At 40.7% G+C, this 288,358-nt stretch overlaps 1 protein-coding gene across 1 annotated transcript; it reads right to left on the reverse strand.

Moving 5' to 3' along the window:
* Positions 1 to 22,435: 22,435 nt before the first annotated feature.
* LOC136863841 (uncharacterized) lies at positions 22,436 to 225,039 on the reverse strand. Its single transcript, XM_067140175.2, has 4 exons — positions 224,862 to 225,039; positions 93,017 to 93,215; positions 54,511 to 54,805; positions 22,436 to 22,495 (listed from the first exon to the last, which is right to left on the reverse strand). Exons 1-4 carry the CDS (start codon positions 225,037 to 225,039, stop codon positions 22,436 to 22,438), a joined length of 732 nt encoding a protein of 243 aa, XP_066996276.2.
* Between the last annotated feature and the right edge of the window lie 63,319 nt (positions 225,040 to 288,358).

Below are 288,358 nucleotides of genomic sequence, written 5' to 3' on the forward strand. Positions count from 1 at the left end.
ACTTAAGGGTGGTCAAATGATGACAATATATGGTGGATTTTTTAAAGTCACGACTGTTGCTGTTAACTTGTAATGAACACCATGCTTTCCAGTAATATTTCGCAACCTATCCAAAGCAACCGATAATCGATTTGGTTCGATTAAGGGTCCATTCGGCGGGTGTTCCCACTTGCGACAGGGTATCAGACTGGTGGATAACCTTAAATAAATGTAAATCTGGAATTCTACTAGTTGAGGGTCAGATTGTCCACGGATCGTGTGGATTAATACTCAGAAAACGTTTGGATCAAGTGGTGCCCGATTTTCAGGTTTTATTTTCGTTTTACTAGTTTTTGCCCCCCACTAATCTGTGACATTTTCTACTTTCCTCCGAAGAAAGTTCTTCGATAAATATACAAAGATAACTTTCACGCATTGCAATGTGACGGTGTTTAAATGTTAAATACGTACATATTTCTACTGATGAATGATGTTATAAATATAAATTTTGCCTTTGAAAACTTTGAATAAAATTTATTGAGCACATTTCGGCTCCTCATTTAATGTAGTTCGGCCCTCTTCTGAACCCCATCGTTTGGTCAATATCGTGACAAAAATACACCCGTTACGACCCCAAGATTTAAGAGTTCGATATTGCTCTATTGCTGCAGCTCTGCCCGACCAACGATGGAACGTTAAGTTCAAGGGTTCAGTAAGAAGTGGCGGCCCAAGCGTGGAGCTTGGTGTCACGATAACGATGAGGTGGCACGATAACGATTATGATAATCTATACGCGCCATGACCTCAGTAAGAATTGGCGGGTTCGAATGTGGGACGATAACGATGAGGTGCCACGATAACGTTTAGAGAATTATATTTTGAAATCTTTTATGTTTTACGATAATATAAAATAATGTTGAGGCCTATGCCACATTATAAATAATACAAGCAGATGAAGACTATCGCTGAGCCACAGTTAAACGAATTATGCCCATTGAGATTGCTAAATATTATCATGTTTAAAAACGAGCATAACTACTTGGTAGATAATGATAATAATAATAATAATAATAATAATAATGATAATAATAATAATAATCACAATGCATTTAAGGAAACCGGTATTTAAGGCTTTATTGAAGTTTAATTCATGTTTTTGTAATAAATTTTGGAAATGGTAAGGTTGAATTAGGCTGATAATTTATGCGTTAGCATGTTCAATAACTAATTAATTAAATGGAAGCAATACGGTTTTGGATATTTATCCAGTTTACCTTATTAACTTCAGAATTTTCCTATAATTAAACTATTTGTAATACAAGCCACATGAATTAAATTTAAATAAGGCAACTGTTGCAAAGTTGTTAGTTTTTGTGCGTTAAAATTTTACTAGCGTTTGTATGCGATAACGCAGTAGGTAGTGAAATCTTTCCATAGTAGTATGGAGTATCCTGGTTGCATTAACAGCCAGCGTACTCATTTCTGTATTTTCTTGTATTGCGATAGAAAGTCAGGTGACGGTGGATCTGCAAAGGAAGATGATGGAGGACATGAAGGTTCATAATGGAAGTTTGAATAGAAAGATGAAGAAGAACATGAAAGTCCAGAATGATAGTTTGAATAGTAAAATGGAGAACATGAACGTTCGAAGTGGGTGTTTGGCGGATAAGTTAGACGATAGTGATAGTGACGATTTAAAGGGTAGGATTGAGGATACCCAAAGTAGCTGTAAATAGTCTAGCGATGATTTAAATGTTGGATTAAAGGACGCGGATCAAGAGACACAGGCTAGTTGCATGGAACTTCAGGAGGAATTTAAGGGAGAGATAGGTAAACTCAATCAGTGTTTTGATGATAACCAGGCTGAAAAAAGGAACGAAATGGATAAACATTGCGCGGAAGTTGAGGTAAATTTAAAGAATGATTTTGATAGGCAATTTTCCAAAATACAAGACAGTTTGAAAACCGATATGGACAAGCGTTTCGATGAAAGCTGCGACATGTACTGTATATTATGTGATAGTCAGGAGGAGATGAGGACGGAACTTGACAAACATTTAATGGAGAGCCAGGTGGCACATATACAGTTGATCGAAAGCCATGTGGAATTTAAGGCCGACGTTACCCAACAAGTCGTAGAGATGCGGAATTCGATTGGTCAGGAGAAGGAGAAAATGTTAACCATGGTAGAGGTACAGCGTGAAATTTTATCAACTGACATTAAATCATTGGATTGCAAGATAGAGGTAATCAGTGGGGAACTGGACAGTAAATTAATGTCGAAATCTGAAACCGTGGGAAAGAAATTATTGCAAATTAGTGAAGAAACAATTAGTAAACTAGTGAGGATTCTGAAATTTTGATTAAAGAAATCCATGAGGAATTAGTTGGAATAAGAAATAAACACACCCGGGAGTTCAACGATAGGAGTAGTTGTATGGAGGAAGACTTGAGAGAAATTACTTTAGGCCAGGAGGAAACGGATAAGAATGTCAGATTCATTAAGAACGAAGTCAATAGTTGGATCAGTAGCTTGGTCGATATGCTATCCAATGTGGATAAAGTATTGAACCAAACCCTACAGCTCTTAATTCAGATTTTGGTGGTCAATTGCCAAATGTCAGTCATGTAAATAACAGCGGTCAGAGTTCAAATGTTGAGTCCAGTCGATCTCAAGGCTCACGGGTTACGAATGTCATCAACATGATTAGGCTACATGAGGACCAGCCTAAGAAATTTAATGGAGGTCCACATACCACTCCAAGAGGAATTCTTAAGGATCTTAGGGAATACATTCGTGACGCTAAGATTCCTGAAGAGCGGCAATTAAGGGTAGCCGAAAGATATCTCGAGGGGGAACCACTCTTATGGTTTAAAGGCTTTCGGTATCATGTTGACACATTTGACAGGTTCCAAAGGGCACCTTTGAATAAGTTTTGGAGCACGGAAGTTCAACAGATTCTAAAACTGGAACTATACTCCCGTCGGTACACCGCAATAGGCCTTACTAAGTACAGCGAGTATTTCACGGCTCAATTGGTAAAATTTCGCGAGCTTGAGACACCACCGTCGGAGCAAGAGTTGGTTCAAGCCATCCAAAAACAGTTACCTCTAGAGGTGCAAAGGATGCTCATTGCATCGAATGTTGAATCACCTATACAAGCGCAGCTGTTGCTCAGACAGCTAGATCACACGCATAATGAATTATCACCCAGAGGAGGACGATCTCACGAGCAACACGTGAATACGGTTAGTCAGGTTCCCGAGGGAGGTCAAGGGACATCGGAACAGGGGAAAGCCACAATCGACCGATAGAAGGCGCAAATTCCGGAATAACTCGGAGCATTCCCATTCCAGAAATGAGGATTGAAAAAGGCGTAAGGGTAATTGGAATTATCCTCAGAGAAGGAACCCTTACTGTAGGCGATATGATGCTGGCGGAGATAACCGCAGAAATTTCAGGAGTGACTACACTAACCGTAGAGACTGGGGAAGTAACAGAGTCCAGAACTGTCGACGCAATGAGTACGAAAGATAACGAGAACGTGCTCAATATACGGATGGGTTGAGGAGAGATCATGAAAGAGAAAATGGAAGGGAGTCATTCAACGTCAGGAGGTAAATACGGAAGGTTTTGGGGCTGAGAGTCTAGAATACTAGATTGTAAATCGGCAGGATCATCGGAATTCCAGTTGAAATCCTTTTGCACCAAGTTTTGAACAGGAGTCATAGTCGGCACTTGATAGAAAAAACTCCAAACCACAATAGAGGAAATTTCAGAGTCTGCAACCACAGTTCGTGAACATGAGATATCAGATGAATGGGTGGTCGCACAGATAGATTCGTGGATCATTACCTCCGATGATTTAGTTGAGGACCATTTAAAACAGGAAGGTAATCAAGTGAAGAAACTGCCTCTAATCAATGTCCGTATATACAATTTCCAAATAAAATCTTTGGTTTATACCGGGCCCAGTATTAGCATCATTTCTCAAGGTCTTTTTGATGATTTAAGACAACGGAAAAACTGCCAGTAATTCGTGTCAAATGTAAAATTTCGAGGGGTTATACCCGACAAATTTGCTGTTCGTAAGGTACAATCATATTTGATGTCCAGATTGGATATTCAACGTTTGCTCATACTTTTTTGTCATTCCAAGATGCACTACAATGTAATTCTAGGAGCCGATTTCATTCGTAAAACTAACGCCGTAATTGATTTGAGTAGAAACCAAATTGAATTCAGGAAAGAAGATGGATCAGAATTCGTTCAATTAAATGAGGAATTGGAAGAAGACTAGACATTGAAATATGGCGGACAGGTTGCCCAGGGTTTATTTCTCGTAAATTCAATAGAGGGAGTCCCTGGTGAAAGTGGCATTGTAGAGGACGAGGGGATTCATCTTGAAGAGCAGCATGACGTTTTGGAAGCTGAGGTTGACACCGATTACGAGGCCTTTACAGGGTTAAAGGTAGCTGCATTTCCTGTCACTGCGGAGGAAAAGGAACAACTTAGAGCTCTCCTTATGGAACATATATCCGTGTTCGGTTCCAAACCGAGTCTAATTCCTAACTCCACGTATGCTTTAGCTGTTACGGATAGGACACCTTTTAAGAGGAGGCCTTAGCCTACACCCAAGCTGCCAAAATTATTAGGGAAATGGAGGAGAATTGGTTAATCTCGAAGCATCCTACTCCATATTTAAACCCGTTGGCCGGGGTTCAAAAACCAGTTGGGCCACTGCGCGTTTGTCTGGACGCTCCTGCTCTAAATGAATGACTGATCCCAGAATATGATCAGGCGAGTCCTATCAATGAGGTCATCAAAACTTTTAGGGGAAAATCACGCTTCATTAGTGTAGATCTGACATCCTCACATTGCCACATCAGTTTGGAACAGAAATCAAATTTGTTTACTGGCTTCATTTTCGATCAACAGACGTACGTCTTCAAAGTTTGCCTTTTGGATTTAAAAATGCCGGTGCAGCTCTAATACGCGCCCCAGATCGATATCACACTGATGAGGTTAAGGCTGCGCCCCCTCGTTATGTTGATAACATACTGCTGGCGTCAGCAAGTTTCGATGAGAACATCCGGGATTTGAGAAAATTGCTCGAAAATTTAAGAGCATCAGGTTTCAAAATCAACTTAAATAAGTATCATATTTGTCAGAAGGAAGTCTTGTTTTGGCCATGTTATTGATGGTGAGGGATTTCGCCTAAATCCGGTGAAATTCCAAGCCATAGATAAGTTCCCAAGGGCACTCAAAATTAAGAATGTCCGTCAATTCCTTGGAATTTGCAATTATTCTCCCAGCATTGCTTAAATTAAACCGAAGTCGTGGCCCCACTTCAGAGTTTGCTTCATAAAAATAATAGATGGAAGTGGAGTTCAGAACACGAGGAAGCATTCAGGAAAAATAAAGAGCTCTTACTAAATAGCGTCAAGCTAGGTTATCCCGATTTTCAGAAAGCGTAAATTTTGCAGACTGATGCATCCACCGTGGGAATCGGGCACTTCTATATCAGGAATTTTCAGACCAGCCCCATAATAGGAACTATTTGTCTTTCTATAGCCGGAAGTTAAGATCGCGTGAAATCAAGTAGAGCGTAACGGTATTGGAGATTTTGGTTATTGTTCTAGCATTGCAGCATTGGAAAAATGATTTATGGGTTTCACATAGTCATTAAGACCGAACAAAAAGCACTAACTTAAAGCACTAACTTTTATTATGAAAACTGCTGTTGCGAGCGAACGTGTGACCAGGTGGGCCCTGTTCATTCAACAATTTGATTTTGAGGTTGAGCACTGTTCAGGGAAGTCAAATGTGTTGGCTGACTTGTTAAGTAGAAATCCTGACGAGGAAGAGAATGTCGTAAACCATTTAGACATAGTCCAGGAAGACCAAGATTTTCTGTCAGAGTGAAGACAATTAGGAGGAATACAAATGAGAGAACTTTTCTGCGGAAAAATGATGCCTTACCTTCGAGGGACACTTCCAGCTGAGGATCCACGATACTTTGCCATCCAAAAGGCTATCTAACAAATAATTATTTGTAAATAACACGCTTGTGAAATTTGTAGACAACGATCATGTTAAATCCCGAATTTGGTACCAGCGCAGCTACAAAAGGGATTAATCTAGCACGTGCACAGAGTTATCGGTCATGGAGGGATCGATAAGGTGGTGTCAACTATTCAGGAAACATTTACCTGGGTGAATTTAAGGGAGAATGTCAGGGATATCATCATCACATGTGATACATGCAAGCGGGTTAAGGCAAACCCTTACTTGATTAGACAAGCACCTAATCCTCTCTCACCTTCACAACCAAAAGAGCTGTTTGCGAAGGATACCAATGAGCCCCTCGTGAAAGGAAAGCGTGCAAACCAGTTCGTCCTGATAACTATTGACGTCTTCTTCAAATTTACGACAATGTTTCCAAAGCAGAAAACGAATTCTAAGCTTGTCTTGAGATGTATTTCTCGCAACATCATTCCGGGGATGGGTACACCAACGTTTCTTCTTACAGATCATGGTCCCCAGTTTTCTTCTGCACAGTTTAAAACTGCTATTCAGAACCTGGAAATCCACCATATTCTCAGTAGTGTTAGACATCCTGAGATAAATCCTAGCGAGAGAGTAATGCAAGTGATTGCAAAATTCCGAAGAATCTACTGCGCCCGAGAGCACTTTAAGTGGGTTGAAGTGTTACCCCTGATAGTAAATTTTGTAAACCACAATGTACACGAATCTATAGGGAGAATTCCATCCGTTGTACATTTCTACCGATATCCTATGAGATCGTGGCATGGTGTAGTCAAATGCCCCAGCGACCAACGACCATCACAGAAAATATGAATCCAGAATAGGCAGAACATCTACGTCGGCAGGCAGATCGCCGGTTGCGCCGGCTGAGAAACAAGAGATTCCTATGTCCCTTGGACTAAAACGAACTTGTGCTTGTTAGGAGACCCATGGTGTCCAAACCGCAAAAGAACGTCCATGATTAATTTCCTCCTTTATATGTTGGACCTTTCAGGGTTATTAAAAGCTTCGGCAATAATTCCTACAAAATTAAGGGCCTGGACGGTAGTAGAGAGGCCATATTCAAGGCCGTCAATTTTAAGGTTTACCATAAACCGGAATAAAGTGTCCCACCATCTGATTACGTCTGTTTACCAGCAGGGGAGATGGTCGTCGAACAAGGAGAAGAAGAAGAAGTATTACAGCCCGTAAACATTGCTGTCACAACGAGACAAAAACAAGTCGAAGAAAAACTCCGAGGACATGCGAGCAGTTGCAGTAAACCAGAGAAAGAACAGGAATGTCCAGAGTACTCATCTTTAAGAGAAGATTTTGCCGATGATATTTATAATGGGATCTTACAGTTGGCAGAGGAGAACAGGAAGATACGGGAGAGCAACGAAGCCCTACGTCAACAAAGAGAATGAGTGGGAAGACCTCAGTAGAATTATGGTTCATTGTGATGACAAAATTCTTCCATACAGTTCAAAATTGTGTAGAAATATATATGTATAAAAGTTTCCCCTTCATGCGTAAACATTTCGCCCTTGTAGGTGTATTATAAACCCATAATTCTACGAAGATAAAATATTACAGAAAAATATTGCTGCTACAAATAATTTTTTTGGCGCAGCCATGTTTTATTGCGAGAGTATCTCACCCGTGGTCCAGAACTCACAGCAAAGAGAGAGTCACCCGCTCGTGAAATACTGGGATACTTCGGCTGATATCGAGTACTGATTAATTTAATGATTTATAGAGTACCTTCATAACGTGATATTTTGGCAACGTAGTTATTTCAGGAATAAAGGATTGAAATTATTAATAAACATTAAATGAAGACAGAATCCACAGGGTGAATTTAAATGTAACTAAGCCTGGAGAGATAATGGCCTCCATATTGGCGGATTTGTGGCACATGCGAAGGTCGAATCCTAAGTAAGCGCGCGAAGTTACATGACAGAAATAAATTTATTAAGCCCGTTGCAAGTATGGGAAAAATACAAAAAACACCACCGTGAATTATAATTCTGTCTGAATTTTTGGAGTAAATTTCAAGAAGATTGGTCCAGCGGTTATGGAATTAGAGGATTGCAGCACCAGACTTCAGATCAGGGTAGCGTCATCTCGAGCCTTATAAAAGGAATCCCCTCCACCTACATTTACACATTCTATCTGAAGGTCTGGGCGGATGAACCCACGTCGCTCGTCTCCGAGAAAGTGCGCGAATTGTGTCCTCAAAATAACTTGTGTTATATTTTTATGTAGATGGCTCGAGTTAAAGTATGTAATTGAAAGTGATAGAAAATTTCCTTAGCTTCTGCCGATCAAAACTATAAGGCATAAATATTCTACATTAACTGTAGCTGGTTTTATGTTACTCTTCTGCATTGCCAATCAGTGAGGGAAGTTGGGAGGCTAGTAAGAAATCCAGTGAAGTCTGATGTTTTTTAAACACCTGGTCTGCCAGTGTTGAAGGGAAGGGCCGTTCCCACAGACAGTTTGTTGCTGCAAAGCGGCTGAGAAGTACGTTCGCGTGATAACGAGCAAGAATAGTGCGTCATTTGTGTTGTTGTTAATTAATAGCGAGTGTAAAAACTGTGTATTTGAATGTAATCTATAAGATGATGTATTCTACAGTCATGTGCAGCTAAATCTGAGGTCAGCTGGCTAATAAGTAACCAGAACTCCAAGATGACTCCAAAACAGGTCTGTCTATATATTGCATTAACGTTGTAGATAGAATTTGTTTGTCCCAATAAAATATTACAGTGCGTGTGTCGAACTAGTATTTAAAAATGATCAGGCAAAATGTCTATATATATCTTGTCTGCTTGTGAAACTCTTCGGTGTGGTCAAAAACACGTTAAGAAACTGTAAAATGCGAAGTTCAAATATCGTGCTAAAAATGGAAGTAATATTGTTCAAACTGATAAAAGTTAGGAAGGTGATAACGATAATGTAGTCGTGGTGAACATGATAAATTCAAATATCACATGAGTTCAAAAATATAATAATAATAATAATAATAATAATAATAATAATAATAATAATAGTAATAATAATAATTATAATTATAATTATTGAAGTCTGACAGAGGTTATATGTATTATTGGGAAGCATAAATTTTGTAACACCGTGTATTTTGTGATATGAAAATCACGGTATGTTATCTATGTTCTTGAGGCCGGAAAGATGTAAAGAAGTAAATTAAAAGATTCTTACAGCAGTGTTTGTCATTGGTGTTACGAGTGCTTGGCAAGTTGGACAGGAAGAAAAGGATTGCTTTGGAAATAAAATATATGTGAGTAGCTAAGAAAATGTTTATTTATTTATTTGGCAAACCAAAACAGCGAGAAGCCGAATTACAGAATTCCGCAATGAAATACATATTTACAATAGAGTAGAAGGCAGAGGAAGCCTGTATTTTATGAATAATAAACGTGTAGCGGATGGTAGGCTATAATTGTCGATAGAGACGAAGTTCTGACGCAGGCTGTATGTTAAAATGTGATATTTCTGAGACAGGCTGTATAAGATGTCGAAGTCCTGTTAGCAATCAGGAACATCTGACTGATATAAAGGTGATCAGGATCGGAGAGAACGCGTTGTTACGCCTATCATGATTTCGAGTCTAGAATTTTCCGAAGATAAACAATTTCTCTAGAGGATTGTAGCTCTTGGCAGTTAAGTTCAAATGACGATTCTATGTAAAACCAGTATAGTGCATTTTATGATAAGCGACCTCACGAACAAAGGGCATTCTGAAACACGATTGGTGTTATTATTTAATTATTGTAACGAATTTCCATTCAGTATATTTTTTATTACGAGACGAAAATTATCATCTGATTGGAAACATTGTGGGATAGAATATTGGACGATATTTAAAGTGATAATCTGGCTTATGTAGATCGATGGAAAGTTACTTCAATGGATAGTTCGTGGATAGAAATGTTTGGAACAGTGAGAATGGTGGGCGATTTTGGGCCTCACACAAGAATTATTTTGCGGATGTCTTGTGATGGTGATGATTACTGTTTCAGCGATATTCACGTAAATTTAGACGAGTGTTGAAATTATACTTCATTTTCGGAACGTCATTGCGTATGTTGAGATTGTGTTTGTGTCATGGATTTAAAGTTACCGCATATTGTTAATTTCAATTTCACGTTTATTGGAAGGATTGGACATATTTTTATTTCCATACTTGCGTTCATCCTGTGGCAAGCTTCGTTTCATTGTGTTCGAGTTTCGACAAGGTTTAAAGTTAAATACCAGCGATTGTGTTTGAAGTTACGATTTCACCTGAGATTGTAGGGGATGGGTAGATAACACAGTTTCCTCTCAACGATAGATTTAGGACATTGCGCGTATCGTAGGAATATACGGATAAGTAGACATCCCCGTTTACGCTCAATGATACGTTTAGGGTGATGCGTGTGTATATAGACGTTATTGTTAGAGTGCGTAGACCCTATGTAGGCTCGACGACAGAATTAGGTTGTCGTCTGTATGTAGTTCAGTCTTAGGTTAGGTATTTTGCGAAGTGACTTGAACGATGGTAGTGTCAGCAGTAGTGGATTCAAATGCGAAGAGTGTTAGCTAAGTATTGTTGAGGCCATGTTTCGGCATAATCCTTAGTAGCCAGAAGGTGTTTCCAAAATAGCATGGAACCAGTGGTGGCATAAACGTGAGGGTTGTCCAACGTGGATACTTGGCTGATGGAGATTGATTATTGCTGCTAGTCAGACACGTTCAGGTTCGATGAACTGAAGTTTATTATTTTGTTTTCTCGACTTAATAATGTATCGTTCAGATGTCCGATATCCATTGATAGTGCCGTGTGGACACTTAGCTTATTTATGTGAGACTTGAGTTACGAATGCGGTTTCGATTCGTCAGCTGCTGATGCATTCTATTTTCAATTTTCTCTCTTTCACTTTATCTTAGGTAAGACATTGGTCTGCCAATAACTTGTAGTTTAGTTTATTGGGACAAGCATAGGTAGACTGATTTGTAATGATAGTCGTAATTTTGGGAATGTAGAAGATTTCCTCTGATTTTTTAATCGTGTGGACTTGTAAATTTATTAAACTTGACATAGCCATTTTTAAACTGAAAGTTAGTTTTATAAGATTTTCCAGTGACTTACCACTTTTTCTTTAACTTCAGTGTTTAGCATTTCAACTAACTGCATGATGAATAAGTGTTTCCTGCATTTCGGAGTTTTGTTCCTTCAGAACGACGTAACGTTAAGATGCTCTCGGATAGAGTTGTTGTTGGTTCCTTCTGAACAGCTCTTTGGGTGATGCATGTTTCGGCATCGCGGTTATTCCATAACTTAAGGGTGTCTCGAGATGACAATACATGGTGGAATTTGTTTAAATTATGACTGTTGCTGTTAACTTGTAGTGAACACCATGCTTTCCAATAATATTTCGCAACCTATCCAAAGCTACTGATAGTCACTTTGGTTCGATTTAGGGTCCATTCGGCGGGTGTTTCCATATACGACCGGGTATCAGACCGGCGGATTACCTTAATTAAATTTAAATCTGGAATTCTACTTGTTGAAGGTCAGATTTACCAAGGATCGTGTGGATTAATTCTCAGTTAAAGTTTGGATCAAATGGTGCCCGATTTTCAAGTTTTATTATTTCTTTATAGTTTTCGCTGTCCACTATTCTATGGTATTTTCTACTTTCCTCTGAAGAAAGTTCTTCGATAAATATAAAAGGACAACATTCTCGCATTGCAGTGTGACTGCGTTTAAATGTTAATTAAGTACATTTCTTTTCTGATGAATTGTATTATAAATATAATTTTTGCCTTTGATAATTTAATAAAATTTATTAAGCACGTTTCGGCTTCTCATTTAAAGTAGTTAGGCTCTCTTCTGAACCCCATCGTTTGTCAATATCGTGACCGAAATACGCCCGCTACGACCCCAAGATTTAAGAGTTGGATATTGCTCTATTGCAGCAGCTGTGGCCGACCTACAATGGGACGGTAAGTTCAGGGACTTAATACCAAGCTTCCCATTAGCTCAGAAAAGGGGTTTGTTGCAGAAATGTTTTTCCTTTTTCAGAGGACGAAGCTCGAAGTAAATGGAAGAACATGAGAGATCATTACAGAAAGGAATTGAAAATGCCTATGAAATATAAATCTTGTGATGTCGGCGGTAAAACGCAACTTTCGACCCGACCATTTTTTGAGTTGCTCTACTATTTGAAAGATGAGATGAATCCATGTACAACTTCTGGAAACCTGAACCCGTCCCCTACGATTTCATCCCCGTCTCCCAATGACATGAACTTCGATGTACTTGATGGATGATAGCGGCGATGGCACGCAGTCACAAAAACAGGGCGGTTTGGTGGATGTAGAAGGTGAGTGTTCGACTGTTTCATCACGTCCTGAAACTCCCTCATGTATGTCCCACCCTAGCTCAAATTTACGTTCTCAAAATCCCCGTAAGACAAAAGTCAATGCAAAGGAATCGTTACTGGTAGAAGAGCAAAAGATCAAACTCCTTAAAAAAGGTAGTGAACAGTGTGAATATTATAAGTTTTTAATGAGCTTGCTTCCTCATTTTAAAGATATGTCAGCTTTAGGAAAGTTAACAATGAGAAATAAAATTACGCAGCTTTTCACTGATGCGAAAATGGCTAAATCAGAGCATGGTGTTGCTCTTGAAACATTCCAACTATGAGACTCCACAACAGCAGCGGTAAAATATAAAGTTAAATATCTACATGAAAACAGTTTGTGTTGTTTTACATACTCATTCAAAAAAGTTTTCTTAGGGGCTCTTTAATTCTGATTTCATTTGTTTTATGAAATGACCTAGCTCCAATACATTTACTATACTTTAAAGAGGATGTACTCTAACCTTTATTTACCACCTCTACCGGCTCATTTAATTTCAAATGCAAAAGTAATGCTAATATAATCCATATGAAACTGACTTACCTCAGACAAACCTCTGGACCGATAGATTTTCTCCAGTGGGTTATTTGTTTTTCCAGATCGTCTTTAACTTTGCTAAGGATATAATCAAATTTTGAAATTGACATTCTTGTGTAACGTACCAAGTGTTCCTCGTGACTTCTTAAAACTCGAAATAAGTGATGATACCCTCCATAAACAGCACTCTTCAAACACACTTCATTCACGCACTCCCTCCTCCGCGGTCGTTTCAAAATTGTCCAATTTAAAAAGTTATTTTCAGAGAGGATACTTGTACGTGCAGCTTTGGACAGCGCCATGTTGTCGACTGTTGCGTCCTGTATGTGCAATACCCGCCCCTGCCCGGCACGCTCTTACACTTATTCATTTCTTCATTCACTGAGTGCAGACCTATCTTAAATATGATTAATTTTCCCTTATTTTTCATTTTATATCTAAGTATAATGGTAATCTGAGGTAAGGAAATAATGTGAATAAGGTGTGTGTATGCTATGTCTAAGATATTTCACTGCGTGCAGTGATGATATATTTTTACGTGTGTGGATGCAGCTCATAGCATTTGCTTGACACGCCAATTTTCCGTTGCATAGTGTGCAGTGTTGTAAGTGTTGTGAAGAGTGGAGTAGTTTCCCGTTGCTTTTATCATTAAATGTAGTGCCCTTATTTTAATTTTCTACTGCGTGAGTGGGGGCCAGCTCACAGCATTTGCTTGACAAATTCCGTTGCATTGTTTTATATTCGTGCACTGTTGCAAGATGCGGAGTAGTTTCCCGTTTCTTTCATCATCAAATGTTGTGCGTTTCTTTGTGACAATTATACATAGTCTGTTGTTATCTTACTCGTGTATACATGTATTATTTTTTGTAATGATCAGAAAAGTTTAGAACTGGTAACATATAATCCGTTGTGATAGGCAGCATATTGGTATGGTCCCCGTAGCATGTGGAACTAACTCCTTAGGTTTTATTCAACCCCCCCTTACCGCGCCCTCCTCATTCACCTAGCATACATTTATAATCAAAGTAAGATTTTTTCTGTTTAGAACACAAGGGATTGTATGCTCACTTACTGTTTATTACAAAATACATGTATATTTGAAAATATATAAGCAAGGTAAGACAACAACAGACCATGTATGTTCTAAATATGAGTATGCTATAACAAAAGAATTCCGTCGTTTTATTCCGAGCAGTGATAATATATATGTACATGTGTGTATGGGCAGCTCAGAGAAATAAGGAGTGAGGTAGATTCCCCTTCAATTCAGGGTTCGATTGCATGTGTGTGATAGACATTTCTTTACAATGTGACTATGTCAAAGTTTTCCGTCGCGTTTTTTATGTGCATGTGTAGCTGGCTCGCAGAAATAAGGAGTGAGGTATATTCCCGTTATTTTTCCTCTTGACCTTAGGGTTCGGATCCATGGCTGTCATTGTGACTTATTTTATTCACGCTCGATGGCAATGTGATTGTGTCACAATCTAGGTTACTTGAACGTCAATTTCGATTGTTTTTATACTGAGTGAGACATACAGTTGTAAGTTCCTATGTAGAAGATTGTAGGTTCGCGTTCTAGGTTGTCTGTGTGTCAATTTCCAATGTTTTATTCCTCACCCCCTTACCGGAACCTTCTCATTCACCTAGCATATATTTATACTCACCGGGCGAGTTGGCCGTGCGGTTAGGGGCACGCGGCTGTGGGCTTGCATCCGGGAGATAGTGGGTTCGAATCCCACTGTCGGCAGCCCTGAAAATTTTTTCCCGTGGTTTCCCATTTTCACACCAGGCAAGTGCTGTTGCTGTACCTTAATTAAGGTCACGGCCGCATCCTTTTAACTCCTAGGCCTTTCCTGTCCCATCGCCGCCATAAGACCTATCTGTGTCGGTGCGACGTAAAGAACTAGCAAAAAAATATTTATAAACAAGGTGAGTTTTTCTGTTTAGAAAACAAGGGGTTGTATGCTGACTGTTCATGTTATTACTGCTTATTACAAAATACATGTATATTTGAAAGTATATAAGCAAGGTAAGACAACAACAGACCATGTATGTTCTAAACATAAAAATACATGTGCATTCAAAGAATGTATGTCACTCGCCATCTTAAGTGGTCACAGCAAAATGCATTTCCGGTCCTCTGTAACAGGATAGAACCTGCACAGTTTGTTTGAGCTCCTGTCGTCATGTTTAGACTTGTTCATAAGGAGGAGGCAGGTAACGCTGTGACGTCACGTCATTTGTCCGTCGGATGGAGACGTAAAGTCTTGAACTGAGCCAGGTCCCCTCCAAAACAGTGTCAGTCGGATAGTGACGTAAAGCCAAGCGCAGACTGCACAACTAAGTGGTCTGTCGGATGGAGACGTACAGCCTAAGAAATGGCGACTACGATAGGTACAGCTGAAAACTGGATTCATTTCATCTTTTTGTCTTCTCTACATCATAAAGGGCATCTAGTAGCCTATCCGTAAAACTAGGACAGATGATGGGGTGGGACTACGTTCATAGTCATTTGTCTGTCGGATGGTGACGTAAGGTCGCCAATGATGGTGTGGTGGTGTGGTGGGAGAGGCCTACGGTGGCGACGGCAAGGGCAACTAGCCGTGAAAGTATACGCTGTCAGGATTATCATATCTTCGGGAAGGGCATCTTGCAAGATAGCGTTGTGTTGGAGAAGGGCATCTAACCGTAAAACTAGGCTCTGTGTAGTTAGGCCCTTCCAAGATAGTGTCTGTAAGGTTACCCCACCGCAGCACGTGTTCGAGATAACTCCTGTCAAACAAAAAAGCACATGGAAATAGGATACGCCCTTCTAAGATGGCGTCTGTGAGGAGAGTCAATATGACAACTGTGAGGTTAGGGTCGTTCTCTTTCTTCAAAATTCCGCGGCACATACCTGTTAAAAGCACGAGGTGAGTGGCTAACCCCGTCAAGGTGACAGCTGTGACGTTAGAGTCGTTCTCTTTTTCAAACATCTGCGCCTCACACATGTCGAAAGCACGTGGTGTGTGGCTAAGCCCCGTCAAGTTGCGCGCGTATCGACAATCAAAATATGTCGAGATGTGTTTACATTCCCTTCTACCAGAGTGGGAAACGTTCGCCAGTCGATGCTCGCGCGTCGATAGTCGAAAAATTTGGAGATGAATTTATATTCTCTACTTCCAGAGTGCGCAACTATCGCCAGTCATTGCGCGTGCATTACGCTTTCTACTGCTCGCGGATCTGCGCACCCGCACCCGCTCAATAACGCTATAAATAGATATGCTTGTGGCAGGAAGCACTCGGTCGCCTCGAGAGAGGTGACAGTGTCCTCGCATCTTAGCCGGGGCTTTATTTTTGGTAGGGGACTCATCGCCAAGGCGGTTGACCTCTAGGAAGAGAGATAGGGAGCCCATCTCTCACTCACCCATCCCCTATGTTTTGGTAAGGGAGCTGGGAAGAGAGGACTACCTCTCTAACCTCCCCCACGAAATCAGCGAAGCACACCCCCTGCGGGTGGGGGATGCACATGTAGAATACACCCGCGGTATTCCCTGCCTGTCGTAAGAGGCGTCTAAACGGGGTGACCTAGGTGCGGACATGGATTGCGGTTTGGTATATTGTGTTGGGCCTCCAGTGGATGGGAGGGGCTGAATACATTCAGAGGTAATCCCTGCCTGTCGTAGAAGGTGACTTAAAGGGTTATTTGGGCATGGTCCCCTCTTTATTTTTTATTGTTTTGTTGAGGGTCAGTTGTAGACCGTTCTAAATTTTTGATGTGCGTGCTGCTCGGAGATGGAGCTCCTACTTGTGCGACTACGCTCGAAAGCCCGTGTCAGTAACCACTCATGAAGCGGCGGGGGGAGTGTCAAGTACCCTGGCTGTAGGTCCCCGAACACCCGAATGCCAGAAGAACATATTCTTATTCATTATGTTTATTTATTTTTCCTACATTTAGTTCTCTGTACACGATGAGGGGTACATGCTATTGCGGGTGACCAGAGGAAGTGAGTCCTTGTGCCCATTACCTCAGTCCTCCCGTATTAAGCATCGCCCAACATCGGACCCCGGGCTGTACCGGCTATGACCAGGTGGGTATTGCTTTGGCTGCTTGGTTCGGCTACAGAGACCCATGATCGAGTGGGTGGCATTCGGGGAGGATGATTTCGGGCATGGCGTCGAAACAACTCCCCCTGCCACCTCGGGTAGTTCGCTACCCAAGTCTTTAACTTTCAATTCCCAAGGGTGGGCAACCCCTTGGGAACAAGCGTCGCGTGTTACTCTGGGTTCCAGCTTCTCTAGGTTCCTGGTTGATACCAGAACCTATGGACACGATTTCAAGCTGGTGAAATCGATTCCATTCAGTCGACATATTGAAGGTGTATACGGTGAACTTGAGGACCTTAAGAAAATGCGCAATGCTGGTTTGCTTCTCAAGACGAGCACTGCGCTCTTAGCAGATCGGTTGCTTAAGTGCGACCATTTTGGCGACATGCCCGTCAAGGTGGACGAGCACAAAGCCTTGAATCTGGTTCGTGGAGTTATTTTCCACCGTGATCTCATTCTGAAAACTGACGATGAATTGATGGAAGACATGAAGCACCGGGGCGTGACCCACGTCCGGTGAATCACATGCAAAATCAACGGTGAAGACGTTGCCACGGGTGCGTTCATAGTCTCCTTCAAATTGTCAGTGTTACCAGAGAAATTCAAGGTAACAAGCTATCGTTGCGATGTGAGGCCGTAGATCCCGCCTCCTATGCGATGCTATCAATGCCAGATAATCGGACACATGGTATCTCGTTATTCGAATCAGTCTGTGTGTGGTACAACATGTGGGAAAGTAGTTCACGGTGAGGGGGAGTGCACACCTCCGTACAAGTGCACTAACTGCTCTGTCTTCAATCTCCTCGAGATCGGAACTGTCCGACCTATCTGAGTGAGAAGAAGATCCAGAAGATCAAGGCCCTGGATGGTCTTTCCTAACAGGAAGCGCGCCGTAAGTTTAATTCTCTGAATGCATCGGCCAAGACACTAGACTTCAGCATTATAGCACAGTCTCTCCCAGGTTCGTCATTTTCAACTGGAACACCTATCCAGAAGATCGCTGCGCTCAAGGCGGCAGTTGCTCCTGGGAGGAATGCTGCAAAAAGAACAAGCTCGAAGGCGGGTCCATGCCGACCTTCGACCATCAATAAGCCTGTTCCGGCTAAAAACTCTACGCCGGCACAGAAGGGGAAGAAGAGAACGCCTCTCTCCCCCACGAGGTCGGTGAAAGCCGCGCCTAAGAAGGGAAATCACCTCCCAGCCCGTCTAAACAAGAATCGACGGCGGGGAAGAAGAGCGCCCTTACCAGGGGTTCTTCCACTTCTCCTCCTGGAGGGCCTGATTCTGCGTCAGTGGGTCTTCCTCCTGGAAAACCTGCGCGCTCCCCTCGTAGGAAGGAACCCCGCCCCCGGACTACGTCGATGAAGTTCAAGGCATGCATCACCTCGTCTGGTGACGAGGTGATGCACATGGACCATTTATCTCCATCTTCGGATGGGGATGTGAGTGTACGTTTGTAGCAATACGCTACTTCTAACATAAACCTCACAAGTCCACACCCACACTATGGCACTGTTACAGTGGAATTGTAACGGTTATGGCAGGCATCTTGCTGAGCTACGTCAGCCCATTAGTGAGTACGCAGCGAGTATAGTTTGTATTCAGGAGACAATCTTCAGACCAGGTCATCATACGGTCTTGAGAAATCTCAGACTATACTCGACAGAACGATATTATGCCCACCGAGCGTCTGGTGGCGTGGGTATTTTTGTCCGTTCTTATACTTATAGCGAAGAGCTCCCTCTAAGGACCCCGCTTTAAGCAAAAATGTTTAACGTTTATTTTCCACCAGACTAGCCTCTTAACATAAATGATGTCACTGATTTTATAGATCAGCTTCCACCTCCCTTCCTCTTATTTGGAGATTTTAGCGCCCATCACCCCATGTGGGGCCCTGAGACGCCTTGCCCACGGGGACGAGAGCTGGAAAGATTAGTAACAGAGCTGGATTTATGTATTTTGAACACAGGGGAACCAACTCACTTTAGTGTACGTTACGGCACACATTCTCTCATAGACGTAAGTCTATGCAGCCGAAAGTTGGTTCCGCTGTTCCGGTGGAATACACACGATGATCTCTGTGACAGTGACCATTTTCCCATCATCCTTACTTTGTTGAAACAAAACTCCGTCCAGGCTCCCTCTCCATGGATTATTAAACATGCCGATTGGCCAATGTACACATCACTAGCAATCTTAACGACGATATCAGGCAGACCGTCGGCGAGGAAGTAACTTATATCACCCAAGTTATTGTTGCTGCTGCTGAGGAGTCCATTTCGTTCTTCTCGGGGACTTCTGGCCGAAAACTCTTTCCTTGGTGGAACGAAGAAATAGCAGCAGCTACCAAAGAACGCCGTCGCGCTCATAAATGGTACCATAGAGAGCCTACTGTGGCCAACTTGGTAACATTAAGAAACTCCGCGCTAAGGCGCGAGTTCTTATTCGCCAAAGTAAGAAGGCTTCGTGGGAGAGATATGTGTCGTATATGACGTCACATACTCCATCATCTCAAGTGTGATCTAATCTTCGAAGTATTTCGGGCATCCAAGGATCATCTTCTGTACCGGGAATTTCCATTGTAGGCAGTGTCGTCACTGACACACTCGCTATTGCAAACTACCTAGCTAGTCATTTCGCGGATGTATCTGGCTCCGGGAATTACCATCGTGATTTCCTCGCTCTGAAGCGGGAGGCAGAATGTCATCAACTTAGTTTTGCCACCCAAGCTTCAGGGGACTACAACGTGCCCTTTACGGAGTGGGAACTACGCAGCGCCTTAGCGCTTTGCAAGGAAATGTCTCCTGGACCAGACAGCATCCATACCAGATGTTGAAACACCTTAGTGATGGTAGTCTACTATATCTCCTTCGTGTGTTCAACCGAATCTTGATAGAGGGTGATTTTCCGTCTCAGTGGCGAGAGGGCATGGTCATTCCTGTCCTCAAGCCTGACAATGATCCTAAGTATGCAGGAATTTACAGACCGATTTGTCTTACAAACTGCCTGTGTAAGCTATTTGAGAGGATGGTGAATCGCCGACTTGTGTGGTGTCTGGAGAAACAAGGACTCTTGTCCGAGTACCAATGTGGTTTTCGAGCAGCACACTCAACCACTGACAACTTGGTACGCCTGAAGAGCTCTATCCGGAATGCATTTCTTCACAAACAGCATATGGTACCTGTTTTCTTCGACTTAGAAAAGTCCTATGACACCACGTGGCGATATGGTATCCTTTCAGTCCTTCATCAATGGAGATTCCGAGGTCACTTGCCGGTATTTATTGCGAATTTTTTGTCCCTCCGTCTATCCGTGTCCACGTAGGGAGGACATATTCGCAATACCACGTTCAGGAAAATGGGCTTCTACAGGGATAGGTCCTTAGTGTCAATCTGTTCGCGATTGCCATAAACGGTATTGTTGCTGCTGCTGGTTCAGCGGTACTACCGTCTCTCTATGTGGACGACTGTGCTCTGCACTATAGCTCACGTAATATGGCAGTCGCAGAGCGACAATTACAGCAAGCTATTAGGAGAGTGGAACAGTGGGCCTTAGAACATGGCTTTCGGTTTTTCACCGCAGTGTCCTCTGTTGTCCACTTTGTCTGCTCCGTACTCTTTATCCACAATCTGAGCTTCATTTAGGAAATGTCGTTCTTCCAGTTGTTGACACTTACCGATTTCCTGGGCTCCTTTTCGATAGCAAATTACCGTGGGAGCCACACGTGCGTCAGTTAAAAGTGCAATGCACTAAGAAGCTGAATATCATGAAGTTTCTTAGCAGCACTAATTGGGGTGCTGACCGCACGGTCCCCGTACGATTCTATAGGGCACATATTTTATCCCGGCTAGACTACGGTAGAGCAGCATATGGCTCAGCAAGACCAAGCGTCCTTGCGAAGCTGAAGAGCATCCACCAGAGCTTCTCGTACAAGCCCCATAGCTAGCCTGCTCACTGAGACTGGTGTGCCGCCTTTACACCTGAGGGGCCAGCAAATGTTTCTTTCTTATAATGCCAATTTACGACAGATGCCACTTCATCCAAGCTATCGTTGCGTATTCAAAAATGGCAACCGTTTACTGTACGCTGCTTGTCCTCGAGCAACGCAGCCGGTTGGAATACGCTTGGATAGCAGTCACAGATTGTTTCACGTATCTTCGGTTCCTTGCCTTGTCAGACAACCAAGTGGGGTACCTCCGTGGGTAGTACGACGTCCTGAAATAATCCTGGATCTGCACACTGTCCCGAAGGAAAACATGGACCCTTCGATTTATCGGAGGCTCTTCCTGTCCGTTATTGGCCGGTATCCAGGCTCAGTCGTCGTTTACACGGATGGCTCGAGAACAGACATTAAAGTGGCCTGTGCGTTCGTTGTTGACACTGATAGGTTTCTTTTGCTCTCACGGAAACCTGTAGTGTGTAAACTGCAGAGCTCTATGCTATCTGTGAAGCTCTGCGGTACGCACTGTCTAATGAGCGCCGACACTTTCTTGTGTGTACTGACTCGTTGATCTCGCTACAGTCTATTGATACCGGTTTCCCTCGGCACCCTCTGGTGCAGCGTATCCAGGACGTGCTGGCCGGGTGCTCGGATGCCGGCACCAGAATCACGTTTCTGTGTAGAGGGAAACGAGTTAGCAGATCAGGCTGCCAAGGAGGCAGTTACACTGCCCCCTATGCCGTACAAGGTATCAGCAAGATTTATTCGCTCTGAGGTGAGACATCTGGTTATGTCCCATTGGGAGACGGAGTGGCAGGTCACTCCTCTTCCAAATAAGCTGAGATGGATAAAAGGTATAACGAAGGTATGGAGAACTTCCCGTCGGGCTTCTCGGATGGAAGCTGTGGTATTATGTCGTCTTCGGATCGGCCACGGTATTCTGACGCACTCCCATATATTGAAAGGAGAACCCCTCCGGTGTGTACTCGCGGTGATCATCCTACCGTGGTACACATCCTTACGGAGTGCGTGGACCTGGTCGATCTGCGCCGTAGTCTAAAACTCCCCCGTACCATCTCCCTGATCCTGCGAGATGACGAGCAGTCAGCAGACCGTGTCATCCGCTTTATGAGGGATAGTGGTCTTATCGTGTGTAAAGATGTCCTATGTGCTAGTGTATTTGTGTTAATTGCGCTTTTATCCTATTGACCTCATTTTAGTTTGTGTTGCGTATTTTGATGTGTTCTTTTAAGGTCTAAATTAAATAATATATATATCTGCACTGCCACGCAACTTTGTTTTCTCTATTTTCTCCCATTTTAATAGAAAATAAGGCACTGCAAATTCCACTGATTGTTTAAATCTCATACTTATTTTTCTCCATCACCATTTGTTTTACTGTAGTCAGTGGATATATTTTAAAATTTTAACTATTATGTATCATGTCGTCCAGCTCGTTCCATTAGGGGCCGATGACCTTCGATGTTCGGCCCCTTAAAACAACAAGCATCATTATCATCAACAAAGCTTAAAAATTCTCTGAGGTTAGACTTGCACTCTTGCGCACCCCAGCACGCGGTCGTGTTTTTAAGTCCCGTCAAGATGACGGCTGTGAGGTTAGTCTCGCACACTTATTCAAATTCCGCGTCTCACACCTCTCAAATGCACGTGGTGTGAGGTTAGGAGCTGTCAAGATGACAGCTGTGAGGTTAGGGTGGCCCACTTTTTCAAAGTCTGCGCCTCAAACCTGTCAAAATAAGTGCACGTGGCCTTGTTTGTAAACAATAGCAAGTGTCCGCGACGTCAGGAGGTCAATGATCTTGCCAGGGGTCAATAACCTCGGGTGCTGACTCAGCACATAATGTGCTGACGGTTGTTTGTCTTAGGACATACATTGCTGTACTGCTTATATGAAAACTATCTATAAAATTAAGAAGGCAAAATATGACCCATACTAAGAAAAACGTGCCTTTTTAGAGATGTTAGAAGAAGTTTTTTACAAAGACAGGTACCTACAGTAATTACCAAAGCAATAATACTAGACGATACTAGGAGAAATTGAAAACAGGTTAGAGTTTCCCACAGATAGCAACTTATCAGTGTATCCGGTGCAGGAGTAGCTTATAGTTCTTAGATACTATGCTTCAGACTCTTTTCATGAAAATATAGGCGACTACATTCTTGAGTGAAAGACAAGTGTGTTTAGAATTTTGTAAAGGGTTTCCGCTGCATTGGCAACGCATTACGTAACTTTCCCGGCAGTAAAAGGATGTCCGAACATATTTTAAGATCTAGAACCAATTATCACGTTTTCCTCGTCTTGTAGGAGCCTTGTATTGAACTCATATAAGGATATAGACGGCGTATTTATAATGAAACCTATCTGATAATGCTGTTCCTATACATTATTTTCCTTAAGACCGGTCACGCCCCCAGCCACATATGGATATATGCGGTACATCAGAACAGTTTTCGCTATGGTCATTTTCCTATGCTAATGCTTAAAGGAAAATTAACCAAAAATACATTATTCCGAACGTGCGTAAATACAGTACGTCACACAAACTATATGGTTCGAAATCTCTGTTAACCATGTGCCACAATGTACGGCTCTGAGCGCTTTGTGCAAAGAAACAAAAGACACTCACTGTCAGAAAACTTACGGAAACTTGTACATAACAATTGTTCCGTAAGAAGTATTGGAGATGTGTTCGTGAAACAGGGAATCTTCAACCGAAGTAAAATTGTACACATAGTAGAAGAAACCAGGCATAAGGAAGTAAGCATCAAACATCCTACATCTACTCTAGTCTGCTAGTCATATCCCTGCCTACACATCCCCCAGAAACTAACTGAATAAGTCTTGGGTGTCTTATGATTTGTCCAGTCATTTTATCTCTTCATCTGCTAAAAGGTCTCCTTTCTCAAATTCCCTTCAGTATCCCTTCATCCGTCATTCCATCTCACCTTCAATATTCTTGTGTAACACTGCATTCTGTTTCATTCTGAGCTAGTAATTGTTCATATTACACTTCCATACGATGCCACGCTCCAGACAAAATTAGTCAAAACTTCCTTCTGATTTACGCATCAGTGTATAAAGTGAGGAATTCCTTCCTTGCTTGAGCCTGCCTGAGTTCTATGTCCTCGCTAATTAGTAGTATAAATCACGGGTTCTAGCGCCACCGCCGCCGCAGGGCTGCCAGGGGCCCGCTCTTCCGCCACCACCCGGGGTCCTTCCTAGGGGCCCGCTCCTCCCGCTAGAAATTTGAATTTGTAAACAAAGCCACGTGCTTTTTGACATCTGTCATCGACAACAACGCATCGCTAACCTCAGTGCTGCCATCTTGACGGGACTAAGCCTCAGTGGTGCCAACTTAACCTCACTAGCGCGAGATTTGTATCAGTAAACAAAGCCACGTGCTTTTCTGATAGCTGTCATCCTCCATCTTTAAACAAGAGAGCACCGTGCTGCCCTCTTTAGCTGCATATCTTTGAAATGTGGTGGCGGATAATTTGAAAATTGCTTTTTGACAGCAGCCATCTTTAATCGACAGAGCACCGTGCTGCCCTCTTTAGGTACATACCTTTGAAATGTGGTTGTCATATAATTTGAAAAATGCTTTGTGACAAGCTGCCATCTTTAATCAATAGAGCACCTGTGAGCCACACCCATCCCATCTATCACTACATAAATCAGTGATCCAAGCAGTACCTTAGTGAAATATTCATGGGGAACAATATTTGAGGCCCGGATCGTGTCGACTGGGCAAGGCACATACATAACCCTGAGCTGAAAACCCCCCTTGTAATCAGGCAACAAGGCCAAGACTACACCTATTTGAAATAAAAGAAGAAATTGTTTAAACCAGGGGATTTATTAAATAAATATGAGAGAGAAAAAAATTAAACCAAGAAAAGAAAATCACACAAAATGAATAAGGAAGTGAATCGTAATACTCATGGACATACCTTGTTCTTTTTCACATAGTTGAAACATGGCATGAAAACTCAAGCTAATACTCTTCAAAAATATTGATACGTAATTTAAAATGCTCACTGCTCCTCGACACATTGCTATTACAATACCAGCAGCTTCCATTCATCATAAACTATTCAACCAGATCGCCCGTTTTACCAGGATTCAAATATCCAAGGCACTGCACCAGATATTACATCAGGCAACTAACAATGCGAAACGTTAGCTCAACAATAAGCCGTGCCGGAGAACAAAAGGCAGATAAGAAAAACGACAGATGAGACTGAGCACAGCCTCCATGGACCAATCAAAGCCAAGACAGATCAAAGAATAGAATAGGCACGCCCATGCGCAAATATGAAACCAACATGGCGGGTAGTCAAGCTGAGCATCAGCCATGAATAATAAATAAAATATATAGCTCTGCGCTGAGAACCAAACAAGGCGCAGAATTTGAAAGACAAATACAACAGGTCGATCGACATATCACCCTTTTTCTCCCCCACACATCCGAACTCACATGCATACCTCATTCACGCACACACAATGAGGGTATCGGGAAAATAAAACACGAACGGCCGTTCAGATTTCGTAGTCAAATACAAACCATAAATTATGACTCCACGGTCATTATTAGTGGGTCTCACGTACTCAAATGTTTGCGTGCGGCGTGCAATTACACATAAGGTCAGAATTGAACATTACTTTATTCACATCACTGGCATGTTGCGCCTTGTACAACCTGGATTGGCATCTCCTGCGGTCGAGTCAAGGGGCACATCATGAGGATCACGCAGTATTAAAGCACGCAGTGCACCAAATCATAACCAGAGAGACCCTTATTTATCACTACAAGACCACAAACACATTCATTCAAAGCACATCGTACGACGGAGCGGAAAGATGTATGCCATCGACCGTAACACACGGGAATAACTCGTCACCAAATTTAAATATAAACCAACTATCACATACCTGTGATTATCAATGGTAAAATCGGATAGCAGTTAGTGTGAAAGGTCCAGGCTTGAACACACTGAATGAATATTTAAAGCATAAAAAGGCCACACCAAACATAGCGGCAGCCATTGTTAGTAACCGTCCCACATAGAACAGCAGAAGAACTCCACAGAGTAAAAATTATCGCTCAGCGAAACGAACGACCTCACAGATAAAAACATAGCGTGTGCTGCTCCCTACTGGACGTCATTAGACTGACACATGTAAACACTGAAAGACAAAACTGAAGGAAGCCATTTGCATAATTAAATGACAAATCGTGGAACACGCGATAAGCATGGTTCACCTGGCTGCTATCTTTATCGTAGTAGTGGGCAATTCCGTCAGCTGTCATCCGCCATATTTAATCAACAGAACACCGTGCTGTTATCTTTATGGCTACTACCTTAAGCACGTAGTAGCGGGTAATTGCGTTAGCTGTCATCCGCCATCTTTAAACAACAGAGCATCATGGTGCCTCTTTTGCTACTTATCTTTGACATGTGGTGGTGGAAGAAGATCATATTACAAAAGAAGTGATTATGAATATAATCGAACACTGTACTCGATACATCATGTGATCAGAACATTGATTGATGTGTTTAGAACATGATACACTATACAACATATCTGAGGTATACCTTTGTTCTAAGAGAAAAAAAGACTATTTTTTGAACAGCTTGCGTAAGATAGCAACTCTTAAAATTTCCTTTTCCTTTACTTACTCTGCCAAGGCATAGCTTTATCGAACGTACAACGCGATTTATGCATATGGCAGCGCACATATAGCGTACCTGCAGTGATGAATGTTTAGACTTGAACACATACTGCTTTTGAAAACCTATTACAACTACAATCGCATATTATAGTTCGATGTTGTTGAAGACTGCATTGCAAGACTAGAATCAAACACTGTTTAGAAAAAAAATTCCTCTCTACATACTTACTGAGCTGCTCTTCCTCCTCCTATGTCAAGGTACATCTCCATCGAACATGCATTACAAAAGCAAGAGTGTGTAAGTTTAGGCATGAACACATACTACCGTTCAAAAACATATAAATACTACAGTTCGATGTTTTAGACACTGCATCGCAAGACTAGAATCAAACACTGTTTAGAAAAAATTATCTTTTCAACATACTTACCGAGCTAGACGATAACATACTTACGAATCTGCTGAACACCTTCTTTCTTACTCTTGTTCTTCTTTGAGAGGAAGGAGTAGGAGGAGGAGAAGGTAATACCTAATCTAAAATAAAAGAATATGCCAATTATACATTCTTTATTTACATCTTGCATGTACAATTTTTATCTCGAATCATTTTACCGTAGTGATGTTTGCGTACTTCTCCCTTCTCAACACAATTCTTGTATGTACATGCTTTATCTTACAAGTTTAAACTTGAATCATTTGCTGTACTACGCTCTCAGCGTACCTCTCCCTTCGTACTATCTTTATACAATATTTACAGTAAACTGTGATGTAAGACGGTTTAGCGAATATATTACAAAGTACACACCTCTAGCATAATGTTTACACACACACACACATCTGCTTTATATGAAGTAGTACCTATCAATACTACTATGCCCCCAGGCTAGAGTGTTGGTAGAATTTTGAATATCAAATTTGCAATCTTCATTATTATTGAGGGTTACCTTTCTAATTAAATGAGTGTACAACTGCTGCTTCTTGCTTCCAATAACAGCAATTTGCTTATCTAAAATAGGTGGATTACTTTTAATACAATTTTTATAATTTTTTAAACTTAGCTGATTCTGAAATACATTCTTTTTAATCCATTTCAATCTCTTTATTTGCAGTTGATTTAACAGCATTATGCAATATGAGTTGGATTTAGTACCTACAAATGAATCGATAATATTTCCAGCATATTATTCTTTCATTTTACCTAGAAACATTTTTGTTTACTAGCGGTAGATTATAATGATTATTTTCAGGATAGTTACTAGTATCAAAGCTACACAAGTCTGGGTTTATATCATTGTAATCGTCATCAGTTTTGATTTGGTAAATAAACGAATCGGTATCTGTGTAGAGCAATTGCGCATCATTAGCGTACTTCTTCATCATATCATCGTAATGGAATTCATACATGAGTGTTTTAGCTAATTCAAGTACTGCAAAGCCGACGTAGGTAGGTTTGTCGTACTTAACCTTAACGCGATTCATCTGAATAATAACTAAATTTTCATGTATGATAGTACAGCAGTGGAAATTCGGTTTACTTATTAAATGGTTAGCACCATACTTTTTCTTAATATTTTCCCAGTTTGTAATCAATTTTACATTAACGCGTTTGTCAACATTTTCCATAGTCTTACCAAACACACTGTTATTCATGAGCTCGTAAAAATCTTTCTCAAACTCGTTAACTCATTTGTTCTTAAATTATTGTTGAGATCGATATATGGCTTTAGCCACGGTGACTGATTAAATTCTAGTACGCGATGAATTTTGGTTAACTTCAAACCATGCTGCAAACACTGTTTTAAATTTCGATAATGAATGACGTACTTAGATTTATAACATAAATTAGCTAGTATCATTTTTGTTGTTGATGTGATGTACGGGGACTTCATATTTTCAGGGCAGAACGGTAAGTCATTATGAGAAGTGTGTAACTCTTTAGGATACTGTAAGTGAACTTCGAGGAAATAGCCTTTATTAGCTTCATAGTCTAGGGCGTGCAGCTGTAAATCATCAATTTCGCACTGCGTTAGCCAGCGGAAATCAGTTACTGGTAGATGCTGACTCATCGCCCACCCATAGTGATTGTTAGCATCGAGATAAACAATATATTGAGATTCCTGACTAGAGTCAAAACTCGGCATGTACTTATTATTTGCCGTAGAATACCGCAAACTACACTGACTTAGACCACCTCGAATAGACGATTTTATAAAGTGCACCATATCAATATCGGTTAGCAGTTCCAAATTCACTTGCGTGCATTTTAACATGGCATCCCAACTTAACCCAGGCGCTGTAAAATACTGACATGGGTCAAGGCTGTAGGTTTTCTTGCAAACACAGCCAAAATTTTCGAAAACACCACCTAACAAAAGTACATCCATCTTTAAATATAAGTCAGAGTATTCACATAGCGTTTGAATGTGGAACTGCTCCCGGATATGTTGCGCATGCAAATAGTCATCATCACTAATATCCGCTGAATTCAGCTAGCGGTAATTTGATTGTTTTTATGGTAAGGCACGTTCTTCGAGGCGTTCTAAGCAGTCAAGATATTCATAACACAAGACACCCTTACGCCGAAGTAAATTAAACTGCTCTTCTTCAGGAAAAACGCGTCGAATTTCTGTAAATTTTCTGGCTGCTAATTACTAGAAACTTTATCGAGACTACCCGCCATAAAGCGAAACGAGTCAAGAAATCTCAATTTTATAGAATGCTCCTCATCTACTTTTACAGACTTTGCAAATGCAATGTACCGCTCTTTCTTCTGAGGGATTATATCTACTTTTTCATCTGAAGCTCCAAATTGTGAAACAATAAAGTGTGAGTCGTAACCAGATAAGTTTTGAAAAATTACAGGAATACATTTTGGAACTCTATACTTAAGATTACAGCTATTATGAGCAGGACATCTGTACAAGCCAGTTAAATGATCATGATCGAAAACTTTAGGGTAATTTTCGGAAAATTTACCATCACAAATACTACATTATGTAGCACGTTCATGTTCTCGTAACTGAATTTCGGTGAGCGGTTTCATAGGAATATTGGTATTTAGAATACTGCTAAGTCGTACTGCATCATTTTTCAAGTCTTTCTAAAAATACTTTAGCAGCATCAGGTCCTCGATACAGCTCTAACTTGTTAAGCGTATTATCATAACTACACTTGATATAATACGCGAAGCTATGCGGGGATATGAATGTGTGTAGTACTTGTAAAAGTGTTGTCTTGATTAGGCGCGCATGTGCTGAATGGTTTGAGGATGGCTTCAAAGTCTGCGTAAATGACGAAAGGCACCCATATCTGCTTGTCATAATTCGTAAATTTTAAAACATTATTGCCTGTAGAAGGTAACTCTGTACATACATGATTGCAGTCATTCTTGGAATGGTTTGTTAGCTGATCTTCAGTTCTAAAATACTGCAAGCATCCATCACATAGCCACCTTTTAATTTTTTCTTTTGACAACTGACTACTAACAAGTCTACTCAAATTTTTAATCCAACAAAAGTGGCTATTCTCACTGTTTTCGATATAGAGTAAGTTAACATGTGTAATCTTCTTATTACATGTATAATACAGAGGACCTATTACAGACTTGTTGTCTACACCATACACATTAATGCTAATATTATTTAGTTCTTCAAAGCGCTTAATGTCCTTTAATGCATAGGAAATTCTATACTGTCTTAATTTAGTTGCATTGAATATTGAGGGTACGATTATGTTCTATTCGCTAAATTCGATTTCGCAGGATTTAAAGCCGACACTACAGCCCATGTAAAACACGCCTCGTCATCGTTGTGGATGTTTACAACAGCTTTTCTTCGCTGAATCTATGTCGGCAGTTCGATGTACGATGAACCTCGCAAGGGATTGTACTTATTGATGTTAACTTCTAGATACAAAATTTCAACTAAAGCCCACCCTGATTCCTTTTCATGAAATTCCTCGCTCTTAGCTGAAATAATGTTCGAGATATCCCTAAATAGTCAACAAAATTAGTCGACTCACTTACTACAAAATTCTTCGTATTAAATGATTTAATTTCAGTTATTTCGGATTCATTTGTGCTCTTAATATACAACGCAAAAAGTTCGAAATTAACTTTAAATAAATTATGATTAGACGAAGTTTTGTCAAGAAGCTGTTGCACATCCGGTTAAACGCAAGTTAAAAAGTTTTCAGTACTTTGAAACTTCTGACTAATACGAATTCTGCAACTAAATGTCCTACTTTTAAACGCAGTATTAATTTCCTCGATGTTTGTATTACTAGCACTTCTACACGCATTATTTTTATGCGCATTACTCCGTAAGTGACCCTGGAAATGTGAAGATGGTACATTAGTGTTACAGTGTTTGCAGTGTATAGTTTGAAGTTCTTGATTTTTCCTTGGTTTTTTACTACTACTACAACTTTCTACAGCTACATCAGTATTTACACGCTTTTTTCCTACTACCTGAGGGTTATAGTTTCAAGCAGATAACTGATGTACTTCTACTAAGTGAGCCTGGTATTGGTCTACATTAGTAATATACGCCCCACAAACTTCACATAAAGTAGATGTTATGCTAGGGTGTTTTGATTTTATATGGCGCGTAAGACTATCCTGTCTTGTAAATGTTACGTGACATTGCTCGCAGGGGAACATGCTGTCTTCAAGTTCTGAAAAGAAAACAACCTTTTATCAATTGAGATTTGAGATTCGACAAAAGTTGCGATGTTCGGAAGAAACCAAGTTTTAACCTATAGATGTCAGACATTGTTACGAGTTCGGAGGAAGCCAAGTTTTTACCTATAGAGGTGGGATACTATCGTAAATTTAAAAAGCAGACAGAGAGAGATGAATGTTTTATACCTAACAAAGTAGAAGCATTCTTGTTGTTAAAAATATAGTAACTCAATATCCTTCCCTCGAGTCGCAAGGTTAAAAACTAGAAAAAATTCAATTAATAACGGTCAATCAGCATAAGGATTGAAGAGAACAACTATTTATCAATAGAGATTAGACTAAAGTTGCAATGTTCGGAAGAAACCAAGTTTCAACCTCTAGAGGTCAGAAATTGTTGTGAGTTTGAAGTTACAAGATTAACCTATTCCTAGTCTACGCCTTCTAATCCTCCTATTGCTAGAATGCTATTTTTTTAAAACACAATGTAAACATATGAGATCAATAAAGAAAGTTCGAAACATGCCTTAAAATTTACACGCTGCTGACTGCAAACTGTTACTCGGATGAATAAAATGTGCACGTTCAAGCCTGTAACTCGAATAAATGTCGATGATAATATTCTTGATGGACCTAGAAAATAACAAATATGTATGAATGTAGCGTAGAAGCACTTGCATCGCACATAGTGATGATGGGATATGAAAGGGCAAGTCAGCTAGCCTAGCTATCTTTACAAACATGCAACTCAAAGATCTTTATTGTCTAGTGTAGAAGCACGTGTGATGATAGGATATGAAAGAGCGAGTCAGCTAGCCTAGCTATCTTTACAAACATGCAACTCAAAGATTTTTATTGCCTACTGTAGAAGCACTTGTGATGATAGGATATGAAAGGGCAAGTCAGCCAGCCTAGAGTTGCGATGTTCGGAAGAAACCAAGTTTTAACCTATAGAGGTCAGACATGGTTACGAGTTCGGAGGAAACCAAGTTTTTACCTATAGAGGTTAGATACTATCGTAAATTTAAAAAGCAGACAGAGAGAGATGAATATTCTATACCTAAGAAAGTAGAAGCGCTCTTGTTGTTAAAAATATAGTAACTCAATGTCCTTCCCTCGAGAGATTAGACTAAAGTTGCAATGTTCGGAAGAAACCAAGTTTCAACCTATAGAGATCAGACATTGTTGTGAGTTTGAAGTTAAAGATTAACCTCTTCCATGTCTCTGCCTTCTAATTCTCCTATCCTAGAATGCTATTTTTTAAAACACAATGTAAACATATAAGATGGATAAAAAAAGTTCAAAACATACCTTAAAATGTACACGCGGCAGACTGCAAACTGTTACTCGGATGAATAAAATGTGCACGTTCAAGCCTGTAACTCGAATAAATGTCGACGATAATAGTCTTGATGTACCTAGAAAAGAACACAAAAATATATGAATTTAGCGTAGAAGCACTTGTGATGATGGGATATGAAAGTACAAGTCAGCTAGCGTAGCTATCTTTACAAACATCCAACTCAAAGATTTTTATTGCCTAGTGTAGAAGCACTTGTGATGATAGGATATGAAAGGGCAAGTCAGCTAGCCTAGCCTTCTTTACTAACATGCAACTCGAAGATGTTTATTGCCTAGCGTAGAAGCACTTGCGATGATGAGATAGGAAAGGGTAAGTTAGTTTGTTAAAAGTAACTGTCTGAAAGTAGCGTTAGCACATTTTCATGTTTACACACGGAGCATTTGCCTCATGTATAATAATGAAAGGGCAAGTGAGCTAGCCTAGCCTTCTTTACTAAGTTAAATCAAAGACCTTTATTGCCTAGCGTGAAAGCACTTGTGATAATAGGATATGAAAGGGTAAGTTGGTTTATTAGCTAGCGTAGAAGTTGCTTTCGAACAAAAATGAAAACACTAACCAACAGTTTACCTTCGGTTGAAGGCTGCAAACTGAAGAATGGTTACCAGAATAATATTCACAGCAGAGAGTGATTTTCTAAAAACAAAGAAAAAAGAAATCGTAAATAATAATAATAATAATAATAATAATAATAATAATAATAATAATAATAATAATAATAATAATAATAATAATAATAATAATAATAACAATATTCAAGGAATTAATCTTACCTTTTGTTTTACACTAGACGGTAGGCGATAAAGTAGAGGATGCGCACACACTTAACACAGACGGAGAACTGCGAGCTACACCCAGTAAATATGCAGCTTGTTACTAGGCGGATGTGTAATTTGCAAACATCTGTACTACAGTTGTAACGTCTGTACTACAGTTGTAACGAAATATTTATGCAACAAGAGTTCTTCCGAGTACCTTTAGACTGAGCTAGGATCGAACTTGGAGACGCTGAGGTGTCAGAAATTAGGAGTTCTGCAGACTGGCGTATTTAAGCACTATCGGACTAAGCTAGGATCGAACCTGCTGTTGTCGAAGATGCCGAGGTGCCGGAATTTTGGAGTTCTGCAGGCTGATGTATTATACTAGCGGATCGAACCTGGGGGCCAGTGTGCGATCCTCGACCTCTGATCTTAGACGGGGCACTAAGCTAAGCAAAAAGCCCACATCTACGGTATCCCTGCCTGTAGGTAGACGGGGCGCTTAGCTGAGTTGCGATCCTCAGACACTGAGCTAAGCCAACATCTACGGTATCCCCTGCCTGTAGCTAGGTAGACGGGGCGCTGAGCTGAGCAAAAAGAGAAAAGTCATAATCTACGGTATCCCTTACCTGTACGTAGACAGGGACGCTAGGCTGAGAAGTGATCCTCGGGCACTGAGCTAAGCCTACATCTACGGTATCCCCTGCCTGTACTTAGCAGGCTGCTGAGCTGAGCAAAAAGAGAGGGAGTCATCATCTACGGTATCTCTTGCCTGTAGGTAGACAGGGGCGACGCTGGGCTGAGAAGCGATCCTCGGGCACTGAGCTAAGACCACATCTACCTTATCCCCTGCCTGTACTTAGCAGGCTGCTGAGCTGAGCAAAAAGAGAGGGCGTCATCATCTACGGTATCACCTACCAGTAGTCAGACAGGGGTGTTGAGCTGAGTTGCGATCCTCGGGCACTGAACTAAGACCACATCTACGGTATCCCCTGCCTGTTAGCGACCTTTGAGGGTAAGAACAACACGAGACGCCGAGGTGCTGAAATATAGAAGTTCTGCAGGCGGACGTATTTGTGCCGCGATTGAACCAGAAGGCCAGCACCTCTGAGCTACTCAACTCAGCCCGAAAAGCTGCCGCTGTTAATTTTGATGCGGACAGTAAGTGAGCAGTGAACTTCGTTCTCGGCGAAACTAGCTGAAGCATCACATTCCAGCAGTGTCTATGTGCTCGCCGGCCTGATGTAGCTTGTGTGTGAGCTTGCTTCAAGCTTACTCTAATACAACGTTTTAGTAAAACACATCCCCGATATTTTTTCTTGTTCAGGAACTCTAGAGTCTGCTTATTCGAAACCCGGTGCTAGTACATACCTACTCGCAAGACATAACGCCTGAACTACACTAAGAAGCAGCTAGCTGCTTCCCCCCCGCTCCTAGTCCTTTTTTACAGACGGATGCCCTTCCTGACACAAAATTTTAGGTCGCGAAAATCTGTTTTACAGCCGGATGCCCTTCTTGACGTAAGATTTTAAATCACAAGAATCTGTTTTGCAGCCGGTTGCCCTTCTTGATGCAAAGATTTTAAATACCCTTCCAGGATTTTAAATCACAGTATCTGGTGTCTTACATCATGAACCATTATTTTACGGCTGGATGTCCTTACTGACGCCGAAGGACCTGGATTCGACCGGTTGCCCTTCCTGACGTAAGAGGACCAGGATTTATTTTTTGCTAAGTCACTTCCGTTTTGCTTGCACAAGAGCATGTCAGATGCAAGTCATGCTGAGTAGCATTCGCCTAAGACTGTAGTTGCTTCTGCATGCTTTAACTCGAATCCTAAAACAGATCCGTTGGATAGGGACCGTCAACCGAAAAGTAGCGCCTAACAAATTGCCTGCGTAAAGTTGCAAACATGTGGATTTAGCTAGCACCTTGTTGATAGTCGCTGTAAAATTACCTACTACTACATGTCAAATGTATTAAAGATAGCGGATAACAGCTGTAAAAAATACACGTTTCTTACTACCACATGTCAAAAATAAAGTTTAGTGTCATAAAGATGGCACCACCATGCTCTGTTAATTAAAGATAGCTGCTTGTCAAAAAAGCACGTGGAAATTCCCGCTACCACATTTCAAAGGCAGTACGTAAAGAGTGCAGCAATAACGTTAGCGATGCAAGATGGCGGATAACAATTAATTCCACCACCACATTTCAAAAGTATAGCAGCACGGTGCTCTGTAGATTAAAGATATCTGCTGTCAAAAAGCATTTTTCAAATTACCCTCCTCAAAGGTAAGTAGCTAAAGAGGGCAGCACGATGCTTTGTCGATTAAAGATGGCAGCTTGTCAATAAAGCACATTACCCTCCACCACATGTTAAAGGTGAGTAGCTAAAGAGGGCAGGACGGTGCTCTGTTGATTAAATATGGCGGGGGACAGCTGACGGGATTGTCCGCCACTACGATAAAGATAGCAGCACGGTGCTCAGATGATTAAATATGGCAGCTTGTCAAAAAGAATTTTTCAAATTATCCGCCACCACATTTCAAAGGTATGTACCTAAAGAGGGCAGCATGGTGCTCTGTCGATTAAAGATGGCTGCTGTCAAAAAAGCACATTACCCATCACCACATGTCAAAGGTAAGTAGCTAAAGAAGGCATCACGGTGCTCTGTTGATTAAAGATGGCGGATGACAGCTAACGGAATTGCCCGCTACTACGTGCGTAAGGTAGCAGCCATGAAGATAGCAGCACGGTGTTCTGTTGATTAAAGATGGCGGATGACAGCTGACGGTATAGCCCACTACTACGATAAAGATAGCAGCACGGTGCTCTGTTGATTAGAGATGGCAGCTTGTCAAAAAGCATTTTTCAAATTATCCGCCACCACATTTCAAAGGTTTATACCTAAAGAGGGCAACACGGTACTATGTCGATTAAAGATGGCTCCTGTCAAAAAGCATTTTTCAAATTATCCGCCACCACATTTCAAAGATATGTAGCTAAAGAGGGCAGCACGGTACTTTCTTGTTTAAAGATGGAGGATGACAGCTGTCAATGAAAGCACGTGGCTTTGTTTACTGATTCAAATCTCGCGCTAATGAGGTTAAGTTGGCACCACTGAGGTTTAGACCCGTTAAGATGACAGCACTGAGGTTAGCGATGCGTTGTTGTCGATGACAGCTGTAAAAAAAGCACGTGGCTGTCAAAAAAGCACATGGCTATTTTTACCCATTCAAATCTCGCGCTAGTAAGGTTTAGTTGGCAGCACTGAGGTTTAGGCCTGTCAAGATGGCAGCAGTGAGGTTAGTGATGCGTTGTTGCCGATGACAGCTGTCGAAAAGCACGTGGCTTTGTTTACAAATTCAAATTTCCCGCGGGAGGAGGAGCGGGCCCCTGGGAAGGCCCCCGGGTGGCGGCGGAGGAGCGGGCCCTTGGGAGCCCTGCTGTGGCGGCGGCGCTAGAACCCGTGATTTATGCTACTCTAGTTCTCCCATCCAGAATATTCATCTTCTTCATTCGACTGCACACCATTGCTTTTGTCTTGGATTTATTTATTTCCTTCCATGGCGGGCTGGCCTTTTGTCACATGGGTCCCCGGTTCGATTGCCGGCGGGGTCTGAAATTTGAGCTATCGTTGGTTAATTCCGCTGGCACGTGGGCTGGGTCTTCGTCATCACTTCATCCCCATCACGTTGCGCAAGGTTGCCTACGGGCGTCAAATTAAAAGACCTGCACCTTACGAGCCTAACATTTTTTTCGGACATTCCCGGCACAAAAAGCTACGCGCTATTTCATTTCTCTAAGACATTGCCCATACTATTCAGCAATTTCTCCACATCTTCTGCAGATTCAGATTAAATATACTAAGTGTATCACCGGAAAATCTCGGAATTTTCATTTGCTCTGGTTAGCATGTGATTCCTTTTCCTAATTCCTCTTTGAGTTCCTTTAATGCATGTAGTATATAAGCAATGAGGGGTCAAATTGAAGCCTTGCCTAAAGCACAGAGCTGTAAGAGCAATAAAGGCGACTTTCGAGATAAAGAAACTGAATCTACCATCCATCACAACAGCCCTGAGACTATTCGACATAAAGATTGCTCCCATTGCCTCATACGGAACCACCTCACATACTCAAATCTGAAGCGATTAGAGGGAATTAAAACAGCCTACCTGAAAAGAATGCTCTGTGTCTCAAAATACACGCAAAACAGAAAAACGTATATCCTGGCAGACACGACCTTCTTTATAGAAGACCTGATGAAAGCTCATAATCTGATACCAACACCACAAAGCAGCAGATTCCTAGAAGACAGGCGACAGAAAGCGAGGGACATCAATCCCGGACTCCTCACCACCCTAGCGATGGCAAGTAACGAATGGAAAAAGGCCAACTACCAACTGCGCCATTTATACACGAGAGTGGCAGCCCACGGACTACATCACCGACAGATGTCAGTGCAGCATGCATTACGTATCATATCATTGACTTTGTCACACTATGCAAATGATGCTAATTTCGTCTAATTAATGAATACCTTGTACACAATCTATATATATAAAATAAGAGTTTTGTCTGTACATTGCTCGGAATTTGAAAAGAATTGTATTTCTGTATCGATCATGTCCACAGTAACAAGAAAATGCATTTTTTACTTTTTCGTAATTTCTGTATGTCTGTCTGTCTGTCTCTATGTATGTATGTACACGCATCACGAGAAAACGGCTGAAGAGAATTTAATGAAAATCGGAATGTAAAGTCGGGTGATGAACCGCTACAATCTAGGCTATAAATTATTTTAATCACGCTGAGTGAAATGGTAGTTTAGGGGAAGGCCTGAAATTTTATTCTCAAATATTTATGTTATTAGTGGCCGTGTCTTAATGAAAATCGCTAGAAAAAGATGGGAAATGATTCGCTACAATATAGGCTATACACTCTGAGAAAAATTGTATTTTAGGTAAAGGCCTAAAATTTAATTGACAAATATTATTATTTTTTTTGCTATTGGCTTTACGTCGCACCGACACAGATATGTCTTATGGCGACGATGGGACAGGAAAGGGCTAGGACTGGGAAGGTAGCGGCCGTGGCCTTAATTAAGGTACAGCCCCAGCATTTGCCTGGTGTGAAAATGGGAAACCACGGAAAACCATCTTCAGGGCTGCCGACAGTGGGGTTCGGCCTACTATCTCCCGAATACTGGATACTGGCCGCACTTAAGCGACTGCAGCTATCGAGCTCGGTATTTATTTTATTAGTGGTCGTATCTTCACGAAAATTGGTATGCAAAGTCGGGGAATAGGTCCCTATAATCTAGGCTATCAATAATGTTATTCGCACTGAGTAAAATGGTAGTTTAGGGGAAGGCCTGAAATGTAATCTATATATATAAAATAAGTGCTTTGCCTGTGCATTGCTCAGAATTTGAAATTAATTATATTTCTGTATCTGTCATGTCCACAGTAACAAGAAAATGCATTTTTTTTTACTTTTCCGTAATTTCTGTCTGTCTGTCTGTCTGTCTGTCTGTCTGTCTGTCTGTCTGTCTGTCTGTCTGTCTGTCTGTCTGTCTGTCTGTACACGCATCGATAGAAAACGGCTGAAGAGAATTTAATGAAAATCGGTATGTAATGTCGGGTGATGAACCACTGCAATCTAGGCTACAAATTATTTTATACACGTTGAGTGAAATGGCAGTTTAGGGGACGGCCTGAAATGTTATTCTCAAATAAGTTATTTATGTTATTAGTGGTCGTATCGATAAATACTACATAACTAACATAACTTTAGTTATGTCGTAAGTTAGTAGTAGTTATGTAAGAAGTTATTAATTTTCCGATCACTTATGTCTTATACATTGTTACCGTACAGCATATAATCAGAGATATTCATAAATTTGGATTTTTTTTACTAAGTCCATATCAGCGCCGAGTCACGAGAAAATGGGTAAACAGAATTTAGTGAAAATCGGTATGTAAAATCTGAGAATAAGGAACTACAGTCTACGATATATATAATTTTGTAAGACGCCCTAATATCACAGAGTCGAAAGAAAACTAAAGTGAAGGCCTGCAGTATAGAAAGCTCATAAACTTTATCAACAATAACATTACATTGACCATTGTTTGTTTTGATGTGCTTTTTGTCTTCTGTTTCCACTCATCCCCGATAGATAGGATTACTGCAGCGTACCAAGATTTTTAAAATTTGCTTGATGTCGCACGGACACAGGTAGGTCTTTTGGCGACGATGGGATAGGAAAAAAATAGGGGTGTGAAGGAAGCGGCCTTGGCTTTAATTAAGGTACATTCTGGTGTGACTGGTGTGGAAATGGGAAACCACGGAGTACCATCTTCAGGGATGCCGGCAGTGGGGTTCGAATCCACTATCTCCCGGATGCAAGCTCACAGCTTGGTGCCTCTAACCACACGGCTAACTCGTCTGGTCGTACCGACTGTAACAGCCTGCCTGTTTATTGGCGGGAAGTAGCTGGGGAGTTAGATAACTTTCTTCTTTAGCATACCATTCCTCTGGTTCATACATTTTCTGATATTACTGGTACGTAACACACTGGTTCATCATAGTATTCGAGCTATTCAATCCCTACTCTGAGGCACTGATTGGAATGAGTAGTGTGCATATTTAACGGAATAATGACAGAGAAGTGTTCTCGGCAGTCTGCGACCTGGTTATTCCAGCTCTGGAACTTTGGACTCTTAGATCGGCACCGTAGTACTGTTCGTTGAAGGTGAGAAAGTGTCCCGTTTTTCATTTGATCGAGTATTTTATATCATAACATTGCTTTCAATTGCTACATTCCTACTGACGTTTTTGTAATGACCTATGTTGAATTCAGTTAGGAAAACCACCAAGTCAGTCTTTCTGAGAATCCCGTAGCGAAGCACGGGTACATCAGCTAGGGTGTTTAATAAAATTATATAAAATAATTATTTATTTATGAATTGCTGCTTCTTTCTTCATAGCCTTCGACTTGTATCACTGCAGAGTGCTCCCGGTCAGCTTCATAAGTTTCGTCCAATCAACATTATCGAATGCTATTTGTATACTTATTAATGCAGTGGTCGTTTCTTGTTCTTAATTCGATCCTCTAAGATCAGCCGTTAAGTCGGAATTGCTTCACGTGTTCTTCTGATGTCGAACTAATCTTCTCCGAACTCAGTTTCTACTTGTCTCTCCATTATCGTGTAGATAATACGTCCTAAAACTTTTCAGGCTTGAGAAACTATACCAATGGTGTGGTAGTTTTCGCACTTGTCAGAAACTGCATTTTGGGGAGAGACATAAGAACATTTTAAAACAATGGGAGGCACATCATGCAGTGAACGGAATAACCTCATCATGACAGTTCTGAGGGTATATCATCATTTCATGAAGCCTTACTGCTCTGTCGAAATCTGAACTCGAATTGTGTCTCCCATTTCATCAGTGTCAACAGCCTGAACTTGATACAAGTTGTTCCTGCCATCTCTTCTTTCCCTAGGGGAGGTTTTTCATCTGAGCTCCTAATATTCATACTTCTGATTTTCCATCCTCCAAAGGTTCCTGTATGCAGAATTTTCGTTTCTGTTTTAAGCTGTTTTTCCTTAGCTGTCCTGCGTTTCCTAGCTGCACTGACACAACGGAGACGTAGGGATGGGAAGGTAGCTTTTGCGTGGGGTGAAAATGTAAAACCACAGGAAAACATCTTCAGGCCTGCCAACGATACTTCATTCTTTAGTCGCCTGTACCTTTCCTGTCCTCCTCATTTGTTTGCATTCTTGTACTTCCGCCGTTTGTCAGTCAGGTCCCCTATCTCCTGTATTATCCATTGATCCTTTCTTCATCTTGCCTTTCTTGTAACTTGTCTTGAACAGACCAGTTGATGTCATTCTTCAGAACTGTCCAGTTTTCACCTACTGGGCTTCTTTCAGCAGTTAAGAGGCAAAATTTACTACAGGGTAAAAGGTTAATTTAGAAAAATATATGCCGAGATCAGCTGCTAATTCTTTGTGATAATATTCTGTTTAGGTTATCAAATGACTGAAATTTTCTACATCCGGATTAACGAGAATTTTGACTTTATGTTTTATACTTTGTTCCTATCACGTTTCAGCCAGTCACAACACTTGAATATTAATTTTTTTTATTCCTCACTATGTAGCAAAGAACAAATTGACTACAGAACATAGCAATAAATAGACATCCTATGGTATTTGATATGTCCATGATTTAGTCTAGGAAGCATGTCTTCATTTAGAGAGCTGCTTCCTTTAATGAAGTTTACACAGCGGAGGTGAGCTCCTCATATATGGGATGTTCCGAAAAAAAGGCGGGAATAATCGAGACGTGGATAAACCCGAAGCAACACCAAACGTTCTTACGTACGCGTTCTGGCACGGATAATAGTAATAATAATAATAATAATAATAATAATAATAATAATAATAATATTTTACGTCCCGCGGAATACTTTTATGGTTTTGGGAGGACTAAATTCCGAGGTGGATTAACACTAGAACTCTATTATTCCTCAGACAGGTACTAAAATATTCCGGGATAAATGGCTGGGATGCGTACAAGAGAGTGTTTTTCCTATTTATTAAAATGAATACAACAGGTATATAAAACGTATTTGAAATAATTGACAAAATATTTAACACATTTTTGAAGACATTTCAATGAAACAGTACAACAAATGGTAGAGAGAAGAAAGACGCTAGGAGTTACATTCATACTCTTTAATTATCTTCTTCGGATGACATTTTGCAGATAATGAGTCTGCAATATACCCGAATTTTCTCGTCACGTAATGTAGAAAATCTATGAAGCATAAAATGTTCAGGTTAGAAAGCATCCAGTAGTGGGCGTGTCTTGTTTTAGCAGGTGGAACATGTTAGTTATATTTGATGTGTTCCCTCAGTATTTTTTTTTTATTTTGCTAGGGGCTTTACGTCGCTCCGACACAGATAGGTCTTATGGCGACGATGGGATAGAAAAGGCCTAGGAGTGGGAAGGAAGCGGCCTTGGCCTTAATTAAGGTACAGCCCCAGAATTTACCTGGTGTGAAAATGGGAAACCACGTAAAGCCATCTTCAGAGCTGCCGACAGTGGAATTCGAAGCCACTATCTCCCGGATGCAAGCTCACAGCCGCGCGCCTCTACTCGCCCGGTTTCGCTCAGTATAATGGAGTCGTAGACTAAAGATTTCAGTTTCACAGTATACTTAGAAACCTACTCCATTTCTCAGGCCTTGAAGTCAACTCCTTCCTGGAAAGTCATGGACAAGTTATGAATCACTGATGTGAGTATCTTTCTTCTTAATGACTGGAGTTTCCGTACGTCTGCGGGCGATTTCCATCCCAAACACTGTCGTAAGTCCGGCTTTGTGACTGGCTAACTCCTCCAGCCAAAGAAGAATACGAATAAGTTTAATGATATGTACTCTGAAGACATTACGTAAGTACACTTATATCAGGTCGTGATCTACATACATACATCACAGTTATACAGTAGATCGTTATGCCTTTCAGCGTTCAGTCTGCAAGCCCCCGAGATTTTATTAAATGTCGCTACAATCCACTATTTGCAACTAGTGCTGTGGCCTCGTATCTTTAAATAGTTAGAAACTGAGTCTAACCATCGTCGTCTTGGTCTACCTCTACTTCTCCTACCCTCCATAACAGAGTCCATTATTCTCCTAGGTAACCTATCCTCCTCCATTCGCCTCACATGACCCCACCACCGAAGCCGGTTTATGCGTACAGCTTCATCCATCGAGTTCATTCCTAACTTAGCCTTTATCTCCTCATTCCGAGTACCCTCTTGCCATTGTTCCCACCTGTTTGTACCAGCAATCTTTCTCGCTACTTTCATGTCTGTTACTTCTAACTTATGAATAAGATATCCTGAGTCCACCAAGCTTTCGCTCCCGTAAAGCAAAGTAGGTCTGAAAACAGACCGACGTAAATATAATTTTGTCCGGGAGTTGACTTCCTTCTTACAGAACACTGTTGATCTCAACTGCGAGCTCACTGCATTAGCCTTACTGCACCTTGGTTCAATCTCACTTGCTATATTACCATCTTGGGAGAACACACATTCTAAATACTTGATATGATCCACCTGTTGCAGCCTTCTGTCACCAATCTGACATTCAGTTCTCTCGGATTTCTTACCTACTGATGTCAATTTAGTCTTCGAAAGGCTAATTTTCATATCATGCTCAATGCATTTATTTTAAATATATTTATATTTACATACATACATACATACATACATACATACATACATACATACATACATACATACATACATTATCATTATAGACTGTTATGCCTTTCAGCGTTCAGTCTGCAAGCATCTGAGAATTAACTAAACGTCGCCACAATCCTCGATTTGCAACTAGTGTTGTGGCCTCATTTAGTTCTATACCTCTTATCTTTAAATCGTTAGAAACAGAGTCTAACCATCGTCGTCTTGGTCTCCCTCTACTTCTCTTACCCTCCATAACAGAGTCCATTATTCTCCTAGGTAACCTATCCTCCTCCATTCGCCTCACATGACCCCACCACCGAAGCCGGTTTATGCGTACAGCTTCATCCATCGAGTTCATTCCTAAATTAGCCTTTATCTCCTCATTCCGAGTACCCTCCTGCCATTGTTCCCACCTGTTTGTACCAGCAATCATTCTTGCTACTTTCATGTCTGTTACTTCTAACGTATGAATAAGATATCCTGAGTCCACCCAGCTTTCGCTCCCGTAAAGCAAAGTTGGTCTGAAAACAGACCGATGTAAAGATAGTTTCGTATGGGAGCTGACTTCCTTCTTACAGAATACTGCTGATCGCAACTGCGAGCTCACTGCATTAGCTTTACTACACCTTGATTCAATCTCGCTTACTATATTACCATCCTGGGAAAAAACACAACCTAAATACTTGAAATTATCGACCCGTTCTAGCTTTGTATCACCAATCTGACATTCAATTCTGTTGAATTTCTTACCTACTGACATCAATTTAGTCTTCGAGAGGCTAATTTTCATACCATACTCATTGCACCTATTTTAAAGTTCTAAGATGTTAGACTGCAGGCTTTCGGCACAGTCTGCCATTAAGACCAAGTCGTCAGCATAGGCCAAACTATTTACTACATTTCCACCTAACTTAATCGCTCCCTGCCATTTTATACCTTTCAGCATATGATCCATGTAAACTACAAACAGCAAAGGTGAAAGATTACAGCCTTGCCTAACTCCTGTAAGTACCCTGAACCAAGAACTCATTCTACCATCAATTCTCACTGAAGCCCAATTGCCAACATAAATGCCTTTGATTGATTTTAATAATCTACTTTTAATTCCATAGTTCCCCACTACAGCGAACATCTTTTCCCTCGGTACCCTATCATATGCTTTCTCTAGATCTACGAAACAAAAACACAACTGCCTATTCCTCTCGTAGCATTTTTCAATTACCTGGCGCATACTGAAAATCTGATCCTGACAGCCTCTCTGTGGTCTGAAACCACACTGGTTTTCATCCAATTTCCTCTCAACGACTGATCGCACCCTCCCTTCCAAGATGCCAGTGAATACTTTGCCTGGTATACTAAGCAATGAGATACCTCGATAGTTATTGCAATCTTTCCTGTTCCCTTGCTTATAGATAGGTGCAATTACTGCTTTTGTCCAATCTGAAGGTACCTTACCAACACTCCACGCTAATTTTACTACTCTATGAAGCCATTTCATCCCTGCCTTCCCACTATACTTCACCATTTCAGGTATAATTTCATCTATTCCTGCTGCCTTATGACAATGGAGTTTATTTACTATCCTTTCCACTTCCTCAACCATAATTTCACCAACATCATTTTCCTCCTCCCCATGAGCTTGGCTGTTTGCAACACCAACATGATGATTTCCTGTTACATTGAGAAGATGTTCAAAATATTCCCTCCACCTCTCCAGTGATTCCCTGGGATCTATTATGAGTTCACCTGAATTACTCAATACACTGTTCATTTCCTTTTTCCCTCCCTTCCTAAGATTCTTTATTACTGTCCAGAAAGGTTTCCCTGCTGCTTGACCTAGCCTTTCCAGGTTATTACCAAAATCTTCCCATGACTTCTTTTTGGATTCAACAACTATTTGTTTTGCTCTGTTTATTTCATCTACGTACAAATCCCTGTCTGCCTCGGCCCTTGTTTGGAGCCATTTCTGATAAGCCTTCTTTTTACGTTTACAGGCTGCTCTCACTTCATCATTCCACCAAGATGTTCGCCTTTTCCCATCTTTACACACAGTTGTTCCTAGGCATTCCCTTGCTGTTTCTACTATAGCATCCTTGTATGCCACCCATTCACTTTCTATATCCTGAACCTGCTTACTGTCTACTTTTCGAAACTTCTCACTAATCATATCCATGTATTTCTGTCTAATTTCCTCGTCCTGGAGATTTTCTACCCTTATTCGTTTGCAGACAGATTTCACTTTCTCTACCCTAGGCCTAGAGATACTTAGTTCACTACAGATCAGATAGTGATGTGTATCATCGAAAAATCCTCGAAAAACTCGTACATTCCTAAAAGATTTCCTGAATTCAAAGTCTGTTAAGATATAGTCTATTATGGATCTGGTACCCCTAGCCTCCCATGTGTAGCGGTGAATAGCCTTATGCTTGAAGAATGTATTCGTAACAGCTAAACCCATACTAGCACAGAAGTCCAGCAAACGCTTCCCATTCCCATTAGCTTCCATATCTTCCCCACATTTACCAATCACCCTTTCGTATCCTTCAGTTCTATTCCCAACTCTCAAATTGAAATCGCCCATTAACACTATTCTATCCTTGCTGTTGACCCTGACCACAATGTCACTCAATGCTTCATAAAACTTGTCAACTTCATACTCATCTGCACCCTCACATGGTGAATACACGAACACAATCCTTGTCCTAATTCCTCCCACTGACAAATCTACCCACATCATTCGCTCATTTACGTGCCTAACCGAAACTATGTTGCGTGCAATGGTATTCCTGATAAAGAGCCCTACCCCAGACTCTGCCCTTCCCTTTCTAACACCCGTCAAGTACACTTTATAATCTCCTATCTCTTCCGCCTTATCTCCCCTTACCCGAATATCACTTACTCCTAGCACATCCAGATGCATCCTCTTTGCTGACTCAGCCATTTCTACCTTCTTTCTTCCATAAGCCCCATTAATATTGATAGCTCCCCATCGAATTCCATTTCGTTCGCCAAGTTGTTTCCAAGGAGTCCCTCGCCTGTCAAATGGGAGTGGGACTCCATTACTCCCATAGGTCCGAGGCTTGCTTTTAATGTTACGTCATAGCTTGAAATGCAATAATGCTGTACTGGAATCGGCACTTCCCTATGTGAAGGAATATATTCACTACTGAGTGTTTCTGTTGTGGATGTCTCGTGTGTAGATGACGAGAATTATATTATGGGGAACAAAAAACTCCTAGTCAACGAGCCAGATGAATTAACCATATGCAGTTAAAATCCTTGGCCGGATTGTGAATCGAACCCGGATCTCTCTGAACCGTAGGCCGGTATGCTTATCATTCATCCAACGAGCCGGTCATGAAATGTAATTCTGTATTTGTTTTATTAGGACAAACGTCACGAAACTTACCAGATGATACGATAAGAATATAATGGAACGAATTGAACTGTTTTATTCCAGACTTCCAATGCCAAGCAGCTAACATTCACTTTCAATGCCTCACTATTTTAAAAGCTAATTTATTACTTAACAAGAAACGTTATTTGCAAGTAAACTGCAGCCCTCGCTTTCCTTTAATTCATTCCATTGACCACAACATTTAAGAATACATTTTGTTGACTTCACCTACGCAAGCAAATTTTAGGATTAATATGAAATATTATTCGTCCTTAATTAAAACGCAATATGTTCCCTACTATATAAAGCAGAACTTAAATACATTATTTTATGATATCGACTGATCTTTATGATAAGAGTTAATTAGCATGCGTTTGTCGGAGCTCTCGAAAGAAATGAATGGTGGGACATCAGATTACTGACTCAGCTACGTGCACCAATCTAGCACTTAGCGTCGTATATTAACGGCGAAAGCATGCGCCCGCGGCATGCTATATTTTTGTTAAATTTCCATACCCATTATGACCCCCAGTCCTGGGAGACTATCTTGTAAATAGGTTTAATAGAAATGATGTATATAAAAATCTTTAAAGAACTACACTGATGAAAATCACTGCAGAAAACAAATTGTACATATGTTCTAATAATTTTACAGCAGTCCGACTCGTTGGCTGAATGGTCAGCGTACTGGCCTTCGGTTCAGAGGGTCCCGGGTTCGATTCCCGGCAGGGTCGGGGATTTTAACCTGAATTGGTTAATTCCAATGGCCCGAGGGCTGGGTGTTTGTGCTGTCCCCAACATCCCTGCAACTCACACACCACACATAACACTATCCTCCACCACAATAACACGCAGTTACCTACACATGGCAGATGCCGCCCACCCTCGTCGGAGGGTCTGCCTTACAAGGGCTGCACTCGGCTAGAAATAGCCACACGAAATTATTATTATTTTACAGCAAAATTAAACATTTTTGTGCGATGTACAATAAAATACAGCATCAAGCGGCTTATAATATATACATTATTTATTAGAAATAAAAGAAAAACGGGGCCATAATTCAGAGATGAATTCAAATTACATTAATATCAAATTATATCCTTTAATCTCGAAATGATTCACTGTAACTTTTGTTGTTCACAGAGAATCAACTCATGGATTATGTCACTGAAGTAAAGTTTTGATGCTTTGTCATATTCTGTCGGCAAGACAGCTACATTTGATACCCTGCTTTCATCCATACTCGACCTCAACAACTAACAACTCCCTTACTAATTTTGATTAGGCTTATTCTTGATTTATTTACGCAGCAGATCGTACCATTTTCTGTGGCCCTTCTGCCCTTGCAGGATCGTCATACTGCGGAAGACTGGTTTATCTAAAAAACAGTATCCTTCTTTGTGGAGGTAATAGAGAAATGTTTCCGGTCAAATACCTGAAAAGCACGAGATGATATTCTCCAATACCTCGCGAACTCTCACCGGTAACGCTGGAGAAGCTCCACACTTAAATATTCCAGAACCTACACGAGAGATTAATACTCTTAAAACTTCGCAAGTGATATTAATATTTACCTTCACCAAAGATATGAATGCAAGTCCTGCGGTCCGTGGTCTTATCGGGAGGCCCCAGGTTCGATTACTAGCCAGGTCAGGGATTTTTACCAGTATCTGAGGAATGACTAGATGTCCTCTCATCCTTACCGAAGCGATGAATTAGCGAGCCTGGTATAACTTGCGCAGCAGTCCGGTGCTTGTCTGGGCTCTATTTTAGTTATCGAACAGCCTGTTGCATGTTTGCTTCCACTTACTTTTTTCTACATTCTTATAAGTCTCTTCCTTTTTATTATGTACTATCTCCTTCTTCATTTTATTACTGTCCTGAGAAGATTATGTACAGACCTTATATATGTATGTTTTTCCTTTTCTCATTCGACGTACTTCAAGATAGTTCATCAGAACTTCTTAGATGACACTAATCACACACCGTAAAGACGTCCAAAATGAAGATATTTATTTCATGTTTGAGATAAAAAACTATTCTTATTTATTTTATCAGGGAATAGTTAATTACACTTCAAGGCCGGAAAGTGGGCTGAATGGCTCGAGATGTTTACATCAAGGCCAAAACTTTGAAACGCGTAAGTGAAACAACCATTTATTATAGCATTTTATGTCATACCCACACAGACACATCTTACCGTGACGATGGAATAGGATCAGGAGTAAAGCGACCTGGGCCATCATTAGGCGTTTTCATGGGTTGAAAAACCACCGTCATAGCTGCCGACAGTGGGGTTCGAGCCCACCATCTCCAGAATTAACGCAAACTCACAGTTACCTAACCCAAATCAGGCAGCTAACTCATTCGGTATACGTGAAACACTCCCATTTACTGTCAACTCGCATCCGAAAACCCCTGTCGGCAGCCCTGAAGATGGTTTTCCGTGGTTTCCCATTCTCACACCAGGAAAATGCTGGGGATGTACTTTAATTAAGGCCATGACCGCTTCCTTCCCATTCCAAAGCCTTCCCTGTCCAATCGTCTATTTGTGTCGGCGCGACGTACAGCAAAAAAAAAGAAAAAGATGAACACGTTATGTGGAGTTCAGGGGCCCCCATTGAAACAGTCGACTCCATCCATGAAAGAATCGATAGGTGTATTGACATGCACAGTGCGATCGGGAAATATTTCCTTCCAATGGTAGAAGTTGTCTACCCTACACTTCTTATGTTTGAAGAATAGAAACACAGCATGAAATAATACATCTTTACAATCCTTCAGTTCATTTGGTCTGGAGGGGCCGATGACCTTCAATGTTAGGCCCCATTAAACAACAAGCATCATCATCACCTTTGGTTAAATGCCACACAATAAACTAATGCTGCTGTAGTGACGTAAGAGCAACGTCAGTGAGCTGCAATTATGTTACACAAATATCACTATCGGGTAGAGCTCGCTTGCAATTGACTCGGAGTGTACTGTAACGGTGAATAAAATACTACTACACTCACCTCAAAAGGTAGGTAATTACAGAGCACGTTATTATTATTATCCAATGATTCTTCTGATGTACAACGTGTCGATATTTACACGCAGGTTCATATCACATGGTGCAAGTAGGGGCAAAAGATCTCTATAGGTCGACGCCCCGAACAAATAGCATTATAAAATACATCACAAATACTATCCCAGTGTTGTCGTCGGGTTAGGGGCGGGGATGATGGTGAAGAATTTTGGAAAATTAAGTGCGGTTGAGATATCGATATAAAACTCATTTACATTTCCTGAGACTGGGTGCACGGTTTCAACTCTACGTGTGATTTAAAATAATAATAATAATAATAATAATAATAATAATAATAATAATAATAATAATAATAATAATAATAATAATAATAATAATAATAATAATAATTGTAATAGAGAGGAAGTTGACGAAGAGACAGAGCACGGATCTGGGTAGGGTGGTGGCGAAAGAACAAAAATTGCCTCTGTGAGGGATCGGGCTGAGTTGCTCAGACGCTGGCCTTCTGATCAAAACTTGGCAGGTTCGATGCTGGCTCAGTCCGGTGATATTTGATGGTGCTCAAATACGTCAGCTTCGTGTCGTTAGATTTACTGGACTCCTTAGGGAATAAATTACCGCACTTCGGCGTCTCCGAAAACCGTAAAAGTAGTTAGTAGGACGTAAAGCAAATAACGAGTTTCTTTACGTCGCACCGACACAGATAGGTCTAGCGGCGACGATAGTACAGGAAGCGGCCGTGGTCTTAATTAACGTACAGCCTGGTATAAAAATGGAAACCACCGAAAACTATCTTCAGGGCTGCCGACAGTGGGGTTCGAACCCACTATGTCCCAAATACTAGATACTGGCCACATTTAAGCGACGGCAGCTATCGAGCTCGGTATTATTATTATTATTATTATTATTATTATTATTATTATTATTATTATTATTATTATTATTATTATTATTATTATTATATTACTGTTATTATTATTATTATTATTATTTCTGTGTGTGTTTAAACACTTCTATTAAAAGGGTTAACAAAAAATCATAAGAAATATTCGGAAAACGGGCCTGAAATCGATGGAAATTAAAGTGGTGGTGAACGCTCACATAGAAATCACAGAGGAAAAAAACGGCTTTTCTATACCTAGCTGGCAAGGTCTTATGACGATATAATCAGGTATCATGCTGCTGTTTCGGACGGAGTGAAATATATTATATTATATTATATTATATTATATTATATTATATTATATTATATTATATTATATTATATTATATTATATTATATTATATTATATTATATTATATTATATTGCAGGCTGTCTCCTTACCAATAGATGTTTTTTTCACAAAATATGTTTCAATATTTAAATAGCTTCAAGTTGGTTATTATGTGGCTATCGACCACTTTAATGCGACTGTCACAATTGGGTGGAGAAGGTGGGCACTTGGATCAAGTCCACGAGGCCAGTGAAGATTGCACAGTATTTGTAGTTGTGGTTTCTCAAGATTACCTTCCTCAGGTTGGTCTTCATTTGTTTCAAACCGGATAGTCGATGGTGATGGTCTGTTGCTCAGTCCTAGACCGTTGGCAATCACAGATGCCGGCAATTGTGCAGCATTTCACCCTGTGGACGGGATACGAAGTGTTTCTTTCTGTCTGTGTCATTGTCCTGAGGTCTGCCCGGTACACAGCGTAGTCCGACTGACACATTTGCAGTCATCTTTATCACTTCCCTCCATTCATTGCATGTCAAGCCCCAGTGGTCCCTAATCCATTTTGTTAGCTGGAGTAGCCTAGGCTGCTTAAAAAGGATTACTTACTCCCTTTCCTTTATAAGGCTTATTATTAGAGTTCTCGAACGCCTTGTGTCAATCCAACGTGCCGCTCCGCCCGAATTCTTTCACTATCTGTAATACCTAATGATGTGAGGATGTCAGATGTTTCCTGGTTGTATTGGGGATAAGATTATTTGCGAGCTGTACAATCTTGCATGTATTGATACATTGCAATAGGACTTCGCAGGATAAACGAAATAGATTCAACCTTTTAAAATTTTGTGTCCGCATATATCATATCATTGGGGAGTTAATAATAACAATGCAGAATATTATTACGTTTCTCATTTTCTTCTCTCTTCATTTTTAAAAGAGAATTTTCTTAAAATTATCCCTGCTCTTTTTTGGGCAGCTGGAGCTACCCAGTCAAATTTTGGCTTTATCTGGGGTATAAGGACGAGTGCCTTTGTTACGTCAAGTGATTTATGAAAAGAACTTCTTAACTCAGGTTTGATGGGGGTTGAAACCTCAGCCTTCCAGGGGGGGGGGGAGGAAGACAGCAGTTAAAGCGGTGAGATACCAAGTTGTTATTATTATTAATATTATAATTATTACTATTTATTTGTTGACTTATGCGGCATTAGGATCTAATGATTTTTCCGTTGTGGACTGTTTTAGTTCATTGTCATTGAAAATGCTTCATCATAGCATGGGCGAAACGTAGGAAGTGGAGGAAGTGTAGACTGTTGAATGTGAGGAAAGAAACTTTAAGGACGACACAAACACCCAGTCCCCAGGCCAGAAATATTAATCATTTACAATTAAAAACCCTTGACCCAGCCGGCAATCGAACGCGGGTGACAGGCGATTTGTGATGTAAGTCTGAGCTGTATATTTCGTGATGCTAACACAATTTAATTGCTTGTGTAAAGTTACACTAGTTGAAAGAACATTTTTTTAAATTATAGTTTCTTAATTTCGCCCGAATATTAACAGATCATTTATGACTAATTTTTATAAAACGTCATTTTTCTCTTACCGAGCGGAGTGTTAACGCGCTACAACTAGGAAGCCAAGCTCTGAGAAAGGTTTATTGTGTTTTCCCATATCCACTTCAAGGCAAATGTCGCGACAGATTCCTTCCACCTCCTCATTAGCTCGTCAAATGAGGTTGGGGATTGGTAGGGCATCCCACCTCAACCCTGACCCCGTATCAGGAAACAGGACAATAGGTAGACATACATACAAAAAAATATTTATCATGTAGTTTATCTTCTTTTCTTATAATTTCCTGCATGTAATCAAATTTTCTTTGTTGGTTAGTCAACATTTTATTTTCTTCTACTTACACATAATTCTTTGTGTTGTTTGTTTCCTATAGATGTTTGATATATTACCATAATCTTACATCGCCACCGGTTTATCTTCCAAGTGAAATGTACTTTTAATAATACACATACAACAACGGCACAGATTATAAAACTCTATGGATCTAAATCGAGATTGCCTAATCACCTTCCTTGAAACATCAATAACAAGGGCTTAATTAAAACCTCAATTATACTGTGGATATCATTAACATGTACACTTAATAATTACATCATATGAACATACAGTAGATGTTTGCTTACATGAAATAAAATTTATTTTAAAGCTATGTTTTCTTTATTTATTTTCTCAGAACTTTGTCTGTGAACTAAGGCCTTCCTTACAAAATACCATTCATCTCTATTGAGAGCTCACTGCATTTATATTGATTTCCTTATCAGAGCTAGACCGAAACGGATCAAAGAGGTTTGCAGACTGAATGCTGAATGTTTGTAATCACGTATGTATGTATGTATGTATGTATGTATGTATGTATGTATGTATGTATGTATGTATGTTGACATGAATACACATTACTTAGATTTTTGCGGAATATTGTATGTTTTGAATAAAACATTATTTATGAAATCGCAATGTTTGTTTACAAAGTAATTATTTTTCATGTATTCTTAAGAGAAACAGCAAAATGAACACTGAATAGTCACATATTGGCGACCTCACGTAAGGTTCTAGCACACGGAAGAATTTCTACGGGCATTGATGTACTTAAATAAGATGCAGAGACTGAAATTAGCTAGGAACACATCTTAATGCAATCAATAGAGTACTACAGGAACTTCCATATTTAAGTCTCAGGTGTTCTATATATTTCAGGGAAATATGGGTAGTTTCATTATTATCCTTGCGGTAGTTCGGTTTCTTTACCTCGACTTTTTGTATAAATATTTGATTACTAATTAAACGCTTTCCCTATGAGCAGTGGTATTTTGAAAGGGATTTGCTCAAACTCTTCATAGGAACAGAAGGTAGAGAACGGAGGAAACATTTTTGAGGCCAGATCATAAACTAATGAACAGTTTCTACAATGTCTTGAACCAGACACTTCCTTTACTGCGTCTTGAGAGTTACATCCATGGTAATACTGTCAGTGAGGAGACATTGCTGTCACTGCATGTGAGGGACCCAAACAGTGGTGTGTGAATCACTGTACATAGTGTCTGCGCAGTACTTGAGCCGGGTGATCCATTAGAACTCTCTCGTTCGAGTGATGTTCGTGGTGGTGACCAGAAGAGTCAACAGGGTTACTCCGATGCCTTGAGTGAAGAGGTTCCTTTTGATGGTCATGAGTAGCCGCAGTAAGGTTGCTCTTCCGCGATATAGTGTGATGGTCAATATTCTCTCCGGAACAGGTATGTCCTCTCTTCGCTAGAGCGTGGCAAAGGCCAGGGGATGACACGATATCTCCCAGGAACACGCTCAGTAGGTAGTTCTGTTTGTTGGCGGAAGGAGACGATTTGTATTTTCTGAAACATAGTCAAGAACAGAATTTAATTGAATGGAAAACTAAATTACATCAGTGATGATGGGCTCGAATAATACCAGAGCACACGCAATGTAAGCGGGTGATGCAATAACAACAGGATCAGCAACTAGAAACAAAGCATAGTAATTCAGCTATGTCCCAATGAAAAACTTTACCCACTTTCAAATGTTTTATTCTATAAACATCATCATATTTGATATACTAGGTAAGCACATGCCATACTGTGCCGTGAGTAAGGCCTCCCGGTGAATTATAAACTGTCTCTAGAAAGAAACTGTGAACTCGATGAAATCATAGTACAGTAGCTTTTCCATTTGAGGACTAGAAGTTACCAGATGTTAGGGAGAGTGTTTGTATTTAGACTGTTGACTTTCCATTGTTTATTTTAATTATCTGAAGGTTCCGCCGCTCTAGAGGCGTGATATCAAGCTTATACACCGATCAGAATATTTCATATAAACTTCATTTAATCCACTCAAAAGGGTTTTCACTACAACGTCTAAATGGTTCTGCCTAAATCTCTATGTAGGAAGCGAGGAGAGTCTGTCTGATCTTGTCTACTACGAACTAAGGTGAGAGGAAGTCTCCTTCGGGAGATCAAGAGGCAGGGTTTTCGGCATCGTATGGCAGTCTATTTTACTACTTGAACTACTGTCGCCCATACTATGTAACTGCTAGGTCACCACCTCCTTTCCGAAATTAAATGTAGGCCTTTTGAAACAGGAATGTCATGCCGACATTCTCCGCCCAAAGTATTTCTGAGACAACGCAAGCTACGTGATTTAGAACTACCGCTAGTGATGGGCGAAGTTCGAGCAGGCTCGAGCCAGCCCGATACGATACGGTATCAAACCTGTTCGAACTGTCAGGCGACCCCGTATTAGACTACTACTAGGTGTGTGGGGTAGTGAACACAATGTTATCTGTGAAGGGAAGGAGAATTTGTTTAGTAGTCTTTCTGGTAGTACGAACAACAGATTGGTAAGAGCAATATTATGGTAAGCTATTTATTTCGTTAATATTAACCTTGCATTTCACATTTTGTTCGCTGTTCCGAAATGCTTTTCTTTATAACTTTGTCCTGTTTTGCAGGCTTAACGTTGTTAATCATTACCGATAGTTAACATGTTTTTCGTATGCTGTGAGTTATTATTTTCTCATTAAAAATTATTAATAATATACGAACTTGTTATTACTTGATACAGTGCCCGGTAGAAACTACTGGATGTATTTCCACCAAGACTCATATTTAGAATACACCTGTCCTTGATAGGTTTTAGGGCAAATATTGTTTCTAAATCCCTGAACTGACTGGGGGTTTATACGAAACCGAAACAGTGATTTTGCACTTCCACAAAATATACACAACCAACGTTAATTTAAATCTACCTGCCTTGGTAGAAATTAATTTCTAAACCTCGTGTGCATCATTTCGATACGAGGATTAATAAGGGAGATATCTTGCCATTGTGATATGTTTTAAGCCAGGAGATCCCAAGGATTGTCTGGCTGCCAATGTTGTTGCTTTCTTAGCACCACCCAGGGGTCACGTGTAGGGCACTTTGAGGTTAAACCTACGGACGTGAAGCAACAACAATATAGGAGACTAGGTCGAAGTATTCAAATAATGCAGATCAACATAGAAGGGCTAAGCAGATCAAAGTGTCAGTTTTTATCAAGATTATCTCTGGAAAACAATATTGATGTGATTGCTTTGCAGGAAACTCACGTAGCAAACGAAGACCAATTGCGTACCAGAGGTAAAATACCAGGTTATGAACTTCTAGGTGCAACATTCCATCATGCTTATGGAAATGCAACATATATACGAAATACAGTAGAGAATGCTTCCCTGATCTCTACAAGCACAAGAGATGATGTCCATTCCATTGTAATCAAGATAGGAGATGTTACAGTCATCAATATCTATAAACCTCCTGCTACCATCTGGCCAGCACATGTCATTCAACCATACCCTCACCCAACTGTCTATCTAGGTGACTTTAACAGTCACCATGAGCAATGGGGATATTCTGTGACTGATTCCAATGGAGACGCTTTGACTTCGTGGGCTGAGGAGCACAATTTCCATCTTCTTTATGACTCTAAAGATCGGCGTACTTTCAGATCAGCTGCTTGGAGGAGAGAGTATAATCCTGATTTATGCTATGTGTCTACCGACTGCAATACTGTTCCTCTACCAACCATGCGAAGAGTTCTTCCTGATTTTCCCCATAGCCAACATCGACCAGTTGTAGTGGAAATTGGAATTAAAGTTCCAATAGTATCCTCAATTCCTCATCCACGCTGGAACTTTCAGAGAGCAAATTGGATTGGCTATGCTGAACACCTTGATAAGTGCCTAGGATGAATTCCACCTGTAAAAGACAACTATGAGAGATTTATTGGTGCTATAAAAAGCACAGCAAAGAAGTTTATACCTAGAGGCTACCGAAAGGAATATATCCCTGGTTGGAATGAAAACAGTGATATTCTCTACCAAGAGTTCCTTACAACTGGTGACCCGTGCATAGCAGATGAATTAATCCACAGTCTGGATGCTGCCCGCAGGCAGAAATGGACAGAAACAGTTGTAAACCTTGACTTCAAACGCTCAAGTCGAAAAGCATGGTCCATTCTAAGAAAGCTAGGAGAGGGGTGTCGGATAGATCGAATTAGTTCTCCAGTAACTCCGGATATGGTTGCAGCACAGATTGTGAACAATTCACAAGCTCCAGAAGATCGGGATCATACTACACGGATAAAATGTGAACTGAAAACATTGAGGGCAACCATTCCAGAAGAGAGTACTTATTCCAAACCATTCACTCCACAAGATATATCAAATGCCTTACAAGGTATGAAGTCAGGCAAAGCCCCTGGGTTTGATGGCATTCACCCTGAATTTCTGTTACACTGTGGAAAATATACTAGAATATGGCTTGCTAAATTCTACTCTGACATCCTGCAGAGAGGGTCTATCCCTCGGCTTATGAAACGGGCGAAGATCATTGCTATCCTAAAACCAGGAAAATCTAACGATCAACCCAAAAATTACCGTCCAATTGCTCTTCTGAGCATAATATACAAACTTCTGGAAAGGCTAATCTATAACAGAATTAGTTCCGTCATTTTTCAAAATTTGCCTGTTGAACAAGCAGGGTTCCAACCAAACCGCAGCTGTACAGATCAGGTTTTGTCACTAACAACATTTATTGAGGCAGGCTTTCAAAAACAACTGAAAACTTCTGTGGCATTTATTGATTTGACTGCAGCTTATGACACTGTGTGGAAACAAGGACTTATCTACAAACTATTACGTGTTTTGCCATGTAAGAAGATTGCACGACTTATTGATAGCATGCTCACCAAGAGGAAGTTTCGTGTAATACTGGGAAATGGCACTAGCAGTGAGAAAACTCTAAACAATGGCCTTCCCCAAGGTTCTGTATTAGCTCCTCTGCTTTTCAACCTGTACATAGCTGATATACCTGAAACTAGCTCTAGGAAATTCGGATATGCTGATGATTGGGCTCTGGCAGTACAAGATAAATTCATGGAAAACACTGAAGAAACACTGACGGCTGATCTTACCACCTTGGGACAGTATGGAGATTACAACTGAATCCAAATAAAAGTGAAGTTACATGTTTTCACCTTAGCAACAAAATGGCCAATAGTGAACTGAAGGTTCAGTTTGAGAACACTTGTCTTGCCCACAACAGATATCCACAATATCTAGGGATTACTCTTGACAGAACTCTGTCCTTCAAGAAACATCTTCAGAATACGGCTGCTAAGTTACGATCAAGAAACAACATCTTACAGAAGCTGTGTGGAACCACCTGGGGATCATTAGCATCTACCCTACGGTCTTCAGCTCTTGGTCTTGTATACTCTGCTGCAGAATACTGCTCATCAATATGGCTGAACAGCAGTCACACGAAATTAATTGACACTCAGCTGAATCACACTATGCGTATGCTATCAGGGACAATTAGATCTACTCCCACTTTCTGGCTACCTGTTCTATCCAATATTCCACCACCTCACCTCCGCCGAGAAAATGCTCTCCTACGAGATTATAAGAAAATAACTAACAACAATCAGTTGCCAATTCATGGCGACATGAATGATGTTCTTATTAACAGGCTAAAATCAAGACGCCCACCTGTTAGAACAGCCAGAAACCTAGCAGACGCTAACTTTAATCTGCTTCAGGCCTGGAAGCAAGTATGGATATCCAGTGCTCCATCAGAATATCACTATCTACCATGGCTGAAAAACAAACCAGAGGGTTTTGATCTTCCACGGAAGACCTGGACAACTATCAACAGGATTCGTACTGGCCATGGCAGATGTGGCGACTCCCTCCATAAATGGGGAATACTTAATTCGGCAGCGTGCAGTTGTGGTGCTGTGAAGCAAACAGTTCGGCACATTGTGGAGCAGTGTCCTCTCACTGCCTACCAGGGAAACCCAAGAGACTTTTTTTTCTGCTCTCACCCTTGTGTGTTGAATATGTAAATAATTTGAACCTGTAAATACTTCAAATTGTAAATATTATTTATTATTATTGTATCTATAATGTGATGTGTTAGCCATACGCTAAATAAATAAATAAGGGAGATATCATTAACGGACCGTTTTTCTGTACAACTCCCATCGGACTTAACTCACGAGCGGGTGCGTGTAAAGCGTATTCCTTACAACTTGAAAACTACTGAAGACATTCGAACCAAAATTTATGTTTAGCATCCACCTGTCCAAAGGTAGGTTTTAAACGGACTGGCGGTTTATAGGGAACCGAAATGGTGATTTTACTCTTCAACAATATATACAGAACAAGACCAACCAGACTAGAAATCGAACAAACATGATGGAATTCCACCTCTAAACCTTTTCCTTCATGTGCATTTTTTCGTCAGGAGGATTATTAAGGGAGATATCATGAATGGTCAGCTTTGCAGGTTAAGTCCAGCGGACATAGCCCAAAAGGTGTTTTACATGGAGCAGTTTCCTTATCTATATAAATCAAATCGTAACGACTGTGTGCCTCTACACTGACTATTTTGGCGAAATTTTCGTACAGCTTTCCGTTTAAGGGGTAGTAATGACCATTTCCATAATTTTTGGTTTAGTTTCCTGAAAGGAATAACTTTTACCCGCCTCGCCCAAAATCCAGATTGCGGCATAATCTGCCAGAAGAAAAAGAAGATAATTGAAATTTGACAAAATTATACGTTTTAGCCTGTAACGAACGGAAAACATCCTAGATCATTAAATTTTTATCCCCGAAGAATATCGAAATATGCAGGCAATTTTAATGATGGTGCAGACCATCGGAAATTCCTATCACATAAAAGATTGCACAATCTCCGTTCAATTTGGAATGATCTACAACCTTGGTCTTATGACTTTTTGCCGTATCTGTATTCCTTTTACGTTTGATTTTTCTCTATTAATCGATGTTGAGTCAATTTGGAATTTTTGCATGCATAATTCATACTTTCGATTACTTATATGAAATACAGAATCATCAAACTCTTCACGAAAATTGGCCCACCCAGTAGCCACATGTGAGCCAAATGCTATGTATTTAGCTGTCACATAATTATCTGAAAAGTAATGTAATGTGAGATAATCTTACAAAAACGTTACCCTGTTCCACGTTTCTAACTCAATCTGACCCAAGAATAGATGACATATCATAGGACCAGCCATTTAGGCCACTAAATCCGGCGTGTCTTATGGTATAATCCTTTGTCGATATGACGTACGTTTAGTAGCAGTTAATCTGTAAATGAAGGTCTTCAATATTGTAAACACGCATATACTTTCGTATGTCGATCTATATATATTCACTGATGTCGATTTGTAGCGATCGAGAAAGGGTGGGTCTGCTATTGTAATCAGTACTCCCCACACCGACTTTGACTGGCAGTATGAAAGGGTTCCTTCTCCAACTCCTGTGTAACTGTCATTAGTAAAGAAGGCCTACAATTGTAATGAATAATTCACTTCTCGATTTGACTTGCAGAAGGCAAGTGAGCATGCAGTTTTGTTTAAAACTCCCCTACCCGATTGTGTTTGGCAGTAGGCAAGGGTGCCCGCCATTATAAAGAAATGTCCTCATCTAAAATGTGACTGGCATTAGGCATAGTGGCCTGCTATTTTGATGGAAACTCACCAAATTGGTGTGACTGGCAGTAAGCTGGCTGGCAGTAGGAAAATGGGCCTGGCATTATAATGATAACTGCACAACTCAATTTCGAGTGATAGTAGGGTAATTGCCTGCCATTATAATAAAAACTCCTCAACTGTAATCTGTCTGGAAGTAGGAAAGGGGGCTGCCATTTTAAGGAAAACTCCCCAAATCGATTCTGTGCGCGTAGTAGGCAATGGGGCCTGCAATTATAATGTAAACTTCCCAACTCGATTGTGAATGGCAGTAGGCAAGTGAGCCTGCCGTTATATCACAAATCCATAACAAACACTTTACATTGGAAACAACGTACGGGGACCTCCCCATGCTCTTTCTCGGATAACGCTAAGAGACATGCAATTTTAAAACAATCTTATTTACTGCATGTACACTATTTACTTCGATATTCGAATACAATGTAGAATACCGTAGCGAAGCACGGGTACATTCGCTAGTTACCAATATATTTGATTAGAATATGAGTATAAGTGATGATTTATTACCCTCACTCCTGATTATAAATTTGATAATTATATTCTGTGGTTTCTGTGTGAAGAAATTAAAGATACGTGTTAGAGTGAATTTAATTATAGGTTATATAAGATTACTTTAAAGACCCATCGCCAAGATGTAAGTCACGGCCAGTTAGACCTCCGCGCTGACATGATGTCAGAGAGAGGAATTCTATGCGTCGATGAGGATGTACCTCGTACATCAATGGAAAGCATCCAGAATTCCGGAAATGGGCTTGATGTAAATCAGCAAATAACGGAATATCAACAGAATGAGGAGGAGCATCTCGAGATGGTCAAGGCATTGCCAAAAAGTATCATGGCAATTCCTTTGAAGAATCTGAAGAAGGAAATTCGGAACGGCCTGGCCAAATTGGGGGAAGTTTTAGATGCGTGGTCAACTTCCATAATGCCTTGGAAGAAGACAAAGGAGGAATTAGAACAAAAATCAACAACTGTAAATGAGCCGGAGCTGACTAAAACATCACTATCACTGACAACCAAGAAGAAAGATGAGATGGAATGGAAAAAGTCCCCCCAAATAGAAAAAGAAGAAGAACGATGAGATAAATAGTACGCAACCAGAAACTGATAGAAATGATCATGATCATGACGCAGTCACAGAAAGTGGAAAGAAAAGGAAACAAGATCATCCCAAACCACGGATCTGTTCAGAAGCTGTCCTCATTACACCAATGAATGGTAAGACTTACACGGATGTCTTGAGAGATATTCGGAGTAAAGTGAAGCCAGAAGAAAGCGGGACCGGTATTCGGTAAACACGTAAAACAAGAGCGGGCGGTGTTATTTTGGAATTTAAGGAAACAACGCAAAATAAGAACAGGAACACCTTTAATAAATCTTTGAGAGATGTTGTTGGACAAGATGGTGAAGTGAAAGCTCAGATCCCCCAAACAACACTTGAAATTCGGGATATGGATGATGCTCCCACTGCTGTGGATGTAGAAGATGCTGTAAGGTGGGATTTGGGGAATTTCAATGGTGAGATAAAAATTATAGTCACAAAACCGAACAGCAGGGGGCAGAAACTCGCCATGGTAGGGCTGCAAGACAATGCGGCTATGAAACTTCTGTAAGCTGGTCTAATCAAACTAGGATGGCTCTACTGCAGGATACGAAAAAAGAAAAAGGATTGTGGCACCCTGTTGCTTTCGATGTCTTTGTTACGGTCATCATGCGTGTATCTGCAAAGGCCCAGACAGAAGTAAGCTTTGTTTCAAGTGTGGAAAAGCTGGACACAAGGCAGCAGGCTGCAAAGCAAATCCACGATGTGTAATTCGTACAGACAGGGGCGTAGAAGAGTATAAACAAAATCACGTACCTGGCTCCAGTACCAGATTTATATTTTATCAAGCTCTTGAGGAGGTTAAAATCAACAACGAACGATACGAATTATTCAGGCAAGTAATAATACTAATATTGTACCGGGAGGTAAACCTCAACGCCGCGCATTCAAAATTAGCGCCTAAATGAACTCCTCTATCGAACTAAAGTGGAAACTACTACAACAGGAACTTATGGCCGTTTCTAAAGAAAAGTTTCTCAGGTGCTTAATGTCAGATATTGCTTTCATAGATGCATTTAGACGGTCTATGAGATGGAGGGAGCCCTATAGCAACATATGGCTTGGAAAACATTTGGGAACGTTTGAGTATGAAACAGTTAGATAAAATCGAGAAGTTGAAGGCAATCTACTTGAAACGGGCTCTGTGCCTCTCCAAATATTCTCCTTCCCGGCTCGTGTATGAGCTATCCAGAGAGGGATTTTATGTGGAAGAGCTAAGGTTACAGTTGTTACTTCCAGCAACAACACCCTATATACATCTGCTTCGAGACCTACGATCGAAGAAGGCTGACATCTGGGAAGATTTCTACTCTACCGATGCCATGCTAAATCGCGAGTGGGTTCAAGGTGGATATGAACTGCTGACAAGGTTCTCCGTTCATGGGTTCCTTTATAAACTGTGTAATATAAAGCGTTATCATGAACCAGGTTTGAACTGTGTATGTTTAAGATGTGGTGCACACTGTACTAGGTACCATCTTTTAAACTGTAAACAGCGATCAGAATCACTGGTGAAATTTTGCAACGAAGACAAATGTTTTATATAGTAATTCTTGCACATTGTGCGCGTTAAATAAATTATTATACAACAGGAACTTAGAACTTTAATCAGAATATGTCTCCACTGAAATATTATGAAATTTTGTTATTGTGCAGTTTCCTAAACTGACTGAACTTCTCCTTGCTTTGTTTCGATATACATCAAGAAGTTTGGACATTCTTCCACAGATGACACTACCAACAAACTATGATCATGCACTCTGGTGCAAGGTGAATGAACTTATAATTTTTTTAGGATTGGCAACACCTCCTTTTCTTTCCGCCATTTTGGAATTTAGCCAATCAGGAATTTCTGTAATTAATTTTCAACCTATCACAGGCTTCTTGTTCGATTCTGAGTGTAACTTTGAGATTAAACAATTAAATTAAGAGGGTGTGTCTTCATTAGTCTTGAATGATCTCGAACCTTCCCTGAGGGTTAAAAAGCTGCGGATTTTCACTTTACCTTGCCAATTGATCGTCGTCTATCTGAGTGTGTGTGTTTAAGCAGGAGGCGGGCGGCCTGTTTCATCGGTAGCAGAACATCTATAAGGTAATGGCCACATAAATTACATCCTTCTTGTTGTAGCTACCTCCGCAGCTTAATCCGAGGGGAAAGATCCGAATCTTTAACCACGTAACCTACTTTTCTAAAATGTAACTTTCTTTTGGCTAATGTCAAACTTCATTAAGCTTTAACTATAAACCGGGGATAGAGAGTGAAGTACCCTCTCGAGCTCCCCTTCATCTTGGTTGGAGGTCACTACGTTTTGTAACTGTTTTTCTTCCTTTCCGTAATGCATTAATTCAAACTTTATTCGTGTCACCTCGGTAGCTTGGTTTTAGCCCCTGTTTCATCGGCCGAGAGTCCTATAGGTGTTAATATTCCATTAACTGGAGCGCAGTGTTTGCCTCCATTCAGTTTGTTTTTCGGGCCGTTTACTTAACCTGTTCCTTTTCTCGAAGGCCCTGTAGGTTGGGTACGAGATAACTCTGTGTAATAATATTTCAATTTGTAAATAGTGCCTTGAAAGGCCAGAATTTGTCACTTTTCATGCAATGTTGCCTTGAGTACGTGTGAGAAGCTGAGACCCTGTAATATCTTTTTCCATATGTTGTAAGAGTAATGAATGCCTCTTGGAGGCTAGATGTTGTTGTAATTTTGTGAGCAAGTGCCCCTCGAATTAGGGGATTTCTGCCCTTGACTATACTAGTTCTCATTTTAAATTGTAAATTTGAGCTGGGAGCTCAGGGATTGTAAAACGAGGGTCTTGAAGCCCAGAATCTGTAAAGTTCACTGTTCATGAATTTTCCTAGTCTTGGTTCAAGATTGTTTTTGTGCCTGACATATTGTTATTTGTTGATTTGAAGAAATATAACCTTCCGTTCAAGTTTTAAATTAACTTTGATATTGTAGATAGGCCCATTCACCTCGGCACCTTCTTTAACCTCTTTCTGCTCCACGGGTAACCCCGTAACAAGTGGTACAGAGCGTGGTTGAATGGTTATCAATTAAGCCCTTTTTGACGGCTAAACGTAGAATCCGCATTGAACTCTAAGAATGTTCTCAGTCGCTGTATTTTTCTTCTTCTAAATTTGTTAATTTTCTTTCACCATGTCTGGCCCTCGTGAAGTCCTCCATCCCGGGTAATTGCGCAAGGAGGAAGTAGTTTATGAATTACTTATTAGGAATGTTCAATCTGGAGGCACGGTTGCGGCAGATACCACGAAACTTAAAGAGTCATTAGAATTACCAATTTGTATCCCCACTTTGTGGGTGAAGGAAACTGATGAGGCTCTCTTCACTATCACCGACAACACCACCGAGCTAGCATCTGTAGTTAGTATTTTTTTTTTAAGTAAGTGATCCATCTCCTAATCAACCTAAAAGAGTGCAGGCAAGATTGTTCCATTTTTATAATAGGGTTAGGGACCTATTGTATCTCAAACTAAAAGAAGATCATGCTAAGGAGGCTAGCAATCTTGTTCAACACCTTCCTGAAATGTCAAATAAAGTTAGTCAATTGTTGACCGGGGCAGCTGCTCCAAAATCCGATCAATCCCCTTTAATGAACTTGTTTGCTGAGGAGGTTTCGTCCAAAGGTGTAGAAAGTAGAAAATCTGTGGCATCTCAACAAAATTCAGCCCAATTAGAAAATGGGCCTGATCGTCGCACACAAATCCCACCTTTCTTTCTGAATAATGCGGTGTTAGAGACTTCTCAACCTTCTAGGCCGTTACCTATTATGTCACCAGGCTTTAGTAGTTTGTCCCATCCTCTCGGTATGTTACTTAGGGGAATTTCAAAATTTTCCGTAAACTCCACTTATGATGTCATTTCGTTTCTAAAATTCCCAGTTGAATTTCAGGATCACGCACTAGAGTTTTCCCTCTCTCACTCTCAAATTCTTCAAATTATTTACCCTTAGGGGGCTGTCACACTGGATCGATCGAAGGACTGCGTTTAACCGACTAAGAAAGCAAACCTACAGAGGGCAGTGGCACCAGTCACACAGCATCGATCGTCAGCGATCAACTACGAGCGATGAAGATCGACTGGTTTGTGAAAACAAACGTGTTCGTTTTTCAGTCGCAATCGTTCGATAATGGCGGACGTAATATTGTGTTCTGTTGATGAAATCGAAACATTAATTTGCCTAGTGTAAGAAAACAAAGTGTTGTGTAATGCTAGACTCCCTGGATATAGTAATAGGGAGACCGTAAATTTCATATGGCATTTTATAGCGTCGAGAATTTGGACGAAAACTGGTAAGTAATTATTACATTTATTATGATTATGTTACGAGTAGTGATATCTTAGATTAATTATTAATAAAATATATTATATGGAATAGATTGTTAAAGAAAGTTACACTAGGAGAAGTAGTAGTCTAATTATCATTCTTATGACTTAATTGAAGAAATGTTTGGAAACATAGCAGTACTTTCCTAACCTCCATCTCGTAGGCCTACCTAATGAAATGAACAGCATTGTTCGTTTTAATGACAAATAAGTGTATGCCATAAGTACTACAAGTATATTTTGTTTGTCACAATATTCTAATTCATTGTTTCATGAAAAGATTTGTGCCAAAATATGGCAAATTATGAGGGCAGGGTATCAAACTTGGAGAGATAACATCCCCCCTCCTCTCCCAGGTTCTGCTGTACAGTAAACAAAAAATGGGTCTACTTCACTGCTCTCAACTTTATGGAACCGTTCATTGCTGGAAGAAGGTACAATTCTGTAATATTTATTTTTAAAAGTACTCCAACACCACAGACCAGAGTTCTAGTTGTGAAAGAGTGAGGAGAAAATTCAGTCTGTAGGCCATAAGTTCTACCCATCTGTTCATTAATGTATCACATATAACTGAAAGTAATATAATATAATCTAACCTAACAATCGTATTATTAAAATAATTATTGCAACAAATAATTTGTTAAACAGATCGTTGGTGGAATTTGCCATGGCTCTGTCCACTGCGATCATCTGGTTCTTTCCTTTCTCCTGACATAATCATACGTTGGAATAATACCTTCACTCTAATTTTCGCGTTCACAGCACATTCCTTTCCGCTCGTGAATATGAATACGTCTGTAGCCTGTACGGTACTGGGCAGGAGTATCAGCTGTTTCCGTGCAGTCGATCCCTCTCGATCGCTGACCAGTGTGACAAGGTAATTGAATTTAGTCGTTAGTACTCGATGGCAGTTGGTTGCTCTTCATCGTTCGATGCTCTGTGTGACAGCGGCTTACTCTATAGGTGTCATCTCTGACAAGATAGCTAAAGCCATAGCTGAGCAAATCTTCCATAGAAGACTTCCACGCCCATCTGCTGGCTAACTTCATTCCGGCTCGAGCCATGTCTTCCTTAGCACAGAAGTACTGTTTCAGAGTGCAGCGACTGGATGAAAATCTTACAGACTTCATTCAAGATATGAAGTTTTACACCAGGGTATTCGCTCTTCATTTCCGTGAAGATCAAATCGTACAGACGATTGTTGAAGGGATTTTTCCCTCCCTACAGGTCATATTAGTATTTCGCGTCGCGCACTCAAAGCTTTTCAGAATTAGAGGCTATGGCGGTCTCAGCCGAAGGAGTTAGGTATGCCGAAACCTTACGAGTCGCTAAGGAACCCCCTCCGTCTTCTAGTAATTTTCGGCCTAACCTCGCCGAACTTTCACCACCCGCAAATGCTACGGATCATCTGCGTAATAAGTGCCCAGTGATAAAATCTAGTGAGACAAAGAAAGGAGCAGGGTCATCACGAGGATGTTTCAAATGCGGCTCTTCTTCCTCATCTAGCCAAAAATTGCTCTAATGCCAATAGCACCCCTCCCGCTCAACTTCTGGTGCAACCTCCGCGAACTTGAATAATCGAAAGTGACTAGTGTCATCGGCTGAGTCGGCTAGTTCATCTTCCCAAGGCTCAGCCATGTCAAACCCACCGTAAGCTCGGTTAAGGGAAAACATTCTTCTAATCCAGGATTTGAATGCCCTAACGAATGCCTCAAAATTGCGGCGGAGACACCCGCAATGGTACCTTTTCTTAGAATTGAATTGAATAGTGAACCCGTTACCGCTCTATTACAATCTGGGAGTGTTTGTTTTATTATTTCGCCCGAATGGTGTTCCAAATTAAAGTCTGGCTGTAAGTTTACTGCTTATTGTTCCTCTTCCGTCCAATGCGTTTCGGCTAATTCCTCTCCATTGAAAATTTTAGGTTTCATCTTTGCCAAAATCCGCATTTCTAAATTCACTTGGAAAATAAAATTGTTTGTGGCTAAGCACTTGCCGTGCCCCGTAATATTGGGAGAGGATTTCATGTCTTTTACTGGTCTGGTGCTCGACATTCAGCGCAAGTCGTGCACCTTCAAATTTGCTAATAAATATCAAATTCCTTTGCTAAAATGTAACTCTGTGTCATGTTCATCCATTTCGCCTACCCAGGACGAGATGTTGTTAGACCTTAGACGTCTACCTGAGGAGCAGGCTGAAAGTATTCGTAAGTTGTGTCAGTCGTTTCGGGACGTATTTTCCGATACTCTTGGTGTTACTGACCTACTGAATACAAGATTGAGGTTACGGACTCGATCCCAGTTAGATTTCTGCCTTATAGACTGTCTCCACCTAAAATGAAGGCTCTCAAAGAGACCACCGATCAGATGTTAAAGGACGGTATTATTCGACCCTCCAAGTCGGCTAATTCATCGCCCACTTTTCTGGTGCCGAAACCCCAAGGTGGCTTCAGGACTGTGATTGACTATAGGGCTTTAAATCGGAAGGTGGTGTTACAATATGTGCCTCTTCCCGACCTTCACTCTTGTTTTTCATGGTTTCGGGAAGCTAAATTCCATCCTTGATCTCAATCAGGCGTACAACGAGATCCCTCTAGCTGAAGAATCGAAACATCTAACAGCTTTTGTCACGGACTGGAACTTGTATGAGTACAACCGCGTGCCTTTCGGCCTCCCCACGGGGGCAGCTTTGCTTACTAGTCTGCTATATAGGGTCTTTACCAACATCAAGTTTGAATACTTTTATCACTATTTTGATGATGTCGTCGTATTTTCTGAGACCTTTGAATAACACCTTGATCATCCAAAGGAAGTACTCAATCGCCTTCGTAAAGCTTTGTTAACTGTCAAATTATCCAAGGTATCCTCATGTCATTCCTAGGGCGTAATGTGTCGCCCGATGGCGTTTCTATCGATCATTCCAGAACACAGGCCATCCGTGATTTCAAGCCTCCTAAGTACATCAAAGGTAAGCCAGGTTCGTAGGCATGGTAAATTTCTTCAGAAACTTTATTCCTAACTTCATTAACAGATCGGCGCCCTTGAACTTACTCCGTAGGAAAGGTGTCTAATTTGAATGGGGGCCTTCTCAACAAGCCGCTTTTGAAGGCCTGAAAATAGCTCCCTGCAACGCCCCAGTCCTTGCTATGCCTCATTTTTCGAAGAAATTTATCGTCCAAACCGAAGCCTCGTCATCGGCGGTGGCTGCTATGCTTCTTCAGGACACTGAACTCAGAAGGCGACCCATCGCCTATGCGTCTAGGACAGTATCGTCCCAAGAGGCCAAATATTCCATCTATGAACTTGAGTGTTTGGCCCTTTTATTTGCACTAGAGAAGTTCCGACTCTATCTGGAACATGTCAAGTTCGACCTAGAAACTGATAAACAAGCCCTAAGTTGGGTATTAGCTAGGTCGCGTCGTTCTGGCCATCAGGATTTCTGCTTTCCAGTTTCTTAAAGGACATATCAGAGGATGTGAAAATGTGGTTGCGTATGGGCTAAGCCGCATGTTTTCTCATGATGTGGAGACCACCGAACTGGATGATAGTTCTTCCCTCCCCACGCCCATACCTTCAGGTGCTAGTGCTATTCTAACTGATGCCCCCATGTTGTTTAGAGACATTGAAAAATATCAACGTGAAGATCCTGTGCTGGCTCCTATTATAGAAACCCTTTCTTCTGGAGAACATGTCGTCCCTTATGTATTGAGGAACGGGATTTTGTGTTGCCCGTCGAGGCATGACCAAAAGATGAAAGTAGTGGTTCCAGCCGTGCTTGTACCTATGATCTTCAGGTACTATCATGAGACCCAATTAGGGGGACATTTAGGCATCTTTAAAACTCGTGAAAAGATCCGAGAGATGTTAATTTGGAAAGGTATGGACGGCGAAATTCGTGAATTGGTAGAAGCTTGTAAATCTTGTTTGCTTAGTAAACCCAACTTGTCCACTATGTTAGGTCTATTATCATCTCAACAAGCGTCGCGCCCCATGGAACGCCTCTATGCAGATTACGTAGGTCTCTTCCCCCAGTCAAAGGGGAACGCCAACAAATTCATTCTAATGTGTGTGGATGGTTTCACGAGATTTTCCTTGCTTATTTCCGACTAAGCTGGCAACCGCTCAGTCTACCATTTCCTGTTTAAATACCATCTTTGATTCCTTTGGTCCCTGTCAATATATAGTTTCTGATAATGCTAAAGCCTTTACATCCAACCTCTTCCGTAAATTCTGTTTTGATCTGTCGATATCACATGTAACTACTTCGGCGTGTTATCCTCAACCATCTCTGGCTGAGCGGGTTAATCGTAATGTGAGATCGGCTCTCATCGCATTTCATCATGAAGATCATTCCAGGTGGGATACGTCCCAGCATTGGTTGGCCTTTGCTTTAAATCTGGCGGTTCATGAGGCCCATAAGTTTACTCCAGCTTCTCTAATGTTTAAATTTGTTCCTAACACGCCGCTCTCTAACCTTTGGTCACTCAACGATATTTTACCAGAGACAATAGATCCCGATAATATTAGAGATCTATGGAAGAAGGCTAAGATCAATCTTAAAATGTCCCATGACAAGGTTAGGGAAAGATATGATCGTGGACGGAGGCCCACCAATTTAAAAGTTGGAGATCAAGTAATGGTTAGGAATTGTGTTCCCGCGGGAAACCTTGCCCCCAGATTCCATGGGCCCTGCGTCATTTTAGATTTTTCGACACCGGTTACATTATTGGTAAGCAATCCAGCCACAGAGATGATCATTAGAGTGCACCTCTCCCAGGTGAAACCGGTGTAATTTCATTGTTAACGTTAGCCATCAACATTTAGCAGGAGTTTGAATGTTATATTTTTAATTTTTTATTTGAGACTTTCTGCACTATTGTTTTATTTAATTATGTATATGGCCCGTTATGTACGATCTTTCCCTCTAGTCTTCCTGCTGTCAAAACCTGGTGGCCATTACCAAGCCCCAGTCGCCTGCGTACACGCAATATTGGCACACAAGCACCTTAAACGCCGCCCGCTCCTCTGCATCACCAATAAAGATCGTACTGTCAAGTCTCAACAACACTTCTCTGTCGCCCAGATATTACTGTTTCAGTGACCCCTCAGCCGTTCGCCGCCGTACTGCAACTCCTGGTGAGTAAAACAGAAGTGGGGTATGGGTCCACTCCACTCCCATTAACACTCCTTGTGAACGGCGCGCCGAAGTCAATCTTCCCAGCAAAGGCTGAAGTGCGGTGACCCTACCGCCAACTCATCTGGGGACTGTACATATTCTTCAAATCTGCGGCGACCATCACCACAATTACCCCTCTCATAGTAGCGGGAGAGGTGTATCTGAGGGTACTTGAGGGGTCCGGGCGACTTCAACTGGGTATCGGCAAGCGGCGGCAGGTTTTGCCGTCAAATCTATCAACATGTATTTAACATTCTACAACACAAAGACACTCTAAAGCTGGAGTTAAACAAGTTTCTACCTATCAACTTCAAAAACTTAGACTTCTTTTCTTCAACTGAAAATGTTTTCTCAAAATTCTTCTGTGTCACCCCAAGGAAGGACTTTTGAGGGGGGGGGGTTCTGTACCGGGAGGTACACCTCAACGCCTCGCATTCAAAATAAGCGCCTGAATGAACTCCTCCATCGAACTAAAGTGGAAACTACTACAACAGGAACTTAGAACTTTAATCAGAAGATGTCTCCACTGAAATATTAAGTAATTTTGTTTTTGTACAATTTCCTAAACTGACTGAATTTCTCCTTGTTTTATTTTGATATTCATCAAGAAGTTTGGACATTCATCCACAGATGACACCACCAACAAACTATGATCATGCACACTGGTGCAAGGTGAAAGAACTTGTAATTTAAAGAAGTTTTCTATTCCTGGGTTTTCCATAACTGATCTATGTTCATTTATTTTTGGATTGGCAACACTTCATTTTCTTTCCGCCAGTTTTGAATTTAGCCAATCAGGAATTTCTGTAATTAATTTTCAACCTAGCACAGACTTCTTGTTCGATTCTGAGTGTAACTTTGCGATTAACCAATTAAATTAAGGGGGTGTGTCTTCATTAGTCTTGAATGATCTCGAACCTTCCCTGGGGGTTTATAAGCTGCGGCTTTTCACTTTACCTTGCCAATTGATCGTCGTCTATCTGAGTGTGTGTGCTTAAGGAGGAGGCGGGCGGCCTGTTTCATCGGTAGCAGAACATCTATAAGGTAATGGCCACATAAATTACATCTTTCTTGTTGTAGCTACCTCCGCAGCTTAATCCGAGGGGAAAGATACGAATCTTTAACCATGCAACCTACTTTTCTAAAATGTAACTTTCCTTTTGGCTAACGTAAAACTTCATTAGGCTTTAACTATAAACCGGGGATAGATAGTGAAGTACCCTCTCGAGCTCTCCTTCATCTTGGTTGGAGGTCACTACGTTTTGTAACTGTTTTTCTTCCTTTCCGTAATGCATTAATTCAAACTTTATTCGTGTCACCTCAGTAGCTTGGTTTTAGCCCCTGTTTCATCGGCCGAGAGTCCTATAGGTGTTAATATTCCATTAACTGGAGCGCAGTGTTTGCCTCCATTCAGTTTGTTTTTCGGGCCGTTTACTTAACCTGTTCCTTTTCTCGAAGGCCCTGTAGGTTGGGTACGAGATAACTCTGTGTAATAATATTTCAATTTGTAAATAGTGCCTTGAAAGTCCAGAGTTTGTCACTTTTCATGCAATGTTGCCTTGTGTACGTGTGAGAAGCTGAGACCCTGTTATATCTTTTTCTATATGTTGTAAGAGTAACGAATGCCTCTTGAAGGCTAGATGTTGTTGTAATTTTGTGAGTAAGTGCTCCTCGAATTAGGGGATTTCTGCCCTTGACTATACTAGTTCTCATTTTAAATTGTAAATTTGAGCTGGGAGCTCAGGGATTGTAAAACGAGGGTCTTGAAGCCCATAATCTGTAAAGTTCACTGTTTTTGAATTTTCCTAGACTTTTTTCAAGATTGCTTTTGTACCTGACATATTGTTATTTGTTGAGTTGTTTTCTTTTTGAAGAAGTATAACCTTCCGTTCAAGTATTAAATTAATTTTGATATTGTAGTTAGACCCATTCACCCCGGCAACGTTTTAACCTCATTCTGCTCCACGGGTAAGCCCATAATAATAATAATAATAATAATAATAATAATAATAATAATAATAGTAATAATAATAATAATAATAATAATAATAATAATAATAATAATAATAATAATAATAATAATAATAATAATAATAATCGTATGGTCTTAGCTACCGTGTGCAGACATTTCAATATGACGACATCTGGCTGTTTGCTCGTCAATTTCGACGTTCCGTTTCACTCTAGGCCCACTAGATGGCAGACTGTGTAAACCAAAACTCTCTTGGGCGTCTATGGCTGAGATTTAATTTTGTCGCGTAAACACGAAATGTGTCACCAGAGATCTATTAAATGCCGACATCGTACTACATGGAGTGTCGAATGGACTTTTTTCCGCACTTCAAAAATTCGACTACCTCTGCAGGGTTTGAACCCGCTGTCTTCGGAATCGGAGACCGGCACTCTACCACTGATCCACAGAGGAAGCTAATGTGCACAAAAGTCGGACAGCAAATGATCTCTTGACTCAGTTGACCTTTGAGGAAGGAGCAGATCTACTATTACTCAGTGAACACTTCATGACAGGGATCACCAGGTTGTAGGGGAACAATACCTGACGTTACATTTTCATCAGAAGACATTTCATCGAGGATCACTGAATGGCGAGTGACAGAAGACTATACGGAAAGTGATCACTAATACATCATTTTTGATGTGCTCCAAGGAGGTCCGCAGTTAAGGACTATGTCGCGCAATTTACCGAACCAACAATAGAATACAGCCAGTATAGGTAAATAGAAATTTCTTGATACACTTCATAGAGAAATGGAGGGCATATCAAGAAAATGCTCTAGTATACAGGAAATGAAATGGCTAACATACGTGTCGAACTCACCATGCGGCTCCTTCAACAAACTTGTCATGCATCTATGACTACAAGGAAAGCGCGAAACTGTAAACGTCCAGCGTACTGGTTGACTGAAGAAATTGCTGAGTTGAGGAAACGTTGTCTACAACTGTGGCGCAGAGTACAGAGAGCTAGAGGTATCCAGGAAGTTGTCTCACTCATGACTGATTATAAATCAGCAAGGAAAGAACTTCGAATTACAATCAAGAGAAGTAACACTGACAGATGTTGGGCAATGGCTAAGGAAGTAGATGACGACCCATGGGGACTGCGCTATAAGGTCGTCTTGAAGAAACTTGGGGAACTATCAAATAAAACCATGGATCCGCAAACCATGAAAGAAATAGTGGATAATTTGTTGCCTGATCATCCAGAGAGGATTGCTGATGAAGATGTAAGGCAACCAATCGACATACCGCTTTTCACCACAGAAGAACTACAAAGAGCCATTAGTTCTCTCAGAAATAAGAAAGCCCTAGGGCCAGACAGTATACCAGCCGAAGTGTTGAAGGTAACGGCAGAATTCTGTCCATAGTTGCTGCTGGAAATGTACAACAATAGCCTCATGGCAGGTATTTTAGCAATCGATGGAAAAAGGCACGGTTAGTTTTGATAAGCAAAGGGAAGTCTGGGGGGTATAGACCTCTTTGTATGCTTGATACTGCAGGAAAAGGTTTAGAGAAGCTCCTACAGCCCAGAATACTCTCAACAGTTCAGCAAGCTGGGGACTTGTCACCTCGTCAGCATGGCTTTCGGAAAGGACATTCGACAGTTCATGCAGTATTAGATGTAGTGAACTCTGCCAAAAGTGCATAAACGGGCAATCATTATTCCCGTAAAGTGGCGCTTCTTGTGACCTTGGACGTGAAGAACGCTTTTAACTCAGCAAGATGGACGGACATGTTGGAAGCACTTCAAGAAACATACAAGCTTCCAGAGTATCTCATGAGAATATTGAAAGACTATTTTAAGGATGGCTTACTGCTGTATAATGCAGAGGGTGGAGAAAAGACTAAACGGATTACAGATGGTGCAGCACAAGGATCCGTTCTTGGCTCAGACTTTCGGAATATTACTTATGATGGCTTTTTGTGAATAGAAATGCCTGAAGATACAACACTTACAGGTTATGCTGACGTTGTGGCTGTCATGATAGTAACCCGTGGTGTGGAATTGGCTCAACTTAAACTGAATCAAGTGATGCGACGGGTAAAGGAATGGATGAATAACCACAGACTAACACTTACTGATCATAAAAAGGAAATTGTTCTTTTGACAAGAAAAAGAATTGAGGCCATTGTGTCGTTTCAAGTTGGAAATAAGTAATAGTATGAAATATTTAGGCATTACTCTCATTTTGGCATCATTTCCGGAGGGTGAGAGAAAGGACAGCGAACTTAGTCGACTGATGGGCAACATCAAAGGCCCGAGATCCAGCAAACGACGACTTCTGATGTGAACAGTCCAATCACTACTTCTGTATGGCTCCGAGGTATGGGCTGAATCATTGAAGATAGGAAAGTATAGGAGAATGATGGCTGCGGTACAACGAAGAGCAACGTTGTGAATAGCACGTGCATATCGTACGGTATCCGAACTTGCAACCCTCACCATAGCTGGAGTAGCGCCTATTGACTTACTTCCTTTTGAACGACAGGAAATCTGGCGTACTCAAGGAGAACTCGGACAGAAACGCGTAAAGAAGATAGCCCGTAGCCGTCGAATGGAGCGCTGGAAACAGAGACGAGAAAGTGATCCTCGAGGCAAATGGACAAAGCGAGAAATACCACGTTAAAATGATTCGATTGAACGGACTCCCGGTGAGGTATATTACTATATCAATCAGCTTCTAACAGGGCATGGATACTTAAGTAAAATTTTGTATAAATTGAACATAGCCAGCTCTCCAAAATGCATTTACTGCCGTAATACAGATGACGTCCTGCTTACTTTCTTCGTGTGTGATCATTGGTTGACAGAAAGAAGTATTGACATATTGTGGAAGCTGAACTCGAAGTACTGACGCCAGATAATATTGTGCTTGTGATGCTGATAAATCAGGAATCTTGGGATAGAGTGACAGAATATGTGGAAAGTATCCTGCGCCAGAAGAAGAGGGATCTGGATGCTTTTGAACATCAGTGAAAGATGAATGACGGAAGAAGAAGTCTGAACGACTAAAAGCACGACACTGCACTGAAGTAATGCGAGAGCGGTTCCGGGGTGGAAACAAACATCGTGCGAGGTTTTTATTGGACACACTTGTGGAGTGCGGACCCTTCACAAGTAAGATATTCCACAGCCCCTGCCAAAAATATTATTATTATTATTATTATTATTATTATTATTATTATTATTATTATTATTATTATTATTATTACATCAATAAAAAGGCCGATCATATTTTCTTTAGAGCGTGAAACACACGTCCCACTGTCGTCTTGTCACTTTCTGACAACTCCGTATTGTAACCTTCTACTAGTAAATTATATTGCCCTTGACACAAATAAGATCAAAGGACAAGGTCATGGACGTAGGTAAATCACTGAATTCATAAAATACAAAATGCTAGAAGTTGAATGTGTATTAGCCTATACGTTGGCAAAAATAAAAAGTGGAAAATAAAGCTAAAGACGATATTGTTTTAAAAATAACAGTAACAGTAAGGTCGGCCAAACTTTCCTCACACGTAGAAGTAGAAGTGGGAACGGAATCACTTTATTTCCCTGTTAGAACTAATTTCCTTCAACTCTACACAGTACATTAATCATGGGAAATACACAGGTACTCTTTATTATTTGAAATGTTCAGAATGCCCTCCGCGGTTTAATGAGAAGGCCTGTTGCAGGTCATCACGCCTTATAGGCGACCTGCGCGTCTGTGAGGATGCCAGCACCCAGGCCTTCAAAATTCAAAACTGAAGGTTGAAATCCCCGATCCGGGCGGGAATTGGAGCCGGAACCCCTTGAACCAAAGTGCTGCACGCCAGTCGTTTAGCCAATTAGGACAACAATAAGTAGTAATTTGCAATAAAAAATATTCATGTCATATTATTGTAAATGTTACTTTTTAGCTTGAATTATTTCCAATGTAGTTATCTTTCAATCATTGATATTTCCTTCTAAGGTCTAATTCACAGGCGCATAAATATACATCTTTATTGTATTTCCTTCTAACGCAACATAAAATTCTCCGGTAGGCTAACCACAGTACATTAGATATACTGCACATTATGAAACAAATGTTCAAAATTTTAAAAGCATTCTCATTGAAACAATACAGCGTTCTCACCAAAGAAATAGTCACAGCTGTTTGAGCCTTCTCAAATTCTTGTAGAGGTTATGATAATACTCCTTCACAATACCCATGCATGTCTGTGATATACTGAATTTGGCTTGAAGAAGTCGAAGGAGCTCCGAATTTTTCGGACTGTAGAAAATATTTTGACTTTCTCATCATGATCGTACTTAAAATAAATATGGCCTGAATCACATTTTCAAAACTTTGACTTGAAACCATTAAACACTAAAACTGTTGAACCTATGAGGATTAAGTTAGTTTGAATACAAATATTTTCTGAGCAGAAGTGACGATACGTTTATCTCTCCCCCCCACCAAATGAATAGAACATGTGGCGTTATTTGACAAAATACGCTAGTTATGTGATGTAATTTGAACAATCATCTGTCTAGGCAACATATGTTTAAAATGTGTCTCTTTTCGGCACTAGTAATCTTTGGTGAATTATTGCATTCTGCTATTGGACCTTGTAATTGCGGCCTACGGCCGGTGAAGTGAGCTGAAACTGGAATTCAACACTATCACTATTTAAGGTATAGGATGACTAAACTTTGTATCGGGTGAACTCCGATAATTTAGTGCTGGAGCACTCTGAACCGTTAGCCTACTGGTCATCTACTCTGTCTATATGTGGCGAATGTGACCTTTCGTCACATACTTATGCTGTATGTTATTAGCTCTAATGGTATAATCGTATTGTGGACGGCTACACTGAATTCCGCGCCATCTATGAGAGTACATAGCTACTGCAGTGTGTGTTTAGACAGCGCCCACAAGGGCGAGTATCTGTATTACGCTGTGTCGCGCCTAGCGGCGAACTTAGAAGTGCGCCTGTCTACGCTTTAAAATGTTTGAAAGCAGACGTTGACTTGGAACGATGGCGTTCGCAGACTGGTATAGGGTGATGCCCTAAAAGCCATCCCACCTGGAAAATGGGGTTTCGTTATTCTTTTAGTTTCGTATAATACGAGTTGTTCTTTTGTGTTAATATGCAGATATCTAGTTTGTTTTATTTTTGTACTTGTGAAGTGGTAATGTTGGGTCAAATACGAGGTGAGGTATCTAGGCATATGGCTTCCTTGTAAATACATTTAATGAATTATTTATGTTAAAATTATTTTACTGGTGTATGATTTATATTCTATTTGGTGTTTTTATATTGATGTGATGGATATCTCTGTTTGGTGATACGGAGTTTTGGCTTTGAGTGTGTGTGTCGTATGTAACAGATGGCCATTATTGTGCTTAGATAATCTTTGAAATTCCCCGTTGCCTTGTTTTTAAATTTGCCGTTCACTTCGTCTGGCTTTGTTTTTTCTGCGTATTTGCGGGTGATTTTCTGTGCTATGTCTTTATGCGTGTGCCGTTATCCTTTGGAATTTATTATATTATTTATCTTTTCCATCGTTGATGTATTGTGGACACATGTTCATTTTTGGGGTTACTCTCTTTTGTGTGATTCGTACTTCTTGTCGTGTGTTTTGGCTTTCGTGTGCCCGTAATTGACCTAACACTACGCTTACAATTGTCTCTAACTTTTTAAATTACACTATTATTATTATTATTATTTTATTAAAATTGTAAATTGATTTATCTCTTAGAGAATATTTTATTTGGGTTTGGTTAGTATATTTTCATTCCTATTGCGGGCGTTTAATATAATATTGCTCTATTATTGGTGTAATCCCGCATTAATGTTATCCTTATTCTTCAACAATGCCATTGTAACGTCCTTCATTTAACCGAGGGCTTGGACAACCCTAGTGCGAAAGTTATGGAGCCTGATTCTTATCTATTCTGCTTATTGTTCCTAATATCTTGTTCTTGGCAGTTACGTAATTTATTATTGCGGATTATTGTGATTGTCTCTGGCGCGATAACAGCATCTTGTGGATTGCTCCGTGAATACTACTATGAATTGTTTTCTCCTGAAACTGTGTGTTTATTTTCCGGTCTCGGTGATGTGATGTGAACTGGCTCTTTCCTTTTAATTATGTTCCGGTATTTAATTTATTGCCTTTCCTTTACATGGCTTTCGTGGTTTTAAATTTATTTTTAATGTGGGTTATTATTCTTATTCTGGGCGAGCCTGCTGTGGTGACATTATGGTCGGTACTTGTTGTGTTCTGAGTGTCGGGTGACCTTCATTTACGTGGGTTTTGTGGGAAATTTGCTGCCACTGGGTGCTGTCAAAAGCCCTCGATTTACCATTCAACCTTTTTTCTGTATTAAATTTTAAATTCAATTTAATATTAATACATTCAAATATGTGCTTATCAAGGGTAATTAGCTACGCTGATGCATCAGTATATTTGGGGGGGAATAGGATGTATTTATTGACTTCAGAACTATTCTTATTTACATCCAAACTATTTATTTAATATATACTTACCGCATTCCCTACTATTTTAATTTTTGGTAGAGTTACTTAATATTATTATTTCTCAGAGTTCTATTATTTTAAAAATTAATTTGTAATGTAAAGATTATTTATTAATTATATTTTTATAGTAGTATAATGGGAGAGTTCTGCCGCCTCCTCCTCCTCGCGCGGCGCGGGAAATTTGAATTCTGGCGGGAAATTCGAATTTTTGGCGGGAGATTTGAATTTTGGCGGGAGATTTGAATTTGTAAACAAAGCCACGTGCTTTTTGACAGCTGTCATCGACAACAACGCATCGCTAAACTCACTGCTGCCATCTTGACGGGCCTAAACCTCACTAGTACCAACTTAACCTAACTTGCATGAGGTAAACGAAGCCACGTGTTTTTTGACAGCCACGTGCTTTTTGACAAACAACAACGCATCGCTAACCTCAGTACTGCCATCTTGACGGGCCTAAACCTCAGTAGTGCCAACTTAACATAACTAGCGCGAGATAAACAAATACACGTGCTTTTTGACAGCCACGTGCTTTTTGACAGGTTTGTAAACAAAGCCACGTGCTTTTTGACAGACAACAACGCATCGCTAACCTCAGTACCGCCATCTTGACGGGCCTAAACCTCAGTAGTGCCAACTTAACCTCACTAGTGCGAAGTAAACAAAGCCACGTGTTTTTTTGACAGCCACGTGCTTTTTTTGACAGCTGTCATCCGCCATCTTTAAACCACAAAGCACTGTGCTGCCCTCTTTAGATGCAAAATTCGTCACCTGTCATCCGCAGTGCTGCCATCTTGACGGGTCTAAACCTTAGTGCTACCAACTTAACCTAACTAGCACGAGGTAAACAAAGCCACGTGTTTTTTGACAGCTGTCATCCGCCATCTTTAATCTATAGAGCACAGTGCTGCCCTCTTTAGCTACTTACCTTTGAAATGTGGTGGCGGATAATTTGAAAAATGCTTTTTGACAGCAGCCATCTTTGTGCACCATGCTGGCCTCTTTAGCTAGATACCTGTGGTGGCAGGCAATTCCACATGACAGCAGCCATATTTAATCAAGAGAGCACTGTGCTGCTATTTTTAGCTAGATGCCTTTGAAATGTGGTGGCGGCAAATTGAAAAATTTCACGTGCTCTTGTTTGGAAACAAACTCACGTGCTTTTTTGACAGCTACCATCCGCCATCTTTAATCAACAGAGCATAGTGCTGCCCTCTTTAGTTTGAAATGTGGTGGCGGCAAATTCCACGTGCTCTTGTTTGGAAACAAAGCCATGTGCTTTTTTGACAGCTGTCATCCGCCATCTTTAATCAACAGAGCACCATGCTGCTATCATGCGGGCAATTTCGTCAGCTGTCATCCGCCATCTTTAATCCACAGAACACCGTGCTGCCCTCTTTATGGCTACTACCTCAAGCACGTAGTAGCGGGCAATTTGAAAACTTCAGTTAGCTATCATCCGCCATCTTTAATCAAGAGAGCACCGTGCTGCCATCTTTAGCTAGATACCTTTGAAATGTGGTGGCGGCAAATTGAAAAATTTCACGTGCTCTTGTTTGGAAACAAACTCACGTGCTTTTTTGACAGCTACCATCCGCCATCTTTAATCAACAAAGCATAGTGCTGCCCTCTTTAGTTTGAAATGTGGTGGCGGCAAATTCCACGTGCTCTTGTTTGGAAACAAAGCCATGTGCTTTTTTGACAGCTGTCATCCGCCATCTTTAATCAACAGAGCACCGTGCTGCTATCATGCGGGCAATTTCGTCAGCTGTCATCCGCCATCTTTAATCCACAGAACACCGTGCTGCCCTCTTTATGGCTACTACCTTAAGCACGTAGTAGCGGGCAATTTGAAGAGTTCTGAGAGCTATCATCCGCCATCTTTAATCCAGAGAGCACCGTGCTGCCCTCTTTATCGTAGTAGATGTAAATTCGTCACCTGTCATCCGCAGTGCTGCCATCTTTAGCTAGATACCTTTGAAATGTGTTGGTGGATAATTTAAAAAGAGAAATTCTACAGCAGCCCTCTCTCGACGCTAATTGCATAAGATGGCGGCTATACATGACTCCTTAAGGGTGCTTACGCAAGATGGCTGCTATACACAGGTTCTTATGAGACGCCCTTGGGATGCTTGCGCAAGATGGCAGTTATACATGGCTCCTTATGAGATGCCCTAGGGATGCTTGCTCAAGATAGCGACTGCTCTTATGGGACGGCTTAAGTGTCCTTGCACAAGATGGCTTGAGACGCCCTAAGGATGCTTGCGCAAGATGGCGGACACAAGGTGGCGGCTATACACAACTCCTTGTGGGACGCTTTAAGGGTGCTTGCGCAAGATGGTTGCTACTCTTATGAAGAAAGCTAGTTTAGAGGCTAACGTGTCGTGCTAGTTCGATTCATTAAATTTAGGGCTTAAATGCAAAATGTTAAATATATCGAAAACGGTGCACCGTAGAGCAAAACAGACAAAATTTTTCTGCCTAATTCCTAGGTCCACAGTATGAGGAACAAGAAAACCATAGTCTAATGATGGGATCAACGGTTCGGTTCCTACTTAGGCCCTTTGACATTTGCTCTGTTTTAGCTTGTATTGAAGCGAGTCTTCGTAACATGATCAGGTCTAACTATGGTAGGGAGTATAACGTACCGTGCTGGTTCGATTCATTAAATTTGGAGGCTTAAATGCAGAATGTTAAATATCTCGAAAACGGTGCATCGTAGAGCAAAACGGACAACATTTTTCCGCCTAATACGTAGGTTCGTAGTATCAGGAACAAGAAAAAACATAGTCTAATGATGAGATCAACGGTTCGTTTCTTACTTAAGCCCTTTGGCATTGGCAGCTATCTATTTCTACAAGATGGTGGCTGCTCTTATGAGACACAAGATGGCTTGAGACGTCCTAGGGATGCTTACGCAAGATGGCGGACACAAAATGGTGACTATACATAGCTCCTTATGAGACAGCCTAGGGGTGCTCGCACAAGATGGCAGCTACTCTTATGAAGAAAGCTAGCTTAGAGGCTACTGCGCAAGATAACAGCTGCTGTTATGCATGTGGTGGAGGGCAATTTGAAATTCTATGTGCTTAATCAACAGAGCACCCTGCTACCCTCTTTAGCTGAAATGTGGTGGTGGATAATTTGAAAAATTCTTTTGACAGCTATCATCTTTAAACAATGGCGTCTATACATAGGCTGTTAAGGCCTTATCATTCTCCTCCTCCTCCTCCTCCTCCTCCTTCTCTACCTCCTCCTCCGCCTCTTATGTCAAGGCATAGCTTTATATCGAACAAGTTTAAACCTGCATCGCGAAGGCAAGCGTGTGCAGCGATAACATTATTATGCATGTTTAGACTTTCGAAACATAAGAAGAGTAGAATCAAACGCTGTACTCGATACGACATGTGATCAGAACATTGATTGATGCGTTCAGAAAACAAAATGAGTGATCAACACTAGAATCGAACACTGTACTCAATACATCATGTGCTTAGAAAATGTCAGGGGATACCCTTGTTCTAAGAAGATAAGATTGAAACATAACAAGACTAGAATAGAACACTGTAATCGATGTTGCTAACTTCAACATGTGATCAGAACATTGATTGATGTGTTCAGAACACAAAATAAGTGATCATGACTAGAATCGAACACTGTACTCGATACAACATGTGATCAGAACATTGATCGATGTGTTCAGAACACAAAATAAGTGATCAAGACTAGAATCGAACACTGTACTCAATACAACATGTGTTTAGAACATGTTAGGGGGTACCCTTGTTCTAAGAAGATCAGAATGAAACATAACAAGCCTAGAATCGAACACTGTAATCGATGTTGTTAACCTCAACATATGATCAGAACATTGTTTGATGTGTTCAGAGCAAAAGTACAATTTTGATGATTTGCTTAGTGTAAAATCAAAAACTATGGAAACACACTGTGCACATATCGCATAGCTAACTCGGTAAGTAAGCAATATTGCAAAACTACAACTTCAATGATTTGCCTAGTGTAAAAATCAAAAAATACACTGTACCCATACTGCGCAGCTAACTCGCTCGGTAAACGATATAGCCAAAGTATAACTTCAAATTATTTACCTTCCATCATTCGTCTTGTGTGAAAATCAGTCGAACAAGTTATCGCATAAACATGTAACATGAAATATCAGTCAATCTGTTGGCATGGGTTACAAGCATGTAGCTTATGCGGGAAGTAAAATTAAACAGAACGCTAGTGCTATAAGAAATACTCTGCTTACATTTAAGTCCCTAGCTGTTGAACAAGTTATTACATAAATATGTAACATGAAATATCGGTTCGGAAACATATTGTTTCAAGGATGAAAGGACTCTTCCTCCTCCTTACCGCACATTCCATGTAGGGCTAAGGGGCTAATGGGCTAAAGGGCTAATGGGCAAAAGGGCTAAAGGGCTAATGGGCTAAAGGGCTAAAGGGCTAAAGGGCTGAAGGAGCAACAACCTCATCGATCGCTATCAGCAAGAACGCTTGTACTTTGTTAAGTGTAGAAAATTAATCTTTATTTGTAAATGGTTTCATGTTCAGAACAAGGAATGGAACCTAGGGGTTACGTCTTACCTAATAAAATCCCCGAGGTGCGATGAGTTACGTTTTTCGAACTAGTGTTTGGAACACTGAACTTTTCAAGATGATAGCAGAGAGTTTAGCAATGTTCTGTTGTTGGATTATAAATTCCGCGCTACAACATGCATAAGGTGGCAGCCTTGAGGTTTACTGCCGTAAAGATGACAAGAGTGAGGTTAACAATGTTCCGTTGTTGGATTTTAAATTCCGCTCTATAACATGCATAAGGTGGCAGCCTTGAGGTTTACCGCCGTAAAGATGGCAGCAGTGAGGTTAGCGACGCTCTATTGTCCTTCAAAGTGAGGTTAGGGTTCGTCAAGAAGACAGCTGTCAAAAAAGCACGTGGCTATGTTTACCAAACAAGAGCACGTGGTCGTGACATCACGGTCACGTAGTATGCTGCCTCAGCATACAAAGTTCAATGTCTACACCTACGTAGTAAACATTCTGCTGTGTTCACAAGATTTTTTACACATAACTATTCTTTATGCTTTAAGTTCATGCACATAGGCTATGCTGAGATAGCAGCACAAACACATGCGAACTTTGTACATTCTAATGGAATATGTTTAGTACAGCGTGCATCATAGATACATGGTGTGTACACGCATTTTAACATGGCTATACTTAATGCTGCTGCTTTGTTTACAAGATTTTTATACATTGCAATTCTTTATGCTTTAAGTTCGTGCACACACAAGCGATAGTCGTACGCACTGGCAGGAGAAGTTTAGTACGATATTCGATACATTATCGGTGGGTGATGTGTACACGCTTTAGAACATAGCTCTTCTTTGTGCTTTAAGTTCGTGCACATGGGTTAGGGATACACAAAAGCGATTGCTACATGCTCTAGCGGAAGAAGTCTAGCACGATAGTCGATGCATGTAAAATCGATAGGTTTTGCTAAGGTAGCAGCACACTTACACGAGTTTAGCACAATCTAGTGGAAAAAGTTTAGTATGATAGTCGTTTCATGCAAAATCATTAGGTAATGTGTACACGCTTTGAAACAAGGCTATTCTTTGTACTTTAAATTCATGCGTACAGGTTATGCTAAGATAGCAGCACAACCTAGCGGAAGAAGTTTAGTACGATATTTAATGCATGCAAAATCAATAAGAATGTGTACACGCTTTAAAACATGGTTATTCTTCGTACTTTAAGTTCATGCGTATAGGTTAGGCTAAGATAGCAGCACAGTCTAGCGTAAGAAGTTTAGTACGAGAGTCGATGAATGCAAAATCGATAGGTGATGTGTACACGCTTTGAAACATAGCTATTCTTTGTACTTTAAGTTCATGCGTCTTAGTTATGCTAAGATAGCAGCACAATCTACCTGAAGAAGTTTTGTACGAGAGTCGATACATGCAAAATCGATAGTTGATGCGTACATGCTTGAAACATGACTATTCATTGTACTTTAAGTTCGTGGGTATAGGTTATGCTAAGATAGCAGCACAATCTAGCGGAAGAAATTTAGTACGATATTTGATGCATGCAAAATCGATAGGTAATTTGTACACGCTTTGAAACATGGCTATTCTTTGTACCTTAAGGTCATGCTAAAATAGCAGCACAATCTAGCGGAAGAAGTTTAGTACGAGAGTCGATGCTTGCAAAATCGATAGGTAACATGTACACGCTTTGAGACATAGCTATTCTTTGTACTTTAAGTTTATGCGTCTTAGTTATGCTAAGATAGCAGCCCAATCTACCTGCAGAAGTTTAGTACGAGAGTTGATACATGCAAATTCGATAGTTGATGTGTACACGCTTTGAAACATGACTATTCATTGTACTTTAAGTTCATGGGTATAGGTTATGCTAAGATAGCAGCACAATCTAGCGGAAGAAGTTCAGTACGAGATTCGATGAATGTAAAATCAATAAGTAATATGTACACGCTTTGAAACATGGCTATTCTTTGTACTTTAAGTTCATGTGTATAAGTTATGCTAAGATAGCAGCACAACCCAGCGGAAGAAGTTAGAACGATATTTGTTGCATGCAAAGTCGATAGGTAATGTGTACACGCTTTGAAACATAGCTATTTATTGTACTTTAAGGTCACGCGTATAGGTTATGCTAAGATAGCAGCACAATCTAGCGGAAGAAGTTTAGTACGAGGGTCGATGCGTGCAAAATCGATAGGTAATGTGTACACGCTTTGAAACATGGCTATTCATTGTACTTTAATTTTATGTGTATAGGTTATGCTAAGATAGCAGCACGATCTAGCGGATGAAGTTTAGTTCGATGGTCGATGCATGTAAAATCGATAGGTGATGTGTACACACTTTGAAACATGGCAATTCATACTGCTGCTCTGTCCCCAAGACTTTTGAGCATAGCTAATCCTAATGCTGCTCTTAACGACGTCGAGCTAAGGATTGATTACGTGACCGTGACGTCACGACCACGTGCTCTTGTTTGGTAAACATAGCCACGTGCTTTTTTGACAGCTGTCTTCTTGACGAACCCTAACCTCACTTTGAAGGACAATAGAGCGTCGCTAACCTCACTGCTGCCATCTTTACGGCGGTAAACCTCAAGGCTGCCACCTTATGCATGTTATAGCGCGGAATTTAAAATCCAACAACGGAACATTGTTAACCTCACTCTTGTCATCTTTACGGCAGTAAACCTCAAGGCTGCCACCTTATGCATGTTGTAGCGCGGAATTTATAGTCCAACAACAGAACATTGCTAAACTCTCTGCTATCATCTTGAAAAGTTCAGTGTTCCAAACACTAGTTCGAAAAACGTAACTCATCGCACCTCGGGGATTTTATTAGGTAAGACGTAACCCCTAGGTTCCATTCCTTGTTCTGAACATGAAACCATTTACAAATAAAGATTAATTTTCTACACTTAACAAAGTACAAGCGTTCTTGCTGATAGCGAACAATGAGGTTGTTGCTTCTTCAGCCCTTTAGCCCTTTAGCCCTTTAGCCCATTAGCCCTTTAGCCCTTTTGCCCATTAGCCCTTTAGCCCATTAGCCCCTTAGCCCTACAAGGAATGTGCGGTAAGGAGGAGGAAGAGTCCTTTCATCCTTGAAACAATATGTTTCCGAACCGATATTTCATGTTACATATTTATGTAATAACTTGTTCAACAGCTAGGGACTTAAATGTAAGCAGAGTATTTCTTATAGCACTAGCGTTCTGTTTAATTTTACTTCCCGCATAAGCTACATGCTTGTAACCCATGCCAACAGATTGACTGATATTTCATGTTACATGTTTATGCGATAACTTGTTCGACTGATTTTCACACAAGACGAATGATGGAAGGTAAATAATTTGAAGTTATACTTTGGCTATATCGTTTACCGAGCGAGTTAGCTGCGCAGTATGGGTACAGTGTGTTTTTTGATTTTTACACTAGGCAAATCATTGAAGTTGTAGTTTTGCAATATTGCTTACTGAGCGAGTTAGCTATGCGATATGTGCACAGTGTGTTTCCATAGATTTTGATTTTACACTAAGCAAATCATCAAAATTGTACTTTTGCTCTGAACACATCAAACAATGTTCTGATCATATGTTGAGGTTAACAACATCGATTACAGTGTTCGATTCTAGTCTTGTTATGTTTCATTCTGATCTTCTTAGAACAAGGGTACCCCCTAACATGTTCTAAACACATGTTGTATTGAGTACAGTGTTCGATTCTAGTCTTGATCACTTATTTCGTGTTCTGAACACATCGATCAATGTTCTGATCACATGTTGTATCGAGTACAGTGTTCGATTCTAGTCATGATAACTTATTTTGTGTTCTGAACACATCAATCAATGTTCTGATCACATGTTGAAGTTAGCAACATCGATTACAGTGTTCTATTCTAGTCTTGTTATGTTTCAATCTTATCTTCTTAGAACAAGGGTATCCCCTGACATTTTCTAAACACATGATGTATTGAGTACAGTGTTCGATTCTAGTGTTGATCACTAATTTTGTTTTCTGCACGCATCAATCAATGTTCTGACCACATGTCGTATCGAGTACAGCGTTTGATTCTACTCTTCTTATGTTTCGAAAGTCTAAACATGCATAATAATGTTATCGCTGCACACGCTTGCCTTCGCGATGCAGGTTTAAACTTGTTCGATATAAAGCTATGCCTTGACATAAGAGGCGGAGGAGGAGGTAGAGAAGGAGGAGGAGGAGGAGGAGGAGGAGGAGGAGGAGAATGATAAGGCCTTAACAGCCTATGTATAGTCGCCATTGTTTAAAGATGATAGCTGTCAAAAAATTTTTCAAATTATCCACCACCACATTTCAGCTAAAGAGGGTAGCAGGGTGCTCTGTTGATTAAGCACATAGAATTTCAAAATGCCCTCCACCACATGCATAACAGCAGCTGTTATCTTGCGCAGTAGCCTCTAAGCTAGCCTCCTTCATAAGAGTAGCTGCCATCTTGTGCGAGCACCCCTAGGCTGTCTCATAAGGAGCTATGTATAGTCACCATTTTGTGTCCGCCATCTTGCGTAAGCATCCCTAGGACGTCTCAAGCCATCTTGTGTCTCATAAGAGCAGCCACCATCTTGTAGAAATAGATAGCTGCCAATGCCAAAGGGCTTAAGTAAGAATCGAACCGTTGATCTCATCATTAGACTAAGTTTTTCTTGTTCCTGATACTACGAACCTACGTATTAGGCGGAAAAATGTTGTCCGTTTTGCTCTACGATGCACTGTTTTCCAGATATTTAACATTTTGCATTTAAGCCTCCAAATTTAATGAATCGAACCAGCACGGTACGTTATACTCTCTACCATAGTTAGACCTGATCATGTTACGAAGACTCGCTTCAATACAAGCTAAAACAGAGCAAATGTCAAAGGGCCTAAGTAGGAACCGAACCGTTGATCCCATCATTAGACTATGGTTTTCTTGTTCCTCATACTGTGAACCTAGGAATTAGGCAGAAAAATTTTGTCCGTTTTGCTCTACGGTGCACCGTTTTCGATATATTTAACATTTTGCATTTAAGCCCTAAATTTAATGAATCGAACTAGCACGACACGTTAGCCTCTAAGCTAGCTATCTTCATAAGAGTAGCAACCATCTTGCGCAAGCACCCTTAAAGCGTCTCATAAGGAGTTGTGTACAGCCGCCATCTTGTGTCCGCCATCTTGCGCAAACATCCTTAGGGCGTCTCAAGCCATCTTGTGCAAGGACACTTAAGCCGTCCCATAAGAGCGGTCGCTATCTTGAGCAAGCATCTCTAGGGCATCTCATAAGGAGACATGTATAACTGCCATCTTGCGCAAGCATCCCAAGGGCGTCTCATAAGAACCTGTGTATAGCAGCCATCTTGCGTAAGCACCCTTAAGGAGTCATGTATAGCCGCCATCTTATGCAATTAGCGTCGAGAGAGGGCTGCTGTAGAATTTCTCTTTTTAAATTATCCACCACCACATTTCAAAGGTATCTAGCTAAAGATGGCAGCACTGCGGATGACAGGTGACGAATTTACATCTACTACGATAAAGGGGGCAGCAAGGTGCTCTCTGGATTAAAGATGGTGGATGACAGCAGTCAAAAAAGCACATGGCATTGTTTCCAAACAAGAGCACGTGGAATTTGCCGCCACCACATTTCAAACTAAAGAGGGCAGCACTATGCTCTGTTGATTAAAGATGGCGGATGGTAGCTGTCAAAAAAGCACGTGAGTTTGTTTCCAAACAAGAGCACGTGAAATTTTTCAATTTGCCGCCACCACATTTCAAAGGTATCTAGCTAAAGATGGCAGCACGGTGCTCTCTTGATTAAAGATGGCGGATGATAGCTAACAGAACTCTTCAAATTGCCCGCTACTACGTGCTTAAGGTAGTAGCCATAAAGAGGGCAGCACGGTGTTCTGTGGATTAAAGATGGCGGATGACAGCTGACGAAATTGCCCGCATGATAGCAGCACGGTGCTCTGTTGATTAAAGATGGCGGATGACAGCTGTCAAAAAAGCACATGGCTTTGTTTCCAAACAAGAACATGTGGAATTTGCCGCCACCACATTTCAAACTAAAGAGGGCAGCACTATGCTCTGTTGATTAAAGATGGCGGATGGTAGCTGTCAAAAAGCACGTGAGTTTGTTTCCAAACAAAAGCACGTGAAATTTTTCAATTTGCCGCCACCACATTTCAAAGGTATCTAGCTAAAGATGGCAGCACAGTGCTCTCTTGATTAAAGATGGCTGCTGTCATGTGGAATTGCCTGCCACCACAGGTACCTAGCTAAAGAGGCCAGCATGGTGCACAAAGATGGCTGCTGTCAAAAAGCATTTTTCAAATTATCCACCACCACATTTCAAAGGTAAGTAGCTAAAGAGGGCAGCACTGTGCTCTATAGATTAAGGATGGCGGATGACAGCTGTCAAAAAAAACGTGGCTTTGTTTACCTCGCGCTAGTTAGGTTAAGTTGGTAGCACTAAGGTTTAGACCCGTCAAGATGGCAGCACTGCGGATGACAGGTGACGAATTTTGCATCTAAAGAGGGCAGCACAGTGCTTTGTGGTTTAAAGGTGGCGGATGACAGCTGTCAAAAAAAGCACGTGGCTGTCAAAAAAACACGTGGCTTTGTTGACCTCGCACTAGTGAGGTTAAGTTGGCACTACTGAGGTTTAGGCCCGTCAAGATGGCAGTACTGAGGTTAGCGATGCGTTGTTGTCTGTCAAAAAGCACGTGGCTGTCGAAAAGCACGTGGCTTTGTTTACCTCATGCTAGTTAGGTTAAGTTGGTACTAGTGAGGTTTAGGCCCGTCAAGATGGCAGCAGTGAGGTTAGCGATGCGTTGTTGTCGATGACAGCTGTCAAAAAGCACGTGGCTTTGTTTACAAATTAAAATCTCCCGCCAAAATTCAAATCTCCCGCCAAAAATTCAAATTTCCCGCCAGAATTCAAATTTCCCGCGCCGCGCGAGGAATCGGAGGCGGCAGAACTCTCCCATTATACTACTTTTTATTTTCATTTTTGAAAATATTGGTTTCTTTTTGAGGTGAATTGCTTCGTAGTTCCTTGGATCCCCTCCTTTCTCCTTTTCTTATGGGTAGGTTCCTGCACTCTTCCTTGCTTCCTTGTATATTTGATGTGTTATTATCTGATTGGTCGCCTCTGTGGTGTAGTGGTTAGCGTGATTAGCTGCCACCCCCGGAGGTCCGGGTTCGATTCCCGGCTCTGCCACGAAATTTGAAAAGTGGTACGAGGGCTGGAACGGGGTCCACTCAGCCTCGGGAGGTCAACTGAGTAGAGGTGGGTTCGATTCCCACCTCAGCCATCCTGGAAGTGGTTTTCCGTGGTTTCTTACTTCTCCTCCAGTCAAATGCCGGGATGGTACCTCACTTAAGGCCACGCCGCTTCCTTCCCTCTTCCTTGCCTGTCCCATCCAATCTCCCCATCCCTCTACAAGGCCCCTGTTCATCATAGCAGGTGAGGCGCCTGGGCGAGGTACTGGCCATTCACCCCAGTTGTATCCCCTGACCCGAAGTCTGAAATTCCAGGACACTGCCCTTGAGGCGGTAGAGCTGAGATCCCTCGCTGAGTCCGAGGGAAAAGCCAACCCTGGAGGGTAAACAGATTAAGAAAAGATAAGATATTATCTGATTGATTATGAATTATTTGCTCTTTTTGAAATTGTCTTGTGTGCACACTTTCCTATGACGTTCTATTCCGAACGTCATTCATCATCATTGTTAAGTGGTGCTGCAAACATACCTCAGTTAGGTGATACGTTAAATATACAGAAAACAATCATTTTTTTTAGATAAATCCCTCTGGTCCTGACTCATCGATTTCTCGTAGTAAAAGTACGATAACACAAAGAAATTAAGGGGAATTACCTAAGAAAATTATCTGAAAATTCCCATACGAATGTTCGTACGACTTTATGATGCTAATTTATTCTCATGCTATTTGTTGGACATTGTTTAAATATGTCACGTCTTGAAACAATTAAGCACTGAAACTGTATAACGTATGAGAATAAACTGTGTTTTTAAAAGTTAGTTTGAATACAAATATTTTTGACAAAAAAGGGCTAGCGTGCTTTTGATATCGATGCCTATCACTTCTTTCCCGTCTCTAATTAATGCACGAGTATAAGGGTATTAGTATTCTAATAAACACAATTCAACTATTGTTGTTGATGATCTGTTTCAAATGCATTCCATTTTCAATAGAACTAGTTAATTTTCATCGCGTAAGTTGGATGTATATTACTCACCCAAAAATCGTTTCCCAGTCCAGGACATGGTTGCTTCCGTCCAGGTTTTGTGAGAGCTCGGCGTAATGGGTACACACATTTTCATAAATACACACATGTGGTCCAAACTCACGGATCAGCTTCTTCTCAACCTCCACGACGTCCATGGCAAGATCTATGAGAGCACCTGCACTCCTCCTGCTTCGTGCAGTGTACGTTCCTGAGAAGAAATGTATAATATTAGCTCCATTTAAGAATTGCACTATTCTCTCAGATACAGCAGCCACTGAATTCTATAAATAGGATGATTATTTAATGACGATGAATCTGAAATATATGGGGGATGTTCATTCATATAGTAACATGAACAATACAAAAGCTAGCATTGTGATCATCACTGCCTTTCGTGCACGTTTCCGCAGTTAGTCGAGCCTCCAGTTGGAGTGAGACTAGTGGTTTTACGTCACACTAATATATTGCAGGCTGTCGCCGACGTACGGGTGGGAAGATAGCGGCCGTGGCCTTAATTAAGTTACAACAGGAGTATTTGCCTGGTGTGCAAATGGGAACCACAGAAAACCATCATCAGTGCTGCTTCCGGTGGTATTCGAACGCACTATCTCCCGAACAGACTGCCAATTATGGATTCCTAAACATTTTACGTTGTATGCACATAAATTAGATAGTTACTATGTAATATACCAGCCCCTTGCGATTTAGTTTTATACATTCCTTTGCATTTACTACAATTCTGAAATTCTGCTAAACAATGTTACTATAACGAGATGTGTGGTTACCAGCAGGAATCGTCAGCGCCACCCGCAATGAACCCGTGTACCGGTACCTAATAGGAGGAGGTGCACACACAAACCGGCAGCAGGTATTTTATAGGCTGGATACTGCGCGCTGTATGTCAAACCTCGCAATAGCTCATTTGGCAGGGGCGTGATGCTCGAACGTTCAGATCCCAAGCAAGTATATTTTATTTTACAGCAAGTTGACTGGGATGTGGCAAGGTTGCATACTTAATATTTTCCTTAGACTGACTTGTTTATTTGGTCCTGGAATGGGCCATTGATATTATGGAGTATGGTATTGAGCTGGGTGTGACGAGGGTAGGAAACATCTGATAGGATTACAGTTACCTGCGTCTTTTAACGCAGCACCTCCTCGAACTGACGACCTGGTCGCTACAGAGCTGCGCGCTATCTTGAAGGGACCGTCTGGCACGTTGCAAAATTTCCGACGCAGCGGGTCGCCATATCTCAGTGATGAGCTGTCTAAGGGGACCAGGATTGCTCGGCTCCTGTGGATACACTAGTTGTTTTACATGGTCCCACAGAAACAATCCAGTTGCCTACGACTGGACGATCTAATGGCCAGGGAGACAGGTCCTCCCTTTCCTATCTATTTATCAGGATACGTCGCATGGTGATGGTTCCGTACGACCACCACCGCGTGCGGTTGAGCTTCATCATGATGAAACCATATCCTGCAACGGTCAACGAGTGGCACATGTTCCAAGAACGGTGATGGGTCACCTTGAATAAACCACGTTCTCCCGTCAGAGATCCCTCAATGAAATGGGGCCAATGAGGTGATCACGCACGATGCCACACAGTAAGTTCAAGCCCCACTGTACCTGAAAAGCCGCCTGTCGTAGCCAATGGGGATTATCCACACTCCAGTAATGCATATTATGTCGATTATTTGTTCCATCGTTGTTGAACCGCGCTTCGTTCGTAAATAAGATTGTCGCTAAAAAGGCAGGATCAGTGAGTGTGCAAATGCTGTAGGGTCCATTGACAGAACACCACGCGTGCTTCGAAATTATGACGATACAGCAGATCGTACGGGTGAAAGCGCTGGTTATGAAACATCTGCATGCCCCACCAGCTAGGTAACCCGTGCCAACCCAGCTGATCGGCAGTAAAAACTGCACTATACGGGACAAAGGTCCAGTGCAAGGGAAACAAACAGGAAGCGTCACATGCACTACACCCCCAGAAAAAATGAAAAGAACATAAAAACAACGTAAACTTACCTCCAGGGGGTAGAAAGCAACAACAAACCGGTGGATCAAGCTACCAAAGTGACAGTTTGTCGAATAATGTAGAGCAGAAAACAAGACACACCTTTCTTTAAAAAAATAAATATAATTCATGAAACTCAAAAGAATTTAACAGAACGAATTACAGGTCATCCTCGCAGTAGGTTTTACCAAGAAAAAATAGGTACAAGAAACTAAATAAAATCAGATTGAAATAAAATAAGAAGAAAGAGGTCATAAAAATAACATCAAATTAGATTAAATTAAAGTAACCTGATCTCAGTCAATCCACAAGGAAAACTCCAATTAAATTCAAAGTGAACACCAAAGGTAAATTAAAGGAAAAATTATTTAAAAACCGCCGGTCGGTAAGAAATTAATTAAAAGAATAAAATGGTACCTTCAAGTAGAAGAGAAAACCTTAACTAAACGAAATTAAATCACAAACCGCCGGTCGGCAAGAAATGATTTATAAGAAAGAAATGTTACAATCATATCTTCAGTCTACCTTCGCAACAAAACTCAAAATTCCTTTTCTTAACAGAGCAAATAATTCATGATTTAGGAAAATGACAATTTGTAAGAAATAGTATATTCCAACTTTCACTACTTCTCCGATATACTTTGAGAGATGGATACTCTCTTTCCGATTTCCATCAGTTATAGGGTAACCAAAATACAGTGGGAGGTCCAGCACAGGATATAAAGAGTTTCTAGTTAAATTTTCAAACGGAAAGGAAAACCACCACAACAAATCCCAAAAGGAAAGAGATTGAGCGTAAATGAGGGCCAAAAGAAACAATCGCACTCAACACGGTTTCATAAAATTACAGAACAATCTTACGACAGGGCTGTCTCCCTATATAAAGATCATCATCACCATCACTTCTTTCAAAAAACAATCATCAACACCAAGACAAACATAATTATTTGTTAACCCAGGGGAGAACCAATCCCGTTAGTGGACCAACAATGGTAGGAAAAATGGAGGAAAATAAGCAACATCCCATCCCCATACACGTAAAAACCAAAAATAAACGATATTAAATTTAAAGCATAAGAAATAATTTAGAAGAACCGGCATCGCACAAATAATCCTTACTGGAACTCCCATGTATTACCCCACTTTTAAACCACAGATTATTTCAAAGCAGCAGTAACATCATTACCTGGTAATAATAATAATAATAATCAAAATTTCCCATTTCTTACTTTTCTTTACAATTTCGCCTAGTAACATTTAAATTCCACACACTAGGTGCATAAATAAACCAAGCTAATTCATTTTCAACCCGTTAGTTTGTTTGAAAAGGTACTTCAAATTTTACGAAACAATGGTCCACATAATTTTACTTATTTTGGTGTTTAAAGGGTTTCTTCGAAGAAATAATAGGAGTTGTTCACCGCAGATGAAAATACTAATGTAAATAAGGAAGATGACTTACAGTTTGGTTGCTCCAGCAGTAGAAGGTTTTAACACGGTCAAGCCATGTTTAGCTTACCAGACGAAGATCACATTTTCAGGTAAATAAAAAATCTTACACTACGAGGATGAAAATAGAATCTTCTGAGGGTGTGGAGCACAACCCTACATCATTTAAACTACTATCCAAATCATGTCAGCATTTCAGGGCTTGTAGGCCGTGGTCCAGGAGTGAGTGAATGTCCCGACGTTTCACCGAAGACTGCGTTCGGCATTGTCAAGGGTTCCGACTGACTTCGACAGCAGCGAAGCTCTCAGTGGAATGAAGTGCTGTTGTAATTCCACCTACTTCTATAGTGCAGGATACGGTACGCTGCTCGCCTATTGGCCGCTAAGGTGGGGGGCGGTCGCTGATTGGCTGTTCTTCGGCCAATGGTTGAAGCGTTAGGGAGCCCGATGTACACTGACCTGCCTTGGCGGAGACAGGCAGCCGATCACCCGTTGCTTTCTTCTGGTCTGCCGCGGCTATCGTGTCCTTCAGGGTTAGAGCTTTCAAGACTGGAAACCAGGCTTTGTTTACCCGTTCAGATTCCTCCTGACGGTTGAAGCTGTTGGTATGCTTTAGGATTTCAATGGCTTCCGTCTGTATCCGGGCGTGATAAGACACAGTAGTTGACAGTACTTCGGTGTTGCTGTACTGTATGTCTTGGCCTGCTAGCAGCGAGTGTTCAGCGACTGACGATCTATCTGTCTGTCCCAGCCGGCTATGTCTGTTATGCTCCTTCAGTCGTGTGGCGATGCTGCGTTTGGTAGTCCTTATGTATACCTGGCCGCAGCTTCACGGGATTTTGTAGACACCTGCTGTGGAGAGAGGATGGCGCTTGTCTTTGACAGACCTAAGCAGTTCCTGGATTTTCTTCATCGGCCTGTATATGGTTTTAACCCCATGGGACTCCAGTAACCTCCCTATTCTGTCAGTTACTTTCTCGATACACGGCAGAAAGGCTTTAGCTGCCGTCCGCTCCTCTTCTCCGTTTCAACCTTAAGGAGGAACCCTTGACAATGCCGAACGCAGTCTTCGGTGAAACGACGGAACATTCACTCACTCCTGGACCACGGCCTACAAACCCAGAAAACGCTGACATGATTTGTAACGCCGGCCGTGAAAGCCTCAATTGATACTATCCAATGTCCATGCCGCTACTCCAATACATAACTTGGAGACTGATACTCCAACGTCTTCTCTCCATGTTGGGAAGACAGCGAATGCAAGGCTTCGATTCCCTCTCTCACTGGAGTCGAGAGTTTCCAAAATGGCCGACTCAAGCGTTTTAATTGGCCGGAGCAAGACTAAGAGGAGAGGTGACAAATAGTTCCCACAGTAGCCGTAAGATAGCAGCAACAATCAGAGCTTACATGCCCTCGCAGAATTAAACATCAAAAATTGTGAGAACACCGTTTAAGGTGTAGAAAAATAAGGATACTGATTTCTATGCCGTAACAGGCTATCCCAAAACGTAGATGGAGCGGAGACTAATACGAAACCTCGGTTTCAGCCTCCCCCACTTTTAAGGGTTTCATATTTTCATTCGTCACCCTCAGACGTAGTCCAGTGTATGAAATTAAGCTAGTTTTTAGGTGCTTTCAGTCCACAACAAATAAAAGTCATTGGTACCGAGTCCAACTTCAGATATCCATAGCATGCAGAAGTGAAGGCATTCCTAAATCGGCAATGTTCATAACCTCGGTTTCATGCATAACAAACGCCCGGCTGATATTCGTCTCCTGTGTAATGGCCCGTGGGCAAATATGAAGGTTTATGCCGGAGAGCGTCCAACACGACCTCTTCATTGTGAGCAGACGTCACGGGACGATCTCGAACAGGCCGTGTCCTTCCTAGGGACACAGTAACCCGCAGACGTCTTTCCACACTCCGAAAAGTCATGCTTGTCGGTTTTCGTCCATCTGGATAGCGTACTTGGTAAAGGTGTTTCGCCTGGTGTAAACTGTGTCTAGTCTCTTCATGGATGAGTAATATGTCCACATACTTGTCGCTGGAATACATCACGAGGCAGCGAACAAGCTTTGTGTTGTGTTGTGAAATGCCTTGAAGGAGGAGAGTTCGTGCACCTACATAACTGCCTGCCATCTCATGTCGTTATCGTTCCAATAGGGGCCGCATTGTCCTACCTGTGGTCCACGAAGTTTAGAACTTATAAGACCTAGGTAATTGGTTGCCTGTGCCCTAGCCACAGACTATCACATCCTCATCCTCGCCGAACCGCGTTCAATACCCTATGCCACGATTCAGATGGCCCATTACAGAGCCAAATAAAGAAATCGGTCTGTGGAAGCTATCAAGTATGCATCCTTACCACATTCGTCATAATTGGCGACAAAATAAAAAATAAAAATGCTTGGATGTGATTCGAAACTTCGAACACCGTTCACTGTAACAACTTCCAATGCGCGCCTGCCAAGTGAACTATTGCGAGGCTTGACATGCAGCGTTCAGTTCCCAGTGTATACAGTTTCTGCTCCTAACCTATGTGTGCACCTCTTGTTGTAAATTAGTTTTCTGCGTATCCGAGCTCGTTTTACGGCCTCGTTCGAGGTACCCATAATGAATTAATAGTAGTGTTCACGATTCCTGTTGTCTTGTAGCCTGTAACCACACATCTAGTTATATTACCCCGGTTTATTGAGAGGAACCGATGTAATTCAGAATTGTAGTAAATGCGGTGGGATGCATAAAACCACCCGGTATAGCTCAATATTTGCCTTCAGGGGCCAAGTAGTAAAAAACTGCATATAGAATGACTGTATTATTTGAAGTACACTTTATTACAGCAATTGCTTCTGAACCAGGAGCAAATTTCTCAGCTTTGCTAACAGAATTTGCCAATTTCTTGCGCTTAGGAAGGTCTTGGTATGGAATGATTTTGTTCAGTTCATTAAAAATGCGAAATTTGTTAGAAAAACACAGAGGATAGATTTTTACGACCGTAGCTTTCATGATATAATCGAATTAGGTTGATTGAGCTTCCCTCTACAATTATATTGAGTATATTCAGATATTAAGGATCAGTAATCAATAAAAAGTGCAGCACTGCATTAATATTCTCTTCATTGCCAAACTGTTTTGCTAAATGCTTTACTGGAGCTAACCTACTCCCCAAATCTTTATCTGCATCCAGAGCCGTACGTATTTAAATGACAAAAGCACGCGTGGTTAACTAAGCAAGGTATAACGTGTATGACATTTGAATGACTGCCATCCTTAAGTTCTTAACAAGAAATTCTTGATACTGAAGGGATTAAACTTTGCTTTCAAATCCTCTTTCTTAAGTCAAGATCGGTTAGCTTCAATGATATTCACTATTGTAGTATTTCTTACCAAGTACAGTCTACGAGCAGTTTGACGCAAGTCCTTTCTTATAGTCTTTGTCAGAAAGTAAATACTGTGCAGTATTTCAGACGAAATTGGGGTGAGATTTTGTGTGGAACATCTGCAAAATATAGAGTTTCCTAATAGCACCCTCCCAGATGTATCAATATTAGCGATCAAAGGGTCACTTCAAATTATTCGTAACCCTCTTTAAATCCACTTAAACAACATCTTTGATGAATATTATATCTACGGTTCTAATGACAGTGGTCACATGTGTATAGAAAATAAAGAACTAATAGGAGTAAAGTTAAAGAAATGTCAGCTGCAAGGACACACCATGTGTTGCTATCTAGTTCGAGATCTCTGACTTTCTTCTCTGTTTAATTCCAATTAGTCACGGCATGTCAGTAGTTTTCTACTTTTCAGCATTTTTTCCTCATTCGTTTAAGTAACTGGTACATTTTTATTCAGGAGATCCCGACTGGATGATTCAGCCATTCAATTTTATTACGGTAGGTGGTACATCCTCTGGTCCAATAATATCACTTTTTAAAATGAATTTTGCAACTTTGCGGTCTATTTCATTATATATGCGTAGTTGGATTGTCCAGGATCCTATCGCCCTCAAAACAATTTCAATGACGAGTTGACATTTGAGCTTTCGCCCTCTTTTGTAAAGTGGTCCCAATGCAGTTATATTTCAGTTCCCGTGGAGAAAGTAATCCGACGTAATTGAAATCCTGAATCCGACTATTATTTGAACCTGGGACCCTCCTAGCCGAAGGGCTCAATGCTAAACATTCAGTCAAGGAGCCAGACAATATAAATATTTCTTATAACATCCTAACCTATATATTATTTTGTTGTATGTAGACTGCTGGACTCGACTGGACGATGAATCCTTTTCCGGTAACGCAAAGACAAATCGAACAAAACAACGGCGATATGGAGTGTGTTCCAATAAGGACAGGAGGTAATAAAGGGGATTAAGGATCTCCGTGGCTCAGGCGGCAGTGCGCCGGCCTCTCATCGCTGGGTTACGTGGTTCAAATCCCGGTCACTCCATGTGAGATTTGTCCTAGACAAAGCGGAGGCGGAACAGGTTTTTTTGTCCGGGTACTCCGGTTATCCCTGTCACCTCTCATTGCAACAACACTCTCCACCACCTGTCAGTCACTAATGATTGCCCCAGAGAAGTGCGACAGGCTCCTCGACGTTAGATTCCACTCCTGACCAGGTGGAATGACGGGAAACAGATATCTGACTCCTTGGCTGAATAGTCAGCGTTGGGCCCCCGGTTCTATTCCCGACTGGGTCGGGAATTTTAATCGCATCTGATTAATTATTCTGGTTCGGGGAATGGGTGTTTGTGTTTCCTCTTCATATTCACACAACACACCACAGAAACACGCAGTAGTGAATATATCCCTCCATCCGGCCATAAAACACGTGGGAAAAGCTGTAGTAGTTGAAGGAGGAGAGTAGTGCAGTAGTCGACGCGAAGGTGAATTGGAATGAACTCTGTAAAGAGGACGCTCATCTTTCAGGGTCACTTTGAAATAATTCTTGTGAATACCCATAGAGGGCGTTGGCGTTCTCCGGAGTGGATTACGCCTTGTCTTAACCTAGATACTAACGTTCTTAAGGTCAACCTGCAGCCGCCAGACGGAGCAGGTAGTAAGTAGTAGGCGTTCGGTTTCTGCCAGTGTTGCCGCGGGAAGGAATTACTCCCTCGGCGTAGCAAAATAAAACCGGATGAGGGATGATTCGTACATTAGCGATTTTTGCAATATTCCACTTTCTTGATGTTTTAAATTATATACAGCATTCTTAAAACTTTCTTCTCTACCACATGTATAGAAGGAAGCGGATTATCATGGAAGATACTGTTAAATTATTACCACGTAATTGGAAATTTCTACGGGAGGAATAGATAGTCATATGTTTCGTAGATCTAGAGAAGGCATATGACAGAGTACTGGGGGAAAAGGTGTTCTCCACAATGGGAGACTATGGGATTAAGGGCAGATTATTAAAATCAATCAAATGCACTCATGTTGACGATTGGGCTTCAGCGAGAATTGATGGTAGAATTGGTTCAAGGTACTTACAGGGTTAGATGAGGTAATAGTGTTTCACTTTTGTTGTTCATAGTTTACATTGATCGTCTGATGAAAGGTATTAAGTGGCAGGAAAGAATTCAGTTAGGTGAAAATGCAGTAAGCAGTGTGGCCTGTATTGACGATGCAATGAGTTAGATACGAAACATCAGTCTTTCCAAGACTAAGATGATTTCGGTAGGTAAGAATTGAACGTCAGGAACACATTTCAGGTATTTAGGATGTGTATTCTCCCCGTGTATAGTGAGATTAAATCAAAGCTAAATCAGCGATCAACAGGATTCTGCAATAAAGAATCCACACGAAACTATGCACCAGCCTGTTTTCAGACCAACTTTGCTTTACGGGAGTGAAAGCTGAGGGAGTCAGGATATCTAATTCATAAGTTGGAAGTAACAGACACGGAAGTAGGGAGAATGGTCGCTGTTACAAACAGGTGGGAAGAATGGGAGGAGGTTACGCGGAATGAGGAGATAAAGGCTAAGTTAGGAGTGAACTCTGTCAATGAAGTTGTAAGCTGTACGGTGGCTTGCTGACTGAGCGCTGAAAGGAATAACAGACTATAATGAAAATATATGTGTGCATTTATTACCAGTATGAAGACTGACATGAACTGGATATGTATAACCGAATGCAATGCTGATTATGGTACCGGGTGATTCAGAGGGTTGCGCATGATTTGAAATAGCCCATAGCTCGCTTGAAGTTCAACTTTCGATTAGGAACGGATAGTGGACGGCGAATCTCCATATCAGGACAAGCCTCGGAATATCAGTAAGAACAACTTAGTCTATTAATTTTTCTTCTATGCTCTACATTTTTCCAACAACTCAGAAATAGAATTATAATCGTTTGTACACAGAGTAAATTTAGAAGCCGGTCACAGCTCTCCGTCCTGTCATGAATCACATCGTCGTAGCTGGAGACTAAAACTGCGGCCATAAGCTAGAAGTAACGGACACACAACACGAAAATGTTAGCTTTATCTTCATTCCTCACAGTGAACACATCTCTTCCGTTGCCGCAAACTTTGGATGCGTCAGGGAGACGATAAACCGATCGAAAGAAAACGACGTACCTCGAAGCATCAACATTCTCAGGATAATTCATATCACATACATTTTACGAACACATTATTCAAAACAGAGTCTTTTAACCACTATGTCGATAGCGGGTACTACTGTTGTCTCAGGATAAGTCGCTAAGGACGAGCCATCAGAAGACGGTAGAATTACGTTTCAACGAGATACTTCATTTAGTGTACTGAAGTCGATAAAATTCATTATAATAATTTTGAACGTAAATAAGCCGACTATGACAATTCTGACGAGAATGGTATTCTCGCCTGGTTCATTCCTCAGAGCTGGAGACGCAATGGTGACATACAGTAGGTCTGCCGTCAGGAAGGGTATCAAGCTCATTGGCTGAATGGCCGGCGTCGCGACTTTCGATTCCCGCTCAAGTCGGGGTTTTTAGCTACATCTGGTTAATACCTCTGGGTATTCACGTTAATCTTAATACATGTAACTTACACACAACACACTACCATGCACGAGGCCTACAGAATCAGGAAGGTTATCCGGCAGTAAAACAGACCCAAGTAAATAAACATAGAGATTCTCTAAAATAAAATCAGTGGATAGCCTTTGTCTAAAGACTTAGCCGCTTTAGAAAATGAAATCTTCAATTGCGTGACTGATCTGAAGTACTGAGTATTAATAACAGATCATATTAGGCCCCTTTAAACAAGTATCATCATCATCAAAATAAAGTGAGAGGATCTGCAGCTTCACTGATTAGGATAAGGCAAAAATGTGATCTTGAATCTGATAATTATATAAATATTAAAATACGGCAGTAGAAGTGATACTCACACTGAAACAGTTTACTGGAAACCCCATGGCGCACCATGGCCTACCAAGCGACCGCTGCTCAGCCTGATGGCCTGCAGATTACGAGGTGCAACTGGTCAGCATGACGATCGGGTGTTATTCTTGGTTTTTTAGACCGGGGCCGCCATCTCACCGTCAGACAGCTCCTCAACTGTAATCACGCAGGCTGAGATGACCTCGAACCAGCCCTCAGAATGAGGTAAAAATCCCTGAACTGGACGGGAATCGAACCTGGGACCTCCGGGTAAGACGTAGACACTCTAGTCTTACATTGAGGGGTCGGCTTGGAACAATTTAGGTAAGATCTATATTATCTGCAAAGTTTAGAGCACTATGGCCGGTCAAATTTCAACCTACCTCCGTTATATAGGAAATCAATACTTACTGTGCATGTACATGACGATTCGGTCTAATAATTTGCAGTCCCGTTTCCTGATATGGGGTTGGGGATGAGGCGAGATGAAATGTTACTGAACCCTTGAACTTACCATTCCATCGTTGGTCGGCCACGGCTGCTACAGTAGAACAATATAGAACTCTTAAATCATGGGTCGTTGCGGGAATAAATTCGGTCACGATCTTAACCAAACGATGGGGTTCAGAAGAGAGCCTAACTACTTGAAATGAGGAGCAAATATGTGCTTACTAATTTTTATTAAATTCGAAATGGCACGTCAACATTATTATTTTAATATAAATCCTTGAAATAAAAAACAATATAAGTCATTTATTATTGAGTGTTTCAAACGCAGTCACATTGCATAGCGTTGATTTATTTCTCACAATATCGAAGAGTTGCTTCGGAGAAATTAATACATTAGTGGACAGCGAAACTGAAAAACTGGAAAAGGAAAGACCTGAAAACCGGGCACCTATTACTCCAAACGAGAACTGAGAATTAATCCACACGATCCGTGGAAAATCTGACTTTCAACAAGTAGAACGCCTGATTTCCTCTCAATTAAGGTTATCCACCAGTCAAATACCCTTACGGATACGGAACACCAGCCGAATGGACCCTTTTTTTTGCTATGGGCTTTACGTCGCACCAACACAGATAGGTCTTATGGCGACGATGGGATAGGAAAGGCCTAGGAGTTGGAAGGAAGCTGCTGCTAGTTGCTTTACGTCGCACCGACACAGATAGGTCTTATGGCGATGATGGGACAGGGAAGGGCTAGGAGTGGGAAGGAAGCGGCCGTGGCCTTACTTAAGGTACAGCCCCAGCATTTGCCTGGTGTGAAAATGGGAAACTACGGAAAACCATCTTCAGGGCTGCCGACAGTGGGGTTCGAACCTACTATCTCCCGAATACTGGATACTGGCCGCACTTAAGCGACTGCAGCTATCCAGTTCGGTTTGGAAGGAAGCGGCCGTGGCCTTAATTAAGGTACAGCCCCAGCATTTGCCTGGTGTGAAAATGGGAAACCACGGAAAACCATTTTCAGGGCTGCCGATAGTGGGATTCGAACCTACTATCTCCCGGATGCAAGTTCAACTCGCCCGGTGAATGGACCCTTAATCGAACCGAATTGACTATCAGTTGCTTTGGATAGGTTGCGAAATGTTATGGGAAAGCATGGTGTTCACTACGAGTTAACAGCATCATTCACAATTGAAATAAAATTCCACCATGTATTTGTCATTCATGACGCCCTTAAGTGATAAAATAATCCCGATGCTAAATGTGCATCACCCAAACAACTGTTCGGAAGGAACCAACAACAACATGATCCGCGAGGATCTTACGTTACGTCGTTCTGAAGGAACAAAACTGCGAAATGCAGGAAACACTTATTCATCACGCATTTAGAAGAAATGCCAAACACTGAAGTTAATTAAAAAGTGGTAAATCACTTGAAAAGTATTATTATCAAACCGATTTTCAGGTTAGAAATGGTTATGTTACGCTTAATAAAATTTACCAGTCCACATTGAAAAATACAACAATTTTAAGGAATTCTTTCCTTTTTTAAACAATGACTACCATTACAGATCCATCTACTTATTGTTTGTCCCAACACACTACCTATAAAGTGATCACTTAATCGAATTCAACTACGTATAAAATGAAAGTACGACAAAGATTGAAAACAAAATAATATTACTCGCTGACGAATCGAAACCACATTCGCAACTCATGTCTCACACTAATACATTGAGTGTCAATATGCACACTATCAAACGAACGGACGTCAGAACGACAAAACAATTAAGTCCGTAAAATAAAATAACATATCGAAGTCATTTAAAACTCAACACGCATGGAGAATTACAGTAAAATATTTAATCACCATCAGGTCGATATCCAATGTTTGGGCAACCCTCATTCGCCGATAACGGTCCCATATCTTGGGGAGCATCTTCCAGCTGTTGGAGCTGCGCACTAGTTGGCCTCATTATTACCGATCTAACCCTCTTCATATTTTGTATTTTACTGTAGATGCTACCTTCGTCCAAGTCACTTCGCAAAACAAAACAAAAAACATCTAATCTGAGACCTGAGTATGTACAGCTGACATTCCAGACCTACCGTCGGGCTCACTTAAAATCTGTACATCCTAACACTAATCTCTGTGTACACGATACCTTCTTAATTCTATCGTCGAGCGTGAACTAGGACGTCTCATCATCAATATACTCCAAGGATAACATGTGACGTCCTAAATCTATGGTCGGGCGTAAAATTGGATCATATTATGCATCCCCTAGCATATCAGGCGAACTAGCATTTTCAAACCAACTCTGACATTTCAATTGTAAACCTGGTCAGACTTATAACACACAACGGAACAACGTCTCTTACTATTAAACAAACGCAAGTCGGAAATGCAGTAGGTCTCTATCTCGTTACAAACGTGAGCTCGGAAATAAATATGCGTGACGAACAATTCTCTAACTCAAACACAATCTCAGCATGTGCAATGACATTTTAGGGAAGAAAATAATAATTCCCAACACATGTCTACCATTTTAGTGGATTTTGTCAAAAAATAATAATCATCACTACCGCATTGGAAACTCTCAAATCGCCTACCGTCAATTCCAAATATTTATATCAATGACTATCCAGTGAAACGAAATTCAATACAACACCAACCATGTATTCTAAATGCGCTTTTATCCTTGAGGTCACATTATTTTAATGTTTCAACTTTTACTACCAAGACTTTTAATCTTTACTAGAATCGTTTTCACTTCTGATCTTACTAGAAATCTACGGTGCCTCACACAGTAGTCGTCTCAAATTTCGGATTGTTAGCGGAATACTCTGCAGCCTGTCACAATACAGCCTGTTTCACAAATACTTCCTCGGCAAACATAGCCTGTCTCAAACTCATTCTCCTCGCCTTATCCCAGCGGTATCACTTAAAATCCAGGCTCCCTTTCACCTTCAGTATTCCTATCACCCTCATCTCCACACATATAAATTCTTCGCTCTCAATCCATTTTTCTTATATTTCCAAGACCCTTTTCGTATTTAAATCCTCTGGTGAAAACAATAACCATTATAAAATACACCTCTGTATTTACTGTTACTACAACTTTCGGACCTCGAGAATACAAGAACACACCGCTATTTTCCGTATCATTGACATACACGATGTCACAAAATTTTACTTCCCATGAATAAATATAACTCTATCGAATTTTACTGGAATTTTCTAAATGCCTGCGATCCTTGTAAAATATACTGGTTAAATGCACTTTTAACAAAGGATAATTTCTTTATCCCGGGGTAGACATTATTATTCTCATTATTATTATTATTATTCTTATTATTATTAACAAACACTTCTGAATTCAAACGATATTTGAAATTAAGACATTCGCCACGACTACTTTATCATCATCGCTTTCCTGATTTTCCTCACTTTGGACAATATCTCATAGAACATTAACACCAGATTTAAACGTCGCATTTTACAGTTTCTTGACGTGAAATTTACAAACTAAAATTTTCACACGCTGACCAAAATTATAACACTCTTCGCCTGATAATTTCATATATCAACCGACACTCGTCTTGAAAAATAAATTGATTGGGACAAACAATTTATCTAACTACAACATAATACGAAATATAGACAGACCTGCAAGTGACGCCATCTCCAGTATTCTGGCTACATTGTCGCCAGCTGACCTCGTGCTTTTAGCCGCACATTGGTACAAATAACATCATCTTCTCGTACATATCAATCTTACAAACACTGCCTTTTCACACGTTATTAAATTACAACACAAATTACGCACTTTCCTCGTTACAATTTGTACAACAAAGCTCCCTCGTTCTGCAGTCAACTGCGACTCTCTACGTTCTTCCCAGAGTCGTCTCTCTGTGTCACCCTAACACAACAGGTGTTCAACTGATAACGAAATCAGAACTACTCTGACTAGCTTCCCAATTCTCTTAACACTTTCAAACACACATGAGGTGATACAATAAAATCTGCTATGTAATTTAACAGACGCCTATGCTTTCACAGTTTGTCGGCAAAAGTTCAGAAAAATTTCTATCACCTTCCCTTTCTAACAGAAGATGTGGACCTCAGCCACGCACATGTACTAAGTTATTCGTAGATCAATCTCGTACAATTTTCTGCTGACGACGGGCGTAAGTTTCCGCTGCTTCAAAAACAAGATCGACACTGAAATATATGCAGGGGGGGTCCTTTTATAGTCTTACGAGTGACACCACACACACCACTAAGCTTGATTGCGTAATCTGCCAATTTCGCGTCCAATGGACCGATTTTCATGAGACTTGTTCCAGAATTCCGGACAGACTTGTGATTTATTTAGATGTTAATCTCATAATTGTACCACACACGCAACAGGTGAAATGAATTATTTCTGCCCGGGCGTTTCGCGGGTTTTCTTCATCCATTGACCTTGGCACGTGGAGCTAGTCCTCGGATCTGACGCTGATTTGTACTTAGGCTTAACTGCATTTATGCTTTACCCTGGGGGTTCTGTCTTCACGTAGGGTTTAAGAATAATTTAAATTATTTATTTCTTTATTTACTGTGTTGCCAAAATCTCTCGTTACGCAGGATTCCGTGAATTTGAAGAATTATTATGTGCTCGAAGTCCGCCGAGGTGTCACGGTATTTCACGAGCTTACCGCGGGTGAGATCGTTCCCACGCGACAGCGAGGCTTTTGGAAGCGCAACATGGCTGCTCTCAAAAATAAAAGTAGCTTGTTATTTTAAATAAATATTGAGAAAAATAAAAAATATTTTTCTCATCGTAGAATTATGGGTTCAATACGTCTTTTTCTGGGCGGATGACCCTGCATGTACAGATGTGCGTATTGTAATTAATAAGGGCAGCAGTCGTGACAGATATATCAGAGTTACAATCACTTCTTGGATGGCCGAGACTAGCTTTTCCTTTGACATCTTCTGCATAGTGGAGTTTTTAGGCGCTTTATTGCATGGACAAATTTGCAGGTTTAAATCCCGGTAACACAAATTCCAATTTAAAAGTGTGTTATTTCCTACATTAGATTTATTGCTAAATTAACGAAAAATCCCACGCCCCTTACAGCCACTCTAGCGACCAAAGTTGTCAAGTAAATGATTCCAAGGGACGTTGAAGTGTCAGAAATTCACCCCACAGTGGACACGATAGTTGCCAGTTTGAACCATCAGCTTCACGTCGTGCCGACACTGACAGGTAAAGGAAGGAAGTGACCCTGGTATGAAAATGGGAAACCATGGAATACCATCGGTGGGGATTCGAGCCAACCGTCTACCGAATGCAAGCTCACAGAAATGTAGCTGGAAGTTAACTAACAATTTGGGCTCAGAATGCCGGTGTCTAACAGGCTGCTCCACTGATGTCTCCTCAAAGAAGCACTGAGTTTTATTATTATTATTATTATTATTATTATTATTATTATTATTATTATTATTATTATTATTATTATTATTATTTGTTCATGTTTGTGGGTAGTCACGTACTAGTTCGTGAACCATGGGCAACGGCTGAGTGGCCTAGTAAGTGGTCCTGAGAGTCGGGATACCAGTTGCTATTGAATGGGTGTGGGCATCTCGGACATATTCTGAGTCGTGGCCCTTCTTGTGCTCAGGCGGCTAGGACTATACAATATACCGGTGGTCCATAACCCGTTAGAGGAGAGATCCTCACTTGGATTATATGCAAGTGGGGCAGCATCCTGCTTCATGAATTCACCGAGCTCAGAACACTTTAAGCAAGCCTCGGACCTATGGGAGTAATGGAGTCCCACTCCCATTTGACAGGTGAGGGACTCCTTGGAAACAACTTGGCGAACGAAATGGAATTCGATGGGGAGCTATCAATATTAATGGGGCTTATGGAAGAAAGAAGGTAGAACTGGCTGAGTCAGCAAAGAGGATGCAACTGGATGTGCTAGGAGTAAGTGATATTCGGGTAAGGGGAGATAATGAGGAAGAGATAGGAGATTATAAAGTGTACTTGACGGGTGTTAGAAAGGGAACGGCAGAGTCTGCCGTGGGGCTCTTTATCAGGAATACCATTGCACGCAACATAGTTTCTGTTAGGCACGTAAATGAGCGAATGTCGGTAGATTTGTGAGTGGGAGGAATTAGGACAAGAATTGTGTCCGTGTATTCACCATGTGAGGGTGCAGATGAGGATGAAGTTGACAAGTTTTATGAAGCATTGAGTGACATCGTGGTCAGGGTCAACAGCAAGGATAGAATAGTGCTAATGGGCGATTTCAATGCGAGAGTTGGGAATAGAACTGAAGGATACGAAAGGGTGATTGGTAAATGTGGGGAAGATATGGAAGCTAATGGGAATGGGAAGCATTTGCTGGACTTCTGTGCTAGTATGGGTTTAGCTGTTACGAATATATTCTTCAAGCATAAGGCTATTCACCGCTACACATGGGAAGCTAGGGGTACCAGATCCATAATAGACTATATCTTAACAGACTTTGAATTCAGGAAATCTGTTAGGAATGTACGAGTTTTTCGAGGATTTTTCGATGATACAGACCACTATCTGATCTGTAGTGAACTAAGTATCTCTAGGCCTAGGGTAGAGAAAGTGAAAACTGTCTGCAAACGAATACGGGTAGAAAGTCTCCAGGACGAGGAAATTAGACAGAAGTACATGGATATGATTAGTGAGAAGTTTCGAACAGTGGACAGTAAGCAGGTTCAGGATATAGAAAGTGAATGTGTGGCATGCAGGCATGCTGTAATAGAAACAGCAAGGGAATGCCTAGGAACAACTGTGTGTAAAGATGGGAAAAGGCGGACATCTTGGTGGAATGATGAAGTGAGAGCAGCCTGTAAACGTAAAAAGAAGGCTTATCAGAAATGGCTCCAAACAAGGGCCAAGGCAGACAGGGATTGGTACATAGATGAAAGAAACAGAGCGAAACAAATAGTTGTTGAATCCAAAAAGAAGTCATGGGAAGATTTTGGTAATAACCTGGAAAGGCTAGGTCAAGCAGCAGGGAAACCTTTCTGGACAGTAATAAAGAATCTTAGGAAGGGAGGGAAAAAAGAAATGAACAGTGTTTTGAGTAATTCAGTGAACTCATAATAGATCCCAGGGAATCACTGGAGAGGTGGAGGGAATATTTTGAACATCTTCTCAATGTAAAAGAAAATCATCATGGTGGTGTCGCAAACAGCCAAGCTAATGGGGAGGAGGAAAAGGATGTTGGTGAAATTATGCTTGACTAAGTGGAACGGATAGTAAATAAAATCCATTGTAATAAGGCAGCAGGAATAAATTAAATTAGACCTGAAATGGTGAAGTACAGTGGGAAGGCAGGGATGAAATGGCTTCATAGAGTAGTAAAATTAACATGGAGTGTTGGTAAGGTACCTTCAGATTGGACAAAAGCAGTAATTGCACTTATCTATAAACAAGGGAACAGGAAGGATTGCAACAACTATCGGGTTATCTCATTGATTTGTATACCAGGCAAAGTATTCACTGGCATCCTGGAAGGGAGGGTGCGATCAGTCGTTGAGAGGAAGTTGGATGAAAACCAGTGTGGTTTCAGACCACAGAGCTGTCAGGATCAGATTTTCAGTATGCGCCAGGTAATTGAAAAATGCTACGAGAGGTTTCATAGATCTAGAGAAAGCATATGACAGGGTACCGAGGGAAAAGGTGTTCGCCATACTGGGGGACTATGGAATTAAAGGTAGATTATTAAAATCAATCAAAGGCATTTATGTTCACAATTGGGCTTCAGTGAGAATTGATGGTAGAATGAGTTCTTGGTTCGGGGTACTTACAGGAGTTAGACAAGGCTGTAATCTTTCACCTTTGCTGTTCGTAGTTTACATGGATAATCTGCTGAAAGGTATAAAATGGCAGGGAGGGATTCAGTTAGGTGGAAATGTAGTAAGCAGTTTGGCCTATGCTGACGACTTGGTCTTAATGGCAGGCTGTGCCGAAAGCCTGCAGTCTAATATCTTGTAACTTGAAAATAGGTGCAATGAGTATGGTATGAAAATTAGCCTCTCGAAGACTAAATTGATGTCAGTAGGTAAGAAATTCAATAGAATCGAATGTGAGATTGACGATACAAAGCTAGAACAGGTCCATAATTTCAAGTATTTAGGTTGTGTGTTCTCCCGGGATGGTAATATAGTAAGTGAAATTGAATCAAGGTGTAGTAAAGCTAATGCAGTGAGCTCGCAGTTGCGATCAGCAGTATTCTGTAAGAAGGCAGTCAGCTCCCAGACGAAACTATCTTTACATCGGTCTGTTTTCAGACCAACTTTGCTTTACGGGAGCGAAAGCTGGGTGGACTCAGGATATCTTATTCATAAGTTAGAAGTAACATACATGAAAGTAGCGAGAATGATTGTTGGTACAAACAGGTGGGAACAATGGCAGGAGGGTACTCGGAATGAGGAGATAAAGGCTAATTTAGGAATGAACTCGATGGATGAATCTGTACGCATTAACCGGCTTCGGTGATGGGGTCATGTGAGGCGAATGGAGGAGGATAGGTTACCTAGGAGAATAATTGACTCTGTTATGGAGGGTAAGAGAAGTAGAGGGAGACCAAGACGACGATGGTTAGACTCGGTTTCTAACGATTTAAAGATAAGAGGTATAGAACTAAATGAGGCCACATCACTAGTTGCAAATCGAAGATTGTGGCGACGTTTTGTTAATTCTCAGAGTCTTGCAGACTGAACGCTGAAAGGCATAACAGTCTATAATGATAATGTATGTATATTATTATTATTATTATTATTATTATTATTATTATTATTATTATTATTATTATTATTATTATTATTATTATTATTATTATTATTATTATTATTATTATTATTATTATTATTATTATTTTCATCATGATCATCATCTGGGTTAATTTGCCTGAGAATGAAAGCAGTCCCTTAAACCATTCAAAATATCCTGGTCGAGCCATAAATCGTTCATTGCGCAACCAGTTAGCGGGAAGTGCCTATACTAGCTGCTATCAAAGTATGCCCTGAAATTACGTGACTGTCCCGCATGCATGTTAAATATTGTACTAGTGTTATTTGTTTACTTTAGTGAACTGCGAGGAAAGCAACGGGAAACTACCTCACTCCTCGTTTCCCTAGTACGCCTCTTCAGTGACGCCTAGGCTATTTATGACAGCTGTTGGCGGAGCTGCTGAGGATCAAACCAGCCTTCGGGCTGAATACCTAACATACTTTAGTGAACTGCAAAGGTGTCATAAGAACGTTCGGTCAGTAAGTACATTCAAGATACCAACGCAAATACTCACTACAGGGCAGATTCGGAGATGTACACACTCGTAATTCTTAATGAGCCTGCCTCTTACCTGGAGGCCTGGCCAGGACTGGTTCGAGGTCCATTCAGACTACGTGATTACACTTGAGGAGCTATCTGAAGGTGAGATAGCGGTCCCGGTCTAGAAAGCCAAGAATTATGGCCGAGAGGAATCGTCGTGCCGTCCACACTAAACATCGTTGTCTCGGGCTGAGCAGCGGTCACTGATAGATCATGGCCCTTAGGGGTTGTTGCGCCATGGGGTCTGGTTTGGTTTGGTTTGGTTTGGTTTGGTTTGGTTTGGTTTGGTTTGGTTTGTACTTCTTAAACCTCAGAAAGAAAGAAAAGTCCGTATCATATTTTATTGACGGTCAGTGCTGGAAATCCCAGTTCGGAGAGCCACATTGTTGGAGTGATCGAGTATTCAGCTGTAGAATGCTTTACGCTGGGGTTGGTCATATATTGGCGCTGTTTTCTAGCGTTTGAAATCCGTGCCGCTATATTCCATAAGGCAGAACATTGTGTTGCTAATGAGGAAAGCTCGACTGACATCTTTCTCTGTTAAAAGTGGGATCTCATGTCGAATGAGGTGCTAACGGGCCAGTCACCTTCCGTTTTACAATCAACAGAGCGACAAATACTTAGGTCGTGTACACACCGTGATTGCCAAGCGGCGTTGTCACTGGATGCTCACCAAGGTGGACGCGGTTCGAAATCTTCCAACTCGTGTGGGAATTTTGTTACGGAAAGCCATGCCTCCGTCGTTACAGATCCACTATGATAATGATCTTGCTTTGCGACCGTTACCATCGACCTCTTCGGAACGTAACTCGTAAACTGTATAAATAACATTTGGAGAAATAAAGAGAGATGACAAGATATTTAGGTGAATGGATACAATCGAATGGACTTCATATATGTATGTTGTATGTTGGGTATTCAGCCCGAAGGCTGATTTGATCCTCCACAGCTCCACCAATAGTTGTCATAAATAGCCTAGGCGTCACTGAAGGGGCGTACCAGGGAAATGAGGAGTAAGGTAGTTTCCCGTTGCTTTCTTCGCCGAGCCAGAAGTTGCTATTACATATCAATCTGCCAAGCCCACTGAAACGCATGCACCAACCGACCCTATGAGCGATATTTTCACACCATTCATGAGAGGGACTGGCTGTATAAGGAGTGGTATTACTAGCATCACACATAACTCAGTCACTTTCATATTGTCAAAGCCAAGGATGAGAGTGGGACAGGTCAATGATGCTAACAAATTTGATACAGCCCATGCCAGAAGACATAGTGCAGCGTAAACACTACATCTCGCCAGCAAAAGCATATGGACTTGATAAGGAAGCAAATAAGGGTAACACAAATCGGAGTGCATCTGCAAGACAATATTGTCGGCGAAGCTTGGAGCCGTTTCCCGGCCAATTGTGTACCGGAGGCTCTGAACAGCAGGGATGTTTTCCCGACGTCCAGAGTTGTGCGTCCCACTCAATCCAGCACAGAGACGGGCACCTTTACTTTGGAGCCGTCAACATCAAAAATGGTACATGAATGAATGGAGGCATGTGCTTTTCACAGATGAATCCCGCTTCAGTTTGCAGCACGATTCCCATCGCACATTAACCTGGAGAGAACCGGGTAACCGATACAACCACAGGAACATAGTGGAATGGGACTAGTATGGTGGTGGTGGCGTCATGCTCTGGGGCGGCATCATGTTGAATGGCCGTACGGACCTGCACATCTTCATGGGTGGTCCGAGGGACACTGTTAACGCTCGGAGATACAGGGATGAGGTACTGAGACCACATGTTCGACTATTCAGAGGTGCAGTTTGTCCAGACTTCCTCTTAATGGATGTTAATGCCCGACCGCACCGCACTGCTCTGATGGATGAATTTCTGACTGCGGAAGACATTCATCGTATGGACTGGCCAGCGAGGTCTGCGGATCTGAGTCCTATAGAACATGCCTGGTATGCATTGGGGAGGCGATTTGCATCCCGTCATCATCCGCCAAGGACCTTCCAAGACCTTTGCATTGCCCTTTCGGAGGAATGGGATTGACTGCCACAAGAGCCCTTGGTCCATCTGATAGAGAGTATGCCACGTTGCTACGAAGCATGTGTGGTCGTTAGGGGTAACAATACACCCTATTAACAGCATATTGCCAAGTTTTGTTAGTTGATGTCAAAGGTTTAGCTTAGGTATCGGAATCTTTCTGACACTTTTTCAGGCGGCATGGCCTCGTTTAGTGATTATGCTTAACTTTTTGACACTAGTGTAATAGACCGGCACGTGGGATTTTAGTTTTAGCTGCCCTCTCGGGTTAACGAGCAGAATAGTAGAACGTAGAAAACAGTAGATCAATGTGTAAGATTTCAAAGGCACTTACCATCACAAATGAGTAATACCATAAGTTAATATGATAGAAATGAAAATTCCCAGGAAGGAACCAAGAATAAAGAAATCCGAAGAGTCTCAAATCAAAGCAATAAAAGCTGGGATATTGACGTCTTGTCAGCACTTCGTCGGGGCAACAGGACCGACAACGAAATTGGACAGTTCTGTAATAATAATAATAATAATAATAATAATAATAATAATAATAATAATAATAATAATAATAATAATAATTGTTCCGAGGTATCTGTGGAACAGCAGAGGTGAAAGAAGGTGCGGGGGTGAACAGGTCTCAGAATACGAAATTAAAGTTAAGATATAATTTAACAAGGTTATATTTTCTTAGCAAAATCAAGAAAAAACAAGAATGGCAGGTACAGAGTAGCAAGGTAACAAATGTACAATTACAGTATTCGCAGGATTTGGGCTTCGAGCCCCGGACTCACAAGTCTTGAGCAATTAGCCCAGCTTTACCCCAAAACAAGTTTCAACAGAGGGGCAGAAAACCCCATTCATGCCCAGGAGCACTTGCTCCAAATTACACAGTAAAGCCTCCTCGAGGCACGCAGAACCAAATTTCAAAAAGAGCAAACCGCTCTTAACGTTCAAGCCTATAAAAGGCCACACCAAACTCCACCTTCAAGTTGTCCTCTAAGGACATAAACACAGGGGTAAAAATACCCAACCTACTGAGGCCTACTAAGTAAGGAAAGGTTAATTATATGGCCTCTAAAATATCAACTTGAGAGGAGGCGTTCTTGCACTCCTAATACATTTTGTTTAAAACCTACTTGGCACTAGGCCGTTAATGCAAGGGCTAATCCCATCCTAAAGAGGTGACTTACATGAGAAGACAATTTACATTACGTTAAGGACGAAACGGTTGAGAAAATAAGTTCACCTCAATGCAATATGAGTGGGAGCTCGAGAGGGTTAAGCACTCTCTATCCCAATTTATAGTTAAACAGATAGAATAGATACCGAGTGTCTTTACATTTTAAGGGAAAGCTACATGTTAAAAGGCTTCGGACCTGCCCCGAGAGTTAAACTGCTGAGCTAGCAAGAAAAGAAATTATTAAACGGCCATTACCTTGTGGATGAACTGCTGCCCGAAGAAAGAGGCGCTTCCCGCCTCCTGCTACATACTTTACACACTGAAAGATGTTACTGAAGTGGCCCGGAGACCCGAAAATCAGCAGTTTATATACTCTCGCGGAAAGTTCGAGGCGTTTCAGGAATGAGAACACTCTCCCACAAAAATTTTATTGGCAAGGGTTAAGCAACATATCCAATTTGGAGAAGATACACCTGATTGGTCATAAATTAATTAAAGAAATTCGGGATTGGCTAAATTCAAAACAAGGGGAAAGAAAGGGTTATACAGCCAACTTAAACAATAACAGAAAGAAATTTAACAAGAAACAAACTTTTGAAATAAAAATTTCTCCAAAAAAAAAAGTTCTTTCACTTCGCACTAGGGTGCACCATTGTAGTTCTTCAGTAGTGTCCTCTAGAAGAGAATGTTCACATTACTTACTACAGGCAAAACAAAAATACCTCGAAAACGACACAGTTCAGAAACTTCAAAATTTACAAGTAGGGACATCTTCTGAGAAACTTGAAAATTAACACATTAGATAAAGTTCAGACTTCCTCCAGTAGGGGAGTTTCAACTGGCGCAAAATTTGAATTAGCGGCATGGAGGTGTACCACCCGGTACAGATCTCCCCCCCCCCAAAAGTCCCTCCAAGGGGTAACACAGAAGAACGTAACTTTTTGTTTCAACATAAGGTCCAAGTAATGATGTTGATATGGAAGTTAATTGCAGAAGTATTTACCAATAAATTTTCTTAAAATGATAGGATCCAGTTTCATAATTCTTTGATTACTATTGATGTAATGTCTTTGTGCTTGTAGAGGTTGAAATCAGAAGGGAACTTCTAGTTTTTAAAGTTGCGGAAAAATTGTCTAAGTCCACCAGATATTGCAGTTGGATTCAAAACTGTAGTAATTGTTGATGTTAAATGTCCATGTAGCGGATTACATATATCCAAGGTTGATTAAGTTAGACGGCCAGACCGGCCGCTGCTGCTTGTGTCCAGAGGAGGCCGCTCGGACCCCTCAAGTACCCTGAGATACCGCTCGCCCGAACTATGAGAGGAGCCGTGGAGTTGAAGCACGCCGCGCCCGCGGCGAACAAGCAGGTCGCGGGCCAGTTACAGGTTGTGCGCCGTGCATCAGCCTTGGCCGGGAGGAGGACTCCGGCTCGCCGTACACAGGTTGACCTCACTGGAGAAGGGCGGGCCCGTACCCTGCCTCAGTAGCGGTACGGCGCCGCGCTGCTGCGGGGGCACTGAAACATTAAAGCTCGGCGAGAGAATTTTGTTGGACCATAATGATTTTTTGAGGGCGCATTCATTGTGGCGAGGTTGAGGGGTCAGTGGCGTGGAGAAATTTATTTAACTTGAAAGCCACTGTATGTTATGTTAGCAGGAGACGGGAGCGTGGTGATGGCCATGGTAAGGACAGGATGGCAGTTTAACTGATCGGGGGAGGTTTGCAAAAAATAATTACTCACAAAGGAAACAGATTCCAAGTGCAGAAGGCCTTAAAAGTGAAACCCCTCAAAAAAATATAACCTTCCTATTTCTTTCAAAATTATATGAAGCAAGTTAACACAGAAATTACACCGGTTTCACCTGTGACAGGTGAACCCTAAATATCCTCTCGGTGGCTGGATTGCTTAACAATAAGGTAACGTTAGTAAGGAAACCGAGAATGATACACGGCCCATGAAATCTGGGGGCAAGCTTGCCCGCGGGAACAAAATTCTTGACCATCACCTGGTCGCCTACCTTCAAATTGGTGGGTCTCCGTCCACGATCATATCTTTCCCTAACCTTTTCATGAGACATTTTAAGATTGGCTTTAGCCTTCTTCCAAAGATCTTTAATGTTATCTGGGTATATTGTCTCAGGTAGAATGTCACTCAGAGACCAGAGGTTAGAGAGCGGCGTGTTGGGAACAAACTTGAACATCAGCGAAGCTGGCGTAAACTTATGAGATTCATGAACCGCCGAGTTCAAAGCAAAGGCTAACCAATGCAGGGACGTGTCCCACCTAGAATGATCTTCATGATGATAGGCAATAAGCGCGGACCTGAGATTACGAATAACCCGTTCAGCCAGAGATGGTTGAGGGTAATAAGCGGAAGTTGTCACATGAGAGATGGACAGGTCAAAGCAGAATTTACGAAACATATTAGATGTAAAAGCCTTAGCATTATCAGACACAATATATTGACACGGACCAAAAGAAGCAAAGATAGAATTTAGACAAGTAATGGTGGACTGAGCGGTAGCCAGCTTAGTCGGAAATAACCAAGAAAATCTAGTAAAACCATCTACACATACAAAGAAGAACTTGTTGGCATTTCTCTTTGACTCGGGAAGGGTCCTACATAATCAATATACAGGCGTTCCATAGGGCGCGACGCTTGATGAAAAGACAAGAGGCCTACCTTGGTGGACATGGTTGGTTTACTAATCAAGCAGGATTTACAAGCTTTTACTAGTTCACGGATTTCACCGTCCATACCCTTCCAGATGAACCTTTCACGAATCTTTTCACGAGTTTTAAAGATGCCTAGATGCCCCCCTAATGGGGTCTCATGATAGTACTTAAAGATCATAGGTACAAGAACAGCTGGAACGACAAATTTCATCATCTTATCATGCCTCGATTGGCAACATAAAACACCATTCCTCAGTACATAAGGGACGACATGTTCCCCAGAAGAAAGGGTTTCCATTATCGGAGCCAGCGTCGGATCTTCACGTTGGTATTTCTCGATATCCCTAAAGAGCATGGGAGCATCTGTTAAGATGGCATTAACATCAGATAGTATGGAGTCGGAAGGAGATGAACTATAGACCGCTTCATGGGTCTCGACGTCGTTGGAAAACATACGGCTGAGTACATCAGCAACAACATTTTCGGTACCTCTGATATGCCTGACATCGAATTGGAAGGCAGAAATACGGATGGCCCAACGGGCTATACGACCAGTACGACGCGGCCTACCTAAGACCCAGCTTAAGGCTTGATTATCCGTCTCCAGGTCGAATTTGACATGTTCCAGATAGAGACGGAACTTTTCTAAGGCAAATAAGACTGCCAAACCTTCGAGCTCATAGATGGAATACTTGGCTTCCTGAGCCGACAGAGTCCTAGATACATAGGCTATGGGTCGCCTCCCCAGTTCAGTCTCTTGAAGAAGGACTGCAGCTACCGCCGACGACGACGCGTCAGTTTGAACGATGAATTTCTTCGAGAAATCAGGCATAGCAAGGACAGGGGCATTACAGAGAGCTAATTTAAGATCTTCAAAAGCGGCTTGTTGAGAAGGTCCCCACTCGAATTTGATGCCTTTCCTACGAAGAAGGTTTAAGGGCGCCGCTCTATTAGCGAAGTTAGGAATAAACTTCCTGAAGAAATTCACCATACCAATGAACCTGGCGATACCTTTGATGTCCTTGGGAGGTTTAAAATCACGGATGGCCTGTGTTCTAGTATGATCGACTGCAACACCATCAGGTGACACAATATGCTCTAGGAATGACATGGAGGGCTTAGTAAAGGCAACCTTGGACAACTTCACAGTTAACCCGGCCTTACGAAGGCGACTGAGAACTTCTCGCAGATGATCTAGATGTTCTTCGAAAGTCTCCAAAATTACGACGACATCATCAAGATAGTGATACAAGTACTGAAATTTGATGTCGGAGAAGACCCTATCTAGCAGTCTAGTGAGTACAGCTGCTCCCGTGGGAAGCCCGAAAGGCACGCGGTTGTATTCATACAAATTCCAATCCGTGGCAAACGCTGTAAGGTGTTTAGACTCTTCGGCTAGGGGAATTTGATTGTAGGCCTGATTCAGGTCCAAGATGGTAAAGAATTTAGCTTTACGGAACCATGAAAAACAAGAATGAAGATCAGGAAGGGGCACAGATTGTAACACCACCTTCCGATTGAGAGTCCTATAATCAATGACAGGCCTGAAGCCCCCTTCGGGTTTCGGGACTAGAAAAATAGGTGAAGAATTCGCCGACTTAGAGGGCCGAATAATACCATCCTTCAACATTTGATCAATGATTTCCTTCAGAGCCTTCATTTTAGGTGGAGACAGCCTATATGGTGGAAAACGGACAGGAATCGAATCCGTGACCTCAATTTTGTATTCAATAAGGTCAGTGACACCAAGAGTATCAGAGAACACCTCTGGAAACGACTGACACAACTTACGAATACTATCAGCCTGCTCCTCAGGTAGATGTCTAAGGTCTAACAACATCTCATCCTGGGTAGTCGAAATAGAGGAACATGATACAGAATTACACTTTAACAAGGGGATTTTACAATTGGAAGCAAATTTGAATGTGCACGACTTACTCTGAAGGTCGAGCACTAGACCGGAGTGAGAAATGAAGTCAGCTCCCAATATTATGGGGCAAGACAAGTGCTTGGCCACAAACAATTTAATTTTATATGTAAATTTAAAAATACGAATTTTGACCTGTAAAGAACCTAGAATTTCTACTGGAGATGAATTAGCTGAAACATATTGGACCGAAGACGAACAATAGTCAGGAAGCTTACAAACAGATTTCAATTTTGAATACGATTCAGCCGAAATAATAGAACAAACACTGCCTGAATCTAATAGAGCTGTTACAGGTTCATTATTTAACTCAATCTTAAGAAAAGGAACAGGTGCGGGGGTATCCGCCGCAATCCTAAGACATTCTTTGGGGCATTCAAAGGATAACTCTGAAGATTGAGTTTTCCCTGAATTTTCGACCTGTTTACCAGGGGCTGAGCCTTGGGAAGCAGAATTAGTTGACTCAGCCGAAGCCGCTAGTCACTAATTATTAGTGACATTGGTGGAATTTGCACTAGAAGTTGAGCAGGAGGGGGTGCTATTTGAATTTGGGGCAATTCTTGGCGATATGTGAGAAAGCCCCACATTTAAAACAGCATCGTGATGAGCCAGCTCCAATATTTGCCCTACTAGATTTGATCAATGGGCACTTGTTCCGAAGATGGTCAGGCGACACGCAAGCATAACATTTACGAGGTGTGACTGGTCGGCGAGGTGGAGGCCGAATATTACTAAAAGAAGGAGGGGGTTCTTTCGCGACACGCAAGGAATCGGCGTATCTAACTCCTTCCGCTGAGACGGACAATGCTTCAAGTTCAGAGAAGGTTTGCGGGCACGCCGCGAAACACAAATATGACCTATAGGATGGTGAGATACCTTCCACAATAGCTTGTACAATCTGATCCTCAGGAAAGTGAAGAGCAAACACCCTAGTATAGAACTTAATATCTTGGATGAAATCTGCCAAGTTTTCATCCAAGCGCTGTACACGATAATATTACTTCTGAATAAGGGAGGACCTTGCCCTAGCCGGGATGAAGTTAGCTAGCAAGTGGGCGTGGAAGTCCTCAATAGATGATTGCTCGGCAATGGCTCTTACTATTTTGTCTGAGAGAATACCAATTGCATAGGGATAGATGATTTGCAAAATCTGACATGGAGAAAGGGAAAAAACAAGGGCATGATCCTGAAATTCAACTAAAAACCTTAAGAAAGAAATAACTTCACTGGTAGTGTTAACAGAAAACTTAGAGATACCTCTGAGCAACATTGCTAATGGATGAGGCAAGCTGCTGAACCCAGGTGACATAGTAGGTAATGGTTTAAGTGGCAAAGATGTTAACTCAGAACGTACATTATTCAAAGAGGTACGGCGTTCAGATTCGTTGTCCAATGGGGCAGAGGTTGTTTGAGCTCCAACGGTTTTCCTATTGACTTCTCCCTTAGGAGGCTCTTCCTCGCTACTTACATTCACCGTGGTGGGTTGATCAGTTTTGGGAGGAACTTCCCCAGTTAACAATTGGATAACCTTACTGGACAATTCAGAAAGATTTTCAAGAACCATATTAGCTTCCATCCTCTGAACGTCATTCAACTTCAGAGACAACAGATCGTTAACTCTATTAGAAGAATGAAATAACCTGGCTTGCACACGCTTAATTTGATTAGGAGAAGGATCATTTTCTTAAAAAAAACTAACTACAGCTGCTAGCTCAGTAGTATTGTCAGTGATCGTGGAAAGAGAGTCGTCAATTTCTTTCTCTCCCAAAGTGGGGATGGAAATGGGCAAATCAAGGGACTCTCTAAGCTTATTCGTATCTACCGCAACCGTGCCTCCAGATTGCACATTTCTAATAGTTAATTCATAGATCAACTCCTCCTTGCGCAAATAGTTAATATGGAGAACATCGCGAGGGCCGGGCGTGATGACAGAACAATTTTGAAAAAAGAAAAAGAAAAAAAATCCAGCAACTGAGAAAATTGTTAGAGTTCGGATCAAAACAAGAATGGCAGGTACAGAGTAGCAAGGTAACAAATGTACAATTACAGTATTCGCAGGATTTGGGCTTCGAGTGCCGGACTCACAAATCTTGAGCAATTAGTCCAGCTTTACCCCAAAACAAGTTTCAACAGAGGGGCAGAAAACCCCATTCATGCCCAGGAGCACTTGCTCCAAATTACACAGTAAAGCCTCCTCGAGGCACGCAGAACCAAATTTCAAAAAGAGCAAACCGCTCTCAACGTTCAAGCCTATAAAAGGCCACACCAAACTCCACCTTCAAGTTGTCCTCTAAGGACATAAACACAGGGGTAAAAATACCCAACCTACTGAGGCCTACTAAGTAAGGAAAGGTTAATTATATGGCCTCCAAAATATCAACTTGAGAGGAGGCGTTCTTGCACTCCTAATACATTTTGTTTAAAACCTACTTGGCACTAGGCCGTTAATGCAAGGGCTAATCCCATCCTAAAGAGGTGACTTACATGAGAAGACAATTTACATTACGTTAAGGACGAAACGGTTGAGAAAATAAGTTCACCTCAATGCAATATGAGTGGGAGCTCGAGAGGGTTAAGCACTCTCTATCCCAATTTATAGTTAAACAGATAGAATAGATACCGAGTGTCTTTACATTTTAAGGGAAAGTTACATGGTAAAAGGCTTCGGACCTGCCCCGAGAGTTAAACTGCTGAGCTAGCAAGAAAAGAAATTATTAAACGGCCATTACCTTGTGGATGAACTGCTGCCCGCCCCCTGCTACATACTTTACACACTGAAAGATGTTACTGAGGTGGCCCGGAGACCCGAAAATCAGCAGTTTATATACTCTCGCGGAAAGTTCGAGGCGTTTCAGGAATGAGAACACCCTCCCACAAGAATTTTATTGGCTAGGGTTAAGCAACATATCCAATTTGGAGAAGATACACCTGATTGGTCATAAATTAATTAAAGAAATTCGGGATTGGCTAAATTCAAAACAAGGGGAAAAAAAGGGTTATACAGCCAACTTAAACAATAACAGAAAGAAATTTAACAAGAAACAAACTTTTGAAATCAAAATTTCTCCAAAAAAACAGTTCGTTCACTTCGCACTAGGGTGCACCATTGTAGTTCTTCAGTAGTGTCCTCTAGAAGAGAATGTTCACACTTCTTACTACAGGCAAAACAAAAATACCTCGAAAACGACACAGTTCAGAAACTTCAAAATTTACAAGTAGGGACATCTTCTGAGAAACTTGAAAATTAACACCTTAGGTAAAGTTCAGACTTCCTCCAGTAGGGGAGTTTCAACTGGCGCAAAATTTGAATTAGCGGCATGGAGGTGTACCACCCGGTACAATAATAATAATAATAATAATAATAATAATAATAATAATAATAATAATAATAATAATAATAATAATAATAATAATAGATTTAGGTGCCGCTAACAACTTACACGATTTTCGGAGACGCTGAGGTGCCAGAATTTAGTGCTTCAGGACTTCTTTTACGCCAGTAAATCTACCAACACGAGGCTGACGTATTCGAGCACCTTCAAATACTACAGAACAGAGCCGGAATCGAACTTCCCAAGTGGGGATCAGAAGGCCAACGCCCTACCATCTGAGCCACGCGGCCCGGGAGTCATGTTATAAACAGGACGTCACGTTAGCCTATGCTAGATTCATCCCGCTAGTTTCGTATGTAACAGCAATGTGTAATTACAATGTCCACTTGATATCTGCCCAGCTTGGCAGGTTCGATCCTACCTCAGTCCGGTGTTAAAAAACGTCAGCCTCGTGTAGGTAATTTTACTGCACGTAAAAGAACTACTGCGGGACAGATTTCCGGCACCTCGGCGTCTCAGAAAACATTCAGAAGTTGTTAGTGGGACTTAAAAACAATAACATTACTATTATTGTAACTTCTGCTTGAACTGTTTTAACCAATAATGAAAAAGAAAATTGATTGTAAGGAAATCAGTACTGTTCTGTGTCTGCGGATAGATTCTAGAACCTTCTCGAGATCTCCAGAGAAACCTACTTTGATCGATATAATGAGTCAACAGTGATCGCCCAAGTCGCCTGGCATATGGATACGGATTCGATGGACGAAGATAGGCTAGGAAGATAATGCCGGAATCAGACAACGAAAGGAAGAAGTCCTCTGCCGAAGCTACAGGATGTAACTCTACCGGATCAACGTATGCTTCACCCATTTCTACCTTACGCAGACCTTCATCTTCTTTTTCCGCCGAAAATGTGCTGGGCATTTCTCCTATTCTAATCGTGGAATAGGCCAACACGTTCGTCATCTTCTGCCGCACCATACATGCTTGCCAACGTTCGCAGGTATGCTGAAGTTGCTTAAAATCCGGCCCTTCCACCTGCCATCCGCTAAAGAAGCATTGTTCATCCTATCTCACTACAAACTACACCTTTCTGTGTTACAAAATCTTCACATCGTCCCTTACCAAACAAATTCAACAACAATCTACCAGATCATCACAAAATTTCTCCATAAATTTTCTGAATAGAATATCGCAATCCAGCGTACGAGAGAGGGCTACTTTAACATCAAGAACAGCAAACCATTCTACACTCATCTCACCACCACTATCGGCCTAACTCATTTCGGAACCCACACCCAGGCAGCGAATATTACGCAGCAGGCATCAACTCGACGTCGAGCTGCCCAGTCTCGCACAGCATCTATACATTCTGTGCTGCAATACAGTGATGAGGGGGACTGAACCGATGATAAAATAATCGCACAAATCCAGCTCCATGGTCATCAGGTCCACAAGGTGGTCTAGATCAGAAACCTCCTTTATCCGTATCCTATCGAGGGACGTTACCACGTTGGATGGCCTTCTACGTGGAAGGGTTGAGGCTTCCCGTTCGGCGCTGCTCCAGAAGACCAGATGTTTCGAAAATGTTCCACGTGCCCTTGTGTTCACTCTCACGTATGTGGGATCTGTAGCAAGGAGCATTCAACTTTTAACTGTCAGAACAAGTGTGTAAATTGTGATCAGCCACATCCCTCTTTTTCTTTCAAGTGTGTTACGGACTCTCTACAACATCAACGTCTTTATATTTTTCTTACCGTCTGCCAACCTCCTCGTTCTACTGCTGCTATACTTTGATCGCCTACATGCTCATCATTGACTGTGCTGCTCTCCTCCGCTCCTGCTTCTCTGCCGCTACGTCGCGCTTACGTATTCTACGTTGTAGTAACTTCTCGACTCGCCCCTCGGTGACTATATAAGAGTGTTCCAGACTCTCATCCGGCGGTCAGACATCGAGTGTGAATATTCTGGAGTGGAGAGAGCAGCTTTATTCGCAAGCGGCTGGTCCGTTGCGATATTTTAATCAATCATTTAGAAAATGCTACTTTGAAATTCATCGTACTGCTGGGAGAGAAAAATTTTTAATTTCAACATGTCTGGTGCTTTCTATTAAAAACTTAATGATTCACTACAACATGCCCTTCAACCCTTTCGAGCTACTAAATCTTGCAGACTGATGTCTCTAGTTGTTTTAAATTTTATGTAGTGGACTTATCATGTACAAATGTTAGAAATGTTATCGCATCAAGAACTCTTTGCTTGGCAGCGCAGTGTACGCGCTCACTGTTATCATTATATGACAAAAGCAGCCTCAAATCCGTCCTTCTCCCTCCTCTGTTTGTCTAATTTCCCCTGTATTTACCTATTTTCACGGTCTTGATTCCTACCTACCATTACTTACTTACTTACTTAAATTCTCTTACTTTTACCCCTGGCGGGTTTGATAAAAACTTTAAATGTGGCCTTTATTCAGAATTATAAGTTGTATTATCACCTTTTTCTTTAGCTTTGTGGTTTACTTATCAAAAATTGTGACTGTGTATGGATCATGGGTCATAGGTTTGGTGAGACACATTGGTGTCGCTTGCAAACTTCTAGTCAAGATCTATCTGATCTCATTTAATAATGTTTGATTTTGCCTGTTCTGAAACTGTGGTAATAGCATTTTAAATATTTCGTTTGTTGTACATCGCATGTTCTTGTTGGAAATTTATGCTAAAAATATAATTTTCTCAAAATTGATTCCCTGTTTCTTTGAAAACTTTGATGTTTCCCCTTTTTCCTCTGTTTTTTCTTATCTTTTACTTACCAAGAACAACCCTCTTGGTCCGTCTGGCAAAGCTCCACTGATTCTACTTATTAATTATTCCTAATGCATTTGTTTTCGTGTTGTTGGTACCTAACGAGATTGTGGATTTTGTTTCCGACATATTGTACCGGTTACGACCTGTACATGCGTATTTTTTATAGTTAATTGCATTTAATCATCACGCGTAATATTCCGAGCAAGCCTGGTTTGTTTACATTCGGTGGAACGAGCGAACGAGTCTAGGACAGCTGTGTGTGTGACGTAGCGGCAGGGGCAAGATAGATCACCCGCCTGACACGCCAAGTGTAGCTGGCCTAACCTGGTATGTTCTGGATTCAAGCGTCACACCTTCACGAACATTCGATTAAGAGAATTTTAAAACTCCTCTAATAATTATGGTAGCGACTTGAGCGACATGTCATTTTGAAGGGAATCACATAAACGTCGCAAAGCGTGAATCTCAAGTAAATCCGTTGAGGGATTCATGGGATAACCAGCTTCAAGGGATCACGCTATATGATGACGTAGAAGCCCGCAAACCGAATATAAGGAGGGCTCACTTTAGCCTGATCAGTCAGTCACAGCTGAGTATTCAGCCTGGCTCTACACGCTGCCGTAGTCGTCAGAGGCTATCTTCGAGTAGTTACAGTCTTCGTGCGGAACTTAAATCATCACGGCCGTATGGGACTTATCAATTGTGCGCGCGTGAATTCTAAAATTATTCAAAGTCTTTCTGAACATGGACTTGTAATATCTGTGAGTGTTAAGGAACAAATTATTCTAAGTATGAACAGTGACTTGCAATTTTTACCAGCGATGAACTCTAAATTATTCAAAGTCTTTATGAACATGGACTTGTAATATTTGTGAATGTTAAGGAACAATTTATTCAAAGTCTTTAGAGACAGTGACTTGTAATTTTCGCCAGTGATGAACTCTTAAATTATTCAAAGTCTTTATGAACATTGACTTGTAATTTTTGCCTGTGATGAACTCTAAAATTATTTAAAGTCTTTACGAACATGGACTTGTAATATTTGAGAGTGTTTAGGAACAATTTATTCAAAGTCTTTACAGACAGTGACTTGTAATTTTCGCCAAGTGATGAACTCTTAAATCATTCAAAGTCTTTATGAACACTGACTTGTAATTTTCGCCAGTGATGGACTCTAAAATTATTCAAAGTGTTTGTGGACATTGACTTGCACTTTCTGGCAGTGATGAACTCCAAATTTATTCAAAGTCTTTATGAACATGGACTTGTCATTTTCGCGAGTGTTAAGGAACGAATTCTTTTAAGTCTTTATGGACAGTGACTTGTGAGAAACCAATTATTCAAGGTCTTTATGAACTTTGACTTGTAAATTCTGCGAGTGACGAAGAACACATTTTCGAAGTCTTTATGGACATTGAGTGTATCAGCCACATTGGACTTAGGTGATGAGTGATTACCTGCAACATCGTCAGAGACCATCGGAGATCATCCAGAACATCGGAAGTTCGAGACTTACTCATACACGACCAACCTGGGTGTTCCGGCCTCACCTTAACGGAGTATTTGGCATCTTCCGGAACGTGTTCCAGCCTGTTCGGCCCGGTGAGCTGGAGACCCGGACCATTAAAAGGACGATGTTGAAGACAACCCCTATCTACAATGAGGTGATGTGCAATTTGATATGCATTTCATGAATAAACTCTTATTCAATCTGATTAAAATTTTTCTTGTAGATAGGACCCTGCCTCCTGTAGCAAGCCCTAGCTAGTGTCCATTAAGTTTCGCCCTGAGAACTATTTCATGCTTACGTTAAAATTAAAATCTTAAAGTCGGGCTCTTTTACTGGTACAATATGTTTTTGTGCGGTTGGTTATGTTCCCTCCAGTCATATGGTACCCGGTTGCACAGGCCACTAAATTGCTCAGATAATACTGTTTCATAACCAAAGTGTCATGGAAAAAACTTTACTTATGTTTGCTCGTGTTGTGATTGTCTATCCCATACGTCGTTCGTATTATTGTCAGACATAAAAACTTACCATATCCAACCCATCCAAAGGCCACAAGTGTGGGGCCCGCCCCGTTCCAGAACCTTCCAAACCAGAACTCCTTGTATCTGCACTCCTCACTTCCAATTCCCTGTTCTAGGTTTTATAACTATGGTGCTCCACAACGTCCTCCTCTTCAACCGGCAAGTCCAGTTCAGCACCCACACGGACGTTGCATTTTCAGTCCATCTGTATTGCACCCATAAGACGAATAGCCAGATGTATAAATAAATTAAATTATCAATTTCTACATGTGAACACTACAGATGGTAAAATCAGTGAGGATACTTCACAAGTTTGCAGCAAAGAGATCTCACAGAGAGAAGATATATCCCCTCAACTTGCTTAAAAGCACGTCCCAGGAAGACCCGCGCTAATAGCCCTCACTAATAAAGTTTACGAGCCGACAATGTGAAATTCTCAGCCGATCTTTCCCATGAGAAAGGGGACGTTGGAATTTGCCACACCTTAATGAGAGACGGAGACAGCCCATGAGACAGAGTTATACCTGATACCCCTCTATGAAATAGGTTAGGTCCTTCTTCAAGTACGTCAGTACAGCTGTAGGCAGTTTTTGGACAATCAGAAAATTGCAAAATTTAACCGCTCTGCCGCAGCGGAAATATTATTTAGACGTTTGTCATCGGGAGAAGAGAATTAAAGGAAATATACTGTGCTGTAGTCTTGGACTAAATTTTAAGGTATTGTTTGTGCTGTTATGTGATAAGTTATTTTATAATTAATGAATTATCAGCATTTACGTCGTAAGTTTGTGAAGAATGGATTCGCCTGCAAGACTGAGTCTCATGGCGGGAAAGCGCCATTATTCATCAGTGAAATAATCCCAATGACGCGTGGCAATCTGTGGGAAAATGAACGATCATTTCTTATATTTTGGTGCAACGTTAAAACCAAACCTATTGTTGAAGTCACTAGAGTAGTTTCAGTGATTAATTAACCTGCGGACACTTGGAAAATTGACGTCATGGTATGATATCACTACGCGATCCCCTCCCCAAGAGTCACTCCGGAGGCGTGGTTTCCAAACTTTATAAAACGAACGGTGGAGTCGTACCGAACATGCATTCTTAGTTCAAATTTCAGAGAGTCCAGTCAATCTTCAGACGAGATCGTGACGAACGTCGTGGGTCGCGGAAAGCAAAGTTTTAAGTGTATTTAAAGCCTCCGCTGTAAGTGCAGGCGCCACGAGTATTTCGGTGAGTTAAAATGTGATATGGATCTTAGAGAACTATTAAGAGGCTACGATATAGTGTAGGTCATGAACTGTTGGGACATTTAGAACGCTCGCACCGAGCTCGATAGCTGCAGTCGTTTTAGTGCGGTCAATATCCAATAATCGGGAGATAGTGGGTTCGAACCCCACTGTACCTGAAAAGCCGCCTGTCGCCCTGAAGATGATTTTCCGTGGTTTCCCATTTCCACACCAGGCAAATGCTAGGGCTCTACCTTAATTAAGGCCACAGCCGCTTCCTTCCCATGCCTAAGCCTTTCCTATCCCATCGATGCCATAAGACATATCTGTGTCGGTGCGACGTAAAGCAAAATAGCAAAAACAAGAACGCTCACAATATCGCAGGATCTCCAGTAATATTTCTCACCAATAGACATTCAACTGCTAATTTCACTGCACACACTGTGTTCCAGGGTGATAGCGGTCAGAACATTTGTATTCGCATCAAACTATAAGCTCATATGCAGATTTTGTAGCAGGAGTAGCAAATTTATAGATATCGCAACAAGTAAAAATATATCAGAGCTCAGGAAATTCACAAACTCAGGAGGACAAACTAAGCATGTGGTTGTGTAATCAGTAATGTCCCCGAGGTAAACGACGTTTCATTAAATGGAGCGACAAAGTCGGTTGACCAGTTTGTACAAATTCAAGGGCAGGCACCTGACAGCCAACTGCAAATAACGGGAAATAGACAGGCCAAGACGTATCCTTTCTGTTTCGGTAGCAGGTGAATGACATTTAATCCACTACACAAACAAGGAATGGGAAGGGCAGGTAGCAAGCAGCACGGAAGGCACATCTCGAGTAGAAGATTCCTGTCATTCCGAATGCAAACGGAAGCCCAATTTTATGTGTAATTCTGTTCATGTTATATAATTTGTGTCTTAGTTTAAGCTTGAAGAATGCGTGTGATTTAACCTACCTGCGAGTGCTCTATAATTAAAAATGGATCCAGGTTGCTTGTGCGATGTATTGTATAATATAAATACCATGTCCACAATGGAATAATTCGAATTCAAAGCGGGGACTGAGAGAATGCAGCCCACGGTCAGCACAAGGTAAAAAGCATGTTGTATTTATACGTATTGTAATATTAAGATGACCTGAATAACGCGTAGTCCGATTAGGTTAAGATTCCGTAGTTTTTGGTGTAAATTCGCGTACCTTATATTGATAAGCATCATGTTGAAATCAGTTTTATAATCATAACCTATGATTGAGGTTTGAACATTCAGATTCAACGATCGGAATGTGAATGTTCCGAGCTCGCCTAACCAACCATATAATAAGTTGTGCGTGCGTTAATGTAAAATTTTCATTGCGTGTTTATACATTTTGGATGTCTAACGCATCTTTTCTGTATGTAATAATAACTGCCTTATGTTTGATGGAGTGCTATAATAATAATAATTAAGATGAAGTAAAAACAATTTTCAATCGTTAAATGATATAAGTTTTCTTGATTGTGGTTAATCAGATAATACTTGACCTCAGGATTAATTATAATACAGAATTATTATGATAATAATAATAATAATAATAATAATAATAATAATAATAATAATAATAATAATAATAATAATAATTTCTTAAATCATTTAAATTCAGCTGAGGTAGTATAATCCATCAAGTAATAATTTATCTACAATGTTGGAATGAATTATAAGAATATTTAGGTATAAAGGTAATTATAATCATAAGATAATTTTGTGGATTTTTTGTACATGAACGATTAGAATTCGCGATCTCTGGTGCATAGTGAAATTGGATAGTAAGGTCATTGGCAGGCAATCAAGTTTCAAAGAGAGGATAAAATTACAGGGTTAAGTAAGGAACCATTGCTGACCGGCTCAGATTCGACGTGTTGAAATGTATTGTGAATTATGAAATATGAATGAAATATGGAGATATGACTGCAAGTATGATATAACATCCCTGAATGTAACAATTATGAGGTGAAAGAATAGAGTCGTGAGGACCATGTCGCGTATATCAAATGAATGTCGTGTTATGCTTATGAGAACGACAACATGAATTTGTGGGTTATTTAGCTCATGTGCAATAGAGCAACGCAGCGTTGATGTAGTGAGAGAATAATGTTATCATCTCAAGAAATCTACGGCGAAATAGATATGATAGTAATGGAAGGAAAATGTTGAATACGCAAATTATAGGAGGGATGAAGATATACTCGGAGATATTCCAATAAAAGGGGCCGAGTTGAAACATGAAGTTTGATCGGAGCTAGCAATGGGAATTGGACTTATGTTGTAATTATTGTGGAATTATTTTATTTTCTAGTTTAAAATTTTGGGTTATCAGTTATAGATAAAATATGATTTCCGATGATTGCCACCAATAGCACCACAGTGTCTCTAAAAGCTTGTAATAAGAGTATACAATTGTATGAATTTAATTAACCATGGACTTACATTTTCTTTGTAAGGCGAGGACTTTGTTCATTAAATAATTATGACTCATTTTTGGGTTACCCGTAATTTAATCCCAGTTTGCATTGAAGGTACGTGGATATAATATTATTTCAATGAGATCATTATAGGCGTAGCTAGGTTCATTAGTGTGTTCTACTTTTACATTTCATGTGCACTATGTGACATCCTTGTGTACATTTGTAAATATAATTTCAAATGGTAGGATTAGTAGGACCGCCTGTTATTCACAGCAAGTTCTTTACGCTTCCAAAATGGCACCGCAAGTAAATAAAGTAACACCACTACAAATTTATGTAAATTAACGTCGAATCCCGCAAATGAACCTACCCTTTGATTGTCTATAATGTAAATTAATGCCGCAAGTTGATCTAACAAGGTGGAATCTGCCACCAGTAACAATGCGATTTGTCGCTTTATTTGGTTTGTTTAGGTTAAGGGTAACAAGCGGCAATGAAACTATGTTACAAGAAGGCGAGTTCATTTGGCTCATATAAAGACTGAGGTAGATAGCCTGTTATTTGTTATGTTTTGTCCAGTGGCCATCACAGTAATTAAATTCAGGTTGTATCATGTTTGAAAAATAAATTCTACCATTTATTTTACTTTATAAGTATACACAGCCTTTTGGGTTTCTTTCCGCCACTTGGAGGTAATTACGTGTCAAAGTTTATATAATTATAAGAACAATAATGTCCAACTGGAAGAATATTCATGGTTCTTTTCTAAAAGTTATTTTTAACATTTTAGGGTAACATAAAGGTTACCTATTCAAGAGTATGTAGATAAGTAAATATGTGAGTTGTTTCAGATTATTCTAATTAGTTTAATTACTTAATCATTTCATTTCAATTGATTTGCAATCTTCGATATTTATAAATTTGAGACTTAAATCTACGATTAATTGAGTCTAGCCTTGAATGCTACAGGTTGTATCGACATGTATTTGTTTACGCACACAGTGTTTATTTCACTAATCCATCTGATTAGTAGCCTATTTAAGCAAAACTTGGAGTTTTTTTTAGCTGATCACCTTTAAATCCGATCTTTTATTATTTATTTTCACTTAATCCTGGTATTGCAATTTTTGTTAATAAATTCTATTCATTTAATTTGAATCAGTATTGGGTAACGTTATTTTGTAGATAGTTAGACCCGTAGTAATTTCATTTCCTTACCCAATTATCTTGGCCCTTCAACCACGAGGAAATCCAGGGGACGCTCCACACCCGAGGTAAGAGTCTATGTGAACGGTGAGTATTTTATTTGTCAGCTGAGGCAACAGTCTTGAAGAGGAGCACCTCCACACATGCCTTGAAAAGGGCACAGTACAGATACAATATTACAGATTTATTTTGTTAATATTGGAACCGTCCAGGCTTCTCCAGCCCTACTAATTTATGTATATCATTTTACGCGATATCATTTGATATCAAGTTGATCCGCCATCGGCAATTATTCGTAATAACATATTTATTCAACGTCAATCATTTATAATCATGGCCTTTTGGAATCATATTATATATATTGTCCCTGCTCTGGCAAACTAACGAATCTGCAAATTGGCAAAAAATTGTGAGAGTTGAAAGAAGTTGTGATTACTCATGTCAAATCAATTTTGATATTTAATGATTGGTTTATTTGTTAGACATAGAGAACGAGCTGCAAATGTGATACATTTTTAGAGGGTTAGACATTATATAAATAATAAAATCTAGACCAAAACTTCACAACTACACTCTCCCTAGTGTGTCACTTTCGCTAGTTTGCTGTTGTGGGGACGATATGATAACATCGTTTTATTATTTAAATTATTAGATTATGTAGGATAGGAATTCATTATGTTGTAAATACGGTCAATATGTTGAGACATAGTTGTTTTCATTTAATCTCATATTTGTGTATACGGAAAGTTATTCTTAAAGCTGGGATTTTGCGTGACTCATGGGTTTGGCGAAGGCAGTAAACAGCGACCCGCGCCCGAGGCTTGCATACCAGCAGAGTACATCATCACCACGCCTACTCGACACGACAAGAAAGAAGAGAAGGGGAGATGATAGTGCGATCTACGAATCAGATGTTTCGTTATATAGAGATCTGAGATTAAGCTGTTACCTAGAGTGGGGGAGCCCGGTGATATTATCAAGTGCGGAGCGAGATACTTACGGATACTCCGTCACTACTACTTCTACTGTGAACATCTACTTTGAACGACGTTATTTGATTTTTGAAACAGTGTGTGGTCGCTCCGCGACATAGTTATATTTGTACAATGTATTGTCACTTCGATGCAGTACTTAGTTGCGGTAATGTTATCGGATCTGCGTGAGACGAAACAAGCTTACGGCTTGTGTTATATTCAGTAAATATGGTGGACGAAGAACTATGTTTAGTTCAAGTCTACGGATTTTGGTACAAGTCTGTACCGTATAAATAGTATAGCTCAGTTGGATTGAGATTTCTACTAATATGGAAAAATTCATATCTCTGAATTTTCTCCTCTCACGATCAACGCTGATCAGTTTTTACAAGTATAGGGCCAATGTCTAATTTAAAGACAAGGCAAGTAGGGAGTGCTAGTCCAGATAGCCCGTACCATCTCAGAGAAGGAAGGAAGGATGTCCATGGAGCAAATTCTACATCGAGAAGAAGAGAACGAGTAACCACGGAAACTAGATGACTTCAACGGAAGCTGCAATTGGTGAGCTTCAATTAGATAAAGCAAGCAATAGTAAATTCAGTAAATTATAAATTCCTCCACGCTTTAAGGAACTTTTCCGATTCATCTCATCTTTTTGTGTATAATAAATTCATTTGTATTTTATATTGCCGTAATTTTCTTTCTTAAGCGATACTTAATGGTTAATTATTTAAAATCCTACCCCTGTGATTTAAGTATAAGTCTCTATGCTAGTAAATATAAATTTTGGTTTACAGTTTTGTTTAAAACTGTAACCCTGGCGCCCAAACATCACATAGAGAAATGGGAAACCATGGAATGTTAATTGTTTCTATTTGCGTGGCAATTTGCGTGCAAGCCACAAATAGTTTATTTGATATTCATGTGTCCCAAGATAATAACTTTCGTCTCCCCAAGTGTTTTGACGAGGAGGAACAGTTACAATATCAATCACTGACATCCAGACTTGCTCTACTGGACTTCATGTCCACGATGTTATCATTCTGAACGAAACTTTTCTAACTGTCAAACAACAGCCACGCCGTCTACCGAGTTGACCAATCTTGGTGTGTCTCTTGGTTTTAAGGAAACCATGCCAACTAGGCAACATTTTCTTCAATTTTAACAATGACTTTTCAGAATATTTCATTATCGAAACCTTTCTTAAGAATAACTCCTCGCTCACCATTGTTAACCTTTACCACCTGCACTCATTCTCCTACAGAACTCATTCAATATTTAGAAGTAGTAGGACAAGGCGGGTTCTAAAACAGTGGGAACTGAATCAGCATATTTTCACGAGGTCATTGACCACTAGTGGGATACCTATGCGAGTTCTGACCCAAGGTCTTTTGACATCTAGTGTAGTTGTGTGGCAATGGTTCGCGGATTTTGCATAGGGGAGCAAGCCTAACCTCACAGACGCCATCTTGAGAGGCCTAACCTCACTTTTACGGCCATTTACCCTTCCCGATGCGGATTTTGCATAAGAGAGCAAGCCTAACCTCGCAGTCGCCACCTTGGAGGGGCCTAACTTCCGTTTTATGGCCAGATACTCACACACCACACATAACACTATCCTCAACCACAATAACACGCAGTTACCTACACATGGCAGATGCCGCCCACCCTCATCGGAGGGTCTGCCTTACAAGGGCTGCACTCGGCTAGAAATAGCCCCACGAAATTTAATTTAATTTATGGCCAGATGGCCCTCCCGACACCAACAGTCGACATCTTGGAGGCGCCTAACCTCACTTTTACAGCCAAATGCCCTTCCCGACGCCATCTTGAGTAGTAGGGCAATGGGGATTCTCGCGACGCCATCTTAAATAGTTGGGTAATGTGGATTCACGTAAGAGAGCATTCCTAAACTCATGGAGGGGCCTACCTCGCTTTTAAGTCCAGATGCCCTTCTCGATACCATCTTCAGTAGTAGGGCAACGAGGATTCGCATAAGAGAGCAAGCCTAACCTAATGGAGGGGCCTAGCCTCACTTTTATGGTTAAATGGCCTTCCCGACACCATCTTGTGTAGTAGAGCAATGGGGGATTCGCAAAAGAGAGCATGCCTAACCTAATGGAGGGGCCTAACTACACATGACGTGGTTTTACGGTCAGATGCCCTTCACGTCGCCATTTTGGAGGGGCGTAACTACACAGGGCACAGTTTTACGGTTAAATGACCATCCCATCGCAATTTTGATTCTCCCACCAGAGGGGATTCATATGGTCTAACCTAGTTTTACGGAAAGATGCCCTTCTCGTCGCCATTTTGTTGGTCTAAATGCAGAGGGCTCAGTTTTTGGTCATATGCCCTTCCCGCCGCTATTTTGGAAGGGCCTAACTACACAGGGTACAGTGTTACGGTCAGATGACCTTCCTGTCGCCATTTTGATGCTCCCACCCGAGGAGGTACATATGGGCTTACTTAATTTTACGTCAGGATGCCCTTCCCGTTGCTTTTTTGGAGGGGCAAAGCTACAGAGTCGCCATCTGTGATTTTAAAAGAGGCCAGCTTAAGGCTTTATGTCTCCATCCGACAGACTACTTAGTTGTGCACCTGTGCTATGGAGCAGTCTGCTTATGGCTTTACGTCTCCATCCGATTGGCAAGTAACTTGACGTGAAAGTCATATCCTTGCGTACGAGAGCAAGCCTAACCACACAGACGTCATTTTAAAGGGGCCTATTCTTACATACACTATTTTGGTGGGGTCTGGCCCAGTTTTACTCCGCTTAAGGCTTTACGTCTCCATCCGACGGACAAATAACGTGGCGTTACAGCGTGAGTGATATTAAAAGAGGTCACATCATGGCATTATGTCACCATTTGGTAGTAACGAAGAAGTCTAATGACGTGATCATATGCTTAAGTCCTTACGCCCCCATCCAACAGACTATCTCCGACGGGACTGAGCATGTGCCATACTAAGATCATTCTGTTTTAACGTGCAGCGATGACGTCGACGTAGTAATGCATGTTTAGACTTCTTCGTTATCAACGTTTCTCTCTAGTAAACACAAGCTTTCATAGAAGGTATGAGGGAGAATTTTTCTTCATTCTCTCAGATACTGTGATAGAGAGTAGAGGGCTTTATTCTATCACGACAAGAGCATTAATAGTTGATGTACAAGGCTTCAAAGGAAAAGGTAACAAATTTGTGTTCCTAGAGGTGGCTGTGTTGGATTGCTCTGTGTTTTGGGCACCAAAACTCGTCAGTTTAGTATTTAGGTCACCTTTCCCTTACTGTTTGAAAACCGATGAAGACAAAAAGCAGACTCAATGGTTTGGAAAAAATTTAGGTCTGCAGTGGGAACAAAAAGGAATACCTTATTGCTTTCTCTCTTTGATCACGAACGGTCATTTGTCAAGAGTAGATCTTGTATTTTTAAAGGGTTGTGAAAGGAAGGAATGGTTGCGCGATTATCTATCATCAACGTGAGAAATTGCCGACATGCATGAATTAGGCTATCCATTATTTAAAACTCTTTACGGGGAGCATAGTTGAGAAACAATAAAGCAGTCTTTACGACATGTGTGCATGCTCTTTGATTTGTTGTGTTGCAGTGCATGTCGGGAGGTGAACAACATATGCAAATTGCAGTGTCGAAATTACGTCAGTGTGAAAAAAACATTTTTAGAATGAAGACATCATGTCATTTCTATCTGATACAAAGTGTTACGTAGTTGAAAAACAACCGTTAAGTTTTATGCATGTAAAAAGATACAAAACACTTTTACTCAAGAAGTGTTGAATGCGTTACCAAAAGCAATTTTGGTCAATGTAGCTGCGAATGCTGTAAAGAAGATCTGGGATAAGGTGCCTCGTGAGTGGACTCATGATCCTGCTTTGTCAGAGTTTCAAACGTGTAGTTTATATCATGAACAAGTAAGTTTAACTAGGAGACAATCAGTGAGAGAGTGTCGTACATGTCAACTCATTAAACTGTATCACGGACCTAAAACTAACGAGCTCTCTTCGCTTAGAAACACTTATCATAGCTGCGAAGAGTAAACAAGGTGTCGCAGAAAAGGTGAAGAAACGTGCACGGAGAAAGGCGAGGAAGCATGCTGGGCATGGACTCATCAATAAGGTGATTGATCTTCTTCTCTTTGAGCTTCAACTTCCTACTTACCAGTACTTCGGCCCTGGAACTCGACTTAACGTCCTCTTGGCCCGTGGTGATCCTGGTATTAATATGTTAGATGCTGCTGCAAAGAGCACGACATTGCTTATCGTCAAAACAATCCTGAACTAAGACGTGTAGCTGAAAAAAATCGGTATCGTAAAGCTATGCAGCGTGTGTCGTCACCTAATGCTTCAGTTGTTGAGAAGATAGCAGCACATGTCGTCGCCGGTGCAATGAAAGGAAAACAGTTACTGGCTAGGAGCATTAAGGAGCGAAGACAGTAAAATAATCTATGTAAGAAAGAACTGCACAAATTTACTTGAAGAGAAAATGTATTCATTCTAAAATAAATAGGAATTGTAGAACATGTTGCAAGTGTTGTTTCATTTTTAAATATTAATGATACCCTACAGCATGTCCTAAATAAACTAGTAGTAATAATGTTGACTTGCATCTTTAATCTTATCTTATGGCGTAGAAGAAAGGAGAGGTAGAGGTTGGAGAATAAAAACTCAAGATTTAAAATACATTCTCTGTATTAATCCGTGAATTGAAGTTGTTACTAAAACCAAGCCATTTGACAGACAGTTTATTTCCACAATTAAGAATAACAGGTCGATTCAACAGTGATCAGCATATTTCGTTTTCTCCAGGTCTTCGATGTAGAATCGTCCTTCAGTAGGCTGTCCTGTAAGATCGCGAAGTACATATGTAACATGATTAGTAAGCTTAACACTCCTGATTTCAAAAATTTCTGTGCTTCAGTTGTGCAAAAATAGACTTTGTTTGCTGATGCGAACGAAATCCTCTTTATAAAGCGTTTGCGGCTCAGATCAGCCGTTTTAATTACAAGATGAATAGCATCTATGATTATGCTTGTTGTTTTAAGGGGCCTAACATCGAAGGTCATCGGCCACGAATAGCATCTAAGCGTGGTGTATTCTTTGTAACAAGGTGTGGCTTTTTCCGGATAGTGCGACGAGGAGTATCGTTGTAGGGAGACACGAGTCTAGGTAGCAGTTCAGTCCAACGATCGGTTTGAAGAAGCCCTGGGCAGCGTCTCGATTGTTCTACAATATGTTTTAATGCGTCTTTGACTTGAACTGCTGTACACATCGGTGACAGTAAGTAGATACTTATACCCCTTACTGCTACAGTCATATGGAATCATCTTTTCCACGTGTAATAACGCGACAGTAAGTGTCGTGTGCGATGTTTACCTTTACAGGCGAGGTCTTATCTTGGCGAGTCATTACTGCGTAATATCCCCATGTCGTAATTTTCTCTCTATTACTAGAATTTCTGATTCGTGATCTGTGTGACCAGAATATGGTGATGCTCTTAGATGTTGTAATCGTTTATCGAGTAAGTAAGGGTCATTCCAATATTTTACGTCTATATAAGGCTACAAAGGCTTATAGATAACATTAAGACCACGCGCAGTTGGTTGATGTGACGGAAACAGCTTAGAATAAACTCTCGATACTTGTGACAATTATTTGCATTTACAGCTTGTGTTCTCTTGTAATTACGTCGTGTTACGTCGCGTCAGTAGCAAAAATTATTACCGAGCTCGATATCTGCAGTCGCTTAAGTGCGTCCAGTATCCAGTAATCGGGAGATAGTGGGTTCGAACCCCACTGTCGGCAGCCCTGAAAATGGTTTTCCGTGGTTTCCCATTTTCACACCAAGCAAATGCTGGGGCTGTACCTTAATTAAGGCCACGGCCACTTCCTTCCCATTCGTAGGCCTTTTCCATCCAATCATCGCCATAAGACCTATCTGTGTCGGTGCGACGTAAAGCAAATAGCAAAAATTATTGCTTTATATTTTTTAAGATCATCTTTTAAAATTGTATCCTTGTCAGGTATTCGTGAGATAAGAAGTTCTAAGAGACCTTTAGTAGGTAACACCCTTTTCAACGAGTCCGCTGCAATCAATCTTAACATTTGCATTACCTATCCAGAAACAGCCGTCATCATAGCAAATATCGTAGGTGGTGTCAGTTCGTCCTGTAAAAAGTTTTTCTGTATAAGGAGCAAAGAGAGATCCATATGTATTTCGAATAAAAGTCTTAAACTGATTACGATACTCTGGCGTGATCATAACCTCAGGCAGCAATAAAATCTGTATTTAAAAACTTAATACGCTTAGATGGTAAAGTATCGTTAAAGTCTTCTTACTCATCCTCTTCTTCCTGATTCTCTTCTTCATTCCTATACTGCATCTCCTTTTCCTCATCCGGCTTCTCTTCTTGTTTAACCTTTTCTTGTTCATGTTTTTCTTCTTCTTTATGCTTTTCTTGTTCATGCTTCTCTTTATCATATGATGGTTGCATAGAAACGACAATTGTAGTAGAGAGGAGCAGTGAAGTGGTGTACGTAGTGTCATCTTGAATACGTTTGAGCTCTTTACATTTCGAGCACAGTTTTTGTGTTTTGTAATCTCTTTGCTGGATGTTGACATGATGGTGGTTTTTGATCAAGTAGTGATTGTAACTCTGTGTTAATGCATATAAAATGATCAAAACCTATGCGATATCGTCCATACTGAACATCACTTTCTCTGTCAATAACTAAAAAGCCGTAACGATGTGATGACCAACATGCACCACACATACGTTTAAAGTCGTTGAATGTGATATCAGTGTTAATATGATCATCATACACATGCCGCATGTTGCGCTCATCTTGCCGATAAAGCACAATAATATTTTGCGTCGTCACGTATTAACTGCCTAAGCACACGAGCATAGGTTTGATATAAATATATGATATCTATATATTTATATCGCCCCATACAAAAGTACGCACGAATAACGTTTTGCTGTTCTGTTGCGACATCTTCAAAAATCATAAGAGAATTGGGAAGCACATCGTCTGGTGATGATACTTGCTCATGTGAATTAAATTCAACATATTTTATTCCACCTTTAACCAAATCGTGCATTAGAATTTGTAAAAGAGTATATAGCGGTTGACAGAGTTACTTCGCGAAAAAGTAACTATTCTTGAAGCGTATGCCATTTAAGGTGGTAATGGATGTACGTAAAAGATTTGTTTTCCCACATCCCGATGGGCCATATGTAATACATCGAATAGTGAAAGGAAATAACGTTCCATGAAGTTTTTTTGTAGTTGTACAAGAACTAGGCAAGAGATGTGGCACTATGTCACTAACAGGTAGTGTGTCTAGCTGCTTTATGATCTTCATGGTAACTGAATAAGAAAGTAGGCAATAGTAATATATCAAACGAAACAACAGGTAACTGTCAGTTCATAATTCGCTTTTGACGAGTAACGTCGTGTAAGGTATGGTGAAACAACGATATCCAAACATTTTGAAGAAGGAAACTAATACTGTTGGATGGGAAGATGTCGTAAAGGCTGCACAAAAAGCTATTCGTGGCGATTACAATCCGCGTGTAGCTATTACTAAAGCACTACGCGCAGCAAAAGCGGGAATTTCTCCATAGTGCAGAGGAATATTTTGTAAATTTGCACGAATTATTTCTGTAACAAGACGAGGAGGATTTCTTCCTGCGCTGCTTGCTGGACTAACAGCTTTAGGGTCTTTGTTGGGTGGTGCTAGTGTTAAAACAAGAACTGTTAAACCAGTAGAAGAAAGGAATCAACAGTGGAAAGAGAGTGAACGTCACAACAAGACAGTGGAGTCAATTGCATTACGAGGCAAAGGCGTACACATGAAACTAGCACCATACGAAAGGGCTTTGCATCTACATATCTCCAAAAAACGTCTACCGAATGCACTACCACTTCGAGCTCTAACCCACGCAGAAGGTTTTACGTTTGCTATAAAACTAGGAATTCATTATTTTCGAGGTATGTATATGCGCGATCAACGACCAGCGTGCCCACGTAAACGTGAGAGCACTGTAATTAACTCTGACAACAGTCGCTGACCTGGAACTCATTACGTTGCCTACGTAAAACGTAAATCTAAAGTATGGTATTTCGATAGCTATGGAGACTTACCTCTTTCATTCGAGCTCATAAGTTATTCCGGAAGCAGTGCAGACATTGTTTACAATAAAAACCGCGTGCAAAAATTCAATACACGCGTTATGTTCTTATATCAAATCCAGACAGTAGACAAAGAGCAACAGTGTGCACGTGATGACTACGGTGAAGTACCTGAAACATCCGTCTCGGAAATACCCAGAACATGTCCTCTTGTGATCAGGAAACTAAACTGCCTAATGTTGTAGGGACACTGTTCACGGGACTTAATTGTGGCCAAGATTAAACTTGGAAATTGGGAGTGACCCAGAAAAATAACCATAGGCTCTGCGTACCTCCCATACCTCCCAAGTAACCTGTCCCCATCAGAAAAAGTTGACAACCTAATTTGCAACACAAGAACGAAATGCGAACACCTAGTCCTTCGATTATCTCTTTTATTTATTGAGTTGTTGGGGAATGCGAGCGCATGTTTGGTATAGACTTGGACCCACTCCTGGAAGTAGACAGCTAGTATCATGCAGTTAACTTTACTGTTTATTTATTACTATTTTCATGTATGCTGTGTATATTTATATTTTTAGACCGCGTTATCGCGCTGGTCCCTCATAAAGCGAGCTGGATCAAGTGTTGTACTTCCATTTCTTCTTTGTTGTTGCTGTTGGCTTTACTCAGACAGGTGTTATGGCGTTGAAGGAATAGGACAGAGGTGTCGGAAATACGGGTTGCAGTAAATTATGAATTTTCTGTTAGATTAGCCCTAAGTTATTAACCAAAGTAATCAGTGACACAATGGAATTATTGCAATACAGAAAAATGCTCGGTTCCAATAATTGAATTAAATCCGGTATGTTGGCTCCAATTTTACCGTCAAAGGTGCAGCAGACAGCACATAGTTAACTCCAAGATACTTTTAATGTTCGATAGTAAATATTATCCCCGCAGTCTAAGGGTTCAATATATAAGGTGTTACGGTATGAGAGGCCAAACTTTCAGGACCCATTCCTCACACGTAGGAGAAAATATGATATACGGACATGGGTCCGCAAACACTTTATTTCCATGTTAGAACTAACTTACGAAACTCTTCCTTATACGAAATGTTCAAAACGCCCTCCGTTAGCATTGATGAATACGCCAACCTGCCATCAGCTCATCTGGGATGGCCTTAATTATGATACCAACTCAATATTTGTCCTGCCGTGAAAATGGGAAACTACGGAAAGCATCTTCAGGGCTGCTGGCAATGGGTTCATACCCACTATCTTGTGAATGCATGCTCACATCTACGCTACCCAAAACGGTTCGTCAACTCGTTCACTTCCTCCAATCTGAACAGATTCAAAATAAGAAGTCTGCTTACTTATGAACGGTAAAATTGGGGACAACTTACCAGATTTCATTCAATTATTATATATACCAGATATTCAACATCTGGTAGCTGAGAATTTATTCCTGTTCCCTACATGCCAGTGTAAACCTTTTAAATTGTACAGTAAGCTCACGTAGTGTAGGCGTATGTCTTCTGTTGCAATTTATTCATTTATTTTGGCATTTTTGTACCACATTGACTTCTTTAAGATTCTAATAGAGGAACATTTTTGTTTTGCTTGTTGTTTAAAAGGACCTAACATCTAGGTCTTCCGGGCAAGACGTTTATATTACCAGGTATATCAATTTCACTTAACAATATAAGCCTACATTACATTTTGAAATTTTCTTGACTCGATCGGCTGCCCACTCTGCTCTCGCGATTACGTTACATGGCTCGCACACCCGTTGGAACCTGATTGACAGCCCTTTCAATTTATTAAGGAACAGACCCAGGCATTTGGCAGATGTGAAAATGAGGAAACACGGAAAACCTCCTTAAGGGAAGTTAGGAATGAATGTATAAAAAATAGGTATAATTATTGATAGAATTGAATGCAATGTAGTTTGTGGTCTCCTAATGGTGAAATAAGGCCATATACCAATTTTCAGGAAAATAGCAACAGAACTTTCTGAGAAATTAACACTTATAATTTAAAATTTTAAAAAATCGATAAGCATAAAAAATCCTCCAGCTGAACAGTTACTTCAAATATCACATTGAAAACTGGTGTACAGGCACTTCAAGATATGGAAAGAATTTTAACAGAGAGAAAGTCTGCATTTGTAGTCCATGAACGTGAGGAAAAATGTGTTTTATGTGTTTATGTTTTCCTCAGATTATGCTAAAAATACCAATTTGAAGGCTACTATCTTTTAAAGAATCAACATTATAAAAAATTCCTTCTGTTAATATCAAGCCAATACAGGTGTTAACAACCCATGGAACATTGGTTCAGCGGGAACATTTTAAAAACACATTTCCGTAAGTAAAAGCTGGTGGATGGGGACTCAAATGTCACGCTAGTACTTTAAAAATGGCGGAACCCGAAAAATACCACCGTCAAATGATCCGCAGGAGTCCGGCGTACAATAATATGCACAAATTGAAAAATCGATCATTTTTACTTTTTCCACCAAAACCTGAGTCTCAGCCTCCCTTTAGAGCTGCCAACTGCAAGTTAACAACTACGTGACCCGAAATGCACATGTGGCTTCCTTTATAAAAGTTGAGCATGATTAGGGATGTGGGAAGAGTAATGGAAGCGCCCTTCACCATCGTTAGAGCGAGAAGAAAGTGGAACCATTTTGAAGGTCTAGGAAGCCTGAGACGTCACGCCCATCTTGGACGGTGTACTCAAGATAAACAATCAGGTACATATCCATGTGCTCAGACTGAATTTACAACAGGTTCACATCCTTCAGGTTGTGGTGGAGAAAGGAATTCAAGCAAATACGCTCATCAAAAAAGTTAAGCATTTACCAGATTCTGCTGTGTTGAAGTGAAACTCAGAATATCAAATACAACGGTAAACATAGACTTCTCGGTGACGTTGGGATATGGCTAAACCAAACAAACGAAGGAACCTCCTTAGTTGGAACATCACAAATTAAATAGGTTTTTCAATACGATCACACTGGCCCTCCACCAATCTTAAGTGCGTCAGGACTTGCTCATTTCCCGACCTACTGAGCCTTTCTTGAGGCAAATGGCCCCACTTCTCGATGGCAGGATCTTTTAGGGCCTGGAAAATTATTGGCGTGTGTTGAGGGGTGGAAATTGCTCTTTTAAAAACGCTCCACACCTGCTGTTTGCAGTTCATGTCCGGGGAAGGTTCAGGTCAGTCCATTTTGAAGATCCTACATCTCACCGGGTATCTATTCACAGGTGATGCACGAAGTGGACGAGAGTGAACCTATGTCCTAAAATCCCTACTGCTAATAGGAGAATGTTGTGTTCGTTCACTGCGACTGTGAGCTAAACATGATTCCTGTCCACAATAGTGCTGAACCTTCAAAATGTTGGTGACGTTCTACTGAAGACGTTTAATTGTAACGTTTCCTACTTGCCCGCCATATGCTCAGAGAGTTGCACTAATTGACCTCATGTGCTCTACTCCACCGAATATGGGCCGCCCTGCGATGTCGTCGAAGTAGAGGAGTCCTGAGGGGTCTTCTTGAATACAGTCCCCTATCAGGAGTCTATTGTGTAACTTCAGTGGCGTCTCGAAGTTCACGGCGCAGAGTTGTAGCAGTACGTGCAGATATGTGCATCTACCGATCTTGTTTGAGTGGGCAGCACAGAGTGGATGTCTTGGAACTTTTTCGGCAACATGGAGAGAACAATTTGCTTCACGTAAACAATGTTCACAACGTCAAATTGTCTCATGCTCCCTTGCATCGAAATGATTATTCTTATCCGATCTCCCACAGACAGCGTACGGCGAGGCATTTTAGTGCATAGTACATAGAAGCGAGGCACACTAACTGGATTTCTTTGTCACTCGCCATTCAAATACTCCTAGCTGTGTAGATTGCTAGGTTTTCAACAACGTACTTAAAATATCTAACCTTCAATGAGACATAATGTTGGAGGGCAAACTGCAAATTTGCTTAACTTGTTTTGTTGAATGTAATTCGGAATGAAAAAATTATCCGCAGCCAATATTGGAAACTCAAAAATTATTACTTAATTCCCTTACGTTTGGCTGTAAAAGAAATCACCGTGAAACTTAGAAAGGAGGATCAGATTTCAAGGGCAGGAAATCGAAACACTTGACAGTTGCCTTTGCAATTGTCATTTTACCTAGCCCTGCAAAGATCTGGAAAAGTTGATTAATGAATAGAAAAATGGCGAATTGCCTAGCTGATACGGTAAAAACATGCCGAGTTTATCCGAAAGGGCGTGTGTTCGATTTCGCGTGGGAAATAATGGGGACGTAATGACCTCTTCTGAGATGATTTTTGAAAACTGGTGGCAGACAAGAGTTCTGAACGTCTGGTGGGTTCACTATCTCTCAAATAAAGAGGTAGTGAGTGGAGAGTGATTTTAGTGAAATTTGACCGAAGGAAGAAAGAGACTGACTAGACACGTCTTATTCTCGAAAGTTCTCTCCCCCTTCCTCATAACATTGTTTCTCCACAGGGCTATGTGAATATGTTACTCTTCACTCTTGACCTTGTCTACTCCTGTATTTATGGTCTGGTGCTGTTCAACGTGCCGTCATAGTCTTTGCATGACAGAAATTAGTGACCTAGGGGATGAATTTCGTCGATTAGGAAAATTCGACAAATACAGACAGGAAGCAGGAGTTAATCCATCTATGCATACAATTCTTTTCTTTGCTTGATTCGATCAATAGTAACATTTGTTCACTGAAGTCACGCATTCCATACATAGCAGCTTTCCTGAACAGCCAGTAGTCGGAGTAACCACATGAATATTTGGGAAAGATTTTTCCAAAGTTACGACTCATAACCATCACTGAAGGTGAGAAAAGAAAGAGACCTAGGGGGCGATCAAGGATGTTGTACATCAAGAACTCCTTCGGTGAACTGGCATGTGGTTCATATAGCAACCTGAAGAGATTAGCAGAAGGTCGTTAGATGCGGCATAGTCGATGATAATATATATTTGCTATTTTACGGTAGCAGCCTGCCTATCCTTACTAAATGTGTGAATTTATGGGTAGTGAGAGTTGGTTATGTATTGAACAGGACGGTAACGGATGATAAGTTGTCGGACTTTGCAATGCCTTACGGAAATTATTTATCCTGTCTGAGAAACTATATCTTAACAAGTTACAAGCAAGAAGATTCGTGGGTGTGAACTCTCTCTCTCTCTCTCCCTCTCGCACATATACACACACACACACACACACACACACAGAGTTCGATTTGTCCCTGTTCTTCGGGTGGATGCCCTTCCTGACATCGACCATACATGGAAGGATGATGCATCTACTCTGCATATTTCTGGAGTTGTGAAGAGATATTTATTGGCACCCAGTCCTCGAATCAGAGGAATTAACCAGAAGTGACAAAAGTTGGTTGGAAATCGATCCATGGCCCTATGAACTGAAGAACACAACACGCTGATTATTTAACCAAGAAGCCGGGCTGTTACCTGTAATGTTGTCGTGATGTTATGTTAATTTTTGAAACAATTTTAAATATATTTTAATTGGGCCGCTACCGCTGTAATAGAATAATGAATGAATAAATATTGGCTAACCTATCAGTGCAATGGTCTTCTCTTCATACGGTCCCGGGTTCCAGTCCCGACCTGGTCGGGGATTTTAGATGCGTCCTCTTAATTCGCCCAATTCGAAGGTTGGGTATTATTTCTTACCCTCCAGGACTGATTATATTATTCTCCCATTCTTCATTGTTGTTATTATTATCAAAATGAAATGTTAAAATTATAATTTATTAATACGTGTACCGCAACAAATAAATCGGAAATTTCGAGGTTTTTCAATAAAATTTCGCCTGAATAAGAGTTTTGTCACATGTTAAGCGTTGAGGTAGAGAAGCGCTAAAAGGTTTCAGGGTCCTTGACCTGTTCTCTCGCTTCAGATTATGATTGTCTTTTAGAGATAACATTTCAGCTGCGCGGGGAGAGTTGAGAAACGTGAAGTCAGCTCAATGTTGCAAACGGGAAGTGAGGCATGTCTCTTCATCGTGGGCTCATCATGTGAAGCGCAATACTGTACTCTCAAATTGTTTAGCTGTTGAGCAACTCTGGATTCGGGAGGCGAGTGGGTTTAAACCACAAACGGTTGTGGGTCTTCCGTGATTTCACATTGTCATTTGCCAGAACAGCTCCTATTTATAGGCCAGGGCAGATCCCTTCCCCTCCTCCATTCACGACAAACCTTCTTACCTCTTCAGGGTAACGACGGAAACATTTTAAAATGATTATTATTATTATTATTTTCTATCATGTTTTCCTTCCTTCTTTCTTTCTTTATTTCTGTCATCGTTACGCCCAATTAGAGGGAGCGTTTGAACTTGTTACCTTGGTCTCACGGCTTCTTCTTCTTCTTCTGCTTCTGCTTCTGCATTTCTTCCTCCTCCTTCTCCCAAAATCTCTTCATGAATTCGCTGTGGTGTTTTCTCCGTTCTTCTTTCTGCTGTTTTCGAGTGGTTTTCTCATCTTTTTCCTTAGACTTTCAAGGGTCATTATTATATAATTACTCGTGTTTTTTTTTTTTTTGCTAGTTGTTTTACGTCGCACCGACACAGGTAGGTCTTATGGCGACGATGGGACAGGAAAGGGCTAGGAGTGGGAAGGACGCGGACGTGGCCTTAAGTAAGGTACAGCCCCAGCATTTGCCTGGTGTGAAAATGGGAAACCACGGAAAACCATTTTCAGGGCTGCCGACAGTGGGATTCGAACCAACTATCTCCCGAATACTGGATACTGGCCGCACTTAAGCGACTGCAGCTATCGAGCTCGGTAATTACTCGTGTAAAATATATAGAATATATAGACATCTAACTGGAACAGATAGAAAATAATACTGTAATACCATCACAAAATATAGACGTGATAAATGCGTGGCTAAAGAACATGGCTAAAGCTGGTCTGCAGAACTTCAGAACAAAAATACCTGTCGGCGAAAAATTTCAGAAGTTCGTGCGACGTTGACAGATACCAAAGAAAAATATCATTTCACAACTCAACTATGCCCATAGCTGCACCCTCGCGACAAATCGTATTTCCTTAATATTTAACGAGGGTTCGATTGCCCATCTGGAAGTTGAATCATTTAGAAGCTAGATTTTTCAATTCCTGGGAAGCACATTACCCTGAGGTTCACTAAGCCTTCATGAACAATGAGTAGAGTAGAACGTCGGTTAATCGTCACCACGTCACTCCCTTCACTCCTCCCCTAGCCAAGCAATGTGATAATTGCAGCATAGTTTCAGATTTCAGTCACTGTTGTTCGTAGAATTACCTCTACATTCACATCACGTTCTCGCTTTAATGATTCCAGTTTTACGTGAACTACTAAAATGACCGGGAAACGTTATCGGGTAGTGTTAAGACTTATCACAGAGAAGCCTTACATATCATTTCTATAGCCTCTATTGGTGTGAACATTGTAATTTTCTCGTCGGGAACAATTTCCATAACATTTACACCTCTCTCCTTTACATCCTTACCAAAACCCCTAAATACAACCTTACCATACGAAGAGGTCTATAACCTTTATGTAAAATCCCGCTTATGCGATTGATTGATTGATTGATTGATTGATTGATTGATTGATTGATTGATTGATTGACTGATTGATTGATTGATTGATTGATTGATTGATTGATTGATTGATTGATTGATTGATTGATTGATTGATTGATTGACTGATTGATTGATAAACACTAAGATGAATTTTCCTCTTGGTCCTGACTTCTCACCTCGTTTACCATAGAGTTATAGATTATATTAACTGACAATGATAACTGCATTTGAAACTGATTATCTGAAACTAAGTGGTATGGTTTTGGGAGTTTGCTATTCAGGTACATTGTAAAGATTTCTGTCGATACAATAGTTGGAATAGCATTGTTTGTGCCTCGCATTTACACTATATATATATATAAGTAGGAGAGCAGAGACAGTTCAGAAACATGGCGTCAGAATGTTTCTGCTGCGTCAGCACGCGAGGTCATTGGTCCCGGCCAAGGCAATTGGCCCAAATGACGTCATGACCCCGTGAACATGATATCACGACCACATGCTATTGTTTACAAACAAAACCACGTGCTCTTTGATAGCTGTCATCTTGACGGACCCTAACCTCACTATTTCGGACAAGTGAGAATCGCTAACCTCACTGCTGCCATCTTAACAAGGCCTAACCTCATTGTTGCCAACTTAAGAACGTGGTGGCGTGCAATTTAAAATCCACGTGCTGTTTGACAGTTGCCATCTTGACAGGGCCTAACCACGTGGGCGCATAATTAAAACAAGTGAACGCAGCTAACCTCACTGCTGCCATCTTGACGGACCCTAACCTCACTGCTACCATCTTAACTACGTAAGGGAAGCAGAAATTAAAATCCACGTGCTTCTCGACAGCTGTAAAGATGAGAGGTCCTAACCACGTGCACTTGTTTTGAACATGGCTAACCTCACTTCTGCCATCTTGACAGGGCCAAACTACGCTGTTGCTACCTTAACCACGTAGGAACGCGGAATTTATATTATCTTGACAGGGACTTAGCCACGGTGCGGAATTTTTGAAAAATTGAACGGGATATAGCCAGGGGAGCCTAAACTTATAGTTTAAAGGAAAGCTGCCTTTCTCGACATTGTCCCTTCCCAACACCATTTTGGATAGAGGATTTTAGTTTTAAAGCAAGCTGTCCTTCTCGACATTGTCCCTTCCCGACAAAATTTTTGAGAGAGGATTTAAGTTTTAAAGCAATCTGCCCTTCTCGACATGTTCCTTCCCGACATAGTTTTAATGCAAGCTGTCTTTTTCGATAAGACCCAACCCGACGTAGTTTTTATGCAAGATGCCCTTCTCCACATGCCACTATCTTACTAGAAATCATAATTTTGTTATTAAAGAGCCAACTGATGTAGAACTCCCAGTCTAGTTTGCAATGAATACGCATAAGAGGATTAGTCAAATATTTATCGAAAATATTACCTTTCACCAGATATACACTGACTGAGCAAATGTCATGGGATAGCGGAGCACTGATGCGCAGGTGTGTTGTTTGCGGACCACACGCCCCCTGTGCCAGAGGCAGTTGTATATGAGACCTTGTGAGCAGTGGCTGTGCATGTGACAGGTGTAACATGGAACGTCGTCGTGAGCTGACACTAAATGAGGCCACAACACTAGTTGCAAATCGAGGATTGTGGCGACGTTTAGTAAATTCTCAGATGCTTGCAGACTGAACGCTGAAAGGCATAATAGTCTATAACGATAATGTATGTATGTATGTATGTATGTATGTATGTATGTATGTATGTATGTATGTATGTATGTATGTATGTATGTATGTATGTATGTATGTATGGTACCTGTTATCGATATCTGTAATACAGACTTTTTCTCTGTTTCATGTTTCTGTATTCGAATCCCGCAAATCCGTCTCTTTAACAAAATACGATGTGGAATTTTAAGTAGGACAAAGATATTTCATGGTATCCCCTGCTAAGTAGTAACTAAAAGCGTAAAATCTCTTATCTGCATAGAAGTAGCGATTATTGATTTAAGAGGAAGTAGAAATGTACGTCGGATGATCGCATACAGCATTTGCATGTCCTACAATCAATTCTATGTTGTGTGTGTATGTGTATGTGTGTGTGTATGTGTGTGTGTGTATGTGTGTGCGTGTGTGTGTGTGTGTATGTGTGTGTATGTGTATGTGTGCGTGTGTGTGTGTGTGTGTGCAGATTGCATATATGACTTGAAGAACTGAGTTTGTTAACATGTATAGCCTGTTCCTATAGAGCATGTATTAGAAATTGTTTCTAATATAAATGGAACAGATTTCGAATCCTATGAATTCTCATCCTGTTTCGCTATCTAATCTAGCTATAAATCGAACATAGTCACAAAAAATAATCTGGTACGCTTGATATCTGGACGGCTACTCAGGCGACACCCTTTTAGTCGACACTTACAACAGATGTTTCGTGTTTAGAACACCGAAGTTTGTTTGAACACTAGAGACATGTAATTGTCTACGGTAATGTTGACATTACCTGGTGAGAAATAGGAAACCACGTAAATCTATTATCATGGCTGACGACATAGGTGATAAAAAGGTACGAACCTAGTATTTTGTATAGTAGAATTGATTCGTATCACCTCAATTTTTAAATCGAATGTTCGCGAAGTCGTGATGGTCATATCCAGAACATACCAGGCCATGCAGGCTACACGTGGCGTCAGGCGGGTAGTCTAACTTGTCCCTGCAGCTACGTCACATACACAGCTGACGCTGGCTTGACTGCTCGCTCCTCCGAACGTAAACAAACCAAGTTCGCTCTGAACGTACCTTAATTAAGACCACGGTCGCTTCCACTGCGCGGTTCGGATCACGTAGCTAAACGCATGCATTCGAATATAGCTGGGTCGAATCCTACTGTCGGTAGCCCTGAAGACGGGTTTCCGTGGTTTCTCATTTTCACACCAGGCAAATGCTTGGGGCTGTACCTTAGCGTAGCTGCAGAGTAATAATAATAATAATATTTTTATACTGTGAAGTTCTAGTAGCATTGTGTGTCAGTGCCATTGCAACACAACTATACCGAGCGAATTGGCTACGCGGTTAGAGTAATAATCATATTTTATAATGTAAATTTCAAGTAGCATTATGTGTTAATGCTATTCAAACACACATATACCGAGCAAATTGGCGACACGGTTAGGGATGTGAAGCTGTAAGCTTTCCAATTAGAGTAATAAACACATTTTTCATACTGTAAACTTCTAGTAGTAGAGTGTTAGCCTCCGGATCCCCAGAGAGTGGGTTAAACTGTAATGCTAACATTACTTAGTAAATTAAACTAGTTTTGGTAATAGTGGTAGTGATTACTGAGTTAAGAGGAATGTGACGTTTAAATTCTGCATTTCGTAGATTGATTTCAAGTTGTCATTCAGTTGGTTTTTACAATATAGTTAAATAAAATTCCAACTATGTTTTATTGTGTAGGCATCGCAGAAGATGTTATACGACTTAAGGCTACTATGCAAAATACTAGGCTTGTACCTTTTAATCACCTATGTCGTCAGCCATGATAATAGATTTACATGATTTTCTATTTTTCACCAGGTAATGTCAACATTACAGTAGAGAATTAATTGTCTCTAGTGTTCAATTCTATAAACTTGAAACGTTACAATAAAAAATTTAGCGTTCTAAACTATAAGCACATGTTGTAAGTGTCAACTAAAAAGCGTGTCACCTGAGCAGCCGTCCAAGTTATTCAGCGTAACAGATTAATGTTTTCGTAACTATGTTCAATTTATAGCCAGATTAGATTGCGGTATCCCCCTGCCTGACGTAAGTAGTGATTAAAGGGGTAAAATCATTTTATAAACAAGGTAGGTTAACAATATGTGAATACATTTCCGATCCTTCCCCTCCTTTCACATTTTATCTGCAAGGTTGTAGTGATTATTGATTTAAGAGGAAGTACAAGTGTAAATCAATAACACTTCTATTCCTCTCCCTTTTTTTTTCTAATTATATAAAACTAGAATCCCACAAATCCATCTCCTTAACACAATACGATGTAGAAATATAGGTAGGACAAGATTGCATGTGTAACTTAAAGAAGTGTGTTTGTTATCATGTATAACCAGTTTTCAACAGAGAGATTAGTGTTCGAATCTCATAATGCCTGTATTAGAGACTTTTTCTAATAGTGAAGGGAAAAGGGTCAAAGTTTGAACCCCATGTTTTTTATTCTGTTATGGTAACTATTGTGTTTGCTATAAGAGAACAGGGTTTGAATCCATGATTTTTTATTTTGTTACGGTAACTAAATCAGGGTTCGAAATCTCTATCTGAAAAACAGATTTTTCTGTTGCATGCGTCAGTGTTTCTAATAGAAAGGAACAAGGTCCTAATCCCATGATTATCATATTCTGTTACGGTAACTATTGTGTTTGGATTAAGAGAACAGGGCTTGAATCCATGATTTTTTATTCTGTTACGGTATCTGTTATCGATACCTGTAATACAGATTTTTTCTGTTTCATGTGTCACTATCCGAATCCCGCAAATCCGTCCACTTAACACAATACGGTATGGAATTGTAGGTAGGTTAAAGATTTTTCTTGGTATCCCCTACTAAGTAGTAACTAAAAGGGTAACATATTTTTTATGTGCATAATAGCAGTGATTATTGATTAAAGAGGAAGTACAACTGTACGTCGGATGGAGACATACAGCATTTGCTTGACCTACAATCAATTCTATATATTTTGTGTGTGTGTTTGCGTGTGTGTGGATGTGTGTGTGCGCGCGCGCGCTGATTGCATATATGACTTAAAGAAGTGCGCTTGTTATCATGTATAGCCTATTTTCAACAGAGAGATTAGTGTTCGAACGGGAACGAATCCTACGATGTTTTATTCTGTTACGGTAACTATTGTGTTTGAGTTATAATCAAGGTAAATTTTTCTGTTCAGTACGCGATCAAAATAGTGTCGGGAAAGGATCATGTTGAAGAAGGACAGCTTGCTTTAAAACGATTATCCTCTCTCGTCATATTTATCAATCGAAAAGAAAAAATATGAATATTGAAAAAGGGAAATAAAATATTACCTTCTCCTATCCTCATCCAACTCCCACCGCTCCTTCCTCTTCTTTTATCAATTGAAAAGGAAAAAGAATATGAATATTGAAAACGGGGAAAAAAGTATTACACCGTGCTCGATAGCTGCAGTCGCTTAAGTGCGGCAAGTATCCAGTATTCGGGAGGCAGTGTGTTCGAACCCCACTGTCGGCAGCCCGAAATACGGTTTTCCTTGGTTTCCCAATTTGACACCAGGCAAATGCTGAAGGCTGCACCTTAATTAAGGCCACGGCCACTTCCTTCCCAGACCGACGCCTTTCCTGTCCAATCGTCGCCAAAATACATATATGGGTCTATGCGACGTAAGGCCAATAGCAAAAAATATTACCTTATCCTTACCGCATCCTCCCCCTATCTCTCACTCCTGTTCTTCTATTAAATGAAAAGGGGAAAAAGAAAAAGTGTAAGTAAAAAAAAACTTATGCGACACGCAAGAACAAGAGGACAACGCTAAACTATGCCTTCCAGTTTAATAACAGAAGTATATCTAGTGAAAGGTAATATTTTCGATAAATACTTGACTAAACCTCTTATCCGGTATTCTTTGCAAACTGGACTGAGAGATCGACATCAATTAGCCCTTTTATACCAAAATTATGATTTCTAGGAAGATAGTGTCATGTCGAGAAGGGCAATTGCATAAAAACCATGTCGGGAACGCTTGTCGAGAAGGGCAGTTTGCCTTAATCCACTGTTGTTAAGCCCCCTGGCTTTAGGATCGTTCAATTTTTCATCAAAAAATACCACGCCCGCGCGCGGCTAATTCGTAATAAGATAATAGCAGTGAGGTTATAGTATAATCTTCTCCCCAAAATAGTGACGGAGGAAGGGACCACGTCGGAAGGGCAGCCTGCTTTAAAACTTGAATCCTCTCTCCAAAATGGTGTCGGGAAGGGAACATGTCGTGAAGGGCAGCATGCTTTAAAAGTATAATCCTCTCTCCAAACTTTTGTCGGGAAGGGGCTATGTCGAGAAGGGCAGCTTGCCTTCACACTCTAAGGTTAGGCTCCCCTGGCTATGTCCCCTTCAATTTTTCAAAATATTCCGCAGCGTGGCTAAGTCCCTGTCAAGATAATTGAAATTCTGCTCTCGTACGTGGTTAAGGTAGCAGCAGTGTGGTTTGGCCCTATCAAGATGGAAGCAGTGCACGTGGTTAGTACCTGTCAAGATGGAAAATGTCAAAAGCACGTGGCTTTTAAAGTCTACGCCCACGTGGTTAGGACCTGTCATCTTGACAGCTGTCAAAAGCACGTGGATTTTAAATAGCGCGTCACCACGTTCTTAATATGGCAAAAATGAGGCCTTGTTAAAATTGCAGCAGTGAGGCTAGCGTTGTTCACTTGTCCGAAAGAGTGAGGTTAGGGACAGTCAAGATGATAGCTGTCAAAGAGCACGTGGCTTTGTTTGTAAACAATAGCACGTGGTTGTGACGTCACGGCCACGTGGTCGTGTAGTCATCGGGTCAGCTATCTTGGGCAGGGTCAATGACCTCGGGTGATGACTCAGCTGAAAAAACGCTGACGCGAAGTTTCTGAACTGTCACTCTCCTAATTATATATATATATATTTATGTACCATGTGACAAGTAATTGAGCTTCCAAAAGATAAGATGTTAATTAACCGATTCCCTGTCTTGAGCGACTGGCCGGGGAGGAATACATTCTAACAAATATAATGTTCATTAACTGATTCTTCGCCTTGAACGGCTGGCCGAGGAGGAATACATTCTAACAGATATAATGTTCATTAACTGATTCTTCGTCTTGAGCGACTGGCCGAGGAGGAATACATTCTAACAGATATAATGTTCATTAACTGATTCTTTGTCTTGAACGGCTGGCCGAGGAGGAATACATTCTAACAGATATAATGTTCATTAACTGATTCTTCGTCTTGAGCGACTGGCCGAGGAGGAATACATTCTAACAAATATAATGTTCATTAACTGATTCTTCGCCTTGAACGGCTGGCCGAGGAGGAATACATTCTAACAAATATAATGTTCATTAACTGATTCTTTGTCTTGAGCGACTGGCCGAGGAGGAATACATTCTAACAGATATAATGTTCAATAACTGATTCTTTGTCTTGAGCGACTGGCCGAGGAGGAATACATTCTAACAGATATAATGTTCATTAACTGATTCTTTGTCTTGAGCGACTGGCCGAGGAGGAATACATTCTAACAGATATAATGTTCATTAACTGATTCTTTGTCTTGAGCGACTGGCCGAGGAGGAATACATTCTAACAGATATAATGTTCATTAACTGATTCTTTGTCTTGAGCGACTGGCCGAGGAGGAATACATTCTAACAGATATAATGTTCATTAACTGATTCTTCGTCTTGAGCGACTGGCCGAGGAGGAATACATTCTAACAGATATAATGTTCATTAACTGATTCTTTGTCTTGAACGGCTGGCCGAGGAGGAATACATTCTAACAGATATAATGTTCATTAACTGATTCTTCGCCTTGAGCGACTGGCCGAGGAGGAATACATTCTAACAGATATAATGTTCATTAACTGATTCTTTGTCTTGAACGGCTGGCCGAGGAGGAATACATTCTAACAGATATAATGTTCATTAACTGATTCTTTGTCTTGAACGGCTGGCCGAGGAGGAATACATTCTAACAGATATAATGTTCATTAACTGATTCTTCGCCTTGAACGGCTGGCCGAGGAGGAATACATTCTAACAGATATAATGTTCATTAACTGATTCTTTGTCTTGAGCGACTGGCCGAGGAGGAATACATTCTAACAGATATAATGTTCATTAACTGATTCTTCGCCTTGAACGGCTGGCCGAGGAGGAATACATTCTAACAGATATAATGTTCATTAACTGATTCTTTGTCTTGAGCGACTGGCCGAGGAGGAATACATTCTAACAGATATAATGTTCATTAACTGATTCTTTGTCTTGAACGGCTGGCCGAGGAGGAATACATTCTAACAGATATAATGTTCATTAACTGATTCTTCGCCTTGAGCGACTGGCCGAGGAGGAATACATTCTAACAGATATAATGTTCATTAACTGATTCTTCGCCTTGAACGGCTGGCCGAGGAGGAATACATTCTAACAAATATAATGTTCATTAACTGATTCTTCGCCTTGAGCGACTGGCCGAGGAGGAATACATTCTAACAAATATAATGTTCATTAACTGATTCTTCGCCTTGAGCGACTGGCCGAGGAGGAATACATTCTAACAGATATAATGTTCATTAACTGATTCTTTGTCTTGAGCGACTGGCCGAGGAGGAATACATTCTAACAAATATAATGTTCATTAACTGATTCTTTGTCTTGAACGGCTGGCCGAGGAGGAATACATTCTAACAGATATAATGTTCATTAACTGATTCTTCGCCTTGAACGGCTGGCCGAGGAGGAATACATTCTAACAGATATAATGTTCATTAACTGATTCTTCGCCTTGAACGGCTGGCCGAGGAGGAATACATTCTAACAGATATAATGTTCATTAACTGATTCTTCGCCTTGAACGGCTGGCCGAGGAGGAATACATTCTAACAGATATAATGTTCATTAACTGATTCTTTGTCTTGAGCGACTGGCCGAGGAGGAATACATTCTAACAGATATAATGTTCATTAACTGATTCTTCGCCTTGAACGGCTGGCCGATGAGGAATACATTCTAACAAATATAATGTTCATTAACTGATTCTTCGCCTTGAGCGACTGGCCGAGGAGGAATACATTCTAACAGATATAATGTTCATTAACTGATTCTTTGTCTTGAGCGACTGGCCGAGGAGGAATACATTCTAACAAATATAATGTTCATTAACTGATTCTTCGCCTTGAGCGACTGGCCGAGGAGGAATACATTCTAACAGATATAATGTTCATTAACTGATTCTTTGTCTTGAGCGACTGGCCGAGGAGGAATACATTCTAACAGATATAATGTTCATTAACTGATTCTTCGCCTTGAACGGCTGGCCGAGGAGGAATACATTCTAACAGATATAATGTTCATTAACTGATTCTTTGTCTTGAGCGACTGGCCGAGGAGGAATACATTCTAACAAATATAATGTTCATTAACTGATTCTTTGTCTTGAACGGCTGGCCGAGGAGGAATACATTCTAACAGATATAATGTTCATTAACTGATTCTTCGCCTTGAGCGACTGGCCGAGGAGGAATACATTCTAACAGATATAATGTTCATTAACTGATTCTTTGTCTTGAGCGACTGGCCGAGGAGGAATACATTCTAACAGATATAATGTTCATTAACTGATTCTTCGCCTTGAACGGCTGGCCGAGGAGGAATACATTCTAACAGATATAATGTTCATTAACTGATTCTTTGTCTTGAGCGACTGGCCGAGGAGGAATACATTCTAACAGATATAATGTTCATTAACTGATTCTTTGTCTTGAACGGCTGGCCGAGGAGGAATACATTCTAACAGATATAATGTTCATTAACTGATTCTTTGTCTTGAACGGCTGGCCGAGGAGGAATACATTCTAACAGATATAATGTTCATTAACTGATTCTTTGTCTTGAGCGACTGGCCGAGGAGGAATACATTCTAACAGATATAATGTTCATTAACTGATTCTTTGTCTTGAACGGCTGGCCGAGGAGGAATACATTCTAACAGATATAATGTTCATTAACTGATTCTTCGCCTTGAACGGCTGGCCGAGGAGGAATACATTCTAACAGATATAATGTTCATTAACTGATTCTTCGCCTTGAACGGCTGGCCGAGGAGGAATACATTCTAACAGATATAATGTTCATTAACTGATTCTTTGTCTTGAACGGCTGGCCGAGGAGGAATACATTCTAACAGATATAATGTTCATTAACTGATTCTTTGTCTTGAGCGACTGGCCGAGGAGGAATACATTCTAACAGATATAATGTTCATTAACTGATTCTTTGTCTTGAGCGACTGGCCGAGGAGGAATACATTCTAACAGATATAATGTTCATTAACTGATTCTTTGTCTTGAACGGCTGGCCGAGGAGGAATACATTCTAACAGATATAATGTTCATTAACTGATTCTTCGCCTTGAACGGCTGGCCGAGGAGGAATACATTCTAACAAATATAATGTTCATTAACTGATTCTTTGTCTTGAGCGACTGGCCGAGGAGGAATACATTCTAACAGATATAATGTTCATTAACTGATTCTTCGCCTTGAACGGCTGGCCGAGGAGGAATACATTCTAACAAATATAATGTTCATTAACTGATTCTTTGTCTTGAACGGCTGGCCGAGGAGGAATACATTCTAACAGATATAATGTTCATTAACTGATTCTTTGTCTTGAACGGCTGGCCGAGGAGGAATACATTCTAACAGATATAATGTTCATTAACTGATTCTTTGTCTTGAACGGCTGGCCGAGGAGGAATACATTCTAACAGATATAATGTTCATTAACTGATTCTTCGTCTTGAGCGACTGGCCGAGGAGGAATACATTCTAACAGATATAATGTTCATTAACTGATTCTTCGCCTTGAACGGCTGGCCGAGGAGGAATACATTCTAACAGATATAATGTTCATTAACTGATTCTTTGTCTTGAGCGACTGGCCGAGGAGGAATACATTCTAACAGATATAATGTTCATTAACTGATTCTTTGTCTTGAACGGCTGGCCGAGGAGGAATACATTCTAACAAATATAATGTTCATTAACTGATTCTTCGCCTTGAACGACTGGCCGAGGAGGAATACATTCTAACAGATATAATGTTCATTAACTGATTCTTTGTCTTGAGCGACTGGCCGAGGAGGAATACATTCTAACAAATATAATGTTCATTAACTGATTCTTCGCCTTGAACGGCTGGCCGAGGAGGAATACATTCTAACAGATATAATGTTCATTAACTGATTCTTCGCCTTGAACGGCTGGCCGAGGAGGAATACATTCTAACAGATATAATGTTCATTAACTGATTCTTCGCCTTGAACGGCTGGCCGAGGAGGAATACATTCTAACAGATATAATGTTCATTAACTGATTCTTTGTCTTGAGCGACTGGCCGAGGAGGAATACATTCTAACAGATATAATGTTCATTAACTGATTCTTTGTCTTGAACGGCTGGCCGAGGAGGAATACATTCTAACAGATATAATGTTCATTAACTGATTCTTTGTCTTGAGCGACTGGCCGAGGAGGAATACATTCTAACAAATATAATGTTCATTAACTGATTCTTCGCCTTGAACGGCTGGCCGAGGAGGAATACATTCTAACAGATATAATGTTCATTAACTGATTCTTTGTCTTGAACGGCTGGCCGAGGAGGAATACATTCTAACAGATATAATGTTCATTAACTGATTCTTTGTCTTGAACGACTGGCCGAGGAGGAATACATTCTAACAAATATAATGTTCATTAACTGATTCTTTGTCTTGAGCGACTGGCCGAGGAGGAATACATTCTAACAGATATAATGTTCATTAACTGATTCTTTGTCTTGAGCGACTGGCCGAGGAGGAATACATTCTAACAAATATAATGTTCATTAACTGATTCTTCGCCTTGAACGGCTGGCCGAGGAGGAATACATTCTAACAAATATAATGTTCATTAACTGATTCTTCGCCTTGAACGGCTGGCCGAGGAGGAATACATTCTAACAGATATAATGTTCATTAACTGATTCTTTGTCTTGAACGGCTGGCCGAGGAGGAATACATTCTAACAGATATAATGTTCATTAACTGATTCTTTGTCTTGAACGACTGGCCGAGGAGGAATACATTCTAACAAATATAATGTTCATTAACTGATTCTTTGTCTTGAGCGACTGGCCGAGGAGGAATACATTCTAACAGATATAATGTTCATTAACTGATTCTTTGTCTTGAGCGACTGGCCGAGGAGGAATACATTCTAACAAATATAATGTTCATTAACTGATTCTTCGCCTTGAACGGCTGGCCGAGGAGGAATACATTCTAACAGATATAATGTTCATTAACTGATTCTTTGTCTTGAGCGACTGGCCGAGGAGGAATACATTCTAACAGATATAATGTTCATTAACTGATTCTTTGTCTTGAACGGCTGGCCGAGGAGGAATACATTCTAACAGATATAATGTTCATTAACTGATTCTTTGTCTTGAGCGACTGGCCGAGGAGGAATACATTCTAACAGATATAATGTTCATTAACTGATTCTTTGTCTTGAGCGACTGGCCGAGGAGGAATACATTCTAACAGATATAATGTTCATTAACTGATTCTTCGCCTTGAGCGACTGGCCGAGGAGGAATACATTCTAACAGATATAATGTTCATTAACTGATTCTTTGTCTTGAACGGCTGGCCGAGGAGGAATACATTCTAACAGATATAATGTTCATTAACTGATTCTTTGTCTTGAGCGACTGGCCGAGGAGGAATACATTCTAACAGATATAATGTTCATTAACTGATTCTTTGTCTTGAGCGACTGGCCGAGGAGGAATACATTCTAACAAATATAATGTTCATTAACTGATTCTTCGCCTTGAACGGCTGGCCGAGGAGGAATACATTCTAACAGATATAATGTTCATTAACTGATTCTTCGCCTTGAGCGGCTGGCCGAGGAGGAATACATTCTAACAGATATAATGTTCATTAACTGATTCTTTGTCTTGAGCGACTGGCCGAGGAGGAATACATTCTAACAGATATAATGTTCATTAACTGATTCTTTGTCTTGAACGACTGGCCGAGGAGGAATACATTCTAACAGATATAATGTTCATTAACTGATTCTTCGCCTTGAGCGACTGGCCGAGGAGGAATACATTCTAACAAATATAATGTTCATTAACTGATTCTTTGTCTTGAACGGCTGGCCGAGGAGGAATACATTCTAACAGATATAATGTTCATTAACTGATTCTTCGCCTTGAGCGGCTGGCCGAGGAGGAATACATTCTAACAGATATAATGTTCATTAACTGATTCTTTGTCTTGAGCGACTGGCCGAGGAGGAATACATTCTAACAGATATAATGTTCATTAACTGATTCTTCGCCTTGAACGGCTGGCCGAGGAGGAATACATTCTAACAGATATAATGTTCATTAACTGATTCTTTGTCTTGAACGGCTGGCCGAGGAGGAATACATTCTAACAAATATAATGTTCATTAACTGATTCTTCGCCTTGAGCGGCTGGCCGAGGAGGAATACATTCTAACAAATATAATGTTCATTAACTGATTCTTTGTCTTGAGCGACTGGCCGAGGAGGAATACATTCTAACAAATATAATGTTCATTAACTGATTCTTCGCCTTGAGCGACTGGCCGAGGAGGAATACATTCTAACAGATATAATGTTCATTAACTGATTCTTCGCCTTGAGCGGCTGGCCGAGGAGGAATACATTCTAACAAATATAATGTTCATTAACTGATTCTTTGTCTTGAGCGACTGGCCGAGGAGGAATACATTCTAACAAATATAATGTTCATTAACTGATTCTTCGCCTTGAGCGACTGGCCGAGGAGGAATACATTCTAACAGATATAATGTTCATTAACTGATTCTTTGTCTTGAGCGACTGGCCGAGGAGGAATACATTCTAACAGATATAATGTTCATTAACTGATTCTTTGTCTTGAGCGACTGGCCGAGGAGGAATACATTCTAACAGATATAATGTTCATTAACTGATTCTTCGCCTTGAGCGACTGGCCGAGGAGGAATACATTCTAACAGATATAATGTTCATTAACTGATTCTTTGTCTTGAGCGACTGGCCGAAGAGGAATACATTCTAACAGATATAATGTTCATTAACTGATTCTTTGTCTTGAACGGCTGGCCGAGGAGGAATACATTCTAACAGATATAATGTTCATTAACTGATTCTTCGCCTTGAGCGACTGGCCGAGGAGGAATACTGTCTAACAGATATAATGTTCATTAACTGATTCTTCGCCTTGAGCGACTGGCCGAGGAGGAATACATTCTAACAGATATAATGTTCATTAACTGATTCTTCGCCTTGAGCGACTGGCCGAGGAGGAATACATTCTAACAGATATAATGTTCATTAACTGATTCTTCGTCTTGAGCGGCTGGCCGAGGTGGAACACCGACTGTATCTCTGACAATACAACACGTACTCACATAATGAGGGTTTTTAATAATAGGTAGTGTTCGATTGTGAATCTCATTTCTCTAGAACTTCAGTTGGTTTTTCGAGAAGCTGATTATCGACTTATCATCCTGGATAAAGGTATTTTAACGCTGCAAACGTGGTCATCTACACAAACCTCATGAAGGCCCCTGGAAGAGTGGAAAATTAGAGCTTGCACTGCACATGTCGTCGGCACAAAGTGGGATATGTACCAGCTGTCTTTGACTGGTACTGGGCCATGTGCCATTCGAGAGGTGGAAGTCAAGTTTCTTGACCTTTTCCCTCGCCTTTTGGACAGGGAATTTAACCTACGACCTGTGAAATAAAGTTCGATGAATAGACCTGTACTCTGAACATAGATGAATAATGCTCGGCAGTGATCTTACTGTCCTTGGAAATTGTCCCCTTCCATAACTATACCCCGCTTAGATCGGTGATAAATGTCCTGGAAACTTTGCAAGAAAGCTTCTTTTGCGATGGTGTTCAAAAGCCCCGTCACATTTCGTAGGATGTCAGGAAAGTCATCAAATCTCTTTCCTTTCAAAGCGAGTTTGAGTCGTGAATTTTCGGCTGTGACCTTATCCCGACGAGGGGAACACGGAGAACGCAATTCCATATTTTGCCGTACGTTTTAGGGTCGTACCTGGGACCCCAGATTTCATCCTCAGTGGCAATACAGTTTAGGAAATTTGGTGTCGCATCCGCAGTTTCGACAAAATTCTCTGAAGCCTCTAAACGTGCCTCCCTCTAATCGTCAGTCAAGTGATGTGGCACAAGATGAGAACACGTTTTCCTCTTCCCTAACTTCTGGGTAACGTTTTATCGCACGGATTCGTGGTTAATCTGCAGTTCATCCGCTATCATGCGCAAAATTCATCGCCGATCGTTCGTGATTAATGTCCTCACCTTCAATGTTTTCGTTACTGACGGCGGTCACTGGTCTTCCGCTACCGGGGATGTCAGAAACATTTTCCCGGTCTCCTCGAAAACGGACGAAACACTCGTACACACACTTCAAGGACAGTGCTTGACCTTCATAAATACATACCAGCATCGTATGCGTTTCTTTCGGTGTCTTGCCAAGCTTGAAACAAAACTGTACATTGATCTTTTGTTCGTTCATATTCCTGTTCGCAGTTCAGAACCAACGCACTTTGTCAAACAGGTCTCAAACGGCCCACACACGATGATCAACTGAACAACGTTGGGATCAGGTGATCAAAACCTGCTGCTACGCAGGTGCATTGTTGTGTGTCGCCAGAGTTGCCGGATCGACCGTACTGACTTCATTCATTGAACTTTATTGCCACATGTTGTACACTGACTGACAGAGCAAATGCAACACCAAGAAGGAGTGGTCAGAACTTTATGCCAATTGCAGGGTAGACTGACGTCACTGAGGTATGCTCATGATGTGAAATGCGCCGCTGTGCTGCGCACGTAGCGAACGATAAATGGGACACGGCGTTGGCGAATGGCCCACTTCGTACCGTGATTTCTCAGCCGACAGTCACTGTGGAACGTGTTGTCGTGTGCCACAGGACACGTGTATAGCTAGCTAAGAATGCCAGGCCGCCGTCAACGGAGGCATTTCCAGCAGACAGACGACTTTACGAAGGGTATGGTGATCGGGCTGAGAAGGGCAGGTTGGTCGCTTCGTCAAATCGCAGCCGATACCCATAGGGATGTGTCCACGGTGCAGCGCCTGTGGCGAAGATGGTTGGCGCAGGGACATGTGGCAAGTGCGAGGGGTCCAGGCGCAGCCCGAGTGACGTCAGCACGCGAGGATCGGCGCATCCGCCGCCAAGCGGGGGCAGCCCCGCACGCCACGTCAACCGCCATTCTTCAGCATGTGCAAGACACCCTGGCTGTTCCAATATCGACCAGAACAATTGGTTGAATGAGGCCTGCACTCCCGGCGTCCGCTCAGAAGACTACCATTGACTCCACAGCATAGACGTGCACGCCTGGCATGGTGCCGGGCTAGAGCGACTTGGATGAGGGAATGGCGGAACGTCGTGTTCTCCGATGAGTCACGCTTGTGTTCTGTCAGTGATAGTCACCGCAGACGAGTGTGGCGTCGGCGTGGAGAAAGATCAAATCCGGCAGTAACTGTGGAGCGCCCTACCGCTAGACAACGCGGCATCATGGTTTGGGGCGCTATTGCGTATGATTCCACGTCACCTCTAGTGCGTATTCAAGGCACGTTAAGTGCCCACCGCTACGTGCAGCATGTGCTGCGGCCGGTGGCACTCCCGTACCTTCAGGGGCTGCCCAATGCTCTGTTTCACTAGGATAATGCCCGCCCACACACTGCTCGCATCTCCCAACAGGCTCTACGAGGTGTACAGATGCTTCCGTGACCAGCGTACTCTCCGGATCTCTCACCAATCGAACACGTGTGGGATCTCATTGGACGCCGTTTGCAAACTCTGCCCCAGCCTCGTACGGACGACCAACTGAGGCAAATGGTTGACAGAGAATGGAGAACCATCCCTCAGGACACCATCCGCACTCTTATTGACTCTGTACTTCGACGTGTTTCTGCGTGCATCGCCGCTCGCGGTGGTCCTACATCCTACTGAGTCGATGCCGTGCGCATTGTGTAACCTGCATATCGGTTTGAAATAAACATGAATTATTCGTCCGTGCCGTCTCTGTTTTTTCCCCAACTTTCATCCCTTTCGAACCACTCCTTCTTGGTGTTGCATTTGCTCTGTCAGTCAGTGTATTTCCTTGCAGGTGAGCCGGGTACATCTGGGCAGCCTTAAATGTCCTCCGACTGAAGTGAAATGTGACCTCCTGAAGGGTGGGGCTAATGAGGCTCCCAACTACTAGTCATGTAGCTCTTGGCATTACACTCATATAACAAACTTCTCCTGAACAGGTACAGTAATCCCAGGAGTTAATAGATGGGCAACGATACAGTTTTAAATGAGTAAATTACCTCTAGATTTAAACATTAATATGAGTATAGGTACAATAATCATGGTAATTACGTAAGGGATTTTTAAAAACCATGTGAATCTACAATCTAACATGCTCTGATGGCTAAGGGATACTTCTTCTTCTTATATAGAATGTTACTGGTTTTACGTCCCACCATATTCGTTTACAATTTTCGCAGACGCCGAGGTGCTGGAATTTTGTTCATTATGAGTTTACTTACGTGCCGATAAATCTGAGTCTAGTGTATCTGGGCAACTTCAAATACCACAGGGCTGATTCTGAAACGAATCTGCCCACTTGAGCTCAGAAAGCCAGCGCTCTACCGCCTGTGCCACTAATCCCGATATATTCTTCCTGTTCTTCTTTCTTCCTCCTCTTATAAACGTTCTTATACAGGTAGGTGCGGAGTAATTTAAAGTCTGGCCTATTCAGAACACAATTATGCTTCCAGCTCCATTAATGAAGTAATATTTCGAATTGGGTTGTAATTAATTACGCAAGTAGGAGGGCAAGGCCAGTTGAGGATCATGAGTCAGCATGATTTTTTCTGAACCTGCACCCGAGGTCATTGACCCCGACCATTTTGGAGAGAGGATTACAGTTTAAAAGCAAGCTGCCCTTCTAGACATGACCCCTTCCCGACACCATTTTGGAGAAAGGATTATAGTTTTAAAGCAAGCAGCCCTTCTCGACATGACACTATCTTAGGGGGCTGGATTAAGGGTAGCTGCCCTTCTCGATATCCCCCTTCGCCAACACCATCTTAGAGGAGGGTCTAACCTTAGTAGATTATAGTTTTAAGTCTAGTTGCCCTTTCCGACACCATCGTGGAGGCGGCCTGAAGTCAGAGGTTTAAGCCTAGCTGCCCTCATAAAGACGTCCCTTCCCCGTCACTATCATAGAGGGGTCTCCCCTTGCTGGGCTATAGTTTTATAGTAAGATGGCCTTCTCGACACAGTTTTCCCTCCTTCTCTTCTCGGCAGCGTAACGTTATGGAGGCCAGCTTAATACCTCCTCCTCCTCGCCCTTAAAGCCTAGGTCAGCTTAACCCGTCCTCTTCTTCCTTCGCCTCCTTAAAGTTACAGAGGTAACTCAATCCCTCCTCCTCTTGCTTACAGTTTTATGAACAGATGCCCTTCCCCTCGGAGGAAGCCTATCTACACCGTTGCTATTGCTTTACGTCTCTATCCGACGCGTGACTTCCCTTCCCAAACAAGATAAAACATGTTATTAATCGGAGGAAGCGTAAAACTGCACCATTGCTAGGGCTTTATCTCTCCATCCGACGAGTAACCTCCCGTCCTGAACAAGATAAAACATGTTACAGAGGACTGGAAATGATGTGGCCTCTGCTAAGAGCATCAATGTTTTTTTGTGTGTGTTTAAAACATAGTCTGTTGTTATCTTACAGTAAAGATTGGAATAGTCAGCATACATTCCCATCGTGTTCTAGGCAGAAAATTCATACCTTGATAGGAGGATGGCGCTGAAGAGAAATTCACACCCAGGCAGATGATGATTGCATGGAATAGAACTACCTCTCTCTTCTTATTATAACGAATATAACATCAAATTTTATGAAGGAAACAGAATAAAAATCATGATTCGAACTGTAATCTTCCTCTGTTTAGCATTGGAATAATACATGCATCACATGGATTTCTAACCCTGTTTACTCAGTTTATCGTCAGAAAAAAAATCTAATACACGGAATCTCACTGGATTAATGCATGTATAAAATACCTCAATCATTATTTTGTATGCTGACTTCACAGTTACCGTAAAAGAATTATATACATGGAATAGAACACTGTAACTCTCTGATGTGTAAGATAACAACAGTCTATAGCAAACGCACTAATTTATTCATGATATACGCCACGTAACACTCTCTATCGTAAAACTGAACCCACACACAAACATGTAAAATTGATGGTAGGCCAAGCAAATGCTGTGAGGTAGCCTCTTACACAATGACTGTGCACAAACACACACATTTTTATTACCTCACATACTTCTACCGAGTAGCATTGTGAGGTTAGTATAAGGCTTTATGTCCCCATCCGACAAACAAATAACTATGAACAGCGTCCTCTTGCTGCGGAGAGGACTTTTTACACACACATAGAAGGATATATACTTACACTGAATTAGTTGAACGGCACAGGCCTTCTTGATGATACTTACTATCTTGTAACGCAAGACAATACGATCATCTGCTGTCGTTTTAGTAAATACCAAGCAAATGCTGCGATTGTATCCTCTGTCGATATTCATATTAGAATTTAAAAATATCTGAATGTCGCCATAAGACCTATCTGTGTCGGTACGACGTAAAGCAAATTGCAAAATAATTGAGATATTTTATAGGATTAATGTATGCACATTTTCCTGACTTACTATGACATAAAGAACCGAGAAATAATATTAATATGCCTACTGCTCTTCCCTACACGCATTTTGTTCTGGAATTTAGTCCCCTTCCATATGTTCATTTACATGTTATTAAATTATCTGTTACGAGACTGACATATTTGAAAACCTTCAAATACTACAGGACTGATTCCCTTAAAATGCAGACCATCCGATGAGAGTGGGCTGGCCCATCACTTTGGTAAATAAACAGCGTTGCAGTCTTCAGTTCAGTGGGTCTGCAGGTTCAAATCCATGTCGGGATGATGGTCACAAATCGAACTCAGAATCTCTTTAAGACAGAAGCTGTACAGCTGCGTGCTCCTAAACGCACGGCCAACTCGCCTCTGTAGCTCAGGCGGCAGCGGACTGGCCTCTGACCACTGGGTTCCGTGGTTCAGGTTTTTCTTCGGGTACTAAAAACCAATACTCACTACCATTGATGAGTTAGCACGACGTAGGCCTCGGAGGTTACAGATACACAGCCCGCCTGTCACAACTAAGTAAGATAGTATTCACGTGTTCGATTTCCAGTCAGACATTGTAACAATATTCGTTATGAGATGGTAAGTATAGACTGTTGTGTTTGCCGGAATATTTTCATATGCTTTAAAATTCTAACAAACGAATATCGACAGAAGATACAGTCGCAGCGTTTACATGTTATTTACTATGAGGCCAGCAGAAGATCGTATTGTCTTGCGTTAGAAGCTAGTATCATCCAAAAGGCCAGCGGCGTTCAAGCCATTCAGCCTAAGTATATTCCATTCTGTGTAACAACATTCTCTCCGCAGAGAGAGGACGTTTTCATAGTTAGTTGTTTGTCGGATGGGGTCATAAAGCCTTATGCTAACCTCACAATGCTATTCTATAGAAGTATCTAAAGTAATCAAAATGAGTGTGTTAGCGAGTAGTGATGTGTGTAAAGTGCTACCCCTCAACATTTGCTTGTCCTACCATGAATTTTATATTTTTGCGTGTCTGTTCACTTTTACGATAGTGTTGTGTGCGTACATCATTAATAAAGTAGTGCGTTTGCTATGGAAGTTGTTATCTTACACATCAGAGAGTTTCAGCGTTCTATTCCATGTATATAATTCTTTTACGGTAACTGTGTAGACAGCATAAAAAAATAATGAGTGAGGTATTTCTTTCATGCATTAATCCAGTGAGATTCCGTGTATTAGATATTTCTTATTCTGACGATAAACTGAGTAAACAGGGTTCGAACTCCATGTGATGCATGTATTATTCTAATGCTAAACAGAGGACGGTTACAGTTCGAATCATAATTTTTATTCTGTTTCCTTCATAAAATTTGATGTTATATTCGTTATAATAAGAAGAGAGAGGTAGTTCTATTCCATGCAATCATCATCTGCCTGGGTGTGAATTTCTCTTCAGCGCCATCCTCCTATCAAGGTATGAATTTTCTGCCTAGAACACGATGGGAATGTATGCTGACTATTCCAATCTTTACTGTAAGATAACAACAGACTATGTTTTAAACACACACAAAAAACATTGATGCTCTTAGCAGAGGCCACATCATTTCCAGTCCTCTGTAACATGTTTTATCTTGTTCAGGACGGGAGGTTACTCGTCGGATGGAGAGATAAAGCCCTAGCAATGGTGCAGTTTTACGCTTCCTCCGATTAATAACATGTTTTATCTTGTTTGGGAAGGGAAGTCACGCGTCGGATAGAGACGTAAAGCAATAGCAACGGTGTAGATAGGCTTCCTCCGAGGGGAAGGGCATCTGTTCGTAAAACTGTAAGCAAGAGGAGGAGGGATTGAGCTAACCTCTGTAACTGTAAGGAGGTGGAGGAGGAGGAAGCATTAATATGACAGCCTTTAAGGAGGAGGAGGTATTAAGCTGACCTCCATAACGTTACACTGTGCAGAATAGGAGGAGGAGGAGGGAAAATAGTGTCGAGAAGGGCATCATACTATAAAACTTTAGCCCAGTAAGTTTAGACCCGTCTAAGGTAGTGTCGTTGAAGGGATGTGTTTAGAACGGCAGCTAGCCTTAATCCTCTGATGTTAGGCCCCTTCCAAGATGGTGAAGGGAAGGGCAGCTAGCCTTAAAGCTATAATCTACTAAAGTTACACCCTCCTCTAAGATGGTGTTGGCGAAGGGGGGTGTCGTGTTGGGCAGCTAACCTTAATCCAGCCCCCCTGTAATATAGTGTCATTTCGAGAAAGGCAGCTTGCTTTAAAACTATAATCCTCTCCCCAAAATGATGACGGGAAGGGGCCATGTCGAGAAGGGAGCTTGCCTTAAAACTCTAAGATTAGCCCCCTGGCTATGTCCCGTTCAATTTTTCAATAATTCCGCAGCGTGGCTAAGTCCGTCAAGATAATGTAAGTTCCGCAATCCTACGTGGTTAAGGTAGCAGGAGTGAGGTTTGGCCCTGTCAAGATGGCATTAGTGAGGTTAGCCACCTTTCAGTCGCACGTCGCTAGGACGTGTCATCTTGACATCTGTCAAAATGACGTGGATTTAAAATTCTGCTCTCTTCCACGTGCTTAAGGTGGCAGCAGTGAGGTTAGGCCCTGTTAAGATGGCAGCACTGTGGTTTGCCACGTTCACTTGTTCAAAAATACGCGCCCACGTGGTTAGGACCTGTCAAGATGGCATCCGTCAAGAGCACATGCATTTTTCATTCCGCGCCCACCCACTTGCTCAAGGTGGCAGCAGTGAGGTTAGGTCCTCTTAAGATGGCAGCGCTGAATTTAGCAACATTTACTTGTTCAAAAATACGCGCCCACGTGGTTAGATCCTGTCATCACGACAGCTGTCAAAAAACAGGTGGACTTTAAATTCCGCGCCCCTACGTGCATAAATTGGGAACAATGAGGTTAGGCCATTTTAAGTCGGCAGCACTGAGGTTAAGCCACGTTCACTTGTTTAAATTCCGCGCCCAGGTGGTTAGGACCTCTCAAGATGACAGCTGTCAAAAGCACGTTGCTTTGTTTACAAGCAATAGCACTTGGTCGTGACATCACGGTCATGTGATCATGACGTCAATGATCTTGGCCGTGGTCAATGACCTCGTGTGCTGACTCAGCAGAAAAATGGTGACTCATGATCCAGAACCGGCCTTGTTCCCCTACTTACGCACAATAACAGCTAGGAAGTACTTCATCTTTTTAACATCAACAAGAGGAATACAACGGGATGAACACAGTAGGTGGACATCTTGGCAACTGTGCTGGGTTTATGACCGGATGGGTTAGTGACGCGGGATAGGGGCACACGTTAAATTGTACTTTCGAGACGTTACAACTACCACGGATATTTGTTTCGAAGATAAATATTTTAGGAAGGAAAATTTTCGTACATAACCGTACAAGCTACAGTGCCTACCAACATATATATTTCTATCTAACCCACTCCTATGATACACTTTTTGCCATAATGTAACAGTTATACAGCTCGAAAAATACAGCAATTGGATAAGAGAAAAATAACGCAAATAAATGTCCATGCAGGACGAGTTAAATGAAGATTTTCACCACCTGTAACATCGACACTAAGTACCTATTACCAGGGCAGAACTAACCTATTATTACTTTATTTTGTAGTGTGAGACAGGTTGTGGCATGTGGCAAGGTTCACACAGCCTGCAACAGAACTGAATGCCCACAGTTAAAGATGGCCGGATATGGAACTAATCACTGATTTAGTCCGAAGGTGGGACCGAGAGACTTAGCCTTGAAAATAGTTTTCCGTGGTTTCCCATATTCATACCAGGCAAATGTTGGGCCACGGCCACTTCCTTCCCAGTCCCAGCCCTTTTCCATCCATCCGTCAGTTGCCGAAAAGCTTGGATGTGTTGGTGGGATGTTAAACACATACCAAAGAAAACTATGATTGGAAGCTTCTACTTTTTAATACTCCGGGCGTCTCCAAGGCCTGCACGAAGTGTCTTTGCTCTGAACTTAGCAAAGATGAAACATAAGAATATGTTTTAATGATGTCCGATCTTCAGCCGAATGAAAAGAAAGACCGTTACGAGATAATCTAATGAAGGTTACTTTGGTCAAGGCTACGTTATACGATCAGCAGTTTTAAATGGATTGAATAAGACAACATTTCATGTATACAGTTACGAGTCTCCGATCATGGTTACTACGACTTGAGGCTGAACCGTGCAACGAGTGACGCTGAGTTCATTCCGTCTCCACTTCGACCACTCAGCTCGTGTGGCCAGAGAACCAGCCTGTTGCCAGGTCGTACAGGGACAGACACATAAATGAGCAAGTTTGGAGAGACTCGAACCAGGCTCATTGCTTCTCAGTCGAAATTGTCGATCTGGGTGAGTCAACCTGGACTTGGAACTCGCTCAGTTGTCCAGTCACTCACTCGCTGGTCAAACTGCCATTTGTAGCCTCGTTGTTGCTTCACGTGTGTGCGTTCCGAGCAGCTCGACCAGTACAGACTCGTTTCTGCTCGTTGTGATCGGCCAACGTGGACAGTGAAGTGGAGCGTCTTTTCGACTTATTTGAACAGGAAGACTGAGCGGGATCTAGTTCCTGGAGCGAGTCTACACGTCGTTTTGCACAGCTATAACATGAGGTATCATTTTCCGGCAATTAACGGTAACAGTGAATAAAACATCAGCTGATCGGTGAACACAAGTACATCCGCAGTATTCCCTGCCAATCAGGAGTCTGAATTCCGTATCATAGGGCCTCTAGCTGAGTCTAGCCTCCTTGTTATCTAGTCTTAGAATGCAAGGCCTGTCCTTTGTGGTCATTCCCTTTCTTATTTCGGCATCTTCATCCACTGAAGTATTGGAACTTTCACTTCTTCCCCTGGTTATTGTTAAGAAGGTATAATTGCTTACTTATATTCCCTTTCAATGCAATACTCACCGGCACAGTTTGCAAATTATGGCACACTTATTAAATAACATTTTGCCAAATAGAATGGTACAGGTTGTAATGTGTAGTAAGTGAAGTAGCGTTATAGTCCTCCACAATGGTTTACCTCAAGGCTCTGTGCTGTCTCCACTTCTGATCAATTTATATACCGCCTCCTGCAAGTTCCCATATACCGAGTCGTGGCAATTATAGCGCAGCATTCTTCATAGAATGCTTAATGCTGATCTAACTTAAGTGAGAACTTCAGAGACCAAACCAGAAAGTTTTCTCTATCCAAGGAACTGACAGGTATATATTACTTTTCATTTTTACAATTGGTTTTACATCGCACTGACACAGACAGGTCATATGGCGACGATGGGACATGAAAGGGTAACAGTGGGAAGGATGTGTTCGTGGCCTTATATTAAGGTACAGCCTTTGTCTGACTTGAAAATGGGAAAGCACGGAAAACCATTACCAGGGCTGTTGACAGTGGAATTCGAACACACTAACTGCCGAATGCAAACCCACATGTGCGCGCCCCTAACCGCACGGCCAATATATTACATTATGGGTCTCACTTGATGGCGCACCGCTATCATACATTCAAAACTCAAAAGTATCTTGGTTTTAGTCTTGACCGAAATTTTGTTCCTGTTTTGTGAGACGGGGAACCAGATTAACTCATTCTCGTGAGACGAATAGAGGAACTGTCGATAAGGGAGGTGGCGAACCTGGTCATGCAAGTCGAGCAACAGAGGTGACCAAATGTCATTCGTTTTGAGGATCTTTATTGTCTGTACGAGCCACGGGAAGGTTTGTATCAAAGTGGAACACAGCCAATGCCATGAGTTCGCTGATTATTATTTGTAACTTCCGAATAGTAAGTGAGTTCGTAGACACTGCTCCGTTTAAAGGCAAATTTGGTGTACGAAAATGAGAACTTTGTTTTTGTTCATAAGCGGGATGATGTTTACTGGTACAAATGGATGGCAACAATGGCAAGATAATATTCGTAAGTCTAATGAATGAATTCGGTGGATAAATCTGTGTCTATTTACTAACTTTGTTTGTGGGGACATGGCAAGCGAATTACTCAACAGAACAATATACCCGGTAGTAAAAGGTAAAACAAGAAGTGGTAGACCTGCACTAATGTAAGAATTTTCGGGTAAGTGGAGTTGATACTAAAAACAACAGTTTTCTTTTCCTGGCTTTTTCCCAAATGACTGGGGTCAAAACTTAGTTTAGATACAGCCCAGTTTTACAGCCGGATGACTTTCCTGACGCCAACCCTGGATGCAGAGATGTTATTAACTATCGCATATTTCTGTGATGGTTTTCATGTGATGTTTTGTACCTAAATGGAGGCATGTTATTATAAGTACATGAAAACCAAGCCCCAAGCTGAAGAAATTAATAGAAATAAGTTAAAATCTCCGAACGGACTGAGAATCGAGCCCGTAGCCCTCTGAGGCGTAGGCTAGTGCACTGACATATATCCAAGTAGCCGGGCTGAAAAAGGACAACAGTTATAGTTACAAATAGAGATGGACTCTAGAAGGCGTAACTATATTTACGAATCACTATTATTATTATTATTATTATTATTATTATTATTATTATTATTATTATTATTATTATTATTATTATTATTATTATTGGAGGAAAAGTACGAAATATGGAATATGCTCCTAATACGGAGTGCCGCAATATCTGTTAAGTTAAACTCTGAATCACTGTATGGAACAGGGAGAAAGATGTACAACGAAGGTCTCTGTGGTGGGGAGTTCAAGGAAGTCACTTGAGCTGCGTTCTATGTCTGTGACAGTCGATCGAGTGATTTTATCCTCCAAGAAGTTTTTGGAAGGCGAGAATTGTAGTCCTTCTCAAACCAAGGCCTTACCTAAGCATTAAAACCCTTGTTATCTGGGAGTAGGGATTAAACTATTAGTACATACGACATAGTGAACAAATAAATTCGATGTAATTTGTAAGATAGAAATTAGATGTGGATAGGTACCTAACATGGAATAGTATTCCATAATAGGAGCCATACTTTTGCAACTGGCACAAGCAGTTCTAACTTCCTTCAGAACCATGGCCGGTCGGAAGGACAGTTCCAGGGGAAAGGTACGGAAGAAGTGGACGAAATAGACATGCAACAAGCTATCACTGGAGTAAGGATCAAGAAAATGGGGTAGAAAATTACAGCAAGAGCATATGGTGTACCCAAAGTAAATTTGTTTAGTTTGGCAACAAAGTAAGAGACAGTAACGGAGGAAAGATACTTTCTTCAAAGATGGCTACACTTACAACTGCCGCAAGAGTAGACATATAAGAACACAATTGACCTTCGTGTAGAAGTTTGAGCAGACCTAAGCCTACGCGAAAAGAAGAGAACAAGAGATGACCGTTCGTCTTCGGATAAATAATCAGTGAGCGTAAGTGACGATATAGTGGAACACGGAAAAGTGGACCCAAGTGACGAAGATGCTACATGCTTCTACTGTGACGGCAAGTATTCCAGAGATAGAAGGGGAAAGGAATGGATTTTGTGCTTAGAGGACATATCCAGTGCTCAAGAGCAAAAGGTAACCTATTTGTGTGTGAATATTTCAAATCATGATCTATTAGTTTACATTCCCTTCATGAATTTCTTATTTCAAACAACTTTCATAAAAATAAGATGCTTAGGAGTTGAATGACAGTATTCCATATTAGATATCATTTTTCAGAACAAGGAAAGTACAGTTTCTATTATATGTTTTAGTTCACCGAAATATTAAGTGAGAATGAAAACAAGTAGCTGAAAAGTAGACAGTTATAGAAACATGACACGCATTTAAAATCATAAGATGTCAAAAGAAAGATTTCGTCATTTTTATGAAAATAAAATTGTATTCCATATTTGGTACTATTCCTCTATTATTATTATTATTATTATTATTATTATTATTATTATTATTATTATTATTACGGAGTTATCCGTGGAAGGCAGAGGTGAAAGAAGGTGCGGGCTGGAATGGGTCCAACTAGAAGTCCGAAAGATAAATTTTAAAATTTAAATAAAGGTTATATTTTCAACTGATAACAAGATTTAACAATTTTCACTAGGTGAAATAACAAAGAAAAATCAGGTACAATGCAACTTTACAAACGACAGCACAAGTTAAGAGGATATTACAAATTCTGGGCTACGAGCCCCAAAGTCTGAGCTCTCAGCTCACAACCACAAATTTTCAAAGGGCAGAAAACCCCTCATTTAATGGAGCACTTGCTCCCAACTTCACATCTCAAGCCTCTCTAAGGCACTTTTACCACAACACCATAAAGAGCTGACCCACTCTCGATCTTTCCAGCCTATAAAGGCCATAACAGACTATTACACTAAACTGCCATCAAGGCATAACTTATAAGGAAACAGGGGTAACTATCGAGACTCAAAATACTACATCGATTGAGAACTGAACTCCCAAATCAATACGCTGCAGAAATAGTGTAACATCTGACATACCAAAATGAAGCCCGTAGCAATTGTTCAAGTGACCACCCTGCGCTTCTATGAAGGCTTCACTTCGTACCAAGCGAGTTGGCCATGCGGTTAGGAGCGCACATCTGTGTGCTCGCATCCGGGAGATAGGGGGTTCGAAACACAATGTCGGCAGCCCTGAATATGGTTATCCGTGGTTTCCCAATTTCACACCAGGCAATGCTGGGGCTGAACATAATTAACCTCACGGCCACATCCTTCCCATTCCTAGGCCTTTCCTGTGCCATTGTCGCCATAAGACCTGACTGTGTCGGTGCCACGTAAAGCAACTAACAAAAAAAATCACTTTTCTGAATCCAGTTGCGACGCATTCCAGCCAAGATACCAGGGTTGTTCCGAATATCCTCTGCTGCTTGAAACATACGTTCTCGGAGGTCATCTGAAGTCGGTACTTTAGTTTGATATACTTTGTTTTTGTCTTTCCCAGAAATAAATATCCATTGGATTAAGGTCTGGAGATCTGGCGGGCCAATTGATGGGTCCATGTCGTACTATCCGCCATTGGCTAAATGTCTGACCCAAATGATCACGCAGTAAGCGGCTTTTATCAGGTGGTGCACCATCGTGTAAAAGCCACTTTTTCTGCGTAGTCGAAACGGCGCGTTCTCTGAAAGTTCTAGTAACGTACCTCTGAGGAACTCTAGCTAAGATACCCCTATGAACCATGCAGATAAGATGATGATAAGAATAAAGATATTGGCTTTAATGTACGTCCCACTAACTACTTTTCACGGTTTTCGGAGACGCCGTGTAGGCGGAATTTAGTACCGTAGGAGTTCTTCACGTGCCAGTAAATCTACTGACACAAGGCCGACGTATTTGAGCACCTTCAAATTCTACCGGACTGAACCAGGATCGAACCTGCCAAGATGGGGTCAGACGGCCAGTGCCTCAACCATCTGAGCCACTCAGACCGGCAAGATGATTGGTGCCGCACTGAGTAAAGTGCTGGCCTTCTGAACCCAACTTGAAAGGATTCGTATTGGCTTAGTCCAGTGGTATTTGAAGGTGCTCAAATACGTCAACCTCGTGTAGGTAGATTTATTGGTACGTAAAATAACTCTAATGGGACTAAATTCCGGCACCTCGGCGTCTCCAAAAACCCTAAGACGTAGTTAGTGGAACGTAAGAACTATTATTAATATAATTATTATTTTGCTATTTGTTTTACGTCGCACCGACACAGATATGTTTTTTGGCGACGATGGGATAGGAAAGGTCTAGGAAGTGGAAGGAAGCAGCCGTGGCCTTAATTAAGGTACAGCCCCGGCATTTGCCTGGTGTGAAAATGGGAAACCACGGAAAACCATCTTCAGGGCTTTCGACAGTGGGGCTCGAACCCACGATCTCCCGATTACTGGATACTGGCCGCAATTAAGCGACTGCAGCTACCGAGCTTGGTTATTATTATTATTATTATTATTATTATTATTATTATTATTATTCTAATTAAACGGGTCAGTTAGTCATCATTTTACCTATAGGCACTTCCTGACCAATAATTATCATTCTATTACAAATACCCTGCGGCACTTATAATATTACGACCCACTAACTACTTTTACGGTTTTCGGAGACACTGCGGTGCCGGAATTTTATTCCGCAAGAGTTCTTTTACGCGCCAATAAATCTACCAACACCCGCTGTGGACGTTGGATGTAGACGAAGGATACATCCAGGGCCTGTCTGTCGTGAGAGGCAAGTAAAAGCGGCGACCAAGAGGTGAACTGGAACCATGAGATTACTCGTGATTAGTATCATTAAGCGAGGAACAGCATGGTTCGACGTTACTTGCGATTAGAACCATTATGTAAGAAACACAATTGGTTTGGGCGTTGCCTATGATTAGTACCATCGCGTGCATTCCACCGAGCAGACGCGCGCCATCATGGACTAGCGTCCCCTAATGGCACGAGGTGCAGCGACAATTAGAACTTCAAAATGTATCCACTAACTAAAATGTAAAACGAATGATGAAATGACTATGAATCCAAAACAATCAATGGATACGTCGGTAAGGATTACGTGTACCCTAGACCTGTTTTCGAGTACAGGAAGTGGTCTGGCATGTGTTTCTACCATCCATACTTGCCCAGCGGCTAGGGGGAGCACAGCAACATGTGTTGGCCTTAGATTACAAACAGGTTCAACAACCTCTGTACTCTGCTACCGTACTCTACCCACGAGGACAGTGTGACATAAGCGGCGTTTCCTACTACGGCCGTTCAAGACACATTAGGCCCTGAAATATTCGGCTCATTTATGGGGAAACTAATAGGATAAGGCAAAAAGTACGTAGCATATGTTCAGAGATGTATTTTTCTTTACCGACTAGCTAAATATCTGCACGTATACCCATAACAGCCTATATATATATATATATATATACCAGGTGGCTCACGGACGCCGTACTTTCTACTTATAAATGTCCCGCATGCATAAGTGATGTGTGGGGTGTCTACCAACTGATTTTGACAGGGGAACTACTGCCAGCGGGCAGATTACGTCAGAATGTGAAGAGATAAGAAACAGAATCACACTCGCAGCATGTTACTCAGCGCTGCTGGTCGAATGCACCCTTTTCATTAGTAAACATCGTTTTCGACCGCATAGTTCTAGGCTGGTGTATGGTACAGCCGCACGATATTTACTGTCTGCTTATCGACAATGGCTAGTGTGTTCAGCAGCGACGAATACATAGACATTATTTCAATCTGGATAACCCGGTCGGAATGCAACCGAAGCTCCAAACAGACGTATGTCTTCTACACAAGTATTTCACCGAACAGTATCGTTTTTGTTTCATACAAGCAACTCTTTTATCGAGTGGAATGTCTACACATGTATAAATTAACAAGTTATTAAATTTCCTTTTCTGCATCTTTGGCGTGTTAACAAACAGTAGCGGCGATTAGGAGGTGGGGCGTGAAGGGAAAGTCGCCCCTGCCCCCGCCCCTCGCCACTTTGTGAAGTAAACATTGCATATTCACTTTAGCCACTTGGAACTAGGAATTTCTTTTTTTGCTAATTGCTTTACGTCGCACCGACACAGATAGGTCTTATGGCGACGATGGGATAGAAAAGGCCTAGGAGTTGGAAGGAAGCGGCCGTTGCCTTAATTAAGGTACAGCACCAGCATTTGCGTGGTGTGAAAATGGGAAACCACGGAAAACCATCTTCAGGGCTGCCCACAGTGGGATTCGAACCCACGGATTTCGCTGTTATATGTGTCTAGAATAATTTGTTACTTAAGTGTGTTGAATCAACTATAGTTTAGAATCTGTGTAATTAAAAGTAAATTTGTGCTCTGAAATTATGAGGGGCTAAATAGGAGATTGCTGGCGTAAAAATGAGGTCAAGATAACGCCATGCCCACGACGCAGTCACATGTCTGTCTAATTCAAATATCATGTTTTGTATTTGGAAATGTGCACGCTTCTCGCGTTAAATTAATATGTGGCGTGTGTAAGAATTATGTGTATGCATTACTGAGGCGAATTGTCTATTATTTATGTCTGTGCGCGAGACTTTAAAATGTGTTTAAATTTCCCTAGAAAATGTTAAAAGTGAAGTTTTTAATATTGTAATGAAAATTAGTGAAATAATATTCAGGCCGTTAAAAGTTACAAATAAGGATAACGAGAAAATAGCCGTTGTGAGCGTGATAAAGTCAAACATCAAATTATCCAAAGATAATAGTAATAATATTCACGTCAGTGTAAATTTGAGATGTGTTCAGCAGTAACGTCAAGCGTGATTTGCGATTTATATCGAAATCCTGTGAAGTATGATAGCGTTGGCATTTATTTTGAGAAACATAAATTTTGTGACACCGTGTATTTGTGATACAGAAAATGATGATATGCTATTTTGAACTTGAGGTCAGGAAAATATAGATAAGTTAATTGTGAGAGCATTATAAAGTTGTTTGCTCATGGGATTGCTTGTATTTGAAAACGTTTCAAACAAGAAAGAATGTAATGGAAATGAAATATTATGAGAAGAGTTAGAAATATGTTAAAGGCAGAGTAAACCTGTATTTTATGAGTAATGAGCAGTAGGCGGAGATAAAAGGGCCCTGTATTTCGACGGTGAGGCATTTTTGTGACATGGTGCATAGGCTGAGATGTAATATTTCCGATACAGGCTGTGTGAGATGAACGATGTCCTGTAGCAATCCCGAACGGTTGATGAATTTAAAGAATGGCACATCAAAGTGAACGCATTTTAACGCTTATATTAAGTACATGTTGATGTTGTCCCATGATTACTATTTTATATGAGGCCGTAGGCCATGGCAATTAAGTCTAAGTGACGGTTCTAATTGATACCAGCGAGGTGCATTTTGTGATAGTCGACCTCACGAACAAAATACATTCCAACGCACGATCAAGGTAATACTTGATGATTGTAAATTGAATTCTAATCTGTGTCTTTACGAAACGAGATTATCGCTGACTAGAAACATCGCGGGTGTGAAAATGAATTTTATTAGAATGATAGTTTAGCGTGAGTAAATTGATGAAATCTTACTTCACTGGCCAGTTTACGGTCTTGTCTCTTTGGAATGTTAATATGAGAGGCCGGTTGGAGCCTCCCACTTCAGTTATGCCGGGATATCGTGATGGCAGTTATTATTGTCTTCAGTGATATGAGAGTTGAGTTTCTTTTCATTTAGCGAACAATGTTGACATTGTATTAAAGAATATATTAAACTACCAGCAGTTACCCGCGCCTTCGCTCGCGTCGATTACGTAATTTGATCAAAGTAATTGTTCTCGGCACTGTACTAGAATATTATCTGAAAATTCCTAAAGTATAAAAACTCACGGAAAAATAGAGTTTCATTTACCCAGAAACTCTGTAAATCAAGATTGAGCTATTGCCTTCTGTGGCTAAGAGGACCATGCGACACAGAACTGTACATGTGAAAAACAGTCTTGTCTCAAGTCGAAAAATATGTTTCTATAATTTTAAAGGAGATTCCAAATACCAATTTCCATGTCTGTAACATATTCATGTTTTGAGATATATGTATCCTCATAAAACATAATTCAACTCATTTTTCAATTTCCTTTCACCTCCGTTAAGGGCCTTTCCGAAAACATAATCGTACCCCTTCTGTTATTTTTAAAGGACTTTCAAAATACCAAGTTTGTTATCTCTCACATGTTAAGTTCTTGACATATACTGTAGATATACCGGTACTTATTTTAAAATTCATCCGCTTTTTCAATTAACATTAGCTCCTTAAGTATTGAAAGCAAAAGTACGTGTTTCATTAATTTTAAAGGAGATACCAAATACGTGTTTTCACGTCTGTACGTCTGTAACACCTTCAGTTATGGATATATCAGTATTCTCATGAAAATAATACAAATTCTCCTTCACTTCTTTCCATTCCTCTCCCCCTTAAATGGACTTTCCGAAAACAAGAAGTACGCGTTTTTTTATTTTTAAAGGGAATTCAAAATACCAACTATCACGTCTGTGACAGCTTCAGTTTCTAAGATATAAGTATCCTCATGCAGGGAATTCAACTCTTTCTTAACTTATTTTCAAACCCCCTTAAGTCGAATTTTCCCCAAACCAAAAAAACATTTTTAAGGGAGATTCCAAATACCAATTTCACGTCTGTAACATCGTTAGTTTTGAGATATAAGTATCCTCATACGAATGAATCAACTAATTTTACAGTTCATTCATGCCCTCCCCCGTACGTAGATTTTTCGAAGACAAAAGAATATACATTTCTTTACCTATAAGGAAGATTGCAAATATACATTTTCAGGTCTGTAACATCTTCAGTTTTTAAGATGTAAGTATCCTCATAAAAAATGCAGCACCTTTTTCAGCCATCCCCACCCTCGCACGTTAATTTGATCACCACCACCCCCCACTCAAAAATGAGTGTTTTCTTTATTTTTAAAGGAGATTCAAAATGCCACTTTTCACGTCTGCAACCTTCAGTTTTGAGACATATGTTTCTCCATAAAAATAATTCAATATTTCACATCGTTTCATTCTCCCACTTAAGTGAGTTTTCCGAAAACAAAATATACGTCTTTCTTTACTTAGAAAGGAGTTTCTAAATACCAATTATCACGAGTGTAACATCTTCAGTTTTGAGATATATGTATCGTCATAAATATACTGAAGTGCTTTTTCATCCCCAAAGTTGATTTCCGCCCCGTCTCAAAATGCGTGTTGCTTTATCTTTAAAGGAGATTCTAAATACCAATGTTCACGTCTGCAACATCTTTAGTTTTTGAGATATATATATCCCCATAAAAATATGCAAGTATTCTCATAAAAAATGCAGCACCTTTTTCAGCCATTCCTACCCTCGCACGTTAATTTGATCACCACCACGCCCCACTCAAAAATGCGTGTTTTTTAATTTTTAAAGGAGACTCCAAATGCCAATTTTCACTTCCGGAACATCTTTAGTTTTTTAGATATAATCATCCTCATACAAAGAATTCAACTCATTTTTCAATTCATTCTCCCCCTTTAAGTTAAGTGCATTTTCCGAGGAAAAGAAATACGTATTTCTTTATTTTTAAAGAAGGCTCCGAATACCAGTTTTCACGTCTCTAACATCTTCGGTTTTGAGATATCATTACCTTAATAAAAAATTCAACCCCCTATTCAGTCCTTTTTACCCCTCACCCCTTATGTGGTTTCTTCCGAAAACAAAAAATACATATTGCTTCCTTTTAAAAGATTAAAAATATAAATTTTCACATCTCTAACATGTTAAGTTTTGAGATGTTCTGTAGATATGCCCATTTTACAAATTCACCACCTTCTTCAGTTTCCCATAAGAGGATTTTCCGAAAACAAATTATCTATGTTTCCTTCCTGTTACAGGAAATTCCAAGTGCCAGTTTGCAAGTCTGTAACATGTAAAGTGTCTGAGGTATATTGTAGGCCAAGATAATTTTTTTTTTAATTCCACCCCGTTTGTTACTCCCGTTCACCCCCTATTCATTGGAATTTTCAAAAACAAAAACACGTGTTCCTTTATTTTTAAAGGAGATTCCGAACAGAAAGTTTTACGCCTGTTAACCTTGAAGTTTTGAGATATAGATATCCTTTTAACTTGTAATGAACACCATGCATTCTAGTAATATTACGCAAGCTATCCAAAGCAACTGATAGTTGATTTGATTCGATTAAGGGTCCATTCGGGGGATGTTCGAATATCCGATAAGATAGTAGACGGCTGGATAACCTTAATTAAATGAAAATATGCAATTCAACTCGCTGAAGGTCAGATTTTTCACGGATCGTGTGGATTAACTCTCAGTTATCGTAAGGATCAATGGTGCCCGATTTTCAGATTTTATTGCCGCTTTTCTGGTTTTTGGTGTCCACGAATTCTATACTACGGTTTCATTCTTTGAAAGACAATAATGTTAAAAAATAATATAAAGATAACACTCACGTTATGTATTGTAACTACGTTAAAACATGTTGTACAAATTTTAAATGACTTTTGTTGCCAATCTAATTCATGAATTACCGTGATTTAAATTGAAGAAATATTTTTATAAGCACATTTCTTGCTCCTCATTTGAAGTAGTTACGCATTCCTCTGAACCCCATCGTTTGGTCAATGAAGTGACGGAGAAGAATCCTCGCAACGACCCAGAGATCTAAGAGCACGATATTGCTCTACTGAAGCAGCCGAAGCAGACGACCAATGATGGAACGATAAGTTCAAGGGTTCAATATTGTAAAACCCTTACAATTATGTATAATAACCTTAGATGGATTTACTAGCCAAGCCCGCCACAGATGAAGGGATTGTTGTCATTATTTGAATTGTTGTTGCCATTTAAGCGTAGGCCGATTAAAAATCAACTACCGTATCATCAAATTTAAGTCCTGTTGATATTAAAATCCTTTCTTGGAAGCACTCGCATTCTACTAATATATCATTGGAGCCATTTTGCCGATCGTAACACACATAATTAACTACTGTTTAACAAAAGGAATTTTCCCTACGCGTGGAAGGATGCCATCTTCATCCCAATCCCGAAAAAAGATTCACCCAGTATTCCTTCAGATTACCGACCAGTTTCTCTCCTACCACCCCTGACCAAAAGTGCTGGAACGCCTGGTACACGAGCAAATCCTTACGTACTAACCCATATATATATATGCCCTGTTCATTTCTTGTTAATATCTGTTGTAATGTAACACATTGACACACACGTTTAAATATTCCTCCTATATTGTGCAACTCTTACAAATATGTATCATACCTTCAGATGGATTTACTAGCCGAGTCGGCAACAGACAAACTGTTTCTTGTCACTATTTGAGACTTCTGGCTTCATACTAGAAGAACAACTTCAAGGACATAACGCTCTGTTTAAAAAATCCTGTCGCACAACAGTAAAGCACGATATCATCTGGCCTAATAGCAATAATACACAACTAGGTCGTAATATGATTTATAATTTAATAATAAATCAGTGCTTCCTAGAAAGGATTTTAACATCAACAATAAAATTTGACGATAAGATAGTTGATTTTTCATGGGGCTACGCTTAAACGGCAACAATAGTTCAAATGGGATTATTATTATTATTATTATTATTATTATTATTATTATTATTATTATTATTATTATTATTATTATTATTATTATTATTATTATTATTATTATTTTTATTATTAATTCAAATTATACATCGACATTTTTACGCAAGGCACCCAAGCAGCGTGATCTAATAAAATATTTGTTTTTCCATTAAGTCATTGCTCACTTTCGTTGTTTGTGTGAGAGGCTTCAGACTTTCCGGTTCAACAGTTCCATGTGTATATTTTTTTCTCGAAACAACTGAACCTCTAGTTTGGTTTAGATAAATATTAAATGCGAGGAATGTGCTCAACCATTTTATGAGCGCCTACGCCTAATGTTTGTGAGACTATCTGACCCGGGCTACACTTGCTAAAGAAAGCTGGCTGGACATGAAGCGAGAAATCAAGTGGATGGATGGGAATACGTCTTCTGCTCAGGTGTGCACCTCGTCCCAGACAGCTTCGGGGGAGGGAACTTGGACTAATTTCTCTCTCTCCAGTCGTTCCGCTCATGACTGAGTATCGTGACCCAAGGACTTCGTTGTTTCTTTTAAAAGCTGATACCGTTCTGTACGTACTTGCGTTTTCCGGATAGTAATTCTCCATGATAAATTCATGATCTCCCTTACTTGATCAACCCATCTTTTTGCGACCCGTCCTCGTGTCCTTGCGCCAGAAACTTTTCCTTGGACAATTAATTTTTCCAGGTTGTCATCCTCTCTTCTCATAATGTGACCAAATAATTGCAGGATTCTCTGGTACACTACTTGGCATAAACTTTCTTGTATTCCAATTTCCCGGATGATAGAATCATTTGTTCGCCTGGCTGTCCACGGTATTCGCAACATCCTTCTCCAACACCACATTTCAAAGGCGTTGATTCTGTTCCTGTCTTTAGATTTTATGGTCCAAGTTTCGCATCCATACAGGAAGTTCGAGAACACAAGCGAATGGACTAATCTTTTCTTCGTATTCATACATATTGCTCTATCTTTCCAGATCTTCTTTAATTTTGCCATACCTGTACGTCCTAGAATGATTCGACTTTTTTCTTTTTCGCAGCTACTTTTATCCTCGATTATTGAACCAAGATAAGGAAACTGACAGACTCTTTGGAGATTGTTAAGGTGCTGTGGCAGCTGAATTTCTGCACCTTTCTTCACAATCATTACTTTTGTCTTGTTCCAATTAATTTCCATGCCAAGTTTGTGACTTTCCTGTTGTACACGATCCATTATCTCGACAAGCTCCTGTACACTGCTGGCTACAACTATGGTGTCGTCTGCAAAACGGAGGTTATTAATTCTCTTCCCACCAATCGAAAATCCTCCTTCCCAACTGTCGAAACTTGATGATAGATCACCATCAACTCTGACTTTGGCCAAGTTATTATTGTATAAGCCTTTTATAAGTCAAATGAGATGAGATGGAATTTCCATTTCCTCCAGAACACACCACAACTTCGGCCACAAAACACAATCGAAGGCCTTTTGGTAGTCAATGAAGCTCAGAAACAAAGGAATGTTGATTTCATGTGCCTCTTCAACCAACTGACGTATATTTAGAATCTGTTCTCTAGTTCCTCTTCCCTTGACAAAGCCAGCCTGTTCTGACGGGAGCTGATATCTAATGTAAGGATTCAAACGTTCATTTATGATATGCAATAATATTTTACTTGCATATGATATTAGTGAGATGGTTCGATAATTCCCGCAGTTCCTTGTAGATCCTTTTTTGTGAAGTGGAATGAAGATGGAAATGAGCAAGTCTTGTAGCCATACACCACTGTCCCATATCTTGTTACAGATGAAGTGCATTAAACGTACCCCTTTTGCTCCCATTTCGTTAATCATTTCCCCAGTGATGCCATCACTTCCTGGTGATTTATGATTCTTCAGGTGTTTAATTGCATATTCTACTTCACTCCTCAATACTGAAGGCTCTGGTTCAGAGTTAGATTGATTAGGGTTGTACTTTTTGCAAACATTCCTGGTGGTCGCATCTGCATATAGATTTTCACAGTATCTTTTCCGCCTTTCAATGGCCAGTTGCTTCTCTCCATTGATGGTACAATCTTCATCCTCCACAGCCCATGAACGGGGCTTGAAGTCGCGGGTAATCTTCTTTACCTTCATTAAGAGATCACGAGTTTGACAGTGCTGCCTATGCAGCTCAATCTCTTCACAGATTTCATGAATCTGGTTTGCCTTATCAAGTCATCACTGCTTTTGAATTTTCCGACATAATGATGCGTGCATTTTTAAATATTCATCAGTTTCATAATTGTTTCTTTTCAGCTGTTTCCTTTCCTCTATTAAACTCAAAGTTTCGGCGCTTGACCATGGCTTCCTAGGAAATGAATTCTGCCCATGTATTCCCTTGCTTGTACTACTCACAGCAGTCTTCAAGTTGTTCAATACCGAATGTGCAGTGTCAGTGGGATTTATTCCTAATGATTGTAATTTGGGACGAATAGCCTCGCCGAAGCTACATAGAGCTCTATCATCAAATTTCATTTCCCGTACCTTTGTTGTGGTTTAGAGTTTTAGTCGCTTTCTCATGATGACGAGGATGTGGTCTGAACCACATTCAGCACCAGGGTAACTTCTGCTGTTTAAAAGAGATGACTTCCAACGACTTCTGATCAGGATAAAATCAATTTGATTTCGTACCCTGTCTCCAGGGGATATCCACGTATATCGGCGGCGAGGGTGATGTTGAAAGAGTGTATTGGTAACAACCATTTCCTTTTCTATACAGAATTACAGAAGATGCTCTCCTCTATCATTTCTAGCCCCACGCCCATATAGACCAACATGTGCACTAAGGTAGTTATCGGATGACGTGTCACCAATCTTAGCATTGAAGTCACCTTGAATGATGAGAACTTCTCTTTGAGGATTGTTATCAATAAAGCATTCTAATTGACTGTAGAATTCGTCTATCTCATCTTCAGGGGCAGCAGATGTTGGTGCATACACCTGTACAATATTTAATTTAAAAGGTGTTGAATTTATCTTGATGGAAATAATTCTATCATTAACCGGATAGTATCCAATGACTGCGCTACATAACTTCTATGGAACGACGACTGCTATACCATTTCAACTTTGATGATTATGTCCGGATAAATATACTGTGTTACCATTGGTAGTGGTGAAATGCCCAGGACCTTTCACACAGTCCCAAGATTTTCATGCCTTATAGTGTCATTTCTCTCTCAACAATTGATAGTTTGCCAGTCTGTAGTAAACCCCTGACATTCCAGGTTCTACATAATATCTCTCTGCGAAGCGAACATCTTTGATTCTAGGCTTCTCTCAACCCTGTCTCCCCCCGGAGATCCGATTGGGGGACTTGAAACTCCGGAATTATATTTAATAGTAGGTACGAACATTTAGAATTGGGCAAAGCCATTGGGTTGTCTTGGAAAAGGTAATGAGATGGGTTCCCTTGTCCTTCCTCATATCAACTAGGCCGCTCCTAACATGGAGGTAATATGCTGTTCAGTGCAGAAGCCTCACTTTACTCATCTTAAAAATGGCTGACAATATGGGCCGGCTTCGTGACCTAGGCAACGCTAAGAATGCTAAACAGATTGCCAATCTTCATCATAGTTTATATGGTAGCAAAGACAAAAGAAACAGATTGGGTGAAAGTGAGAGCAAAGATGTTAGCCAAACATAACGAGTGGCTATGTAGGTAGTGTTATCTATGGAACTATTGTAGCAGTTAACAAGATAGCTGGCACTTACTGCAAAAAATTTATAATAAATATTACACTAAAGCCACTATCAAACGAGAGTATATTCTTTGGACAACACTAACACAAACTCAGAATCCAAAATGAGCCACAAATATTCCTCAGAAGCTACGAAAGAAGCGTAGGTTTTCTGTACAGGCGGATGTAAGACGCAGCACTATTACACACTATCTACACCACGTGGGCTAATCTCCTGCTGTTCTTCTCTTAAAATGTCCACATTTCTTCTCTAATACATTATTTTTAAATAGGAAAATGAAATCTATTTACGAGTTCCATATTCTAATCGCCCAACCGACGAGCCATTCACATTCACACTCAACCTCGCTCTAATATTTGTACTCAAACTCTGAAAAACAATGGTTTCCTTAAATGAATACGTTCTTTGAAACATCCCCATCATCATCAGCCGTGAGGCAAGATTTAGACTTAGAATACTTTAAAAGGAAAACTTTTTGAGCTAAAATAAGTTGAATTTTCTGAGAACGCAAGAGAGATACTAAGATGCATGGAACCCACCTTTCATAATTCCTAGAAGTGTGTTCCAGATTGTTCGTGTCAGCCAAGTGGAAGAAATTCTTCGGCGCATCCGCAGGCTAAGGACTCAAGGTAACTACTTAAGTGAGTGTTATTTAACGTCTCGGTTGTGAAACAAAATTACTCCATAAAATGATGTATATAACTGACGGCTTTCACCGTCGTTCTGTTTAACATTCCAATGCCGATTCAGATTTCAGAAGTGTCTGCAAGAAGTCCTGGCATTTGACAGCGTTAATTCAATGCAAAGCTTTGCACAGAGTGATTGACAGTAATCACTACTGACTTACCGTAGTGTAGCTGCGATCCTCGGGGATTAGGGTTCGACTCCCGGTACAGCCAGAAATTCATAAATGGCAGGAGGGCTGGTATGTGGTGACGCAAGTGCGATAAACAGATATAACTTGAAATAATATTCACTCAACCATGGGTAAGTAATGCAAATATCGAGCTCGAATTATTATTATTATTATTATTATTATTATTATTATTATTATTAATTTAATGTACGGCTATGAAGTGATGTACATCCATTTAGTAATAGTATTATTATTTATCTAGTCAAATGATCGTAGACATTTATATCAGTTCAATTAATGTAATAACCTGTATATAATTTATTCTTACCTGTATATATAATTTGTAATCCGTAATTGTGAAACACGCTGTAACTTCCGGAATAGTAATAGGTGAAGAGAACGATGGAGAATATCCTGTACATTATCATCTGTGTATTAGGAACCCTAGAATTATAACGAAGGTAGGTTTTTGTAATGCATCTTTCTGGAAGCCTGGACAGGACATACATAAGGAGACGATCTTGACGGTGACAGGGAGTTATTAGTTAGGGAGTTGTTGTTCAGAAGAGTTATGGTGTAGCAAGAATATTTATCTCGTGTGACATGCAATAGTTGCAGCCTCCATACTGACGTGACAGTCAGTTGTTTTTAAAATGGCGTCTTTGTGATGTGAGTGTTTTGTTTGTGATACTGTGATTAAAGTTATGTGTGTGTTAATTGTAAATAGATGTGAATGAAATAATTGTACCAACTGACAGCATTTCTTGGATACGTTAAACGGCGACAATTTACGAGTGTAATAGATCAAACAGCTCAAAGACGAATTTACCAAGAGTAATCGCTACAGGCGCGACTACGGGAAGAGGAGAAGATACCGAAAGTATTTCATCGAAGTCGATGAAGATTCTGAGGCAGAACAAAAGGTAAATATCCTTAAAATGTGTTCTAACTTAATGACCATGATTCAAGCTAACTCAGTTTTAACCGGACAGATAGCACAAGTGTACACACAGGTTTACAATGTAGATCAGGGCCTACAAACGAAAATTCCAACCGTAAGAGACGAAATTTCATCGCAAATGAGCGACGTCACCAATCGATTAACGCAGCAGATACCGGACATCACAGGTTGACCAGATCGATAGTAGAGTATGCCAGCAGGAAGGGGATATCTTGGACCTCAGGGAGGGGGGGGGGGAATCCAGGTTTCCGGCATTAAATAGATAGATGGATAGATAAAAGCCTTTCTTTTTTGTGGCAAATTTAGGGCTCTTGGTCCTTTCTTACAATTAACCACACACATATTATTTGTTAATACAATGACACGGATCAACTTAAAATACTAAGAACTACAAATAACACTAATTTTAAGACAAACATATTAATATATACACGCAAAGAAGAAAGAAAGAAAGAAGGAAAGAAAAAGGAACTGCCTACATAATACACTGACTGACAGAGCAAATGCAACACCAAGAAGGAGTGGTCAGAACTTTATGCCAATTGCAGGGTAGACTGACGTCACTGAGGTATGCTCATGATGTGAAATGCGCCGCTGTGCTGCGCACGTAGCGAACGATAAATGGGACACGGCGTTGGCGAATGGCCCACTTCGTACCGTGATTTCTCAGCCGACAGTCATTGTAGAACGTGTTGTCGTGTGCCACAGGACACGTGTATAGCTAAGAATGCCAGGCCGCCGTCAACGGAGGCATTTCCAGCAGACAGACGACTTTACGAGGGGTATGGTGATCGGGCTGAGAAGGGCAGGTTGGTCGCTTCGTCAAATCGCAGCCGATACCCATAGGGATGTGTCCACGGTGCAGCGCCTGTGGCGAAGATGGTTGGCGCAGGGACATGTGGCACGTGCGAGGGGTCCAGGCGCAGCCCGAGTGACGTCAGCACGCGAGGATCGGCGCATCCGCAGCCAAGCGGTGGCAGCCCCGCATGCCACGTCAACCGCCATTCTTCAGCATGTGCAAGACACCCTGGCTGTTCCAATATCGACCAGAACAATTTCCCGTCGATTGGATGAAGGAGGCCTGCACTCCCGGCGTCCGTTCAGAAGACTATAATTGACTCCAGAGCATAGACGTGCACGCCTGGCATGGTGCCGGGCTAGAGCGACTTGGATGAGGGAATGGCGGAACGTCGTGTTCTCTGATGAGTCACGCTTCTGTTCTGTCAGTGATAGTCACCGCAGACGTGTGTGGCGTCGGCGTGGAGAAAGGTCAAATCCGGCAGTAACTGTGGAGCGCCCTACCGCTAGACAACGCGGCATCATGGTTTGGGGCGCTATTGCGTATGATTCCACGTCACCTCTAGTGCGTATTCAAGGCACGTTAAATGCCCACCGCTACGTGCAGCATGTGCTGCGGCCGGTGGCACTCCCGTACCTTCAGGGGCTGCCCAATGCTCTGTTTCAGCAGGATAATGCCCGCCCACACACTGCTCGCATCTCCCAACAGGCTCTACGAGGTGTACAGATGCTTCCGTGACCAGCGTACTCTCCGGATCTCTCACCAATCGAACACGTGTGGGATATCATTGGACGCCGTTTGCAAACCCTGCCCCAGCCTCGTACGGACGACCAACTGTGGCAAATGGTTGACAGAGAATGGAGAACCATCCCTCAGGACACCATCCGCACTCTTATTGACTCTGTACCTCGACGTGTTTCTGCGTGCATCGCCGCTCGCGGTGGTCCTACATCCTACTGAGTCGATGCCGTGCGCATTGTGTAACCTGCATATCGATTTGAAATAAACATCAATTATTCGTCCGTGCCGTCTCTGTTTTTTCCCCAACTTTCATCCTTTTCTAATCACTCCTTCTTGGTGTTGCATTTGCTCTGTCAGTCAATGTACAAATTTGAAACTATACTCATTTCAATACACAACGAAGAAATACGAACGCAATAATACTAGTAAGCTTAAAAAAATATTAAAAGAAATTTTACTAAATATATCCGTGCAATACTAGATGTAAGTTAATTACTGTAGGCTATGTTTAGGCTACTTCTCCTTCGTAAATGCAGTACGGATGTTTTTAATTTAATTTAAATGATCATATGGACCCAATTTTTTATTTTATTGTACAATGACCTCATATCATTTTCACACACAATCACTCGCTCTACTCATACAGGTACCTTGCTGGAAGCACTTAACGAGGAACTGCTGATAAGAGGTTTTAAATATGCTTTTTGATGCCATTAGGAAGAGCATTCCACAATCTCGAAGCGGTGATAGTAAATGTGGACAGGTATTTCTAGGAAGACACTGAGCGAGTATCATTGAGATGTTGTCCGACTCGTTGGCTGAACGGTCAGCGTACTGGCCTTCAGTTCAGATGGTTCCGGGTTCGATTCCCGACCGGGTGGGGGACTTTAACCTTAATTGGTTAATTCCAATGGCACGGGGGCTGGGTGTATGTGTTGTCATCATCATCATTTCATCCTCATAACGACGCGCAGGCCGCCTACGGGTGTCAAATGGAAAGACCTGCACCTGGCGAGCTGAACCCGTCCTGGGATACCCCGGCACTGAAAGCCATACGACATTTCATTTTTATGGAGATGTAAAAGAAGCAAAGTGACGAAAATTGCTGGAGAGATAAGCAGGGAAAGTACCTGGCACACAAGAGTATATGTCGTCGTCAAGATAATTGTTTATAGTAGGGAGAAACTCGAGCGTCATACCGTAAATCCATAGCATATCTAAGGCAAGCATTTTGAGTGCGTTGTAGTTTCAAGCTTAGTTCATTTGTTATATCCGTAAAAATTACATCACAGTAGTCAAAAATGGGAAATAATAATGACTGAAAAAGTTGAATTTTTAGTGATCGAGGGAATATATTTTTGAACCGTTTTAAGGGGTGCAAGCCACAATAAACCTTTTTAAAGATATTCTTAACTTGCGCTGACCAGTTTAGAGTTTCCGTTATAATAACTCCAAGGTTAGAGACTGATTCACAATAAGGTATGACAGAATTATTTAAAGTTACGGGAGAAATGCAGTTTTGTTTTAAAATGTGAAGATCCTTTGATGTACCGTTGATAATGGATTGCGTTTTATGGGGGTTTAATTAAGGTTGTTTTTAATTGCATAGCCATTCATTTGCTCAAGGTCAGCGTTTACATTACATATTGCTTGTCGTAGAGCCTCCGTGGCTCAGACGGCAGCGCGTCGGCCTCTCACCGCTGGATACCGTGGTTCAAATCCCGGTCGCTCCATGTGAGATTTGTGCTGGACAAAGCGGAGGCGGGACAGGTTTTTCTCCGGGTACTCCGGTTTTCCCTGTCATCTTTCATTCCAGCAACACTCTCCATACTCATTTCATAGCATTTGTCAGTCATTAATAAATCACTTTGGGAGTGGCGACCCCATCGTACTAATAGCCTATATCTGCTTCATTCATTCCATCCCTGACCCGGTCAATGACTGGAAAACAGGTTGTAGGTTTTCATTTTCATTGCTTGTTGTATATTATTAGTTCTAGTGTGGCAATAAATATGCAGATCATCAGCATAAAGATGGAGATTGCAGTGCTCAATTGATCTGTTGATATCATTTATATACAAAGTGAATAGGAGAGGGCCCTGGGCTGATCCTTGTGGGACACCAATAATTTTTGTTCGCCACGTTGATTTATTATTATTTGCAACCACACACTGCCGGCGGCTTGTGAGGTAATAATGGACAAATACCAGCACTTTCTGGCTAAAGTTTAAGGACTGTAATTTTTGGTAAGAAGCAACCTTGGATCGACAGTATCAAATGCTCTACTGAAATCTAAAAGAGTAAATATTGTTACTCGTTTGTTGTCCGTTGCATATCTAATGTCATCTGTCACTTTCAGTAGAGCTGTCATGGTACCATGTTTTTTCTTAAAGCCTGATTGGTAAGAGTTGAGCAAAGCATATTTATGTAAGTACGTAAGGATTTGCTCATGAACCAGGCGTTCCAGCATTTTGGACAGGGCTGGTAGGATAGAATCTGGTCGGTAATCTGAAGGAATACTGGGTCCATCCATTTTCGAGATTGGGATGACGAGGGCATCCTTCCACGCCGTACAGAAAATTCCTTGGGTTAAACAGTGGTTAATAATGTGTGTTACGATCGGCAGAATGGCGCACATGATATATTTGTACAAAGACAGAGGTATGCCATCGCGTCCAGCAGCATTTGTTCTGAGAAAATACACAACTCGTTTTATGTCATTTAAACCAACGTCTTTAAACACAAATGTATCTTGAAATGGCATACCGGGCGAGTTGGTGGTGCGCGTAGAGGCGCGCGGCTGTGAGCTTGCATCCGGGAGATAGTAGGTTCGAATCCCACTATCGGCAGCCCTGAAAATGCTTTTCCGTGCTTTCCCATTTTCACACCAGGCAAATGCTGAGGCTGTACCTTAATTAAGGCCACGGCCGCTTCCTTCCAACTCCTTAGTCTTCCCTATCCCATCGTCGCCATAAGCCCTATCTGTGTCGGTGCGAAGTAAAGCCCCTAACAAAAGAAAAGAAATTGGCATAGAAGAAACATTATTATTATTATTATTATTATTATTATTATTATTATTATTATTATTATTATTATTATTATTATTATTATTATTATTATTATTATTATTATTATTATTATTATTATTATTATTATTATTATTATCTGTTACACTGGATGTTGCGGCTTTTGTGTTGGTACTCGTCTGCCGCATTTCATTTTGTAACGTTGGCAATGTGCTGCTGCGTTTTTGTTTTATACACAGACAGTGAACATGGCGACCGGCAGCAGTACACGTGTTTTGGTGTACCTCCGAATTTGATGTACATAATGTGTAAATATGCAGTGTTTTATTCATGTGTAATGAATGTTTGAATCACCTTGTGAGTGATGTGTTTGTGTCTGCTCGTTTGGGGCAGTCTGCTCCTCCATTTGATTTGTTTCAAAATTGTATTTGTGCGCCTATGGAACTGAACTTTGTTATGTGCGGCCGATATGTTGTTTCGTCGTTCGCAACATAAAAATTTTGGTCCTTCCGGGCCGCGATGAGAATCATTGTGAACTTTGAACATTGTGCTAGTCACCTAAAAATTGTTATCGTCATGAATTGCTGCCTGCAATCGCCGTTTGAACATAGCAACGAGCTTGGCGCGAAAAGCATCGTGAACAGTTATTGTATAAAAGCACCAGGGTGTCGTGCTTAAGGCTAATTACTATGAATGTTTGAATTCGTCATATTGCGATTTCAACGAAGTCTACATTGTTTTGGAACTGCTTTGATATCGCACGTTAACAATCTGTGGAAGTTACCACGTGCTATTTATTGCATTTGTTCTTGTGAGCTGTTTACGCCAGCCTTTATCTGATACCCTGATGTTCGAGATGTTAAATGCTACTTGGAATTTGGACTCCAGTGAACATTACATCGCAGACGTCATCCTTTGGACTTTCCAGTCACTTTGGGCATGTGATTCCAGCCAAGGAGTGTTTCCAGTGGTAGTGATGATTGATGATACAGCACCGCCATGTACTGTAAGTCTGTTCCATTTGTCTTTATTGTTCCTATCTTGACTAGGGTGGACATCCTGCCTGATATCCTAACCCTACTTATAGCACTTTCCGTGTATAGAATAACAGATTTGTCTTGACTACTCATGGGCATTATACGATTTCGTGCTAATAATTTGTTGGGCCGCTTTGTGTATTTTGCATATTTTAGAACGTACGTGGTTTATTATACGTTATATCATGCTTTTGTGCATCTACCTACATTGTTGGTTCCATTCAAAGACTGTCACTCATTCTAACAATGCGAAATGAATGCAGTGCACTGAATATAGGGCTTATTGTTTGTATAGTCACCATAGTTGTAGGATTGATTTCTATTATTATCTTGTCAATAATTGATTACCTGAACCACCGGTATTCATCATGGTGTTTGAATCCGAAGCAAAGGCTGTTCAAAAACGTGGTCTACTTAAAAGGTCATTAACTCACCTTGAAAATTACTTAAAGCAAGATAATATCAACCACTACGAACTGATCTCCAAACAGAATAGGTTGCCAGAAATTTGGAAGGAATTCAGTGCAGTTAGGGAGTATTTAGAATGTGAATTAGACTCAAAATCTAGCGAAACTCACTTCAGAGAGCATGATGAATTTGAAAACAGGTATGATACAATAGTTGGTAGGATTCAAGAATTGCTTTGTTCATTTGAAAGACCCAGGAGTCCTAGTAACACATCCATTGTCTCTGATAACTCTACTCGATCTAGCTGTAGCTTGAAGCTCCCTCCCATTGAATTGCCTGTTTTTAAAGGAGATTTGACAAAATACTTGAGTTTCAGGAACACCTTTCAAAGCTTAGTTATTAACAATACCCGCATTGACAATGTGCAAAGACTACACTACCTATTGTCGTCTCTTCAAGGCGAACCTAGGGATTTGTTAGATAACCTATCCATATGTGCTGATAATATCTCTGTTGCTTGGAATTTAATTGATGAAAGGTACAATAACAGACGCTTGATTGTTTCACAGCACGTAAAACATTTGCTCAATCTCCATAATTGTACTAGTGGATCTTCCGTTGAATACCGCAAATTGATAAACCAAGTAAAATCTAATCTTAGTGCTGTTGACAATTTGGAGGGTCAAGTTCCACTACATGAAATTTTGCTACAGGAATTGATTCTAAGTAAGATCAAGTCCAACCATAGAAGTGAATGGGAAAACAAATTTGCCTCTACTGATATACCCACACTAAATAATTTAATTGATTTCTTGGAAAGAAAATGTCAAACACTAGAGCTAACAGAATGCAAGAAACCTGTTATTGAGCAAAAACGAGACTTAAAATCCAACCTAAAAGCCCTTCACATTGCCAACGATAGCACTTCCTTGAATTGTAGGTTTTGCAAACTTGATAATCACAGCATTTCTGATTGTAGAAAGTTCAAACAAGCAAACATTGATCACCGTCGCAAGTTTGTGAGGGAAAATAAACTTTGTTATCTTTGTTTTTCCGCTTTTCATGTTTCTAAACATTGTAAGCAAAACAAATGCTCCCAGTGTAATGGGCCCCACAACTTATTGGTTCACAAGGAACAAGCAAGTCCCAATAATAACAATAATATGAATACTACAAGTTCTGCAATTGTTTCACCCACTGCCATGAAGGTTGTTTCAGGACTAGGTTCTAATGTTTTGCTGAGCACAGCGTGTGTAGGAAAAAAAATAGCTCAGGAGAGATTATACTAGTTAAAGCTTTGTTAGACTCTGCGAGTCAATTATCCTTTGTGACTTCTGATCTTGTCAAGAAGCTTGGTATCCGTACTAGGTCTTGTCGTCTACCTATTGTTGGTATAGGCAATTCGAATGTGTCTCCTGTAAGTTCCACATGTAACCTTGTTTTGTTCTCAAATGTATCAGATTATACATTGAAGTTGAACTGTGCAGTCGTGAACACATTCACAAGTCCACTTCCGGCACAGGAAATTGATTGTTCTAATTGGGTTATTCCTGATGATGTTATTTTGAGTGATAGGACATTTAATCAGCCCTCTACTATTGATATTTTGCTAGGTGCTAATGTCTACTATGAAACTGTGTCTTCTAACATTTTGCATAAGAAGGGTTATCCCGCCTTATTAGATACCGAATTTGGTTGGGTGCTTTCCGGCACTTTCCCTGAATCGTGCATTAAGAATAATGCCAAGGCTCGTCGTGCCAATCTTGTGAAACTTGATTCTATTGACTCTAAACTCCAAAGGTTCTGGGAGCTTGAAGAACTTCATCAACCAATTCTTACTCCTGAAGAAAGGGCTTGTGAAGAACACTTTGTGAATAGTGTTCAAAGAGATGATTCTGGTAGGTTTGTTGTCAAACTTCCTATTCGTGCGGAAGTGCCACCTGTGGCTGAGTCTAAGCATAATGCTGTTAGAAGGCTCAAACAGATGGAAAATAAATTTGCTAAGCTTCCAGACTTGAAAGGGAAGTATGTAGATTTCATGCGTGAATACAGTGAAATGGGTCACATGGAAATTGCACCTCCAGAGACCTCTAACTCTTTAAGCTTTTACTTGCCCCATCATTGTGTGCTCAAGGATTCTAGCACTACAACCAAGTTGAGAGTTGTGTTTGATGGAAGTTGTGAATCATCAAATGGGATAGCATTGAATTCTGTGTTAATGGTTGGTCCTACTACTCAGCCTGACTTGCTGTCCATTGTTTTAAGGTTCAGAACCTATTTTGTTGCTCTTACGGCTGACATTGCTAAGATGTGTAGATGTGTGCTAATTCATCCTGACCACAGAAATCTTCAGAAAATTGTTTGGCGTGAATCTACTGATGAAGAAATCAAGGACTATCGTCTTACTACTGTCACATACGGTAAAAGTTCCGCCCCTTTTCTTGCCACGAGATGTCTAGTTCAACTTGCTGATGAACACAAGGAATCTTACCCCACTGCATCAGAGATCATTCGCTCTTGTTTTTATGTTGACGACCTGCTGACAGGTACTAGTTCAGTTGAAGAAGCTAAGGAGCTTCAATCAGAAATCTCTTCTGTGCTTGATAGTGCACATTTTCATCTTAGAAAATGGACGTCAAATTGTCCAGAAGCTCTTGCCAATGTCCCTGTAGAGGATAGAGAAATGTTTTCACCTTGTAACCTCACTAAGGATGAAGCTATTAAAACATTAGGTATCGTGTGGCATCCTAAATGTGATGAGTTTCAGTTTCAAATAAACTTGAAGAAAGCACCTAAGTAAGTCACTAAGAGAAGCATTCTCACTATCATTGCTTCCATATTTGATCCCCTTGGATTGTTAGGATGTGCCGTAGTTAAGTGTAAACTTATCCTGCAGTCTCTTTGGCAGTTGAAAATTGATTGGGATGATGTGTTAGAACCTTCATCTGAAATTCTTGAAATCTGGAATGCTATCTACAGTGAGCTCCCCTTGCTTAATGACCTCAGAGTGCAAAGAAATGTAATGCCCTTTGCTAAAAATAAGGTTATTGAAATCCATGGCTTTTCTGACGCATCAGAAGCTGCCTATGGTGCTTGTGTGTATGTTAGGACAGTATCTGATAATGATGAGGTATCAGTGATCCTGTTGACTTCTAAATCGAGAGTTGCTCCATTAAAACAGCAATCTATTGCCCGTATAGAGCTTTGTGCTGCTCTATTGCTTTCTCGCCTAATGAGTAAGGTAACTGAATCGCTGAAATTGCACATTCCTTTCTCAACATACTGCTGGACTGACAGCACGATAGTTCTGTGTTGGTTACAGAAACCCGCCAATTGTTGGAAAACCTTTGTCGCTAATAGAGTTGCTGAAATTCAATCCCTCACTTCAGTCTCAGACTGGAGACACGTACCTACCCACAGCAATCCAGCTGACCACTTGTCTCGAGGTGTTTTACTCTCACGAATGTTTTCTCTTGATGTATGGTGGCATGGTCCATCCTGGTTGCGCGAATTATTCCCGGTGTACCCTGATTTTGTTGCCAGTAATACACCATCTGCTGTGAATGCAGAATCGAAACCCTCTTTGAGAGTCTTGCTAGTTAATATGCACCCACCTGAGTTAGAGAAGTTTTCGTTCTTTCTCAAACTTAAGCGAGTTTATAGCTATGTTCTGAGATTTATTACCAATGTTCGCTCCACTAAGGATGCTCGAGTCATTGGTCCACTCACCGCTGAAGAATTGAGGATTAGTGAAATGAAAATAATAAGTCTAATGCAAGCTAGTGAGTATGGAAAGGAACTTCATGACTTGAGGTCTAATAATGTAGTTGCCTCTTCGAGCTCATTGAAAACTTTGAATCCATTCCTCGATGATTACGGGTTGTTGAGAGTCGGTGGTCGACTCATGAATTCTCAGTTGGAATACAATGAAAAACACGCCATCATTCTTCCTCCGAAACACTTTGTTACTAAACTGATTGTTAAACATGAACATGAGATGCTATTGCATTCCGGCCCTCAGGCTGTATTGTTTTCCTTGCGTAACAGATTTTGGATTCCACGTGGGAAGACAGTTGTTCGTGGTGTGATCCATTCATGCTACAAGTGCTTCAAGAGCAAACCTCCACTCACCACTCACATAATGGGTCAGTTACCCTTGTATAGAGTTGAGCCATCATTACCCTTTGTTAAGGTTGGTCTTGATTATGGTGGCCCAATCATCATTAAAGGTGATAACCCGAGGAGTAATTAAAGTTTAAAGCGTACATTGCTCTCTTTGTTTGTCTTGTCACTAAAGCAATACATCTTGAAACTGTGAAGAGTCTAACGACCCAGGACTTCCTCGCCGCATTTAGAAGATTCACGGCGCGTAGAGGATTTCCAAATCTCATCTTGAGTGATAATGGCACAAATTTTGTTGGAGCCAACAATGAGTTATTAAGATTTATTAAGGATAGTTCTACTGAAATAGAGGAATATTCATCTAATTTTAATGTGAATTGGAAGTTTATTCCACCCTCCAGTCCTCATTTTGGTGGACTTTGGGAAGCTGGAATAAAGTCCACAAAATCACTTTTAAAGCGGACCCTAGGAAAATGCATTCTTAATTTTGAAGAGCTGAGTACTCTTTTGTATCAAATTGAGTCTGTATTGAACTCGAGATCTCTCTGTTCAATGACTGACGACCCCAATGATCAATGCTATTTGACACCTGGACATTTTCTAGTAGGGAGACGATTGACCTCTCTCCCCTCTCCAGACATATCCAACAGCTCCCACTCCTGTCTAACTAAATGGAACTTGGTGCAACAGCTGTATCACGCTTTTTGGCAGAGGTGGTCAAAAGAATACATACAATCACTTCAACAAAGACGTAAATGGTCTTCTGTAGGAAAGTGGACTCCAACTGTGGGAGATTTAGTGCTTCTAAGGGAGGATAATCTTCCTCCTCTGGTTTGGAAAACTGGTATAATCCAGGAGCTCCATCCTGGTTGTGACAATATTACTCGTGTGGTCAGTGTAAAGACTAAAACTGGTCTTTTGCGCCGTGCCATAGTGAAATTGTGTCCATTGACCAAGGATGTTGTATCTATATAAATAAAATTGTAGGGGGTCCGCTGTCTGTAATTTCTTTTGTTTAGCCAATTTTTCAGATATTTATCCGTTTTAGGTCAACTCAAGACCGAATCGGTGTTTTTTACGTTTCGTGTCTGTTTGTTTGTCTGTTTGTCTGTTTGTCTGTCTGTCTGTTTGTCTGTTTGTCTGTTCCACCATCACGTCGAAACGGCCGGATAGATCTCAACCGAACTTCATATTTAGGGTATACTCATCCCGGGGAAGGTTTCTATATGCATATCATTTTAAAATCTTTGAATACATGGGGTGTTTATAGGAAAACCAGAATGATTTTTCCACCATCACATCGAAACGGCTGGATAGATCTTAACCAAACTTCATATTTAGAGTATACTCATCCCGCGGAAGGTTTCGATATGCATATCATTTTAAAATCTTTGAATACACGGGGGATTTATAGGAAAACCATAATGGTTTTTCAACCATCACGTCGAAACGGCTGGATAGATCTCAGCCAAACTTCATATTTAGAGTATACTCATCCCGAGGAAGGTTCCGATATGCATATCATTTTAAAATCTTTGAATAGACGGGGGGTTTATAGGAAAACCAGAATGATTTTTCCACCATCACGTCGAAACGGCTGGATAGATCTCAGCCAAACTTCATATTTAGAGTATACTCATCCCGGGAAGGTATCGATATGCATATCATTTTAAAATCATTGAATACACGGGGTGTTTATAGGAAAACCAAAATGGTTTTCCTCCATTTTCTCTTATACTATTGATTTTCTGTAAACTTCGTTTACCGTACGTGAAACGTCTCTGCATTATAAATAACTTTCGTTATGTTCATAATTTGCCTTACTCTTCACATGACGGAGAAATTTACAATTTTCTGCTGGTATCATGCTCTCCATTTAGTGACCGACAGACTGACAACGAATCTACAGGTTACCATGGCAACGTCTCTGACTGCATGCCAGTAGGGAAGTAACGTATTGCCATTTTCCTCATCATGCTTTTAAATTCCTGGTTGTTCCTTCGGTAGATGGCAAGAGAGGCGTCAATCGGCCCATCTGCGGGATATTGGCGGAATATCGTTGGATGTTATAACCGCCCTCGAATAGATTAAGTAATAACACCATTAGTCATCTTCTTATTATTTGTTTACCTAAGAATCACTGGACCTAAATTTGTCCTCTGTTACCGCTTTATTATATCCATAACTCGCACTAGCATAATTTATTGAGAGGCATTTGATATTCCAATATATTCACTTGGCATTTACATATTTGTCGTTATCCGGCTGTCCTCAGTTATAACCCATTTTCTATTACTTTCAACTTTCTTAACTGTATTATTTTCTTCCTTAATTACGCCGTATGTACGCGAGTGCTACAAACTACTGGATGTATTTCCACCAAGACTCATATTTAGAATACACCTGTCCTTGATAGGTTTTAGGGCAAATATTGTTTCTAAATCCCTGAACTGACTAGGGGTTTATACGAAACCGAAACAGTGATTTTGCACTTCCACAAAATATACACAACCAAACTTAATGGAAATCTACCTACCTTGGTAGAAATTAATTTCTAAATCTTTTTTCTCATGTGCATCATTTCGATACGAGGATTAATAAGGGAGATATCATTAACGGACCGTTTTTCTGTACAAGTCCCATCGGACTTGACTCACGAGTGGGTGCGTGTAAAGCGTATTCCTTACAACTTGAAAACTACTGAAGACATTCGAACCAAAATTTATATTTAGCATCCACCTGTCCAAAGGTAGGTTTTACACGTAAATAACATTTCATGTTCCGGAATCGACTGGCGGTTTATAGGGAACACAAATGGTGATTTTACTCTTCCACAGTATATACAGAACAAGAGCAACCTGACTGGAAATCGAACAAACGTGATGGAATTCCACCTCTAAACCTTTCTTTTCATGTGCATTTTTTCGTCAGGAGGATTAATAAGGGAGATATCATGAATGGTCAGTTTTGCAGGTTAAGTCCAGCGGACATAGCCCAAAAGGTGGTTTACATGGAGCAGATTCCTTAACTATATAAATGAAATCGTAACGACTGTGTGCCTCTACACTGACTATTTTGGCGGTATTTTCGTACAGCTTTCCGTTTAAGGGGTAATAATGACCATATCCATAATTTTTGGTCCTAATTTTTACCCGCCTCGCCCAAAATCCAGATTGCGGCATAATCTGCCAGAAGAAAAAGAAGATAATTGAAATTTGACAAAATTATACGTTTTAGCCTGTAACGAACGGAAAACATCCTAGATCATTAAATTTTTCACTTTTTATCCCCGAAGAATATCGAAATATGCAGGCAATTTTAATGATGGTGCACACCTTCGGAAATTCCTATCACATAACGGATTGCACAATCTCCGTTCAATTTGGAATGATCTACAACCTTTGTCTTATGACTTTTTGCCGTATCTGTATCCCTTTTACGTTTGATTTTTCTCTATTAATCGATGTTAAGTCAATTTGGAATTTTCACATGCATAATTCATACTTTCAATTACTTATATGAAATACAGAATCATCATACTCTTCACGAAAATTGTCCCACCCAGTAGGCATATGTGAGCCAAATGCTATGTATGTAGCTGTCACATAATTATCCGAAAAGTAATGTAATGTGAGATAATCTTACAAAACCTTTACCCTGTTCCACGTTTCTAACTCAATCTGACCCAAGGATAGATGACATATCATAGGACCAGCCATTTAGGCCACTAAATCCGGCGTGTCTTATGGTATGATCTTTTGTCGATATGACGTACGTTTAGTAGCAGTTTATCTGTAAATGAAGGTCTTCAATATTGTAAACACGCATATACTTTCGTATGTCGATCTATATATATTCACTGATGTCGATTTTTAGCGATCGAGAAAGGGTGAGTCTGATATTGTAATCAGTACTCCCCACACCGACTTTGACTGGCAGTAGGAAAGGGTTCCTTCTCCAACTCCTGTGTAACTGTCATTAGTAAGGAATGCCTACAATTGTAATGAATAGTTCCCTTCTCGATTTGACTTGAAGAGGCAAGTGAGCATGCAGTTTTGTTTAAAACTCCCCTACCCGATTGTGTTTGGCAGTAGGCAAGGGTGCCCGCAATTAGAAACAAATGAATGGGTGAAAACCATAACGGTATAAGTGACATTTCTTTAAAAAATGAGTTAAGTGCAGGATGTAACTCCAGGAGGATGTATCCTTTCACCAACCAGGGGATACAAGTGATAGCGGTAATATTCTGCGCTCTAGTGATGGGTGGTATAACTACAAATACCATGCTTTATATGAGTGTTGAAGATGTTTAAATGTCTTTTTCTCTGAATGACCAAAATGTTACTTATACCGTTATGGTTTTCACCCATTCAAATGTCCTCATCTAAAATGTGACTGGCATTAGGCATAGTGGCCTGCTATATTGATGGAAACTCACCAACTTGGTGTGACTGGCAGTAAGCTGGCTGGCAGTAGGAAAATGGGCCTGGCATTATAATGATAACTGCACAACTCAATTTCGAGTGATAGTAGGGTAATTGCTTACCATTATAATAGAAACTCCTCAACTGTAATCTGTCTGGAAGTAGGAAAGGGGGCTGCCATTTTAACGAAAACTCCCCAAATCGATTCTGTCCGCGTAGTAGGCAATGGGGCCTGCAATTATAATATAAACTTCTCAAATCGATTGTGAATGGCAGTAGGCAAGTGAGCCTGCCGTTATATCACAATTCCGTAACAAACACTTTACATTGGAAACAACGTACGGGGACCTCCCCATGCTCTTTCTCGGATAACGCTAAGAGACATGCAATTTTAAAACAATCTTATTTACTGCATGTACACTATTTACTTCGATATTCGAATACAATGTAGAATACCGTAGCGAAGCACGGGTACATTCGCTAGTAGTTGTATATTTGTATATGTTGTATCTGAGTTTATTTTTTCATTAATTTGTCTGTGATGAACATGAACACTTGACTTTGATTTTGAGTGTTGAGATCCCTCAAAGGGGGGAGTATGTTGCAGCTTTTGTGTTGGTACTCGTCTGCCGCATTTCATTTTGTAACAGTTGGCAATGTGCTGCTGCGTTTTTGTTTTACCCAGACACTGAACATGGCGACCGACAGCAGTACACGTGTTTTGGTGTACCTCCGAATTTGTTGTACATAATATGTAAATATGCAGTGTTTTATTCATGTGTAATGAATGTTTGAATCACCTTGTGAGTGATGTGTTTGTGTCTGCTCGTTTGGGGCAGTCTGGTCCTCCATTTGATTTGTTTCAAAATTGTATTTGTGCGCCTATGGAACTGAACTTTGTTATGTGCGGCCGATATGTTGTTTCGTCGTTCGCAACAGTGGATTCGGCCGAAGTGAAGTGTAAATTTAAGTCATAAAGGGATACAGGCTGACTGGAGGATTTCTAATATCGAGGGAAATTTTGAAAGCCGTATCTCTCACGTCGGGGGAAATCTTGGGAGTCGTATTTCTGCTGTTGAAGGAAGGTTGGAAAACAGGTTTTCGACCATCAAGGGAGATATGCAGAATATAAGAGTAAACATCTTTCACGCAGTAGAAGATAGAGTAACGCAAACAGGACGTATCCCAACACCTCTAAACCCCTCAAACCTAACCGGCAATATAGCACACCTAGACCCGAAGGTGATTATAGAGAGCCTTCTAGAATATCACGGGCGACTGGAGGAGAACCCTACTAGCTTCGTCGAGGGATCGGTCAACCTATTGGGAAGGACTAATTTACCAGGGGACATCTTCGTGCAACTCATCACACCGGCATTAAAGGGGCCAGCTGCTACTTGGTGGGATAACTTGAAGGGTTTAATTTTAAACTGGACGGACTTCAAGAGGGAATTAGTCGCTTGGTTTAATTCCGAAGGGTTGAAGAGCTCCGTGGTAAGGAAGGTACTGTCTGAGGCACAATCCACTGGCAAGAGCTAGTGCCTTCGTCCTACAGAAGTACCAACTCTTCAAGCGTCTGCACCCAGAAAGAAGCGAAAACGAGATCTTACCAGATATCACAGAGCTACTCCACGATAAGATTCGACCCCTAGTGAAAGTATCACAACCAAGATCCTTTGACGATCCACGCAGAATCATCGCCCAGCTGGAGGAGGAATACAAGAGGAAAGCTACGGAAGATCTCAGCGCAGTTAGGAAGTGCTACCAGTGTGAAAGAACAGGACACCTGAAGAACAAGTGCCCAACCCTGACGTCGGAGAAACTAGGACTGGGCTCAAGACCTGACATACGAGCAACCCTGGTCATGTAGGAGAGGGATTGGTCACATAGTGAGTAGGATAGGCCATTCCCGCCCAGCTATCATCTTAAGGATTAGCAACGAGAATTTTTCAGCCACTCAAGTCAGCCAAGCAAGCGATTCATTTGCCAACAGGGCTGTCGCCAGATTACTATCGCCTATGAAGTCTCACCATCTCGGAAGGGTTGTGAGAGCAGCGGACGGAGTAACCTGTAACATGCCTGTTGTAATTTTATTGATATTGCAGGGATTCAGAACCTGATACCTGACATCATATCGCATACTGATCTCCAAAACAAATATATTTCGTTTTATTCAAGTAATAATATCATCTAGTCATGATCTATTTAGTGTAACATGGCCATACATATATTTTAATTTTTTTCCACCTTAGGGCAGATAATTCCTTATAACATTTTGGTTTCTTAATCTTAGTGGTGAGAACAATATAGCCACATTTTGACATATGGCTGTATTATACTTGCATTCCATACCAATTCACTGTTGTGCAGGTACGCATCTTAGGTTGTGGCCTTATTACACTCACATTTCTGAGTGGAGGGCTCTTGTTGCTACAATGTAAATCCAGTTTCCTTATTGTCATTAATAATGTACATTGAATTGGAGGGAATTCCTTAGTGATTATAGTAGAGAAACTTCCGTGCGTTGCGTTCATCAGTTTTGCCTTATTCTGTGATTTTGGATGTATCAAAATGGACATGAACAATACAGGATCTTCCCGAATAAGGAAAATGATGATAATGGTGCTCCATCCTGCCACAAATTATGATTCGGGGGTAAGCAGCCACCTGTAAATATGATCAAAATTATATCTGGGATTTATCATAGCTGTAACTGGAAGTATATGGGTTTAAGTTGATCGTTTATTTTAATATATTTAGTGTACTACTGGAAGCAGTAACTTTGTACCCTGTTGCTGTTTTTCATACTCGTACATTTCTTAAATATTCATGAAATTATGAGGGAACGGAGAGCGTACCTAAGGCTGATTAATTTGTTATAGATTGTTGAACACCAACATGGAATTGAACTTGATGAGATGCGAAGTACCCCTGTAGCACCTACAAAGGGCCAAAGCGACTTCGATATTTTAAAACCAGATAGAGACAGTGATGATTTACAGGCAAGTTGAATTCAGAAATCTAATATCCATTGGATAAATCACCTGGGTAGTAATAACTGTGTAAAATATAATAATGTCAGTTTTATGTTTTGTTACTTGTAGATAAACGCCGGTGAAGAAAAGGTTTACACTGATCTCGTGCCTGTGAAAGCAGCTCATCTCCCTCAGAGTATCAGATCACCACTTGCAACATGCACTAACTGTTGAGGGACGAGTGGAGCTTTGTGCAATACAAACACAATGGCCTCAGAGGTACATTTTTATAAATAACATGCTATAGGTAGTTCTTTCAAATTAAGTCATAACAAGCAGACGAAGTACAGAGGGTCTATTTTTTCTCTTTTGCAGACCGGTTCACAAGAAAAGAATGTCAATCGAGGGAAGCAGAGTAGGGCTCTGGAAGAGTTTGTTTGTGATAGTGATATCTCACAATTAGTACATTTTGAAAAGCGTGATGTGCCTGAAATAGAAACAACAGAGGATTCTACCGAGAGTGAAAGTGAAGTAGAGCAAGAAAAGGAAACGTCAGCCAGAGTTATGGAAAGCGAACAAGAGTAAATTTAGGTCAGACATACCTCACTGTAACCAATAAAGAAATAGTTACGAAATCAGTTAGAGGTGTTTGTGGGAAAAAGTGCCGTCTTCAATGTCCCACCAAAATTACAGAGGAAAGACAAGCATAAATCAATAAATCCTACTGGCAATTAGGAGACTATGGCCTGCAGCGTAATTTTGTGGTCAGTCACTCCCAAAAAGTGCAACCAAGGTACAGATATTCAAAAGAAGGCAGCCAGAGGGGATGTAATATTGCGTACTACTTCCTTGTAGACGGAAATAAAATAAGGGTCTGTAAGCAGTTTTTTATGAAAACTCTTGATGTAGGAGATAAGTTCATAAGGAACTGCTCGAATAAAGTTGACGAACATGGAGTTTTAGAGAAGGAGAAACGCGGAAAACACACAAAGCATAAAGTTGATGAGGCGTTGAAGGAACAGTACATATACGCTCGTTCCCCAGAACAGAGTCGCATTATCTTCGAGCTCAAACAAGTAAAGCGTATCTAGATGGGAGCTGTACCGACTGTATCGGGAAAATCAAACCAAAAGCGGACTTCCTTCAGTGAAGCTCAGTTTATATAGGGAAATTTTCAATACAGACTTCAATCTTTCTTTTTTTTGTGCCAAAGAAAGATCAGTGTGCGCTCTGTGAAAGTTACAAAAATGCCAGTGATGAAGAAAAGGAACAGAAAGGAGCAATGTATGAATATCATTGCGGAAGGAAACTTCTAACTAGAGAAGGGAAATCCAAAGATAGTGTTCTTGCTAATGAAGGGTCATTGACTGTATCATGCTTTGATTTACAGGCAGTCCTTCAAGCAATATGTGGTGATATTTCAGTTTTGTACTAGAAGAGAAAGTTGAATTGTTATAATTTTACTGTTTATGATATCGGAAAGAAGGAAGGGTACTGTTTCTTTTGGAACGAATCCATAGCTAATCGTGGAGTCAATGAAATTGGAACTTGTGTTTTGACTTTTCTAGAAGAACATTGCCAGAATCAACGTGTTGTATTTTATTCAGATAATGCTGGTGGACAAAATAAGAATAAATTTATAGCATCTTTGTACCTCTTTGCTGTACAGACACTTAGTATTCCACAAATTACCCATAAATATTTGATAGCTGTACATACACAGAACGAAGGATATAGTATGCATTCTACAATCGAGAAGCAGAAAGCAAGGAGTTTGAAATCAGGTCCAATTTATACACCAACGCAGTGGGTGCCTCTGGTACAGTTAGCTAAGAAAGAAGGAAAGCCATACGTTGTAAGAGAGCTTGCGACGGAGTACATTAAGGATTTTAAACAACTGGCGAAGAATATGGGTAAGAATTTCACAGTCAACGAAGATGGCCAGAAAGTGGACTGGAATTCCTTCAAAATCATCAAAACCAGAAAGGATTCAGCCAACGTTCTGTTCTACAAAACAGACTACGAAGACCAGGACTTTAAAACAATACACGTAAGAGGACGTCCAAGTTTACCACTTCTGGAACAGGCTTATTCATGTCCACCCAAAATAACCTCCTCGACTTGTGTTCAGCTGGTGTCATTCCTAGAGTTCATCACCAGTTCTTTAAAAGCCTACAAGCTCATGATCAAAATGAATAGGACAGACAAGCGGACCTTACGGAAGCTGATTACCAATGTGAGGAGCTGTAGAATTATGTTGACAAAATTATTGTACTTTGAATATTATAAAAGTGGTTTTTGGTTAAGTTATTGTGTAGTAAATGTTGCAGAATAAAGTGTGTTTGTGATCATTATGCAAGTTGGTATTCATACTTTCCATTACAATTTCGAAGTATTGTTAGTAAATCATCTACCTTGCTGGTATTATAAGGCCACAAGTACAAATTTTATAAATATAAATCAGATTATCTCGCATACAATTGCATAAATCAAAGCGTATGTAGACCAAAGTAAAAAAGTGTATATACCGAAGTAATTGTAATAAACAGTTACTTTGATATATGAATAATCTGATTTTATATGCAAGAAGCAAACTTTCAAATCTCCCTCCTGTAAATTTTACCTTTTTGAGTTGTGGCCGTGTTATTCTCAGTGTGCGATATTAGGTCATGATTTTCTGGTGGAATGCAAGGTGATCCTAGCCTATGTAGCTCGTGAAGTCTTTTTCTGAAAAGACAGACATCTGAGGGTCGCCTGGCACGATGGAAATCTGTGGCCTCACAAGGATACGGAAGTAGACGTAAATCTAGGAGATATCCAGTTAACACATCTTCGACCGAGTGAAGAAGAGGAGATGAGACACACCTTAAAGGACTTTCCGTAACACATCACCAATAAAATAGGACGCATTACCACGGTAACGCATACCGTTCAATGCAGCTTCCTCGCCCATCAAGCAACGTCCATATCCAATCAACCCTGATAATCGCCACTTCGTCATCCAGAACATTCAATAGATGGAACGGCAAGGTCTCGTCGAACCCTCTAGATCCGGTTGGGCTTCACTTACCGTCCTACGGAAGAAGAAGAATGGAGTGTATCGCCTATGTGTGGATCGTCGCAGGTTGAACGAGAAGACCGTTAGTGATGCCTACCCCATGCCTGAACTGAAAAGCTCGCTGAAAATAGTAAGTGTGTTTAGGATTTTCAGCAAGCTTGATCTCAACTCCGGATGCTGGCAAGTGGAAGTCGAGGAATATTCTAGACCACTGCCCGCTTTCATGACACTGAGAGGATTGTACCAGTTTGCAATAATGCCCTTTGGATTGAAGAATTCTCCTGCCACCTTCATGCGACTGATGGATAAGGTATTATCAGGATATGTTGGTGATTTTTGCCAAGTGTGTCTCCACGACATTTTAATTCACAGCAAGAATTTTCAAGAACACTTTTTACATCTGAGGAAAGTGCTGGAACGACTGAAGATTCAGGGACTGACTTGCCAACTGGAGAAGTGACACTTCGCCGGTTCCGCGTAGAGTATCCTGACCATGTCCTAACCTCTGAAGGCTTAGAAAGGCAACCGGAGAAGAATCAAGCTATCAAAGAAGATGGACGCCCACGGATCAAGCGACAAGTACGTCAGTTCCTTGGTTACCGTGGATGGTATAGCAGCTTCGTGCCACACTTTGAAGATAAGGCAATACCACTCACCGATCTATTCCATAACAATCGCCCGTTCCGATGGACCAGCAAGGAAGAGGTAGCATTCCAAGGCATTAAGGCTGCGATATGCAACGCTTCCGGTCTAGCCCATCCCGACCCTCAACGGAAGATGTGCCTGCAGACGGACGCCAATGATTCCGGCTTAGGAACGGTGTTATTCCAGGAGAGGAGTGATGGCGGAAGGGACAATGTCGAGTATGCCAGCAAGAAGCTATCTCCCACCGAACAACGCTACTGCCCGGCCGAGAAGGAAGCCTTAGCTGTGGTGTGGGTCATGGGCAACTTCAGAGACTAATTGGAGGGGAGGAAGTTCCAGCTCTACACAGATTACGCCGCTCTCAAATGGTTGAACTCGGTCTCTGGATCAAAATCCAAATTGACGCGATGGGCCCTGTTAATCGCAGAATTTGATTTCGATGTGTGTCACGTCCGAGGACCGACGAACATAGGAGCAGACAGCTTATATAGGCATCGGCGATGGAACCTGAAGCTAGGAGCACAATGTCGAGGAGTTTCCACGTAAAGCACAAGAGTGAGCCTAAGGAACCTCTCCTTATGACCATCAAGAAGGAACTTAATCTGGGAGTGATGAAACAGTGGCAGAAACAAGACAAGCCCTGTAGGAGGATGACGCAGTTGATTTGGAGACAGAACACCGATAGTCGACTTGTTCCGAGGGAATTCAGGATGTGCTACAAGAACTTCCGTGTTGACTGAGGACTCTTGATGTATAGGTCGCACCTCTCCTACAGGCCTGCAGTAGTTGTGATCCCCAGACAGCACACGACGGACATCCTCAAGAAGTTCCACGACAGCACGGAAGCCGGACATCCAGGAGGCGAAGAGGCATTTCAGTTCATAGGACGAAGGTTCTTCTGGGTCAACATGCGGAAAGACATCCTGGACTAAGTGAAGGGGTGATACATCTGTGGCTGTACCGAGGCGAGCAACAGAATCCAGATTCCATCCAACGAGGAAGACGGCAACAACACCCGTGGGAAGTCATAGCCCTGGACATGATGTGTCCTTACCCTAGAACACCATGGGGTAAAACAGGACTCATAGTAATCACTTACCTCTTCAAAAGATGGATTAAGGCCTTTCCGATACCTGAAGCCACGACGGGATGCATCACCAGCCTGTAAGACGTGGTATTCAGCCGCCACCGTTATCCATGGTGCATTCTCTCAGACAAAGGGAGTCAGTTCACGTCAAGTAAGTGGCAGCAAATGATTACGGAATGTGGTTTGGAGCACTGGACCACCTCTATGTACAATCCAAGGGAAAATCAAACGGAACGATGGAACCAGGAGCTGAAAAGGATGCAACCAGTGCAACTTACAGACAAAGAACATCGACTGTGGGACCGTCAGATACCACAGTCACTCTGCCCTGCGACGACGCATTAACCGTGTCACCGGTTATACCACAGCAAAGCTGTTTCCTGGTCGGCAACTGTACGGCACCGTGGATTGGGAGATTCGTCCACCACCTACTTCGGTTCAAGAAGATGCAGCTGTTTCCGTGGCAGAGTGTCAGCAGCGGCAGCAGAACATCAAAGAGAAGCAAGCTTTGGCCAAGAAGAGATCCCTTACCCAGGCCAACGCTCAATGTGTCGAAGAGACCCAGAACTTCCTACCAGGTCAACAAGTACTAAGACGTAACCACCCAGTCAGTAATAAGATTGGACTGTTTCACACAGGTCTCGCACCTAAGTGTGTTGGTACCATCGAGGTGGATAAGCAGCTGGGCCATGGAGTCTACTTACTGAAGACCAACTCTCCTGTCAAGGTCCACGCATCGGAGTTCCGGTGAGTCACCCAAACCCTGCGCATACAGAGTAAGCCTGGAGGAGAAGCTACTAATGGCAGAGCACCATGTGGTCATCGTGAGGAGAACACATCGACAATCATCGAGGAAGAGGCTCGCAGCGAGGCAACCCCAGCCCCTGACACGGCATATACTGGTCAAGAGGAGGACTACGATGAAGAAAGAAGGTGCAGTCTACGTCCAAGGCAAAGTCGACGTGTGTGACATAACGTAGAAATTTTTTCAAGTTATAGAGGGGATATTGACGCAAGTGCGATAAACAATATTCCCTCACCCTTGGGTAACTAATGCAAATATCGAGCTCGAATTATTATTATTATTATTATTATTATTATTATTATTATTATTATTATTATTGTATGGCTATGAAGTGATGTACATCCATTTAGTATTGGTATTTTAATTATTATTTACGTAGTCGAATGATCATATTGTGTGTGAGCTTATGTCATGAAACATGTGCTGCACATATAGACATTTATATCAGTTCAATTAATGTAAGAAACTGCATATAATTTATTCCTACCTATATATATATATATATATATATATATACGCACTGAAGAAAATGGAAATTGCAACATCCAGAAGGAGTGGTGCTACATCGCTGCAATTGAACATGCAGGACGAGTGTTCGGTTGTGATTCAATGATTACACTTTCAGGTCCCTCTGACCGCAAGTTTGGACAACAATCAATACAGGATGTGTCCTCCACGAGCTGCAATACATTGATGAATTCGTTGAGGCATGGAGTCAATGAGGCCCTGGATCGCTTCCTGAGGAATTGTGGCCCATGCTTGCTGCACTGCACGGATCAGTTGTTCCAGAGTTGTGGTTGGCTGACGACGGTTGGCCAGTTGTCGACCCATCATGTCCCACACATGCTCAATAGGTCTGAGGTCCGGGGATCTGTCGGGCCATTCTAAGGTTGTGATGTCGTAGAGAGCTTCTCTGGAGATGCGTGCAGTGTGAAACCGGGCATTGTCCTGCCAAAACATCCCATTAGCAATGTTCGCCATCATTCTGCAGTATATAGTCGATCGAGTAGCTATATTCGTATAGATTATTTTCCAATATTATCCCTTCCTTAGGGTGTTAACTCCGCCTCTAGACGTAGAGCCGGTCTCAAGCCCGGATAAAGAGAGGAGAGGCACCCTAGCCCATTAGGCCTTATGCCATTAGCCCTTTAGCCCCTTTGCCCATTAACCCTTTAGCCAATTAGCCCTTTAGCCCTTTAGCCCTACAAGGAATGTGCGGTAATATGATCTTCTAAGGACAAATGTAGCCCTGACATGTTCTAAACACATGTGTCGAGTAGTGTGTCCGATTCTAGTCTTGTTATTACTTATTTAGTGATCTGAACACATCAAACAATGTTCTGAACGCATGTTGAAGTTAACGACATCGGGTACAGTGTTCGATTCTAGTTTTGTCACGTTTCATTCACTTCTTTTGTAATCTGCAAATCTAAACATGCACAACCATGATGACGTCATCACTGCAGCACATGAACACTCTTGCTTTCATGATGCATACTTATTGCATTCCTTTGCCTACTTATTCCTGAGAAAACGATTAAGTCTAAACATGCACAATGACGTCATCACTGCAGAACGTGCTCACTCTAGCCTTCGCGATGCATGTTACCAGAGGAGAAGATCATAACAGCAGCCACCATCTTGTGTAGTAACCTCTAAGTGCTATCTTGTGTAATTAGCGTTGGGAAGGGCATCTTGTCGTAAACTAAGGATAGTCTCCTTCAAGATGGTAGATGAGAGGGTAGGTTCGCGAATGCACTAAAGTTTTACTGTTTAAAGATAACAGCTAATGGATTTTTTAAATTACTCACCACCATATTTCAAAGGTAAGAGGTTTAGTGCTGTAAAGAAGGCAGCACCATGTTCTGTTAGTTAAAGATGGCGGATGACAACTGTCAAAAAAGCACGCGGAATTTTTCTTAATCACCCTCCACCACATGTATAAGGATGTGGTTTAGTGCCGTAAAAATAGCTGCACGATGCGTTATTGTTTAAAGATGGCGGGTGACAGCTGTCGCGTGGACATTGCTGCCACCACATTTCAGAGGTAGTAGCTAAAGATGGCAGCCTGACGCTCCGTTGATTAAAGATGGCCGCTGTCAAAAAGAACGTAGCTTTGCTTATAAACGAGAGCACGTGGAATTTCAAATTGCCCTCCACAGCATGCATAACAGCAGCCGCCATCTTGCGCAGTAGCCTCTAAGCTAGCTTTCTTCATAAGAGCCTGTGTATATCCGCCATCTTGTGCGAGCACCCCTACTCCGTCTCATAAGGAGCTGTGTATAGCCGCCATTTTGTGGCTGCCATCTTGCGCAATCATCCCTAGGGCGTCTCATAAGAGCCTATGTATAGCAGAAATTTTGTGCAAGCACCCTTAGGCAATCGCATAAGAAGCTATGTATAACCACCATCTTGTAGCCGCCATCTTGCGCAAGCATCCCTAGGGTGCCTCATAAAAGCAGCATCCATCTTGTGCAAGCACCCATAAGCCATCTCATAAGACGCTATGTATAGCAGCCATCTTGTAGATTTAGATAGCTGTCAATGCCAAAGGGCCTAAGTAGAAACCGAACCATTAATATCATCATTAGACTACATTTTTCTTATATTTTCACGTTCGTGATACTGCGAACCTGGGTATTAGGCGGAAAAATTTTGTCCGTTTTGCTGGACGACGCACCGTTTTCGAGATATTTAATATTTTGCATTTAAGCCACAAATTTAATAAATCGAACCGTTGTTTCTAGCACGGTACGTTATACTCTCTACCATGCCAAGACCTGATCAAGTTACGAAAACTTACTTCAAGACACGACATAAGAAGCTAAAACAGAGCAAATGCCAAAAGGCCTAAGTAGGAACCAAACCGTTGATTTCATGATTACACTATTGTTTTCATATGCTATCATGTTCCTGATACTGAGAACCTAAGTATTATGCAGAAAAAATTTGTCTGTTTTGCTCTACGATGCACTGTTTTCGAGATATTAACATTTTGCATTTAAGCCCCAAATTTAATGAATCTAGCACGGCAGGTTTTCCTCTCAGCTAGCTTTCTTGATAAGAGCAGCAGCCATTTTTCGCAGGCACCCTTAAGGCGTCTCATAGGGAGCCATGTATAACCGGCCGTAAAACTGAGGTGAAGCCCCTCCATGGGTTAGACTTGCTGTCTTGTGCATTATAAGTTAGGTTAAGCCCCTCCAAGATAGCGGATGTGAGGTTAGGCGGTGCCTCATAAGAAGCCATCTTGTGCAATCGGCGTCGGGAAGGGCATCCGGCCGTAAAACTGAAGTTAGGCCCTTCCATGATGTTAGGCTAGCTCTGTTACACATAAAAAGTTAGGTTAAGACCCCTCAATATGGCGGATTTGAGGTTAGGGTTGCGCTCTTAGCCAGCGTGAGAAGGAGGCCTCTCCCGAGAGCCTGCGGTGGCGGTGGAGGCCTCTCCCGAGAGCGTGAGGAAGAGGAGGCCGCAGAACCCGTGACTTATACTACTCAAACCCTTACGGATTACATTCCTTATGTAGGGTTGGCGTCAGCAGAGGCATAGGCCGTAAAACTGAGCCAAATCCGCACACAGCGCCAAAGTCAAGTAATTGAAAGAACAAAAGCCAAGGAGCTACGCGTTTCGAATATAATTGAGAATATGCTATTTTAGCATTTGCAGTATATATGTGCGATATATGACGACGAAGTTTAAGTCGTAATATCCGAAGTGAGTGTGTTGAAGAAAAGTCCAATTCCTTGCCCAAATGCCTTCTATTGAGAAGAACCCGGGTTCAATTTCCGGCTGGTTCGGGGATTTAAATCGCGTCTGATTAATTCTTCTGGCTCGAGGACTGGGAATTTTTGTTCATCCCATCACTCTCCTCGTCACACTAGCAACTACCCTGAATCTTTCCGTCCACATAGGGTTGGCGTCAGGAAGGGCACCCGGCCGTAAAACAGGGCCAAATCCACAGTTCGCACAGGTATGCGCTAGCGGTCGAAGAAGAAGAAGTGAGTTGAAGAACGGAATTGTCCTTTATGGCATGAATTAGAGTTTCGCATAAACTGGTTGAGATTTGGTTCTACTTCGCCCGGCCAGTGAACATAATGCGACATTTCATGGCTGATTGATGTTGCACCTCGATGCGTAGCGCTGAGAGAATACGGCCAAATGCAGCGGCCAGTTTTCTTTATAGGAAGCCAATTCATGATACATTTTTGATATTTGTTACAATTTTCATATGGTTATTTATTCTTGGTGTAAAGTTCACATTCCGTGATGAATGGCTCCGGTTGCCAGGTTCGATCCTGGCTCAGTCCGGTGGTATTTGAAGCTGCTGAAATGCGTCAGCTCCGAGTCGGTAGATTTACAGGCACGTTAAAAACCTCCCCCTGAACAAAATTCTGGCACCTCGGAGTCTCCAAAAACCGAAAAAATGGTAAGTGGGAGGTAACAATTAAAATTTCCCTATTGTCCGTAGGACACAACTGTATGACTGGACGAGCTATTCTGCTCAAATATTTTTAGTAATACACTTGAAGTATTCTCACGGTATTAAGAAAATAATTTTATTAATTCACGATTACTGCATAGAACTGAAGCAAAGCTATTTCCCCCCACATAATAACCCATACGTTCTACAGTATGTCATCGAATGTGTAGCCACGTTTATGGATAACCAAAGAGTCGTAACGGACAGAAACGATTGAACATAATGAGACTCTGGTACTCGTTTATAGGATACAATAGTGCAGCACAGAAAGGTTTGGCGATGTAGCCTGGTGTAAGACTATTTCGTTTAATCTATGGTCTTCATACTCTCTACCATTAAGAAACGTACGACTGGGCCGATGACCATAGATGTTAGGACCCTTTAAAAACAAAAAGCATCATCATCATCAAGAAAACGTACGACACACATTCATGCAGACTGTTGTACCTTTCCGCGTTCAGTCTGCAAGTCTATGCCATCATTTTCCTCTTGCAAGTAGTATTTTACTCCTACCTGTCATTTCCTTAAGATCATTAGACCGCAATTCCAACCACTGTTTTCAAGGTCTCCCTCTGTTACTAACACGCTCCATGGCTGATTCCATTTCTGTTCTAGGTTTCATTCACCTCACATGACCTTACGACCGAACCCGGTTCTTCACCCAATCTATATAGGCCTATATAAAATAATATGTCCTGACTGACTGACTGACTGACTGACTGACTGACTCATCATCGCCGAGCCAAAACTACTGAATATATAGGAATGGAATTTTGAGGATACATTTATATTAGAGTGCAAGTGCTCACTAAGGGACGATTTTTGGAAATTCCGTCGTTAAGAGGGTAAAAACGGGGGTGAATTGTTTAAATGTACATATCTATACCTCAGATACGTAACAGTTTACAGACGTAAAAATTGATATTTAAAATCATCTTTAAAAATAAAGAAACACATATTTTTTGCAACTTCAGTGTGGATAGTTACATCTCGAAAACTGAAGACGTTACAGACATGAATATAGGCATTTGGAATCTCTATTAAAAATAAAGGAACACGTGTTGTTTTTGTTTATCGAAAATCCAATACATGGCGGGAGCGTTGAAGGATTTACAAAGAGGATTAATTACAAAAAAGATTATGTCTACAGTACCTCAGAGACGTAAATTTGGAGTCTCGTTTAAAAATAAAGAAATACGTATTTCTTAGTTTTCCGAGAATCCACTTGAGGAGGTGAAAGAATTGAAATATTTTTAGAATTATTTCTAAGTGGATAATTATATCTAAAAAACTAGAGGTGTTGCAGTTGTGAAAAATGGTAATTCAAATCTCCTTTAAAAATCAGCAAATACACATTTTTGGTGGAAAATCTACTTGGGCTGGGGGATGAAAAAGGAGTTGAATTCATTTATGAGGATACATATATATAAAAAAGTAAGGTGTTACATTCATGATAATTGGTATTTGGAATCTAATTTAAGAAATACAAAAACACGCATTTGGGGGGGGGGGGATCAATTGTAGGGTGGGGATGAAAAAGTAGATGAATTCTTTTTATCAGGATACTTATATTTAAAAAACTGAAGGTTACATACGTGAAAATTCGTATTTGAAATCTCCTTTAGAAATAAAGAAACATATTTTATTTTGTTTTCCGAAAATTACTTAAGGGGATGGTTGAATGAATAGAAAAGTTAGTTGAATTATTTGTATGAGGATACTGATATCTAAAAAAACTAAAGACGTTATAGGCGTTAAAATGGTATTTCGAATCTCCTTTAAAAATAAAGAAACACGTCTTTGTTTGTTTTCGGAAAATCGAGTTAAGAGAGAGGGGTGGAAAGAAGTGAAGAAGAAATTGAATTCTTTCTATGAGGATACTTATATCTCAACAACTGAAGATGTTACAGACGTGAAAACTGGTATTTGGAATCTCCTTTGAAAATAAAGGATCACCATTTTTGTTTTCGGAGAATCCACTTAAGGGGGTGAAAAGAATTGAAAAGGCGGGAGAATTTTTAAAAGGTGCACAGGTATATCTACAGTATATGTCAAAACTTAACATGTTACAGACGTGAAACTTGGTATTTGGAAAGTCCTTAAAAATTATAGGAACATGTATTTTTTTGTTTTCGGAAAGGACACTTGACGGGGCTGAAAAAAGTTAAAAATTAGTTGAATTATTCTTTATAAGGATATTTATATTAAAAAACTTAAGATGTTGCAGACGTGAAAATTGGTGTTGGGAACCACCTATAAAAATAAATAAACATGTATTTTTTTGAAAACCCACATGAATGGGGGTGGGGGTAAGGACTGATAAAGGGGTTGAATTCTTTTTATGCGGATATTTATATCTCAAAAACTGAATACGTTACAAACGTGGAAATATGTATTTGGAATCTCTTTAAAGAAAAGTATCATTTTTATTTTTTATTTTTATTTTCCACTTGAGAGAGATACATACAGTTGTATGTCGCATGGTCATCTTAGCCCCAAAAGGCAGTACCACAAATGTTCTTTACAAAAAAGATTCTTAGGTAAAGGAGACTCAAGTTTTCGGTGAGTTTTTATAATTTAGGGATTTTCAGATGAGAACCGAGGGACGATTACTTTTATGAAATTACGAAATATTCGCGAACAAATCTGTGGTAACTGCTAATCTGTAATATAACAATTGTTAGTCGAATAATTAGCTGGTATTACTGGTGGGGAGATTTGAACAAAGAAATATAATGGGTACCTTCCTGCCCCATCAAGGGAAAGCTTCCTTCGTGCAACCGACAGTTGTGAAGGGAAAGCAGATGGAAACATGCAAGGAAAGAAGTGAGTGTCTTTCAAATTGGATGGAACGAAACGAATTTCTCCCTTGTGGTCACAAAGAGAAATGGGTAACCAAATAGACTTCGAACAGCAGTTGGCAGAATTAAGTTGAATTTGCAGAAATGCTTTTGTCCGTCTGTGACGCTGGAAAGAAACACCTTGCGCCGTCAACATGCAATGCCAGAACTTCATATTGCCTCTGTACATACCGAGCGAGTGACTGCGTGATGTGGGTTCGAACCCCACTGTCGGTAGCCCTCAAGATGGTTTTCCGTGTTTTCTTCATTTACGCACCAGGCAAATGCTGTGGCTGAAGGCCACGGCCGGTTCCTTCCCGCTCCTAGCCCATGGCGTCGTAAGACCTGCGTGTGTGGGTGCGACGTAAAGCAACAACTCTACATGGACTATTTTCATTCCATTCAACCTTACAGTAGTTAAGAAATATTTTGTAATGTTGTCCGATTAACATGTAGTATCCTAGAGTGTCACAGATAAAATAACCTGGATGAAAACGCATGCAATTCAAAGAAATAACCATGTCCAACGTACTGCACTCGATGTAGCGTCACGCATAGCAAAGTCTACAACATAATTAAGAGAATGAAACAGAAATGTAAATGTTATTTCCCAATAGTTCTCTATGGATTTAAGAATCCGAGAGCCCTTTTATGGTAATATCATTTTCACTGCCTTTTAATAGAAATTCGACATCGCACTCAAACACGTGTCGATTACAAAGCCAGTCCAAAAAGACCAATCAGTAATATCTCTTTTGGAATTCAAGCTTAGAATTCTGGTGGTCATATTCAGACTCAGTACCACAATTACGATTTCATTCCACATATATCGGATAACATAGTCTAATAACGGTTATCTTTCACTCAGATGTGCTCAGGTAGTGCAGTCTCGTAATACTGTAACAAGAGGTAATACTCACGCGGATTGAGTGAATAAGCCAGTTTCTTGACGAAGTTGGATAGACGGACTGCAATAATGATGACCGGAAATCCAATGAGCTGCACAGGAAGTTCAAAAGCACTTTCTTGCGCTGGCGCCAGGGCTACAAGCGCCTCGGCTAAGAGGGCCACGAACAAGAGCAATTGTGAGGTCCTCATGTTGTTCTGACTCGAGCTACACTGTGGCACGATGGCTTGACGGCGGCTCTCTAGGTGAAAGTGGGCCTGCCGGCTCCCCGCACACCGAACAGTGAAAGTTATGGTGTCCTCCTTCTGTCCGCTGCTCCTTTCTGAAACGTGCGAGCAATATTGCGTGAGATTTTAAATTAGAAACCCTCTTCCATTTATTATTCAAGATCAAGGTCAACAAGACGAACATTTTCCAACCAGTGGTACGCGCACCCTTATTAAGGTTGGGCATAATAGTAGGCTCTATGGCTTGAGAAGACGATAATAAATAACATCCGGTTTATTCATGAGGTACGACGAAATCAATCAGTAATGACGGAAAAAGACGAAGACTTTAAATCAAATCCCTTACTTGAAGAATTCTTCAAAGAAAATTACCTACTATGAGGAAAAAACCAGTTATTCCAATTTTCAGATGATTCCATTCTGATTTTAAAGGTAAACATCTTATTACCTTCTGAATGTCCGGCTTGATGGCCCTGGGCTCTCGGGTCGGGAGCGGGGTGTGCGTGATTACTGTGTCAGTGTGCAGTGTCGAAACCTACAGAGATTAAAACGAACAATATGGCAGAGTCTGAAGTGTACCTTACTTTATTTGTATAGATAATTTAGACTGGAATGATATCGGCGATGGAGATTCATACTATAATACACGTTTCGCACAAAACAGGTTGAGATTGTTCTGTTCCCACTAACTTCTTTTATTTTTATTAGTAGTTACGTCTCACCGACACAGATAGGTCTTACGGCGACCATAACACAGGAAAGGGCTATGAGTGGGAAGGAAGTGGCCGTGGCCTTAATTAAGGGACAGCACTAGCATTTGCCTCGTGCGAAAATGAAAAACCAAGGAAAGCCACCTTCAGCGCTACCGAAAGCGGGGTTCGAACCTACTATCACCCGAATACTGGATACTGGCCGCACTTAAGCGACTGCAGCTATCGACCTCGGTTTCTGTTCTCACCTGACGTAACGAAGTTTCAGGCCTTTGTTCACTGGTAATTTAGCCTATAGCGCGAAACTTAAGGAAAATTAAATATGCCTTTCCCAAGAAGTGATACGCGAATAAACGCCCAGGATCGCTTGAACAACCATTAACATATTGCTTTTACGCAGGAGTCACATTTAACCTAACTTCCGCCGTTTATTAGATAATGTAAGTACTAAATGTCACATCCACCTCTGTAGTGTAGTTGCCACTCCTGGAGACCACGAAATTTGAAAAGTTATACGAGAACTCAGCCTCGGGAGATCAACTGAGTAGACGAGTTCAGCCATCCTCGAAGTAGATTTCTCTTTTTCTCCAGGTAAATGCCGGGATGGAACCTAACTTGAAGCCACGGCCACTTCCTTCCCTCCTTTCCGCCATCCCCGCTACAAGGCCCCTGTTCAGCATAGCGGGTGAGGCCTCATCTCCACTTGTACCTCCGACATTGACATTGACCTACTGGGGATAGATATGGCATCCATCGCTGAGTCCGGGAGAAGAACCAAAACTAAAAAGAAAAAGTTGCTCATTTAATGATCTATCAATATGAACTATTCCTCAGCTTACGTTTGAATGATTTGATATTACACACTGAAATACAACCAAAACCAAACCCCATGGCACCAGAGCCCTTGAAGGGCCTTGGCATACCAAGTGACTGCTGCTCAGCCTGAAGGCCTGCAGATTACGAGGTGTTGTACGGTCACCACAACGAATCCTCTCAGCCGTTATTCTTGGCTTTCTAGACCGGGGACGCTTTCTCACCGTCAGATAGCTCCTCAATTCTAATCACGTAGGCTGAGTGGACCTCGAACTAGCCCTCAGGTCCAGGTAAAAATTCCTGACCTGGCCGGGAATCGAACCTGGAGCCTCCGGGTAAGAGGCAGGCATGCTACCCCTACACCACGGGGGAGGTACTGAGATACAGCAGCGACGATAAATGTAGTGTTTGCTTGAGAACAGGTTAAAATGTTTACTGTTTCTTTCTTGAACGTATCACTCTATGTTCATTTCTGTTGTGGTAAAAATAGTGCAGTTCACAAACGGCTGGGAGGACTGTACGCATTTCATCCCCCTCTTTGTTCCTGTACACTGCAGCTCCTCGGGACAACGTTCATATTCTCAAGTAAGAAATTCCTTGGTTCCTCTTCAAGGCTGAGAGATTTTTGGAACGAAAATTTGCGAAAATTACAACCCCAGGAATAAGCATGCCCAATATGTGTATCAAATGTCATTACAAACACAAACAAGTGATCCCCAATTTCCAAATTATTTCTCGAATAACTTTACCTGCCAAAATCAGATATAAAAATTAATACTAAGGAATTAGACACCCTCCCAACTACAATATAATCGTCCCGCTACTGTAAACATAATTATTACCCAAACATAAATGTATAATCTCGCTGCTCCGAGATGGATTACTCAAATATAAAACTAATTTTACATTATACATTATTTTCATTACTGATCAAGAAAGGATGGCCAAAATGCGCCACAGAAACAAAATGGAAGCAATGACCTAGCGATGGAAGGATTATGACATTTATTTATGGTATCTCACCAAATTTCATTCATGTACGTCGACTTCCATCACGGCAAATCGGTGGCTGCCTCGGTCATTGACAGTTATTATCTCCCTTTAGTCGGGTTTTCAGATATATTTCTTGGTTTTTAAATATATTATTTTATCATCAGAAAATAATAACATAAACAAATATATGCCCTCAGACGCATTTCTTGTTTCTTGAAGAAATGCACTCGGGTTTATGGACAGTGACACGCAAATGTACGAGACACCTCGTTTTGACTTGTTCGCAGGATAGCCGTCTATTCACCGTCATACAGGCATTAGTTAGTTTGGCCACAGTCATATTTATGTGCCAACACGATGTTTCTGGTCAATTACTATCTTCCACCAGCTCGTAATTAAATGCAGATTTTCACATTATAACATATAAAGTGTATAAGTCCAATATCGACTACTTTTCTAAGTTCATCTGGTTCGCGTTTTAAGACTACGTTTTCATACAGGCGAAGTCCTACACAAGACTTAGCCAATAAGAGAATGATTTCCGCCCTTGAAACCTTTGTCAACGCTGACGAAAAATCAACATCGCGCTGACTGCTTTATGGGCTCTAGAACCCATCCGGGTTCACTCTAAGATGTAACCGACCGTGTACTGCACCCGCCTGTACCCCTAAAAGGCACCGGCCTGAGATATCTACAGGGCGACAAAGGGTTGAAAGTATATTAAAATAGGCGCTTATCTAACATTATCTTATAGGCGTACAGGGTAGGATGATGGGCATACTTAACTACAATGAGAACACATTCGGGTTAAGGTTCAAAATAATACAGGCGGTTTATTAGACCTTGATGATAATGGAAATGACGCATCCATGATTACAAATAAATTACATGAGTTATTAATAATTGATGTGGTTTGTTATCGACTCATAGTCGTATGTAATGGATCCGAGTATTTTTTTATCGCAAAGCGATTCGCCATGGCGTGATACGAACGGCAAAACATTTACCAGACACACTGAAGCTATATGATACTGTTGATTAATAAGATTAACATGCATGCAACAAGTCTGAGCAACCCCTATACTAAAACACACAATTATTTCCCAACGAAATACCGAGAAAGAAGTTACACAAATATGGAACAAACGCCCGGGTTTGAACCGACCCTCACTAGGATGCAGTTCGCCGCGCCGATGGTCAGAACCATAGCCAGCACTAATTATATTCAAAACATAATACATAAACAACTTAGAGAAACATAAATTATATACACTAAACACGTGAGAAATCCAGCCTTCGTTTGAGCATTGGAGTACCAATGCCGCTGTCGGGAACTGAACTGACACCCCTTTGGATGGAAGTGGGACTCTGGAAACCCTAAGCTACATTATACTCAAATGAGTAATGACAGTGAATTAACAAATACTGGTACCAATCGCCGCGTCATTTATTAGCGACTACTTCATTCTGGCGTGTTGAATATTCCCATTATTAGTCGATTCCTACGGGCCTCGTTCTCTTTAACTCAAGGCTCCCCTCTTATACGAGCGGACAAGCACACACAAAAAAACCCACTTCTCTTCAGTAGGTCAAACGCCCCAACCCCTGCCGTGGGCAGTTGATGGCCTTGGCCTTCACATGCGTAACACGCCCTTTCTTAACAAAACACCCCATCTTGGGGTTCGTTCACTATAAACTGAGCTCCGTTGCTCATTAAGCAAATTGCATCGGCTCTCAATACATCACCTCAATCCAACACACATATTCTTTTTACACTGTCATGACTTCACAACGCGACACTGGTTTTCTTACGATACCAATATTTGTATAATCACCGTCACTACAATTTATTATTATTATTATTATTATTATTATTATTATTATTATTATTATTATTATTATTATTATTATTATTATTATTATTATTATTATTATTATTACTGATGGATTGATTATTACACTACCTTCCTACACGATTCACCTGGTACTTAGATCATACTGTATGATCATGCCGAGCTTCCTCATGATGACGATGTAATTAATCCCTAATAAATCTGCGATTAACAGATAATTAATTTCTCATTAAAATCGTCAGGCGGTATTGCGATGATGAATTAAATATCCACACACTAATTAACTCCATCAAAAATTCATACAGTAATTAACTTCTAATTAAATATTCATACAATGATCAACCTAATTAACATGGAAATAAATTATAATAAATCCGATCAAATAATCCAGCTTCGATTTTAACACTCCCTACCTAAATATATCGAATGGAGGCCTGGGCATCAGTTCCGTCTTCATTTCTCGTGGGTCTGGTGTCCCGTGTCACATACTTATATACTTTATCAATCATGCATTTTTTAATATAAGATCAACTACAGCCTAACTTAAATTTTTCCTGAATTTAGCGAACTACTAGTCTCCTGACGTCTTAATCGAACACACGTCTCCCAAAAATAAACTAACTGAGTAAATTTTCTACCACATACAAAGCTATTACTTTATAATCAAAATTATTTACAATTACGTTACTCAGACCTGTTGTTAGCTAAATAAAATGAGAAAACATAGCTACGTGCTCCATTCGGCACTAAAACATTTCAATTAAGTTATCCCTAACATGATATCTTCAGGCCCTGATAAATGTTTCCCGTCCCCTTCTAATCATGCCATGTAATATAAACAGTAAATACTCATCTCCATCACTTGTTGACCCGTTGTCAGCTAGGGAAGCCCATTGCTGGTTTAGTGCTGGTCCATTGGTACCAAAGCAGTCACTGGTGGCACCATTCTTCCTTCAGGCTTGAGGTCCGTAGTTCCAGGATGGTGAGACCGCCGTTAGTATTCCTAGGCACACAATACGTCACTATTTATTTCCAATCTATTGAGTTACGTTCAGTTTGAATGCCCGGCCACGATTTTGGATATTTCCTTGCAATCCGCAATTCAGTATCGGATCCCGCGTACCTTTGTTTCTATTCAACACAGTAGCGCCGTATTAATAATAATAATATTATTACGAATTGTATTGAGTGTTTGCGACACGTCCCTGATCTTTAAAGTTTAATCACTGGTGTCACGCCTATCCATTCTATGCAATATTTACGCACAGTACACTATTTCACTGGAAAATTTAATTTAAATTCACTCAAACAAAGGATCGATTGAAGCTCAACTGCACATAGCTTCGCCGTCTGTAAGCCGCGATTTCCGAGTGACGCTCTTCGCCCTCGGAAGTGCTTTTACTAGGAGACTGTTTCTCTCACTCCTAATCTGCATATGACCTATCCCCGGCCGATTAGAGGTCAAATAGTACAACTATCAGGTGACCAATATTCCCCTTATGTGATTGAGACATATCCGTATGATTATACTTCGTAGAATCTTCTGTAATTAATTAAAGTCTCTCCGGCTTCCCCTACCATGCGGGGTGAACTCCTTTCGTCGAGGAGGTATCATGAGAATAAACAGATGGCCCCGGTACTTTTTCACGCAGAAACAACACAATATTCTTTCTTCTTCTGAAAGTTATCAAGAAAGGGGACATTAGACACTCTAAATAAATGTCCCAGTGACATTTACCCCTTTTAAATCGGGAGACGACTCCAGAATTCGAGTTTCATTAATTTCTAGATCGTAGAGAATTAAGTTGGATAGTCCGAATTCAAGATGGCTCCTATATTTCGTTTCGAAAAAGTTGGTTTCTCCTCATTCTCTGAGTCTTGAGGAAGGGATGTCTTCTCTCGAGTGATGTCATGGGGATTCCCCATTCATAACCCCTCCCGGGTCCAGATGGGCTTGCGTTCCACTGCGGGCCCCCGCTACACAAAGGAAAATATTGCGCAATAGGCCGCAAACAAAGAAATCTCCTAAAATAACTTTAAAAGACTCAATTTATCTATCTTAATGGTATGAATTTTAATTAGTTTCCGTATAACCTGTCTTAATTATATGAATATTAATCAATTTCAGTATTGTTTTCCTTAAATAGCATTGCGTGCGTAATTACGAAGATCAATATCAACCAAAGGTCCTTGGATCATGCCCCTGTCGGGTTCAGTACGAACGAACTCTGTTGCATTAATCACACATGTGGTCTAGTGGTAGATAAATACGTCATCATCAGCTCTACTTTAACTTGACACTCAAAAGTAAATTGTTTTCGAGATTCTATTTCTAGACAATATCATAGAAATGCAACGATTTTGGCGCGTCTCGTCGAAATCTTTCTATCTCAGCAATTTGGGGCCTAAAATATTTACCATTACACTAGTAATCTTAGGAAATTTCCCCTGTGTGATCCATTTACAATTATCCTCCAAGCTCAATTGCTGCCAAGTTTCTATGAAACCAGACATCGTTTACACTTGGCAGCCCATCGTAACGTCGAAACTACCACCGGTTCACCACGATTCTCCCAGTCCAGAATAAATAAAAATGTAGCTCTTAATCTGAGAATTCCAGTTTGCTCGATGTCATGCAGTTTCATGAATTTCAGGCTCTACTTCAGTCTGTGCCATGTTTCATAGAAATGGCACCAGTAGTAATACTGCACAATAGTTGTGGAGCTGTGAGATTTCTAAACACCTGTCCTGCTGCTTCAGCACCCGAGGTCGTTGACCCCGACCAAAAGTCATTGACACCGTGACGTCATGACCACGTGTTCTTGTTTGTAAACAAAGCCGCGTGCAATTGACAGTTGTCAAGCTGTCTGCTGTAATTTTTAAACAACGGACCATCGCTAACTTCAGTGCTGCCATCTTCACGGCAATAAACCTTATAGCTTAGCCACGTGCTCTTGTTTGTAAACAAAGCCAAGTGCTTTCTTGACAGCTGGCAGCTGCCATCTTTAAAGAAGAACGCATCACTAACCTCAGTGCAGCCATCTTGACGGCACCAATCCTCATGGGTGCCAAGGCTGTCATCTTAGGCATGATAGGTTATCCCACAATGGTTATGCTGCATTGACTTCGGGGAGTATAAGGGGGTTTAAAGGGGCAGATGTGCGCTCTCTCTCTCTCTCTATCTCTATCTCTCTATCTCTCCCTATAAGTCCACCGCCGTAGCGGTGTCAACTCTACAAAAAATATTGCCCTGGAGCCAGGGCACGGACGCCTCTTACGAGGCAAGCGAGGGACACATTGTCTTATACTCGTATTTATACCTACGATGAGTGGGAGGGAGAGACCGCTTAGATCCGCGTGTGCGCGCGTACCTCCCGCTATCTACTGCTCATCGATTTGCGGACACATGAGATCGTTGCCCTGTAGTTAACGACATCGAGTACAGTGTTCGATTCTAGTCTTGTTATGTTTCAATCACATCTTTAGTGATCTGAACGCGTGTTGCAGGTAACAGCATCGAGTATTAAACATTGTAGCACTAAGGTTATAATCTGTCGAGATAGCTACACCAAGAGTAACGATGTTTAAAAATCTTGCGATCATAGCAGCAGCTTTTTTTATTTTCTACCACTAGAGCGTGAAAGCATCACCTATCGATAATGCATGCATCGACTATCGTACTAAACGTCTTCCGCCAGAGCGTGCGGCAATCGCATGTACTGATCTAAGCATTCTCTCCCACCCACTCAACGTAGCTATAAATACAAGTATAAAACAATGTGTCCCTTGCTTTCCTCGTAACAGGCGGCCGTGCTCTGGCTCCAGGGCAATATATTTTTGTAGAGGTGACATCGCTAAGGCGGCGGATTTATACGGAGAGGGAGATAGGGAGGGGGAAGGAAGGAGAGAGAGTGAGAGAGCACATCTCTTTCTCACCCGTCTCTTATATTTGGTAGGGGAGATAGGGGAAAGAAGACTACCCCTTTAAAAGAACCTATAATCTCCCGAAGTCAATAAAGCATAACCATTTACTTAAGTTAGCCTACCATGCCTAAGATGTGAGCCTTGGCACCCATGAGGTTTAGTGCCGTCAAGATGGCAGCACTGAGGTTAGCGATGCGTTCTTGTTTAAAGATAGCAGCTGTCAGCTGTCAGAAAAGCACGTGGCTTTGTTTACAAACAAGAGCACGTGGTTAAGCTATAAGGTTTAGTGCCATAAAGATGGCAGCTGTCAAAAAGCACGTGACTTTGTTAACAAACAAAAGCAAGAGGAATTTAAATTTCGCGCTCTGAATTCAAATTTCCTACGCTGATGACGTCGTCAGTTACGCGACTCACTCCTCGGCCTCTGATTGGTGGGCTGTGGGAACACCACAGCTCCTCTACTTACAGTACTGTCATTTACTTCTTCCAGCAATCCGGTGTACGCTGGGCACAACAATCCCTGGTAGCACGGTTCTCAATTAAACTGCGTGCACGGTAAATTATGTCGAAAAATTCCGCATAATCTTCCTTTGGCAAAAGAGAATGAATGTCCTTTACGGCTGATAAGGCATCTTATTCATGGTATTCTTTCTAGTATCCATAGCCATCAATTTCTGTACCTTTTCTTGGAGGTGATGGATGACGAACTCTTCGATTGTTTCTATTGCCGCCTCTGTCTCAACTTCTATATCAATGGCCATCTAATCTTCTGCACTGACACCCTACTCTGTTCGTGAATTTGTTGTAGCAATCAGTATCTAGGCCATCATATATATAATTTTGGAATACACATGTTTATTGTTACCAAGTGATGTACGAGCCGTCACATTGATCAAGGACACGCTGGCTCTCTATGTGGGAAACAGTCATTATGCAAGAACCAAGAGAGGTGGGCTATACGCAATCTCTACCTCGTTAAGTGTTTGATATAAGGAATATTTTAGAGAAAGTGTTAGTCGAGTACGTAGTGGGTCGTTAAGTTTTTAATAGTGGTCTGAATTAATCTATGGTAGAGGAGCAAAGGCGTTCCCACACCAGGAAATAACGTCAGCACTTTTTGCTGAGGCAGCAAGGTCATTGACCCCGGCCAAGTTCATTGACCCTGTGGTGTTATGACCACGTGGCCGTGACGTGAGCAAGTCATTGACCCCTGACGTCATCACCACGTACTCTTGTTTGTAAACAAAGCCACGTGTTTCATGACAGTCACGTGCTTTTTGACAGCTGTCAAGCGGCCATATTTAAACAAGAACCCATCCCTAACCTCGGTGCTGCCATCTTTACTGCACTATACCTCACGGACCGGAATTTGGAAACATAGCGTGAAATTTAAATTTGTAAACAAAGCCACGTAGTTTTTTGCCAGCCACGTGCTTTTTAACAGCTATGATCCACCATCTTTAAACAACAATGCATCGCTAACCTCAGTGCTGCCATCTTGACGGCACTAAACCTCATAGTTGCCACCTTAGATACGTGGTGGCGGGCAATTTGAAATTCCACATGGATTTTTGACAGGCATGTGTTTTTGACAGCTGTCACCGGTCATCGTTAATAAAGAACGCATCGCTAACTCCAGTGCTGCCATCTTTACGGCACTAAAACTTACGGCTACCACCGCTGGCGCATGGTGACCGGTAATTTGAAATTCCACGTGCTCTTGTTTGTAAACAAAGCCACGCACGTTTTGACATCTGACAAGGTGACAGCGGCCATCTTTAATCAACAGAGCACCGTGCTACCATCTTTACGGGAATAACCTTAAGGCCACTACCTTAGGCACGTGGTGGCGGGCAATTTGAAATACCACGTGCTCTTGTTTGTAAACAAAACCACGTTTTTTCTTGACAGCTGAGAGCTACCATCTTTAATCAATAGAGCACCGTGGTGCTATGTTTACGGCACTAAACCTCATCCTTAGGCATGTGGTGGCGGGCAATTTGAAATTCAACGTGCTTTCCTGACAGCTGTCAGCGGCCATCATTAATAAACAGAGCATCGTGCTGCTATGTTTACAGCATTAAACCTTATGGTTGCTACATTAGGCATGCAGTGGCGGGCATTTTGAAAATTTCAACGTGCTTTTTGACAGCTATCAGCCGCTCTCATTAACTACATGCACATGGCATACTTCTATCTTGACCGAAGTAAACTTTATAACGCGGGAATTAGCCACGCCGCAAGCAAACAAGCTGCCCTTCTCAACTTACTATGATCAAAGTTATAAAGCAAGCTGCCCTTCTCAACATACTTACAGAGCTGCCCTTATCAACATATCCTCCTCCTCCTCCTATATCAAGGCAAAGCGTTATATCTCTTTCGAACTATTTTAAACATGCATTATTATAACGATGCGAAGGCAAGAGTGGGCACGTGCTATAATTTTGTTTTCAACTTGCAGCAATGACGTCATTATAGTTGTGGATGTTTAGACTTGATCGTTGACTGAAAGCTTTAGTCTTCGAGATACGGTGATAGAGAGTAGAGCGCAAAAAAGACGAGAACATTAATAGTTGATGTACAAGGCTCTAAAGTAAACGGCAACACATTTTTGTTTAATGAGGTGGCTGTGTTAGATTGCAGTGTGTTGTTGGCACCAAAAATTGTTAGTTTAGTTTTTAGTCGAACTTTCCCTTACTGTTTGCAAATAGATGAAGATAAAAAGCAGACTCAATGGATCGAAAATATTAGGTTTGAAGTGGGAAGAAAAAGGAATACCTTTTCGTTTTATATCTTTAATGATGAACGTACATTTGTCAAGAGCAGATCTTGTTTTCTTAAAGGGTTGTGAAAAGAAGGAATGGTTGCGTGAATATCTACCATCATCGTGTGAAAATTTCATTATGCATGAATTAGGGTATCCATCATTTAAAAATCTTCTGAAGGAGCATAGTGAAGAAATAAGTAAACAGTCTTTACAACATGAGTGCATGCTCCTTGATTTGTTGTGTTGCAGTGCATGCCGGGAGGTTAACATCATATTTAAGCTGCAGTGACGAAATAATGTTAGTGTGAAAGAAACATTTGTAGAGTAAAGACATCATGTCATTTCTAACTGATACTAAGTGTAACGCGGTTGAAAAAGCAATTTTATGAATGCAAAAAGAAACTAAACACTTCTACTGAAGAAGAGTTAAATGCATTACCAAAGGCACTTTTGGTTAATGTAGCTGCGAATGCTGTAAAGAAAACCTGGGATAAGGTGCCTCGTGAGTGGACTCAAGATCCTGTTTTGTCAGAGCTTCAAACGTGTAGTTTACATCATGATAAAGTGAGCTTAGGTGGGAGACCTTATGTCAGGCAGTGCCGTATATGTCAACTGATTAAACTGTATCAAGGACCAAAAACTAACGAGTTGTCTTCGCTTATAAACACTTATCATGGCTGCGAAAAGAGTAAACAAGGAAAAGGTGAAGAAACGTGTTGGGAGAAACGTGAGGAAGCATGCTGGTCATGGGCTCATCAATAAAGTGATCGATCTTATTCCCTTCGAGCTCCATCTTCCTAGTTACGAGTACTGCGGCCCTAGAACACGGCTTGGCATTCGCTTGTCCCGTGGTGTTCCTGGTATTAATATAGTAGATGCTGCCTGCAAGGAGCATGCCCTTGCTTACCGACAAACAATCCTAAACTAAGACGTGTAGCTGTTGAAAATCTGCTTCGTAAAGCTATGCTGCGTGTGTCGTCACCTAGAGCTTCAGTTTCTGAGAAGATAGCAGCACATGTTGTCCGTGCAATAAAAGGGAAACTGTTACTAGGTAGTGGCAAAGGCAGTAAAATAAATAAAGGATAAAACAGATTTACTTGAAAAAAATGTACACATTCCAAAATAAATATATATTGTCAAAACATATTACAGCGGTTGTTTAATATTAATCCTACAGCAGGTCCTAGTAATGCTGTTAACTTGTAAGAAAAGAGAGGTAGAGGATTGAGAATTAAAAAGCACACACATGATTTAAAGTACATCCTCTTCATTAATCCATGAATTAAAGCTGTTATTGAAACCAAACCATTTAACGTAAAGTTTATTTCCGCGACGTCGAATAAATAGTGATTACGATATTTTGTTTTCCGCAGTTCTTCTATATAGAATTATCATTCAATAGGCTGTCCTTTTAGATCACGAAGTAAATACGTAACTGGATAGGTAAGCTTAACCCTCCCGATTTGAAAAATTTCAGTGCTCCAGTTGGAAGTGTGTCCTTTTGCAAAGATAGACTTGTGTTCGCTGATGCGAACAAAATCACCGTCTTTAAAGCGATAGTGGTGCGGATCAGCTGTTTTAATTACAAGATGAATAGCATCAAGGCGAGGTGTATTCCTTGTAACAAGACGTGGCTTTGTGCCGATAGTGCGATGAGGTGTATCGTTGTAGGTAAATACAAGTATAGGTAGGAGATCAATCCAACGATATGAACCTTGTGCTGTAAATTCTCACCACATCATTGTTTTTAGTGTACAATTAAAGCGTTCTACAACACTTGCCTTGAGATTGCTGAACGTAGAGTAGTGTTGAATGCCAAGTAATTTCAGGTAAGAAGAAAATCCTTGTTGTAAAACTCTTTACATAGATCAGTTTGAAGAAGCCTTTGTAACACTTATTTGCATTTACAGATACTGTTGTCTTGTAAATACGTCGTGTTGCGTCAATAGCAAAAATGCATTGCTATGTAATTTTAAGACCATCTTGTAAAATGACATCCTTGTCAGGTATTTGTGAGAGAAGAATTTCTAAGAGTCCTTTTATAGGTTTATAGTTAACACATTTTACAATAAGTTTGTTGCTATTAATCTTAACATTTGAATTTCCTATCCAGAAATAGTCGTCTTCGTAACGAATAACGTAAGTAGTGTCAGTTTTTGCGGATAAATGTTTTTCTATATAAGGTGGAAAGAGAGATCCAACGGTATCTTGAATAAACGTTCTGAATGATCACGATACTCTGGCGTTATCATAACCTCAGACAAAGGTGGTAGACCTTGTGTCGATGTAGTAGGTGTTTTAGCAATAACATCTGTACTTATAAACTCAACAGGCTTAGATGGTGATGTATCGTTAAGTTCTTCTTCTTCATGCTTCTATATATTATATGATGTTTGCATAGAAGCAAAACTTGAAGTAGACTGCGGCAATGAAGTACAATTAAATATTTATTTGGATGCTGTACTTACTTGTGCTTTAAAAAATAATTACATGTCTGCTTGAATACGTTTAAGCTCTTAATTTTCCGTCGAATACTGTTTCGAGCTGGGATGACATGTTTTGTAATCTCCTTGCTATATGTTAACATGATGATGGTTTTTGATCAAGTAGTCACTGTAATTATGTGTGTTAATGCATATAAAATGAGCGAAACCCATGCGATATCGTCCATGCTGAACATCACGTTCTTATCAGTAACTAGAAAGCTGTAACGGTGTGATGACAAACATGTAGCACACATACGTTTAAAGTCATTGAATGTCATATCAGTGTTAACATGATCGTCATACACATTTCGCATGTTGCGCTCTTCTTTCCGAAAAAACAATAACATTTACGTTGTCACGTATCAACTGCTTAGGCACACGAAAATAGGTTTGGCATAAATAGATGCAATCAACATACTAAATAATGCACGAATCAAGTTTTGCTGTTCTGTTTCGACATCGTCAAAGATCATAAGAGAATTAGGAAGCACATCGTCCGGTGATGGTTCATGCTCATGTGAATAAATGTTAAAATACCTTATTCCATCTTTAACTAGATCGTGCATTACAGTTTGTAGAATAGTATACAGCGGTTGATAGAGTGACTTTGCAAAAACGTAAATATTCTCGAAGCGTATACCATTTAAAGAAGTAATAAGTGCAAGTAAAGGATTTGTTTTTCGGCAACCCGATGGGCCTCATATAATACATCGAACAGTAAAAAGAAACAAATTTCCATGACGTTTCTTTGTAGTTGAACTAGAACTAGTTAAGAGACGTGGCACAATGTTACTAACAGGCAGTGTGTATGGCTGCTTTATAATCTTCGTAACTGAATCAGAAATTACCTAATAGTAATATATATATTAAACGAAACAAGAGGTAAAGGTTAGTTTATGATTTGCTCTTAACGAGTAAAGTCGTGTACAGAATGGTGAAACAACGATATCCAAACGATATGAAGAAGAAGAAAACTGTCGGATGTAAAGATGTTATAAAGGCTGCACTAAAAGCTATTCGAGGGGAATACAATCCTCGTGTAACTATTACTAAGGCACTACGTGCAGCAAGAGCGAGAATTTCTCCAAAGTGCAGAGCAATATTTAGTAAAAGTGCACAAATATTTCCTGTACCAAAAAGAGGAGGATTTCTTCCTGCGCTTCTTGCTTGCCTAGCAGCTTTAGTGTCATTGCTGGGCGGTGCTAGTGCAGTAGCAAGGACTGTTAAGGCTGTAGAAGAAGCCAAACAACAGTTGAAAGGAACATCGAGCCACATCGAGCTCTGACAAATGCAGATTATTTTACATAGGCTAAACAAATGGAATTCATTATTTTAGAGGTGTGTATATGCGCGATCAACTACCGGCGTACCCACGAGAACGTGAGAGTGCTGTAATTAACTTAGACAACAGTCGGGGACCTGGAAATCATTACGTTGCTCATGTAAAACGTAAATCTAAAGTGTGGTATTTCGATAGCTATGGAGAATTACCTCCTCCTTTTGAGCTCATACGTTATTTCGGAAGCAGTGCAGACATCGTTTACAATAAAAACCGTGTGCAGGAATTCAATACACGCATGTGCGGACTACTATGTCTTTTGTTCTTATATCAAACCCAGACAGTAGAGAAAGAGCATTAGTGTGCACGTGATGACTAACAGTGAAATAATGTTTACTGTACGTGGAGAAGGACCTGAAACAACCGTCTCTTTTAATCCGCGGATTGAAGTTGGATATCAGCTACATAGTCTTGTACTAGTAATGTGCGTGATGGTTTATACAAGTTCTATTACGATGAGTATATGCTAACGCTACCCTCAGGGAGTTATTCAGTAGACGATATTCATGGCCATATTGAAAGTACGTTAACTGATCAGTTTGAAGAAGGGAGTTTTAGTAATCATAATTACAAGTTCTCAATTACTGTAAGCAACATTACACATAAATGTGTTACTGAATGATCATTTTAGATTGACTTCAAGTCACAACCTGATTCGATTGGACCATTGATTGGATTTTCATCAAGGGAGCTCCTAACGAACGTACGTTACGAGTCTGATCAACCAATAACACTCTTCGGTGATTATCATGGGAACATTACTTGTAATATTATTACAGACTTGAATAGTAATCAACAAACTTCGCACGTTCTGCACGACTTTATTATTACAGAGGAACGTGGATATACTATTCGTGAGAAACCGGCAGTAGTTATTTATGATCCTGTGTCTCTAAACCACATTAGCAACATCACTCTTAGGCTTGTAAATAAACATAATCAGCTTATTCATTTAGATCCGCACGAGTACGTAGCTTACAAACTTCATCTCAAACCAGTATGAAAAACATCTATAAAACACGGTGTACACATACTACATGTGTGCCAAGACCCATCGAGTTAACAGATAACAATAAGGTTATACGCTACAACAACAAAATGGAGGAAATGCTAGACATTATGTATACAGTAGAAACTCGTGAAGGTGTAGTACGAAGTGAGCTTCATTCTTATCAACCTTTTACGTTTGGATTAAATAACATTGATGAGATTCACTTTATTATTGATCAGCAACACGAGAGCTACCTCTATATTGAAGGACGACTAGGTAAGTCAGATGGAAGTGGACCGAGCACATCGCAACTAAACAACCATGCTCTAACTTTTCTTTATTCTGAAGCGCGATATGAAGTAAATAATGGTGAAATAGATGGAACGAAGAATGTCGGTATTACAAGTGCAATGAATCTCTACCATTCTTTTTGTGATTAAGAAAGGAATCTTTTGCGGATGCAAGAATGGCGTCCAAAAGCTACTAACATCTGGATGGTTAATGAGGATGGAACTTTTACGGGTATATTTTCACGGTAACATATTTTTGGCTTCGCAGAACACTTTACATGTATTATAATCAACGCAAAACAAGGGCTTATTTTGATCCATGATCGAAGTTATTACAATGCTCTTAAAGCAGCAGAAACACCAGTAGACTCGAAAATTACACCTCATCGTATATTGTGGAGGATTCCACATGTAAACTTATCAGATCGTGAAAAAATCGATTGCTCAACATTGTAGAAAATGATACACCATTACTTCACGTTTTCGAAATTGGAAGCTGCTTGAATATCCTGGGTTAACACCTACAAACAAGCATAGCTGGGATGTTAAAACATCACATTTTACTGAGAAGCTCTTGTATATTATTTTTGGATTTCAAACCAATCGTAAATTCAATCACGAAAAAGATAGCTCACAGTTTGATAACTGTAAATTAAGACATGTTACACTATATCTCAACGGAATTACGTATCCCTACGGAAAAATGGACATTAACTTTGAGAAAAATAAATTTGATATTCTCTATGACATGTTTTGTAAATTCTAATCATCGTATTATCAGCAAGAAGATCGTTCGCTATTTTCACCTCAAATATTTAGAAATAAAGCACCGATTGTAATTATAGACTGCTGTTATCATGAAGAATCTATAAAAGAATCTCCTCTTGATATTCGCTTAGAATTTGAAACATCTGAAAACATTCCTGCTATCACAGCAGCCTATTGCCTTGTTATTCATATGAGTGATGTTACTTACCATCCGCTAACGAATATTGTTACGAGACTAACATATAAAGATAGCCCTTTATCATCAACATTAGTGTGTGCTTCGACTCGTACGCTATGGAACAGAAATAGTACAACAAACAAAAACTGTAAATGTGCATGCTGTTTGCATGTTCGTGCGCAACATCTTATTTATGTTACACGAGCAAGTGAGACTATTAAAATATTCTATAAACTGAGAACCTTGATGCCAAAACACCTCATTCAATATTTGCCGCCAGGATTTTTATCTACTTACGCTGCCCATTACGTACATGATTTTTGGGACATCTTTCCTCTACACAGTAAGATGCCAATCGATGTAGCTTTGTGCAGAAACTGTCAACGTCATTACAAGCATCGAGGGGACAATGGTGATGATAATTGGGATGGACCAAATCAGAGGATTGAACACTGTACACAATGTATGGGTGAACTTTTTCCAGTACCCGATGACGATGATTCAGAAAAGGAATAAACCACTTGAATAACAACAAGGTAAAAATTCCATTATCTTCTTTGTAAAGCATAACATACCTTGAATTAAATATTTCTAAATGTTTTGTATAATTTAATGTTTTAGGAGGCATTACAATTTCGGAAGCATTCTACGTCTTCGCACAACGTTGTTAGGAAGCATAGCAACCTTGTCAGCAGCAAAACGAAAACTGTTGTATCACATTATAAATAAATATATAACTGCATTCAAAATGTTTTACTTATTGCATTTCTTATGCCTACTCTAAATGCTTGAGAAAACGAACAATTCTAAATATACACAACTATGATGACGTCATCGCTACAACACGTGCACACTCATGCCTTCGCGATGCAAGTTTAAACTTGTTCGATAGCGATATGCCTTGACAGAGGAGGAGGAAGTGGCGGTGGAGGAGGAGAAAGAGGAGGTCATAACGGCCTATGTATAGCTACCCTCTTATGCAGTTGCCTCTAAGCTAGCTTTCTTCATAACAGCCTATTGTATAGCCGCTATCTTGTGCAGTAGCCTCTAAGTTAGCTTTCTTCATAAGAGCCTGTGTATAGCCGCCGTCTTGCGCCATCGCCCCCTAGGCCGTCTCATAAGAGCAGCCGCCATCTTGTGCTATCACCCATAGCCGGCATCTCTAACAGCATCTTGGTTTAAAAACTAAGATAATAGTATGTTGAGAAGGGCAGCTCAGTAAGTACTTAGAGAAGGGCAGCTTGCTTTATAAATATGATCGTAGTAGGTTAAGAAGTGCAGCATGCAGGCTTGTAGCGTGGCTAATTCCCACGCTATAAAGTTTACTTCCGTCAAGATAGCAGTAAGCCATGTTCATGTAGTTAAAGATAGAGACTGACAGCTGTCAAAAACCACGTGCAATTTTTTAAATTGCCCGCCACTACATGCCTAATGTAGCAACCATAAGGTTCAGTGCTGTAAAGATAGCAGTACGGTGCTCTGTTGATTTAGGAAGGCCGCTGACAGCTGTCAAGAAAGCGCGTGGAATTTCAAATTGCCCAACACCACATGCCTAAGGATGAGGTATAGTGCCGTAAAGATAGCAGCAAGGAGCTCTCTTCATTAAAGATGGCCGCTGTCATCTTTTCAGCTGTCAATAGCGGGTGGCTTTGTTTACAAATAAGAGCACGTGGAATTTCATATTACCCGCCAACATGCGCCAGGGGTGGTAGCCGTAAGTTTTAGTGCCGTAAAGATGAGAGCACGGGAGTTAGCGATGCGTTCCTGTTTAAGGATGGCCGATGACAGCTGTCAAAATGCACATGGGTGTCAAAAAACCATCGGAAATTTCAAATTGCCCGCCACCACGTAGCTAAGGTGTCAACTATGAGGTTTAGTGCCGTCAAGATGGCAGCACAGAGGTTGGCGATGCGTTGTTAATTAAAGATGGTGGATGAGAGCTGTCAAAAAGCACGTGGCTGTCAAAAAACTACGTGGCTTTGTTTACACATTCAAATGTCGCGCTAAGATTCTAATTTCCGGCCCGTGAGGTTTAGTGCCGTAAAGATGCAGCACTGAGGTTAGCGATGCGTTCTTCTTTAAAGATGGCCGCTGGCGAGCTGTCAAAAAGCACGTGGCCTTGTTTACAAACAAGAGCATGTGGCTTTGTTTACAAATATGGGCACGTATTCATGATGTCACGGGCTCAGTGACGTAGCTGAGGTCACGTTTACGTGGTCATGACGTCACGGGGCCAATGACCTTAGCTGAGGTCAGTGACCTTGCTGACTCAGAAAAATATGTGCTGACGTCATTTCCTGGTATGGGAACGCCTTTGCTCCTCTGCTATCTATAACTCAGATTTCTCAGTCGCTCGAAACTAATGCTTGATAAATAAAATTCGAAAAATGCCTGAAAAAGGAAAGAATACGAGATTATACCTTGAAATTATATAATTTTATTTAAACCAAAATATCATATTCCGTTCTTGAAAGAACGTCATCAGATTTTATTAAATCCGACTGTTAATTTTATTATTGCTATTACTGTTATATATTTTTGCTTTCGTGAATTGGTTAATACTGTGAACAAGTGTGAAATGGTACGAAATGTTGAAATGTCTGATTGTTCCTGTGAAAAAACGCTAGATGAGCACTGATGGACATTTCTACATCAGATGCAATAATATATTGGCCACCTCATGTCTCAAAGTCATATTGGCCATCTCTATGGGCAATAGGCGTTCTGGCAGACCCCAAGAGCCTATTATAGGGGTGGGTTACTTTAATGCCCTATTATGCGTGTACTTTATGACCTTTCCGGGTGGTGTTTCATATCATTCCCTTCACGTAATTTCTTTCAGGATTATGATATCCCGGCAGAAGATTTCTTACAATATAGTCGATAGCATTTAATTTCATTCGCTGTCTGTTCTTCCTTACACTACATTCGCGGAAAATACATAACAAAACTTCTGTCTTTTCAGTTAACATTCCACGTTCCCACCCTTGAATGTAAATTGCATAATATAGGTATAAGTGTTTCTTTTCATTTCACTCCTTGCGTCCAACATCTCCAAAATGTTTACGACAATCATAATTCATTAGTTCAACTATTATAAACTTTTGGAAATAAAATAAAAGGTAGAGAACAGAAGGATTGTTTGCTCGTTATCCATGAGAGATGGTTCCGACATAATTGATCATCAGTCTAGTGTAGTAATCGCTATCTGGATACCTGTGTTTTCTAAGTCAGTCTGAGTGTTATTAACTGTACTTGGGATAAGAATGGAGAAGGGTATATTCATATTTCAGATAAGGTCCTATCTACACGTTTCTTCGAGTAACAGTGGAAGGTCCTCATGAAAAACAATATTAATCGTACCTGGTATTAAAACAAGATAGGGTCTCCCATCAGAGATTAACTGAGCCCTTCTCTGAAGCGCAAGATTAGTCAAAAGGAATAATCTCAGAGATCTGAAGTGGAAACAACAATTTTTGTTTCGAGACATAAACAACAACTATTGGATTCAACAGGCTGGTGCCATGAAGAACTAATCCAAGCGATATTTTAAATACTGTGACGCACACATAGGAGGTGAGAATATGTTTATCCTTCCTCCTTTCCCAGCAGTTCCAATTTCAGTTCGTGCAACTCGTGAGTGTACTGGACATGCACCTATTTCAATATATTGATGGAATTGTCCTGCAGGAGAAGAGAACATTAGTTTACGATAAATAAATAAAGAGCTTTACAGTGAATAGAGTTTAGCAAGTGATTTCGATTCACGTGTAATCTCTGTAGAGGCCTGAAATAGTATAAACACGCGTTTTTAAGGGGTAAATCAGTGCCATTCAGGATGGAAACCAATAAGGCTATTACTACCTTCCCCTCCAAGTAAACCTAAACTAAAGAAGGTTTTGCTTTCATAGGATCTGTAGAAGGTGGTGAAGAGGAAACGAATGTGCGATTTGATACACTTAACGCTAAATTGCTGGATTAACAATACTCACGTGAATGTTAATACAACAAAGTTACAGGATTGGTAAATAAATTACGAGACCGTTTTTTAGAAGATTGAAGTAGAGGCACAAAACTCATGGAGGATACAACAAAACATTTTGTATCAATGAGACACGTAGTACAATGGAACCTGGACAAATTCCATCCAGCCAACAGGTAGTTAACAAGAATGCCGAACAGAAGAACAAACTACAGAGCAAACGATTGGTTGTAAATGCAGCCCGTAGATATATGAGAGTACTGGGGCTTATTATTAAACTCATTCATGTCCCTCTTTAGAAAGTAATGATTCCAAACAAGTTCTATCTTTTGCAACCTAGAGGAGTTCTCACTACGTAGGCAAGCAAGCGTTTATTTTAAGTTGTTAGGCCTGCAGTGGCAACCGCGCATCATTACCCGAATATGGCAGAGATTGTTGCTGCTGCATCTCTTGTACGCTACTTTTATTGGAGCCCACAGACCATTTTTCCTCCAATGTCTACATATGTCTTATCGTAAGAAGAGCAAGGTGGACCTGTTGGAACCATTTTACTGTTCCGTACATAGGAATATTGCTAACATATAGCAACCGAGGCTTTCACGGCCGGTGCTACTAATCATGTCAGCTGTATGCTGTGGTCTAGGAGCATGTGATGGACCCGACGTTTCACCGAAGACTGCGTTCGGCATTGTCAAGGGTTCCGACTGACTTCGATAGCAGCGAAGCTCTCAGTGGAATGAAGTGGTGTTGTAAGTCCACCTCATTGTATAGTGCAGGTTACCGTACGCTGCTCGCCTGTAGGTCGGCCATGCTAGGCTTGTGATACTGAGGCTCTTGTATTCTTCCTTAATATTGAAATTAATATTTCTTGAGAAGAACATTATCTTTTTCTTTGGTAATAATGTACCCTCGGCTAAAATTACTTTTATGAACAAAGGACTAAGAGGGTCCCGTTTGCCCCATTTCACGTCTTAACAGACTCTCAAATTGTTTCCTAGAACTATCATTGTTGTGATTGTTGCTGATTCTCTTCAATTTGGTTTAGATTTCATATGTATGTTTAAGTGTTTAAGTGATTACAATAGAATAATTCACCATGAGCTGATTTGTTGTGCAACAACCCAGTCCGCATTCCTGCTTCTTTGCCAGAATTCATCCAGCTGTTCGTGCACAGGAACACTTCTTATTTATTTATTTATTTATTTATTTATTTATTTATTTATTTATTTATTTATTTATTTATTTATTTATTTAATTTATTTATTTAAAAGAACATCAGCACATGTACACGAGGATCGTGAATTTTACAGTTCCGGAAACATCAGTAAATAACTGCTTGGACTCATACGCCACGGAATGAAAATGAAACAGATTCATCAGGAACTATCGCACAAAGTGGGTTAGATTGATAATTATGAAATGTAAGGGTGGGGGTACAGAATTGCTAACGAGTCTTTGAAAATGCCTATTATGATAGTGTTGAGTGTATTTTGGGGAATTAATAATCCTTACAAATGTTCCACTTGTATTTTGTAGCACCTCCCCTGCTACCAAATAACAATCCGTAAACTGACCAATGCTCAATTCGGATGATGCAACATTCGCTTATATATAGTCGGCATGGTTCGTACATATCTCTCTTCTCTGTGTCAACCTCGAACACCTTGTTCAATGTCTCTTTCAAAACCTACACTTGATTTCAATAATAAAGCAATGTGCCTTTTCCTGGATAAATGGCAATAACGTCGGCTCCTCTATTCAACCCCGCAGAAGACACACAGTGTACTTCTTCGTAGACTTTCCACTGCATTTCTCTCAATGCTGAAGCTAGATCTCATCGAACCCTGTGATGGTGATTATTCTTTTGCAATGCTCCCTTGGGACAGACATCAAGCACGTGTCTTAAAGTTTCATTCTCGCCACAGTGTGGATGCCAGGGTATATAGCCCCAATTACAATGGAAGGTAAAGAATACATTTAAATGCATGTGGTACATCCCACAATAACATATACAAATATAAACAGACGTCAAAACTGACATAACTAGATCAAAAATTAGTTAAACACATTTTCAATCAAAGGTAATTGCATGTAAAATATCAAAATTAGAGATGAAGGATAGAAACTCTCAAACATATCGTCGTTGCCGGGTCAAAACCTCCTGTGTGATAATATTTTAGGAGATATACCGACCCGCAGCACATACATAATGAAGAGCGAGAATTCCTTGACAATATTCACACAATATTACACCTTAGATGACAGAACCTTACCGGCCAAAGTTCTAAGCTAAAATATTTCACATAGGAGGTTTTGTCCTGGCAGCGACGATATGTTAATGCATTTCTTACAATACGTTATTGATTTCGATGTAAATATTGTTTAATTTTTTGAAAATATAGGGAAAGACTAAAGCAAAATATATTTGCCCTTCTGTAGCCTAGATATTTTTATAACTGGTGATCTTTATGTGAAGAGGTGCGCTTGATACGGGGCCCTGAAATGCTTGTCTCAAACGTATTAAAACTGTTGTTCTTGAGAATCTGCTGGTTATGCAACATTCCATTAACTATCTTGTACAGAAATACTATCGAACAAATGTTCTACGTGTAATAAGTTACATTATGTCGAAGTCGTTTAGCACAGTTATACATAAAACTCTATCGAAATATGATGAGCTCTTTTGTTTTCTTTCTACTTCAGTATTAGCACACGTGTACTGATTAGCCCACACTAACTGCGCATATTCAGGTTTACTTATAGCGAGGTAAGTGAATAAGATTTGTAAAGCGCCATAGAAGGTATCGTGAAGTAGGCTACAGCAATCTGGAAGCCGAAATATTGTACATGTTCAAAGCCAAATGCAACGTATGAAACTCTGAGATGAAAATGAAGTTTTTCCTTAATTGGGTTATTGATGATAGGTTGTCACCTGAAATATAACAACCTCAGCTTGGAGAAACTTTTAATACCAAGTACTGAACCCTTGAACTTACCGTTCCATCGTTGGTCGTCTGCCACAGCTGCTGCAATAGAGCAATATCGAACTCTTAGACCTTAGGGGTCGTAGCTGGTATATTTCGGTCACGATCTGACCAAACGATGGGCTTCAGAAGAGAGCCTAACTACTTTAAATGAGGAGAAAATATGTGCTTACTGAATTTTATTAAAGTATCAATGCACAAAAAATACTTTAAAAAAATAATCATCCATCAAATAACTTAATTATTTTATATTCCAACGCAGTCACATTGCAATGCGTGAATGTTATCTTCTGATTATTGTTTGAGGCTTCCTTCAGAGGAATGTAAAATATCATAAAATTAAGTGGACAGTGAAAACTACAAAAACGAAAACAAAACCTGAAAATCGGGCACCATTTGATCCAAACGGTAACTGAGAATTAATCGACACGGTCCGTGGAAAATCTGACTTTCAACAAGTAGAATTCCAGATTTACATTTAATTAAGTTTATCCACCAGTCTGATACCCTATCTGGAAGCCGAAATATTGTACATGTTCAAAGCCAAATGCAAGGTATGAAACCAATTTTCTGTCAGTTGCTTTGGATAGGTTGCGAAATATTGCTGGAAAGCATGGTTTTCACAAGTTAACAGCAACAGCCACAATCTATATAAATAAAATTGTAGGGGGTCCGCTGTCTGTAATTTCTTTTGTTTTGCCAATTTTTCAGATATTTATCCGTTTTAGGTCAACTCAAGACCGAATCGGTGGTTTTTACGTTTCGTGTCTGTTTGTATCTTTGTCTGTCTGTTTGTCTGTCTGTTTGTCTGTTCCACCATCACGTCGAAACGGCTGGATAAATCTCAACCAAATGTCATATTTAGAGTATACTCATCCCAGGGAAGGTTTCGATATGCATATCATTTTAAAATCTTTGAATACACGGGCGGTTTATAGGAAAACCAGAATGGCTTTTCCACCATCACGTCGAAACGGCTGGATAGATCTCAACCAAACTTCATATTTAGAGCATACTCATCACGGGGAAGGTTTCATTATGCATATGATTTTAAAATTTTTGAACAGACGGGGGATTTATAGGAAAACCAGAATGGTTTTCCTCCATTTTCTCTTATACTATTGATTTACTCTAAACTTCGTTTACCGTACGTGAAACGTATCTTCATTATAAACAACTTTAGTTATGTTCATAATTTACCTTACTCTTCACATGAAGGAGAAATTTACAAATTTCCGCTGGTATCATGCTCTGCATTGAGTGACCGACAGACCGACAACGAACATACAGGTTACCATGGCAACGTCTCTGACTGCATGCCAGCAGGGAAGTAACGTATTGCCATTTTCCTCATCATGCTTTTAAATTCGTGGTTGTTCCTTGGGTAGAAGGCAAGAGAGGCGTCAATCGGCCTATCTGCGGGATATTGGCGGAATATCGTTGGATGTTATAAACGCCTTGGAATAGATTAAGTAATAACACCATTAGTCATCTTCTTATTATTTGTTTACCTAGGAATCACTGGACCTAAATTTCTCCTCTGTTACCGCTTTATTATACCCATAACTCACACTAGCATAATTTATTGAGGGGCATTTGATTTTCCAATACATTAACTTGGCATTTACATATTTGTCGTTATCCGGCTGTCCTCATTTATAATCCGTTTTCTATTACTTTCAACTTTCTTAACTGTATTATTTTCTTTCTTAATTACGCCGTATATACGCGAGTCCTAGAAACTACTGGATGTATTTCCACCAAGACTCATATTTAGAATACACCTGTCCTTGATAGGTTTTAGGGCAAATATTGTTTCTAAATCCCTGAACTGACTGGGGGTTTATACGAAACCGAAACAGTGATTTTGCACTTCCACAAAATATACACAACCAACGTTAATTTAAATCTACCTGCCTTGGTAGAAATTAATTTCTAAACCTTTTTCTCATGTGCATCATTTCGATACGAGGATTAATAAGGGAGATATCATTAACGGACCGTTTTTGTGTAAAAGTCCCATCGGACTTAACTCACGAGCGGGTGCGCGTAAAGCGTATTATTTACAACTTGAAAACTACTAAAGACTTTCGAACCAAAATTTATATTTAGCATCCACCTGTCCAAAGGTAGGTTTTAAACGTAAATAACATTTCATGTTCCGGAATGGACTGGCGGTTTATAGGGAACCGAAATGGTGATTTTACTCTTCCACAATATACACTACAGAACAAGGCCAACCTGACAGGAAATCGACCAAACGTGATGGAATTCCACCTCTAAACCTTTTCCTCATGTGCATTTTTTCGTCAGGAGGATTAATAAGGGAGATATCATGAATGGTCAGTTTTGCAGGTAAAGTCCAGCGGACATAGCCCAAAAGGTGTTTTACATGGAGCAGATTCCTTATCTATATAAATCAAATCGTAACGACTGTGTGCCTCTACACTGACTATTTTGGCGAAATTTTCGTACAGTTTCCGTTTAAGGGGTAATAATGACCATCTGCATAATTTTTGGTTTAGTTTCCTGAAAGTCCTAATTTTTACCCGCCTTGCCCAAAATCCAGATTGTGGCATAATCTGCCAGAAGGAAAAGAAGATAATTGAAATTTGACAAAATTATACGTTTTAGCCTGTAACGAAGGGAAAACATCCAAGATCATTAAATTTTTCACTTTTTATCCCCGAAGAATATCGAAATATGTAGGCAATTTTAATTATGGTGCAGACCTTCGGAAATTCCTACCACATAACAGATTGCACAATCTCCGTTCAATTTGGAATGATCTACAACCTTGGTCTTATGACTTTTTGCCGTATCTGTATCCCCTTTACGTTTGATTTATCTCTATTATTCAATGTTAAGTCAATTTGGAATTTTCACATGCATAATTCATACTTTCGATTACTTATATGAAATACAGAATCATCAAACTATTCATGAAAATTGGCCCACCCAGTAGCCATATGTGAGCCAAATGCTATGTATGTAGCTGTCACATAATTATCCGAAAAGTAATGTAATATGAGATAATCTTACAAAAACGTTATCCTGTTCCACGTTTCTAACTCAGTCTGACCCAAGAATAGGTGACATATCATAGGACCAGCCACTTAGGCCACAAAATCCGACGTGTCTTATGGTATAATCCTTTCTCGATATGACGTACGTTTAGTAGCAGTTAATCTGTAAATGAAGGTGTTCAATATTGTAAACACGCATATACTTTCGTATGTCGATCTATATATATTCACTGATGTCGATTTGTAGCGATCGAGAAAGGGTGGGTCTGCTATTGTAATCAGTACTCCCCACACCGACTTTGACTGGCAGTATGAAAGGGTTCCTTCTCCAACTCCTGTGTAACTGTCATTAGTAAGGAAGGCCGACAATTGTAATGAATAGTTCACTTCTCGATTTGACTTGCAGAAGGCAAGTGAGCATGCAGTTTTGTTTAAAACTCCCCTACCCGATTGTGTTTGGCAGTAGGCAAGGGTGCCCGCCATTATAAAGAAATGTCCTCATCTAAAATGTGACTGGCATTAGGCATAGTGGCCTGCTATTTTGATGGAAACTCACCAACTTGGTGTGACTGGCAGTAAGCTGGCTGGAAGTAGGAAAATGGGCCTGGCATTATAATGATAACTGCACAACTCAATTTCGAGTGATAGTAGGGTAATTGCCTGCCATTATAATAAAAACTCCTCAACTGTAATCTGTCTGGAAGTAGGAAAGGGGGGCTGCCATTGTAACGCAAACTCCCCAAATCGCTTCTGTCCGCGTAGTAGGCAATGGGGCCTGCAATTATAATGTAAACTTCCCAACTCGATTGTGAATGGCAGTAGGCAAGTGAGACTGCCGTTATATCACAAATCCATAACAAACACTTTACATTGGAAACAACGTACGGGGACCTCCCCATGCTCTTTCTCGGATAACGCTAAGAGACATGCAATTTTAAAACAATCTTATTTACTGCATGTACACTATTTACTTCGATATTCGAGTACAATGTAAAATACCGTAGCGAAGCACGGGTACATTCGCTAGTAAAACATAAAATTCCACCATGTATTGTCATCTCGTGACACCCTCAAGTTACGGAATAATCCCGATGCTGAAATATGCATCGGCAAAACAGCTGTTCAAAAGGAACCAAAAACAACTCGATCCGAGATGATCTTACGTTGCGTCGCTCTGAAGGAACAAAACTGCGAAATGCAGGAAACACTTATTCATCATTCATTTAGAAGAAATCCCAAACACTAAAGTTCAAGGAAAGTGGTAAGTCACTTGTAAATTTTCATATGAATCCAACTTCCAGGTTATAAATGGCTATGTCGAGTTTAATAAATTACAAGTCCACGTGATAAAATAAAATCTAAGGAAATCATTCCATTCAGAAAATTTACGACTACAATTACAAATCTGTCTACCTATGTTTGTCCCAATAAACTAACTACAAGTTATTGGTAGACCAATTTCTCGCCTACTGTAAAGTGAGAGAACGAAAATTGAAAATAAAATATATTAACAGCTGACGAATCGAAACCCCATTCGTAGCGCAAGTCCTACATAAATCAGCTAAGTGTCAATACACGACACTATCAAAGTATATCGGACATCCGAACGATAAATCATAGTCGAGAAATGAAATAACAAACTGACGTTCATCGAACCTGAACATGTAAGGCAAACAGGAGTAATAAAACTCCGTTAGCCCAGTATCCACGCTGGACAACACTCGCGTTTATGCTACTTGTAGTTCCATGCTATTATGTAAACATTTTCTGGCTGGTAAGGATGGTGCAGAAACACGGCCTCAATAATACAGTGCTAACACTCTTCGCATTACATTCACTACTGCAGACACTACCATCGTTCAAGTCAATTCGAAAAACACCTAACCTAAGATTTTACTATATACATACGACACCCTAATCCTGTCATCGAGCCTACGCAGTGTCTACACACCCTAACAATATAATCTTATAACTCACGCAGCATCCTACATCTATCGTTGAGCGGAATCTGGGATGTCTACTCATTCGTATACCCGTATGATACGCGCAACTTCCTAAATCTATCGTTGAGCAAAAACTGGGATGTCTACCATCCTCTACAATGTCAGGCGAAATCGCAAATTCAAACACAATAGCTGATATTTAACTTTGAACCTAGTCGAAAATCTAGCACAATTAAATGAAACTTACCACAGAATGAACTCAAGTCTGAACATATAACTATGTCCATTCTTTCCCATAAAAACGTAAAATTGAAGTTAACAACGCGTGGCTACTTTAAGCTATGACTAAAAAACACAATCTCAACAAACGCACTGACGTTCGGAAAAAGAAGTATTAATTCAACATTCGTCTAACTTTACGGGAATATCGCCGAAACAGTCATCTCCATCATCAAAAGACATCCACAATGTAACTCTAGTGTGAGGCCCAAATTCGCCTAATATTCTCATTGTTCCAAACATTTCTATCCACGAACTATCCAGAGAAGTAACTTTCCATCGATCTACACAAGCCACAATATCACTTTAAATAACGCCCAATATATTATCCCACAATGTCTCCAACCAAATGATAATTTTCTTTTCGTAATAAAAAATATACTGAATGGAAATTCATTACAATAATTAAATAACACCAACCGTGTTTCAGAATTCCCTTTGTTCGTGAGGTCACTTATCATAAAATGCACCATACTGATTTTACATTGAATCGTCATGTGGACTTAACTGCCAAGAGATACAATCTTCTACAGAAATGGTTTAACATGGGAAAATTCTAGACTTGAAAACATGATAGGCGTTACAACGCGCTCACTCCGATACTGACCACCTTTAAATCAGTCAGATGTTCCTGATTGCTAACAGGACCTAGGCATCTTATAACGCCTGTCTCAAAAATATCATATTTTAACATACAGCCTGCTTCAAAACTTCGTCTCCATCGACAAACATAGCCTACCAACGGCTACACGTTTATTACTCATAAAATACAGGCTTCCTCTTCCTTCAAACTTTTCTGAACTACACTCATGATACACTGACTGACAGAGCAAATGCAGCACCAAGAAGGAGTGGTCAGAACTTTATGCCAATTGCAGGGTAGACTGACGTCACTGAGGTATGCTCATGACGTGAAATGCGCCCCTGTGCTGAGCACGTAGCGAACGATAAACGGGACACGGCGTTGGCGAATGGCCACTTCGTACCGTGATTTCTCAGCCGACAGTCATTGTAGAACGTGTTGTCGTGTGCCACAGGACACGTGTATAGCTAAGAATGCCAGGCCGCCGTCAACGGAGGCATTTCCAGCAGACAGACGACTTTACGAGGGGTATGGTGATCGGGCTGAGAAGGGCAGGTTGGTCGCTTCGTCAAATCGCAGCCGATACCCATAGGGATGTGTCCACGGTGCAGCGCCTGTGGCGAAGATGGTTGGCGCAGGGACATGCGGCACGTGCGAGGGGTCCAGGCGCAGCCCGAGTGACGTCAGCACGCGAGGATCGGCGCATCCGCCGCCAAGCGGTGGCAGCCCCGCACGCCACGTCAACCGCCATTCTTCAGCATGTGCAAGACACCCTGGCTGTTCCAATATCGACCAGAACAATTGTCCGTCGATTGGTTGAAGGAGGCCTGCACTCCCGGCGTCCGCTCAGAAGACCACCATTGACTCCACAGCATAGACGTGCACGCCTGGCATGGTGCCGGGCTAAAGCGACTTGGATGAGGGAATGGCGGAACGTCGTGTTCTCCGATGAGTCACGCTTCTGTTCTGTCAGTGATAGTCACCGCAGACGTGTGTGGCGTCGGCGTGGAGAAAGGTCAAATCCGGCAGTAACTGTGGAGCGCCCTACCGCTAGACAACGCGGCATCATGGTTTGGGGCGCTATTGCGTATGATTCCACGTCACCTCTAGTGCGTATTCAAGGCACGTTAAATGCCCACCGCTACGTGCAGCATGTGCTGCGGCCGGAGGCACTCCCGTACCTTCAGGGGCTGCCCAATGCTCTGTTTCAGCAGGATAATGCCCGCCCACACACTGCTCGCATCTCCCAACAGGCTCTACTAGGTGTACAGATGCTTCCGTGGCCAGCGTACTCTCCGGATCTCTCACCAATCGAACACGTGTGGGATCTCATTGGACGCCGTTTGCAAACTCTGCCCCAGCCTCGTACGGACGACCAACTGTGGCAAATGGTTGACAGAGAATGTAGAACCATCCCTCAGGACACCATCCTCACTCTCATTGACTCTGTACGTCGACGTGTTTCTGCGTGCATCGCCGTTCGCGGTGGTCCTACATCCTACTGCCGTGTGCATTGTGTAACCTGCATATCGGTTTGAAATACACATCAATTATTCGTCCGTGCCCTCTCTGTTTTTTCTCCAACTTTCATCCCTTTCGAACTACTCCTTCTTGGTGTTGCATTTGCTCTGCCAGTCAGTGTATATTATTTCCAACACAATACATTTCTTCCTGTCCAACTTGTCAAACACCCATAATCCCCCTGACAAACTATGTTATAAGAATCTTTTAATTTACTTTCCGGCCTCAGGAACAAAGGTAACATACCGTGATTTTCGCATCATAAAATACACGGTAATACAAAATTTATGCTTCCCAAAATTAAATATAAGCTCCATCAGACTTCGCTGGATTTCGGAAAATCGCAAATTCTACTCGACATTACTGTTACATATATCATGCTTTAACAGAGAGAAAAAATATCCTGCCGTGAATATTATTATTATTATTATTATTATTATTATTATTATTATTATTATTATTATTATTATTATTATTTTGAACTCATATGATATTTGAATTTATCATGTTCATCACGACTACATTGTCTTTATCACCTTTCTAACTTTCATCATCTTGAACAATATTACTTCCATTTTTCTACGATATTTAAACTTCTCAATTTTTACAGTTTCTTAACGTGATTTTTACCACACTGAAGAGTTTCGCACGCCGACCAGAACCATAAACATTTCGCCTGCACATTTTAAATACTTATTCAACTCACGCTCCGGAAAATTTTATTGGGACAAACACTCTATCCGCAACATTAACACAAATAGACGGACCTGCTCATGGAGTCATCTTGGAGTCCTGGTTTCATATCAGCCAGCTTGCCTCCATTTAGCTACACATGGCTGGGGAATACATTATCTTCTTATACATTTCTTATAAATACACATATTTTACACACTTTATTAATAAAAACAACACAAATGATGCACTTTTCTAGCCCGTTATCATACGAACCTATCTTCCCTCCGCTGAACGGCAGCAAACTGTTTGCGGATGCTATATTCCCACATCCCGGTCAGGCTAGGTGTGCTACAGATATCAGATTCGACCCCGTCTCCGGCTAGCCTCCAAACATCCTTCGATAATTTCAAACACACAAATAGAATAAAGGGAACCGGCTACGTATTTTAGTTAAATATCTATGCCTTCACGGTTTTCGTCGGCGGAAGTTCAGGAAATTTTATATCACTTTCAACTAAATACTCAAATCCGAGTCACCTACATGAATGTATAACAAATTATTCTGAGGAAACACTTTTCTCGGAGACAAACATTCAGATCGAGTGTGAGGTGGTTCTATTTATAATGTCCGAGATGACGCTCCCCTGGTCATGAAGTCTCGTGGTGCAATCCTCTATCTTCACAACCGCTGGACCAATCTTCCTGAAAATTACTCCGAAAATGCAAAAAAAAAAAAAAAAAATTACAATTCACAATGGTGTTTTTTTTACATTGTTCCCGTACTTGCAACGGGCGTAATAAATTAATTTCTCACATGTAACTTCGCGCGCTTTGTAAGGAGTTGACCTTCGCATGTGTCGCTAAAATGCCGATACGGACGCCAACTTCTCTCCTGGCTTAATTATATTCAATTTCACCCTGTGGATTCTATCTTCTTTTAATATTTAATAATAATTTCGATCCTTTATTTCTGGATTAACTATGTTGCCAAAATCTCTCGTTGTGAATTTTTTCTATAAATTGTTGATTTAGTCAGTACCCGAAATCAACCGATGTACCCGGCTTTTCGCTGCGGTGAGTTCTGTCCCACGTAGGGTCAGATGAACATGGCTGCCCCAAAAAGTTATTCGTAGCTGCAATATTTATCTGTACTATTTTACCATCGCTCTGTTTTCGGTACCACAATGAGTTTCTAAAATGTACAGTATTTGTTTTCCTCATTTTTGACGACAAGGCTATGAGATGTGAACGACGGCAGCAGGATAAATGTGCGTGAGTCTGTCATTACGTTACTGGTGTCTGTCTCACAGCCATTTGGAGAGCATTTTTCTTTTCGCGTATAAGCCAGATAAATATGGCCTAAAAGTATTGTGGATTGCAATTTTCAGAGCGTCCTACTTACATAACGGATTGCCGTATTTAGACAAAAAGTAAGCTCTAAATCTTTAAATGTAGTTCTACAACTTCCTGAGACATACAATTTCACAAATCAGAAGATCACATGTGATAATATTTAACTGATCTGGTCTCACATTGCTGCGAATAGAGAGAAAGTATAAGACATTCATCCCCCCAGGAATTTCCAGATATGATATTCAAATATAATGAGACCAAGGGAAGTGCTGACACCATAGATCAGGTGGTACACAATTTTGCTTGCAAACGTAGAAATAATCGTTGGTCAGCAGACATTTTTATGAACCTGATTGATAAATTACTGGGTGGCATATACGTCCTGTGGACAATCCTTTACCCTCTGCATGACCAGGAGAAACAAAAATCTAGACGCAGAATCTTCCTGACTGGCCTTGCCGAAACTCTCGAGGAAGACAAGGTCATGAAAATTCCGTGCATTCCCTCCAAAATTGTACCATGGAAGCAATGGAAAAGCAGAATCGAACCCCAGCAATATCATGAGAAGAAGAAAAGGTGCGTCCTGTGACCGTGCAAATTGAGTAAGAAATAGAAACAAATTTTCGATACTGTAACAAAAATGTATGTTCAGATGACTCAGCTTCCAGAAGAGTGCGTGTAAAATGCGAGAAATAGACAGGGAGATTGGTATTTTAGTTTAGTCAAAAATTAAATAGAATTATAAGGGTTACTGTATATTCATTACGTTCACTTAATAAGTATGATTGGCATCAGTAATGGCTAGATTTAATTTCTTAATTTTCGGCGTGAAAATGAGTTGTCAAGACAAATTCTACGAACCAAGGGGAGAGTCTATTACGGGCATGCAGAGGGGGTGCTCGTGTGGTTGGTACTTCAGTCACGTGTCTTAGAAGTCAAAGTTATTGACGAAGCGTAGTGTGATACTCCTCAAACCATTGTAATCATAAAAGGATCGGATTATATTGTATAGAAACTTGGTTCTACTGGAGTTAACGAGCACTGAACTTGGTCAGCTGAAATAACCAAGTAGAATTTGAAGTGTGTCTTAAAATAGGCCGGATCAACTCCAACAGCAATGTTACTGCTCCCGATGACATGACATCTTGTAACCATCGTCCAGCTGTTGTTGTTCGTTCTCTTATTTCCTAGGTATATCACAAATACACTGACGGTGTAATCTGACATGAACATGCATCTCCACCTGTCAGCAAAGGGATTTGGAAATTAGGTCCGATTTGCTTTCTTCCAGTTTGGTTCCACCAAGTATCATCCTACATGCTTTCAAGTATTGTTTCGGGGGTAGAATAACCGATGAATATATCGAAGAACACTGGGGCCATTCTGCCAACATCAGATGTGCACACTGTGAGTTATGTAGCTTGCAGCATACACATGGAACACGCATTGACTTCGATAATCCTAGAATCCGATAATCTAACAGTTACAATATTGAAATATGTCAAATCTTGGGCCATCCTTGCCAAATGATCGGTTGATTAAAAATATACAATGTTTCCTCTCCACACTTGTTTCATAATCTAGTCTGTGTCTTCTGTTGCTATACCCATAGAAGGTAGGTAAGCATTTTATCGAGCGAAATACACAACATATTAATATAATTTCTGGGGCGATACTTCTCTTGTGCTAGATGAGAACATACCACTGTATTTAATGAGCTACAGAATAACAGAAGATGAGTTATGCAGCGGAATTACACTTGTCCCTTCTTTAGTGAGCGAGCTGTAAAGTACAGCTTGATGTGATCGATGAAAAATCATCAGATAAGCCAGTGAATTTCAAGTACTTACAAACACTGCGAATATCCCACGTTGGTTATTAAATGGCTTGTATAACCACTCACAAGGAGTTAAATAGTGTAAAGCAAGTACACTTTTTAAAAAAATGAGAATTTCCTCTGAGTGAGAGTAAAGAGTAGCCATTATGCGCCCAGAGAAACCCTCATTGAATTGTTTGAAAGGCAATGAGAGGGATGGAGCGATGTCGTAATTACTAAAATGACGAAGATACGAAAACACTACACAAAGAATTAGAGTTTAGTGGAAGATGAAAGAAACACATCGAACACGAGCTAAATCCCTTGGGTATACAGACAATAGATGATGTATTATAGTGACAGATTAATATCGCAGCTGCCATGAGAATAGAAAAGTTGCCTGACACGTGGTATCCCTTCAGTGAGCTCCACTGGAAATAAAAGCTTATTTTGTACATCTTATATCCACTTTCGTAACTGAGTGTACTAGCACTCGTTCTTAAAATAACTTATGTTTTTCTGTCAGAGATTGCAGACACGCACCTTGCGCTCTAACCCTAGACACAAATACGCAACTTCCTACAGTTTGATCTTCCGACAAGGGAACCATCGGAAACGAGCAACTGAGTTGCCAAATAAAACACATGTCATGTGATAATTGTATATGCTGAGTGAAAGAAGGTAGACCACGAGGACAATTTAAACATGTCTGGTACGCTATCTAGCATGATTTCCAACTCCCATTGATCGTTATTTCGATTCTGAACTCCCCCAGATAGTGAAGGGGATCAGTGTATAACTCCCACTTTTCTCAAACGTGGACAGTAGGAACAATTTGCCTCAAATAGACGTTCAGTATATTAGGTTGCATCGAGTACGTACTCTTCGTGCCCAAGGGATGTTAAGTTGAGAATAAAAATGGTCATATGGCAATCGAGCTCATAACCTTCCGATTTCGCGCCCAATATTTTACGATTGAGCTTTACGAATGAGTGCTTGTAACTGTGTCTATGCCGTTATGTGACCAATACTGACACAACCTCAACAAGAAGTCATAGCTCCAGCATACGAGAATATTGTTTACTAAAAATTGTGATGCGTCTTTTAAATTCCATATTTAGTGACTTATAGACTTTTCATTTAAACTTTACATTTCATTACCTTCGTTTTCGCCTTTTTTCTTTTTTTGTGCACATAAGATTCGATATTTAATAAATAGTGCTCCAAACAAGTCTATGTAGTACAATACTGCAATGCTGTTGCCCTAGATATCCTTCACATTGTAAGTCTATTACTTGTTCTAAAGAAGACTGTTCTGTCATAACATTGGGCATAACTGAATATACCATTTTTGGGTGTGGTACGTTGTGTTATCGTCATTCTGAGTAGTATAGGTGGACAGTTCGGCGGCCGCCACCGCCACCGGCCGTCCGCAGAGGCATTCACCACCCGCGGGAAATTTGAATTTCGGCGGGAGACATGAATTTTGGCGCGAGATTTGAATTTGTAAACAAAGCAACGTGCTTTTTGACAGCTGTTATCGACAACAACGCATCGCTAACCTCACTGCTGCCATCCTGAGGGGCCTAAACCTCAGTGCTGCCAACTAAACCTCACTAGCGCGAGATTTGAATTGGTAAACAAAGCCACGTGCTTTTTTGACAGCCACGTGCTTTTTGACAGCTATCTTTAAACAACAACGCATCGCCAACCTCAGTGCTGCTATCTTGACGGGCCTAAACTTCAGTGCTGCCAACTAAATCTTACTAGCGCGGGATTTGTTTTGGTAAACAAAGCCACGTGATTCTTGGTCAGCTATCATCCGCCATATTGCATCGCTAAACTTAGTACTGCACTCTTTACCTACTTACCTTTGAAATGTGTTGGCGGCAATTTCCACGTGCTCTTGTTTGGAAACAAACCCACGTCCTTTTTTGACAGCAGCCATCTTTAATCAACAGAGCATCGTGCTGCCCTCTATACTTAATTACCTTTGAAATGTGGTGGCGGACAATTTAAAATATCTATATGAGAGCAACCATCTCTAGTCAACAGAGCACCGTGCTGCTATCTTTAGTTACATACCTTTGAAATGTGGTGGCGGTAATTGTCATTCGCCATCTTGCATCGCTAACCTTAGTGCTGCCCTCTTTACGGCACTGCGGGTAATTTAAAATCCACGTGCTTTTTTGTCAGCTGTCATCCGCCATCTTGCATCGCTAACCTTAGTGCTGCCCTCTTTACGGCACTGCGGGTAATTTAAAATTCACGTGTTTTTCTGACAGCAGTCATCCGCCATCTTGCATCGCAAACCTCAATGCTGCACACTTTAGCTACTACATTTGAAATTTGGTGGCGGCAATTTGTAAAATTATATGTGCTTTTTTTGACAAGCTGCCATCTTTAATCAACAGAGCACCGTGTTGCTATCTTTAGCTACTACCTTTGAAATGTTGTGGCGGCAATTCCCACGTCCTCTTGTTTGGAAACAAACCCACGTGATTTTGGACAGAAGCCATATTTAATCAACAGAGCATCGTGCTGCTATTTTTATCGTCGTAGCGGGCAATTTAAAAAAATCCGTCAGCTGTCATCCGCCATCTTTAATCAACAGAGCACCGTGCTGCTATCATTATCCTAGTAGCGGGCGATTCCACATGCAGCTGTAACCATCTTTAATCAGCAAAGCATCGTACTGCTATATTTAGCTACTACCTTTGAAATGCGGTGACGGCAATTTGAAAAATTCCACGTGCTCTTGTTTGGAAACAAACCTTCGTGCTTTTTGACAGCTGTTATCCACCACCTTTAATTAACATAGCACTGTGCTGCTTTCTTTATCGTTGTAGCGGGCAATTCCACATGCAGCTGCAACCATCTTTAATTATCAAAGCATCGTGCTGCTATCTTTAGCTACCTTTGAAATATGGTGGCGGCGACTTGAAATTCTATTAAGGTGTTATCTTTAGCCACATAACTTTGAAATGTGGTGATGGGTAATCTTACAGCGAACATCAACAAAGTGCTAGCTGAATCCACATGCTTGCAACTTTACGCAGGCCATTTGTTAGACGCTATTTTCTTTGTTCACTGTGCCTAACCAACGGATCTGTTTTAGGATTCGAGTTGAAGCATGCAGAAGCAACTACAGTTTAGGCGAACGCTGCTCAGCATGACTTGCAACTGACGTGCTCTTGTGCAAGCAAATCGGAAGTGACTTAGCAAAAATGAATCACGGTCCTGTTACGTTAGGAAGGGCAAAGGATCGAATCCCGGTCCTTTGACGTCAGGAAGGCTATCAGCCATAAAACAATGGTTTATGACGTATGACATTAGATACTGCGTTTTAGAATCCCAGTTCTCGCGTCAAGAAGGGCATCCGGCTGTAAAACAGATTATTACGATTTAAAATCAGGCATCAAGAATCGCAACCGACTTTAAACAGATTCTTATGATTTAAAATCTTGCGTCAGGAAGGGCATCCGGCTGTAAAACAGAGTTTTGCGACTTAAAATCTTGCATCAAGAAGGACATCCGGTCTTATAACAGGGCTAGGAGCGGGGAAGCAGCTAGCCTCTCCCTAGTGTAGTTCGGGCGTTATGCCTTGCGAGTAGGTATGTACCAGCACCGGGTTTCGAATAAGCAGACTTTAGAGTTCCCGAGCAAGAAAAATACCGGGGTTGTGTTTTACTAAAACGTTGTATTAGAGTGAGCTTGAAAGCAAACCCACACACAAGCTACATCAAGTCGGCCAGCACATGTACACTGCTGGAATATGATGCTTCAGCGAGTTTCGCGCAGTACAAAGTTCACTGCTCACCTACAGCCTGCATCAAAAGTAACAGCGGCAACCTGCTCTCACTTGTCGGGCTGGGCTGAGTAGCTTAGAAGCGCTAGCATTATAACATAACAGATTCGATTCTGGCTTAGTCTGGTATACGTCATGTCGGTAGAACTTCGAGGGACTAAAGCCATACACTTTGGCGTCTCAGGGTTCGATCCAAGCTTAGTCTAAAAGTGCTCGGAATAACTTCTGAGGGACAAAATTCTAGCACTTTAGCGTCTCTAGGTTTAATCCTAGCTCAGTCTGAAGGAGCTCGAGAGAACCTTTGAAGGAATAAATTTTGGCACCTCGGCGTCTCCAAGTTCGATCCTGGCTCAGTCTAAATTTGCCTAGTAGAACTTCTGAGGGACAAAATTCTAGCACCTCGGCGTCTCCAGGTTCGATCTTAGCTCAGTTTGAAGGTGCTTCATAGAATTTCTGAGGGACGAAATTCTAGCACCTCGGCGTCTCCAGGTTCGTTTTTGTCTTAGTCTGAAGGTGCTTCGTAGATCTTCTAAGGGACAACCTTCTAGCACCTTGGCGTCTCTAGGTTCGTTCGTGGCTCAGTCTAAATGTGATTAGTAGAACTTTCAAAGGACAAAATTCTAGCACCTTGGCGTCTCTAGGTTCAATCCTAGCTCAGTCTGGTCGTGCACTGCGGAACTTCTAAGGGACAAAATTCTGGCACTTCGGCGTCTCCGGGTTCTATCCTGGCTCAGTCTGAAGGTGTCCGGTAGAACATTTGAGGGACTAAATTCCGGCTCCAGGTTTGATTCTCTAACTCAGTCTAAAGGTGCTCGGTAGGACTAAATTCTGACACCTCAGCGTCTCCCTGTTCGATCCTAGCTCAGTCCGGTATTTCAGCCTTATGACGGTAGATTTACTAGCAGAACTCTTGAGGGACTAAATTCCGACATCTCGGCGTCTCCAGGTTCGATCCTGTAGATAACTCTGAATGTGCTTGGTAGAACTCTTGAGGGGCTAAATTCAGGCACTTTGGCGTTTCCAAGTTCGATCCTGTAGCTTAGTCTGAAGGTGCTTGGTAGAACTATTGAGAGACTAAATTCCGACACCTCGGCATCTCTAGCAGGTTCGATGCGGTAGGGGATACCCTAGATGATCCTCCCTTTCTTTACGGTGTGTTGTTTTAACTTAGAGTCGCTTCCTGCTAACAACTACTTTTTAGGATACTAACACGGGAAGGAAGAAGAGGTTTAGTCTACTGCTTAGTTTAAAAGCCTGTGTGTTTTCCCATGACCACTTAGAAAGTCAGTGCATAGACTTTTGTTACAGACGTTACAACTTTAATGCCGACGGCTGTAGATTGCATAGCCGCCTAGTAACAAGTCGCATTTTACTGGGTGTAGTCTGTGAGAAGCGCACGCAGTTCTTCGTGTGTGTTAAGTGTGTGTGTGTATGTGTGTGCATATACAATTCCTGTACTTTGATTCGAAGCTTATTATCGTCTACTGTCTAGTAGTAAAACAAAAGGTAAAATTAATTCTTTGAATATTATTATTATTATTAATATTATTATTATTATTATTGTTATTATTATTATTATTATTATTATTATTATTATTATTATTATTATTATTATTATTATTATTATTATTATTATTATTATTATTATTATTACGATTTCTTTTTCCTTAGTTTTTAGAAAATTACCGTCAGCTGTGAACATTATTCCAGTAACCATTCTTCAGTTTGCAGCCTTTAACTTAACGTAAGCCTAAACTGTTGGTTAGTGTTTGCATTTTTTTGAAAGCAACTTCTACGCTAGCTAATAAAGATCTGCGAGCTGCATGTATTTTAGCTTAGTAAAAAGACTAGGCTTGCTGTTAACGAACCGACATACCCTTTCATATCCTATCATCACTACGTGTGATAGAAGTGCTGTGTATGTAAACATGAGAATGTGCTAACGCTACTTTCAGACAGTTGGACGATATTTATAACAAGATAGCTGTTAACAAACCAACTTACCCTTTCATATCCTATCATTACAATCTGCGACGTGAGCGCTTCTACGCTAGGTAATAAACAACTTCGAGTTGCAAGTTTTTTACCTTAGTAATGATAGCTAGGCGAGCTGCTGACGATCTAACTTTCGTAACCCTTTCCTATCTTATCATTACTATGTGCCATGCAAGTGCTGTGTGTGCAAACATAAGTATGTGCTAACGCTACTTTCAGGCAGTTAGACAATATTCATAACAAGCTATCTGTTGACGAACCGACTTGCCCTTTCCTACACTATGTGCAATGCAAGTGCTAACGCTACATTTATATACTTTTGTTCTTTTCCAGGTACATCAAGAATTATCGTCGACATTTATTCGAGTCAAAGTTTGAAAGGTTTGAACGTGCACATTTTACGAATTATCGTTATTCGTCCGAGTAACAGTTTGCAGTCTGCAACGTGTACATTTTAAGGTATTTCCGACCTTGTTTAATTGATCTTATATGTTTACATTGTTTTTATAAATCTAAAATAACATTCTAAGGTAGGATGATTAGAAGGCTAGACAAGGGAGAGGTTAATCTAGTAAATTCAAACTCATAACAATGTCTGATCTCTATAGGTTGAAGATTTTTTCTTCCGATCATTGCAACTTTTGTCTAATCTCTATTGATAAATAGTTGCTCTCTTCAATGCTCAAGCTGGTTACTGTATATGACCGTTATTAATTGAATTTTCGTTTTCTCCAGTTTTTAACCTTGCGACTCGATGAAAGGATATTGAGTATCACCCTAATCGAACATTATTTGCAGAAGTGCTTCTACTTTGTTAGGTACTGTGACCATTCACGGTACTATAGATACCATATCGTGACATCCCATATCAATAATATGCCGTTTTCCGCGTCATTCTACGACGTTTAGCCGCAAAGCTAGCAGACCACAGCGCTGCACGGAATACGAATGATGCGCTGCTACTTCAGAGGACAAGAGGCTCTGTGCGCCTAATGACAAGGGCGAGTCATACGCTAGCCAGTAATTAGGATGTTTCTCTCTCCTGTGCGAGTGACTTGGAAGGAGTAAAAGTCATGTGACAGTCCGAGAGCCATACTTAATAAGTCGGGTTAACTTAGGGAGAAGTAATTCCCTAAATATTTGTTGGTGATTTTAGTAATACCAACCAAAACCTTCATTTGTTTCAGAATTTTCAATATTAATAACAATAATAAGAATCATGTGATTATTGACTTACGCATCTAATATTCATGAATAAGAGCTTGTCATGATCAGGGGATTATTTAGTTAAAGATGACAACGAACATCTTCCAGTTATTCGACTTATCATTGATTACGTGATCTGAATCGGTGCAGAGGATTACAGAACGTCATCACAGGTCTGGCGAGGTGAGCCTATCTTGAAGTTTGGCAAGACGCAAGTCAATCATTGCACAAGTGGTAAATGACGCTTTGGCGATTATAATTAAACCGCCGATCCTATGAGAATAAGATTCGATCAGTAAAATATGGAAGGTCCGAGCTATCTCTTGATATGCAGATCAACGCCGACAAACGGCTTTTTACGGAGTGACCCCCGACATGAAGGCGTAGTTAACTCCCACTCTTGATTTTTTCCTCTGTCTTACAAAAGAAATCGGACAGGAGACCACTTACCCATTATCTACTGTGTCTCCGTGCTGTCCAGACATGTTGATATTTTGCACGACCTGTGAGATTGTGCAATACTTTCATTAAGTGATGAAGTACTGCAATCGTGAGATTTAACTAGCAGAAGTACTGCATAAATCATTATTTAAGCGCAGTGATTATTGACGTGCACTTATTGTGTAAATTTCGTGTATTTATAACATTTTGTATCATGGTGTAATCACCGAGGATAGTGAACGAGGAATAACTCACCTGTTAGGAGCTGCGTAGCAGTCAAGCTACTGTTATACATGTTCGATGGATTCGTGTGTGGCTAGATTAATTCACTACTAGTCAAATACAGTGTAGTGTTGTGGAAACACAGTTGGAATTACAATTAGAACTTTGAAAAAGTGAATTTGTTCAGGAAATTGTGACTCACGCATCAGAATAATAATAATAATAATAATAATAATAATAATAATAATAATAATAATAATAATAATAATAATAATAATAATAATAATAATAATAATAATTTGGGCAGCGTCTGCTGAAAGTACAAACGTGGATGTGAGTTGTCTTACATTGTGAGGGGATGTGAAATAAGCAAATTAGTGACTCTTAACGTTGGATTACAGTGCAAGTGAATACGCGATAGTTCAGCAATATCGGGATAAATTTAACCATGCTTGAGTGTAGTGCGTATTCCAAGTTGACCCAATTATAACCATAGTGTTTTCCCCTTTGCATATTGGAACGAGTGATCGCTGATCTGGGAAGAGAATACACGAGTCACTTACCAACCCAGCATTTCATTGTGTTGGATACCTCCAGGATTATTATGCACGGTGAAGTCTACAGGATGAAGAATCTCATTCCGGAAACGAATCCAGGACCTCACGACATCAAAGGCAGCAAGTAAGCCGTTATGAGTGTACTTCATCGGACAAGAATGATCACTCAGATAAGTACATTTTAAAATTTACTATGTTTGAAAGTCATTTCCCTCCTGTACATAGTTAGAATTAGCATGTCAAGTAGATTTAAAATGTGAATGATGATCGCAGGCTGTTCGAAGGGATTAAAACTTTTAGTTTGTGTATTAGGAAGTTTTTTTACTGGAATGATGACCAGCAGTTAATTTAAACCCCCTTGGAAAGTAATGCATGTTAGTTATAAGATTCTAGTAATGATTTTTTTGTCTTCAAGAAGTGTTGTGATGGATGGAAGTGGTATCCATCTAGGTAATCTCAAATGTTATGATAAAATGAGATGTTCTGCCTCTTCAGAGAATACGAGGATGACTTGTATGTCATGCATAAGACGGAGCATTTGAGGAGTTAAAATGATGTTTTTAGATGCAAGTATAATTTCTAGATCGTGAACTTAATATGTAAATTTTTTTAGAATGTCTTGAATTAATATCCCTTATGTAAATATATGCGAGTGTTTGTGGTATTGAGCCGGAAGTGATGGTCGGTGAATATTTGTCGGTTGATAGTCAAGGCGATATAGATATGTGCCAGAGATAATTTATGTAAAGCGTGAAAAATTGCACTATGCTAGTTATAATGGGATTAGGTTGAATAGAACCATGTGAGAATTAACATGTTGGCGTGGAGCCTAATGGTGCCGTGTTGGCCCGAATTTTATATCGAGGCAGCTTATTAAAGAGAGATATATTCCCTTGACTGTACGAAAGGGAGGCGGACGAATGTACCGTTACGCTACTGAAAGTACCAGCTGGATACAAGGGCTGATGAAGCTGTGGGCACGTTACAAGCCTTGACTGTGGAGTGATCAATGGCCATTTACTTTCTAACAATATCCGACGGACATTTACGCATTGAGTAGCTAATTGTCACCGCGATTGAATTAATATAGTAGGAACAATAGGCTTCCTCCCAATTTTATTTTTGTTCATTCTATCCGATCTAGAAATTCAAAACATGCATCCTGCAGTGAGAAGACTATGAGTTCGACCCCATCTAGGGCAACGTGTATTATTGCTATTATTTTTGGTACTGGAAGGAACATTCCCTCCATATAATCTTGTATATATGATAAAGGGTCATATTATATGTTTAGTAGTAGTTGAGAGTATTATTACATGTAAAAATATTGTGTTAGTGTCCGCGCGTCATCCATAAGTCCAGTATTATTTTATGTTAAATGATTAAACGGTATTTTGTTTTAATCCCGGCGACATATGCCTATGCGATTAGTTACACCTTTGTAAATAATAATGAAGTTAGTTATTAGGGCTAAATATGACTTTCAGATATTTTGGAATGTGCTTGTCATAATTAATATACTGTCTTAATCCTTGATTGCGCAATGATGTGAATAATAGAGGTAGTAACAATTGAAAGACCTCTAAATATCGGGATTTTTGGTGTGGAAAACTAATTCCACAAGACAATAATAATAATAATTTCATTAATTTAAATCCCGCATTTTTTGTAAATGAGATTATTTACGGCACATTTCATTTTAGTTGTGGATGTTCTTTCTCAGTTGATAATAAATTTGATATTCATATGACCTTAAAACATCATTCTTCTGATTTAGTAGTGACGTTGTATTCCTCTTATATATATTGAGATCACTACTTATAAATAATTTATTTAATGCCCATTAGTCCGAACGCACCACATACCTGTATGCTCTAAAATTATAGCCATGGTTATTTTGAAGTAGGGATGATGAGAATTCGATTCTAGGGCCGTTCGTCGAAGATCTCGTCACGTATTTCCATTCGGCGGATGCACTCACGAATTATTATTATTATTAATATTGTGCACTGAAGCCCCGGACAGGCACAGTACGGAACATTAATCTCTCTGTTAGCTTTTTCTAACTTTAAATATACGATAATATCCGACCTCTATAGGTCCTACTTGGTTTCTCCCGAACTCGCGACCATGTCTGACCTCTATAGGCTGAAACTTGGTTTCTTCTAAACATCGTAACTTACGTCTAATCTCTATTGATAAATGGTTGTTCTGTTTTCAGAACTTGCTGAATACGCTCTTTACTTCGAGAAGACATTATGTTACCCTGCTCGCAGTGTAACTTAGCGTTCACGAGACGTGACAGCCTTGCACTCCATGTAAAAACAAAACATAATCTGGCATCTACTATGTTCCCCTCCGAGCAGTGTGACGTAACATTCGCAAAACGAGATAGCCTTGCGCGTCATATAAAAACAAAACACCCTAGCATAACATCAGCTTTATGTGAAGTTTGTGGGGTGTACTTCGCTAATGTAGAGCAATACCAGGCTCACTTAGTAGAAGTACATCAGGTATCTACTTGCGACTATAACCCGCAGGTAGTACGAAAAAAGCGTGTAAATACTGATGTACATATAGAAAGCTGTATAACAAAAAACCAAGGAAAAATGAATAACTACAAACTATACACTGCAAAAACTGTAGTACTAATGTGCCATTTTCACATTTTTAGGGTCACTTACGAAGTAATACGCATAAAATAATGCGTGTAGAAGTGCTAGTAATACAAACACCGAGGAAATTAATACTGCATTTTAAAGTAGAATTTTTAATTGCAGAATTCGTACTAGTCAGAGGTTTCAACGTACCGAAAACTTTTTAAATTGCGTTCAACCGAATGTGCAACAGCTTCTTGACAAAACTTTGTTAATAATTTATTTAAAGTTAATTTCGAACTTTTTGCGTTGTATATTAAGACCACAGATGAATGTGAAGTAACTGAAATTAAATCATTTAATACGAAGAATTTTGTAGTGAGTCAACTACTTTCAGTGATGTATTTAGGGATATCTCGATCATTATTTGAACAAAGAGGAATTTCAGAAAAAGGAATCAGGGTGGGCTTTAGTTGAAATTTTGTATCTAGAAGTTAACATCAATAAGTACAATCCCTTGCGAGGATCTTCGTACATCGAGCTGCCGACATGGATTAAGCGAAAAAAGGCTGTTGTAAACACACAAAGCAATGACGAGGCGTGTTTTGCACGGACTGTTGTGTCGGCTTTAAATCCTGCTACATCAGACGTAGGTAAAAAAGAACATCATCGTATCCTCACTATTAACACAGCTAAATTTAGTCGGAGTAGAACTCCCTATGTAGCTAAAGGATATTAAGCGCTTTGAATAACTAAGTAATATTAGCATTAATGTATGGTGTAAACAAAACGTCTGTAGTAGGTCCTCTGTATTATACATGTAATAAGAAGAGTACTCATGTTAACTTACACTATATCGAAAACAGTGAGAATAGTCACTTTTGTTGGATTAAAATTTGAGTATATTTGTTGGTAGTCAGTTGTCAAAATATGATGGTAAAAAGTGGCAATGTGATGGATGCTTGCACTATTTTAGAACTGAAGATCAGTTAACAAACCATTCTTAGAACGACTGCTATCATGCATGTACAGAGATACCTATTACAGGCAATAATGTTTTAAAATTTACGAATTATGACGAGCAGATGTGGGTGCCTATCGTCATTTACGCAGACTTTGAAGCCATCCTCAAACCATTCAGCACATGCACGTAATCCAGACAACACTTTTACAAGTACTACACACATTCATGCCCCGTATAGCTTCGCGTATTACATCAAGTGTAGTTATGATTGTACGCTTAACAAGTTAGAGCTGTATCGGGGACCTGAAACTGCTAAATTATTTTTAGAAAGACTTGAAAGTGATGCAGTACGTCTTAGCAGTATTCTAAATACTAATATTCCTATGAAACCGCTCACCAAAATTCAGTTACAAGAACATAAACGAGCTATAAAATGTAGTATTTGTGATGGCGAATTTCCTGAAAATGACCCTAAAGTTTTCGATCATGATCAGTTAACTGGTTTGTACAGATACCCTGCTCATAAAAGCTGTAATCTTAAGTACAGAGTTCCAAAATTTATTCCTGTAATTTTTCATAACTTATCTGGTTACGACTCACACTTTATTGTTTCACAATTTGGAGCTTCAGATGAAAAAATAGATATAATCCCTCAGAACAAAGAGCGGTACATTGCATTTACAAAGTCCCTAAAAGTAGATGGGGAGCATACTATAAAATTGAGATTTCTTGACTCGTTTCGCTTTATGGAGGGTAGCCTTGATAAACTTTCAAGTAATTTGCAGCCAGAACAATTTACAGAATTTCGACGTGTTTTTCTTGAAGAAGAGATGTTAAACTTAATTCGGCGTAAGGGTGTCTTCTGTTATGAATATCTTGACTGCTTAGAACGCCTTGAAGAACGTACCTTAACATCAAAACAATCACTTTACAGCTCGCTAAATTCAGCGGATATTAGTGATGATAACTATTTACATGCACAACGTATCTGGGAGCAGTTTCACATTCAAACGCTAGGTGAATACTCTGACTTATATTTAAAGACGGATGTACTTTTGTTAGCTGATGATTTCGAAAATTTTCGCTGTGTTTGCAAAAAATCCTACGACCGTGATCCATGTCAGTATTTTACAACACCTGGGTTAAGTTGGGATGCCATGTTAAAGCACACGGAAGTGAATTTGGAACTGCTAACTGATATCGATATGGTGCACTTTATAAAATCGTCTATTCGAGGTGGTCTAAGTCAGTGTAGTGGGCGGTATTCTAAGACAAATAATAAGTACATGCCGAGTTATGACTCTAGTCAGGAATCTCAGTAGATTGTTGGTCTCGATGCTAACAATCAGTATGGGTGGGCAATGAGTCAGCATCTACCATTAAGTGGTTTCGCTGGCTGCCGCAGTGCGAAATTGATGATTTACAGCTGCACACCCTAGACGATGAAGCTAATAAAGGCTATTTCCTTGAAGTTGACTTACAGTATGCTAAAGAGTTACATACTTCTCATTATAACTTACCGTTCTGCACTGAAAATATGAAGTCCCCGTACATCACATCAACAAAAAAGATGCTAATTGCTAATTTGTGTGACAAATCTAAGTATGTCATTCATTACCGGAATTTAAAACAGTGTTTGCAGCATGGTTTGAAGTTAACCAAAATTTATCGCGTACTAAAATTTAATCAGTCACCGTGGCTAAAGCCATATATGGATCTCAACAATAATTTAAGAACAAATGCAGTTAACGAGTTTGAGAGAGATTTCTTCAAGCTCATGAATAACTGTGTGTTTGGTAAGACTATGAAAAATTGTGACAAACGCGTGGAAGTAAAACTGATAACAAACTGGGAAAATATTAAGCAAATGTATGGTGCTAACCATTTAATAAGTAAACCGAATTTCCATAGCTCTACTATCATACATGAAAATTTAGTTGTTATACAGATGAATCGTGTTAAGGTTAAGTACGGCAAACCTACCTACTTCGGCTTTGCAGTACTTGATTTAGCTAAAACACTAATGTATGAATTCCATTACGATTATATAATGAAGAAGTACGCTCATAATGCGCAATTGCTCTACACAGATACCGATTCGTTTATTTACCAAATCAAAACTGATGACTATTAGAATGATATAAAGCCAGACATGGGTAGGTTTGATACTAGTAACTATCCTAAAATAATCAACATAATCTACCGCTAGTAAACAAAAAAGTTCTAGGTAAAATGAAAGACGAATATGCTGGAAATATTATCGATTCATTTGTAGGTACTAAATCCAAATCATATTGCATTATGCTCTTAAATCAACTACAAATAAAGAGATAAAAAGGAATTAAAAGAATGTAGTTCAAAATCAGCTAAGTGTAGAAAAGTATAAAAATTGTATTAATACTGATCCACCTACTTTACGTAAGCAAATGGCTGTTATTGGAAGCAAGAAGCATCAGTTGTACCCTCATTTAAGTAGCAAGGTAGCCCTTAATAATGATGATTACAAGCGGTTTGTCATTCCAAATTCTACCAACACTCTAGCCTGGGTGCATAGTAGCATTGATAGATACTACTTCACAAAAAGCAGATGTGTGTGTAAATATTATGCTAGAGGTGTGTACATTGAATTATATATATGCTAACCTGCTTACATCACAATTTACTGTACATATTGTATAAAGATAGTAAGAAGGGAGAGGTACGCTGAGAGCGTATTACAACAAATGATTCAAATTTAAACTTCTGCATACAAAAATTGTAAGATAAAGCATGTACATACAAGTTTTGCGTCGAGAAGGGAGAAGTACGCAAACATCACTACGGTAAAATAATTCGAGATAAAACTTGTACATACAAGATGTAAATAGATAATGTAGAATTAGCATGTTCTTTTATTTTAGATTAGGCATTACCTTCTCCTCCTCCCGCTCCTTCCTCTCGAGGAAGAACAAGAGTAAGTATGTCACGAAAGAAGGTGTTTAGCAGATTCGTAAGTATGTTATCCTCTTAGAAAAAAGGTATCCCCTACACATGTTATATCGTCTATCGTGTTCTAAACACATCAGTCAATGTTCTGATTACATGTTGTATCGAGTACAGCGTTCGATTCTAGTCTTGTTGTGTTTTAACCACTTCTTTTGTAATCTAATTTTCTTAGAGCAAAGGTATTCCTTGACATGTTCTAAACACATGTTGTATCATGTTTTATTCTAGTCTCCGTCTCTTATTCAGTGTACTAAACACATCAATCAGTCCACTACTATAAAAATAGCAGCACGGTGCTCTGTTGATTAAATATGGCGGATGACAGCTGACGGAATATTTTTTAATTGCCCGCTACTACGATAAAGATAGCAGCACGATGCTCTGTTGATTAAAGATGGCTGCTGTCAAAAAGCACGTGGGTTTGTTTCCAAACAAGAGCACGTGGAAATTGCCACCGCCACCACATTTCAAAGGTAATAGCTGAAGATAGTAGCACCGTGCTCTGTTGATTAAAGATGGCAGCTTTTCAAAAAAGCACATAGAATTTTTCAAATTGCCGCCACCATATTTCAAAGGTGGTAGCTATAGAGTGCGGCACTGTGGTTTGCGATGCAAGATGGCGGATGACTGCTGTCAAAAACGCACGTAGATTTTAAATTACCCACGGTTCCGTAAAGGTAGCAGCACTAAGGAATGCGATGCAATATGGCGGATGACAATTACCGCCACCACATTTCAAAGGTATGTAGCTAAACATAGCAGCACTGTGCTCTGTTGATTGAAGATGGTTGCTGTCAAATAGAATTTTTTAAATTGTCCGCCACCACATTTCAAAGGTAAGTAGCTAAGGAGGGCAGCACGATGCTCTGTTGATTAAAGATGGCTGATGTAAAAACCACGTGGGTTTGTTTCCAAACAAGAGCACGTGGAAATTGCCGCCGCCACCACATTTCAAAGGTAATAGCTGAAGATAGCAGCACAGTGCTCTGTTGATTAAAGATGGCAGCTTGTCAAAAAAGCACATAGAATTTTTCAAATTGCCGCCACCACGTTTCAAACGTGGTAGCTAAAGAGTGCTGCACTGTGGTTTGCGATGCAAGATGGCGGATGACAGCTGTCAAAAAAGCACATGGACTTTGAATTACCCGCAGTGCCGTAAAGAGGGCAGCACTAAGCTTAGCGATGCAATATGGCGGATGACAGCTGACAAAAAAAGCACGCGCCTTTGTTTACCAATTCAAATCTCGCGCTTGTAAGGTTGATTTGGCAGCACTGAGGTTTATGCCCGACAAGATGGCAGCAGTGAGGTTAGCGATGCGTTGTTGTCGATGACAGCTGTCACAAAGCACGTGGCTATGTTTACAAATTCTAATCTCGCGCCAAAATTCAAATCTCCCGCCAAAATTCAAATTTCCCGCGGGTGGTGGAGGCCTCTGCGGATGGCCGGTGGCGATGGCGGCCGCCGAACTGTCCATTTATACTACTATTCTGAACGTTATCAGTGAAACACCTCCCTTCTCAAGACCGACAATACTATTTCTCTGGATATTTGAGTGCATTGCAAACAAAAGGTAGCGTGTTCCTCAAGACAATCCCCATTCCGTGCCTACATATTCCTTCTACAGCAATAAACATATATGTTTAAGGCAGCCTATTTATATCCTTATATCTAAGATTACCATTACCTCTTGCCAACCCCTCCCCCCCCCATTTTTGAATCAAGTGGGCTAATTCCCCTATCAGTCAGATCAGTTTGTTGCATGCTTCTTGATATACAGAGCTACCCATTCATTGAGCATATGCTGTTACGACGTTAAATATTGCGTTCAAACTCACCAGCTCCGAACAGAAAATTCTTCTATTCATACTTAATTCACATCCGGTGAGTGCTGTAGTTGTCTTCGTATATGCGTTCCGACTACGATCGGAAAATTAACTGGCCCAGATGGGATACCAGCTAAAATCTGGAAAATTCTTGGCAAGCCCGCTGCATAATTAATTGCAGCAATCTTCAACCAGATCATCATTGAGAAAGAACTTCCCCGTGCACGAACAACTAGCACGACAGTCCCAATATAGAAGGGTAACGGAGACGTGACCGACTGCTCAACATACCGCCCTATTCGACTCCTCTGTCATACACTGAAGATATTCGAACGAGTGCTTTACAACAGGCTCAGAGACATTGCCACAGTAACGTCCAACCAGTGTAGATTTGTTGAAGGCTGCAGTACCATTGATGCCATCCATTCCACACGTATGGATGGAAAAGTATAGGGAGAGAAAGAAGAGTGTACACATGATATTTATGGACCTAGAAAAAGCATTTGACCGAATCCCACATTACCTCATCTGGCGAGCTCTTCGTAGTCATGAAGTCATGGAAGCCTATGTAAGCTGGGTACAACCTATGTGTCTCAATACAACTAGTGTGGTCCGGAGTCCAGCGGGAATCTCTCCGCCTTTCGATATCACCGTGGGTGTACATCAGGGCTCAGCACTATCAACATTATTATTTATCCTCTGCTTGGATACAGCAATGGCTGACATACAGACATCGCATCCCTGGACCTTTCTTTATGCGTATGGTGTGGTACTTGCCCAACAAACACGCCTTGGACTCTAACGCCACACAAAATCTTGGAGTGACAAATTAGCTGAGAGTGGTCTGTACCCTAACACCCATAAAACGGAATATCTAGAATGTGGCCCCAAAACTAGTGGGGCCATAAGGATCAATAATCAATACTTGTCGAAAACCATGCATTTTAAGTACCTAGGGTCAGTTGTCACTTCGAACTGTTATGCCACTTTTGATACCCGAGCGCGGGTGAATGCAGCCTGGTTCAAGCGGAGACAAGTCACCGGAGTCATATGCGATAAAATGATGTCTCACAATCTAAAGGCAAAAATTTAAAAGACCGCGGTACAACCAGCAGCTATTTACGGATCAGAATGTCGTCCAATGGCAAGAAAGCATGAGCAGACTCTACGTATAATGAAAATGAAGATGCTTCGATGGACTCCTGGACTGACTCGATGTGACCGCACAAGGGAGGAAGATGTTCGACAAAGGTTCGGCATCGCTCCAATTGTGGAGAAAGTGAAGGAAGCGCGTCTTCGCTGGTTACGGTCACGTTATGTGAAGGAAGGATGGCTCAGTTTCTGAAACAGCTCTCCAATATGATCCGGGAGGAATACGGCCTTTAAAGCGGTGGACTGGCAATATCGAGGCGGACATGCATGACGTTAGTTTAAAACCTGAGGATGTCAGCAACAGGACAAAATGGAGGAGATGTAGCAAAACAGCGGACCCCATACTGTGGAATAAACGCTAGGAAAGGGAGAGAGAACTGGAATCTGAGGTAAGGCTTTTCGATTATGATGTTATACTGTATAGAGTAATAAATTAGTTACATCTGCTAAAAGACCTCGACAAAGTTGTGAGATGAACAGCAGGCAATGGTATGATGATAAAGGGGGTTAAAAGTTAGGTTGTGAGTTTCGCAGATTTTTTCAGCTTTAATTACTGCTTTTAAGAGGCGAAAGTGCCGTATGGGGATCACTTTTTTTTTGTTGGTGGCTTTACGTCGCACCGACACAGATGGGTCATGGGGATCAATCGAAGAACCTAGGTGTTAATATAAGGGAATATCTTCATTGCGGTAATAACTCAATCGGTATTGTAAACAAAGGGTACAGATCTCTGCATATGGTTATGAGAGTAGTAAGGATGCAAAGAAGAGGGCTTATAAATCCCTGGTAAGATCCTAACTAGAGTATCGTTCCAGCGTGTGTTGGGAGGAAGGAGACGAGCTGCTCGCCTAAGTGGTATGTTCCTAGCTGTCAGTGGAGAGATGGTGTAGAATGATGTTAGTGGACGAAGAAGTTTAAGTGATGCTTTTAAATGTAGGAAAGATCACAATATGGAGAAAAAGATGGAATTCAAGACGAGAAATTGGAACAAATATTCGTTTATAGGGAGGCTAGTTAGGGATTGGAATAATTTACCAAGAGAGACGTTCAATATATTTCAAGATTCTTTGCAATTTTTAAGGGAAGCTAGATAAACAACGGATACGGACTCTGCCATCTAAATGCAGATCAGTATTGATCGATTGATAGAAGTGTTGAACTAGTAGCTTCATTAATATAAAGCAGGGAGATAACCCTTGCGAAAAGCAATATTCAACTTAAATGTAAATATTTCAAATGTTTGCAAGTAGATACTGATTTATGATTGCAAGCACAACTCAACACTACCTGTACAAGAGCTTTCTAACTGTACCTCATTGTCTAGGCCTGTTACAAGGTCTGTTATTATGGACATATCTCATGGTAAAGAGAAGCAGGATGGGAAAGGAGAACAAAAGGAAGATCTCAACACCTCTTTATCATTAAAGGTTTTCTTCATTCTGCTTGTCTAACATTCTGTCGCCGAACAAATATCTTTAGCAGAAGGGATGCAAGATGAAGAAGAAAATGATGACAGTTTCAACGTCTCTTTACCATCAAACATACAGACGTCATTACAGAAACACCTTCTACATTAAAACAAGTTTTACACTTTCCTACACATCAGCTGTCTGCATCTAGACTCAATGTTAGCAACAAGCCTCTGTTAAGCAATGTAATGAAAGTTACTGTAAAGACCACAACCAACTTCTAAAACGTTTGCAACTGCTAAGAGCCTATTAAGGTGCTGGTAACACTGATTTTAAAGCAGACATTTTATAAATAGTGCAAGAATTTCGTCGTGTGGGTATTAGTTAGTAGTAGCCATTCACCTATTAGCTATCTCTCACTGCAGTACAGAAGCCTAAACACTTTCTTATGCTAACACCCACCACCCTCATTGTCACACTCACCTAAGTCCTCCTTCTGTAGCATCTAGTGGATCTAGTAGCTATATTGTTACAGACTCTTTCATAACCTCCCCCTCCTTAGGATGTAAACTCTGCCTCTAGCTGTAGAGCCGGTCTCAAGCCCGGATAGAGGAGGAGAGACACCCTATATCTAACAGACTATGTCACAGACGAATATGTCAGCTACCATCTCCTCTTCACTGACGCCTAATCCATCTATAACAGCTAATAGTAGAGCTCTTGAGGATCCAAGCAGCCAGACAGCAGCCTAACACAAACACGTTAAAACCCTTAGCTATCCAATAACATCTGTCCAGCTAGTTAGCGTACAGGTACTAGTACTAGAGTGAAGTATAGTCAGCGTTTCGACTTATTTACCCAGCACTAAGTAGTCCGCTCAAGATTTAACATCCCCATCCGACGGATGAATCACCATCAAAAATGTTACTATATTTAAATAATGCAGTATGGTTCAGAATTCAATCCAGTACTTTTTTCTGTTGAAGGCTGTTAACCCTCAAGCCATATGTCTCCTTAACTTCCTGACAGAGATTCGAACCCGCATCCTTCTGTGCAGAACGGGTGAGTTAGTTGTGCGGTTAGGGGCGCGCAGCTGTGAACTCGTATCCGGGAGATAGTGGGTTCGAACCCCTCTATCGGCAGACCTGAAGATGGTTTTCTGTGTTTTCCCATTTTCAAATCAGGCAAATGCCGGGGCTCTATCTTAATTAAGGCCACGGCCGCTTCGTTACCATTCCGAGGCCTTTCCTGTCCCATCGTCGCCATAAGACCTATCTGTGTCGGTGCGACGTAAAGCAAATAGCAAAAAAAAACTATTTGTAGAGTCACTAGAATCTAACTCCATTCAGTTTAGGTCAGAGGTTGAAAACATTATAATTCATCCATTCAGAGTACAAACTAATGCCTTCCTCACGCCACCATTATGAATCGAACGCTAAATATTCGAGTTAAGAACTAGAGATATGAATTCTGCCGTACGTAAGCTGTGTCTGATTTGCACTGAGAATAATAATTCTAAATTCTAACGGTGCTCAAAATACGCACGTTCACTGACATCTCTCGCGGAACTGTAGTCAGCAAATACATTGTTCAAGCTATCAGAAGATTTCAAATCTGTAAGCTACACGAACCCGCGTTTGTCTATTAACTAAACAGATAGAGAAGGAGGCGGAAATGTTACGGAATAAGGAGAAAGAGGAGGGGGTGGAAGTCACACGCTATTAAATCTATAAGGAGGAGGAGGGCATACTCTACTAAGTCTATGAGGAGGAAGAGGAGGAAGTGATACACTACTACGAGGAGGAGGAGTTAATACGCTATTAAATTTGTAAGAAGTAGAAAGAGGACATACGCTGCTAAGTTTATAAGAAGGAAGTGGAGGTTAAAGTCTCTTGTGAGGAGAAGGTGGAGGATGTTACGGCCCCTTGTGAGGGGATCAAGATGATGACCCTTTCATTAGCAGAATTAAATGTAGCCTGCAGAAATCAAAACCTTAATCTCAAGCTCAGAAAGCGTATAGTCCATCAAACGCTGTCGAATTCGAGCATGCTCAGTTATGGTTAAGCAAGAAGTCAAACTGTTATTCTATGAGATTGGCCGAGGTGCCAATCTCAAGGCTACAAATTGTGATCCCCTCATGTAGCGATCTAGATTTATATCCATAAAATTGGTGTATAGCAGCCATCTTGCTTGATAGCGCTTGGCTCAGTCCCCGAAAGTTAGGCTGATAAAACTAATAGGTCAAAACTCATTGGTTGTGTGTTCCTGAGGTTGCTCTCCAGAGTTATGTCCATAAGAATAGTGTTTAACAGCTATCTTGACCAGTAGCCCTTGCATCAATTCTTGAAAGTTAGACCAATAATACCTAAAAGTTATTAGTTAATGTTGTGAGACCCTGATCCGCATAATCTATGACTTCCACAATGAAAGAGTGATTGTTTCAGCACACTACATTCCGAACCAATGAGATCATCGTGATTTATCAGCAACAAAGCTTTTCACTTCCATTCACTGAAGTTAAGTGAACGTGGTTATTGACCCAAGTGATCTTTCTGTGAAATTAAGTTAACGTGGTCGATGACCAGATTGTCCATCCGCTAAAATAAAATTAAATGAACGTGGATGATCCCCAACGTGTATTTCCAAAGCAAGAGCACAATTTGATAAGTTTATTGAATTGAAGTACTCGGTTAATGACCATAGTGGCATGAGAAAACTGTTATACCATTAAATCCAATAAATGCAATTAATTGTCAACCAGAAACAAAAAATACGCCTTCCATGTTAATTTCAAATGAATACTTGACCTTACGTTAACACACCCAAATCGTAGTATGCGCAAGGGGGATTGAGAGACAATGGGAGCTGAATCAGCATTTTCCCACGATCGCTGACCCTGTCCAAGATCATGACCCCATTACGTCATGACCATGTGACTGCGACGTCACATTGTTTACAAGGAAGGCCTCGTGCTTATCCACGTGCTTTTGACAGCTTTTTAGACAAGTGAACGCGACTAACCTCACTGCTGCCATCTTAACGGCGTTGCAGGGAGGAATTCGAAATAAGTAACAGCTCCTAACCTCACTGCTGCCAACTTAACGACGTAGAGGGCGCGGACCTTAAAATCCACGTGCTTTCGACAGCTGTCAAGATGACAGCAGCCAATCTGAGAGGTCCTAACCACGTGGAGGCGGATTTTAAACAGGTCAACGTAGCTAACCTCACTGCTGCCATCTTAACAGGTCTTTACCTCACTGCTGCAATTTTAACGACGTAGGGGCGTGAAATTTGAAATAAGTAACAGTTGTTAAGATGGCAGCTGCCAATTTGACAGGTCCTAACCACGTGCACGCGTAGAAAAGGGAAAGTCGTTCACCTCATTGCTGCCATCTTCAAAGCTCCTAACCTCATTGCTGCCATCTGAACGACGTAGAGGGCGCGGAATTTAAAGTCCACTTGTTTTTGAGAGCTGTCAAGATGAGAGCAGACATTTTAAGATGTCCTAACCACGAGGGCGCGGATTTTGAACAAGTGCACGTTGATAACCTCACTGCCACCATCCTAACAGGTTATAACTTCACTGCTGCCATCTTAACGACGTGGGGGCGAGGTATTCAAAATCCACATGCTATAGACAGCTGTTATCTTGACAGGCCCTAACAACGTGGGGCGCGTATTTTTGAACAAGTGAACGTCGGTAACCTCACTGCCGCCGTCTTAACATGGCCTAATCTCACTGCTGTTATCTTAACGACGTGAGGCGCGGAATTTAAAATCAACATGCTTTTGTCAACTTTCATCGTGACAGGTACTTTCCACATGGGGGCGCGATTTCGAACAAGTGAACGTGGATAACAATACTGCTACCATCTTAACAGGGCCTAACCTCGCTGCTGCCATCCCAGCGACACGGGGACGCGGAATTTTGAATCCACGAGCTTTTGACAGCCGCCATCTTGACAGGTCCTAATCACGTGCACTTGCTTTGGCTAGGAACAAGTGCACGTAGCTAACCTCACTGCTGCCATCTTGGCAGGTCCTGTACTCACTGCTGCCATCTTAACCACGTGGTCCGTGGAATTTAAAAATATTACAGCTGTTGAAATATCAGCTGCCATCTTGATAGGTCCTAACCACGTGCGCTTGTTTTCGAAGCGGAACAAGTGAACGCGGCTAATCTGACTGCTGCTATAGAGCATAGCCAGGGGCCTTACCATAGAGGATTATAGTTTTAAGGCTAGCCACCCTTCTCGACAGCGTAACGTCACGGAGGTTAGGTGAATCCCTCTTCCGACGGGACATAACCGCGTTCCTCCTCCTCCTCACAGTTTTACGGACAGATGCCCTCCATTGCTAGAAAGCCCTTCCCTTCTACTATTTACGCCGTCGCTAAGGCTTTATGTCACCATCCGACGCCTAACCTGAACAAGACAGAACATGTTGAAAATCTGTTTAGGTTAAATCCTGTTACAGAGGACAGAGAACATATATATAGACTGTTCTTATCTTACAGTAAATATTTGAATAATATGCATACATTCCTCATCGTGTTCTGAACAGGAAGAAACTTGCCTTGTTAGAAGGAGGGTGCGCGGTAACAAGATAAATTAACATGCAGGCAGATGTTGATTGCATGGAATATAACTACCTCTCCCCCCCCCCCCAATAGTCACTGTCAACAGAAAAATCATAGATTCGAACCCTGGTCTCTCTCTCTGTTTATTATTAGAATAAAAAAATATCTAATACGTGCATTACGAACTCTGAAGGAATGATGGATCCTAACCCTGTTTATCGTCAGGAGAATAGCATTGAAAGGTCGGTATAAGGCTTTATGTCCCTATCCGACAAACAAAATAACTACGAACACCGTCCTCAGCTGCGGAGATGATTTTTAACACAGAATGGAATATACTTACGCTTCTTACGAATATTGTTAGAAAACAATCCCTGTTCTGACTGGAAATCCAACATGTGAATACTCATTATTAAAGTAGACTTTTCGATGTTTTGTCTCTTTTACACCCATGCGAATCGAACCACGGGTACCTCCAACGCATTTGATACTAGTATACACTTATATTGGTCCAGCTTAATGGCTAAATGGGTTAGCATGCTCACCTTTTGTCATTCGATTCCCCCAACAGTGACTAGAATTTTAACAAAAGCCGCAGAGCATTAACAAGAGCACAATTTAATCGTAAATTATATTAAAGGTAAACTCCTGTCCTCCTCCTGAAGTGGTGCAACTCTTTTCAGACACACTCCCGTTGGAGGTGAGCTGCATGTACAATTTTAACCACTTACCAACCCTCCAACCATTCTTAAATTCCTGGCAGTACCGGGAATCGAACCCGGGCCCCCGAGGACAGCAGCTAATGACACTAACCGTTACGCTATTGAAGAAAATATACATACACTTACCTTTGAATACGCATCCTTAACCGCGTAACCAATTCACTCGGTATAGGTGTGTTGCAGTAACATTACCACACACAAGTGTTTAGAACAATGAACAATGAATATTTGATTCAAGAGTTTTTACTCTACGCAAATAGAAGCTACGAATGATCTACCCACAGCACACATACAATAGATTTCTGCGGTTTTACATTCTTAAAACGATAATCACCACCACTACTACTATTCAATTTATCCTGATGACTATTTAAACGAACGTGTTATCCAACGTTGTCGAAATAAACTCTATGTCAAATGTTGGAGGACTGTGTGGCAATCATCCATGCAATCGTCGTCGTCATCTGGCTGCGTATTAATTTATCTTGTTACCGCGCGCCCTCCATTCTATAATCAAGGTAATTTTTTGTTCAAAACACGATGGGGAATGTATGCTGACAATTCCAAATTTTACTGGAAGATAACACTAAACACAAAAAATTCATGTTCTTAGCAGTAGGCACATCATTTAAGGTCATCTGTAACGAAATGTTTTATCTTGTTCAGGAGGTAACGGGTCGGATGGTGTTGCAAATCCTTAGCGACGGTGTAGTTTTCGGGCTTCCTCTAATTAACAACATGTTTTACCTTGTTTAGGAAGTGAGGTCATATGTCGGATAGAGACATAAAGCCTTAACGTAAAGCCTCCGATTAACAACATGTTTCATCTTATTCCGGAGGGAGGAAACGCGTCGTAGATGTATAGCCTTAGCAACGATGTAGTTAGGCTTCCTCCAAGGGGAAGGGCATCTGTCCGTAAAACTGTAAGGAGGAGGGGATTGAGCTGACCTCCGTAACTGCGAGGAGGAAGGCTAGCCTTAAAACTTTAATTCTCTAAGTTTAGGTTCCCCTTTAAGTTAGTGTCGGGGGGAGGAGAGGGATGTCGAGAAAGGCGCCTAGCCTGAAAACTAGGCCCTCTAACGTAGTGTCGGGGAGGGCATCTTTCGGTAAAACTAGGTTCTGCGTAGTTAGGCCCCTCTAGTCGTCCCGCACCTGCACGTGGCTAAGCCACGTCAAGATGATAGCAGTGATTTTAGTTGCTCAAAGCCGCGCCAAACTGGTGCACGTGGTCAGGACCTATCAGGATAGCAGCTGCCATCTTGTCAGCTGCTTAAATTCCGTGGCCCACGTGGTTAAGATGGCAAAAGTGAGGTCAGGCCCTGTGATGATGGCGGCAATGGGGTTATGCACGTTCGCGTGTTCAAAATCCACGCCAAACAAGTGCGCGTGGTTAGGATCTGTCAAGATAGCAGCTGTCATCTGGACAGCATTTTAAATTCCGCACCATCTACGTCTTTATTATATCAGCAGTGAGGTTATGCCCTGTTAAGATGGTAGCACTGAGGTTAGTTGCAACAAGTGAACGTAGTTAGGACCTGACAAGTTGGCAGCTGTCAAAGGCACGTGGATTTTAAATTCCGCGCCCCCTACCTGGTTAGGGTGGCAGCGGTGAGGTTAGGCCCTGTCAAGGTAGCAGCAGTGAGGTTAGCGATGCCCTCATGTCGGAAAAAGTGAGGTAGGGTCCCTTAAGATGACAGCTGTCATCTTGACAGTTGTCAAAGCACGTGGCTTTGTAAAGAATGTGACCTCACGGTCATGTGGTCATGATATGATGGGTTCAATGACCTTGGCCGGGGTCAATGACTTCGTGGGAAAATGCTGAGTCCGTTCCCATTGTCTCTCACTCCCCCTTGCGCATACTACTAATATGCAACTAATACTATATGGGTGGAAAACATTTTATTTATTTCCCCCCGGATTATCTGGTGATTTTCAAAGACAATTAAATTCTCGCGACCATCACTTAACAATACCTGTCGCTAACACTTTTTGTTTCGTTGGAATAAGTTTTCGGAATAAATTTCGAAGAAGTCCTCCTGGGAGAAATCGGGGTTTACTGCAATGTTGTAATAAATAAACCATGACACCATTATACTACATCATTTAAAAATAACTCAGAAAATAAGATATTTAAGTTAGTTCGACTCATGGACACCGCTTTTACTACGACACGAACGCAAAGTTCAGCTTCACTAACATAACCCTAAGTACACGCGAATAATAAAAAATACAAACTAGATTTATGTACACCATGTTCACAACTTGATGACATCCCTTGCACATTTGGTTGGTTACTACACCATTATGTGGATTCTGCATGGTACTAATCCCATGTGCTAACTAGCAAACTCGCTCGCAGTTAGTTGGAGTTCACTACTCTTGTATATGATATCTCTATCCATTCTTTCAACCATTAACCATCGTCACAAGCCATCGATTACTTTACAAGGCCTATCTACAAAAAATTCATTACAGAAATGAAAGAACGCCTTCTCTATTATTTATAATCTCACCTCCGCTCCAATTGAAAGACAACAACTGCAAACCGCTCAACGTTAAACTAGCAAACTCAGAAGATAAACAATTACGTCCTGACGACTTGCCTGGGAAATGTAAATGAGATTCAAACAATCTCACATTTAATTTCTGTCACAACCGGTCTTAGATATTTATTCTATTTCTGCAGCGAGCGACCCTCGTTGAGTGAAAAGTAAAATATTATATCTGTTGCTGATCGATCGCGAAAGGGTTCTTCTACCCTAACAATGTCTACTTCTAACCAGAATAGACTACACATTATAATATTCAAACGTCTAAATACTTTTCTAACACTCATTAGGTTTCTCGATCTATCCCATTTGAACAAAATTACGACTAATGACGCTGGTGACAGTTTTCCGTGGAGTCCAAAAAGGTGGGATTCCATTACATTTTAAACACACAGTCCTACTTTTTTCTCCTTGGGTATTCTACACTACTAACTCGGTATAAATTACACTCTATTATCTGCGCCTCATAGACTCACAACCCCATGGACAAAACATTTCTTCTTAACATATAACACGGACAGTAAACAACAAATCTCTAACAACCGAAATGATCTCTCACTGAAACTACGACAGTCCAAACCACATATGACACCTTCAACGCTGACCTCTAATCTCACTCGACCAAACCTTTGCATTACAACTACTTGACAAGAATTTCACAAACGATTTCCAAAAATAGTAAAATTCATCACGCGGAAACAAACCTCGTTGTGCCTCATTACTCACTAATTTTGTTATATTATTATTATTATTATTATTATTATTATTATTATTATTATTATTATTATTATTATTATTATTATTATTATTATTATTATTATTATTATTAATAATAATTTATTGTACCGGGAGGTACACCTCAACCCCGTGATTCAAATGAAGCGCCTAGAAGAACGCTATCTAACATACAAAATTTGAAACACCTGGTGATAAAACTGGGGTGTTGATCAAAAGATGTCATAACTAAAGTGATAAAGTAATATTTTACTTTAAAGTTTC

This window comes from Anabrus simplex, chromosome 2 (assembly GCF_040414725.1).
Source record: "Anabrus simplex isolate iqAnaSimp1 chromosome 2, ASM4041472v1, whole genome shotgun sequence".
Taxonomy (NCBI): domain Eukaryota; kingdom Metazoa; phylum Arthropoda; class Insecta; order Orthoptera; family Tettigoniidae; genus Anabrus; species Anabrus simplex.

Bases quoted from the DNA above. Each gene is read 5' to 3' on its own strand.
- LOC136863841 (XM_067140175.2), bottom strand. From the start codon at position 225,039: ATGAGGACCTCACAATTGCTCTTGTTCGTGGCCCTCTTAGCCGAGGCG. The intron at 93,216-224,861 runs GTGAGTATTACC...ATTTCTTCTCAG, and splicing joins GGCTTATTCACTCAATCCGC to GAACGTACACTGCACGAAGC. The intron at 54,806-93,016 runs GTGAGTAATATA...ACTATGTTTCAG, and splicing joins GACTGGGAAACGATTTTTGG to AAAATACAAATCGTCTCCTT.